This window comes from Stegostoma tigrinum, chromosome 19 (genome assembly GCF_030684315.1).
Source record: "Stegostoma tigrinum isolate sSteTig4 chromosome 19, sSteTig4.hap1, whole genome shotgun sequence".
Lineage (NCBI taxonomy): Eukaryota > Metazoa > Chordata > Chondrichthyes > Orectolobiformes > Stegostomatidae > Stegostoma > Stegostoma tigrinum.
The window spans coordinates 47,536,075-47,813,539 of NC_081372.1; the positions used below are offsets into that span (position 1 = coordinate 47,536,075).

A 277,465-nucleotide genomic window follows, 5' to 3' on the forward strand; every position below is an offset into this window, starting at 1 on the left:
AAAACCTTGCTGCTTATCACTAATAGGCCCATATTTTTCCAACTGTGAGAAAATCATATCCCTAAGGATCTTCTCCAATAATTTCCCTACCACTGACATAAGGCCCACCAGCCAGGATTTTCTCAGAATACCTACATTGCCCTTTTCAATTTAAAGAATAGTATTGGCTATTTTCTCATCCTCACTGAGATCTCTCTGGTGACTGAAGAGGATATAAAAATTTTGTACAAGACCCTAGCAAATGCCTCCCTTACCTTCTCCAGCATACTGGGATAGATCCCATTAGATCCTGAGGACTTGTCTACCTTAATGCATTTCAAAACACCCAACACCGTTTTTTTATATCAACATGCACTAGAATATAATCATACCCCTCTCTAGACACACCGTCCACCACATCCTTCTCCATTGTGAATACCAATCAAATATTCATTAGGGACTCCATCACTTCCCCCAGCACCATGCGTTAATTCCCTGCTTTGTCTTTGATTGGATCTACACTTTCCTTAGCCATTCTCCTCCTCCTTATATATTAATAAAATGCCTTTGGATTTTACTTAATCATGTTTTCCAAGGAAATTTCATGTCCCTTTTGCTCCTCCTAACTCCTTGTTTAAGATCTTATCTGCTTTCTTTATATTCCCTAAAGGCTCTCTCTATCATTAGTTTCTGAAACCTTATATGTACCTCCTTTTTGACTAAGCCCACAATTTCACATTTCCAGTTGAGTCAGTCAGTTTGCAAAGCAAATCCTGTGCAACTTTACTCAGCAAATTGGACTTGTGCCTGTCCTGTTAAATTCCAATCCCGATTGTGGCCTAATTACAATGTAGGACACTAATTTCTATTTATTAATAAGTATTTATCTGTTTCTGACAGGCTAATTTGCTACCAGAGCCAGGCACTGCGTTGCAGATGACAGTCAAGGGATTTGCAATAGAAAGAGGGTACACAATATATAGAATATAGAACAGCGCAGCACAAGAACAGGCCCTTTGGTTTACCATATCCATGTGACCATGATGTCATTCTAACCTAATCCCATCTGCCTGCACATAGTCTGTTTCTCGCTATTCCCTGCCTGTTTATGTGGACCTCCAAATGCTTCTTAAGTACTGCTATCGTATCTAGTTCCACAATGTTCTCTGGCAGCGTATTTCAGACGCTTCTCAGCATCTGCATTATAAATTCACCGTGCACATCTTCTTTAAACTTGCCCCATCTCACCTTACATCTATGCCTCCTAGTATTTGACATTTCTACTCTTGGAAAAACTTTCAACTATCCACCCTATCAGTGCCTCTCATAATTTTATATACTTCTACCAGGCCACCCCTCAGCCTCTGACACTCCAAAGAAAACAACCCAACCTCTCATAATTAACTACAATCCAGACAACATCCTGGTAAATCTCTTTTGGGCCCTCTCCGATGCCTCCACATCCTTCCAATAGGATGATGACCAGAACAGAACACAATGCTCCAAATATGGCCCAACCAAAGTCTTATACAGCTACAATATGACTTTTTTAAATTAATGCCCAGAATGATTTGATTGATTTTTGTTGTTCTAATGGGTCATCAACTGTATTCCTACTGGGTGCATTCAGTTAAAATTTGACTGCAGATACTTTAATTTTCATTTTACGTTGCCTTCAAGTATCTCTAAATTCTTCATTTTCAAATACATGTTCAATTTAAATGATGTAAGTGTTGTTTGTGATGAGCCTTTGTTTTACTTTTTAAACATTTTTCTTTTTTCTGTCATGACAATCCTGGGCCTATATCCTTTTACCAAATTGTTAAATTTATATTTTCTAGTAGAGGCTCTCTCCTTGTTCTTGTCATTTACCCTAACACAGTTCGCTGAGGAAAGATCTAACATTCTGGAGCAGTCTTCAGAAGCAAATAGTCCTGACAACAAGTGAACAGTTGTAGGCTTTAATCAGCACTGGTTAGTAACGACTGAATATTAGTGACATCAACAACAACAAGTTACAACTTGGTAAATTCCTGCATTACCCTTTGCTACTTAAGTAGCAGTAACTAAACCACCGTGTCACAGAACTAATGTAATTCTTTGACCATATTTGTCAGCACACTCACTCAAGAGGCTAAATCTTAATGAGATCCACTATCTAGTACTTTCTAGGTGCGGCTTCCACCTCACCCACTGCCCTTCCCTGAAGCCAACTCAGTGCTTCATTGTTAGCCAGGAATTCATTTCATAGATAGTAGGAACATGCAGGTGCTGGAGAATCTGAGATAACAAGGTGTGGAGCTGAATGAACCCAGCAGGCCCAGCCCCAATCAGAGGGGCATGAAGGCTGACATTTCAGGCCTAAACCCTTCTTCAATTAAGTTTGGGATGACTGTCAAAGTGTTATCTCTTATTTCTGAAAAGGCAGTTTTATTTTAATTTTGTGGGTGTTATAAGGAGAGTAGTTGTGCTGACAGAAGAGTTTAATGTTGGAGTTGGTACTCCTACTGTTGTCAACTTTGCGTAAATATCAAGAACTCTCAGATCAGCCCAATTCATGTTGGAGAAGATGCGTTTGCTCTTCTCTGCTAAGGACATTACATCAAGACATTACTCTATCTACATTGCAACAGTGACTGTGTTGGAAGAAAAATCATTAACAGTGAAAAGCTTTGGGATATCATGAGGTCCTATACAAATGCATGTTTTGATCTCTTCCATTGATTAAATCTTTCATTCCATCCATGCTTAAGTCATGGCCTTTTTGTTGGAAAGTGATTGCCATATTGATGTGATTATTGATAAGCTATAAAAGAGATTTCACTGTTGGCTCGGTATACATTCACCAGAAGTTAAGCGTGTCTTACCACTCAGCGATTTAATGCCATCTTGTCTGTTGAAAGTGAACATGGAATAGTGGAAGTGAGAGGCTAAACTGTGAAAACTCTTTGAGACCCAATTTTAGAGATTTTGACCCAGATCTTCCAGTCTACAGATTGTTGAAGGCCAAACAACGCTGACTGGTTTGAGGTCCCTCAGACTTCTCAAAGCACTGACTATGATCTAATTTCCAATGAAATTTAAATATGTACTGGGAAATAATCTGTCTTCTGGAGCCCTCTGAAAAGCTCCCCGACTGAGTTACAATCACAGACTTCAGAGGGTTCTGCCCGACCTACCTTAAGAGTTACCTGTTCTAATTCCTACCTAGCTATAAAATGGACTCACCCCCAAAACTGACATCTAACTTTACACATTGACTTAACAGCCCCACACAACCCACATGACCTCCACTGACAGCTGGTACACGCCTAACCCTGATATTTGACACCCCGGCAACTCAATACCCAATCAATTCCCTGTGTCTGACCTCCCTGACTCCAATCCCTGACCTCCAAACTCTTTCCTATTTGCCTGCCATCTGTGCAGCTACGCTCACCCTATCTCTGCATTCACTTACCTGCAGTTCTAGCCCCTCAACCATTTAGCCTACCACCCCAGTATCTCGCCCACCTGATAACCTACTCTTTCACCACATACCTGCTACCATATCCCCTCAACCATTCCCTGTCTGATTCCCTTACCCACTTTCCTGGAAATGCTACCTCCACACCCATCCACCTATCACCATGCCCCCTTACCAGCTGGCTGTCTATATCCTTACCTACCCTTTTGCTACCCCAATCCCTTACTCGCCCACTCGGCTATCTACATCCTCACTAACTAATCTTGCATGCCTACCTTCTCTATGTAACTTGTCAAAGTACCTTTCACCTTTAAACTACAGAATATATAAGTTACTGATATATAAGTGGCTATGATTTAGATCCCAGCACCGATCCTGCACCGAGATGCAAGGTTCTTAGATTAGGTCTGCTTTGTACTTCTAAAGCGGCATGATCTGAGAAACACAGAACACCTGGGCAGGTTTAGTGAAACACAGTGGAATGGTAATCCAATTGTAATTGCCACTTTAGAACATAAGAACTAAGGGTGGCCTGGATATTCCATCCCTCCAGTGCACCCTGCCTTTCAATAAGGTCATGGTTGATTCACCACAAGCTGCAACACTTGTTCCAGCTCTTCACTGCCCTCAGCTCTCCAGTATTTTTGAAATCTACCTACCTCATCTTTAAATACTTCCAGTTACCTAGGCTCCACAACTCTCTGTATTCCAGACATTCACTGCCCGCTTGAAGAGGTAATTACTTTGAATCTCAGTTTTAAATGCCTGTCTTCCCATTCTGAAGCTATATTCCCTAGTGTGAGGTCCCTCACACCAGTGGAAACATTTTCCCAGCATCTACCCTGTCAAGCCCCCTCAGAATCCTATATATTTCAATAATACCACATCTCATTTTTCTAAGGCCTGATGAATAAAGAGGTAACTTATTTAGTCATTCTTGATTAGCTATGCTCTTCATCCCAGGAATCAGCCTGGTGAATCTCTTTTGAACTGCCTCCAATGCCAATATAGCCCTTTTTTTAATTACTGAGATCAATATTATATGCAGTATTCCTGGTGCAGCTTCACGAACACTTTATATGAGACTTTGCCATTTTTAGGCTTTAAATGCGTTGAAATAACAGCCAAAACTCAACTTGCCTTCTTAATTACTTGCTGCACCTGTGTACTACCTTTTTATGTTTCATGATCTAGGCACCCTGTGCTGCACCTGTTGGAGTTACTCTCCATTTAAATAACAGTCTGTCTTTTGAATCTTCCTGCAAAGTGCATGAACTGACACCTACCTACATTAATGCAAACATCAGAAACATTTACAACCTGAAAAAAAATGATACTCTGTTTACTGTGCATTAATCAATGCTCAGTTCATGCTAACATAATCGCCAAAAGCAAGAAAATGTTATCTTACACACTAATCTTTTAGCCTAATCAAATGCCTTCTGGAATCCAAATACACCACAAATATCAGTAACCCTTTATTAACTCTACTTGTTATATACTCAAAGAACTCTAGCAAATTTGTCAAATACTATTTCCCTTTTACAAAACCATATTGTCTTTTTTTAATTATGTTAAGGTCTTCTAAATGCCTGCTATTTCTCGCTTAGTAATGGACAATGGAATTTTCAAAATGACAAGTGCAATGCTAATTGGCCTATAGTTTCCTGCTTTCTGTCTGCCACCCTTCTTGAACAGGGGCATCACATTAAGAGATGCCTCCATTTTCTAAGATGCAGTCTTTGACATACTGTAAAAATTCATCTTCTAAGTTACCTTTGCCCGTCCAATTTTTCCAGTGAATGTGAAAATTAGAATCGCCCATGATAATTGTAGTGCACATCGTTTGACATCAAGTTGGCAAGGTGGTTTAATGGTTAGCATTGCTACCTCACAGCGTCAGGAACCAGAGTTTGAATCCACAATCAAGCAACAGTCTGTGCAGAGTTTGCACATTCTCCTTGTGTCTCTGAGTTTGCTCTGGCTTCCTCCCACAATCAGAAGATGTGCAGGTTATGTTGACTGGCTATGTTAAAATTGCTCTGTACTGCTCATGCTAGGTGAACTAACCATGGAAAATGTGGGATTATGGGGATAGGGCAAGATGTTATGTCTGGATGGGATACTCTTCAGAGTGTCAGATGGCTGAAAGACCTGACCTGTAAGGATTCTATGATTATTTCCCAATTTATATTTTGCCTTAAAATGTATTTGGTTTCTGAGCCAAATCTATCGTTTTGACTTATAATTTATACTTATTGGCTGCCTGCATCTGTCGACTGTCAGAACGACCTTTTTGTTTTACTATCAAATTGACCGTCTGACAGCATTCAGCGTGAGGTTTTGTGGTGCAGTGGAGGTGAGAAACTCTAGGTTTGAGTCCCTCTCCAGACTTTGTTGGTCACGGACACTGTGTTTGTAATATGACCAATCAGGTTGATTAAACAACATCCAAAGCCTACCAGTATGCCTGATGGCAGCAAGAAAAGTAGACAAGTATATTGGGCAGTGACTCTGCAGGAGGTAATGGCTAAAACTGCAGTACTCTGTCCCTAAGTATGGACTAATCTAATGTCTGTTAATGGCCTATTCCTCAGAAACAAGGAGAGAAGACTAATCGACAAAACTAAATAAATTTTCACTATAAATTTGCCACTGGACTGCACATTCTCGAACTTTGTCACCATAAATATGAAATCTTGGCCGAGAACAATTTATGAAGTGTTTGTCTTGGTTGAAGGTAGGACTTGAACTCATAGTTTCTAGGTAAGATAATGGCTTTAACAGCTTTTAAAATTATAGAAATTGCAAAACAGAAGCGAGCCATATGATTCCATACCATCCACACCAACACCAACTGTTCAAGTGCAGCTATACACTTTTTAATCTTTTCCTTTTTTGAATAAGAGTGTGACATCTGTCATAAATCCATTGACCACATTCTAGAGCTTGCAATGGCCTAAGAATGTTCATGTGGGGCGCTAGCACTGATATGTGATATACCATTCTGAAGGGATGAAATGTCATCAATTTAGGTGGAATCCTGGTTTCAGCAACTTTGGCATCTCAGTTAGCACTGCTACCTCACAGCACCAGGGACCTGGGTTCAACATCACCCTCAGGTGACCATTTGTGTGAAGTTTGCACGTTCTCCCTGTGTCTGCATGGGCTTCCTTTAGATCCTCCAGTTTCCTCCCACTGCCCAAAGATGTGCATTTAAGGTGGAGGGTAGTAAGAACTGCTGATGCTGAAGTTAGTGATAACGCAGAATGGAGCAGGAGGAACATAGCAGGCCAGGCAGCGTCAGAGGGGCATGAAAGCTGGTGTTTTGGGTCAGGACCCTTCTAATGGTCCCGACCTGAAACCCCAGCTTTCCTTCTCCTCTGATGCTGCCTGGCCTGCTATGTTCCTCCAGCTCTACACTGTGTTATCTTTGCATTTAAGTTGGATTGGCTATGCTAAAATACCCATAGTGTATAGGCTTGAGGGATTAGCCATGAGAAACATGGGGTTGCGAGGACAGGGTAAGGGAGGTGGAGAGGTGATGTTTGGTCAAATCTCTGTAGATGCTCTTCAGAGCTTCAGTATGGACTCGATTGGCCAAATGGCACATTTCCACGCTGTAGGGATTCTACGAAGTTTAAGTAATGACTGCAAATAAGAGTTGGCCAGTGGCATGGGCGTGTTTTATTCTATATTATTAATTAAACAAATGTTTAGACTGCAAAAGGCGAAGAATCAGATAACAAAAAGGAAAAATTGATGACATCCGTAATACTTTGAGCCTTAGTTTGAATCACTATGCTGTCACTGCAGATCGCTAAAATATTTCTAAGTAGATAAAACAGGTTTGGCAACTTTGAAGCCTGGCCCTCCTAGTTAGCAAAAGGTAATTTGCAAGCATGCTGCAGCCAATTGCGCACAAGCATATGGTATAAATGTTGACAGGCTCTGATACAGTACAGTGATTGAAAGAACACTGAAGAGGAAGGATCACTTCATCGACAGAAACGTGGCTGCCGGGTAAGTCCAGTTAAAGTTTTCTATTCTGGGAGGTGTATGTTAGGAAGGCAATTCAAAAGGATGAAAGATTGGTTTTCAATAATTTAAGAAAGTGGATAAGTTTTTGTATTAAGACACATTAGAAGTATCATTTTTACAAGGGTTGAATTATGTAAGAAAAGAAATGTAAACAGAGATACAAAGAAAATGTCATAATAGAATTTGCAGAAGATCCCAAACCAAGACATGTAACTAGCATGTCTCACAACACTGGCAGCAATAGGGCTTCATATTGGAACTTGAAGGCTGAGCTGTTTTCTAAATTATTTTGGTTTTTATGTGATATTGTTAATTTTTTTCTTCTTTCAGCTAACATAACTACAGATGCTGCTGTGGCTCCATTCTCTACTCTTTCTTCACTGAAAATTTGTTTTAGAAATTTTAACAACAAGAATTCATCTTAAGTCTAGTTACGGTTACCAATTCTGACACTCGTTTGATATTACAACCTGGAAAAAGAAAGCCTTTCTCCAAAAGTGTACATTATGCACAAAATTTGTAAAAGTATTTTAGAAAAGATTTTGACTTGAAAATTACAGAATATATAATAAAATTCAACTTGTCTGTACACAGAATCTCCATTATTAGAGGCCTCAAAGCAATTGTAATAGTGTGATGAAGAATGTAAAGTTTATATACGTTGGTGGCCTTCTTGCCACTTGGAGTTCAAAGTAGAGGCAGATGGATATCAATTACTTCTGTGAAGGCGTTTCTACTATAAAAAAAGGTCACAGAAAGCTTCCAGAATAGTGACTTAAATTCAATAGATTCTCATGAAGCAGGAGACTGTGGATGCCTGTTCATGGGTTTATGAAAGGTAAAGATGTAAAACCATTAGGTTTGTTTTTAATTCAGAAGGAGTTTGGATAAGCAAATTTATTTCTAATCCAGTTTAGCAGCCACCAATGTTGAGTAAGTAAGGGGATATGGTATCAGTAGGATGTTTGGGACATGGGTGCACAAGGGGTTAGTGTGACAGGTAGATGAGGGGGTAGGTATCCAAATGCCAAGTAAGTCAGTGCTTGTTTCCTAATTAACCTAGCAAAGTCTCTTGTGATTCCATCCTGGATGGCTAAGTGAAAGTCCCTATTTTTCTCCAGCTCATCAGTTTAACTAAAGCTTCTGACCTCTGTCATCATATCAGTAAATTTCTTCTGCATCGTCTCCCTTTGCGGAAAGAACTGTTTCACCAACTATACTCCAGTCATCTAGGAAATCTCTCTGACATTCTTCAATTTTTAGGGTCCATGCTAGTTGGGTCTTGTACATTTTCTACTTTGAACATCACCATTTCTTTTAACACCGTGCTACTTCTTAGTATCAGTATTATCTTATCTACATTGACACTTCCTCTTTTACCTATTCATTCAATCATAAACTCAATTGTATATAAAAGCTGAAGTGAGGTACCAGTGCCTTTGCAGTCCTTCGTCTCCAATAAGAATTTTAAAAAAGTCCTTTCCTTTAATTGTCTTACTCTTAAATGGTGACACGTAAAATCATGGAACAATCTTTTGCCCTTCCATGTTTTATTAGAGTAACTGTGAAATGCCCAAACTGAGAAATGGAAATAAATCCTGGCCTAGCCAATGACACTATAAAAATAGTCAATATGCTCAGGCAAAAGTGTTTTAGAAGGGTATAGCTAAATGGCGGCACGGTGGCTCTGTAGTTAGCACTGTAGTCTCACAGCTCCAGGGACCCGGGTTCGATTCCAGCCTCGGGCAACTGTCTGTGTGGATTTGCACATTCTCCCTGTGTCTGTGTGGGTTTCCTCCGGGTGCTACTGTTTCCTCCCACAGTCCAAAGATGTGCAGGCTAGGTGGATTGGCCATGCTAAATTGCCTGTAGTATTCTGGTATGTATGGATTATAAGTGAAGGGGTCTGGATGGGATGCTTCAAGGGGTGGTGTGGAATTGTTGGGCCGAATGGCCTGTTTCCACTCTTTAGGGAATCTAATCAGGATTGCAGAATGCTAAAGATAACCACAGCCACAATCTATTCACTGCATGCTGCTATCTTTTTAGTTTTCATGCAACTGATGCAGTGAATCTTGTCACAGATGCTATTTACAATGATCATTAACCACATATCAACACACCAAACAAGTCACTCACGCTCTTACTGAATCAAGCAGTGTCTACCTGGACTAATCCCTGCATTTTGTGGCAAGTGAACCATTGGAAAACAGATTTTTGCCAACAATGTGATTTGCTGGAATGCAGGGGGTGAAGAACATAATAACAATGGAAAAGGAGGAGGCTTTATAGCTCCTTGAGCCTGTTTTGTCATTCAGTGAGATCATAGGTGATCTGCCAACTAACTCCATATTCCCATTTTTGTCCGTCTCTTAATAATGTTGGTTAGGAACATAGGGTTAGGAAAAGGATATTCATCTTGCCGAGTCTGCCCTGCTATTCAGTACAATCAGGGCTCATTGAACACTTCAATGCCTTTTAGTGAAGCCATCTTGATAATGCTGTATGCCATTGGTAATCAGAAATCTAACAACTCTACTTTAAACATATTCAAAAACTGAACCTCCTCAGTTCCCTGGGGTAAACAATTCCACATGTTCAAAACCCTCTGAGTAAAACAAATTCTCCTCATCTCAGACGTTAGTGGCATCCCCTTTTATTTTTAAGTTGTGGTCCCTGGTTTTCGCCTCTTTGTGGTTACCACAGATCTGCCAAACATAATTGTAATTTTAACAATTAACCAGGCATCAGTTAGGGAGTTCCAAATATCTACCACACTTTGGAGTAGAAACATTTTTCAATTTCATTCCTGAAGTATTTTTGGAGCCTAATTTTTGGATTATGGCCCCAATCCTACACTCCTAACTAACATATACTGTTCAACTTCTACTACAATATCTGTTCCCCTCAAAATGGTGAAAGATTTGATCAAGGCACCCTTTAAACTTCTGAATTTCTGAAATACCAGATTGGTTTGTGTATTTTCACTTGATAAGGTATACCTTGGAGGCCAGCAATCAGGCTGTTAAGTCTATTGCTGAAAACTAAACTGCAAGCCATCAACTACCTATACTCAGAGCTTCATACATGGCCAATTCAGAGGTTTATTCTCCTCATATCCATCTTAAGGATAAATTATGTAAGAAACCACTTCGTGCAAAACTTTGCTAGTCTATAGTGTCCTTCCAGAAATAGACCCACGCTATTTTAATCTTGCCACTGACCTATACCCCATCAATCTAGACCGCACACTGGAAATCAAGCTGTGTAAAAATTATTCATCCTGTCTGTCAGTGCCTGTTGATGTAGCACTTCACAAGCTGATGCCTATTTAGGAGAAAACTGTTTTCCCTTTTCAGCAAAATAGGAACATAGTTGGGCCTCCTTAAACTTATCCTGCTATTATAACTCTTGCCTCTATATAGGAACTCTATACTAACAATGAATATGTTGAAGTAAAGACTGCATATTCAGTATAGGATGCTTCATCAATTGGATAACATTGGCTCATAATTTTCTATCAAAATGTTGATAATTGATGCTAATATTCTCATCATACATATTAACAAATGCTTCAGTCACTTCAGACTAATGCAGCTAAATACAGAAATCCAAAAGTTGCCATTCAAGTTTTAACTTTTCATTGCTACCTTCACAAAAGCTGAATCTTACTATCTTCTCCATCATTATATGGCGTAAAGAGGCTGCATCTGAGTGCTCGATCCAAATTAAACTTGCCCTAGAAAGCTTGGTACATTTCAGTCAAAAGTGAATTTGCCATTGGCATATCAAACTATAGCGTGGCTCTGCCATTAGTGAGACAAGTGGCAGTGAATTTAACCTGATGGTCACTATGCCTCAGGAAGAGCAAAAATTGAGAAGTGGGACTTTCAATTCCTCAGGTGAGGCAAGAATTGAACTCATTCTGTTGACACCATTCTACATCACAATCCAGCCATCATTCAACTGAACTAACCAAGTCCTCCTCTGAATTGCCTTTTTAACACAATGATTATTTTAATTATCGTTTATCAATCTGTTTTCCACTGCAAATTAACTGTCACTAAAAGTGACTTCAATTTCTTCTGGTTTTAATCTTTAGGTAATTCATAAACATTACGTTCTGTATCTGATTTGACATACTAATAACCTACTCTCTTCATGCTTACACTTCGCAATGTAAACTTCCTGATCCTCCAAACAGATTACTATTGTCCAATATTGTAACAAGTATTGCAACTTTATCAAAATTGTTGGAGACAAAATCTGATAAATTCCCTGGCAGACTTCATCCTAAAATCTACAAAGAACTCACTGCTGAGATAGAAAATTCTTTGGTTCAAGAAAGCTTTCAATATGCTCCGATATAAGAAACCAGTGGGCAAAATTTAAGGCATGTGTGATTGGAATGATTTACTAGCACGTATTGAGAATTATTTAAGGTGAGAGGGGAAAGAACTAAAAGGTACCTGTGGGATAATGTTTTCACACAGAGGGTTGTGTGCTAATGGAACAAGCTGCCGCAGGAGGGGTAGAGGTGGGTACAATTACAATATTTATGAAACATTTGGACAGGTACATTAGTAAAAAACTTTTAGAGGGTTATAGGCCAAATGCAGACACATGGAACTAGTTCAGTTTAGGAAAGCTGGTTGGCACAGACGAGTCGGTCCAAAGGGTTTGTTTCCGAGCTGAATGTCTCTATTACTCAATGGCTGTGTAAAGGAAAGGAAACAGAGAATGAGAACAAATGAGTCTTTTTCCATCTGATAGGCTATGTGTAGTTTTGTAACACAGGAAACAGTGTTTGGCCTCATCTATTCATGAAATATATAAATGGCTCGGAATAGAGAACCAAATGCAAGTTTGCTGGTGATACAAAGTTATTTGGGATTGTGAATTATGAGGAGGATGCACATTGATTTAGAAAAGTTTAGGCAATCTGATTGGGATGTGTTTCCATTACCACAGGCAGTGCCAGAGCTGGTGGCTGCTGCTGGAAGTGCAGGTCACAGTCCAAAAAGGATCATAGTTGTGACAGGAAGGTAGATCACTGAGTTTTATGGTGGAGAAGGATCTGGCTAGGGAGACAGGACTGGAGGCTCAGGTTTTATCACTCACATTGATGGAATGTGGTATACAGTTTTGGTCTTCTTATCAATGAAGGAATGTAAGTATGTTCAAAAAAGTTCAGAGGCAGTTCAATGACTGCTACCTGGGATGGAGAAAAAGTGAAACAGGTTGAGCCTACATGATGGAGAAAGTGAAGTCACATGGGGTCCAGGGTGTGCTAGCTAGATGGATAGAAAACTGGCTAGGCAACAGGAGACAGAGGGTAGTAGTAGAAGGGAGTTTCTCAAACTGGAGACCTGTAACCCATGGTGTTCCACAGGGATCTGTGCTGGGACCACTGTTGTTTGTGATATATGTAAATGACCTGGAGGAAGGTGTAGGTTGTCTGATCAGCAAGTTTGCTGATGACACTAAGATTGGTGGAGTAGCTGACACTGAAGGGGACTGTCAGAGATTACAGCAGAATATAGATAGACTGGAGAATTGGGCAGATAAATGGCAGATGGAGTTCAATCCAGGCAAAAGAGAGGTGATGCATTTTGGAAGATCAAATTCAAGGTCGAACTATACAGTAAATGGAAAAGTCCTCAGGAAAATGGACGAACGGAGAGATCTGGGTGTTCAGGTCCATTGTTCCCTGAAGGTGACAACGCAGGTCAATAGGGTGGTCAAGAAGGCATATGGGCATGCTTTCCTTCATTGGATGGGGTATTGAGTACAAGAGTTGGCAGGTCATGTTGCAGTTGTATAGGACTTTGGTTCAGCCACATTTGGAGTACGGAGTACAGTTCTGGTTGCCACATTGCCGAAAGGATGTGGATGTTTGGAGAGGGTGCAGAGGAGGTTCACCAGGATGTAGCCTGGTATGGACGGTACTGGCTATGAAGAGAGGTTGAGTAGATTAGGATTATTTTCATTAGAAAGACAGAGATTGAGGGGGAACCTAATTGAGGTCTACAAAATCATGAGGGGTATAGACAGGGTGGATAGCAAAAAGCTTTTTCACAGAGTGGGGGACTCAATTACTTGGGGTCATGTGTTCAAAGTGAGAGGAGGAAAGTTTAAGGGAGATATGCGAGGAAGGTTCTTTACACAGAAGGTGGTGGGTGCCTGGAACGCGTTGCCAGCGGAGGTGGTAGACGCAAACACATTAGCGTCTTTTAAGATATATTTGGACAGGTACATGGATGGGCAGGGAGTAAATGGACACAGACCGTTAGAAAATAGATGACAGGTTAGACAGAGGATCTTGATCGGTGCAGGCTTGGAGGGCCGAAGGGCCTGTTCCTGTGCTGTAGGTTTCTTTGTTTCTTTGTTCTATATTGATTGGAGTTTAGAAGGTTGAGGGATGAACTTATTAAAATGCTGAGGGGATTTGACAGATTGAATGTTGAAAAGGTACAAAAACGGAACCTGCTGGAGAAGCTAAGCAGGTCCGAGGAAGAGTCACTGGACCTGAAACGTTAACTCTGATTTTCACTTCATAGATGCTGCCAGGCCTGCTTCGCTTTTTCAGCAACTCCTGTTTTTGTTCCTTCCTTTACAGCACCTGCAGATCTTTTGGTTCTTATTTGAATGTTGAAAAGATGTTTTCCCTTGTGGTAAAGACTAGAAAGTGGGGATACAGTTGTAAAATAAGGAGTCTCCCTATAAAGTCAGGAGATGCAAAGGCTTTTTTTCTCAGAGGATGATGAGTCTTTGGAAGCCGTGCCCTCAGAAAGGGATGGAGGTGGTGTCCCTTTGGAGGCAGAGATAGGTTGATTGTTCACTACCATACAATTAACAGGTTATCAAAGTTTGACAGGAATGTGGAATTGAGGCCACAATCAGATCAACCATGATTTTACTAAATGGTAGATTATAGTAAATGGTAGATTTCACAGAGGGATCACTCTGGGTAGGTTGTGTGTTCAAGGAATATGAGCACAACAATCTGAGCTGATTCTCGAGTACAGCTTAGGATAAAAGCTGCACTGCCAGAGGTTGCGTCTTTCACATGAGATAATAACAAAAGCAATTTGTATTTCTCCAACACCTGTTACAACAGCAAAACCACGCCAAGGTGCTTCGCAAGAGTGTTTAAGAAACAAAGAAATGTTCAAGTTAGATCTGCTGTAGGGAGCTCGCAAGGAGTCATCCAGTGTCAGCACCAACTTGCATTCTGCTCTCTCAGTCTTTTTGATCTGTACAGCACACAGAGATGGAGAGAATGAGGGTGGGAATTGCAGACCTTACGACCTTGACAACTGTAATGTCAATCAATAGTGGAGCGATTAAAATCAGGATGTGCTGGAGATGTTTACAATGCTGGTTAAGGTGAGGTAACTGACACAGTGGTTTTAAATGCTATCAATTAAGTGGTCGCACATTGAAGAGAAGTAGGAGTTGTTAGGTTCGTTTTCGGAGACCCTCACGGACTTGCAGCGGTAGCAAGACACTGACCTGTTTAGAAAAACACAATCCTTTATTACAAAGCAAGTATAAGCTGTGTAGAATCACTGTACTCAACCCAGCACAGAGCGCCAAGATAATAAAATGTGAGGCTGGATGAACACAGCAGGCCAAGCAGCATCTCAGGAGCACAAAAGCTGACGTTTCAGGCCCGAAACGTCAGCTTTTGTGCTCCTGAGATGCTGCTTGGCCTGCTGTGTTCATCCAGCCTCACATTTTATTATCTTGGAATTCTCCAGCATCTGCAGTTCCCATTATCTCCAGCACAGAGCGCAGTGTCTCGTAAGCAATTCTACCCGAGCAGCGGACAGTCCCCGCTTTTTATACCTTATCAAGTGCATAATATGTAAAGAAATTTTACATCTCACAATGGCATGATACATGAAACAATCACTACAACAGACAATGACATGATACAAAACAATTACTAGATCAAAAACATAAAGAGAGCAGGATATAGTATCGATCGTTCGTAAAGTGACTGCTAATGACAGGAGGCGATTTCAAGTTGCTGAAGTGACAGAATGTAACTTCAAGCTGCCCAAGTGTCTGGCTTGAACAAAAGTCAGTGCACTGGCCCCTTTGTCAGAAACAGAAGTTACATACTTCAGAAGTCTCACACCTTTACAAATGCTCCTCACTTAACCTTATTTAAGGCAGTTTCCACATACCCCTGCGCAGGAAGATAAAGATTTGCACAGTTTAACTCTAATTCTATTCAGGCAAGAAGCTTAAGGCAGTGTCTGCAGACCTATGTGCAGGAAGATAAGGAGTTACAAAGTTTTACACCTAATTTCTAGTTGGGCAGTAAGTTTTAAGGCAGTGTCTACATACCTATGTGTAGGCAGATAAAGGCTATTAATTTATAGAAATATAGAAATCAATGAGATGTTATCCCAATAACATCTCAGATTGAGCCAAGAATAGATACTTGAGAACAGTTTTGGAGTGACAAGATAACTTATTGTAAATAATTCCCTAACTGCAACTTGATAGCTATGAATCAAAATAGGCAGGTTTAAATCCAGACAGCTGGATGACAAAGGAGAAGCATTGGAAAGGATTCTGTGGGAAAAGTGTTAGGAAGGATAAGGATTTTGCCATGTAAATGCTGGTTGTCAACATACTGATAGCATGCAAAATGTTATCGCTCCATTTCTGCTTTGAGCAGTATATGATTAGGGGCTTAAATACTTCTGCAAATAGTAGGGAACAAATATATATAACCATTTGCTGATCACATTTTATTCATTTTCTCAAATTCACTTTTGGGAAATAACACCAGAAAATTTAAACTGAATGTAAACAAGTTAATAGCTCTAACACACACACACACGTGTTATCAAACATTGGCATCTTTTGAAGAACCATTTGTAATGCAGACAAACTGCTGACATCTAGAATGTTCAATGGAAATAACTTGCTCAATCTTTATTAAACACTTTGTCAACATTCCTTTCACGGTTATTTGAAGAAGCAATGATAGTGATTATTCCATGACCCACACTAGGGAGTGGCACTTTTTTTTTCAAAAGAAGTATTACAGATCACAAGATAATTATGATCAAGTAGCACTATGCACCCAGATGACCTCTTTTGAGCATGCTAATTTGTTTATTTATTTCAGGATGTGTGCGTCATTGGCTGAGCCAACATTTATTGCCCATCCCTTGTAGTACTTGAGAAGGGAGTGTTGCTGTACTGCCTTATTGAAGTGCCACAGTCCATTTGGTGCAGGCAGACCCACAGTGCCATGAGGAAGGGAGTTCTCAGGATTTTTATTCAGCAGCAGTGAAGGAAAGATGATATATTTCCAAGTTAGAGTGGTCAGTGCTTTGGAGGACTAATAGGTAGTGATGATCCTATGTATCTGCTGTCCTGTCCTTCTAAATAAAAATAGTCATAGACTTGAAAGGTGCTAAGGAGCCTTGTAGTGCACCTTGATATGGTACACACTGCTACTACTGAGAGTTGATGGTAGAGGCGGTAGCTATTTGTGGATGTGATGCCAACCAAGTGTGCTACTTTGTGTAAATTGTATCTAGCTTCTCAATTGTTGTTGGAGCAACATTCACTTAAGCAAGTGAGGAGTGTTTTACTACAATCCTAATTTGCGCCTTTTAGATGTCGACAGACTTGGGGTTCAGGAGTTGAATTATTCACTGTAGGATTCCTACCTGCTGATTTCTTCTTGTAGAGTTTATATAGAGAGTCCAGTTCAGTTTCTGGCCAATGGCAACTCCCAGGATGTTAACAGGAGAATTCAGTGATTGTAATGCGATTGAATGTCAAAGGGCGATGGTTAAATTGCCTCTTATTAGGGATGGCCGTTTCCTGGCATTTGTGTATTGATAATGTTAACTGCTTATTGTCAGCCCATCCTAGATATTGTCCAGATCTTACTGACATTTAGACATGGATTGCCTTAGTATCTGAGGAGTCGGGAATGCAATCATCAGCAAATGACCTCTGACTTTATGATGGAGGCAAGGTCATTGATGAAGCATCTAAAAATGATAGGGCCTCCGACTCTACCCTGAAGGACCTCTGCAGAAATGTCCTGGAACTGAAATGACTGATCTCAAGAAGCCACAGCTTCTTCCTTTGTGTGAGCTATGACTGCAACCAGTGGTGAATTTCCCCCGATTCCCATTGAATTCAGTTTTGCTACAGCTCCCTTATGCCACACTGGATCAATGTGGCCCTGGTGTTAGATCTAGTCACTCTCACCTTATCTCTGGAATTTGATTCTTTTGTCCATGTTTGACCTGAGTCTATAACAAGGTCACAAGCAGAGTGGCTTTGAGAGAGCCAAACTGAGCAGATTGTTGCTAAGTAGACTGATGGAGCAGTAATTGGCTAGGTTGTATTTGATATACAGGACACACCTGGGCAATTGTCTACATGGTTGAGAGATGCGAGCTTTGGCACTGTCTTGGCTAGGGAGGTGGCACATTCTGGAGCACATCTTCAATCCTATTGGCAGAATGTTGTCAGGACTCTCAACATTTGCAGAATCCAGTATCTCTAGCGGTTTCTTGATATCATGCGGATGAATTGAATTGGCTGAAGACTGACTTCTGGAATGCTGCGAATCTCTGGAGGATGCTGAAATGGATCTAAAGTCATCCCCAATAACTGATATAGCTATTTTCTGAAATAATTCCATTATTCTTGCTTCTATGAAGCAATCTAGGAGTTTATGTTAATCATTCAATGAAATAAAAGTTGACTTGTTCCAATAGTGAGAAGTGGATGATAGTGAGTCAGCAACTCTTAACCAGTCCTTAACCAATTTTGAACCAACAAGTTCTTCAAGGACCGCAATTTTGCCCCCACAGTGGTCGAGAACATCCTTGACCGCGTCTCCCGCATTTCCCCCAACACAACCCTCACACTCCGTCCCCGCCACAACCGCCCAAAGAGGATCCCCCTCGTTCTCACACACCACCCCACCAACCTCCGGATACAACGCATCATCCTCTGACACTTCCGCCATCTACAATCCGACCCCACCACACAAGACACTTTTCCATCCCCACCCTTGTCTGCTTTCCGGAGAGACCACTCTCTCCGTGACTCCCTTGTTCGCTCCACACTGCCCTCCAACCCCACTACACCCGGCACCTTCCCCTGCAACCGCAGGAAATGCTACACTTGCGCCCACACCTCCTCCCTCACTTCTATCCCAGGCACCAAGATGGCTTTCTATATTAAGCAGACATTCACCTGCACATCTGCCAATGTGGTATACTGTATCCACTGTACCCGGTGTGGCTTCCTCTACATTGGGGAAACCAAGCGGAGGCTTGGGGACCGCTTTGCAGAACACCTTCGCTGGGTTCGCAATAAACAACTGCACTTCCCAGTCACAAACCATTTCAACTCCCCCTCCCATTCTTTAGATGACATGTCCATCATGGGCCTCCTGCAGTGCCACAATGATGCCACCCGAAGGTTGCAGGAACAGCAACTCATATTCCGCTTGGGAACCCTGCAGCCCTATGGTATCAATGTGGACTTCACCAGCTTTAAAATCTCCCCTTCCCCCACCGCATCCCTAAACCAGCCCAGCTCGTCCCCTCCCCCCACTGCACCACACAACCAGCCCAGCTCTTTCCCTCCACCCACTGCATCCCAAAACCAGTCCAACCTGTCTCTGCTTCCCTAACCTGTTCTTCCTCTCACCCATCCCTTCCTCCCACCCCAAGCCGCACCTCCATCTCCTACCTACTAACCTCATCCCACCTCCTTGACCTGTCCGTCTTCCCTGGACTGACCTATCCCCTCCCTACCTCCCCACCTATACTCTCTCCACCTATCTTCTTTTCTCTCCATCTTCGGTCCGCCTCCCCCTCCCTCCCTATTTATTCCAGAACCCTCACCCCATCCCCCTCTCCGATGAAGGGTCTAGGCTCGAAGCGTCAGCTTTTGTGCTCCTGAGATGCTGCTGGGCCTGCTGTGTTCATCCAGCCTCACACTTTATTATCTTAACCAATTTTGACTAGTTCTTACACAGCTGGGAACGATATCCGTGCAGCACTAGACAAATTGTTGCAGCTGATGCCTTTATTTTCTCTTGCATTTTATAACCTGAATACTCTGTGGTTTCTGTTACAGTTATTGAAATGAATTTCACCGTTGATTTGCAATGTGGGAGGAACAACTATGAACACAGGACCACTGAAATCAGCACCAGCCGACTGATAGTCAGGCGGGGACAGCCTTTCTATCTCATACTGCAGCCTTCCAGTGATGAATTTCTTAACACGGACACATTAATACTCAGTGCTGAGACAGGTAGTTAGTTATGAATGAGCTGGGGAGCATGAGATGATATATATGAACATCACATATTTCTGTAATTACTCACACTCTTACCCCACCTTTCTTAATTTATTAACAATATCTGTGATATGTGAATGATACAGTTTGTTTTTCTCGGTGAAAAGTAACATACAATGAGGTCAGCGTGCACCACAGTATTAGATGATACTGTTGGTATTTATAGAGACTTGTAACAATGACTATGATGTAAGAGCTTAACAACTCCTCTGAAATCAATTACTATAAATGAGTGAAATTAGGAAACACATTCATATAGAACATAGAACGTAGAACAGTACAGCACAGAACAGGCCCTTCAGCCCACAACGTTGTGCCGACCATTGATCCTCATGTATGCACCCTCAAATTTCTGTGACCATATGCATGACCAGCAGTCTCTTAAATGTCCCCAATGACCTTGCTTCCACAACTGCTGCTGGCAATGCATTCCATGCTCTCACAACTCTCTGTGTAAAGAACCCGCCTCTGACATCCCCTCTATACTTTCCTCCAACCAGCTTAAAGCTATGGCCCCTCGTGTTAGCCATTTCTGCCCTGGGAAATAGTCTCTGGCTATCAACTCTATCTATGCCTCTCATTATCTTGTACACCTCAATTAGGTCTCCTCTCCTCCTCCTTTTCTCCAATGAAAAAAGTCCGAGCTCAGTCAACTTCTCTTCATAAGATAAGCCCTCCAGTCCAGGCAGCATCCTGGTAAACCTCCTCTGAACCCTCTCCAAAGCATCCACATCTTTCCTATAATAGGGCAACCAGAATTGGACGCAGTATTCCAAGTGTGGTCTAACCAAAGTTTTATAGAGCTGCAACAAGATCTCATGACTCTTAAACTCAATCCCCCTGTTAATGAAAGCCAAAACACCATATGTTTTCTTAACAACCCTGTCCACTTGGGTGGCCATTTTAAGGGATCTATGTATCTGCACACCAAGATCCCTCTGTTCCTCCACACTGCCAAGAATCCTATCCTTAATCCTGTACTCAGTTTTCAAATTTGACCTTCCAAAATGCATCACCTCGCATTTATCCAGGTTGAACTCCATCTGCCACCTCTCAGCCCATCTCTGCATCCTGCCAATGTCCCGCTGCAGCCTACAACAGCCCTCTATACTGTCAACGGCACCTCCAACCTTTGTGTCGTCTGCAAACTTGCTGACCCATCCTTCAATCCCCTCATCCAAGTCATTAATAAAAATTACAAACAGTAGGAGCCCAAGGACAGAGCCCTGTGGAACACCACTCACCACTGACTTCCAGGCAGAATATTTCCCTTCTACTACCACTCGCTGCCTTCTGTTGGCCAGCCAATTCTGTATCCAGACAGCTAAGTTCCCCTGTATCCCATTCCTCCTGACCTTCTGAATGAGCCTACCATGGGGAACCTTATCAAATGCCTTACTGAAGTCCATATACACCACATCCACAGCTCGACCCTCATCAACTTTTCTAGTCACATCCTCAAAGAACTCGATAAGGTTTGTGAGGCATGACCTGCCCCTCACAAAGCCGTGTTGACTGCATTTGATCAAGCCATGCTCTTCCAGATGGTCATAAATCCTATCCCTCAGAATCTTTTCTAACACCTTGCAGACAACAGATGTGAGACTTACTGGTCTATAATTGCCGGGGATTTCCCTATTTCCTTTCTTGAAGAGAGGAATTACATTTGCCTCTCTCCAGTTCTTAGGTACGACTCCAGTGGAGAGCGAAGATGCAAAGATCCTCGCAAGTGGCGAAGCAATTGCATTTCTCGCTTCCCAAAGCAGCCGAGGACAAATCTGGTCTGGGCCTGGCGACTTGTCAATCTTAATGTTTGACAAAATTTTCAGCACATCAGCTTCCTCTATCTCTATCCATTCCAGCATGCACACCTGCTCTTCAAAGGTTTCATTCACTACAAAGTTTGTTTCTTTCGTAAAGACAGAAGCAAAAAACTCTTTTAGGGCTTCCCCTACCTCCTCAGACTCCACACACAAATTCCCTATGCTATTCCTGATCGGTCCTACTCTTTCTTTGACCATTCTCTTATTCCTCACATAAGTGTAAAATGCCTTTGTGTTTTCCCTAATTCGTTCTGCCAAGCATTTCTCGTGCCTCCTCCTGGCTCTCCTCAGACCATTTTTGAGGTCCTTCCTTGCCTGCGTGTAATCCTCTCTAGCTGAACTTGACCCTAGCTTCCTCCACCTTATGTAAGCTACCTTCTTCCTTTTCTCAACAAGCTCCACCACTCTCGTCATCCAAGGTTCCTTTATCTTACCCCTTCTTGCCTGTCTCAGAGGGACATATTTACTCATCACTCGCAACAACTGTTCCTTAAACAGTCTCCACATGTCTATAGTGCCCTTACCATGGAACAATTGCTCCCAGTCCATTCTTCCTAACTCATGTCTATGTATACAAAAGAATTACTTATGCAAATGGGGATGGTTAAACATGTGAGATCCACATCTCCAGGTTTTCCTTCATGGTTAGGAAAGAACAGAGAGCAAGTTCCTATTTTTCATTTTGCCTCCAAAACCACATCACTTATTCATCTGAAGGAACTCCGTGCATTTGTTTGGTATAGCTAATGAACCCTTTTTGGAAGATATAAGTTGAAGTATTTTGAATTAATCCCTATTATATGGCTCAAAAAATAAAAGTCAACAAAACGGATTGCAATCTTGCATCTCTTATAAACTTAATGCTGTGACACTCAGTATGGTTGTTAAAATAATCAGGAAATAACTCACTTGGTAGTCATGAAATAGGCCAAAGATTGTCTACAAATAAACCAATGGACATGAAGCCCCTTGCAACCATTTTGTCATAGAGGACAAGATTTACCAGATTAAGTTTATCGTATCATCAAGTTATATTATGACCAGGGAAATATCAGGGTTGTGCAGATATCAATCTACTTGCTCCCCAGTAGGGACACTTTAAACAATATTTTGAAATATATTTCACCTGCTCACTTTATTAAAAGCACTGAAGTTGGGAATTGGCCCGTATGTTCATGTACAAATGCAGTCTGGCACAATGTCAATTTGTTTAACTTTCATGTTTTATTTTAGGGCCAAAACCTTCAACAACATCTGGAACCAAAATAATGCTTGAAATAAATTCATTTAGTGTGAGCCTTTGGCGAGCAGAGGCTTTTATCAAAGAAGGTAGGATGGTTGTGGGCATACATCCATCTCCAAATGCCAAGATTGGACGATATAACTTATCTCTTCTAAGTTTGCAAGGACACCAAATCATAAGCTACAAAATCGGGGAGTTCATCCTCCTCTTCAATCCATGGTGTAAAGGTATGGATCCTTTGAATCTAGATTTTGAGACTTTTGGAGTCAGATTTTAAAAAGGGATTGAAGACAAACCAACTTTGTGTGGTGTATGAAAACATAATTGAATTCATTGACATTTTGTACCATGGCCAGAAACAAGTTTGGGAATGGGTTTGGGGTGGGAAGTCCAATATTACAGGTCGTAAGTGGCCCGAACTTAAATCAGCACACTGACTCGCGATATTTAAAATATGATTTTTGCTTACTATGGCAACATCAAGGACCTTCTCTCCTGGATGCCAGACAGAGCATTTGGTAATAGATTTGCAAAGCCTAGTTCCAAAGTTCTAGGAATTTTTAACTATGTAAGTCCCTAAAAAAAACACTTTCAGTTGCCTATTACATTGGCTTTTTAAGTATTTACAGGTGGTCTCACTAGTTTCAAATGCTCCTAAATGTTTATAGCTGCCAACAGGGTTTTTGCAACTTAATTTTTACTTATAGCTCGCATCGCCACAAACCCCTAACTCTGCAACACGAATCTCACACCCAGTCCTTTGCCTTGTGTCTCTGCTCTTAGCCACCTCTGTGGCTCTCCTCTGACATCAGTGGAACTGGGGAATTGAGTGTGCTGGGTTGTGGAGGCGGGCAGAGCTGGAGGGTACAGAAAAGGAGTGAAAGTAGTGTTGGAGTGATGAGAAAATTCAGAATGCCTCATAAGGTGATAAATTGATCCACTGGCCTCATTAGGATAGACTCAGCCTGCTCTGTGCTTGGGTGGGAGCTGACATCTGGACTTCAGGGGTTAAGTTACAAGGAGAGATTACACAAATTAGGCCTATTTTTTCCAGAATTTAAAATGTTAAGGGGTGATCTGATTGAAGTCTTCAAGATATTAACAGGAAAAGAGAGGGTAGACAAACATAAACTGCTTCCACTTTTTGGGGATCCTAGAACTAGGGGTTCTGGTGTGAGAATTAGTATCAGGCCTTTCAGGAGAGATGATAGGAAGCGCTTCCACACACAAAGCAGAATGGATGTTTCGAACTCTTCAACAAATGGCAGTGGATGCAGAATCAGTTGTTAACTTTAAATCAGAGACAGATTTTATTTTGTTAAGCAAAGGTATTAAGGGATTTGGGACAAAAGCAAGCAAATAGAGTCAGGCCATAGATCAGCCACAATCTTATTGAATGTTAGAACAGGCTCGAGTGGCTGAATGGCCTACTCCTATTCTTATGTTTGTACGTTCCTATAAAGCTGCAAAGTATGCTGCCTCAGGAATTTGGGGAGAGGAGAGCAATGGGAGGCTTAGGGAGGTGAATGAATGGGGAGGTAACAGTTCTAATGTGGAAAAGGAAGGAGATTACGTGCTTGTCTAAGTCTGGATAAGAAGAATCTTTTGACTTTCAGGTAGTAGCTTCCAGTGCTCCCCTTAAAGGTCAATGTTTTGGTTGTTGATGACTAGTTTGCAATATTTTGGATGTTGACAACTGGTTGCAATATGCAAGGTGAATACTGTAGTCAATATCAGCTAAATTTTGCACAGGAGGCTGAAAAATGATTTAAGCACTTGCACTAAGTTTAACTCTAGTTTCAGACAAGCAATCTTCACAAGTATGGAACAAGTTTAAATAATGTGGAAGCCCTGTGCAGGATGAGTACACACACCACCTTGGGCTCTTCAACATCTGTTACATGTCTATAAAGCAGCTGCAGCTCCATCCTATTTCTGGACTGTAGCTGTTTAACAAATAAATGTAGATATTATGTAATAAATGTAACATTATTCTCTTCAAGTAAACTTGTTAATTTGTTGATCTTAAATATCAATCCGAGTGTAATGTTTTTTGTTAGCCACCTTATATTGCATACACAAATTACAAATGATTGTTGCGTTAATAAGTCTGTGGTTTCTCCTGTCAGAGGATGCAGTCTTTCTGGACAGTGAACTACAGTGTGAGGAATATGTAATGAACGAAGAGGGGACCATCTTCACTGGTACTAGTCATTGTATTCAACAGCGTCCATGGTCCTTTGGACAGGTACTTGAAATCACTGAATAATTTATTACTGAGCTGCTTTTAACACGTGGGCTGAATTATTTTGTTGTCACTTTTTGAACTTACAAGTCCTGTCCACCCATTACCGCTGTGCCGTCTGACTTTTGGCTCTTGGTCAAACAATTTTTCGATTTTAAAAATCGTACAATGGCATGGAGTCCATACTGTGGCATCTACTACCCCGTGAGCTATATTCATCCCTGCACACAGACTGAAATTAAGTCTCCTGCAGGCTCGGTGAAATTTATCTTTGAATGAATGCAGCTAACTCACGTGAGCAGGTGCAAGATTCCTACGAGTGAGTCAACGGCTAAGTTCCACATATTGAAGGTAAAAGTAAAAGTTGCATTCAATCTCCCATGAATATAATTCTGCTTCCCTCTGCTACAAACCATAGCACACACATTACTGTTGGTGATAGTGGCCTGGACATTCATCAGTTCGGATTAGTCAGGTGTCTCTTAAAAATGGTAGGTGTGATCTGATTTTGACCCCAAGTTCACCTTTCCAATTTTCACCAGGGGCTATTTAAGGCTGTGAGCTAGTTCTGTTAATAACCTTACACACCTCATTAATGACCGGGCTTACTCTATGTTGGGAAGCCTGTCCCAGCCCTCTACAATTGACATGAATTCAAATCAGGTTTCTAAAGAATCATGCTAGATGTCCAGAATTCTCAACTTGGAAGTCAGAGCTGGTACTTCACCTCACCACTGGATGTCAGGTGCCTCCATCTTTATCACCACACACTAGCACATCAGCGCATAATCCATAGACGCCAGCTTCATACACCCATCAACCATGGGGAATGAAAACATGGAGAAGTAAACTGAACAATTCTTGAGCAACATTCCTAAAGGAAATCTTCTTTCTTTTTTCAGTTTGAAGAGGATATCATAGATATCTGTCTTAAGGTGTTGGACAATAGTAACAAATGTCTAAAATGTCCTGAAAGAGATTACATACGCAGAAATGACCCCATTTACATCAGTAGAATGGTGACAGCAATGGTAAGCAGTTTAACCATACAGCTGATGAGAGTAAATACTAGTAGCTATTAATGTAATGTCTTTCATTGGGTTTTATTTTGTCTGAATGGCTTTCTTGCATTCTCTGGTTTAATGTCTCTGTCTACCTATTGCCTTCTTCCAGGTCATATCAAACGTTTTGTGATTGTGACATTAGTTGTGGTCTGGATGCCCTTTAAAACACACACCTTACAATGAAGATGTGAAACCTTGCTGAACATGTTCCATTCACCTTATGCACCACTTTTCCACTAGTGCATTAAAGTATCGGCCTTGGATCAATCTGCAATACTCTCAGCTCTGAGACAGAAAGTTCTGTTTCAAATTCTATTCTGAGATTTGAGCACCAGTTTTAAAATTACTTTTGGAGTATGGCACTATAGGAAATGTTGCCTTTCAAAGGAAACATTAAATGAATGATCAAATTGCTTCCCACTTAAATGAATGTAAGCAATGCAATGGCACAAGTTTGAGGGGAGAAAAGGAGAAGAGTTCTCTCTGAAGGTCTGACCAGTACTTAGCCTTTCATCACCACCATTAAAATGAGATCATATTGTCATTATCTCATGCTGTGTGTGAGAGACATTGCTGTACATAATCTGGCTGCTGTAAATTCCAAAATACTGCTGTTACTTCATTGGAGGAGTCCACTAGCTTTCGGATGTTTGGAGATTATGAGAAGTTTTACAAACACAGACCCTTTCTCTTTCCATATCAGTCACCATGCAGGATAAGGGAAAGAAATTCATGGGGCAATTAACAAATACTAGTATTTAGTCCTGTTTGAATTATCCAGAGATTCCATTGAGTTATTTACTGATCAAAAGTCCTGCTATTCTTGCAATCAGCCTCTCATTCATGCATCCTCCATTATTTATTTGCTTCTGTTAATTATTCTTATGATTTTATTTTTGTTGCAATATCTTAATTCTTTCAGTGGCTACGTATTCAACTTAAGTTGCTGCAATAACCTTGTGATGACACCATATAATTTTATTGGTAGTTTTGGGAATGAAACTTAGACAACCATGTTAATACAGATTCACCTTCCAACTTTTTCAGGTAAATTGTTGTGATGACAGAGGTATACTCGAAGGCAGATGGCAAGAGCCATATTATGGAGGGGTGTGCCCATGGAATTGGAATGGAAGTGTTGCCATCCTTCGTGAGTGGAGCAATCATGGCTGTCAGAGAGTTCAATATGGGCAGTGTTGGGTGTTTGCAGCAGTCGCCTGCACAGGTACAAAGCCCAAGCTGTAAAAGGGATAGTAGGAACTGCAGATGCTGGAGAATCTGAGATAACAAAGTGTGGAGCTGGATGAACACAGCAGGCCAAGCAGCATCTTAGGAGCAGAAGATTTTCTGATGAAGGGTCTAGGCCCAAAACGTCAGCTTTTTCTGCTCCTAAAATGCAGCTTGGCCTGCTGTGTTCATCCAGCACTACATCTTGTTAGCTGTAAAAGGGATTTCATTCTGAAATTCAACAGGTCTAAGTATCTACATTTGGCGCATTGAAAAATATCCTGCAATATTTTAAATATATGTTATAACAGATTCAACGGCTTACACATATTTACATTTTATGCTTATGATTAAAAAAAAGTTTAGAACTGTTAATTGTGGGGTTATTTTATATTATGAAGTAGTTCTGGAATCAGAAGCACAACGTCCCTTAACATATGGGTCCCTTTCTGTGAAATTAGTAATAAAGGCAAGATTTAGAGATTAAGTAAAATTTACTTCAGAACTTTGCATACAGAAAATCATAACTCATTTCAATTTTGTTGATGGATTTTCTTTATTGCACATTCTTTAATCCTACCAATAGCCAGATAACAGTCAAAATCAATGAAACTTACAATAAATTCCTTGTCTTATTATTTTTGGCACTTTAAAATGCTCTTAATCAGAGCCATACAAATTGCATCCTCCTGATCGCATGCCTGAAATTGGAAACAGTGAATAGTTTTATCATAAAAGGAGTCTGTTGGGCCTGTCATGTCATAGCTGGCTTTTGAAGGTATATTTACATAGTGCCACTCTTCTGCCTTTTCTCTGTATGCCTACAAATATGATCCAGTTGTCTTTTAAAATTCTCAGTTGACCTGGCTTCCATCACACACTCAGACAATGCATTCCAGTTTTTTTTAAATCATTCATTCCATGAAAATAGTTTCCTTATAACATTATTGCATCTTTTGTCAATTATATGCAATGTCCTTTGATTTTTGATCCTTTGGATCAGTTTCTTCATACTTACCCTATTTATTCAGACACCTCATGATTTTAAATACCTCTACCATACTGCTCTAAGCAGAACTGTCCCAAACTTTCTACACAACTGGAATTGTTTATCCTGGGGGCCAATCCCTAGCAAGTTAAAACTTATGATGCTGTAATGACCTCCTCTTAAATGTTCCCCTATCGACACAGTAGTTGGACTGTACCTGTTCAAAGAGGCAGCTCACCACCACCGTCTTGAGGGCAACTAGGGTCAAGCATAAATGCTGGCCAGCTAGCAATTGCCCATGTCCCACCAGTGAATTTAAAAAAAATCTTGATATACTTGGCCCACCTCATTTTCAAGAGCCATGTCTAACAATGCCTCTTTTCTTATCGGACTAGAATTATCCTGATGTAGAAAATTCTCCAGAAGCATACTGTTGTTTTTGTACAATTATTATATCAAGTTAGATTAAGACAAGTAAAGTCTCCCATAAGGTGGAAAATCACTTAGAAACCTTGTGATAAAGTTTATGCTGCCTGACAAGACTTTCTGTGGAGTTTCCCAGTAATGATGCACAATTCAATGAAACGTGCAAAAACTAAACCCCTACAGAAATTTACAGCACATAGGGTGGGTTCATTGAGGTCAACATATTGCAGCTATCTGAAAAAGATAGCCAGTGGTCCTTCCTTGACCTTTCCACACTTGATTTCTATCACATATTTTTCTGCAGTAGGAAACATGCATCTTATAACGATAATATGATGGAACTAATAAGCCAGCGATTTACTAGAGTACTGAGGGCAACACAGTAGTTCAAAGAGGAAACAGTGAGAGTACATGGTAAATATGTTCCAATAAAGATGAATGGTAGCACCAAGACTGGATAACCCTGAATTATAACAGACATAAACATAGGAGCCATAGGAACAGGAGTAGATCATTCAGCCATTGATTTTAGGATGGGAGTCAGGGATTTTGATTAAATTTAGGATCAAGAGAAAAGGAGAGCTTTACGGCTGATATTGAGAGCTAAATCTGGCAGAGTCAACATACAAGTATAAACACAGAGGGAAACACAAAAAGGAAATTAGGAAAGCAAAGAGAGTGCAGGAGATAGCATTAGTGGGTAAAATGAAGGAAAACCCAAAGGGCTTATTCAATATATAAAAAGCAGTAGAATAAATAGGGAAGGAATAGGGCCCATTAAGGGCCATTAGAGGTCATCTGTATGGACTGGAACGATGTGTGTACAGACTTCAATAAATATTTTTGTCAGTTTTCTCAATGGAAAAGGATGTGACTGGTATAGACATCATGTGCACATTGGAAGAAAGTAACATAGATTGACAGGAGGAATCAAGGGAGGAAATATCAGGACCTTGCAATAATTTTCAAATCTTCTTTGAACTCGGAGATTTCCCAGAAGACCGGTGGACTTCTAGTGTTGCCCCATTTCTGAAAAAGGAAGGAAGTGTGGACCAGAAAATATAGGCCAATCAGCTAACCTCATTGGTGGGGAAGCTACTGGAGAGGATTCTAAAGGATAGAATATATTCGCACTTGGAGAGACACAGATTAGTCAGGGATAGTCAGCATGAATTCATTAGGGGAAGGTCACTTTTGACAATTTTGATCAAACGTTACCAGGAGTATTGATAAGGGTAATGAATTTGATGTGATCTACATAGACTTGACAAAGGCTTTTGATCAGGTCCTTCATGGCAGGCTGATCAAAAAGGTAGAGTACATGGAATGCAAGGTAAAATAGTACGTTAGATTGAAAATTAGCTGAGAGACAGAAAGTAGAAGGTTAGGAGGACTTGCTGTGACTGGAATTTTGTTTCCAGTGGGGTTTCACAAGGTTGCTCAGGCTGTTGCTGTTTGCTATTTGAATTTCAAGGTAGGGGAGATGATCAAGAATATGGCACAAAAATTGATAAATAATAAGAAAGGTAGCTGAAAATTGCAAGAGGCTGTCAATGGACTCAACAAGGTGGGCATAGGGGTGGCAAATATAATTCAACCTGGAAAAGTGAGAGGCACTGCATTTGGAATGTGTTATCAAGGAAAGGGATTACATTATGAATAGTAGGACCCTGGGAAAGTACTGAAGATCTGAGGAACCTTAGTGTGCTAATCTACAGATCCCTGAAGGTAACAAGGCAAGTAGATAAAGTGGTTAAGAAGGCATATAGGATGCACTCATTGTTCCATAACTGTGAGAGCTCCACTCCAGGGAATTTTCATGGATGATGAAATACATGAGTGCAGAGCTCATTAAAAATAGGCTACAATGGTTAAAAAGTATCATGGATATGCGACTTTTTGCCTTCAGATGCTGATTTTTGTTATTACTAATGTTTTGGCAAGAATAGACAAATTTGTGATTTATGATTTCGCGGATGCAGAAGATTTACTGTATTTGCTTTTATACAACAAGGAGGAAGTTACACTGGAATTGTATAAAATTCTGGTTAGACCATAACAGGAGAATTATGTATAATTCTGGTCATCACGTTATAGGAAGAATGTGATTGCTTTGGAAAGGGTACAGTGGATACATTACCAGGATGTTGCCTGGGCTGGAGCGTTTGAACAATGAGGAAGCATTTGATAAGCTGAGGTTGTGTTTCTTGGAGCAGCGAAGCTTCAGAGGGGCTTTGATAGTATTAGATTATGAGGGGTGTAGGAGGTTGAATAGTAGGTAGAGTGAATAGGAAGGTACTTTTCTCATTCATGTAGAGGTCAATATATGGGATCATAGATATAAGGTGCGATAGAATGCTAACAGTTGAGGAGAATGTTTGTTTACTCAGAAGGTACTGGGCATCTGGAGCTCACGGCCTGATAGGGGGTGGGGGGTTGAATGAAACTCTTCTAACATTTAAGCAGAATTTAGATATCCACTTGGCTGCCATAGCATCCAGGACCGGGGACAAAAACTGGAAAAAGAGATTAGAGCAGATCTTTTTTGACTGGTGCAGACATGATGGGCCAAATAATCTCCTTTTGTGCGGTAAACATCCATGAGTCTAAGTTATCCTGGAAATCAAGCAGCATCTCCACTAGGTCCAGTTAAACTAAAACTGAGGGAATGTTATTCAATGGAGCACGCAATGAGGAACAGAAATGCAGATATTTTTGTAAACCTATTTTAATTATAGATGCAACCTTATATAAACACAACTACTGCAAAGTACAAATATTAACCTCAGTACAATTTAGCATTATGGTATTTCAAACAGTTCATTGTTCAAACAAACTGACAACTGATTGAATCCCCAGATATATGTGATTGACATGGAATGATAAGGAAACATCTTCTGCTGTCTGTACATTGACTGCGTGACAGAAATACTGAACACTGAAATAGTTACCCATTAATTCCTTTAGTACAAGGAATGTATTTCTTAGCAACAATTTTGGCAAAATTTAAGACAGTCAGTAATAATTGGCAAGGTAGTCCGTTGAGGTATTTCCATGTTGACACCAGGAAGGAAGAAAGAAAAGCTTGCCTTTTTATAGTGTTTGTTCACACACCAAATGTCTCAAAGCACATTATATTGAGTGAAGCACAAGTGAAGTGTAGTCACTGTTGTAATGATGGAAACACAGTAGTTAGTTTGGCCCATAATAAACTCCCACAAATAACATTGATTGAGGACAAATATTGACCAGAAATCTGGGGAGAATTCCTCTGCTTTACCTTGAAATGTTTTCTTGGGATTTCTTACATCCCTCAGAGATGGCAGAGGGAGGGCAGTTTCATGTCTTATCTTGAAAGTCAGCACCTCCACAGGCGCACCACGGCATGGCTGCTCACTTTCTTTGCAAACTTTTGCCATGACTGTTTGATGAGGCTAACTGTTACCCTCCTGCCATCCTCTGGAAAGAACTCCACACCTTTGCAATTTCCAACATTGAAGTTATTCCAAGAATTTTTAGGCTGACTTTTTAGTACGTATCTTCTACCTTCTCTTGACCCTATAGATTTGCTGTTTAAAATGTTCCTGTGTTTGCTTTTGGTTTGTCCTTAAATATCACGTCTTCAGTTAGGGATTTGAATGCTCCTCCAGTCTGCTTGTCACATCAGATATCAAACTGGTCGAGTCCCTCCAAACTGGCTGCAACCCAGAAACATCAGTTAGAAGGCCTTCGATTCCCAGGTGCAGATATGGTTCTAACATGCCATCAAAGTCAGTGAGAACCAAGCCTGCCAACTCAAACTTGGTGTAAAGGATTCTTTGGAAAGAAAAGCAGGAACCTCACCTGATGTTCTGATAAGCAGTATCAAATTATGTTGGCATATAACTCGTTGCTGATTGTGAGGGTTTGTAGTGTTCAGATTAGTTGCTACATAACCTGACATTAAGACAGTAAGACCGCAGTGCAAAAGTACCTCAGTGATCTGTGGCGCACTGACAATGTTATGTTAATTAAAGATCTTTCTTGATTGTGTATTGATATTATCACGAAAGTATATCTTAAATTATTAAACGCTTGCAATTTGCTCAGATATCAGATCCTGCCACAATTTTATTTCGTGTCTGTGTGTGTACACACATAATCGGTTCTAATGAATAAATTTGTTTCTTTTCATTATTTCTTTTAGTTTTTAGATGCTTAGGAATTCCTACTCGTGTTGTCACAAACTTTAATTCTGCTCATGATACCAACGGGAATTTGACAATTGATAAAGTGTGCGATGAATATGGGAATGAACTCAAAGGCCCAAATGACAGCATCTGGTGAGTCAAATCATTGTCAAAAATGCAAGTTTTAGCATGTGAGAGGGAAATAGAAACAAACAGCAGGTTGGGTCAGAACCATTAAAGAGAAAGGACAGGTTAAATTTTCTCTTTAATGCTCACCTTTTGTCAGAAATAAAGATTCTGTTTTGACAGCAGCCAAGCCAACCCTGGACCGTCACTATTGCAGCAAATTTAATAGAATACTTTCCCCTGGTACTGGACCCTTCCAGTGGAGGCATGCCAAAGGTGTGCAAAACCTGATCTACACATTTAGATATAAATCTGAAAAAGATACCAGTTCGCATCAAATATACTCTACCCTAAAAACTACCCAGTGGGGAGAAACAGAATGAAAATCAGCGCTAATCATTGGACATTTGAAAAAAGAAAATTGTCCATTGTTTTTTGGAGATATACCTCTTGAAGTGGACGGCTGGGTCTATGGACTCTCTCTCCTGGGGACAACGTAATTTTCTCATTTATTGATCTGTGAGGAACATGCCATCTCTTGAGATATATGCCAACTAGGTGTCATGGATAAGAAGCCCAGGAATGAATCTGTGCAGGGCTGCCAAGCTGCAGAATTGGGAAAGATGTTTCTCAAGAAGGAGGATTGCTTGAGCAATCATCAGTAAGGTCAGAGGACCAAATGAGAACTAATGCAGAAGCAAAATACTGGAATGCTGCAAGTCTTCAATTGAATGAGCACTGTGCTGGTGAGCAGAAAATGGAGTAGCAACTTTAGAATTGTTGTTTGGCCACATCACCAGTTCCAGAGGGCAGGAGAAAGGATAATAAAATACAATCACACAGTTACAGGGAATATAATTGGTGACTTTGATTAGGACTTGCTGGGTGATGGAGAATTTTGAACACGGTTTTTGAGAAATCTAGATAAGGAGGTAACAATTCTTAAAGACGCCAACAGAAGGAAAGATGCACGGTAGATCAGAAAGGCTTGAACGTGCTTCAGAGTTGCTTTAAGAAGTCTTAGATACAGATATAGGCTCTTTTTGGGAGAAGTATTTAGAATGTCCACAGTTATGGAAACCAGGAAGGAATATTTGTGATCAGGGGTTTAATGCTAGAGTTACACAAAGAGTAGGTAGGCCCTGGAAAAGAGCTAAGGTTGGAGGTGGCATTGGCTGAGTTGGGTCAGCAAATCAGTAGGGAAATTTAAGTTAGTTCAAATAAAATTTGGAGATAATATCTGAATAGATAATCACGCTTTCATTGAATAAAAAATCCATGCATTTGTTAAATTTATTGGAGGTAAAGATAGAAGATGTAAACATTTACAACAGCAATTGGAAGTGGGGAGAAATGTGTGGATATTTTCTCTTCAAAATTTCCTTTCTTAGGCAGCAGAAATTGATATAGTTGAGTCAGGTACGGATTATTTCTCTTTTATAATTTTGTAAAAATATACGCTAACTTACGAACAAGGAACAAATCGACCACTCACACCTGTTAGCCTGCTCCACCACTCAACAGATCATGGTTGATCTGATTTTAACCTCAACTCTACATTCTTTCATCCCCTGGTTAATCATTAATCATTCTGCATCCACTACCTTTTGATGCACTCACAAAGTTCTGAGAGAAAAATTGTTTCTTCTGTTTTAAATCATCTTTAAAACTATGCCCCAAAGAGTTTCTCCCACAAGAGGAAACGTCCTTTCAACATATACCCAGGGAAGATCTTTGGGATCTTATATGTCTCAAATAAGTTACCTCTGACTCTTCTAAACTCCAGGGGATATCGGACTTGCCTGTTCAGCTTTTCCTCCAAAGACAATTCACTTTTTCTATGTATTAGTCAAATAAACCTTCCCTGAACTGCTTCCAAAGCATTAGTGTTATGGAGCAGACCAAACCCCCTCAAAATATATTAAGAAGATAATTTGAACTCTAGCTTTTTATTGTTTGAAAGGTAAGTGTAAACAGAGAAACATAAACTGATTTCTGAGAGAATTTTAGTATCTTAGATTGTATCATTGTTGTCGCATTTCAGGAACTTCCATGTCTGGGTAGAAAGTTGGATGGCACGAAATGACCTGGTGGCAGGCTATGATGGTTGGCAGGTATTGGACCCAACCCCACAGGAGAAAAGTGAAGGTAACGAGATAAATTCCAATATCAGAAACCATTGTCAAGTAATTCATAACTTTACTCATAGTCATGACTCAATTACTGCTGTACTGGAGGAAAATTATGTTTGAATTATCCACAAATAATTTATTGGCCTAAAATAGATTGGGCAGATTTCTGGGAGACAAATTATTCAGCATTATATCACCGCATCAGTTTCAGTGTTTTTGATCATGAGGTAATGGATCTGAAATATGATTGGCAAAGGAAGAAAATGTTTAAGAATGGAAGCTAGCAGTTACACTTCAACAAAGTTTGTGATTTTTGATTTCAGAAGACTGTAAGAACTTCCAAAAGGTTTTCTTAAACAACATTCCTCATAAGAGCCATTTAAATTTATTGAGTTTTGTTCTTAATTACTTCTTTGTCTTGTTTAAGGAATATATTGCTGTGGTCCAGCTCCTGTCAAAGCAATCAAAGAAGGGGCCTTGGATATGAAGTATGACATTCCCTTTGTATTTGCTGAGGTCAATGCAGATAAAGTAACTTGGATCCAATTTAGTGATGGCAGTAAAGAAAAGGTACATGTTGAAACACAGCATGTGGGTAAAAATATCAGCACAAAGACGTGCGGCAGACCCGATCGTGAAGATGTCACAGACAGTTACAAATACAGAGAGGGTAAGGAATTTTACTTTTTAAAATATGATTTTTTTTATCTTTTAGTATTTCTTTCAGTTGTATTTTGATGCCTGTTTTGTCGTTCAATTTTATTGTACTGGATTTAAATAGCAGACCACATTTTATAGCTCAGTGTGAACCATTAGAATAAGGTGGCTATACAGCTGTACTTGAAGTAAGAAGTCATTCTTGTAAATTATCCAAATACAATTTTAAAAAGTACTTTTTTGATCTGTTTCTTATTTAACCAACTTATTTTTCAATGTATTTAGGGTCCTCTCAAGAAAGAGCAATCTTTTCTGAAGCTGACTTCAGAAATAGACGTATTGCTCAGCCCACAAAAAAATTGTTGGTCAATGTGAAGGCTGAGGTATCAATAAATAATGGATCTGATATTCAAGTTGGCATAACCATCTCCAACTGTAGTTCAGCAACAATACACTGCAATCTTAATTTCAATGCTCAAATAATGAATTATAATGGACAACCACAGCACCGAATTACTGGGAAGCATTTCGACAACATTGTTATTCGAGGCAATGCAGGTAACCAAAGAGTTATTGGTCTTGTATCTAGCTTTGCTTTGTAACAGCTAACCACCCATAATTTAATCATTAAAAAGTTAGAAATTGGTGGAAATACTCACAGGGTCAGTCAGCATCTGTAGAGAGAAAAATAGATAATATTTCAATTCTGTGACTTTTCAGCGTAATTTGTTCATATCTGCCTCAATACCAAAAACATGTAAATGTATGTTTACTGATGCAATCCAGTTAAACTGTCAGGCTTACTAAATGCTATAATTGACTCTGAGTGGCAACTGGGGCAACAAATTCTGGCCTAGCTAGCAACATCCTCACCCCATGGATGAATTTTTTAAAAAAATGCTGTCCCAGGTGATAACACTTGCATAAATCAGGACCTTAACCTCAAGAATTTCATTCAAAACCCTTCAATTTTACTATTTTTCTCAGTTTCTTCCAATTTTGCATTAATTATCTCCCAATCTATTCTCAGTAGCATTTCTCCAAGGCGGATTTTTAATTTATGTTGAAAACCTTTGAAAATATTTAATGTATTCCTTGTTTTCAAATTGTTTTTCAGATGAGCATGTGGTTCTACAAGTGCCTTACTCAGACTATGCTGATTATCTTGAAAATCACCATTTGATCAGGCTGGCTGCTTTGGCAACTGACTTAGTCACACACACATGTGCATTAGATGTGAAAGATATTTCTGTGATCAATCCTGATGTCCACATTCAGGTAATATCCTGAAGCAATAGCATCTTCATGATTGAAACCACAATTGAAATTTACATCTCAGGAGATAACTCACATTTTACATCACATTTCAGTTGTCTCCCTGCACTTACTTATTATTGTTGGACAGAATGGTTTTAAACCTCACCTTTATACTATTTCCTAATGTTTAATTGGATTATTTTCATTGATGACCTATTGGATAAAGTTCAGTGCTTGGAGACAAGCTGAGCTGAAAAAAGATTTCCAATGGAGCAGAAACAGCTTGAGGAATTTCCAAGTCATCTGTTTCCTCCAATTCTCTCAGTTTCTTCTGGCACTGTTTTCTATCATTCCATGAAGTTAATGTGGCATTCTTTTCACTACTGGAATTGTGCTATCTGACTTTTTAAGCTGCAATCTTTTCCCTTCTACCTCCAGCTCACCCACCTCAACCACAGCCATCACTTAGTTACAGGATCATAAAATTGTTACAGTACAAGACACCCTTCAGCGCATTGTGTCTGCACCAGTTCTTCAAACAAGCATCATTACACAGTGCCAAACTCTTGATTTATCTCCATGTCCCTACATGCTATTTCTATCCAAATAATCACCCAATACCTTCTTGAAGGCCTCAACTGAACCTGACTCCACTACATTTCCAAGCTGTGCATTTGGTACCCTAACCCACTTGTTGAGTGAAAAGGGCTTTTCTCTCATCACCTTTGCTTCTTTCGCACTCAGATGCTGAGAAGTTGTTCCCCACCAGCATAATCTCAGAGTAAGGTGTTACCTACTTGAGACAGATGAGAAAGATTTATTTTCTCTTTCAAAAGGTAGTCAATCTGTGGAATTCTTTACTTTAGGGGGCTGCCAAGATCCTTTCTCCATTATTGCAAAACTCTTCAAGCATTTGCTGCAGACATGTTTGCTTTGGACTATAATGGGATTCAGGACCTCTGATGAGCTGCAATAGTGACTCATAACCTGTTCTGGCATTCTTAATGTAACTTAAATAACTTATTCAATTTTATATTAAGTCAAATTTTTATTCATTTTGTTAACTTTATCACTTGTTGCTTTTGTGTGTTGAACCTTAGAAATGGAATAAACCTTAGTCAATTATCAAGTATAAAATAATTTGTTTCTTTTCCTTTAGAAATTTATGAATGAATTCCAAAGGTTGACAAAATTTAGGAGTAGCAAAAGCAAAGAAGCATATCTTTCCTTCTCTTCTAAACTTCCTTAATTTCTCAACTCCTGCACTCAATTGGAAATCAACACATGTGTTAAATCACACTAAGTTGGCTGGTTTTTATACTCCTTACACAAAGGGCATAGTTGCTCACTGATGGGGATCCAGGTTCAGGTGTTTCTCAATTAAGCAACTCTTTTCATTGGAAACCTTATTAAAATTTTACTTCAACCTGGCAACTATGGAATTTAAACTGCAGCTTAAGCGTAATGTGGAATACAAGCTACAAACTAAATTAAAATTGAACTAAATAAAAATGTCGACTTTCTTACACATGCATTCCATCCAAGATATATTGTTGACATTTAAGTAAATGCTTAGAGTTCTCAATTTTAAGACAAAACAATTCTAAATCCTCCCTTAAAGGGAGAAATTGAAGAGGAAAGCATTCAACTGAAAGACAATTTGGTTAGGATGTTGTTTCATTTGAGATCATCAAAGGGTCAGCATCAACCACACCTGTTTAATAAATATGAGTTTGACTTATTTCAAATATTTGAAATAATAATGTTTAACCAAAGCATTAAACATTGATTTATTTCTTCAGCTGCTAGGTAATCCAGTTTTGAACAGACCAATGAAAGCAGAAATAATTTTGACAAACCCTCTGAGCGTTTCCTTGTTCCAATGTGTCTTCACCATTGAAGGGCCAGGCCTAATTAATGGCATGCATCAGACAAAGTAAGTGGAAAAAAATTGTTTGCTGAAGCATTTTAAAATTGTACAAAATAAAAATTAAGGCTTTCTTACCCAACTACGACATTCAGTCCTAGTTGGCAATGTAGGTAAGTGTGAAAACTAAGCTATAGCTAAAACAAATGCATACAATAAGACAAACAAATTATTATTTTTTGCCAAGTCAACATTGTTTTCATTCCACAGCACCCTTGTACCTCCTTTCATATGCAGATTTTAGAAAAGAAATGCCCTTCTCAGAAAATGAAAGACTGTTTAATGTAGAAAAGATCTCAGGAAAATATCAGAGGCTAAAATTCAACGGCACTGGGACTATTTAGTGAGTGGTGACAAAACAGAAAATGGTTACAACAGACGGCCAATCCATTAGGACTGTTTTGAACCCACTCTCTATATGTTTAAAGGGCCTTACTTGTTTTCAATGCACAGCACCTGGCATATGTTTCCTCCTTTTTATTTACCATGTTCTCAATAATCCTTAACATCTCGGGTTCCCTGGACCTGTTGCCCTTTCCCTTCACTCTTAGAATAACACAGTGGCTCTGGATTGTCATAACATTACTTTTAAAAGACTCCCACTTTCCAAATATAGATTTACCTTCAAGTAGCCACTCCCAGTTGATGTTTGTCAGATCTTATCTAATGATATTGAAAATGGTCTTCCCCATAGTCACTTAACATCTGTACCATCCTTATCCCTTTCCATAATGATTTTGGAAATTACACCGTTATGGTCACTATTGCCAAACTGCTTGTTCACTGAAACTTCAACCACTTTACCAGCTTCATTCGCTAGGATTAGGTTTGGCACTCCCCATCTCCAGTAGGATTATTTACATACTGGCACAAAAAAATCCTCTCCTGGATGCAATTACAAAATTCCATTTGATCCTCGCACAGGAAGGCGATGCTAATTAATGTTAAGAAAGTTAAAATCCCCTGCAACTACAATCCTACTTCTCTCACACCTTTCTATGATTTGCTTAACTGTCTGCTCCTCTATCTCCCTCTGAAATTTGGGACGCTGGTAGTATAATCACAGCAAGGTATTCATCCCTTTTGTTATCTCTATGCTCTACCCAGATAGTCTCATTTGAAGACCTATCTTCAACATCCTTCCTCAGTACTGCAGTGATGGTTTTCTTTATCAATAATGCAATGGCCCCACTTCTCTTACTCCCCTCTTCATTGCACCTGAAACATCTATACCCTGCAATGCTGAGCTAACAGTCCTGCCCTTGTTTCAACTATATCTCAGCAGCTGCAACAAGATCATATTCCCATGTGCTGATCAGCACTCCAAGCTCATCTGTTTTACCAGTCAAGTTCCTTTCAATAATATAGACACAGTTTAGCTCTTTTGACCTTCTTCATGCCTTACCGTACCCATGTCTTCTCCACTTACTGGACTGTCCTAGCATTCCTTCTAGATCTGGTTGGGCTTGGTCCCAACTTTACATCTACTTTATATCTCATTCTCCTGTGAAATCAGTTTAAAACCTCCTTTGAGGAATAAAGTAGAAGCAAGATAGGTTCGCTGTATTGGCAAGACATGTGGAATTACAAACAAGTAAAACTGTCAGCTTGATAAATTCTGAGGAGTGGGTCAAAAATGGCCAACATGTAGGGATTCCCAGAAGTAACTGAACAAAGACAGAGGAGCTGTGACATACTCCATATCATTGAATCTTTACAGTGTGGAAGCAGGCCATTCAGTCTATCAAGCCCACACCAACCCTCCAAAGCGCATTCCACCCAGACCCACTCGCCTACCCTATCCCCGTAACCCTGCATTTCCCAGGGCTAATCCACCGAGCCTGCACATCCTTGGACATTATGAGCAATTTAGCATGGCCAATCCACCTAACCTGCAAAACTTTGAATTGTGGGCGGAAACTGGAACACCTGGAGAAAACTCATGCAGTCATGGGAAAAATGTGCAAATTTCACACAGACAGTTCCCCGAGGGTGGAATCGAACCTGGATCCCTGGTGTTGCAAGATAGCAGTGCCAACCATGGAACTGACACAAAAGTTGTCATTGTCAAATTAGTCAATCGGAAACCTGGAGATGAATTAAATTTGATATTTTTATCCTTTACATTAATGTTAATTTCACTATTAACAAAATTTCTAAAATCTGTGAGATTGTTTACTAAATTACATTGTTCTTATGCTGTTTCAGAGTTCGGGAGATAGGACCGCAGCAAACAGCCAGACTACAGATTGAATTCACTCCCATGAAAACCGGCCCGCGCAAGTTAATGGTTGATTTTGACTCTGTCAAGTTGAAGGATGTGAAAGGATTCAAAAACATGACTGTCCAAAACTACTAAATTGTTAAATGTGATTTACATCTTATCTACTGTGTCATATATTTATGCCATTTCAGGATATAACTTCACTTTTTAGTATTCTGTGCAATCAGAAATGCTTTTTCATCCAAATTAGTCAAGCTGTCAGAAACTATAAATATCTCTAGGTTCACTCATGGTTGTGCATTTTTAAGATGATTAATCTGTGAAATGCCTGGGCAGAATTTGATCCCCAGCATAGCCACTTTTGAAGCAAATGTTAAAATATTCAGGGTGGCCCATACTGGAGAAGGATCCCTTGCACTTGATGACAACCAATAATTTTAGAACTTGAACAACCTGTTCAGAGACACAATTACACACCATTGGAGCAGGTTGGACTTGGAGCCAGATTTCAAGCCTCAGAAGCAGGGGCATTACCACTGCATCAGACGTGCCCTTTGAGCTTTTTTATTAAGCAGTTGAGGGAGATCACAATGCTTGCCCCAAACCATGAGATTCCACTACATGCTGTTTGTATTTTGGCCTTTGGTTTGATCAAAAAATGATTCATTTTCTTGTAATCATGTCTTCAAATGTATCTTCTAATTTGAACTCAATGAATTCTTTTGTTTCTGATATGATTATTGTGCATTACTGTTTTCAGTTCCTGGGTATATGTTTTGATTATATTGGTGAAGAAAATAAAACATATTTTCATCAATGAATTTTGAATTCTGCATTAATTAGCCTTTATTCTTACATTAAAATGTAATCGCTTACATGTATGAATCAACAGCAATTCGAATTTATACAGTACCTGCACTGTAGATGGACTGTTCCAGGGGCACAATAGAGACAAAACAGGCTGATTTTTTTTCATTGTGGGTAGAGTCTTGGCTCCCAAGGGCTGAAAATGGGAAAGGGCCCAACTTCAATGGCTGATAGACTAGTACCATTGATGGCACAAGCACTAGCAATGACTATTGCTGAGGCTTCACTTCCAGCTTCCTTACCGGTTGAGATGTACTCAAATGGATCACAGGGTAAAGGCATTCCAGAACCCAAGAAACAAATCTTCATAATCAGTAGAGGTCTGGTCTTTAGGTATTTGGGTGAGTCGTTACCACCAAGGTGACCATTTGCAAGCCATGTAGTTTCCAAAAAGTGTAATTCTCTTTGCCAGGATGGCTAACTTTGAATAAATGCATTCCTGGAGATTTCATCACATGACTTACTGCAATGCTTCAGCTATCAGCTAACAAACATCCATCCTTGAGACACACTGCTTTCCTATACCAATTGCAACACAAAAAGACTCATTACCCGATTAAGTAGTTGAATGTGGAAGGGATTGATAGATGCATTAAGATAGAATTGGAAACAATGGAGAACATATGGGCAATGCTACAGAATGAACAATGCATCGAATCAGGCAATTTTTATGACAGAAGGATTTGTGGTAGACTCAGGGCAACTAGGGCATACAGATTGTGAACAGTGGCAATTAGGTTGGGAGTGAGAAGTAAAGTGACGGCAAGTACACAGTGTATAACAGCAGATTGGACAGGTGAAGTGAGAAGGCTAGTGTTTCGGTGATTTCCATTTTCCAATTGATAAAGGTGAATAAGATGTTGGTCTCCATGATCAGACGTTAAACTGGGAGCTTGATAGATTTAAGGGAGGGATGAGGGAAAAGAGTGGAAAAGTTAGAAATGAGTATCAGCAGCAAATATATATTCTATTCCTAAGGAGAACGTTCTGCATGAGGGTGAGGGGGTTAAGGAAGGGTAGATACTTAAGGAACTCTCCAGACTTACGTTCCAGGCTTAGGAAGATAATACACTGCTGCGAACACTATAGCTACAATGGAATAGATAAGAGTCAAACTCAGGAGGAGCAGATCAGTAACCAAAGAAACCACATGACAGACATTTGGGGAGGTTGAAGAGATAAGGGCGTGATAAAAATTTCCAATTTGCACTACAATTTTTATATTGGTTATGGCCATTTTCTTGCTCTGGTACAGGAACAACTCAGAATTCAAAACAGGATTACAGGAGAGGGAAGGAAAAATTTGGAAGGCAGCCAGGTACCGAAGAACTTCAAAGATGTTGATTGAGTTGAACTTGGAAACAGTAATAACACTCAATGCTGTTGAATTAGAGATGGTGACAGATGGGTAAACCAGTTGCCTACCAGATTTGTCAATTAGCAAGTTTTGAGAAGATTTGTAGCTCAGGTTGAGGTTCTGGATGTAAGTTTGCTCGCTGAGCTGGAAGGTTTGTTTTCAGACGTTTTGTCACCATTCTAAGTAACATCTTCAGTGAGACTCCGGTGAAGCGCTGGTGTTATATCCTGCTTTCTATTTATCTGTCTGGATTGGTGATGTCATTTCCTGCACTGATGATGTCAATTCTGCAACTCTTGAAGGCAAGTCAGTGAGTAAAGATGGAGGAAATAGTAGAGGAAATACTCAGGATGGGACAGGAGTAAAAGTTTTCTGGATTTAACAGAAAGGCATGAAGATGGTTGACCACCTTTGAACAAATACAAAAATGTTTCACTGAAACTGGCCAATTTCTGCATTTTATTTTCTATGACAAATGTAGTGAAATTCCAATTTCAAAGTTGAGAATTTCCATATTGCTATCAGCAGACATGCTATCTCTATCAAAGATGTGGTCAAAGTACTTATTTTCTAGGGCTCTTCCTAAGATTTGTCTTGAGAGTTTTTTTTTGAGAGGCTAATTTTGGGTTTCAGGATCATCCCTGTTCATTTCCACTACGTCCTGTAATAAGTGACACAATCATGTTATGGCAATACTGATGGTATTTGTGTGAATTTAAAGATTTTTATTTTAAATTGATATGGCAGAACAAATCTTCTAACTTTGAAATCTATAAATAAGATGTTTTTTGAACTTCTCATAAATAAATCTCATGTACTCTCTATCCAAAGCAAAACTTTCAACTACTTGGCATGGGGTAGCTTATTGGACTGAGTCTCACATCTGTGGTTTTTTTAAAGAGCTAATTGCAAACAAATAAAATGATTCAGAATTCTTTGGTTTTGTTCAGCCAATTTCAAGTTTCTTTCCTTTCAGTATTTCTGTTCAAAGTGAGTGCTGACAACACAAATTACCAAGCTGGTGATCAATTTAATTCTCATGTTTCACATTTATGTAATTTCTCCCAAGTTAATATATCTTCTTGTATGATTATCCATGCTTTACTGATATCTAGATTGGAATACCTTAGTACACTAGGAACTTTGTTATATTAAAGTTACATGCCACTTTATAGAAGTGGTCAACTGTACACCTAATCCCAAAATTATTCATTTATTCATATATTTTTAAATAAATGTTGAAACTCCACAAAGAAGTATACAAAAACATGGGAGCAACGTATGATAGCTGTCCAAAATATCTTTACAAAGTTTCTCCTGCCTGGCTAATCATGTGACGTTACATTCCGGTTTAATACACGTAAGTTTAACAAAAAATGACATTGAATGCAAAATGTATGGTGCTTTGATTAGAAATATAGGAACAGGAATAGTTCATTCAGCCTCTCGAGCCTGTTCAACCATTCAATGAAATCGTAGCTAATCAGTGGCCGAACTCCATAGACCTGCTTTTGGCCCATATCCCTTAATACCTTTGCTTAACAAAAAAAAAATCCATCTCAAATTTAAAATTAACAACTGATCTAGCACCAACTGCCATTTGGGGAAGAGAGTTCGAAACCTTTACCCCACTTTGTGTGTAGAAGTGCTTCCTAACATCGCTCCTGAACAGTCTGGCACTAATTCTCATACTTATCTCCAACCAATGAAAATAGTTTATCAACCCTGTCTTTTCCTATTAATATCTTGAAGGCTTCAATTAGATCACTCCTTTCATCATCTTCCCAATGTTATTGCAGGATCAAAAAAAAGCACAATGACAAAAATAATTAAATAATGGTCAAACCTCAAAAGTGATGACAATTTACAGAGCCAATATAACATAACATCAGAATTTAGGAGTGGCAAATGTAAGATTTATTAGTGAGGAACAAAGTATGGACTTTGCGATTCAACTTCTCAACCTCCAACTACACCTCACACAAACATACAACTCAGATGCACACAAATACACAAAGTCTCATTCATTCACTCACTCAGGACACTTAACTCAATGCTGTCTCTGGGACCTTGCTATGTTATTGCATTTCCCACCTTACAACAATGACTGCACTGTAGTCAGTAGTATTACTGTAGTAATAGAAGTAGTAATAGAAGTATTTCACGTACTGGAACTCTTTGGGGCATTAGATAGTGTTTCTTCTATCAATCTGCTAAATAATTCAATATCCCTTTTATTCAGGTCAGATATCAAATGTACTTTTTACAACCATCATTTCTGTATCTATTCTGAAAACTCCTGAATTGACATATCATTGAGTTGGCTGTGTGCAGGAAGGATTAGATGCATGTTCCTAATTATTAGCAATATGTTCAAATTTCATCCTGTTCTTATGCAAAGCTTGCACACTTTTTGTTGAAATGGGGATTGCTGAGAAATGATTAACTTTTAGTACAAGGATATTGGTCTCAATTTTTACTGGGAGTCAAGAATGCTATAAGCGAGCTCTATAGAAAATCATAAATTCCCTGTCCAATTTGACTGCCTGGCTGGTGGGTAGGAGTGGGGATTTTGTAGCAGGAGGACACAGCTGAAGGTCTATGGGAACAATTCCAGTCTGGTGGTAATTGAGTTGGGGGGAGGGGTGCAGTATAGAAAGTTTCAAGGCGGAATCCAAGGTTGAGGTTGAAGCTGAGAAGGCTCAAGGCTCAAACGAGGCAAACTGTTAAAAATTACCGTGGGCTGTTCCAGTCTGTTGATGCCTCTTGTTATGGTTCAGCTCCTGGAAAGATTGTTGAATATTATATTAAACCTCCAAGCAGCTTGTCTCTAGCAGGACCCTCATTCTTGAGCGTTTATTACATAAGATCATTGTTGCTGGGAAGGTGACAGACCAGAGCTTGTACTGCTCAAACCCATACACTTCCACTCCTTCTCCACAGCTCCTCCAATCACAGGCTTTTTCACTCCCACACCTGCTATTGATAGGCTCAATCTCAACTCACAAACAAGCCTTTCTGAAGCAAACATCTGAGGAATGCAGTGCTTGTATACAATAGTTAGCTGCTGGTTCCTTCAAGAACATGCTATCGGCAAACAAAAAACAAAAGAACTATGAATGCTGTAAATCAGAAGCAAAAACAGAAATCACTGGAACACCTCAGAAGGTCCGGCAGCACCTGTGGAGAGAAGTCGGAGTGAATGTTTCGGGCTCAGTGACCTTTCCTCAGAACTTTCCTGAACAATGATAGCCATGCCCAGTTTCCCATGCCATGGGAGATACCAGCTGCATTTCTGTAGCCAGTAAAACAACTGTTGGAGACAAAATCACATCATCAGGCATTAGTCTGCCACATCCTGTTTTGTCAGCTTCAGTTATTTTCAATATCATGGGGTCAATCTCAATACCGTTGGGACTGATATATCTTTCATGAGATTATGTGCAAAAATGCTTCTAGCCGCCTGGCAATACTCAGCAAATGTGTTTATGATAAATTCCCTGTGAACTGTAAGAAACAGGAGAATAGACAAATCCGGGATATTTGGAGAGAGAGAGATGTTTATAGAAACCTTCGGCTTGAACTTAAAGTAATCGATTGCTTATTTCCTCGTTTTGGATACAACATGTATTCATTGACACAAGTGAAAGATGGCCAAGAGAACACTGATGTGGAGGTGATGGTGTTAGATTGGGGTGGGCAAAGTCAGAAGTCACATGTGACCAGGTTATAATCCGTTTATTTGAAATCACAAGCTTTCGAAGCGTTGCTCCTTCATCAGGTGAAGTTTTGATGAGTACGACTTTAGCCTTTCTGCGAGTGGTCTAATTAGATTTGATAGAGGTATTCAAAATCATGAGAGTTCTTGACAGAAAACACAGAGAAAAAAACATTCACAGCAGTGAAAGTATTGAGAACCAGAGAGCACAGATTTATGATAACAAACACAGAATGCTCGAGAAACTCAGCAGGTCTGGCAGCATCTGTGGAGAGGATTCGCATTTCAAGTTGCACGATCCTTCTTCAGACCTGAAGCTTTAAGGTAATTGGCAAAAGAAGCAACAGCAACATGATGGAAAACTTTACATGCAGAGAGAGGTTACCACCTGGATTGTGCAATCAGATTGTGGTGAGCCCGGTTCAATTGAAACATTTCAGAACGAATTGGACTGTTATCTGAAAAGGAAGAACAAATGGGTGCTGGGGAGAAGATGGATGACTAACAGTTGGTAAAATCTTCCCTACTGAGTGCCCAAATAGACATGACGGGCTCAACAGCCTTCCGTGCTGTAATGATTCTGTGAATTGATGACAACCATAACTAGGACTAAATAGAATTATTGTTTGAACTCCAACATGTTGGACATGGCAGTTAGAATCAGCTCTTTATCCCATCATTATGGGATGAGACAACAAGCCAGGGGGAAAAAAAAACCTTTAGGACTTGTAAACAAAGGTAAGCTAATATTCGCTTGAATTTGCCATTGAATGCATGCCAGTCTCAATTAAGATTTGTGTTCAGACTTGAAACACTCAATCTACCCTTATATACTCCCACCCCCACCTTGCCACAGGGTAAATACCAGGGCTGTTCTGCAATATCCCTGCTATCTTAATCTTTTAAGAGATAGGTGACGAGATGAAATATTGCTTCATTATTTATGAAGGGTGGAAAAGAGATATTATGTATATAACTATAGAAATTAGGAAGTGACCATAATAAGCCATTAGAATAGAATTATTGAGCATTTGAACAGATGTGAAGTAGTCAGATTTAAGCAACACAGGTATGTGAAGGGAAACTCATGTTGAACTAATTTAAATGTCTATGAATTCAAAATCAGAAATTGCTGGAAAAAAGTCAACAGGATGGGCAGCATCTCTGGAGAGAAAGGAGGGTCATCGGTTTGGATCCGGTGACCACTCTTCATAACTGATGGTAGGCAGGAAAAGGCTGGTATATGTGCAAGAGAACAGGTGTGATGGGGGTTGTGGGGAAGAATGATAGGTGGAGATGGATCCCAGAGAGAGAGAAAAACATCTCATTTCATCCGTGATAGAGATAATGGGAACTGCAGATGCTGGAGAATCCAAGACAACAAAGTGTGGAGCTGGATGAACACAGCAGGCCAAGCAACATCTCAGGAGCACAAAAGCTGACGTTTCGGCCTAGACCCTTCATCAGAGAGGGGGATGGGGAAAGGGTTCTGGAATAAATAGGGAGAGAGGGGGAGGCGGACCGAAGATGGGGAGAAAAGAAGACAGGTGGAGAGGAGAGTATAGGTGGGGAGGCAGGGAGGGGATAGGTCAGTCCAGGGAAGACGGTCAAGGAGGTGGGATGAGGTTAGTACATAAGAAATGGAGGTGAGGCTTGAGGTGGGAGGAAGGGATGGGTGAGAGGAAGAACAGGTTAGGGAAGTGGAGACAGACTGGGCTGGTTTTGGGATGCAGTGGGGGGAGGGGACGAACTGGGCTGGTTTTGGGATGCGGTGGGGGAAGGGGAGATTTTGAAGCTGGTGAAGTCCACATTGATACCATTGGGCTGCAGGGTTCCCGAGCGGAATATGAGTTGCTGTTCCTGCAACCTTCGGGTGGCATCATTGTGGCACTGCAGGACGCCCATGATGGACATGTCGTCTGAGGAATGGGAGGGGGAGTTAAAATGGTTCACGTCTGGGAGATGCAGTTGTTTATTGTGAACCAAGTGGAGGTGTTCTGCAAAGCGGTCTCCAAGCCTCTGCTTGGTTTCCCCAATGTAGAGGAAGCCACACTGGGTATAGTGGATACAATATACTACATTGGCAGATGTGCAGGTGAACATCTGCTTAATATGGAAAGTCATCTTGGGGCCTGGGATGGGGGTGAGGGAGGAGGTGTGGGGGCAAGTGTAACTTCCTGCGGTTGCAGGGGAAGGTGCCGGGTGTGGTGGGGTTGGAGGGGAATGTGGAGCAGACAAGGGAGTCACAGAGAGAGTGGTCTCTCCGGAAAGCAGACAAGGGTGGGGTGGAAAAATGTCTTGGGTGGTGGGGTTGGATTGTAGATGGCGGAAGTGTCGGAGGATGATGCATTGTATCCGGAGGTTGGTGGAGTGGTGTGTGAGAACGAGGGGGATCCTCTTTGGGCGGTTGTGGCGGGGGCGGGGTGTGAGGGATGTGTTGCGGGAAATGCGGGAGACGCGGTCAAGGGCGTTCTCGACCACTGTGGGGGGAAAGTTGCGGTCCTTGAAGAACTTGGACATCTGGGATGTGCGGGAGTGGAATGCCTCATCGTGGGAGCAGATGCGGCGGAGGCGGAGGAATTGGGAATAGGGGATGGAATTTTTGCAGGAGGGTGGGTGGGAGGAGGTGTATTCTAGGTAGCTGTGGGAGTCGGTGGGCTTGAAATGGACATCAGTTTCTAGCTGGTTACCTGAGATGGAGACTGAGAGGTCCAGGAATGTGAGGCATGTGTTGGAGATGGCCCAGGTAAACTTGAGGTTGGGGTGGAAGGTGTTGGTGAAGTGGAAGAACTGTTCGAGCTCCTCTGGGGTGCAAGAGGTGGCATCAATATAACGGAGGAAGAGGTCGGGTTTGGGGCCTGTGTAGGTGCGGAAGAGGGACTGTTCCACGTAACCTATAAAGAGACAGGCATAGCTTGGGCCCATGCGGGTGCCCATGGCCACCCCCTTTGTCTGTATGAAGTGGGAGGAATCGAAAGAGAAGTTGTTGAGGGTGAGGACGAGTTCGGCTAGGCGGATGAGGGTGTTGGTGGAGGGGGACTGGTGGGCCTGCGGGACAGGAAGAAGCGGAGGGCCTTGAGGCCATCTGCATGAGGAATACCCTCGTAGTCTTCTAGCCCCACTTGGCCTCCTTCTACCTCCTTCCCAAAATCCACAAACTGGGCTGCCCAGGCAAATCCATTGTTTCTGCCCGTTCCTGCTCCACAGAACTCATCTCTTTTGACCTCAACTCAACTTTTCCTCCCCTTGTCCAGACCTTTTCCACTTACATCTGTGATCCTGACACCTCGTCATTTTCAGAATTTCCAGTTCACTGGCCCCAGCCATGTCCTCTTTTTCGTGGGCATGCAATTCCTTTACACATCCATCCCTCATCAGGATGGTCTCAAAGCTCTCCACTTCCTCCTCCAATGAACATTCACCATTCCCCGCCCCCTCTTTCGCCTGGCTGATTTCGTCCTCACTCTGAACAACTTCTCCTTTAACTTCTTCCTGAGCTGAGGATTCCCCAGCACTGTAAGTTGACAGGATGCTCAAACTGTTATGACCCATCTCTTGAGCTTTGGCCCTTGTCCTCAGCTACCATCCCACCAGCACCCTCATCCAAAGGATCATTAGCCACAATTTCCGTTACCTCCAACAGACTACAATCACCAAACACATATTCCTTCCCCTTTCGTCAGCCTTCTGCAGGGACCGCTCCCTCCGAGGCACACTGGACTACTCCTTCACGCCCAATAAATTCCCACACCCCATGGCACATGCCCCTGCAATCAAAGAACACATAACAGTTGTGCCCACTTACTTCCTCGTTCCTCACTATCCACGAACCCAGACACACCTTCCAGTTGAAGCGTAAATTTACCTGCCCTTCACTCAATCAGTCTACTGTATTCACTGCTTACAATGCGCTCTCAAATACTTTGGGGACAGGAAACACAGACTGAGCGACCAATTTGCAGCAGACTTATGTTCTTTCTGCAGAAATGACCCTGAGCTTCTGGTTGCCTGCCATTTCAAAAGACCACCCTGTTCCCTGGCCAATATCTCTGTCTCAGGTTTGCTGCAATGCTCCAGCAAAGTGATGCTCAAGCTGGAAGAACGACACCTCATTTTCTGCTTGGGAACACTTCAGTCTTTTAGGCTTCAAACTGAGTTAGACCATAAGATATAGGAGTGGAAGTAAGGCCATTCGGCCCATCAAGTCCACTCTGCCATTTAAAACATGGCTGATGGGCATTTCAACTCCACTTCCCTGCACTCTCCCCGTAACCCTTGATTCCTTCTGAGATCAAGAATTTGTCAATCTCTGCCTTGAAGGCATCCAACGTCCCGGCCTCCACTACACTCCATCGCAATGAATTCCACAAGCCCACCACGCTCTGGCTGAAGAAATGTCGTCTCATTTCAGTTTTAAATTTACGACCTCTAATTTTAAGGCTGTGCCCACGGGTCCTAGTCTCCCCGCCTAACAGAAACAACTTCCTAGCGTCCACCCCTTCTAAACCATACATTATCTTGTAAGTTTCTATTAGATCTCCCCTTAACCTTCTAAACTCTATTGAGTAGAATCCCAGGATCCTTAGCCATTCATCATACGTTAAACCTACCATTCCAGGGATCATCCATGTGAATCTCCACTGGACACGCTCCAGGGCTAGTATGTCCTTCCTGAGGTGTGGGGTCCAAAACTGGACACAGTATTCTAAATGGGGCCTAACTAGAGCTTTATAAAGCCTCAGAAGCACATCGCTGCTTTTATATTCCAACCCTCTTGAGATAAACAACAACATTACATTCGCAAATGTGTTCAACAAGCTTAGGGTCTGAGCACCTTGCACATGTCCTTTCTTCAACCCTCACACATGGACTGCCACAACAAACACCCATTGTCAACCACTAAGATCCCCATTAGCAGATATTTATTCTCCCAGGCTGACATTTACCCATTTGCCGACCCAGCTGTTTTTCCCTCTCTGTGGGTTCTATCTCCATCCATTGTTTACGCCTCCCCCCCTCCATGCACCCCATCTTCAGCATTTATGTCAATCTTTTCCTAGCTACAATCAGTTCTGAAAAAGGGTTACTAGACCTTAGACATTAACTCTGACTGTTTCTCCACGGGTTAACTCTCCTATGGAGCACCTTGGGGCATTTCAATATTGTAAAGGAGCTGCAGAAATATTTTCTTAAATCATTGTCAAGACAACCTCCTAATAATGTATTTTTAAAGGAGGTTTAAGCTTATTGGTGAAATTTGTCCTTTTAGCTTAACACAACTGGCTAGCGGTTGGCATTGATGCCTCACAGCAGCAGTGGCTCTGATTTGATTCCACCCGCAGGTGATTGCCTGTATGGATTCTATTGCACATTCTCATTGTGTGGGTTTCCTCCCAGGATCCGGGGATGTGTAGATTGGGTGGATTGGCCATGGGAGGTGTAGGAATGGGGTGAGTCATTGTGGACTCAGTGGGCTGAATGGCCTGCTTCCATACTATAGGGGTTTCTACTATGCCAATTGTGAAAAGGTTCCTGTATTTTAAATCTGTGGTAATAATTCAGAATGCTGATGGACCTGTTGAGTTTTTCCATCAATTTCAGATTGCCAGCACACAAAGTTCTTTGGTTTTTCTATTACGAATTTATGGATGTTCCCAGAGCAGGTAGGGAGGCAGTTGCAGGCACCAGTGATGGGAAATTGCCATCGACATGCCCTTCCAGATGGTCTGATTGGAAGATTTTGTTTCTTTTTCTTATGCCCATGTGATTAACATTTTAAAATCCTGGCACAGTTCAGGAGAAACATGCATTTGCACAAGTGAAACTTTCCAGTGGTGATAGCCAGTGGCTACATAGATCTTTAGTAAGGTCACATTGAAATATTGTGTGTAGTTCTGGATACCACAGTATTAGAAGGATGTGGAGAATTTGGAGAGGGTACAGAAACAGTTTACCAGGATGCTGCCTGGTTTGGAAGGTATTAGCTACAAGGAGAGATTAGACAAACTCGGATGTCAATGGAGGGGTGACTGAAAAAAGTTCACAAAATTATGAGAGGCATAGGTGGAATGGATGGTCAGTCTTTTTCTCAGAAGAAATGTCAATTAGTAGGCACATGGATTTGACATAAAAAGGGGTAAGTTCAAAGGAGATGTAAGATGCAAGTTTTTTTTCCCACACAGAATGTACTGAGTACCTGAAATGTACTGCAAGGGCAGGTGGTGGAGACAGATGCAACAACATTTAAGAAGTAGCTTAACAGATATAGGAATAGGCATGGAATGCACGAATATAAAAGCACATAAAAACATAGAAGCACAAGGTTTTTAGTTCAGGAAGGCATCATGTGTTGGCTGTCTTGGTGGGCCGAAGGGCCTACTATATTGTTCCTTGTTTATCAGTTAACAGTGCAACAGGTATGGTGTGGAATATAAAAGTGCCTCCCCGGGAGGTTCTGAATCACAGCTGCAACTTTTCTGTCCAGCTCCACTGTCATTAACATCTGATTTATTGGGAGCACAAAACAGGCACAGGTACTATTCAAAATTAAAATTTGTTTGTAAATACTTCACATTGTTTTGAGGAAGGGTCACTGAACCCAAAACATTAACTCTGGTTTCTATCCACAGAAGCTGCCAGACCTGCTGAGCTTTTCCAACAATTCTTGTTTTTTATTTGACATAGTAAATTAGCCTCAACAAATAACAGAGCTAAACATACTGACACACTTTATGGTTGGTAGTGTTTAGTGGCTAGAGGGATGCACTAAGATTTAAATAACCATTTTAAAAAGGACAAGAGGGGCATTTCTTGTTACAGTGGCTCACATGCAGAATTAACTTCCAGATAAAGTAGTGGATGCAGGTGCAGTTATAAGTTTAGTAGACATTTTGAGAAATACATGAATAAGAAATGTTTGGAGGGATACGTGCCATGCACTGGCAGGTAGAACTTGTTTGATTTAGGATTATGGGACTGGTTGGACTGGAAGGTTTGCTTCTGTTTTTTTAACTCCATAAGTTACGGACATTTTCTTTACTGTGGAAGAAACAATGCTGTGTTACATTGTCTCTTTACTGAATGCTCATGTTGTGTCCTGTGTTGTACTCTCAGTCTGTAACACATGGCTTAATTTCCAGGCTCAAGTGGCTCTCCTTTCTCCCCATTGTAAGGTACATTGTCTGAGATCATGCTCAGCATGAATAATTGAAATTACGAGGAATTCTAAATCCAGAAAGGACACTGCCAAACATCGACCTGAAATGGACACATTTGGTCATAACTGACTATTTGAGCTTTTTAGAATTTTACTTGTCTTGATCGATTATTTCCACTACCCATCCACCTACCACATCCCAAGAATATCTGCCCTTCCAATGTTACTTCAATGAAAAAAAGGGAGGAAAAAAGATACATGTGACAAGCAGCAGGGCAGGCATTTGCTAGCCATCCCTTGAGAAAACAGACAGTGAACCATAGTCTTAAACTACTGCAGTCAATCCAGTGTACGTACACTACTGTGCTAGGGGAAAGGAAATTCCAGGATATTGACCCAGTCATCAAGAAAGAAGGCTGTTATAGTGAGAATCCAAGACAATAAAATGTGAGGCTGGATGAACACAGCAGGCCCAGCAGCATCTCAGGAGCACAAAAGCTGACGTTTCAGGCCTAGACCCTTCATCAGAGAGGGGGATGGGGTGAGGGTTCTGGAATAAATAGGGAAAGAGGGGGAGGCGGACCGAAGATGGAGAGAAAAGAAGATAGGTGGAGAGGAGAGTATAGGTGGGGAGGTAGGGAGGGGATAGGTTAGTCTAGGGAAGACAGACAGGACGAGGAGGTGGGATGAGGTTAGTAGGTAGGAGATGGAGGTGCAGCTTGTGGTGGGAGGAAGGGATGGGTGAGAGGAAGAACAGGTTAGGGAGGGTGGTGCAGTGGGGAGAGGGGACGAACAACCAGCCCAGCTCTTCCCCTCCACCCACTGCATTCCAAAACCAGTCCAACCTGTCTCTGCCTCCCTAACCTGTTCTTCCTCTCACCCATCCCTTCCTCCCACCCCAAGCCGCACCTCCATCTCCTACCTACTAACCTCATCCCACCTCCTCGTCCTGTCTGTCTTCCCTAGACTAACCTATCCCCTCCCTACCTCCCCACCTATACTCTCCTCTCCACCTATCTTCTTTTCTCTCCATCTTCGGTCCGCCTCCCCCTCTCTCCCTATTTATTCCAGAACCCTCACCCCATCCCCCTCTCTGAAGAAGGGTCCGGGCCCGAAACGTCAGCTTTTGTGCTCCTGAGATGCTGCTGGGCCTGCTGTGTTCATCCAGCCTCACATTTTATTATCTTGGAATTCTCCAGCATCTGCAGTTCCCATTATCACTGTTATAGTGAGAAGTCAGGATGGTGTGCAAATAAGCCTGTAGGCATTTGAGCTGGATATGTTACAGGCAAGTTGATTGAAACGTACAAAATTCTGAGTGATCTTGACAGGGTAAAGATTTCCATTTGTAGGACTAATATATACATATACACACACACCTTAATATTAATTTTGATCTGGGATTTTTTAAATTTAGCCAAGTGGGTTTTGGTTGTGTGCTTGCGAGCCTCTGGGAGGGTTTAATAATTAATGTTAAGCATTTCTGTGGGCACGGTGATTTATTTTAAAATAACAAGGCGCAGCTCTGGAGGCTAATGGGAATTTGTTTATACTGGGAAAGTGAGTGAAAATGTCAACAGTGTAATGCAGAAAGGTTCATGAGATTGAACTATTAACTAACAGGATAGCAAGACAACGGTGCCTGATGACCATAGCCAGGAATTGCAATATACATTAGAGTATGATAAAGCCCTTGTCACGATTCAAATTAAAACGATTCAGAGAAGCTGTTCAAGAATTTTTTTTCTTTGAATTCCTAAAATGGGGTTCCTCTCTATAATCCCAAAATAGTCTCTAATATAAATCACCATGTTGCCCAAACATTTACTTCAAATGAGACATGGAGAAGGATGACATATAGAAATGCTGAAGAGGTAAAAGTAACTTAGTGCTATAATCAATGACATATATCTAGTACTATCATCTAGCCCAGGCAAGTCTGGCAGACATATCAAAGATTTTCTGGATAAAAGCCATATCCTTGAAGCAAACTATTGCTTAGTAACCTTCTCACTAGCTTACTAGTTGCAAATTTAATAAAGGTTCTTTCAAACAAAATCTGCCTGCAAAACAGATCCAATTATTTGACGATACAAGGTCCCTTTACGATCAACCATTGTGATTCCCAAAGGTTTCTCTGCAAATGCATTCTTTTTCCACTTAAACAAATAGTCTGTCAAGTCACATCCTAAGTGGGAAGAGCAATGTGGTTAAAAAAAACTCTCCATTATCAAGGGATGCAGATGACCTCTTAGTTCTGGACACAGAGACATAAGATGTATCTGCAACACTTGTACTTCATCCATTACGCAATAACTGGCCCTTTCAATTTTAACAGATGGTTGGATTGGATGAGCATGCAGTCATCTTGAGAAATTAATTAAACTCTCTCTTACTACAAGTCACTTTTAGTTACTCCATGGATACTATGCAATGACCTTCAAGTGAAAAAATGTGGTAATGTGTTTCGAGCCAGATTGTTGCACAATGTCAGCTGTCAGCACTGAACATGAGACAGGATGACAAAAAGACCATTAAAAACAATTCTTCTGCCCCAGATCAGCACACTCTCAAATTAAGTGTTTTAAACTTTGCTAAATTGAACTCCATAGCATAAAGTATAACTGAAGATCAAGCAAACACAATTATTAATATGGAAGCCAAAATTGACAGTTGCTTCAAAAAGGTTGTCTTTATTATTGAAATCAGTGACTCAAATTATAGTAAAGTATTTGATATCCTCAAGGCTAGAAAACCAAGTGCAAGTTGAATTTAAAGGCCATATTTGGATTGATTAACATGTCAACTGAAAATATTTATTACCCTTCACAATTGAAGTTTAATTTCTCAAGTTTGCAGCACCCGTAGTTCATTTCCAAAACCATTTTCTTCAGTGTCAAAAATCACCCGTGTCTTATATACCTATGCTGCCCAAACTTCATTTCATGCAACTCAGCCACTTCAATATTCAATTTCTTCATGGCTCCGCTAATACATTTCCACAAATCAGAGAAATTGTTCAAGAAATATCTTTCCTTTGAATTCCTCACTCATCCCACTACAGCCTTAGTTACAGTTGTTACATTCATCGCAGATTCCTCATGCCATAGCTTTCATGCATTTAGAAATCCTCATTTCCACCCCCAGCCTGAGCTATTCAAAACTTTTCTTGGATTTGTTTCACATTGCAGTTCCCTCACATGTAACTAGATCCTTCTACAAGAAGATATGGCTCACAAACCTCATTGATCAATTATCGTTTATTTAGCAATACATTTAATTTGCTACAGAATGCATGTCTTCAACACTTGCGAATTGGTTTGACAGAAATGGCTTGCAGTTCCCTGTAGTCTTCACAGAGGCACTGAAAATGTCCAACAACTCTTCAGGTAGTTTAACTAAGGCTGTGTATCTTGAATTCTCCATATCCTTTGATCCCTTCAGTCCTGTGAAATATAAATCTCTCCTTCTAGAAAACATCCAATCTTATAGCCTCAACTGCTTTCTGCAGTAGAAAATTCCACAGGCTTAAGAAGTTTCTCATTTCAGTCCTAAAAGGCCTACCCCATTTCCTCAGATAGTGTGTCCTGGTCTGGACTCCCTCATCAGGAATATTCTTCCCATGTTTTCGCTGTCTAGTCTGTTAAGAGTTTTATAGGTTTCCATGAAATTACCCCTCATTCATCTAAAACCTTATATTCTCTGATACAACTTTGGCTAATCATTGTCTCATGTCCTGAATATGTTAAAGTATTACATTAGCTGTGTTACTTTCATCTCCAAAAATTACTTTAAAATTAAGATTTTTATCGAAATAGTGGAACTCCAGGGACTTTTTAACTATACAAAAAGTAACAAATCGTATCTTAAAATATTTTACAATTACAAACAGAGCAGTTAATAGGAAAAGGATGTTACTGTTGCCAGATGTTAGAGCCCAACAAACTTTGAAGATTTTATTTAACATGTTTTCTGGTAACAAGTGTGAATTAATTGAAGTTTAACACTTGATCATCATTGATATTTCAAATATTTTCCAAAATTAGGTAGATATTAATGGTCATGTTTAAGTTCTCAAATGATCACCAAAGAGCTTCAAAAAGGGATGAGTAGGCACAAAAATGTGGGGTTATTTAAAACAGATTAAAAATATCAATTTGAATCATAGAATTCCTACAGGGCAGATAGAGGTCATTCGGCCAACTGAGTTTGCACCAACCCTCTAAACAGAATGCCACCCAACCCTATCCCTGTAACCCCATTGTTACTATTGTTGATCTAGCTTGCTTGCACATGCCTGGACACTACAGATTAGCATGGCTAATCCACCTAAACTGCACATTTTTGGGTTGTAGAAGGAAATTGGAGCACCCAGAGATGCACACATGGGGAGGAAATGTAAACTCCACACAGACACAGTCACCCAAGGCTGGAAGCAGATACCTGGCACTGTAAAGCAGTAGAGCTAACCATTGTGCCAGCCTAATCACTACAATTAGTTCAGAATTCATCTGTTTATAACCATTTATATCAAATCAAAAAAAAAGCAACATGTAAAAAAGTGAATATAAAAACATTGATTGGAAAAATCTATTTATTTACAACACTTCAACAACAATAATAGCTCCTTTGCCTAATTTTGATTTCTTACAAATGGTCTTTAAAATGTATTAGCTGATTTGACTTTAACAAATTTTGCTACATTTGTGGCTAGGATTTGACGCCTGTAACATTTATATCAGGAATATTTTGCTCATGTTTAAAGACAATCCTAGTGCCAGATGGTTTTTTTGTTTCACAGTGTCAAAATACTGGTACATAGTCATAAAATCTATGAGAACTTTCAGACTCAGTTGCAGGGTGCATATTAATTAAAACTGAAACAGGTCATCCAATTATAATGTTTCTGACAAAAGTTAAAAGATAGAATGCTATATATACACAAACCTCTGCGGATTACAATTTCATAGCCTACTTTATAAGTTTGATTGGGTCATGAGTACTTTATCTAGGAGTAGAAACATTATCACCAAAATCTCAAGTACAATATGAAAATAAAAACTTGGCTTTAAACAAAAGGCCAAGATTGTCAAACTACTGACATCCGAAACAGGTTCTATCACATTTGTATTTTATTTAGGAGCTGCAGAACTGGATTCCTGAACAGTCCTCCTCTGTTGCAGAAAACCTGAACAAGGACTGAAATGTACTAGTCTCTCCTGATGCAACTCAGTTATAATTTTTAAACTCTGTGCTTTTACTCAAAGTTTTTAAGTCTCTGTTCCATTACACTTCAAAGTAATTAATTTCAGTTGGAATCTTCAGGTCTGTTCATTTAAGATTTCCCAAACAGTTATCTGTTGAATTCGACCAGTTATTTGTTTTTGATAACTGAAGTACTTCCACCCCATTTCATTCTTCCTTTCTTATCATACATGAACCAAACATTTAAACAAAACAAATATATCGTTAGCATATGTGCTCCTGAGATGCTGCTTGGCCTGCTGTGTTCATTCAGCCTCACATTTTATTATCTTGGAATCTCCAGCATCTGCAGTTCCCATTATCTCTGATATCGTTAGCATAACTTGATTAACTCTCAATATGTAAACATTAAAATAAGGGTGTGTCAGAATTTGATCAATACGTCCAATTCAATCTTTTTATTTTGTATTCCAACACTAACTTATTACACATTCACTGAGTAATTTTACTTGTGTTCAATATTACTATTTTTATTCAGCTTCTTACAAATACATTCAAAGATTTCTATACATTTGCAGGCAGACAAATTTCACAAAAAAATAGAAGTAATGTTTCCTGAAATACTCATGTTTGGGAGACATTTGAAAATTATGCATGGAATTGACTTAAGGCATATTCTGAAGGGTGCTACATTACAAGCCAAAACTAAATTGCACTTAAGTGGCCTATGTAGTCTCATATGCCAGTCCTAAAAGGGAAATCCACATTAAGTACCATGACCTAGAATGACCTGTATCAGTGACGTTTCTGGGTGATCATGAAAGTTGCAGATTAAGCAAACTGCACAAAGCGCAATTGCTTTGAGACAAAAAGATGCCTAGCTTTCCAATTCCCCTGAGAACACTGTGCAACTAGTGGGAAATCAACAAATCTCTTAACTTATTTACAATGGATGTCTGGCCTTTTGCAAAATTACTACATTTGGTCAATATTGAAAATATGGTAATGACATAGTTTGGCCAGAATACCTAACACAAATACCACCACTGTCAATCTTCCCATTTATATTAAGGTTGGCTTTCCCCTCAAAACTACCAAGCAGTTGTTTGGATAGAATGGCTGCCAAATTAGGGTAGTATGCTTACAATGCTGACTTTAAAAGAAACATTAGCTCCTACAAAATAGGACAAATGGTAATAATTTGATTGTGTATAGGAAATAATGATCTTTTGAATGATATGCTATTAATAAACTTAAGACTACAGTGGTGGATATCTTATCCCAGAAAGGCTTCTTAATTTTCAGTTAAGAGGATAAATCCTATAAATTTAGAGAACCTCAAATGTGTGACCAGCTCAAAAGAATGAATCATTTTTCATCAAAAAAAGCCTGAGGCCCAATGTAGATATCACATTAAGATAAACTGTATTTCCCATTTGCACGCCACTGGCAGGTGTAAACAAAGTAAAGGCTGATTTAGAACTTTAGAAAGCTTGTTTCATCATCCCTGAATCACTGCAGATGAACTTAAGGTTTACATTTCTCATCATTGTATGTAGCTGGAAATCCCCTGCATGAGACATTTCCAAGTAATTTATTTGAACTACTATTAACGTCGCTCAAGTAGCACAGAAAGAAGTGCCTGTCAGATAATTTCTCTTCGTAACCCATATAAAAGGTAACAAAAAGTGAAGCTCACCAGTCTGGGGTAGTAATTTTGGCCTTAGCGGTTGCAAGTCAAGAGATCGACTGTCTTGTGTGGCAACAACTTTATAAAATTTCTAACAGATCAACAGACAACTCTTTCTTTGTAGCTGAACCTATTTTAAAATTGTCATTTGTTCACACAAATAAACAAAAAAGTCAAAGAGAAATGTATATTGATAAGGCCAAGACAGTTTAAGTGTGTGGTCAGGCTGACTGAATACTTCTTGTTTTAAAAAAAAATCCCTAACCAGCTACTTATTGGAATTAAATCCATTGAAAGCAAATAAAAACACTAAATATGAAAGCTGTTAACCAGTTCAATTCACTTAATAGTTCACATATTTGCAAGGATCCAAAAGGGCTTTCCCACTCCAGCTTTTTTAAATAAAGAAAATTCTTCAGCATGCTTGTCATTTGCTTTTCACCAAATTGGTTTCTTCTAACTTCTTTCCATGAACAAATTGCAATACTTTTCCATATTAAGGTCTTAGAGTCCCACAGCTGTCAAATAATACAAATATAAATCTTTAAACAAAAATGTTCAAGCTTGAACTGAGGAATATTTTTGGAAGTGAAGTACCCTCGGCACAAGGTAAAAATCATGTTTTAGTTTGTCACTTCTGAAAAAAATTGAACGTACAAGAATTTTTCTTTAAACAAAGCAACCTAATCGTTGATTTTGCTCCGTTCTCAAATAACTGAAACAATTTAACACAAGCAAAACAAGTCTAAATGTTGCAGGTTGTTTCTCAATTAGTCCTTAATAAGGGGAAGGAGAGTTGGAATTGAGCCCACAGTACAAAACCAAACTCAGTTGTCATGGACCTAAATAAGACACTTGAAACTCAAAACGGTAACAGAAGAGCACCTCTTTCTTCTACTGACAGCAAAGCAGTATCGTTGGACATATTCCAAGCACCAACTGGAAAATAATGATATATGCTGGCCGTAAGTCAGCCTTCAATATGAACATGGTTTAAATATTTGGATATGCCTATTTTTAAATCAAGGATGAATTGGCTCTACACTCCCAATGCAAACTCGCAGGACCAGCATACAAGAATATGCTGCAGCTAACTATCAATTACTACAGTAGGGAAACCTTTTCTACTCTCAGACCCAATGGGCACCATTAATGAAAGATTACTCCAAGTTAAAGATCATGCATTTTTAAAGTTAGATTTCCCTTACTTTTGGAGGGACATTTTAAAAAAAAGTTAAAATTGTTGTGCTTAAAAGAGCAAGATGAGTGGTCAAATTGGAAAAACTGGATATCTAACTTGTCACATTCAGGTGAGTAAGAACTTGTAATCTAGAACAGTACAAAGGCTCCTCGTAATGCAGCACTCTTGTTACAGTGCCAACAATTTGCCCAATTCTCATTTTAGATTACCGGCACTATATTTAATACACTCAACTACATTCAAAATATTCTGTACTGCGGACTCATGTACATTTTATATTGCTCATCTGGTTCACATTGTCACAAGGATGTCGCTTGACATCCTAACTGGAGAAAAAAAGTTTCCATCGCTCCAGGCGCAGAATTGATGTGTATATGGAACTTACAGGTTAACAGCAGTGGCTTTGAATAGTGTTTATTTTCCTCCATGTTTCAAACTGCTGTAAGCCATCATGTTAGGGTTACTACAGCTCTAATGCAAGTTGCACACAGATGTCTTAAAGGTTTGGCCCTGCTGATTTAGGCCTCATCATATCCTAGATCCATGCCTTCAAGAAGTTGTCACACACAGTGGAGGTATTGCGGTTTGACCCCTGAGAAAAGGATATCAAGTTCAGTCACTAGAGAAAAGGTCACCGGCGGAGGGCAATGGTGCTAAACCACCTGTAACATTTGGAAGCAATGAAAGGTCTGGCAAATTCTGAATGTGAGATTTCAGCTCTTTCCGAACTTGCGTTACTTGAGCCAGTTTCTGTTTGTATTCCTGAAAAGAATGATAGACTACCATTAGACTATATTACAACCTACATTTCTATTGCTCGAACAACATATTGTATTTCTATAGTATTCTTTAGTGGCCACAGGGTATATTACAGAAGCTCTGGGAAAATAAATGCCAAGCCAAAGCTAGAAAGATTAAAACAGGTGACCAAAGGCTTTGTTAAAAACATAAGATTTAAAAGAAGGTGTGAAGCAGAGCAGCAAGTGAAGAAATGATTTGGAAGGGGAAATTTCTAAAACTAGGGTCTAGTTGCCAGGAGGAATGGTGGTCAACTGTAGAGCTATCGGGTGGGATGCACAAAGCCAAAGTCTTCGGAATAGAGGTTGCAGCTGGGCTGGGGAGATACAGAAGGATGCAATGAGAGAGACAGGCAAAAGACAGGATTGGAACCTTAACATGGGATCAAACAATGCAAAATCTTTGCATCATCCATTTTAGCCCAAGTAAACAGACAGGGAGAAGATGGAGTCAATGCCTAAGGTATGAAACTTGCAGAGAGGCCTCAAAACTATGGTTTGATTTTCAGTGTTCAGCTGGTGAAAATTTCTGTTCGTTGAAAACTGGGGTTGCAAGTCCAACATCTGAAGTGGTAGCATCACAATATAAAGAAAAGCTATTTGGAGTGATACTCTGGAGGTGACTGAGCTCAGTTGAATTATGTTGAGGCAGTGCTTCCAACTGGATGTAAGTTAGGCTCTTGATATTGAAGAAGGATGGGGTTACCATGGGGAAAGAAAAATAGACTGGGCAAGGTCAGGTACTGTACTATGATCAGTTAAGGAATGTAGTTTGTGACTACGGTTAGGGTTGTTGGGAGGAATAGAATCCTGACTGAAGGATTCAAACTGGAAAGACTGGGAAGCCACTTATAAAAGACTGTGGAAGTAGACTGCTAATTAACAAGGCCAGTCAAGACAGGGTGGTCAGTAGCATTAGCTTACTAAACTGCTTTTATAGCATAATCACATCCATTTATGAATGTGAAAAATAGCAAAATTAATTTGCAACATTTTTAATGTGGAGTTATCAAAACAGTCCTAATCAAAATTTTCAATCTTTCATGTCACAATTGCACTACCAAAGCTACAAGGTAAGAAACTTTAAATTTTGAATGCAGTAAAACTACACAACCTTGAATCTTTGCAAAAGTTATGGTAATGTTTGCTACTCCATACCTACTGGTAATACTTCATAACTGCTAATATCTGATATTGGACTAATTATATAAACAGAATCATACAAAACATACATGGACCATCAAGCCCACTGTGTGCATGACAGCTTATTAATAGTATTATCCAATTATCTCAGTCTTATAGGGAAGGAGCAGAGGACTAAGATTTTCTTTTCCTCATGAAGCATTTATCAATTTTCTTTTGACTATTACTATGGATTCTACTGCCATCTAGCTTTCAAGCAATATATTTCAGATCTCAACAATGTATTTACAAAATACTTCCTTACATTACCACTTGCTTTAAACCTAAACCCTGTGGTTGTAGACTTCTGGCAAGTTTCTGCTGATGCATTCCATGAAACCATTGCTGGTTCTGAACACTTCAAATATCCTCCTAGGCTTTTCTGTTCTGAAGAGAACCACTGCTTCTCCAATTTTTGAACAGAACTAGAATAATTTATTCTTCCTACCATTCTTGTAAATCTGTTCTGCACCACTCTCAAAAGCTTTGGTATTCCTGCCTATTGTGTGGTGTCCAAAAGTAAATGTAATGCTCCAGCTGAGGGTAAACCAGCATAAATAACTTCCTTTATATCCTCTGGATCAATGAATTAAGCCAGCAATGCCATACACTTTAAAAACAGAAGTCACCTAAATTATATTATCATCTTCAAAGATTTTGTGGAAGTCCTCAGCTATGTCTCTATTTTCTATCATTTAATTCATATTACTCCTCCTGATTCTTCCTACTTACATGTAACATTTCATACTTCTCTGCATTAACTTTCATCCCATGCGTCTGTTGCAGTCTGTTTCTGTGCTCATTGTTTGTTGTGTTTCTAAGTTTTGTCCCATTAGCAAACTCATCTATACACATGCTCAGGTCATTAATAAAAGATGCAATGGATATCATACTAAACCCCTGTGGAACAGAGCTGTTTAATTCTCTCCAGTATGAAAAATATTGATACTCCATTTATCGAAACCTGAGCTAATTTTGTATCCCTGCTGTCACTTGATCTCTAATTCTTTTTTCACAAGTCTACCGTGATATTTTGTTAAAAGCTGCATGAAGTTATCCACAGTTTCAGTAGTATCACTGTTAATGTCTCAATTACTTTAAATAACTAAATCTTACTAGTCAAAATTTATTTGCTTTATTGAACTCACACTGACTTTCAACAATTAGCCATGTGTTTTCAAATGCCAATTAATTGCGTTTCTCAACTATTGCCACCTCAGATTATTGCTAATGACACTGTAGGTAGTATCCCTCTTCCCCATTTTTAAATACAAGATTTGCAATCCCTTTGCTTCTTTGGCACCATCCTCATATCCAAGTAGAAGTGGAAGATTTTGGTCAGATGCTCTGCAATTCCATGGTCTTTGTAACAATTATTAGCTTGGCTTCCACAGGAATAGAAACATATCCCACCATTCTCACAACATTGGCTCTATTTCCCAAAATGCTTCCAGAACATACTTTTAGCCATATTTGCCTATTCTAAACTATTAGCATACATTTAGATATCAATCTTAATAAACCATTTCATTTTATAGTTCTTTGGCAAAGCAATAGCTGTTAAATTGTCGGCACTTCAAAAGTCCAAGAATAACCATACAAAGATGAATTTAGTTCAAAATTAACAACAGGAAAAAAAAAACTATACATACCGCTAGTTTTTTCTCTTTCTCTCCCAGAATCTCCTTCTGACTACTGATGTATTCAGTCAGCATTCGTGCCAGTTGTCTCCGGTCATCCAGCTCGGCTGCTAGCCGCCCATTATACTCCGCAAGCAGCAAACAAGCCTCATCAACAATTTTCGAAAGTCTTTCAGCAGCTGCTTTATCTGAGTGAGAAACAGAAGAAATTGGTTACAGTGAAGCTAAATTAAAGTAAATGGAGGAAATTTAAAAAATACATGGACAGTACAGATCAGGGACACATTGACCACTGGTAGTGGATGGTGCAATGAGCAAACTTGCTACCTGCTATATTTTCCAAGAGTGAAACATCTTGCACTTCTTGAGGCAACGATGCAATCTTCTGCCGAACTGTTGCATCTCCTGATGCTGCATTTTCCAAGTCTTGCAATGCTTTGATCAGATTTTCAGTCTTTAAGGTGGAAAATATATTAAAATCAAGAGGACGTAGACTCAATCGCCATAGAATGTAAACACTGAGTCCCAAGGTGCATAAGTTATTTAGGGATGGTATCATTTAAGAAACAAAGACCAAATATTTAATTTGACAGGGAGTGTGAACCAGCCATCAGTTTGACATTATGAAAATGTTCAAATGGTTGTTCATAATGAGCTGCCCAGAAGAACAATTCAACAAGCAACACCTATTGCCTTGTAATCAACGGTAAGCACATGCATATCTGTACTAGCATGGGTAATCCTAAGGCTTGTGTGCAACGAAAAGTCTGGGTTTTAGTGGAGACATTGTCAACAGAACTGCATGAAGTTTTCAATGACGATGACAAAAGTACAAAATGGAATCTTTCAAGTTTGGTCTAAGTTAATAGGTCAATATTTATATATTATTCATATTATTACATTACCAGTTTTAGAACTACATTAATTTTAGTGTAAAGCTGGCATCATATTCATAGCCTGTTATAACCTATCAAAGTCCCTAGAAATAGGGGCCTGAAACATACCAGTACAATTAATAAATAGAATGCATGCCACTCACAATCCTAATGACAAGCTCCCACATTCATTAGGTTTGATGGCTTCCCGCAAAGTACTGTACATACCAACATTGGACCTGTACCAGTGTCTAAAGGGGAGTAGTTGACTCTATAATCATCATCTTCTTCATCTTCAACAACAGGATAGCTACGTTTTGGTGCTCGCTTCTCTTCACCTACAAAAACAAAAGTCAATGGCTCATCCATCATTATAAATCATGATTTCCCTCATATTTTCAAAACAGTTCTCTAACTTCAGTGAATTAAATCAATGATCCTACAGCATTTCTTTACCCCTAGTGAATTCAGCACATGTCTGATTAGGTTTCACCCTCATTGCCCTAAGCCTTAAATGATAAGCTTCCAGAATAAATAGGTACTAAGTACCATGGCTTTAACTGTCTCAATCTGAAGACTGTTCTTCCAAAAGACTAGAACAAATATTCACTGTTTTTTCCTGTAAGGACACTTTGTAGCATAGGAGCCTGTGAGCTCTTTGGCCATTTCAAAATTTTAGCAACTTCCTCAAACAAGATAATTCTCTACCGGTTTGGTAAATTTGGGAACAAAAGGATGAGTTTTGATCAAACCAGACATGTGAATGACTTCTCTGCTGAGCTATTAGATCTCATGCTACCATAACGTTAACTGTTCTTTGTCCAGTTCACACTTTATGGTTCTTTCTTTGAAGTTTACATTTAAATATTTGCCTCTCACTTTCCTGCTACTTCATCTGCAACTGGTTTCTAGTCAAGTCAAAACCACAAATTGCTGGAAAGACTCAATACTAACAACATCTGTGGAGAGAAAGCAGAGTTAACATTTCAGGTCCCTACATGTTTCTGATTTTCAGCAACCGCTGTTCTTTGGGGTTTTTTTTGGGTCTAGCCAACTCACGGTGTCTTATTTGGCTTCTTCAAATTCCACATAGTGTACAATTATCTCAACTACAACTGCTTTCTTAGCTCTAGCTTTTAATTTTAAACTTTTTTTTCCTGCTAATGCTATATACTATCATCACTAACCTACTTTTGGTCAATGTTTGGAATTCAGCCAGGGATAGATCTTCCCTCTGCAGGCAAGTCTCAACAACTGTCAAAATCATTTTAGATTTCACCGCGTATTGTAAAATTCACAGTGAAAATCTTAACTAGAGAAATCTCTGTATCCTATGAACAGATTGAAAAAAACACGTTCCAGTGCTTGCATTTGTCTGTTGATTACAAATCCCACAAAAGCCCCAAATTATATGATGTTCCCAGACTAGCCCACCATGTTATGATCCTGAGTGAGAGCAACAAATTATGCTACGATCCAGTCACGGGCAGTAACCATTATGTTTAAAGGTAGACAAGATGTAAGTTTCAGGGAATTATGGATAATGCTACAGGATTCCATAGTTTTGAACAAAAAAAAACTTTTCTAGTTAGAATGGCATTTAGTTCCAACATCCACAATTAACATATGACAGCACGTCGAATAACAGGTCTTATAGATTAAGATCTCGGGTTGGGGGGGGGGGGGGTGTCAGTGAGCTACGTAACAGTGGGTCTTAAAACTTCACGGAACTTCAAGGGATGACAATTCACTTTTGCTGATCCTGTCTTGAAACTCCCTCTCAAGGGCCATCTCGTCACAGACTACATCAATGGTAGTTCCTGTTCTAGATGATCACCATTCTGCCCTGCACTCAAATTGCACTCCAATAACCATTCAAAGGCAAAACTTCAGCAGTTCAGTGACAGCCAAATTTACCAAGCCAAAACTTCTGTGGATTTCTCCAAGCTCTGTTGTATCATGCAAAGATTATTTGTGGCTTTTCAACAGCAACTTTCTAAAAAAAACTGCTCTTTAGTATCAATGCTTACAGGCCTTTTCTAAACCCTTCTTAACTTCTGCCAATAAAGCCAGTGACCTTTCCACTCTCTCAACTTTCGAGCTCGGAGCTATTCACTTCTCACTGGTCTCCAACTACACAGACTCAATGCAGATCAGATTCGTTCCCTAAAACATAGTTAAAGATCACCACTTCTAACATGAGTATGCCTCTGTTTTTTGACCTTACAACTGTTTTTCAGTGACTCCAAATTAACCTGAATGGTTGACTTAAATTGTCGAATAAGTCCAGGCTGCTTCAGGTGTGGTGGTCCCAGGTAAGGTTTCTCCAGGAATTGAAGATGATATCAAAACTCCTAAGTGAAGCCTTAAGAGTGTCTGCATAGTAATGACAGCCAGGAGAATGGCCCCTAGATTCAAACATGCCACAAGATGTGCTTTGGTAAGTTAGTATCAGGCGTTCTGATTATGCAACCAACCCAACTCAGTCGTGATTCAATAAGATGCAAATGCTTTGCAAACCAGCCCATGTCAGCACCTCAGGTGTCTGGTACTTGATCCTGCCACTGGATCTTCAAAAGCTTCAAAAAAGTTGCTCAAGTGAATGTGGCTGAGCTTCTTGGCAAGGTCTTGATATACATCTGAGGTCTTGCATGTTTGGAACAAAATGGGCAGGACTATTGATCTATTGACTTCCAGTTGGAGTCAGCAGTTTTGCTCTTTGTTTGTAGACTGATGTGCCACATCTAGCAAAAGCTATACTTGATTTCGCTATTCTTACATGACACAGCTTGAGACTGTGTGTTGCTGAGATAAGTGAAGTTATCCACCGCAAAGAGATTCCCAAAACACTGGGTTCAAGATAGGGCTTGCCAAAACCATGCTGGTAAATTATTTCACATACTTTTTGTTCTGATCATAAGGCTGAGGTTGCTACACACAATGGAGAACAAACTCCATGTTCTGATCTGAACTGGGAACTAAAGGGTCTTATCTCTCTCTGTGAATTTGCATTGGAAAATTGTGCAAGTATCTTGATTGGGCATCATGCATGGATAAAGACATCTTGCCTCTGAATTAAGTTATGTAGAGTAGCATTTCTCCTCCAGTAGTTTCTGGCTTCTCTCTGATTCGATGAAAATAATCTTCACACTTGTGAAACAGAGCAGCGGAGTATTTCATATCCCTGAAAACTGCCCAATCAATGTTGAAGTGTATTTTTAAAATCACATTACATAAACTCAGGCCAATCTTTGCATGGTAATCATCTTGGAAACTTCAAGACTCCTGAAAACCAAGCTTTTCCCTCCCACTTTGCTAACATTTAAAAATTAAATTTCCAAAACACATACATCATGCAATTAGACATTTGCATAACATGGCACAAATTTGGAAGGTACTGTTGGAGGAAGGAACTTTAATGATTTGCTGCAGTGCATCTTGTATATGGTACATGTTCCTGAAAATGCACTGGTGATAGACAGAAAGGATTTTCAAGGTTGTGGATGAGATGTTGATCAAGAGGTTGTTTTGACCTGAACTGCACTGATCATTTTTACTATATTTGCAGCCGCATCCTGGCAAGTGGAAAGCATTCCGTCACACTCCTGGACTTGTGCCCTCCAGGTGAAGGACAGATTTTGGGATTCACCTCAGAATACCTCTACTCTAACCTGCTTTTGTAGCCACACAGTCTATATAACGGTTGTTCCCATTAAGCTTCTGGTCAATGATAACCCCAAAGAATGCTGATGATGGGAGATTTTGCAACTTTCATGCTGTTGAACATGAAGGGAAGATGGTTAGATCCTTGCTTACTGAGGACAGTAATTATCTGGCACTTTGTGATGCGAATATTACTTGAGGCCTGACATCAAAAAGTCATCAGGTTCTCAGTGCACATGAAAATGAACTAACTCTGTATCTGATATTTCATGAATAATACTGAACATTATGCAAACATATATGAACATCCTCACTTCTTATCTTATACTGGAGGAAAAGTCACTGATGAGGTAAATGATGATGGCAATGATGATTGGGTCAAATGTTAGCAATGTCTTAGGGCCGAGATGATTATCCTCCAACAATTATAACTATCCTCCTTTGCAGTGGATAGGCCTCTAACCAATGGAAACATTTTCCCAATTATTTCAATTTTGCAAATGCTCTTGTTGCCACACTTGGTCAAACATTGTTTCAATGCCTAGGACAGCCACTCTCACCTCACTTTTAGCTCTTGTTTATACTGTGGCCAAGACTGCGATGAAAAGGTGAAGAGTAATTAGCTGATAATAAAACTTGCAAGCAAACACACAATAAGTAATCAGATTTTTTGTTAAAAATCCGAGTAAGAACTTCTGACATTATGAACTGCTTACAATTTGCACACAAGGGTTAGAACATAGAACAATACAGCGCAGAACAGGCCCTTCGGCCCTCGATGTTGCGCCAACCTGTGAACTAATCTAAGCCCCTCCCCCTACACTATCCCATCATCACCCACATGCTTATCCGAGGACTGTTTAAATGCCACTAATGTGGCTGAGTTAACTGCATTGGCAGGCAGGGCGTTCCACGCCCTTACCACTCACTGAGTAAAGAACCTGCCTCTGACATCTGTCTTAAATCTATCACCCCTCAATTTGTAGCTATGCCCCCTTGTACAAGGTGAAGTCATCATCCTCGGAAAAAGACTCTCACTGTCCACCCTATCTAATCCTCCGATCATCTTGTGTCTCTATTAAATCCCCTCTTAGCCTCCTTCTCTCCAATGAGAACAGACCCAAATGCATGTCAAATGTAAGTAATCACCCAGGTAATCATGCATTTCCATTCATTCCAACACAACATATTCAAAAATAACCAATTGTTTCAACAATTTTTTTTAAACCTCTAGATCAGGTTCAAAAATGTACAGAAGTACAAACACGGTCTGACGGTCTCCAGATAAAAGTAACCATTCTGCAATTATGCTATTAAATTTGAACAATGATCATCATTCTTTGAATGGAAATATATTTTACAGATCCAAAATTTTCAGTTTGATTCATCTGAGAGCACTTTCATCAGATTCAGATTATAAAATGAAGCCCCACACAGGAACTGAGAACATAATTTTGGGTGATAATCCCATGTAGGCCTGAGGGAACTATATTCCAATACAGGTGCTGATTTCAAATAAGATGCTAAACCAAAACACAAAATTCCCATAGAATATTTAAAGAACATGAAGCTCTCAGTATATCAGCTAACATTTATTTCTCAATCAGGACAGCAAAGACTGATTACTTGTTGATTTTTAAACTTACTGTGCACAAACCTGTACAGCAATGCTGATACAGATAGATTTTTGGGTATTAGAAACAGACAAAGAACTTGGTAAAGTTACCACTTCAAAGACCCAAACTCATTTATTTTATTCTGTTTGCTGTCTCTCAGCCGGGCAAGAAAAATAGCAGCACAAAAAAGTGGGCACAACTTGTGGTATTGTACATAACAATCGGAAAAGAGCAGTCAGTTGTAATCACAGAATAGATGGAATAAGGAAAAATTACTGGGGGAAAGTGGAGGGAAGCGGTTTTGGGAAGAGGAGATTAGTGCTGAGGACGGAGTGGGGAAAGACAGGGGCCATGCTATCATCATAAAAGCAACTGGTGCATACATGACTAGCTTGGGTCATGTTTGTGTTTTTTTTTCAAAAAGGATCTAACTTGCCAGTTATGATTGGATGCAGGGCCGAGATGGGGTGTTAATGTCCATGCCTATACTTTCTAAGTAGCAATGATACCTGTAATTCAAAAGGAATTAATTCACTATAAAGCAATTTCAAATGCTCAGAGGATGTGAACGACCTATATAGGTCTACAATATTTCTTTTGATTGTAAAAAGGAAAACAGTAACTAGTATTTCCACAAAGCTTATAATCTGATATTCAGGTCTCTTCTGTTTTATCCAGTCCATTAACACTCTTGACACAAAGATACAATGCAGAAGATACATAGGAAGTAGTAAACACCGGCTTAATGCCGAAAGTTAATGTAACTGAAATCAATCAGTACTGCATTGTTTTTAAAGATTTAGTGTTTATTTCAAAAATATAAAATTTATATACATCACTCAATAATTTGAAAAATATTTGTCACTTGAAACAAAGAACAAGTCATTTTGATGAATTTACATGGTGTTACAATGCACACGCTAGAGGAAAACCAAAACAACAATACAGTATGGAGAAGAAAATAAATTATTTCTGAGATCTAGAAGGAATAAAGAATTATTGTTAGATCAAACTAATGATAACCGAATGCATTACTGTCAGTTCAAACATCTCAGAGGACAAATGACTCCGAGTGACACTGACTAGGTAGATGTTAAACTCTAGCGCTCACCTACACTGAACACAAGAAATGAGTAGGAAATTCAACACTTTTCTTGGGGATAGTATTCTCATCCTATTACTGTAGAGGTAACGTCTTCTGACATGAATGTTTATATGCACACCAAATGCAGAGAAGAGTGTGCTTAGCACTATAGTTGAATACACTTTCTCATGTCATGCAGGCTTGCACTAAGAATTTCCACTTGTGAAACTACCAGAATTCACAAAGCTGTATCTCAAGAAAAAACAGGTCTTAGGAAACAGGGGGCAAAGAAAATCATTCAAGAGTCACGTGACTGACATTAGCCCAGGGAGTAGCCATCGTTTATGACACAGGTTTAAATCTGGCCAGGACTTTCAATCTGTCAACCAATACTGAAACAGGATTCAACTGGTAAGGGTACAAACTATTCTTGGTAGTTCTTTACCCAAATAACAAAAACAAGTTTTGATTGTCATTTGATTCTTGTGGTTCTGAGATGTGCTGTATAAGAATCTACAGTAAATGGAGTTTAGACAGAAAATCTAAAACAGACACCAAAACACAAGGCAAAAGGAACAGAGTGACTTCTGCACAAAGTATATGATTTACTAAGTTGATATTGCGCTAAAACTAATATCATGCCCCATACTGACAATACAAGAAAAACATCCACACTGCAAAAAAAATCACATTCTGAAGAAGTGTAAATTAACTTTTATTGCTCATTAAAAAAATGTGAATTGCAAAATATACGTGATGAGAAACACAGTCACAACTAATATGCTAATTTATTGAGATAGCTCAAGTCTCAACTTGAAAGCAACAAGATTGCCTACATGCACAGCTTTTGTGCAAATCTCCATCAGTTATAATGGTTTTAATCAGAATAAATAGGACACTTTATCCCAGCTGATAGTAATACTGGACAAGTTAGATCTCAAAGTGCAACCCTGCTTGACAGACCATGCATTTTATTTTTCCTAATATTTTCTCCATGGTGATTAGTTATTGAACATATTCACAACAGGCTGGAATCTGTGCATCTAAACAGAAGAACAAAAAAAAGCTATACAAAAACCCTTTGAAATAATCCTGTCAAAATGGTCTGAGTAAAGTTACAATCCACTTTGCCTTATAGCAGCCTTACAGATATTCAAATCTTAGTGAAGGGTTACTGTGTATTCAAATTAAAGCTGTGTGTTCAGTTGGAATGGTTTCTTAAGTTCTTATCAATTTATAAATTTTCATAATAAACAAATTTTCCATACCCACAGCAGTTTTTGCTTTGAGTTTTCCCTCCAAGAACCTCTCATTTCCCCCCCAACCTTGACTTTGTGGAGATGACTGAATTAACAGTGCCTTTTCTTGCTGATTTAACATGTACATTGTCTGACTTTCTGCACAGTTCTGTCCTTTCGTGAACTTCTGTCAACAGGCAATTACAGTTTCCTTCCCCCCACCATTATCAATGCACTGAATTATTCACTTCAGGTATATTAAAAAGCTCAAAAGGCAAGTAAACAAAATTTCAGACACTGTGTCACGCCTCTCAGAAATTAAACTAAAACTCAAACAAACTAATGCACATAGTGTAGAAAGACAAATTAAAGTTACCCTTTGTTCTTCTATTTTAGGATCCAAGTTTCCTAATAACATATTATGAACACACATCACAAGAAATAAATAGTTGAAAATAACCTGTGGAGACAATAAATAGATAACACAGACTTAAACGGCAACAAAAAACTGTTAGGAAGATTATACTGTGTGTGTAAATTAACAATGGTATAATGCTCAGTGTACTCTCTTTGAAAGAGTTGCCTATGGAGTGCTAGCAGCAGAGTCACTAACACAATCAAGCACTTGAATACTGACAAAAACATTTCCCTACGTGATTCCACCTTTGAGGAACAAGATCCAGCAGTCAACAGGAACGACCTTTTACTTCTTAAAAAGAGATTGGCTGAATTTGTGCACTGTGAAGCCTTTTTGGCAGGTTTTGTTTTTCTTTAGTATATTGGTAACCATTGCCAAAAAAGGTACCACAATAAGATGGAAACTAGATATTAAAAATTTTTGGGCATGACCCCAGATACACATCACTTATCAACCTGAAGGAGATCTTTCAAAACAAAAGCTACCAAACATAATTGGATGTTTTCTCCTAGAATAAGGAGAACATTGCTCAAGGTGAAAGCTTGTCATGTTTTAGACTATTTGTTTCTAATCATTTTTCAAGAGGGCATCACTCAGTACAGATCATAGATCAGTACAGCACAGTACAGGCCCATTATGTTGTGCCAACCTACTATCCTACTCTAAGATCAAACCACCCTGCGTACCCTTCATTTTACTATCACCCATGTGCCTATCCAAGCGTCACTTAAATGTCCCTAAAGTATACAACCAGTTAGGTCCAAGATATGCTGCATTGTCACTTATGCTTCAAAACAGAAATCTGCAAAGGGAATGGAGGACAGTAAGTAAGAAGTTGTTTTATATTACACATGTCAACACACAAGTGCAGTTTAATCATTATTTACATTATCCCCATGAAGAAAATTTAAAACAAATTGAACCAAACAAAGCAAATGAGTGATTTTAATTTATTTTGCATTTAAATAGTTTCACTATTTACACCTGGCCTTTTTAAATCTACCCAAGTGTTTTCTTGGTCTGCCTTTGAAGCATCATATGGGCAAAAAATTTGAAATGGTTGTATTTATACAGTCCTGGACTTTTACATAGTTAAGCATTTGGCAGGACAAGCATCCTCATTCTTCAAGGGCCGCGACTTCCCCCCACACAGTGATCGAGAACGTCCTCGACTGTGTCTCCCGCATTTCCCGCAACTCATCCGTCACACCCCGCCTCTGCAATAACTGCCAAAAGAGAATCCCCTTAGTCCTCACATACCACCCCACTAACCTCCAGATACAACGCATTATCCTCCGACACTTCCGCCATCTACAATCCGACCCCACCACCAAAGACATTTTTCCAACACCACCCTTGACTGCCTTCCGCAGGGACCACTCTCTCCGGGACTCCCTTGTCCGCTCCACACTCCCCTCCAACCCCTCACAACCGGCACCTTCCCCTGCATCCGCAGGAAGTGCTACACCTGCCCCCACACCACCGCCCTCACCCCCATCCCAGGCCCCAAGATGACTTTCCACATCAAGCAGAGGTTCACCTGCACATCTGCCAATGTGGTATACTGCATCCGTTGTACCCGGTGTGGGTTCCTCTACATTGAGCAAACCAAGCACAGGCCTGGCGACTGCTTCGCAGAACACCTACGCTTGGTTCACAAACAACTACACCTCCCAGTCGCAAACCATTTCAACTCCCCCTCCCATTCCTCAGACGACATGTCCATCCTGGGCCTCCTGCAGTGCCATAATGATGCCACCCGTAGGTTGCAGGAACAGCAACTCACATTCCGCTTGGGAACCCTGCAGCCCAATGGTATCAATGTGGATTTCACAAGTTTCAAAATCTCCCCTCCCCCTCAGTGCATCCCAAAACCAGCCCAGCTCGTCCCCACCTCCGTAACCTGTTCTTCCTCTCAACTATCCCCTCCTCCCACCTCAAGCTGCACCTCCATTTCCTATCTACTAACCTCATCCTGCTCCCTTGACTTGTCCGTCCTCCCCAGACTGACCTACCCCCTCCCTACCTTCCCACGCATACTCTCCTCTCCACCTATCTTCTCTATCCATCTTCAGTCCGCCTCCCACTCTCTCCCTATTTATTTCAGAATCCTCTCCCCATCCCCCTTTTCTGATGAAGAGTCGAGGCCCGAAATAACAGCTTTTGTGCTCCTTGGCCTGCTGTGCTCATCCAGCTCCACACTTTGTTATCTTGGATTCTCCAGCATCTGCAGTTCCCATTATCTCTGATCACACTTCAAATGCAAACCACTCAAGATCATACACATTACTCTAGTCAAGAAAATATCAAAGGCAACCCTTACAAATGGAAAAACATAAATATGCAAGATTGTGCTGGATGAAGTCACCATCGAATATCAACCTGAAATTGAGTATTTGTGCTTTGCAGCTGGAATAGCGAACCTTCTCTCCTTCAGGGTTTTCACTCACTAAATGCACCACTACAGATCAGTAGCATTTTCTTAGGTTTCACTTAACACTTCTGTCAACCTCATCTATCAAAAGATGGTTGGTGGTGCAGGCTTCAAAAAAGGTATAAACTAGGGTGTAACGTAACAAGGTTGCCAAAGTTTAAGAAGTCACAGGAGCATTTAATTTAATACCCCATCTTCAACAAAGGCTTGGACTTCACACATTTCATTTGTCAGAAAGTTCCACAATTCTCCAAGTTCTTGTTTACACGGAACTCTGAAGATTGCTAATATTTTTTAAAAAGAAAATAAAAAAACTTTTTTCATTAATTTTAATTGTTTTCATTATATGTTTCTTACTGTTTTTAATTTTCAACATTTGGCTCATCTAATAGATGACTATTTGCTGATTCATAAAATAAATGGAATTAATCGAATAAGTTTTTCCCTATTTCTTATTATGCCTTGTGGTATGTACACCTGATAAGATCTCCGCTGATCTGTCTGGACAATTATCCCAACTCTATTATGATCTATGTTCTAGACTCTTCAATCCTATTGTAGTTTTATTTCCTTGCTGTGTTGTGTAAGATTTCTGTTGTCATGCATTTCTTAATAAGCCTGGACATTTAGATCAGGGAACAATTTCTTGAATAGGATAACAAAATTATGTTTTTCTTTCCCATCAATAACCCTAAAACGTGCTTAACCACACAGTAAAGCCTTTAAGAGTGCTTTGATTGCTCGGACGTCTTGTTCTATTTCACCATTAGATTAAGGATATCCGGAAAGCTTGCAAGATGCTCAAAACCACATTCTTCCAGAAAATAAGCCATTTAATCATTAGCAAATTACCTGAGAACTATGTGTAATTCCATTTAACTGAAAGAGCTTCATTCTGCACAAATGCACATATCTTCTCAGTGCCTGGCAGTGCTTGAAATCTGTCATTTGAAAGTGGCATCCATTTTCTTTATTTGAAGACTGCCCTAAAACCTGTGGCTGAGGCATCCACTGCAATATGGTCAGTAATGAAAGGTTACTGTGCTAGCATCAGGTGACATTAACATTTTTTAGATCATTTGAAATGTCTTCACGAGTTGCTTTAATGCTTCTGTACCTTGCCCCAATTTGGTAAGAATTTTACTAACCGATTGACAATTGAAAATGAATAAGTACTTGAAGAGGAAAAGTTTACAGAGATACAGGAACACAGTATGGGATGCAACTAACTGAACTGCTCACGCATAAGGACAACATGGACATGCTGTTGGTCTTGTTTGTGCTGTAACAATTTGACAATTCTTGGATTCAAAGTACAAAGTCCGAGTAGCTCTCAGATTCTCTACCCTTTGCAAAACTGATCAAATGCTGTTCACGAGCTTCATGATACAGCTGAAAGGGGGAAGTCTATTACTCGAGAGAAGCTGTGAAATGTAACATTGTGGTTTTTACAATGAAAACGGCGATTTTGGCCTAAAGTACAACCTTCTAAAAAAAAGCGACCTTCTTCCTTGATTATTAAATGTTGCTGTACTTTTAACAAAAGAGAGCCAGGGTCATAGAGTACGGAAACAGATCCTTCAGTCCTACTCATCTGTGTTGAACAAACATCCCAAACTGACCTAGTCCCATTTGTCAGCATTTGGTCCATTTCCCTCTTAAACCCTTCCTACTCATATACCCAGATGCCTTTTAAATGCTGTAATGTACCCACTTCCACCACTTCTTCTGGCAGCTCGTTCATACATGCACCCACCTCTGCTTGAAAAAGGAACCTGAGGGGTTACCCTTCATCATTTTATAAAACCTCTACAAAGGTCACCACTCAGTTGGCAATGCTCCAGGGAAAAATATCCCCAGCCTATTCAGCTTCTCCCTATAGCCCAAATCCTCCAACCCGACAACATCCTTGTAAATCTTTTCTGCACTCTCTCAAATTTACTAACATCCTTCCTATAGGAGAGCAACCCTCATCATACACCAAAGCCCAAAAGCGGCCTCACCAACATCCTGTACAACTGCAATATGACAGTCAATTGATTCAGTGCTAATTTTCAGATATTTGAAGCAAAGAATTACAGTTCAAGAGTCAAAATGCCTCCTCACATAACTCAAAGCTGATGATTCACTGCATAAAGCAAGGGAATATAGGATTGTTGGACAGGCTACAATTCTGACTAGAACATATTTGCCTTTTAAGTAGAAGCACTTAAAACGTGCCACAGAACTATTTATCAAACAGCAAAGCAGGTTCTTCACCTACCTCAATTGACAATGACTCCACTTCAAAAGTAATTCATTAGCGATAAAGGTTTTGGATGTTGAGGACGTGATAACACCATCAATGCAAGCTACCTTATAGATCCAAGTGTTGTTTTCCACAAAAATGAAGTATTGCCCCCCTCAATCACAAGAGAAAAAGAAATGCGATTTACACTATCCCATACAGCTGAAACGCTTCACCATCTCAGATTTTCACTTCCACCAGATGTTCAGCGTGGATAGCAAAAGATCAAGAAATCGAATTCATGGGCACTACATTCAGGTAAATAAATATCACTGTTTTTAAAATCTTGATTTAAAAAAAAAATCAATGAACCACCTCCTGAGCCATGATCAAAGGTTAGACACAGGCACAACCAACTTCACAGAATAGTAAAGGCTGGATGCATCTTGTAAATATTTCTTTTCATGGAATTATTCCATCTTCTTCAGAAAGATGGTATAACTATTGGCTCTCTGGAAACCTACTGACCTATATATCTGGTATCAGATGAGATGCTGCATGAAGAGTCAGATGTTGCTGATTCATGACCTTTTACAACCTCAGCATTACGAACTCTGTTAGACCGAAACTGCCTTTCACTGGATGACGGGCAAGATGGTGGTTGATCGTATACGACCTTAGAACCAGCATTCTCTGCAAAGATTAAATTTGCTGTCAGACGGTAATTACTCGGGTACATACTAAATACTAATGCAAGTTTACATCACTTTAAGCTTGTGACCTACAAAAATCTTTGAATATATTTTGTGTTTTCTACAGAGTCCAGGAATTCTCAGTTTTACAATAACCCTAAAATAACAAGGGAGAAATATAACCAGACAAAGCATGGGTACTTGCTTTTAAAGCTGAGATGCTAACTGACGTTTAAAGAGTCTTTCAATTGCCACTGCCTATTGCAACTAGGCATGTTTTACAGTAAACCTCCCTAAAGTGTAAATATAGCATTAGCTTAAAAATTTGAGGAGGCGTTCATCTTAACTGTCAGTCAGTATCAGCTAATCAGGATTGACCTTTCCTCATGGCAATATCTGTTGTACACATTTTACTCGCAATTTGTTGCCAAATTCCCAACTCAAGTTAGTAGCCAGGTTATTAAATATATTTTATCATTTGTGAAATTCAATACGAAGTTAAAAAAAATCCTACACAAATGCAAGCTTTTTTTCACAAATACATATTTTGTTATTTCCAAATAAAGCTTACAATTAGCATTTTTCTGCTTTCTAACTTGCAATGTTTTGAGAGTTCTCAGTACGTTGTTAAATAGGTAAAATAGTGGAGATGCTTCCATTTTGGAGGAAAGAAACAAAAATCTTGCAAAAACAACTACGTTTTTCTTGATTATGGAGCAGTCTTTAAAAGAGACTGCAGACGGTAGTCTTTTCTGTTCATAATCTTCACAACTCGAAAGCATCCACTTATGGAAGAAACCAGGAACTTCAATGATATTCTTCAGGGCATCCTACTCTAATTCAAATTCTAACAACCGTACTTAAGACTTATAATTCTTTTGAAATGGAGGACTTTCATCATAGCAGCCACAGAAAACATGGCAAACATGAAAACATCACAGTACATTATATTTATAAGGAATAAAGCATCAGGCTGTGTTAAAATGTGGAATGAATACTATATTATAAACCATTGTTTTCATTCCCCAGCTTTATTGATATTGTTGCAATTTCTTAGATCTGTGGTTCAATTTCTCACACAAATGAGTTCCAGTTTGTATCACTTGGAAAAAAAAATTGACATTGAGGGCAGCTGCATTCATCCCAAGGTGTGATATTTTCATTATTCACTTTCAAAAAGGGACTCCATTCAACTAAGATCGATAGGACATTTCATCTAATGACAGTCCAAAAGTTAGCTTATTTCTTCAACCAACAAACACCTGAAAAATTTTAATCTCTCAAATTCATTAGAAAATGAGGGGGGCCTTGGGTTCAAGTCCTACCTGCTCCAGGGTTGTGTTATAATAATCTCCAAACAGTTTGATTAGAAAATAACTAAGAAATTTGTAGAGGGAAATCATTTTTACACTTGAAGATTTTAATCTGGTATTCCTAAATTCAGCGATACTTTTGAGTAGCCTGTCAACTACTCAGCAAATTATTTGGTACAGACTTGCAATATTCAAGAGTCAATGGCAGTCATACAAAACAAAAGTTCATGATCCACTGCGAAGATATATCCCAGTGAGGAAGGAGAATTCTAAGAAAGGGATTAAATCAACTATCACTAACCATGGATAACAAGGTGTAGAGCTGGATGAACACAGCAGGCCAAACAGCATCAGAGGAGCAGGAAAGCTGACGTTTCAGGTCAGACCCTTCTTCAGAAATGGGGTTGGGGAAGGGGTTGTGTAATAAATAGGGAGAGACGGGGAGACGGATAGAAGATGGATAAAAGGAGGAGATAGGTGGAGAGGAGACAGACAGGTCAAAGAGGCAGGGGTGGAGCTAGTAAAGGTCAGTGTAGGTGGGGGTGGGGAGTTATGGAGGGGATAGGTCAGTCCAGGGAGGACGGACAGGTCAAAGAGGTGGGAGGAGGGGATAGGTGAGAGGAAGGAAAGGTCAGGGAGGTGGGGACAAGCTGGGCTGGTTTTGGGTTGCGGTTGGGGGAGGGGAGATTTTGAAGCTTGTGAAGTCCACATTGATACCATTGGGCTGCAGGGTTCCCAAGTGAAATATGAGTTGCTGTTCCTGCAACCATCGGATGGCATCGTTGTGGCACTGCAGGAGGCCCAGGATGGATATATTGTCTAAGGAATGGGAGAGGGAGTTGAAATGGCTCGCGCCTGGGAGGGTGCTGTATTACTAACCATGGCTCATTTAAGGATAGTAAATTGTAGGGAAAAACGATGTGGCAAAGATTATTGACAATCAGAGAATGGGGGAAGTTTTAAAAGCCAACAAAAGATGATCATAACAATAAAGATGAAGAAAATAAATAATGAGTGCAAACAAGCAAGGAACACTGAAACAGACAGTGGGTTTCTGAAAGAGAGACAGAAGAAATACTAACAGTGGCCCCTTAGAGAAGAGGCTAGAGGAATAAAAATACAAGTCATGAAATGGCAGTCAGCTTGAACAAATACTTAGCAGTAGTCTTCATGCAGGAGAATATCAACAGCATTCCAAAAATATTAAAGAATCAAGGAGTTAAAGGAAGAAGGAAACAAACAATAGACAATGCAGCTACTTCCTTTGATATTCTAAGATACAGCCCATCAGGTCCAACGTACTTCTCGATCTTTAGTTATTAGCTTCTCCAGTACTTTTTCCTCTAACCATCATTATTTTGCATACTTCCTCTCTTCCTTTTTATTTTTAAAGCTCTCCCAATTGTCTGGCTTACCACTATTCTTTACCATATTGCACGATCTTCTCTCCAGTTGTTATCTTTAACATCCCTGGTAAACCACAGTTGGTTTAAACCCCTTCTTTCTCAACTGAATGAGTGTGCCAGATGAGTCATTGAACAGCCGCAAATGCTCAACAGTCTTTGCGGCTAAATTCCTTTCCCAGTCCTTCCAGCTGGCTCTGCTCTCATTCCTTTGTAATTATCAGTATTGCGGTTTAGTACAGTTGTTTCTGATGCTAAACTCTACTTTATTGTGATCACTGTTTCCTAAGGGATATTTTACATTGAGATAATTTATTAAACCTGCCTCAGCACACATTATAGATCCAAAATAGCCAGATCCCTGGTTGAATCTCAGTGTGATTCGGAAGAATTCATTACTATAGAGGTTAGGTCATTAAGTACATTGAAGGCTGAGATAGACAGAATTCTAATTATTAAGGGAATTAAAGGTCACACGGAGAAGGCAAAAAAGCAGAGTTGAGTATTGTCATGTCAACCGACTTGAGCCAAAAATCCTAATTCTGTTACATCCTATGGCCATATTTTTAAACTGCAAGCTGAACCTTGTATATTTATTTCATTCACAAGGCGGGATCATAGAAAAATAAAATATAGTATCAAATCAAAGATTTCATATTCATTGCAATCACTAGGTTGAAATGATGCACACATTCAAATACTGTAAAATTTTTATCCTGGTCTCTCAGAATATTTGCCATCTTCATGTGATGCCTACAATATTTTAACCCTAGCTGAATTTGTTCTATTAGGTATTATCAGGAGCGCAACACAGATTAAGGCTTCTGTAAGAAATGTAAATGCAGCATAACTCAACACCATATCACTCACAGCAGTGAAGTAACTTTATCAAGATTACAACTTCAGTTTCCATTGAAAATCGAAAAGGGGAATGGAAAGATCATAAATTCAAAACATTATGACTTGAATTATTTGCATAAAAATTAACTTTGCTAATTAGTTCAAAACAAACATATGAAGAGCAGAAAAAGGACAAAGGACATTCTCAAAGAAAAAGCTAGCCTGACAGCTACCATGTAACCAGTCAATTTTTGTAAAAACTCCATCACACTTACTAATCTGCCATCATTACCTGGCCTTCATATGACTTCAGACCCACAGCAATGTGGTTAAATTCTGGGCAATAAACGCTAGTGTCACCAGCATCAAATGTACAGAAATAAAAGAAATTAAAGCCAGAGTTTATTAAAGGAGAATGTGATTTTCTCTCATAGCAAGAACATAACACAAATAACTCTTTGAAAGCTTAATGTATTGAGTCTCTTGAAAGTATAATTAATATTTTAAATATCAAGCATTCTGCAATATAACATTATCTACTTACATTCTTTCCTTACTTTATATATTCTAACGTTATCTACACAAAACAAAACTTGTTAATCTTCCTCAGAGGAAGGGTCACTGGACCCGAAACGTTAACTCTGTTTTATTCCTTCACGGATGCTGCCAGACATGCTGAGCTTCTCCAGCAACTTTGCTTTTGTCCCTGATTTAAACATCTGCAGTTCTTTCGGTTTTTACTCACAATGTTTAAAATGTTTTAGGTTGGTGTAATAAAGTCAAACAGTGCATTTCTTTTGATGACAAAGCTTTTAAACATCAACTGTGTTTTTCAAATCTGAATCAAAATTTCAAAACTATAGTGCAGACAACAGCATGGTAATACAATTTAAACAGAAAGCATTGGAAAACTCTGAGTTGGCAGTATCTGTGGAGAGAAACTGTTTGTTTCAAATCCAACATGACTTCATAGTCACACTGAACTCAAAGCAGGTGCTCTTTTTCTCCAGAAAGATGCTACCAGATCTGAATTACTACAGAACTTGTTTTTTTCAATATAAAATGTCAGATCTCCAGCATCTAGAAACAAGGTAGCTTACTTACAGTGCTTGTGACTCGCGTTCAACACCACCCTTGGGCGACTGTCAGTGTAGAGTGTTCACATTCTTCCATGGTTTCCTTCCACATTTCAAGGATGTGCAAGTCAGGTGGATTGGCCATGCTAAATTACCCATAGTGTCCAGGGTTATGCATGCTCGGCAGATTAGCCATGGGAAATGCAGTGTTACAGGTGGGGAGGGGATTGCTGGATCTGGGTGGTGTGCTCTTTGCAGGGTCAATACAGACACAACAGGCCAAATGGCCTGTTTCCACCCTATAGAGATTCTGTGATCTGCACTATTTTGCTTTTCTATCAGCTTTGCAATGCTACCAGCATTTCTTATGGCTTGACCACTACTTTGTGTACAGTTCTACAATCTGTTAATTTGACCAAAGATGCAAAGAATGGCCTAGCACATCAATGATAATGCGATCCAAAACTAAACATAAGATCAGAAAAACAAGCTCACTTAAAAATTCTCTAGTCCATTGAGTTGCCAAACTTGATTTGCTCTGAATTCAACATACAAAAAGATTTAAGCCAACTTTCAAATTCCTATTAGCTAACTTATCCCCCGTCCATACTATGTAACCTAACCAGGATCTGGCGATTTGTCAGGTTTTAATTCTAATAAATATTCACTGTACTCCTTCCCTGTGGATTTTAACTGTTGGAGACTGAGGTTTATAGAACCTTATAGAGGTTTATAAGCTCATGAGAGGCATAGATAGGGTAAAGAAACAAGGTTTTTTCCCTGGGGTGGGGAGCCCAAAACAAGAGGGGACATGTTTAAGGTAAGAGGGGTAAGATTTAAAAGGGATCCAAGAGGCAACTTTTTCATGCAGAGGGTGGTGCATGTATGGAATGAGCTGCTAGAGAAAGTGGTGGAGCCTTTAAAAGACATCTGGATGGGTATGAATAGAAAGGGTTTTGAGGCGTACAGGCCAAATGCTGGCAAAGGGAGCTAGATTACTCTCAGATACCTGGTTGGCATGGATGAATTGGACTGAAGGGCCTGTTTCCATGTTGTACATCTGTAAGTTCCTCATTCCCTTCAGTCTGATTTCCAATACCATGAGATAAGGAGTTTAACACAAACACATATTTTGTTCTCAACGGACTCTGAGCAGCAGGCAGTTGTCCACATGCAACCATTTAAAACAACTTTGTCCCACTGTACAAATGACATAAAAACAGAGCAGTTTATTTCAGGTGGTGGTGTGCAGAGCCCAGACCATCACTGAAGCCATATTTACACAGCTCGCTGCTGCGGAAAAACTGCCAACATCAAAGACCCATCGCACCCTGGTAACGAATTCTACAACTTCTTCAGTCAGGCAGAAGATACAGAAGGCTAAACACATGCACAAGCAGGTTCAAGAATGGCTTCTTTCCAGCTGTTATCAGAGTTTTGAATGGATTCTAGCCTCAAATAATGCAACTTGTATGCCCCTAAGTCTTTTTGATCCGTGCGTTCTTTGCTTGCTGTGATCTGCCTGTACTGCTTGTAAACAAAGCTTTTCATTGTGTTTCAGTACACGACAATAAAATCAACTAAGCACTTATTCAACACAAAGATAATCTGAATGATTCAGATTATAATATACAAATTTTATGCTGACAAAAATCATATTATAATTTATGATTTGCATACCTACTGGAAGCGGACTGTTAGATTCATCCACGGTTAACTTAAGTTGTTGAATAAAATCAACATCATAGACAATTCTTTCCTGCCAGATATTCAGGACTCGTTCCATTTGTTTCTTACAACTCTGCTCAGATTCTCTGGGAAAGACAATTTAAAGAAAAAAGAAATGAACAAAACTCCAGTAACTATAATACTGTTTAAGACTGTTAATGACATCACAGCTTCTAGTTTACTTATCCAGGAAAAAAATTTGAAACTATCACATTAGATCAAAGACAACAATTTTTCTCAACTTCTATCAGGAAACAAATCAAACCCGATCCTGTCCTCAATGGATGGTCACATAACTACTTGTAAAATAATTACTGGATGACAATTGGAAAGAATACTCGAGATTATGTCTCTAATCATAACTGCAGCATATCATTCCAATGGTAGCTCTCCTATTTTGAATGCAAGACATTATTTTTAGAACAAACCAGTGAAACTTCCTCAACTATGGACTTTGTAATAATTTGAGAACCCCAACAGAGACTTACTGGGATACCAAGGTATAGAGCTGGATGAATACAGCAGGCCAAGCAGCAGAGGAGCAGGAAGGCTGACGTTTCGGGCCTAGACCCTTCTTCAGAAACCCATTTCTGAAGAAGGGTCTAGGCCCAAAACGACAGCCTTCCTGCTCCTCTGACGCTGCTCGGCCTGCTGTGATCATCCAGCTCTACATCTTGGTATCTCAAATTCTCCGGCACCTGCAGTTCCTACTATCTCAGGGACTTCCTGGACCTGAACTAATGTGAAGCCAGAAAATTGATGTGCAGGTTTTAAATTTTCTGAAATGGATCTACAATAAATGGCTTTCATGAACATGCTGACTGGCAATGGTTAGTTACTGAGAGTGGATACTGGTAGAGTGCCATTGGGAATCACCAGTTGACACTCAAACAGCGTCACTGACGTATTATACTGACATTTAGTCAGTAGCTACTCAATGTCACTAGCATACTGAGATTCAGTGCCATCATGCCACAGGAATACTTAGTAAATAGAAGATGCCAGAAAAATTGGGCAGGTTTCAGCCTTGCTTTCATATCAAATTTATTGTCAGGTTGTACTTGCCAGTATTAGAATGTCAGGTGAGACTGCTCACTCACAAAAGGCTGGATGTGACCCATTGATTTTCCATTCTGCTCAAACATGTAGCACTTAAATACATATAATTAGCACAAGTGATTCAGCAAGGTTAGAAGAAACTCAGCAACACAAGTAACAATTATGAACATGTTTTTGATCACCTTCCTTGTTTTTTGATAGAGACACCAATTTCAGAATCCAAAAGTACTTCTAAAACCATTGAACAGTAACTTTTTACATGGTCCCATTATGACAAGTTTATGTTTTTCACACTGGCATATATACAAAGCAAAACATAATGCATCACTATTGTTAATACTTACTTACAAGTTGACGAAATAGTTTTGAATACGTACTTGATTTTCGAGAAAGCAACAACAGCTTGAGGAAATGTCACTTCACAAAAGACTGCTTATTTTACATTCAGTAGGAGTTAGTTGTAGAATGCAAAAACCAAAATTGGCACACAAAAAAATTGTGACACATTCCATCACAATCATAAAATTAGCTTATTAATACATTGCAGTGCATAAATACTTCTGAATTCATCAATTCAATAATGCAGAGTCTTTACTTTTCTGTTCCCTTACAAAAGGCCTATATACAGAGCTACAGTGTATAAATCTTTTTTTCAGTGTTGATAGAACTCCACATGTGTTGTCCAAGGTGCAAAGGAAGAAAGCTTTTTATCAGATACTCAATCTGATTTATGATCCTTTGTGGACAGGTAAACAACAGCAAGATAAACATAAAGTCGTCACTGTCCCATAGGATATTAGGGCTGCATGCTCATTAGTGAGGGATGACTGGTGGTCATTTAACCTGATGGTGAAAGGTGTGGTTGATAAGGGGAGATCTTAGTATATCAACTACAATAACTGATGCACTAGTCTGGATGAATGTCAACAACTTTCTAAATTTAATTACCAACAAATTAGTCAAATGAGCTTCCCATCTATTGCACAGTATACTCAATCCATGTTATTATTGCAAAATAAAGCTCAACTTATGCCGTACCTGGCAACATGCGAAAAAGCATCCACAAGAACTCCCTCAAAAGCCTTGGTGAATTCAGGACCTTTCCTCTTACTGTTCTGAATGACATCATTAGCCAGGTAGATGAAAGTCAATTTCCTGCTTGGTTTAGCTGTTACATAATAACAAAGGTTGTGTTTAATGATGACAAAAACATTCAGATATATAACCTTTCTGCATGTCAGGTAAGAGTTTTCAATTAGAAACCACTAACTGCAGATGACTTATCACAGTGCGATTATTTTTATGGATTAAATGTGTGACTGCAAATGCAATTTAAAAATTGCTTAGGTTAGTGGTGATTGAAACCATGTAAATACCTTTTAATTGGTAAATTTTTTGTACTATCTGGAAGATAAAAATTGTTTAAATGTAGCCTCCAATTGAGTCAATTTCGCTGAAATGTAACACCATTATGCTGCAAGGTAGAGGATGTCCTCGTGGTATTATTGCTAGACCATGAATCTAGGAACCCAACTAACGTTCTGGTCCCTGGTTGGAATTCAATGAAAAAACAACGACACTGGAATAAAGAATCTATTGATGCCTATAAACAATTATTGATCATTGTAAAAACCCACTGGACTCAGTCATAGGCCACACTCACCTAGTCTAGCCTACATGGGACTCCAGTCCCACAGGCAATGTGGGTGACTCTGAATTACCTTCTGAAATGGCCTAGCATGCCATAAATTATAGCAATTGCTACAAAGTCTCATAAAAGAAATGCAAATTGGTCCATCCAGTTTCATCAATTTAAGTACTAGAAAAGACAATGGCAGAAATAGCCCTGTGGACGCTGCAAAGTCCTCCTTACTAACATCTGGGGGTAGTGCCGAAATTGGGAGAAAAGTCTCAAAGACTAGTCAAGCAACAGTGTGACATTGTCTGTGATGCAATGTTCCATAAGTATGACTATATGCCAGACACCACCATCACCATCCTTGGATATATTCAGTCCCACTGGCAAGACAGGCCCAGCAGAGATGGCGACACAGCGGTACAAAGTGGGGAGGGAGTCGTCCTCCGAGTCCTCAACATTCACTCTGGACCCCACGAAGGCTTCAGGTTAAACATGGGCAAGGAAACCTCCTGTTGGTTTTCACATACCATTTTCTTTCTGCTGATGAATCAGTACTCCATGTTCAGCAACACTTGGAACAAGGATTAGTGTGGGAAGAATACAAAATTACTCTGGGTGGGGACTTTTCAATGGCCACCATCAAAAGTGGTTCAGCAATAGTACCATAAATTGAGCTGGTTGGGTCTTAAAAGGACATAGCTGCTAGACTGGGTCTGCAGCAGATGGCGAGGGAACCAAGAGGAAAAAACAGAGATAACAAGGTGTAGAGCTGGAATGAACACAGCAGGCCAAGCAGAGCCAGGGGAGCAGGAAATTTCTGAAGTAGGGTCTAGGCTCAAAACGTCAGCTTTCCTGCCCCTCTGATGCTGCCTGGCCTGCTGCGTTCATCCAGCTCTACACCTTGTTCTCAGATTCTCCAGCATCTGCGGTTCCTAGTATCTCTGAAGCGAGAGGGAAAACCATACTTGACCTCATCCTTACCTATCTGCGATCTGCAGATGCACCTGTCTATGACAGTATTGCTACGAGTGACGACCACACATTCCTTGTTGAGACAAAGTCCTGCTTTCACATTGAGAACAATCTCCATTGTGTTTGTAGCACTATCACCATGCGAAATGGGAGAGATTTAGAATAGATCTAGCAACTCAAGACCTCGCATCAAACGCAGCAAAATTCACAGCCTGGCATGTCCCACGTCCAAACACCACCATCAACCTAGGAAATCAACTTTGGTTCAATACACAGTGCATGACAGGAGCAGCACTAGGTATACCTAAAAATGATGTCAATCCAATCTGATGAAGCCAAAGAGGGCCATTTGCATGCCAAAACAACATAAGCAGCAAGTGATAGACAGAGCTAAGAAATGGCACAACCACTGATCTAAGTTCTGCGACATCCAGTCGTGAATGTTGGTGGACAATTAAACAATGCACCGGAGGCAGCGGCGGCTCCACAAATACCCCCATTCTCTGAAGTGCAAAAGTTAAGGTTTAAGCATTCGCAGCAATCTTCAACCAGAACTGCTAACGAGAAGATCCATCATTGTCCTTAGTCATCACGACCATCACAAATTCTAATGTTCAGCCAATTTGATTCACTCCACATGATATCAAGAAACAGTGAAAACATGGGATACTGCAAAGACAATGGGCCCTGTCAAGATTCCAGCAAAAGTACTAAAGACTTGTGCTCCAGAACTTGCCACTCCTTTAGGAAGCTTGCCCAGTGCAGTTACAACACAGGCATCTACCCAACTATATGGGAAATTGTCCAGGCATGTCCTGTACTCAAACAGCAGGACAAATCCAACCCAATCAATTACTGCCCCAGTTTACTCTCAAGCAATAAAGCGATGGAAGATTTAATTAACAGTGCTGTCGAGAAGCACTTGCCTTGCAATAACCCACTCAGTGACCCCCAGTTTGGACTCCACCAGGGACACTCAGTTCCTGACCTCAATATGACCTTGCTTCAAACATGGACAAAAGAGCTGAATTCGACAGGTGAGATAAGAGTGATAGCCTTTGACATTAAAGCCATATTCACTGAGTGTGGCATCCAGAAGACAGAGCAAAACTGGAATCAATGGGTATCAGGAGACTTCTCTGCTGGTTGGAGTCATACCTGGCCCATAGGAAGATGGTCGTGGTTGTTGACGGTCAGTTAGTTCAGCTCCAAAAAGGCATCTCTTCAGGACTTCCTCAGTGTAATTAGTGTCATAGGCCCAACCATCTTCAGCTGCTTCATCAACAATCATCACTCCATCATAAGGTCAGAAATGGGATGTTCGCCAATGACTGCAAAATGTTCAGTACCATTCGTAACTCCTCAGGTACTGAAGAAGTCCATGTTCAAATGCCACAAGATTTAGATACCACTTATCAGTCTAAGCATGGATATTAACTAACAATCATGCCACACAAACACCAGGCAATGACCATCACCAATGAGATAATCTGAATACTGTCCCTTGACATTCAATAATGTTACCATCACTGAATTGCCCATTATCAACATCCTTGGGGTTACCATTGATCAGAAACTCAACAGGAATTGCCATATAAAAACAGCAACTACAAGAGTAAGTCAGAGGCTAGGAATACTGCACCAGGTAACTCATCTCCAGAAACCCCAAAGCCTGTCCACCACCTACAAGGCCCAAGTCAGGGGTAGATAGATGAGTGCAGCTCCAACAGTTCAAGAAGCTTGACACCAGCCAAGACAAAGCAGCCACTTGACTGGCACATCCCCATACATCCACTCCTTCCTCTCTGACCTCAGTCGCAACATTGTGTACTATCTACAAGGTACACTGCAGAAATTCACCAAATGCCCTGAGGCAGCACTTCTAAACTGTTAGCTACTTCCGTATAAAGCGACAAGAGCAGCAGGCACATGGGAATACCACCGCTTGTAATTTCCTTCTAAGCCACTCACCATCCTGACTTGGAATTATATTGCTGTTCCTTTACTGTTATTGGGTCAAAATCCTGGAATTCTTTCTCTAACTGCATTGTGCAGCAACCCACAGATATGAACTGCAGCGATTCAAGAAGGCAGCTCACTACCACCTTATCAAAGGCAATTAAGGATAGGCAACAAATGCTGACCAGTCAGCAATTCCACGTTCCATGAATGAACAAAACAAAAGGCATTTTAAAGAAAATATCGGACATGGATTGATTTAGAGATTTACATGGAAAATGTACAGATTAACAATGACAGTCAAATGCCAAGCTTCATTTAAATTTTAAATCACAGAGATTGACTCCACTTAGTCAGGCAAAACCTTGAGAAGTGAGCCAGCAAAAGAATGTCATCTATCTTGTTAAGCGTTGAGTCAAAACAGGCACAGCATGTTGTGTGTGTAAAAAGCAGGGCCTTAAGCATAAATGTACAAAGTTTCCTGTACACGCAAGTGCTGTACACTGTGCGCTTGACCAACAATCCTAGATTATTTACTAGCTTCCTTTTACACACATTCAGGGTTATCCAGCAATTGTTGTCAAATTGTAGAATCAGTGTGGAACACTGCTGAGTTTTGTAAACACAGGCTAGTTGGGTGCAGTCAGTACCATGTTTCTTGCAAACAAACAAAGGGATATTGTGGTTGATACAATGTACCAGATTTTGGGATGTATGACATACATACTCACCATCACAGTAGCACTGAAATCTATATACCACATTCCTTAGAGTCCACTTGGCAACTTATCAGCACTCTCCCCTCATACAATATAAATTGGTTTTCCCTTGAATTGGTATTCTTGCAAAATGCCCTGATGAGTGCAAGATGAAAATCTTTTAACAAAATGAGTGATTTTTCACCAACACTCATCTGAATAATCAGACAACTATTTAAATAAAATACTTGAAATTTGTTTAGAAAAGTAAACTGATAAATGTATGACCACAACTCAAGAAATACTCATCTCAGATCTGAAACTAGTGAAACAGGCAATGATAATTTGGAGATAATGGGAACTGCAGATGCTGGAGATTCCAAGATAATAAAATGTGAGGCTGGATGAACACAGCAGGCCAAGCAGCATCTCAGGAGCACAAAAGCTGACGTTTCGGGCCTAGACCCTTCATCAGAGAGGGGGATGGGGGGAGGGAACTGGAATAAATAGGGAGAGAGGGGGAGGCGGACCGAAGATGGAGAGTAAAGAAGATAGGTGGAGAGGGTGTAGGTGGGGAGGTAGGGAGGGGATAGGTCAGTCCAGGGAAGACGGACAGGTCAAGGAGGTGGGATGAGGTTAGTAGGTAGCTGGGGGTGCGGCTTGGGGTGGGAGGAAGGGATGGGTGAGAGGAAGAACCGGTTAGGGAGGCAGAGACAGGTTGGACTGGTTTTGGGATGCAGTGGGTGGGGGGGAAGAGCTGGGCTGGTTGTGTGGTGCAGTGGGGGGAGGGGATGAACTGGGTGGTTTAGTGATGCAGTGGGGGAAGGGGAGATTTTGAAACTGGTGAAGTCCACATTGATACCATATGGCTGCAGGGTTCCCAGGCGGAATATGAGTTGCTGTTCCTGCAACCTGAACACAGGAATTGTTCTCACATTTCATACCTATACTGCAGAAAGAAGTTTCTGCTCTAACTCACCTAAGTTTTGCGTCACACAATTTTATCTTCTGCAATTTCTTCAGGACGTCGAAAATTTCCACATGCTTTTAGCCTCTTGCTGATTTAACTAACCATATTTTTTAACAAAGTCATACAAAATTTTCAGAAGGAGTTCTTGAAATGTTGCTGTGCACCATTTTAGCAGAATGAGTACAAATTATTGTTAATGGCATAACTATCCTTTAATGAAGAAAGTTGCTGAGGCATAAAATAAATGAACTTGCATCCAAAAATTAGCTAGTTCTAACATAGCAAAGGTATGATGCAAAGATCCAGGAACAGAGAATAAATCTTGCTATTAATTAAGCACTAAAAGCCTACCTGTTGCTCAAATGGTAACTAAACTTATCCTTTTAACTGAAAACAGAGAAAGTACTCAGTCATGTTCCTTCTATCACAACATATTCCTTTTCCTCCCTGATACTACTCTCCACACTAGCATACCCTCATTGAAAAAAAAACCACCTCAATTGATGGAAAAGGCACACAAAACAGACAAACAGAAAGGGAAATGTGGAAAAGTCACACAAGCAGATGCACAATGCAACCAAAAGGCAACTTAAATGTATTAGCAGTAATTCACTGAGTTTGTACTTTGCTTTCATAAATCTTGCTTTCATCTTGTCAAATTACAGTTTACTTCAACGTATGCAAAGAAATACAAATATTTCTGTTGTTAATGAAAACAAACAGATCTTGTTGAGTAATCCAGGCTAAAATATTAACAGAAAGTGCTGGATAAACTCAGGTCTGTCAGCATCTGTGGAGAGAGAAGCAAAGGTGACAGAGCCTGATATGACTCCCCCTCAGAACATTCCATAGAGGAATTACATTAGACTCCAAACGTTATCTTCGTTTCTCTTTCCAAAGATGCTGCCAGACCTGAATTCCTCCAATACTTTGCTTTTATTTTCGGCGTTCAGCGACTGTAGTGCTTTGCTTTTATTTCAGTGAACAAACCTATTAGCACAGATCTCTAAAAATGTAATTAATTTTATATTTCTAATGTTTCCTGGTTACTTTTTCTTTTAGAAAAAAAGAGCAGAGCAAAAGGTATTATTTTCTCTGGTCAAGATCAGAGACACAGCAAGCTGGAAAAGGATGTCTGTGCTTTACCTCCCCACCAAGCAAATCTGTCATTAGGTTACAAAACTTGAAAAAATAACTAGGACCATTATTGGACAAGAACAGCACATGTAGGACAGTTAGAATAGTGATGCAACCATCTAAAAGTTCTATAACGTAAATTCCAAAAGAAGGTGGAAACAATGGTTTGGCGTTTTATAGCGACTGCATATTTTAAAGAATAAAATTATGGACTTTATCTCCTACCTCTTTATGAAAGTCTTATTGGAAATGCTGGAAAATCGTGTGAATATTAATGCACTTAACTGAGATGAATAATGCAGTTCAATATACAACAGAAATAACTTTCAAATGGGGAATTTGCTGTCCCTAATACTTTACAGGAATTAATCATTAAAAGATTACTTGCATCAGTTTCAAAATCATTGCTTCAGAAGCAGTGTGATACTCGTTCAACAGATTGGTTGCTAGAAGCTTCAGGGCTTGGGGGCTTGATGGTTAAAGCAAAGACTCTATTAGCCAAGATGAGAGTATGCAGAATCAGAGCTTGAGTTTAGTGTAAAAGGTAATGGTCATTTCAGGCCAAGCTGAGAAATTTCTCCATTTAGAAGGCTGTGAAGCTTTCAAATTCTGTGCCCCAAAGAGCTATCAAATTCAGTGTTGAATCAAGGCTCAATAGATGTTCAAATGCTGAGGGAAGCAGGAATCAAGAATCAGGAAGGAATGCACGATGGCAGCCAAGAATCAGCCATGATCTTAGTGAATGGCAGAGCACCATGATGAACTAATGGCCCACTTTTCCTCCCATTTCTTATACTCAACACTTTTCTACGCAAAATTGTCTGAATCATTTATTGTTACGTGTATTAAATACAACAATAGTGAAAATAATAGTTGGAAGACAGTCTAAATAAATTTACCACTAATGCAACATAAGCATTCTGGGGAAAATTAGAAGCAATGTTAACACAGAAACTTCACTTTCCCAATCAAATACTAATAATCTTTCAAACAATATGAAATATACTCATTCTAGCTTAAATACAGGAAACTGTGCCAAAGTCTTAATCTTCTAACAAACCACAGTTTCATATCACAACCTTCAAATCTACAAAACATCTAGCACTTAACACTCAGGTTAATACAACTGCTTCAGACACTTTTTCGTGAAGTGAAGAATAACTTGATCAACGAACGTAACATACATTTTGGTCCTACGCCCTTCACAAAAGTGTCAAGTATGGCTCAACAGCAATCTCATCCGAGAAAGATATCTGTGGTCCCACAGCCAGTGACTGTAGCACACAAGCTGTCACACCAGTGTATTACTAAGGGATGTAATGGAGTGTCAAAGTTGTCACTTTAGGATGAAACTTTAAACTGAATCCAAGGGTAATGGAGAAACTCGCTCGAGAAAGTCAGTAGTTAGCCCTCAAATAACATCCAAAAGCTGCTTGCGGGAGAAATGTGAATGCGTGTTTCTTTCGTTACAATGGTTCAAAACTTCAAAAGGGGATTCATGAGCGGTGAAGTTTTTTTTAAAGAATGTACCGAAGTGCTACATAAACATATTATCCCCTTTTCTCCGTGAGTAATGCACTGCTCAAACTGGAAGTGTTCCAGACACGGGAGGCGCTGAAGCCTCGAGGCGGGCAGGTGAGAGCGGTAGTGCCCTCCCTTCCCCGGCTCAGGACAGGTCCAACTGAGCAGCCTAAACCCGCTCGGGTGAGCCAGCCGCTCACCTCGCTTCAGCTCCCGGTGCCAGACGTGCACGATGATCCCTGCGTGTTTCCGATGATGGATGAGCCACAGAGAGAGGGTCTGCACACTCTGCTGTGAGTTACTCAGCTCAGCAAGCTTCTTCTCGAGGGCGGACTCGGAGAAGGAAGACATCTCTGTGTGTGTCTCTCTTTCTATGTAAGTATGTATCGGTCAATCCTGTTGTCTGCCCCAATCGATCCCTCAGGAGCGAACTCGGCAAAATGGCGGCCTGCCCTCTCACCCCACCAACCTCACGGCGGGGTCAAAGGTCGCGGGACAATGGCAGAGCGAATCTCCGCTAACAGTTTGCTGTATCCGCTCATCGCTGGGTTTTGAATAGTTATTCAATCTAGAAATTTCTGACACAGGGCGGCCGCCGTTAACGCGCAGGCGCAGAAACTAGCAAATGCCTTCCCCTCGCCACAAGAGTTTGCGCATGTGCAATAGCGTCGGTCATTCTCTGGAGCATCAAGCACAACTGGACAAAATGTTAGTATATTGGAGAATACGGAATCTGGATCCACACCTATAGAACAGAAACAGAAGCTGTTGTAAAAGCTCGACAGGCCTGGTAGCATCTACGAAGAGAAAAAGATCAGAGTTGACGCTTCGGGTGACCCTTTCTTAGAACCTTAACCCTAATTTCTCTTTACAGATACTGCCAGACCTGCTGAGCTTTTCCAGCGATTTACAGCGTCCGTAGCTCTTTCTGTTTTTATCCATACCTATGTAGTATTAGATAGCGAGGAGCCTGTATCTATGTCTATAGTATACTGGAGAGTGAGGGAATCTGTATCCACATCAGCAGGATACTGGTGAGTGAGGAGTCTGGATCCACACCTAAAGTCTACAGAAGAGTGAGGAGTCTGGATCCATCTCAATTAATTATTAATTATTTAAATTCTGTGGACTGTGTTCAGTATATTCACTGGACTGTACAGCTACACCGTACTTAAGCAGAACTAAGATGTTTGCTGATCCCGTAATATTGTGGCTGCCTTCATTAGAATTTTACTGATTTTAGGCTACAGCAGCTATTGTAACAGTTACGTACGCATTATTCCATTAACAACATGATTAGCCATTCAGTACATCTTGTCACTTCATCTAAATAGCATTACTACCTGCTGTTTAATAACATTGAGTATTTTTTATTTGAATGTGTGTTTGTGAAAGGTTCAGCAAATTGAACATAAAATTCTGTTTCTGTTTTACAGGGTGATAAAGCAATAAATGCAGTAGTCAGTTGATGATGGCCATCTTTCATACCCCAAAAGAAGCTTTTAGTGCCTTGCGTCCGATTTGTGTTAAGATAACAAAGGAACAAACTGTCAGCAACATACAGTGCCTTCAGTCTCAGCTGCAGAAAGTCGGAGATGCTGCATTACAGGAATTGCAGGAGTATGTCTTGTTTCCACTAAGATTTTCATTGAGGACACCTGGACTGAAGCAAGAAAGATTCGTCCAAAGTGTAGTGGAGTGCATTTATTTTGTAATTTCTAGAACGTGTGTGCAGAATCAGCAACAACTTTGTGACATCTTCTCTGAACTTTCTCTTTGCTTGTCCTCACCGGGAAACCATGGAAAGCTGGCCATTATCTCAGAGGAGCTTAAAATGGCCGTTGTCCAAAGTTTCATTGCCCTGCTTCATTCAGCATATGGTGACATTGTGCTATGCCTGTACCAGCCACATATGCTTCCTACCCAAGGATTTATTATTTCTCTGCTTTTAGACATAGCCGAACATGAAAAATCAAGACAGCTTCAAATCCTTGCCCTGAAGTGTTTGCTGGTCTTGACATTACAGTGTGATTGCCCAGATATGCACTGTTCTTTTGACAACAGTGGTCATATGCAAGTTGGAGATGCATTTGCATCATTTTTGCCAGGAATCACTTTGGGAATGTCACGCATAATTTCTGGAGATGTTAAACAGGGTCACTTAGTAACATCCTATGCTATCAAGGTTTGGTATAAGCTGGTGGGCTTAGTCATGGCCAATGACCAAGTATCCAAAAATCATCATGACAAGAAAAAGCTGTTTGCAGAGGGCAGTAAGCTTGCTGAGCTTGTAATCTGCAGGAAACCAGAATGGGTGAAAAACACTGCAAACAAACTAGACATATTGTTACGAAAACTCTGCAGTTGTGCAGCTGGCAACCCACATTGGAAAGTAAGGTTGGAATTGGTTGAACTAGTCTACCATTTGCTGTCTTATTGTAACAAATCACTGAAACAATCCATTGGCTACTTGCTGGAAGTTCTGGTGGGCCTCGTGGGTGATGAGAGACCAGAGGTACATACCAGATGCAGTCAAGTTTTGAGAAATGTCACTGAGCTGTGTGTGATATGCGAGAACAAAGATTTTACAGATGTGCTGTCCGAAAACTTGCATGCGCTCACAACCGCTCTTCCAAGACTTATGAGAACTCTGGATGACCAGAGCAAAATGAAATCCTTGGGTTTATTACTTGGCTACTTAAAGTTATTAGGACCCAAAGTGAATGTTGTATTAAATTCAACTGTTCACCTTGGCCGTCTTTCAAAAGCATTGATGCAAATCCTAGAGCTGGATGTCACTGATGTGAGAATTGTAGAAGAGAGACGTTTGAATGCTGAAGCCGATGATCTACAGCATCAAATGTGCTTTTTACCTGGCTGGGATCACTCAAAAATGGGAGACAAGCCCTCTATGCAGAGAAAATACTTCAAGCATTTTACAGAAGAATGTGTATTTGCACTGCTGCAGCAGACTTGCAGAGTTTTAGGTTACTATGGCAATCTCTATCTGGTTGTGGATCATTTCATGGACCTCTACCAAGAGTCAGTGGTATACAGGAAACAGGCTGCTTTGGTGATTAATGAAATGTTGTTGGGGGCTGCAGGGTTAGATGTGGATGTTCTACATGAAAGAGAAACCCCTGTTAGTGCAGCTGATCTTAAAGCGATCGTGACTTCCATTATCGAGGAGTACACAAGCAGGGCTAACTGGCATTTGGTAACCAATATTGAATCAGAGCATGAGACTGGCCTCAGTATAAACCAACCAACATTTCAGGGTTTTACTAAAGGATTCTACAGTGATTGCCTTCACACAAGCCAAAGTCTAACTGTTCACACTATGAACAGTAATATCTGGCAAATCTGCATCCAACTTGAAGGAATTGGCTCTTTTGCTCATGTGCTAAATAAGGAATTTCGTCAGCTTTTAATGACTTCTCTTTACCCAGTGATAGAAAAAGTTGGAGCTGAAACTTTGCTTATTAATCAAACAGCCACAAGGACATTAGTAGATCTTTGCGAAGCCTGTGGCTATGATTCACTTAAAGAGTTGATAAATCTGAATTCCGACTATCTAGTGAATACTATTTCCCTCAACCTGAGAAGATTAACTCTAAATCCTCACACACCTCGTGTTATTAGTGTCATGTTTAGCTATTCTGATGCCGGTCTGCTGCCTTTGGTTGATGATGTGATTCAGGATGTGCTGCTGTCTCTTGATCATTACCACAATGAAAAGGCTCAACTGATTTTCAATGTCCTCCATTCGCTAATGACAGCTTTAGGTATGTTGTTATGGGTGAAGGTATATCAACTGATATTGGAATGTGACACACTTTTTATCATTACTCATCACCAATAATTGAGATCGAATAGTGTGAAACATTCGGCTGCAAGGGCAAAAGTTTCCAACAATTTAGTGGATTTTTTTCTTTTCCAATAAACATGGCAATTTTGTTTAAATATTAAGACAATTTGAGGTAAGAAACCAATTTCCAGCCTAATAGCCAAATCTTTATCGCCGGAGGTGGTGATACAAATTTGACTTACAAAAGATACTACTTTTTAAATCTAATATGAACTATAAAACTCAGTATTAATGGCACTATCTATTATTGTGGCTGGAGAGAGTAATTACTCATTCTGATCCAATGATGTATAAGTGGTAGTTGAGTGGATTATGAATTTGGTCACCCTTTTTCTTAAATTTCAAAGTTTAAAAACACAAAATAAATGCAATGTCATTTGTGTCTTAAAGGTCATCCCTCCTTACAGAATTGGCCTCAAGCAATAATGAGTTCAATTTGGCTCAACTAAAATCCACATTGGAATATGACTATATCATTAAAGTCTGTAGAATTTTGAGATCTACGCAGCCACCAGTAAACAAAGTTTTATAGCTGCAGCCCTATGCGTCAAACACTAGTTTATCTTGTAGTCTCCAGTTGTAATGAAGGCTGTGGACTTGTAAATGACAGAAACTCCCGTTTCTCTTTATGGAGTCTAACTGATCTGAACTTCCAGGTTTTGCTGTTGCTATTACTGATGTGATCATCAATATTATTTTAAACAAGTCTAATGGTAGAAATAGCTAATAGGTCTACTAATCTGTCCAGCTCTACAAACAGGTGTATGAAATAAAAAAGAACAGCAAGATTTTGAGATTTATAGTTTAGGGCATGGAGCACAAGTAAAGAAATAAGTTGTACAACAGTAACAACTTGAACCTTTTAAAGTAGTACAATTCTCAAAGCGTTTCAAAGGGCAATTGATTATCAAACAAATCTTGACACCAAGCAACCTGAGGCATGGGGGTAAATGTCCAATAGCTTTATCAACAATAAATTTTAAAGAATTCCTGGAGAGAGGGAATATAGGTCTGGAGGTTCAGGAAGAGAATTTCAGAACTTTGGGCTTAGGCACTGAAAGCAGATCTGCAACTGGTGGTGTAAAGGGAACCTGAAGCCTTGAAAGATGCTACGTAAGTAAGACTTATTTTCATTTTGAATGACATTTGAGTTTGTGTGTTCTTTCATGGAATGTGGGTATCATTGGCAGAATAAGCATTTCTTTCTCATCCGTAATTGCCCTTGAACTTAGTGTCTTGCTAGGCCAATTCAGAGGCCAGTTAAGTGTCAACCACATTACAGTGGGTCCAGAGTCGCACATCAGCCAGACCAGGTAAGGGATCAGAATTCTTTCTTTCAACGAAATTAGTAAGGAGGAGGAGTTTTGCAACAACAAAAGCAAAGTTGCTGGAAAAGCTTAGCGGGTCTGGCAGCATCTGTGAAGGAGAAAACAGAGTTAACGTTTCGGGTTAGGTGACCCTTCAGGGGGAGTTTTTACAACACTTGATGATGGTGTCATGGCCACCATTACTGAGTAGCTTTCAATTTCAATTTGTATTCACTTTCCATCAGCTTCTTTCGTGTGAGTTTAGGGCTCCAGATTACAAGTCTAGTGACATTACTTCTGCCCCACTGTCTCTCCTACTTCTGGGAAACTTCTAGGATTTTAACCCTCTGCTACTGCCGCTCTGTATAATGCCCGATATCTACTGTGTTACTAGCTCCGTAGAATCAGGAGTGGAATTCGCATTCAGTTCTTGTGGGAAATATTGATGGAAAATTTGTGACATGACTTCTGACCTGACTACCAATGGCAGCCTGCCTCCTTCATTCTTTTGATGCACCGCCTGACCATGTCAAATGGGAAACTGGCAGAGTTATAATTGCCTGGGTGATTCTTTGCTGTCTATCAAACAGCCTATATTCTTATATTTCCAATAATTTGATAACTACTATCCAAAAGTATTCACCCTAAATTAAAATAACCAGATGTTTTAAAAAGACAAAGTTTGTGGAAGTTATCCAATATATCTCAAAAGTCTACTGTCATTACAAATGGCCACTATAATTTTATGATGGTAGAAATTCAACACAGAAGTGAATTCTCTACATAGCTATTGCCTTACTTCCTGTCATATATTTATAATTTGTGGCCTGATTTAACTGTGGCATCTGAAAACATCATTTAATAGACTTTTTTCAAATTTTGACTGGTAGAAGCCTTTCAACTAACAGAGCTACTGGTTTAGGGAACCTATCATTTATTGATGCCAGTCCCAAATCCAGGTAAATGGGGAAGATTAGCAACAGAAAGCGTATGATGCAAAACCACAAGCCAAATACAAAAATGCTGGGTGGGAAGAATGTTTAATCCATCACCATTTTAATGGTCAGACAAAACTTGGGAAAAGCTGAATGTGGAAACCTTTTAATTAATCAAATATTAATGAGAGATTCCATAACAAAATAACTTATACATTTTTGTCACAAAATAGCTCACTGGTTTCCACCTAAGCATCTTGTTCAGAAAGAAGAGAAAGCTCACAATAAGGCCAATAGGTCTGCTATCACAGCGGAAGAGATCCATTGCTTTTTGAAGGAATATCAGAAGCAGAAGAATTTGGCTGAAGGGAAAGTTGAAGATATTGATTTGGACAAAACAGGTAGTTCCTGGCCAAGAATTGCTTTTTCACATAATCAAGACGTTTCGTTTATCTCTAATGCAATAGATGCCAACATTCTCAATATATGCATGGTTTAGTTAACCTGCTACCGCTTAGGAGATTGTGATCTAGTCACATCTATATAGCTGCTTGATGCTCTGAAGACCATGCTGCAAGATTTGGCTTTATAGTATTGCGTTTCTCAATAGACTGAATAATTTTGTTGTTACAATTTTGGTTCTTACTTGTAAAGTACTTCAGCTCTCTTCAAAAAAGCTTATCCTGTGATTAACCCAACCATTAGCTGTTGGCTGCAATGACTGAGTAACTGATTTGGATTGAACCCTTTTAATCCCTTTTCAAATGTTCACTGGCATTTCTACAATCTTCTGTCATTTCAACATACCCCATTGCTGTCTACTTCTTCTCAACTGTTTCACCTTCCATAGTTGTTGAACCATTTTTATGCTTTAACTTTTGAACTGTGAATTATTGGCAGCAATACTGAGAGGATTATCCATATCAGAGTTGTGCAGTCCCCTAATTAACTTAAGATAATAAAATGTGAGGCTGGATGAACACAGCAGGCCAAGCAGCATCTCAGGAGCACAAAAGCTGACGTTTCGGGCCTAGACCCTTCATCAGAGAGGGGGATGGGGAGAGGGAACTGGAATAAATAGGGAGAGAGGGGGAGGCGGACCGAAGATGGAGAGTAAAGAAGATAGGTGGAGAGAGTATAGGTGGGGAGGTAGGGAGGGGATAGATCAGTCCAGGGAAGACGGACAGGTCAAGGAGGTGGGATGAGGTTAGTAGGTAGATGGGGGTGCGGCTTGGGGTGGGAGGAAGGGATGGGTGAGAGGAAGAACAGGTTAGGGAGGCAGAGACAGGTTGGACTGGTTTTGGGATGCAGTGGGTGGAGGGGAAGAGCTGGGCTGGTTGTGTGGTGCAGTGGGGGGAGGGGACGAACTGGGCTGGTTTAGGGATGCAGTAGGGGAAGGGGAGATTTTGAAACTGGTGAAGTCCACATTGATACCATATGGCTGCAGGGTTCCCAAGCGGAATATGAGTTGCTGTTCCTGCAACCTTCGGGTGGCATCATTGTGGCAGTGCAGGAGGCCCATGATGGACATGTCATCTAAAGAATGGGAGGGGGAGTGGAAATGGTTTGCGACTGGGAGGTGCAGTTGTTTGTTGCGAACTGAGCGGAGGTGTTCTGCAAAGCGGTCCCCAAGCCTCCGCTTGGTTTCCCCAATGTAGAGGAAGCCGCACCGGGTACAGTGGATGCAGTATACCACATTGGCAGATGTGCAGGTGAACCTCTGCTTAATGTAAAGTTTGGGGCCTGTGTAGGTGCGGAAGAGGGACTCTTCCACGTAACCTACAAAGAGGCAGGCATAGCTGGGGCCCATGCGGGTGCCCAGACCCCACCTCTTCCTCCGGTACATTGATGACTGTATCGGCGCCGCCTCTTGCTCCCCAGAGGAGCTCGAACAGTTCATCCACTTCACCAACACCTTCCACCCCAACCTTCAGTTCACCTGGGCCATCTCCAGCATATCCCTCACCTTCCTGGACCTCTCAGTCTCCATCTCAGGCAACCAGCTTGTAACTGATGTCCATTTCAAGCCCACCAACTCCCACAGCTGCCTGGAATACACCTCCTCCCACTCACCCTCCTGGAAAAATTCCATCCCCTATTCCCAATTCCTCCGCCTCTGCCGCATCTGCTCCCACGATAAGACATTCCACTCCCGCACATCCCAGATGTCCAAGTTCTTTAAGGACCGCAACTTTCCCCCCACAGTGATCGAGAACGCCCTTGACCGCGTCTCCCGTATTTCCCGCAACACATCCCTCACACCCCACAACCGCCCCAAGAGGATCCCCCTCGTTCTCACACACCACCCTACCAACCTCCGGATACAACGCATTATCCTCCGACACTTCCGCCATTTACAATCCGACCCCACCACCCAAGACATTTTTCCATCCCCACCCCTGTCTGCTTTCCGGAGAGACCTCTCTCTCCGTGACTCCCTTGTTCGCTCCACACTGCCCTCCAACCCCACCACACCCGGCACCTTCCCCTGCAACCGCAGGAAATGCTACACTTGTCCCCACACCTCCTCCCTCACCCCCATCCCAGGCCCCAAGATAACATTCCACATTAAGCAGAGGTTCACCTGCACATCTGCCAATGTGGTATACTGCATCCACTGTACCCGGTGCGGCTTCCTCTACATTGGGGAAACCAAGCGGAGGCTTGGGGACCGCTTTGCAGAACACCTCCGCTCAGTTCGCAACAAACAACTGCACCTCCCAGTCGCAAACCATTTCCACTCCCCCTCCCATTCTCTAGATGACATATCCATCATGGGCCTCCTGCACTGCCACAATGATGCCACCCGAAGGTTGCAGGAACAGCAACTCATATTCCGCCTGGGAACCCTGCAGCCATATGGTATCAATGTGGACTTCACCAGTTTCAAAATCTCCCCTTCCCCTACTGCATCCCTGAACCAGCCCAGTTCGTCCCCTCCCCCCACTGCACCACACAACCAGCCCAGCTCTTCCCCACCACCCACTGCATCCCAAAACCAGTCCAACCTGTCTCTGCCTCCCTAACCGGTTCTTCCTCTCACCCATCCCTTCCTCCCACCCCAAGCCACACCCCCAGCTACCTACTAACCTCATCCCACCTCCTTGACCTGTCCGTCTTCCCTGGACTGACCTATCCCCTCCCTACCTCCCCACCTACACTCTCTCCACCTATCTTCTTTACTCTCCATCTTCGGTCCGCCTCCCCGTCTCTCCCTATTTATTCCAGTTCCCTCTCCCCATCCCCCTCTCTGATGAAGGGTCTAGGCCCGAAACGTCAGCTTTTGTGCTCCTGAGATGCTGCTTGGCCTGCTGTGTTCATCCAGCCTCACATTTTATTATCTTGGAATTCTCCAGCATCTGCAGTTCCCATTATCCCTAATTAACTTACTTGTGTTTTATGTTTCCTGCCTCCTAATCAGCCATACTTCATCTAACAGTCCATTTCCACCAGTTATTTAGCCAGATGTTCTGTGTACTGCTGAGAAGGGATGCAGTAGAATTATTGGTTTGTCAATTGTAATATAGCCTCTGCTAATCCATGTTGTTTATACTGAATATTAAGTTTTATATGATTTAGTGTTGACATGTCGTCTTCAGACAGCTGTCCTGGACAGAAGGCCACATCATGAGACAAACAAAACTATGAATGCTCTTTTTCCCTTATTGGAGATGGCAGAAAGTGAAAATAATTGGGTGGGTTGGTCCTCAAGTGAATCTCTTTTCCCCCTTCCTGCCACCGTAGCAATTAAGTTGTGAGTGAGATATCTGTAAGTAACTATCTCTCCCTGTCACCAATGAGGTCCATAAGTAGTCAGTTAACGTTCTCTTAAGGGCCTTAACTCTCTACCAGCTCAAGTTAACTGCCTTTCCAACAGTCAAGAAAAGAAACTGTGTTTTCTGGGTATGGTAAACAGAGTTGCAGTATCCAGGGTTGGCTGGGTCATCCTATTTTCCCTGACCTGAGGACAGTTTGGGGCATGAATGAAAAAGCAGGGAAGTGGCCCCTAATAGCCAACCTTGCTTTGGACCCTTCTTTCCGCCTTGAACAAACTTGCAAGTAACCACCCCCCAATAAAAAATAACCAAACACTTATTTTCTCAGTGGTGCAACTCTACATTAGCCTCCAGCAATGCTCTTTCACCTTTGCAAGCTGCCAGCCTCTGATAGGCTGACAACTCCAGACAGAATTGGAGGTTCAGTGATGAAGCTTCTGATTAGATCAGAAGCCCACTTTATAGATCCTGTGACCTTTCTTATTTGTGGAGACGTAGCGTTAACACCTCAGAAGGAGGCTACTCAGGCCATCAAGTCAGCGCCAACTCTTTTACTGAGTAGTCCAGTTAGTTTCACTCCACCAATCTGCTCATATGCCTCCAAATTTTTGTCCTTCAGTATTTTTCCTGATTTCCTTTAGGAGCCGACTGTTGAATCTGCATGATTGTCCTGTCAGTCAGGAGGCTTGTTGCATTGAAGACTTTTTGTCAACATAGAATGTAGAAACATACTGCATAGCAATAGGCCCTTCGACCCACCTCTTTTTCTTAGCCATTTACTTAAATTTTGTTTCCTTATGCTACCAACCCTTCAGCCACTGGAAACAGTTTACTTTTGCTTAATCTAAATCTTTCATGATTTTAAGCACTTCTTCCAAGCCCCCTTATAGCTTTCTCTGCTTGAAGGACATTATCCAGCAGAAAACCGCCGAGATCAGAGCACTGATTCATTTTGCAGTGCCCCACTTTTACTCTCCATTGAATTCAATGAAGTTAGGATAGATTGGTGCAAAATACACAGGCAACTCAATCTCCTTAGTTTTCCACTGGATAGGTTAGACTAAAATTACTTAACAAATTTGTGTGCATTGCAGTTGGGCAATCAACTGGCCTAACTTATTACAGAAATTTCTTTCGATTAAATATTGGGAATATTAGATTTGCTGTCATCAGACTTAACCACAAACTCTGTTCCTTAGCTATTGACTCCTTCCCTCATCATAACTACTATCTGGTGAGAAGCCATGTTGTTTAAATCTTGGCATGCTCTCTTTACCCAGAACTAAGGTAACTGAGATCCTGTCAATTAACAAGACATTCTAGTTCAACCTGCAACACTTCCTAGACAATGTGCCGATATAACCTTATGTTACTAAAACCCTCATCCATGCTTTTATTAATTCTAATCTTAGCTATTCCAGTCCTCTTCTAGCTGGCATCCCACCTTGCACTCTCTGTAAATCTGAGATTGTCCAAAATGTTTCTGCACGTGTCCTCAGTCAGATAAACTTCCATTCATCCAGCAGCCCTGCACTTCTAGTCCCATTTTGGCTCTAGATCCACCAATAGCTGATTTTTAAAAATTCTCCTTGTTTTCAAATTTCTCTGTCCCTCTACCTGTAACCTTTTCCAGCCCAGCAACTTCTAGTTTTCTATGGTTTTGGTTGTCATTACACAAACAAGGCCATTAATCGAAAATATGAATTCCACGATACTTCTAAGTAACTAGGGAGCTGGAATGTCTGATGTTGGAGCAGTAACTTTGTTATTTTTGGTCTGATTTATCTGTGAATGTGAAAGATCAGCACCTATTAACTTGATCCTATCACTGTTTCAAATGTTGAATCTGTTATTCAACCATCCACCCTTGTGAATGGCAGTTTTGTTTTTAAACACTGTAGGTGAAATTTAATTTTTTAATGCATATTTATGCTCTGTTTTAGAATGTGAAATCCCTGATCAACTGGAACCTGACATTGGCTCTGACCACCCTGATGTGAAAAAGGACCTACCTGCTCATATCCAGATTGCTAAAGATGTGATGGAGAGGTGCATTCACCTTCTGTCAGACAAAAGCATTAAATTACGGCTAAAGGTCTTGTATTATTCTCTGTCTTGATGTTTGATTTTAAAGTGTTCAAGGATTTGGTAGGTGTTTTTCTTTAATTCTCAGCTTTCTCTTGTGAAACTAAGGCTAGAAGTGGAGAGGCACTTTACTCACAATATTAAGTCAGGTCGTATGGTATTGATTGAAACCTGATTTAGATATTACTTTAAAACATAGTCCAAATTAAGTGTTCAATTGTGCAAACGAAAGGTTTTTTTTTTATTCCCTCAGAATAGTTCTATTAACTTTAATGTTTCTTTTATTTAATTTCTGAATTTTGTCAGTCATGCAAAATAACTTCCCATTTAGGAAAGATGGCATTAGTGAGTTAAAACAACAGTTTTGTGAACAAGCAAATTAGTACTATTAGTTTTCTAACATGTTGCACTTTATGGCCTAAGAATCTCACCATAATAAACACGCTGTAATTTGCTTTTAGAGAATTCTAATCTGCATAGTTATCATCAATGAAAGATTGGATTAGAATGGAGTGAAACTCAATGTTATTGAGTTAGTTCTAAAATAGAAATTGTAATAACTTGCTCAATCTGATGCTTCAAAAGAAAATTGTTAGGGGTGGGAATGAAGAGCTGGTGTGAATGCTCCCAACCTTCCATGCTGTCTAGCCTGTTTCTTGTAAAAGGACTGAGACAAGTTAGTCCTGAGACTGTGTAGCCCAAGTAAAGAACCACATTGTCTAACACAGATGTGTTAATTTTCAAGGCGTCTATGTGATGGATGGTACCTCTAATTTATTTTAATAATTTCAGTTTTCAATCTATAGCCCTTCTCCATTTTGATCATTATGACCAGGCCATATGTTTGAAAATATATATTTAAATTAAACATTAAAACCACTGCTGTCTGTCCCTAGTTTTTCCCTCAGTATGTAACTCATTTCCACTCCTTTAAGAACAGGGGATGCAAGTTTGAATGCCGATGACAAAACTAGTTTATTCATGTATGACCAAATCTGGTTGAATCATATAAATCATTAACAGATATTGCTGTCCATTCCTAGAACTGTTCATTATTTCAAAATAATTCTAGAATACAAAGATAACTCCCAGCTGCTCTTCAGCACAAGCTCTTGATTTAGACAACTTTCTTGTGCTGCATTTACCCGAGTGTTTAATAACGTGCACAGAGCTTAAGAGCATTCTGTTGGCAAGAATCAAAACCATCTTCCTTGCTTCTTCTCTCTCTTCTAACTCACTGGACCAAACGTTTCCTAATGGTCCCAACCGGTGCGTTAGGTGTTTGCTTAGATCTTTCTCTGGTGTCCTCCTTCTCTCATCTCATGATCTCTCCCCTCAGTATGTAAACAAATAAGGGTTAGTTGACTCCAGTATTACACTACCCATGCCACAAAACAGTTTCATAAAACAAAGAGCTGCATATGCTGGAAATCTGAAACAGATACAGAAATTGCTGGAGGAACTTCGTTTTGGCAGCATCTGTGAAAAGAAAGTAGAGTTAAAGTTTTGATATTTCTTCAGAACTGCAAGAGGATTTGCATGGCTAGTGGGTGGAAAGGGGAAATTTGTTTCTTTTTATTCAAACTGTTTAAAACAGTGGTAAGGTTAGGGGACTGCTAGTACTGGAGAGTGGCCCTCGCCTATCAGGGGCACCCACAAGAAAATGGCTCATCCTCTTCCTTCCCACATGCTCATAGTACAAAAGCTGTCTCTCTCCATCATATAAATCTCTAAACCGTATACATGTCAATGTGAAAGGCCATCAGGGTGCCTATAACCAAAACTTTAAGCATTTGACACCTCTTAAACATGTGCTCAAAAACATTGAGACGCTGACAAAAGGTAATCAGAAATATAGAGTTCATAGAGCTGTCAATCAAGTAAACATAACAGTTCTTTGGACCTGCATAAACAAACTCACATAATCCCTTTGAAAATGCCTTGGCTCTCTGGCCATTCAAGGCACTGGGCAAGGAAATGATTTGGCATGGAAGAGGCACAGGGAACACCTTTTGATCTTGCCTTTGAAAATGTTCCCAAATTCAAACTATTCTCAACTCCTCCAAAATCATGGAGAAGCTGGCTGAATACTGCAAAAATTAGTAGAAGATACCTACCACTGTATGGAGCTGGATGAGTTGAGAAAGCTGGGTGCAGTCTCTCTTCCTGCACCTTTTTTTTTATATTATTAATGGCAGCAGATGCTCTGGTCTGATCCCACCGATGATTTTTATGGCTCTGGATTCCTTCTGACTCTGCAAAAGTCTAGGTCATTGACAGAGGAATTGGCAAAGCACCGGGGACCTCGGACTTCATAAACAGAATCAAGTAACTGAACCTTCAGAAAATTTTGTTTAAGCCAGAAATGGAAAATTGCATTCAGTTCTGGTTGGTACATTTAGGAAAGAACATACAGGTCCTTGAGAGGATGCAGATGAAGTTCCACTAAAATGATGAAAGATTTTACTTGCAAGGTTAGGTGGTGGTGTTCTCTACAGAGTCAAGGAAATTTAATAGTGTATTTAGGATTACGGCAGGTTTGAATAAGTTAGAGACTTGAAGGCCATTTCCAATAACTAGCTACTAATGATTAGATTGCTTTAATTCCATTAGCGTATTGCCCCTGCTTCTGGGCTCGGTGTTCTGGCTAATATCCTTCTCGACCGACTATTACAACTGGATGATTGAGCAAGTTCAGATATTACTTAACCAGCCTGATACTTGCTGGATACCTTATTGAATAGTCCTGACTGGATTGTTCCACAGACAGCTGGCATTAACTTGCAGACTCAAGTAATCTTCTGCACTATAATGACCAAACAGTCAAAGCAACAAACGCTATAGATTTAAATATCACATAATGGAAGGAACTGAGTAAAACAAAATGAACTACCTTAACAAAATACTTTTAATACTGAACTCTTGTTTTCTGAACTACCATGAATGTGAAGAGTTTATTTTGAGGTCCTTTTAAATATGTACACTTCCTTTAATTCTTCAGTAATGCAATATTTCTTTCCTTACAGGTATTGGATGTTTTGGAACTGTGTGCGGTTGTTCTCCAGAATAATGTAAATGAACTACTCCCAATGGTACACCGGGTGTGGAGTCCTTTTGTGCAGAGATTGACCAATGATGATCCCCTCGTTGTTCTCAGGGCATTCCAGGTAAATTGATGTTACCTATTCTGTATCTTTGGTGAATTTATGCATCTCACATGTTTTACATTAAAATGAGACAAGAGGGATTTGTTTTATCCAGACTTTCTTATGAAATATTTGCAAATACTTCAGGATATCAGAATTTGATGGGTTATTTCCCAACCTTGAATGAAAAGAAACTACAGGACATTGAAGGGTTTCTGTTTTGTTTTACAGGTGCTATGCAGGCTGGCAGACACCTGTGGTGATTTCCTGAGAAGCAGAGTTTCGAAAAACATTTTGCCAAAGGTGACCGAATCTTTAGTCAGCCAAGCCCCTGTCAGTGCAAAGGCTGGGCCTATTTATAGCCACACACTCTCCTACAAACTACAGTTAGCTGAGCTTCAAGGCCTTGGAAAACTCTGTGAGAAACTAGATCTTGGTAAGCACATATCAACAGTATCACCAGCTGGACTGTTTATGTTGCTTTCAACAAATTAGGAATGGAAACGAATATATTTATCAGGAATATCATTTTCCTTTCCATTGGGGCTGGGAGTTTTTTTCAGTTTTCTGTTCTAATTCAGTTCCATTTTCTATATTCAATTGTAGTTTTCCTGCTTTAAACTATTTGTGCATTTTTATTCTAAAATCCTTTATTAGTAAAAGTAAATCAACAATTTATTCAGCTATGTGGCACTTGCCTTATCTTTTCATGCTTTGACACAGATATATATCAACGACCAGAGGCAAATTATGCTGCTACAATTACAGACCTTCGTGTATTTTGATGATTTCCAGAAAACACATTAATATGTAGTTTACAGGCTTTGCCTCAAGGCCAGCATATTCTAATGGACACTAAATCCTGTCAGTTCAGAAGATGAGTCTTATTGGATTCAAAACATGAAATAATTCCTCAATACATGTCACATTTAATCCCTGTAGCATTTTCAGCAAGAATCAAAAGATGGAATTTTCTTGCTCCAAAGATGATGGAAGATCTGCTGAAATTTTTTAGCACTTTCTGTTTCTATTCAAATAGATGCTTGTTTTGTTTACATGAGAGTTTGTTTTCCCATATTGAGATGCACTTTTTTAAAATCATTGGCAATATGGGAGTGGAATGGAGGAAAAAATAGCCCTTCTTACTGCCTAAAAATAGAACAAATTCACAAAATTCCTTCTGTATTCCTGGAAGCCTAATTGTTACCTGGACTCTGAAGTAACAGATTGTACGGATGTAAACACCACAATATTTGGTGGCCATTTCTCACTTTTGTTTCAATTTCATTACCCTTTCTTTTAGAATAAAACAAAACTAGTACGTCACTACTAAAGATTGAGAGGTTAATATATCCAGCAAGTATCAGGCTGGTGATGTAAAATTGGTGCTGAACTTGCTGAATCAATATTCAGCCTAGAAGGATATTCACCAGAATACTGAGCCCAGAAACAGGACAATGCACCAATGGAGTTAAAGCAATCCAACCATTAGTAGACAATAACTGGCCCCTGGCTTCCTTCATAGCTGAATCTATACCTTCTAAGTTAATGCTAAGAAATGCAACAGATATTTATTATGTGCATTGTATGCTACCACGTGTATTTGGGCACTATTTCAAGTTGTAGGTTTATCTAATTTTGCAACAGAAAACCTAGCTGTTTTTCTTTGAAAACATAGTTTGTTCTATGCAGGAATCAATAATTAAGATTTTAGCCATGAAATGAATTTACCTGGCCTCAATCTAGCTTTTTTCCAGTATGAAATAGGAACGTGTTAGCAGGCTTGCCCAGAGTTGTCACAGGATTGCTGATGTAAGAAATGGCAAGTTATTACTTGAAGTTTAGAACAAAGAAAGATTATTGAAGTGAAGTCAAAATGGCTTCAGTTTCTATCCCATGTGTTACATTTGACCTGGGCACTGCCTAACATTGACAATTGAGTGCCTAACGTAAAAATGTTAATTTCCTTGATTTATAAAAGCCCCTCACCTTGGTGAGTGAAAGAAAAGTGATAATAAAATGGCATAATCACAGTGGAGGTGATAACTGGGCTACTTTTCTTGATACAGGTGAAACCGATCTGGATATGGTCGCTAGCACTTGCCTGCCATACCTGAGCAGCAGGCAGCCATGGAAACTCCAGGATGCAGCTTGCAGGTGACTCATTTAAATCAGTGATTAATATGATAAATTTATGCTTTTAAGCATTGTCTATTGTCTTACAATCATTTTAATATCCTTTACTTAAACTGCATCTCTATTTTGGGAAAAAAAGTGTAACCAAGGCATTCTGGCAATCCCGTTGAGCATATATTGTCTTAATATTAATGAAACAGAGGAATCAAGATAGGCTGGATGTGCACTTGCTGCGTGTAAATCAATGTGTGTGGCTCAGTGTGAGATTGCATCATTGCACATGAGGTAAAATGACCACTTAATAGAGGACTTTCTGTTTAAATTATTATCACCTCTCATCCTGTATCAAAATCAGATGTAGGACAGGGCCTTGACAGACCAACTAATTAAGACCAAATAGCTGAGACATTCAAACCAAGGAACTTCTCTGTGTTAAGGTGATGAGAATACTGATGGAATGCCTTCCAGGAAGGAGGCTTCAGTCAAAATCCAAAGGATGGAATAGACTTGATGATTTTTAAAATTATGAAAGAGAAAAGCATTTTGTTTGAAAACTGTTTCAATTGGAATTAAAGAGACTTGAAATAGCAAATGCCCTCCTCGGCAATATCATCATCTGATGGCACTCTTATTTTTCTCATGTACACAGTTCCATCTAACCACACCTGTCTCAACTCTTCCACTGTTGTTAAACTGTTAAATTGTTTATTTGACTTCCAGTTCTGGATGAAGTGAAATTTCTACCAGTTAAATATTGGGAAGAGTGAAGCTATTATTTTCTGTCTTGCCCCAGAATCTGTTCCCTAGTTACTGACTCCTGTTTCTCTTCCAGTCTGAGATGAACTAAAGTTCTCCCGTTTGTGCCTTCACTAGGACTACATTTTTCCACCCCCACAACATTGTCCATTTTGCAGTTATTTCAGCTTACCTGCTGCTGAAACGTTCGTCATTGTTACCTCCAAACTCAGACCAATGTGTTCCTGGTTGGGTTCCCATATTTTACCCTATTTAAAACTTCAAATCATGTAGTATCTTAACTCGCAGTAAGTCCTCATTTTCATATCCTCATGGCCTTGCCACTGTATTTTTGGAATCCTTCCTAACCCCACAAGCTCAAATAATGATGTTTTGGGCATTTTTGATTGTAATTGCTCTGTCATTGGTAGCCACACCTTCACCTATTCGGTTCTGAAGTTCAGGAAGTGCCTCCATGTAATCTTTGTCTCTCTAACTAGCTTTCCTACTTCAAGACACTTCTTAAAGCCTAGCATTTTTTTTCTCCATGTTTTTGGATATCTGACCGAATATCTCTTATGCAGATCTGTATAATATTTTACTTTGTAATACTCCTATGTAGTACTTACACGCTTATTGCATCAAAAGTGCTATATAAATACGTGTTGATTTGTATGTGACTTCTCTCTTCTTTCCTTTAACCAGTGTTTTTTACTGCCTAAATGAAGTTGATCCTGATGCCACATGGCTCATTTTAAATGAAGTTTATTGTCCAAACACCTACAGTCCACCACATTCCAGCCTCCCAACAATACAACTAACTGGAATGGGAAAACAAAGAAATGAGTTTACTGATAATGTTCTTCAACTTCTGCAAGGATTTGAATGACTCAGAAATTTGTGGTAGTTGGCAGTGCCAAAACCACACCCAAAGCTCCCCATATTCAGACTGCTAACATCAGCCTTGGTGCAAGGAGTGTCATAAACTGAGAAAAGGAATATGGCTGAAGGAATACAAAGTTTTTGGTGTACTTCACACCAGTTTTTCTGGCTTGTTGCGAAGCAGCACCCTCAAAGGTTTGGACACAATTACCTTTTCAACCAACAGAAAAGCCAAGAAAATATAGGTGACAAAAGTATTTTGAGAGGATTTCTGAAGCATTCGAACAATTACTGAAGAAAGCTAGTGTGGATTGAATCAAAATAAATTGCTAGAAAAACTCAGCAGGTCTGGCAGTATCTGTGGAGAGGAAGCAGAGTTAACATTTTGGATCCAGTGACTCTTCAAACTGATTATTTTCTGTTTTTTTTTCCTGATTTCCAGCATCTGCAATTCTTTGGTCTTTTTTGTCCAGTACAGTTTCGTTTCAAAATCTTGTAGCTGGATCTATAATGTGTTATGATTCCTTTCCTGGCTATCTTCCAGCTTTCCTCCTGTGTAACTGACTGGCTACAGGGAGAACAGGGCAACCACATGACACCATGTTATTTAACCAGCAGGTTGGGGTGAAATACTCAGCTGGACTAACTAGGTTTTTTTGGGTTACTTTGCATTCAAAATTGATTAATCTTTTGCTCATCAAGTTTGAATGGATAGAATTCCTCAAATTCTGCAACAATTATAGGGTGCATTATTTCTTAACAATATTGTCTAAGGACTACGAAATATAATTGGATAACTCGTACTACTGGTGTTCACGTGATCAATATTATTACACTCAAGAGAGCTTAGCAATAAACTCACAAGTGTTTTCAACCAAATGAAAATCTAACTGTCTGTGATCAACTTGCTTCTAGAATATCCGTTTTAGAAATTCTGAGGGGGAAGCAATTTGCTCCCTGACAAATATAGCTGATCAATCTTTATGATCAATCTTTTCATGGACACAGCAGTACTGGTCACTCCGGAGAGAAGTGAGACCCTCTTCTGTTCAGGTTTGTATGTATGTTTCCTGATGGCAAATCACACAAAGGTGTATGCCAGGAGAATGCTGCAGCTCCTCCTTCTGATAGGAATAGGGTATCTTCAGCATATGCACTTTGTTTTTGAAAGACTGGCGAGACAAGATCAGATATAAGTCCTTAAACTGCTCTATTGCATAGGCAGAAAATTAGATTAAAGGTCATTGTGACCTATGCTCACTTTGCTGAGTTGTGCTGCATTCCTTGCCTAGAGAAATGAATTCTTGACAGAAGCCAGAGCAGGAACTTGACAACTTCAGTTCTCCACTTGCTCTTTGGGGCCTGTAACTTGAACATCTGACACCAGCATCTCAGGGCATGCTCCAGGGCAGTGAATGCATACCAGCCACATCCAGAGACCTATGGCATGCAACACATGCCAACCATTCCACACCGTGATGACAAATCCATTTTGAGAATGGTTCTGCACTTCAGTACTGCACTTTGGAATGCACCAGCATCAAGCTTAAGAGAATTCCGAGCTAGGACTCCTAAGTACCTTTGTTTTCAGATTTCTGAAGCCTTACCCCATTTAAAAAATAGCTAGTGCCTCTATTCTTCATACCAAAGTGCATAACCCCACCCTTTCCCACATTGAATTCGATCTGGAATTCTTTGCCCACTCTCTTAGCCCGTACATGTCCTTCTGCAGTCTCCATGCTTCCTTGATGTTACCTGTCCCTTCTGTTATCTTTGTGTCATCAGCAAACTTAGCAACAACATTCTCAGGCCCTATGTCCAGATCATTTATATAACATGAATAGTTGTGTTTCCAGTCCTGACTTCTGCAGTACTCCACTAGTCACGAGCTGCTATTCCTGAAAAAGACCCCAATATCCCCACTCTCTGCCTTCTGCCCGTTAGTCAATCCTCTATCCTTGCCACTACCATGCCCCTAACATAATGGGCTCTTATTTAGCAGCCTCTTCTGTGGTACTTTGTCAAAAGTCTACTAGAAATACAAATGGATCACATTCACTGGCTCTCGTCTAATTTGCTCATTACCTCCTCAAAGAATTCTGTCAGATTTGTCAGGCATGACCTCCCTTTAATGAAGCCATGCTGACTTAGCCCTATTTTGCCATTCACTTCCAAGTACTCTGCAACTTAATCCCGAATAGTGGAATCTCACAACTTACCAACAGTTCTAAGTTTACAAAGGGACCTTGATCAAATGTGTCAATAGGCTAAAAAATGGCAGATATATTTCAATCTAGATGAATGTGAGGTATTGCATCTTGGTACAACAAACAAGGGTAGGACTGTGACAATTAATGATAGGGCCTTTGTTAGATTTTCTTTTTCTATTCATTTGTGGGATGTGGGCACTGTGGGCTGGCCAGCATTTCTTGCCCACCCCTAGTTTCCCTTGAGAAGGTGGTGGTGAGCTGCGTTCTTGAACTGCTGCAGTCCTCCTGCTGTAGGTTGACCCACGATGCTATTAGGGAGAGAATTCCAGGAATTTGACCCAGCGACAGTGAAAGAATGGCAAAATATTTCCAAGTCAGGATGGTGAGTGTCGTAGAACAGAAGGACTTAGGGGTTCAGGTACAGAATTATTTGAAGTTTGCACCACATGCAGACAGAGTAGTTAAAAAGATGTTTAGCACGCTTGCATTCATAGCTCAGTCCTTTGAGTACAGGAGATGGGAAGTTATGTTGAGCTTAGATTCATCTGGAGTACTGTGTCCAGCTCTGGTCACGCAGTTATAGGAAGGATATTATTGAACTGGAGAGGATTCAGAAGATATTTACCAGGACGTTGTCGGGTCTGGAAGGTTTGAGTTATAAAGACAGGTTGGATAGGCTGAGACTTCTTTCACTGGAGCATAGGAAGTTGAGAGGTGACCTCATTGAGGTTTATAAAATCGTGAGGGATGTAGGCAGGGTTAGTGGGAGGTGTTTTTAATTCCCTAGGATGGGTGATTTCAAGACGAGGGGCACATTTTTTAGATGAGACAAGACAGATTTAAATAAGACATGAGGTCCAATTGTTTTTACGCAGGGTGGTTCACTTGTGAAATGAACTTCCTAAGGAAGTGGGAAAGTGGGCACTGTTGCGACGTTTAAAAGACATTTGGATAAGTACTCAAATAGATAAGGTTTGGAGGGATATGGCCAGGAGTAGACAGATGGAACTAGTTTAATTTGGGATAATGTTTGGCATAGACTGTTTGGACCTAAGAGTCTGTTTCCATGCTGTATGACCCTATGACTGAGGTCAGACTAACTGGCCTATAATTTCATGTCTTCTGCCTCCCTCCCTTTTTAGACAGTGGTGTTATATTAGCCATTTCCTGTGCTCTGATACCCTCACTGACTCTAGTGATTCCTGAAAGATCACAACCAATGCCTCCACAACCTCCTCAGCTCTCTACTTCAAAACTCTGGGGTGTAACCCATCTGGTCCAAGTAATTTATCCACCTTCGGACCTTTCAACTTCCCCAGCACCTTCTCCTTAATGATGGCCACAGCATACATCTCTGTCCTTTGACTCTCTTGGAATTCTTATATACTACTGTTGTCTTCTACTGTGATGACTGATATAAACAAAATGCAAGCATTAAAGTATCAGTTAGAAGACAGCTACATTGGGTACAAGGGGGAATTGAACCCATGACCTTGGCCTGAATAATACCATACACTAAAACCATTGAAGCTACCTGCCACCTAGTCTTAGGACTTGGTAGAGTCGAGAAGCTGCTTGGAATGGGCAGATCCAGAACCCCCTCCACATAGGGCGTCATGAGCTCAATGTAGAGGTCACCTGTTGTGGATCTTTCTGCCCTATTATAGGCATTTTGTTTTTAACTGAGGGTTTGAGTGAACTGAAAGTGATTGGCACAGCTAATGTTGCTGGTAGTGGCATCATCCACCCAATATACCAATTTGTTCTTAACTGCCAAGCGCGAGTTAGATCTCACAGACTGTGCAGGGTGGCTTTGTACTGACAGAGCTTGGCCACGTACCAAACAGCTTTTTAAAGATGGCACCAGCATCAGGGATTCCACCTTATTCTAGGATATCCCAGCAGTGGCAAATTCTTCACTACAAATTGTGGTAGAATCAAGCTAGCGTTGGATGAGAGAAGCGTCATGGGGTAGTTTGATGGCTAATGAGACAAGTTTGGGATGATAGGGTAAGAAACCTTTGCTAGACCTCATGGAAAGAAATCCTGTACGAAACTCAACAAAAATGACACTGCCTAAACATGTTAAGATTCAGCCAATATTCTTGTGATTTGATTTAAACAGTCAAACTGGGAAAATTGTGTATTTGAGCTGACGTGCAATGAACTGTCTTCTACCAATCAAGACACTTACAAAAAGTACTCGGATTTTTTAAAAAAAATGCATGGTCATGTTCATTTAATGTTTGTATTTCCTGGAAGAAAAGTGTTTTTAATGACCTTAACCAATTTGGCCCTGATAGATTACTTGTGATCTCTAGTTCCTTATTCAGTCTTTCAAGCTGCAACATTTTCCAGTTCTAACACTCAGTGCTGTCTCAAGCTGACTTTTATTCTTGAGTTTGTAGTTAAAACTGGGTGAGAAGACATTAAGTGAGCAATAGCTGAGGTCATAGGTCATAGAATCTTTACAGTGTGGAAACAGGCTCTTCGGCCCAACAAGTCCCACCAACCCTCAGAGCATCCCACCCAGACCCATCCCCCTAAGCTATCTAATGAGGAATAGTCTTATATTTGATTTTTCAGCATGGCTGTTGGATATAGGATGCGTATAAACACAGTTTGTGAGAAAGAAAAACTGACCTTGCCCATCATTTCATTTTCTTCTTTTCCTATCCTTCAGAATCTTGGACCCAAATTTTCATTCTGCTGCAGAGCCTCTCTTTTGCAGTGAAAATGATGGAAGATGTCAAAAAGTCCTGGCTGTGCCCCTGAGTCCAGCATTTCACATTTTTGCAGACTGAATATCGGACTGCCCCAATCACACTCTTTCATATTTTGCAGCAGAAGTTAGCAATTTAAATGATCAGCTGTCATCAATCAAATCTGACTTTGGAGGCCCTAGTGTGGAGATTAAATCAGATAAAAACACATTTGTGCACGGTGTATTGCTTTTGCATAGGCTTCGTACCACTTTGAAGAACTGAGGTAACTAGATGGATATGCTCCCAGAACACATTCGGGCTCAAGTTCAGGCTCTTCTTTAGGAAGGGCTTCAGGGTTTCTTTAGGGAAATGGGAGTTTCAGGTACCATTTAGGATTATTACCTGTGGAGAAGATTGTGTGTAAAAGGTGCATAAACCCCTTGAATCTGTGCAATTTGCTGGTTAGTGTTAAGATTTGTTAAGGAACATCAGCAAATATAAATGAGTAAGAATGTTTTTCTCAATAGAGTGTGATCCGTAATGTAGAACTCTTTATAATGTAGCTTTTTTTTTCCCCTTTATGTTTGGCTCTTTGTGGATATGAGATGAATAAACATGGTAGGTCAAGGGAAAAAGACTGGTGGGTAGAAGTAGGCACTCAGTTGACATTCAGGGTATGAGGGCTCATTGTGGGGTGTGGGGGAAGGGTGCACAAGGTGACAGTGCCTATAAGGGCCCATGAGGAATGGGTAGAGTGTCTTAATTGGCTTGCATTACCATGGTCAGGCTATTGGGGTGAGGGGAATGATAAGGGATTGGAAGGTGCAGCAGCTATTTTTATAGTTTGGGTTTGTGGTTCTGAGATATTATCTGCCTCTGCGCACACACCCTGCAAATCAAAATCAGAGGCCTCACTTTGCCAGCTGGGAATCCAGACACATGAGCAATTGTAGCAAATTTCATACAGTGATAATCCCTCCTGATATGTGGCTGGGACAAAGGCACAAAGATTACGGAGGTTTGCGATTTACAATCTAACCTATCAACTTACTTGAATTGATATTTTTGATACAGTGAACTTCTCAATTCATAGTCCAAATTCAGAGGTTCATTTTTGACTGTGCATTTGAATAACTTTGTTTTACCACACGCAGTTCCAAGTGCCATACTATGAAAAGGAAAGTTGAAGCATGAAAGGGTGCAGAAAAGATGTACAAGGATGACAGCAGAGTTAATGTGTCCACGTGTGTCTTTTGAAAGTGAAGGCTGAGGGGTATGCTAATAAAGGTCTTTTTTTATTATAGGAATATTTGATTGATAGTGTTGATAAGAGAGCAGCTTTTCCCTTCTGGAGAACAACATAAGCTAGAAGCCATCCATATAAGATATAGTTACCAAAAAATCAATAGGAAATTCAGAATAAAGGCGGCACGGTGGCGCAGTGGTTAGCACTGCAGCCTCACAGCGCCAGGGAACTGGGTTCAACTCCAGCCTCGGGTAACTATCTGTGCGGAGTTTGCACATTCTCCCCATGTCCGTGTGGGTTTCCTCCCACGGTCCAAAGATGTGCAGGCTAGGTGGATTGGCCATGCTAAATTGCCCGTAGTCGTTAGGGGGATGGATCTGGGTGGGATGTTCCAAGGGGCTGTGTAGACTTGTTGGGCCGAAGGGCCTGTTTCCACACTGTAGGGAATCTAAGCTAATCTAAAATAAACTTTACTGCACGGAGAGTAGTGAGAATATGGACTCACTTCCACATTGGGAGTTGAATAAATAGCATGAATGTATTTAAGGGAAAGCCAGATGTGATTAGGAAGGTAAAGATAATAGAGATTTATGATAGCTTTTGGTGAAGAAAAATGGAAGGAGATTCGCACTGAGCATAAATGCCTGCTTCTATGGTGTGTGTGTGTGTGTGTGTGTGTGTGTGTGTGTGTGTGTGTGTGTGTGTCAGTCACAATGTTGCTGTTACATCAGGGTTCCAGCATTCAGTGTTTTTGGCTACTCAAAAATGAAATGTTGTATTAAGAATTGATTTTATAATCCAAATTCCGAGGTTTACTATAAAATCACTTTAAAACAAAAAGAAAATGAATGCCTTAAGAAGTTGTCAGATTGTTTCTAATAAGAATGTTCTTGATAGTGCTGCAAATGACGGTCAAGAAAATAAATAATTAGGTAATAATAACTAGTATCAAAAGATTTAAACCTATCAAATATCTTACCATGTTAATGGTATATAAATGCAAGTTATTGGTGTTGGGGAATGATTTCAAAACCTGCTTTGACCATATCATCCCACCACCCCTCCTCCAGCTTAGAAATCAAGCTGGAGCCTTTTTGAAAACATTTTACGCAGCAGTTGTCAGATGCTTAAGATTTAAGTCCCTTTGTGCTGAAATATTACTATTCTATTTCCACTTGAGTATTTAACGTTTTTGGTTAGTGAAACAAGTGTAAACCCTCATATGATTTCCATGGAGGTTGTAAACTTAAGTGAACTTGAACCCTTTAGCTTCAAATTAAGAAATGATGAGATGTTGTCCAGCTCTTGGCTGTAAATTAATGTTCTCTGCTGGGGAAGATTTGCTGGATCCACATTATTTAGATTAATGGAGGGACATTGCAGCATGCACTGCCATCAGAGATAAATGTGTGACATTAGAAAGTCACAGTCATTCAGAATAATGACTGTAATAAACTCATTACTGCACAAATCCGGGCATTATCCTCTGAGGTATATTACAGTATCTTCATACAATGTCAGTAAAACAAAAGTTGTGCGATTATCCAGTGATATTATAATGACTAAAGTAGGCATTAATGCCGGTTTGCAGCTGTTTTAATGTGATTACATTCTTATGAGTTGATAAGTAATCCAGAATCTTAGATATGCAGAATGCACTTGCAAATAATCATTATCCAGCTTGCCAATATTAATTGGACTTTTACATGGATTAAAAAATCCAAAGCTATATTTGAAAAAGAAAAATGAAGACCTGGATGAGGGGAATTGAGAGCATGTGGATCTCCTTTTTCCTCTAAGTTATTTATTTAATTGCAGATGCTTTCTGACTGCTTACTTGAGTAGTTTGGTTACAGTAATATTACTAGTCCTTTTATACACTGCAGCTCAATTAAAATAAATCACATTGAATTACAATGAACACATTCTTTAAATGTTCAAATGAGCCCATACTCCCATGTAGTATCATTCATTTAAATTGGATACTTATCCAGGGTTGACATATTTAAAAAAGCTAAATGACTTACTGACACTGTAATTATGAAGGCACAAATGCAGCAGACTCCTTACTGCTTAATTTGATTACATTTTACTAATATTTTCCATATTATTTGTGGCTTCAGCATAGTTTCAGTTAATATCTTCCATCTAAACAAGTTTCTGCGCTTGTTTGGTATGATGACTAAATGGAGCATTTTGCGGTTTTTGGAATGCTGTTCCCTCATCGAAAGGGTACTAAGCAAACGTTACTTAGTAATACTTATGACATCTCCCATCACTTTACCAATGAGACTAAATTGATGGGTGGCAGTTGGCTGGGATGAATTTGTCTTACTTTTTGTGTAGAAGACATACGTGGGCAATTTTTTCACATTTCACATTGTTGAGGCAATGCTGGAACTGTACTGGAATAACTTGGTTTGGGGGTGTGGCCTGTTCTGAAGCACGTCTTCCGTATTATTGCTGGAATGTTGCCAAGGCTGGTAGCTTTTGCTGTACCAGTGCTTCTGTTGTTTCTTGGCAGCATGTTTGAATTGAATTGGTTGAAGACTGGCATCTGTGATGCTGGGGACTTCTGGCCATGAATGAGATGGATCATCCACTCTGCATTTCTGGCTGAAGATTAGTGCAAATGCTTCTGCCTAATCTTTTGCACTGATGTGCTGAGCTGTCTGAGGACTAAGGTATTTGTCGAGTCTTCCCCACCCATGAGTTGTTTAGTTGTCCACCTTCTAGATCATTACAACTTGCTATGTGGAAAAAGCTGCTCAACATGTTCCTCATCCACGCTACACATGCACATGTGTGTGTATATCTTTATAAGCAATATGTGCCTGTACATACATATAAGTGGGCATATTTGTATGGTGCTAAAATTATCAGCTTGCTTAAATTTCAGCAAATGTTTCAACTATGTTAAAGCAACATATGGAACTCTGCTACAAAAGATGGGTGAGACAAGTAGCTTATATCCTTTTGCAAGTAAACTGGATGAATACGTGAGAGAAAAAGGACATCAATGGCAGCAATTTGAAAGAGGGCTGTGAATGGATAAAGAGGTAGAACCCCAGGTAAGCAAACAAAAAGCCTGGTTTGACTTGGCATTGACATATACTGCGACTAGAGTACTGCATGCATCTATCTTCTCCCTAACATTGCACCCCCTCTCCTGGATCAGTGCTTCTTTTGGCGCAAGCCCTGCGACTCTATAGGCTAGGAGATTTAAGTCACTGCATTGGAGCCATTGCAGATCAGAAAGGATTTTTTGGGAATAAAGGACCAGCAAAATTAGCAAAATTTTTTGACCTGTGCTTTCCAGAAGCAGAGAAAAAACGAGATATCAAAGATGGCTCTGACGATAGATTATGACTACTGGAGATCGGAGCTTCCAAGAACCATGCATTTCCTTTACCGTTCTCTTCAACACACTATTGATACCTTGTCCAGGAAATGATTTGGACTACACAACTGCATCACCAATTTTGACATACCTATTGGAGGCACAAATTCTGAGGAGGGAGCATGAACGTAGAACAGTGCAGGCCCTTCGGCCAACCTATTATCCTACTGAGATCAATCTACCCTGCATTTCCTACATTTTACTATCCTCCATGTGCCTATCCAAGAGTCGCTTAAAAGTCTCTAAAGTATGTGACTCCACTACCATTGCTGGCAGTGCATTCCACACACCCACCACTCTCTGTGTGAAGAATCTATCTCTGACATCTCTGACTTCCTCCAACCACCTTAAACTTATCCCCTCTCGTAATAGTCATTTCTGCCCTGGGTCACTGACTATCCACTCTATCTATGCCTCTCGTCATCTTGTACATCTCTAACAAGCCACCTTTCATCCATCTTTGCTCCAACGAAAAAAGCTCTCGCTCCCTCAACATTTCTAATTAAGACCTGTCCTCCAGTCCAGACAGAATCGTGGTAAATCTCCTCTGCATCCTCTCTAAAGCTTCCACAACCTTCCCATAATGAGGTGACCACAACTGAACACAATATTCCATATGTGGTCTAACTAGAGTTTTATAGAGGTGCAGCATAACCTCCTGGCTCTTAAACTCAATTCCCTGATGAAAACCAACACACCATACGCCATCTTTACACCTCTATAAACTTAGGTGGCAACTTTAACGGATCTATGGACGTGGACCCCAAGATCCCTCTGTTCTTCCACACTACCATTAACCCTGTATTCTGCATTCAAATTCAACCTTCCAAAATGAATCACTTCACAGTTATCTGGGTTGAATTCCATCTGCCACTTCTTTCGCCAGCTCTGCATCCTGCCAATGTCCCATTGCAAACTACGCAGCCGTCCATTGTACCCATAACTCCACCAACCTTCGTATCATCGGCAAACTACTAACCCACCCTTCTATTTCTTCATCTAAGTCATTTATAAAGATCACAAAGAGCAGAGGCCCCAGAACAGATGTCTGCGGAACACCACTGGTCACCGAGCTCCCGGCTGAATACTTTACTTCTACTTGCACGAGGGGGCATAGCTTTAAATTGAGGGGTGAAAGATATAGGACAGATGTCAGAGGTAGTTTCTTTACTCAGAGAGTAGTAAGGGAATGGAACGCTTTGCCTGCAACGGTAGTAGATTTGCCAACTTTAAGTTGTCATTGGACAAGCAAATGGAAGCACATGGAATAGTGTAGGTTAGATGGGCTTCAGATTGGTATGGCAGGTCAGCAGAACATCGAAGGCCGAAGGGCCTGTACTGTGCTGTAACGTTCTATGTTCTATATGTTCCACCCTTTGTCTTCTATTGGACAGACAGTTTTGTATCCAGGCAGCCAAATTTCCCTGAATCCCATGTCTGCTTACATTCTGAATGAGCCTACCATGTGGAATCTTGTCAAATATCTTGCTAAAATCCATGTACACCACATCCACTGCTGTACCTTCATCAGTGTGAAGATTTAAGGCTTGTTTTTCTACCTATGTTTACTCTCTCTTTTGGAAGTGAAGTCAGTACTGCACTGTGGTGACATTTGCTCTTATATTGCAATTCTTTTTGTTGTTTATGTAATTGTATCCACAATGAATTCTATTGAAGACGATAAAACTACATTGATTATTGAAAGGTGCTGAAATGTTGAGGTGATGTATATAAATGGAGACGAGACTTGTGAAGTATCAACGCTAGCAGACTAGTTGGGTTCTGTGGTCTGTTTTGGTGCTGTACAGTTTATGTAAACTCATTAATGCTTTTGCTAATTACATTAAAACTGCCCTATTGTTTCTGATACTCCTGCTAATGGAAACAGTTTCTCCTAATTTAGTCAATCAATATCCTTTGTAATGTTGAATATTACTATTAAATTTAAATCCTGTTTTTCTGGTTTCTCATCAGTCTTGCCTGAATTTTCTGTAAGTTTGTGAGATTCTTCCAAATATATGGTGCCCGAAATTGTACACAGTATACCAGCTGGTGAAGAGTCAGTGGGCTATGATATTTAGTTGTTCTTCCTTGCTGTGTATACCATTACGCAATTCATAAAGCCACATACGATAACAACTACAACAGGTCCTGTTAACTTCAAAAATTGAATGAATGAAACTCCCGTGTTTTTAATTTCAAAGTGCATTTCCTAATGAATTTCATTTGGCACCTATATGCATATCAGCAGTTTGCCTATGTCCTCTTGAAATTATCACTTACTTCTTGTAAGTGACCCAGGAATGAATAGAATCTGTGGTATGAGAAAAAAGATGTTGATTTAATGACAACTACTGATGTTAAATTATGCCAAACACCATCTCCTATTCTTATCACATTATGCACTATGTTAAACATTCCACATTGATCAATAAAATTATATGCAAGTGGCTAGCAATAATACAACATGTCAAAAATAATGCCAAGGAGCTCAGTTATCAACCTGTTTCGCCTTAACATTTGGTTTTTGAAACAATGTAAGATCACATGAATTAATGAATGACTCAACAATTTCTTGTCAAGATAATGATTTGCTGTGGTAAGGTGGTGAGCAGTATCTACAACTAGTTAGACTTGCCCATGCCCGAAGTTACTGGAATTGAAAGCTTATAGTTTTGTAATGAGAAAAATCAAGCATGCTGTTCATGAGAGAACAAGGCAAGTGATTCTATATCTCCCTTACCAATATATTAGTAAGCTCTGAAATTAAGTGTAGAGATTGAGAAGGAAATGTGAATTAGCATGAGTGAGTACAATGCCAGATCAGGTACAGAGAAAGCATGAAGAAGATAAAGATTTGATGAAGAAATGGAAAATAAAACTTTGAATTTTATAATTTGAAATCTCTAACAATTAAAATTTGAAGAATGTTATCTTTTGCTTGTTATAGTTAATTTTCAAAGACAGGGAAGTTGTCAGGCACTAATTAATAATTATGACATAGTTAACAGGGCACCTTAACTAATATGAATGAGGCATAACATTGTATGGCAAGGTTAGTTCGAAACACACTAGTTTTTTGAGGATAATGACAGAGCAACAGAATTTGGTTATCGATTATTAGATGTAGAGATTATTGAATATCTGTCCTGAAGTTACTTGTACATAATGATAATGCTACTAACCTCGCCATTAATTTAACAGTAAACTTTGACCACTATTTCAGTGTTATGACCTTTGTTGCTGCTGCTGCTACCTAGACATCCTACAGTTTCCAGTGAGGGTGTACGAAAATCTGTCAAGGAATGATAAGTTAATATAAAGGCTGTCAGCCATCACTGGTAGGTAGCTGTTCGTTAACCATGATTGTTCTGGGTTGAGCAGCCAGAAGAAAGCCATCCTGTAACAGAGAGACTGAATGTGATGTGGTAGGATAGAAAGTCATCCTTAATAAAGAGGAAAACATGAAAATGCAAATAGAAAATGAAATTAGTGTGCAGAATTGTGTAGTAAAGGTGAATTGATGAATGCAATAATTGTTTCATATAAGTGTGCAATAAAAGCCAAAATAACCCAATTAAAAATCTAATTGCAGGATGAAATCTAAAGAAAATGAGGCCTGAAGTTCAATTCCATTTGGTAGACTCTTCATTGTGAGATTATTGTAACTCTGATATTTGCGCATTTATTCCAGTGTTCTCAGACGTAGTGGACTCTATTTTTTTCTGCTCCTGAGATGCAAAAAAAACCTACTCATTGAATGAAATAATTCTTTATTTTGAAGTTAATCATGCTGAAATTGTCCCTCTGTTTCCAAGAGAACAATGTATAATTTTGACACACTTACAAGAAGAAGGAACCACAAAAATTAATATAATCAGTGGTATGAGAAAAAAATGCTTATTCAATGAAAACTACTACATTTAAATTATGGCCAAACACCATTTCCTACTCTTGCCACATACCCAACCCCTGCAAAATTAACTCAGTTGTAATAATTATTGAACTTGCTTCTAAGTTGCTTGAAGGTGCAATGTAATAGGAAGTGCGTGGGTACATACCTTATATTACATTAAATATGTAAGTATATGTATTTACCCATTGATCAAAAGACATGGGTAGACTGAGTCAGGAACATTCCTGGCTTTCCACATCTAGATAAACAGCCCTGAGTGGCTAGATTTTCCATTCTCAGGGATTGGGGGTGCACATGTGTACTGCAGTTGAACACACCACCCTTGGAAGCAGTTTACAGAGAGCCACAGTGGTTGCCATGTATTGAGGCAGGCCTAATAAAAGGGCCACCACAGTGCTGCAAGCACATTTCCCAGTTGTAATAAAAATATTAAGGCCCTTTAAACCTTTACACTACTCCCTCCCCGACTCCCTCTACCCCATGGCCCAGCTTGGACCCTGTTGGATCCTTCTCTAGACAGCACCAGCAGAGGAAGTTACTCTTGCTATGTATTCTCATTGGCATTCATGGGAAGGTGCATATTGTCAATTATTTTCCCCATTTAACGTATTTTTAGTTGCTCAATTTTTGAGAATACAGTAACATTTATGCACCAAAGTCAAACATCCAAAAGTCTTCAGTGATTAATTTGCATTTCTGTCAGATTACTATGGGTTAACCAATGGCAGCTGCTATTAATTTCTCTGATTTCATGACATTGATGGTAAATGAACAATAAATAAACATTGGCCACTGATGAATTTGGTAACTATCTTTGCTGATGTTACACAAAATGAAAAGTTACAATGAATCTTAAACTGTATTTCAGTATTCATGGGCCAGAATGGCGCTTTGAAGTTCATCTTTGCAAACCAGAGAATTTGGTATTCACACGTTTTTCAGAGAATAATACCAAGAGAGATATATGCTCTATATTTTGCCTTCATTATATTCCAAAAACGAAAGCCCAGTAATAAAATTGACATGTTCCAATCTTGGGAACTTGAAGTGCATTGTAGATTTAAAGATTAGAACATGCTGCACAAAATGTCAGTCTGATTCTGGACAGCTTCCTTTCAAAAAATTAGAAAAGATGTTTTAATGGATCGGTAGTTACTTTGTTAGAAAGCAATTAACTGTGTCTTCTCATTAGCAGAACCAAAGACAACCAAATCATAGGGGAGATTTTCTGAGCTCGAATATTCAATGTGATTTCTTTTTAAAAAATGTTTGTTGAGCATCTGCTTGCTGCTGATATTCCTCATTTCATAAGGAGTAGCAGCCGAAGGCTTTATATCCTAATATTTGTCTTGGGGGAAATGAAGGAGGCAAAGAAAGGTTTTGCCTGCAGCAACATTCGACCTTCTGAGTGCCTTGGGTTCTCACAGCCTGGAGAATCTACAAGGATCATACAGTGATTCAATACTGAATAACAATAAATTGGGCTGGCAACAGAAAAAAACAGGCCTAATCTTACCATATGCTGACAAATTATCATTTTCATTGAGCTTCATGAAGGGTTTCTGTCTGGTCATCCTGGTTTTTACCTGGTCATCCCAATCTTGCCTCATAAATTAACTGCCCTGCCACTATAACACTCCTCTCATCCAATGCTAGTTGGGATTTAACCACTCACAAGTAGAACCCATCATTGACAGGATATCCTGTAATAGATTGACATCTTGGCACCAGTGCCATCTTGAAACCCTAGCTATGCACTCAGTCAAGCACTGACAAACTGGACTTGCCTTTCACCGTCAGTGTAGTGACAAGACAGGCACAAACCAGCACTTCTCACAGCACATAGTTTACACTGCCTTGTACATACAACTGCACTTTTCCACCCTAATTGCTGTTTAAGCACCAGGTCATACACCTTGCCAGCCCATAGTCACTTCCCCTCTTAACGATCATCTGTAAGTTCCTGCTGCTTGTTTGTAATGCCCACTGGAGACGAGTAGCACGTCATTGTTCACTGTGCGGCCATTACAGACAAAACAGTCTTCAAAGTTAACAGAAACCAAATGAACAGAGGCCACGTTTCCGCCCAGCAGACAAGCGAACTGCTGGCAATAAGCATTTTACATCAAATGAGTGATGATTGCACCCAGCTCCAATCTACTGGAATCAGTTGCAATTAAATCCAGTCTGGTTTGGAACACCTGATGCAGCAGTATTCTGACATGCACATAGAGATGCTCCTACTGTTCAATCCCCTAATCCTCTTCAGAGGACTTCTCCTGTTCTCCCAGTTCCTCAGCATTCAACACATCCTCTCATTGACTGCTCCAGTTGTGCAGATGGGATTACATGGCATGCTGTATCTGGAGTGTACTGCAGCAAATCCCCCCTGCCCCCATCTGAGATATGATCCAAGCTGTGGGACCTCATCTTCAGGACACTTATTTCCTAATCATCAATGGTCACAGTCTAGGGATGGACTGCGCATTGTATCTCAACTCCACCTCAGTCAGATGGTTACATAATGGAGTCATTAGCTATAGTTGCAGAATGCAGCTGTTGTCCTCCAGTAATCAGCTATGCAAGGCATTTGAACCTTCAAATGCAGCAGGAACATACAAGTTCTCAAGGATGTAGGAATCATGGCTGCTCCCAGGGGGTATCTGGCACAAATCTATCTTAAGTGGCCACTAACCTGTAGCATGCCCTGAGATGTTGGTGCTGAATGTCCACTGTGGAGTCCAGAGGATCAAATAGCAAGTTATGGTTGCTAAGCACCTGCTCTGGCTTTCATGTTGAGAATTCTTGGCATCAAGTTTCTATCTGGCGCATGGGATAATAGCAACCTGTATATCAATGAGACAAGAATCATTGTTAATGAGGGTGGTAATGAGAAATAATCCATGTTATTAGGCAGCTGGCTGCCTCCTAATGAGAAAATCATCTCAGTGCCCAGAACTCTTATTAAAAAAATGTAACTTGCTCCTTCCAATATCAAGAAAAGCCGCACTGATTTCCTACCTTATCTTCCCAAATTTCTTGAAGTAGTCCACATCATTCAGCGCTAAATAAAATTCCAACTACTGTGCAGAATTCTCCCAATTTCAGTTAAAGTTTTGTTTTGTTGAGTGAGAGTCAAGGTACCAGTGCACCATAGTGTATAGCAGGTTTGCTCACACAATCTATACATTCTTCACTTCATTAGTCATGCTACTGGGCTCTTTGGTGTTCTTTTCCTGGATTTGTGTCTCAGGAGAGGTCCACATGCTCACCTCTGCCAGGATATCCTGGTGTTCATGCTGCTGATGCCATTTTTAAAGCCTCGTTGTACAGAACTCAGATGCTACAGGATCAGAGCTGCTGCTTGCACTGTAATTCTCAACCTTAATCATTGAGAGCATGGCTGAAAAATACACATTAGCTCCCTGCTTTTCATTCTGTGCCCTCAAAGTGCTTGTGGATGGGTTCATGAAGAGATGGGTTCTACTTTTTCCTGCTGACCTCCAATGGAGGCCTCATCACCAGACACAGTTAGACTGGACAGTGCTGTGTCCAGGGTTAGACAAAATGCACTGCAATGTGGATAAAAGGTGAATTACCACTTCTGTTCAGTGAGGGTAAGTTTCACCATCTGCGCTCTGCTACTTCATGCTCACAGTCACTCGATCTGACACAGCAAAAACTTCTCAGCAAGGTTTATAGATTATGACTCTCCCTTTTATGCAAATCATATTTGCTCAATGGCTCTCACCCACTTCATCTTCCCAAACTATTAACCCTTCCAGTTATATTCACTTCCCACTCAATCACTGGGGATACCTCATCATCCTTCCTGCTCCTGCATCACCACAGACTGCTCTTTCATCCACTTCAATTGTACTCCCTTTGTCTTCATGCAGAAAAAAATTGGCCCACAACCAGGCCGAGAGCAATGGGTGGCACAGGCAAAAGGCTTCTCACAACTTGCATGAAAAAACACTTGATTTAGCTGGAGTAGAGGACTACAGCTCATGCAGGGACAGGGAGACCTCAGTGGCAAACCAACCCGGTCAGCTTTATAATGCTGTTCTGCTATCCCATTAATGTGAGTGCTAAATCAGTCTTAATTTTAATCCCTCTTGCACAACAAATTTTGCCCTTGTCTTCGGTGTGAACGACACCCATAGATCCTCCACAAGATGATGTCTTTGCCAGAGACTCTCAGAACTACTCCACCACTGAAGAGAAAGCCACTGAACCCTCAGACATAGGCAAGGCTTTCACCCATACCTTCACCAGCTCAGAGATTTTCACCTCAGTGTGTTTTCCATATCTATCTTAGACTTGAAAGCACAATGTGGTGAGAATATAATTCATGCTTTCACAGCTGTCCAAGGCTGTATGTCTCAAATCTCTGGTACTCAGTTGGACAGCTCCAGCTCAGCTCATCTTGCAGTCACAGTCATTAATAATTTTGTCGAAATGCACAGAAATTGACAGGAGCAGAAAGTAGGTTTCTTGAAGACAATCAGTAATTGGATGAAAGGATGAAGCAATCCACCAACTATATCAGTGCTGTGCTGGCTGCAGCATGCATGTGGCCAGGAGATATCAGTCCAGTATGTACTAGTCCACTATTTGCTGGATACGTACATTGCCTGAACTCCATTGTTCTAACCTGAGATGCTCAGCATCGATAGCAGGGCAAGAAGGACCTCAGGATGCCCCTTTATCTCAGGGAGACAGGGTGATGCAAGCAGGCACCCATATTGAGGAGGAACTACACACGGCCCATTGAAGCTTCTTCTTAAGATACGCTCGAGGTGTCAGGTCTCTCCATCTCCTTTCCACCTGTGATGCCAAAGCCTGTCAAAGTCTAAGGGTGCAACTGTATGGTGTAGGACCCACTCAGTAGGCCTGGGCCTTCCAGGTCTAAACAGGCCTGGTACACCCTCTTGAGTTTCCCAGGTCAACAGGGCCAGCTAGAAAGCCTGTTGAGTGTGATTATGAAATCAACGATGAATCCAAACACTTCTACAAGGAAAGGTAAATACTATGTTTGAGATTTTCAGGGGAGCACACTGCCATTCAAAGCTGGAAGATTTATAATAGCTCACATTTTTATTCTCCCCCAGGCCTGTTAAAAAATAGCTTCTCTAAATCTTACCTGTTGTAGGTTCAGTGCTATCCTTCAGGATGCTCAAGCATTTCAGGGCAACTTTGCAATTTGAAAATGGAAGAGTTACTGATGATGGAAAGGTCCAAATGAGATCACCTAAGTTTCCTCTCAACCTGCTGGCTATAATGAGAGACTTCATGACACAATACTCAAATACAATACCCTTACTAAATCTTAAGCACTGCTTAATTAATGCCATGCAATGTTAGTTAGTTCACCCTCACTGTCTGCTGCCTTTTTCCTAATGACCAGCAGGACAATTAATGTATATACATATTTGAAGCTGGGATCACCCAATGGTCTTCAGTATATGATAAGAATGACAATAATTTTAGTAGCATAAAGGACTTAGTAGTACATGGCCAAGAAATTGTACCATTCATTATGAACATTCACTGTGAAGAAGATTCCTGGTGGATTTAAATCTGTTCTAGATGCAGCAGTGAAAATTGAAGCCTCTATCAAATGATGCACAATGAATATTTACATTTTTCAAGTCCTGCAGTGTGAAGAGATGGAGAGTGAAAACATGAAAGTAACTTTCCATGCTAAAGTTCCTTGCTTGCCATAGGACAAAATACACACTTCTTTGAATGGCAAGGTCAAAATCTGCTTGCACTGCCGTGACTACAGATGGTATGGCATCTTAAAGTGTGTAATAATTTCTTATGGTTTTCCCAATAGTATATTCAGCTGACACTTGCAGAATTTTGAGGAGGACAAACATTGCCTTACAGGGAAAAGCTATCACTAACTTTAATATTCAAGACAAAGTGAAACCTTTGCATGTGAAGGTGGAGTTGTAGTGTTGAAAACACAGCTGCCAGGAATTTGACTTCTTCACAACTCTTGCTGATTTCTTATTTGCATCAGTGGGAGAAATTGCTAGGAAGATTGGTGAAGATTTCAAAGCAAATTCATGAAGGCTCCATAAGCAATTCAGAAAATATTTCCCAACAGGCAGATGCAGGATTTGAGTGATTTGGAAAGCTATTTGGTCACATAAGCCTCATTGATGTCAAGAGGTCCAATTTTATCAGAAAAGCTTGATGGACTTTCAGCCCCAATGTAGTCCAAATATCCTGGACTCACCAACTGGTACCTGCTGCCATTCCCAATACCGTATAATGCTAAAGACATCATTAGCATACTCATAATGCTAAAACAATGAGGAAAAACTGAACATGGAGATGATAAGAGAATGGCGTTCTCCAGCTTGGAACCATGTCTCACCTCATCATGGCTTCATCAAAATTGGTATCATTCCTCCCATTAAGTCTAGTTGGTCCTTTAGTGGTGGCAAGTGAGGGCAGCTGGAGTAAGATTATTTGATGGTCCACATTTGATGGTCTTAAACCCTGCCTAATTGTTCTGTACATGAAATGTCTTGAAAACCACAGCTTTAAACAATCAGAGGTTCAGCTCATCAACACAGTATTGTATTGTGTAAGATATGACTGTCATCTTCACAAATTACATAAGCTCGACCAGCTCAATTTGAACACTACTACTAATAATATTTGTGTCGTAAAAACAGAAAGTGCTGGAATAATGTAGCACGTTTGTCATCATCTGAGGAGCCAGAAAAGAAAGTTAATATTTCAAGTCTAAATCGAGTCTTTTTCAGAACTGATTGTGCTGGACTTTCTGTTGGTGTCCATCTCACTCAGATTGCCATGCCATCCTTTTCTTGTGAAAGAAGAGAGCTCTGTATTCCTGACAGGAGATTGCAATCAAGGCTTCTTTGGAAATGCAGTAGCATTCTTCGAGTCTGACAGTTCGTTTATGGTGCAGAACTAAGAGACAAAGTTAAACCAGTGACCTCTTTTCACAACAGTCAGCTGCCATATCCTGAAATCTGAAGGTCCTGAAAGTCACTTTGACAGCTTCTGTTAAACAGTAAGTACATAGACAAGTTTGAAGTTAGAGTGCTGGAGGTATAGAGTTCCAGGTGGGTAGAGTGCTAAGTGGATAAGGTGCCAGCAGGAGAAGATAGAGGGTGCCATAGGTAAGATTCCAGATGGGTAGGAGATAAGTTGCCAGGTGAGTAGAGTGCCACATAAATAGAGTGCCATTTGTGTAGGGTGTTGAGTGCCAGAGGTAGATATCAGATAAGTAGGAGTTAAGGTACCTGGCAAGTATGCTATCAACTAGGAAGGACGCCAGGTAAGTAGGATGTTAGCTGGATAGGGTGAAAGGTGCCAGCAAGGATGCCAAGTGGGTAAGGTGGTTGATGGGAAGGTGACACATTGCCAAATAGGTAGGGTGTGTGAGATCACGTTCAAAGAACCAGATGACCTGGGTGAGTGAGTGGCGAAAATAGCCTCTTTATTTCACATTCACAGCAACATGATATAAGGTGAAACAATCCCAAAATCATAGCTCAAAAGTAGCCTCTTTTTTTATACAGAATTTAAGCATCCATTACCATTCTCACACTTGAGTGTTAAGCAGTAGGTATTGTACAAAAACCATGTTGCAGAAAATCGGTGATGGTTTAAACATTTGCTAAATGTTAGTGGCTATTGCTGAGTGTTAATGATTATTTTATGAATTGTCATTGAATCCCTACAGTGTGGAGACAGGCCCTTTGGCCCAACAATTCCACACTGCCCTGCAGAGCATCCCACCTAACCCATCCCTCATAACTCACCTAATCTAAACATCCCTGAACACTAAGCAATTTAGCATGGCCAATCCACCTAGCCTGCACGTCTTCGGACTGTGGGAAGAAACCGGAGCACCTGGGGGAAACCCACATTGACATGGGGAGAATGTGCAAATTCTACACAGACAGTCACCCAAGGGTGGAATTGAACCCAGGTCCCTGGCATTGTGAAGCAGCAGTGCTAACCACTGACCCACTGTGCCACCCCTTAATGGTGTATGCCACATGAGAAGCAGGCAAAATGTGATAAGCTGAGAATGGAGATGAAAGGAAGTGATAAAACAGAGGGAAAATGAGAGATTAGAATTCCAATCTTAAAAAATTCATTCAAAAATCTTCTATCAGAGTGTAAATAGTGAATGGGTTGTAAAAGGCATATATATGTTCAGCAGCAGAGGCCAAGATTAGACATCTTAGTGAATTCATTCCAACAGTGTTTACCAAACAAGGAAGATGCTGATGAAATATTATTAGAAGCAGACATGCTGATGGTAATGGTGGCATGAAAATTGATAATCTGGCTGTGCCTAAAGTGAATAAATCAATAATTTAACCCTTTCACAGAAATCCATAGGCTGTCTAATTGCTGTTGGTTCTATCATTAGGTGAAAAGCCGGTGAATTTGTGTGGCAAGACAACAAAGTGTGAAGCTGGATGAACACAGCAGGCCAAGCAGCATCTCAGGAGCACAAAAGCTGACGTTTTTGTGTGGCATCTCTGTCTTCGGTATTTTAATGGAAGCATTAATTTTATAACCTTGAATATGCTAGAGGAAGGTTAGACTTTTAACGAGATTAGAGTGTCTGTCTGGTTTGTCCTTGTATAATTCAAAAGGTTTTAGCCTTGTTATTTTCAAGGTTAGAATTTTAAAGTTGGCAAAAGGTTTTTTTTACAAGTAAAAGTCTAGGTTCCTATCAGTTGTGGCTGCCTGTGGTTTTTGTTCACTATCGCTTGTTTAGTTAGTTTCATGGTTACGTCCATCTGTCGATCCTATTCGCTATCATCATTCAGTTTTGCGGTAGTAGTGCTGTCAGTTTCATTCATTCGTTCATTCAAGGCCACACGGTTCTGAACATAGCGCCGTTAGTTTTATAAGTGGGTTAAAGGTTGCTTACATACACTGCATAGCGTTTGTTAGTTTTATTAGTGGGGTAAAGTTTTCTTATATACGTGTTGAATAAAAACTTGTGACAGGTACCTTGTTACATAATATACAGGAAAAGTCTGCAGGGAAGTAACATTTTGCTTTAAAGGAAAGGGGGCTCATCTAATTATCATCTTTGAATGATACTAGGAGCCACTGTGGCTGGAGAGGGATTTAGATAAAGGGTTTGGTAATAGCGTCTATTCACAGTTAGATTTTAATATCTAACAGCACTGCTTTTGGTGTGGGAGTTCTGTAGTGCCTGTGTCACGCCGGACTGCATATTTGAATAGAATGTCAGTCTTGTTAAATGGGGGTTTATATCGCGCGTTATGCATGAGTGCACTTTCAAGTGGAATGTAACCGCAACTTCAAGTGGTTGTAATCTGATTTGGTAGTGAGGTCCTGAATTAGTTTGAATTGGGGGTTGCTGGTACGTGGAAACCTGCACTTAATATTATAGCCACAAATTAATGGATTAATGGACATGATTTATGAAGCTATATTAAAAGCTGTTAATAGACATGAATTCAGATATATCAGGCGCAAAGTAACAGGGGAGCCAGGTCAATGAAACAGTATCTCAGGTCCTTCTTCAAGGACCGCAACTTTCCCCCCACAGTGGTCGAGAACGCCCTTGACCGCGTCTCCCGTATTTCCCGCAACACATCCCTCACACCCCGCCCCCGCCACAGCCGCCCTAAGAGGATCCCCCTCGTTCTCACACACCACCCCACCAACCTCCGGATACAACGCATCATCCTCCGACACTTCCGCCATCTACAATCCGACCCCACCACCCAAGACATTTTTCCATCCCCACCCCTGTCTGCTTTCCGGAGAGACCACTCTCTCCATGACTCCCTTGTTCGCTCCACACTCCCTTCCAACCCCACCACACCCGGCACCTTCCCCGGCAACCACAGGAAATGCTACACTTGCCCCCACACCTCCTCCCTCACCCCTATCCCAGGCCCCAAGATGACATTCCACATTAAGCAGAGGTTCACCTGCACATCTGCCAATGTGGTATACTGCATCCACTGTACCCGGTGTGGCTTCCTCTACATTGGGGAAACCAAGCGGAGGCTTGGGGACCGCTTTGCAGAACACCTCCGCTCAGTTCGCATCAAACAACAGCACCTCCCAGTCGCAAACCATTTCAACTCCCCCTCCCATTCTTTAGATGACATGTCCATCATGGGCCTCCTGCAGTGCCACAATGATGCCACCCGAAGGTTGCAGGAACAGCAACTCATATTCCGCCTGGGAACCCTGCAGCCTAATGGTATCAATGTGGACTTCACCAGTTTCAAAATCTCCCCTTCCCCAACTGCATCCCTAAACCAGCCCAGTTCGTCCCCTCCCCCCACTGCACCACACAACCAGCCCAGCTCTTCCCCTCCACCCACTGCATCCCAAAACCAGTCCAACCTGTCTCTGCCTCCCTAACCTGTTCTTCCTCTCACCCATCCCTTCCTCCCACCCCAAGCCGCACCCCCATCTACCTACTAACCTCATCCCACCTCCTTGACCTGTCCATCTTCCCTGCACTGACCTATCCCCTCCCTTCCTCCCCACCTATACTCTCTCCACCTATCTTCTTTTCTCTCCTTCTTCGGTCCGCCTCCCCCTCTCTCATTATTTATTCCAGAACCCTCACCCCATCCCCCTCTCTGATGAAGGGTCTAGGCCCGAAACGTCAGCTTTTGTTCTCCTGAGATGCTGCTGGGCCTGCTGTGTTCATCCAGCCTCACATTTTATTATCTTGGATTCTCCAGCATCTGCAGTTCCCATTATCTCAGTATCTCAGGTATGTTGGTGTGGATGAGAGAAACTGTTTGTGGCAGGGATTGGTGAGAGTGGGTGTTGGGTCCATTGGGGGTGTCCAGGGCAATAGTCAGCTCAGGTCCAGAAAGGGTGGAGGAGTCATGGACATTGGGGAGCGTCAGCTGGGTCTAGCCGGAAACTCGGAGAGGTAGTTGAGAATGGTGGGGTGGTAGGGTTTGAGTGTGAGATAAGTATGGGGTCAGTTGGATAGTTTCTCAGAGGTTAAGTATGTATTTAATAGCAAAACATTCCCTGAGTAATAACTTCACTTCCCTCTGAATTTGCCAATTTGAATGGAGGCTTTCAGAGAGTTTCAGGTGAAGGGGAATTGCCCAGTAGAATTTTCAATTTTGTGGGTGATTCCTTCAGAGTGTGCACTGATGGGGATTCTGCAGGGTGAGCTCCCATCTATAGTGGAATAATGGCAGTCTGGTTGTTGGAAAATCCAGACCATTGTGTCAACTATAAATTCATTGCACGCACAAAGTATTCTTCAGAGAAACATAGAAGTCCCAACAGACTCAAGCTTCTCTAGAATCTATCATATTACCATTGACTTGACTGTCCTGAAACAATTGCAAACCTGAGCTGTTAACTTTGTTTTTCTCTCCACAGATGCTGCCTGCTTAGAATAGATTAGCTGGTCATTTATCTTATTACTGTTCATGAGACCTTGATGTCACAAATTGTCTGCTATGTTCCCATTACAGCAGTGACTACATTTCAAGATCCCTTAATTGGTTGCGAAGTGCTTTGTGTTGTCCTGAGGTATTGCATTATTGCAACTTCTTTCTATTAAATCTGAGTTCCAAGCACCACAAAGCAGAAAAAGGAAACAATTTGAATCGCATCTTTCATATCCCCAGGCCGTGTCAAAGCATGTGTAGCCAATTAACTTTGAAGGATTCTCATCGTTTTCATGCAAAGAAACATGAAAGACGAAATTTGCACAGCAGGAATTTATGAGATAAATGTACATTTAGTTTGTTTCGTTGTTGGTTGAATGTTGGCCAACACAGTAATGATCTTCAAATAGGATCATGGAATTTGTTATATCCACCAGAGCCTTAAATTAAAATTACAAGGATGGAATTTTCTACTTCCTTAAATGGTGCAGGGAATGGTGAGAAATGTGAGAAAATGAATTGAGTAAAGCATTCTGAAGAAAGTCCTAGACCCGAAACGTCAGCTTTCCTGCTCCTCTGCTGTTGCTTGGCTTGCTGTGTTCATCCAGCTCTACACCTTGTTATCCAAGTAAAGCATCTCCAGTTTTCCCTATAAGTTCTAAGTGGCAAATTCAGAATCTTGCCAATGTGGTATTGGCCTTGTTTCCTTGCATTTGCATCTCATTATTATGCCCAATTTGACTCATTTCTGCTGCATAATTCCCAATTCTTCACTTTCCCAGAGAATCTAGGCAGCACCAATTTCCTGACTTGAAAGTCAGAGCACTTACCCGATGGCACAGCTCACCACTTGTTTCTCCTGGCATCACCCAACTCTGTCTTCATTTTCATCCCTGCCTGATTCATGTACGTTGTCCTCCTCCATACTTTGTCTGATGCACATTTTGTCTGAGCAACTCAACAATGGTAAACCAGGAACCTCACTACATCATCATGTTGCCTTCAGACTAACTCACAAACCATCTCAGGCTTCAGGACTTCGCTTCGGAGCACAGAGACACCTACACACACATCTAAGAATGCACCTTATGATTCTTATCTTCATTTCTAAGCACTCATTCAGTTTGCCTTACTTGCCAGCCTCTGAGATTGTATCAGAGATAATGGGAACTGCAGATGCTGGAGAATCCAAGATAATAAAATGTGAGGCTGGATGAACACAGCAGGCCAAGCAGCATCTTAGGAGCACAAAAGCTGACGTTTCGGGCCTAGACCCTTCATCAGAAAAGGGGGATGGGAGAGGGTTCTGAAATAAATAAGGAGAGAGGGGGAGGCGGATCGAAGATCGATAGAGGAGAAGATAGGCGGAGTGGGAGACAGACAAGTTAAAGGGGCGGGGATGGACCCTGTAGAGGCGAGTAATGATGGGGAGATAGGGAGGGGATACGTCAGTCCAGGGAGGACAGACAGGTCAAGGGGACAGGATGAGGTGAGTAGGTAGGAAATGGAGTTGCGGCTTGAGGTGGGAGGAGGGGATAGCTGAGAGGAAGAACAGATTAGGGAGACGGGGATGAGCTGGGCTGGTTTTGGGATGCACTGGGGGGTGGGGAGATTTTGAAGCTTGTGAAATTCACATTGATACCTTTGGGCTGCAAAAGGAAAACTCAGGTCCAGCAACTAGCCTGTCCAACCATGCAACAGTTTTTCTGGACTGCGCTGAAATGTCAGCCTAAGTCAGATATTAGGAATAGGATGTAAACTCTAAATGCTAGGACACAGAGACAAGATCAACACTATCTATTCCACTTGTGGCTGCAATGTTTGTTTTTAGCACAAGTCAAAATCTAAGGCCAAATTGGAAAGAAGCAAAAAGAGACTATCTTGAGGCAGACACACAACTTGGGCAAAGTTTAACATAGGACCAGGGGGAAGCCATTCAGCCCATCAAGCCTATTCAATGAGATTGTGGCTGATCTGGGGCCTATCTCTGCCTTTGGTCCATATCCCTTAATAGCTTTGCTTAACAAAAATGTATCTATTTCACATTTAAAATTAACAACTGACTCAGCATGCACTGCCATTTGTGGAAGAGAGTTCCAAATATCTACCAGTCATTGTGTAGAAGTGCTTCTTAACTGCCTATACATTTCCAGAGAGACAAAAACTGCATCATAGTTTTATGGTGCTGCTCCTCAAGATGGTGATCAGAGTGATTTTCTGCAGTTTTGTTTCACATGAATTCTGCCAAATATTAAATCCCTTACTGAAGTTAAACAAGAATCACAGCCAAATCTCTGAGACAAACTCAGTCCAAAAGAGTTCATCTTCACAACCAAAATTAGATGTGTTACACATGACTACTAATCCTGAATTTTTAAATCCATAAGTAATTAACTCACAGATTCCTCTCAATTATTCAGTCCCAAGCTTCCACTATACTCTTTGAATAAATTTACTGATTCTAATTCCCACAAGGAATTGTACTTTAGGGGCAAAGAGGTCAGAAAATTGGATCAAATGGTTTTAGCGCTGTTTGTAATCTGTGCTTCCTTTGAAAAGGCTGCCTGCTAAGTATACCAAAACAGAGAATTAACCCAAATTATGACCTATCCTATTTATACCATAACAACCAGGATTTTGATGCTGTAATTCAATCCTGGAAACTTCATGACTGTTCATATCATCAAAGTTTCAAGTATTACATTTTGTGTTATAATGCTTTACTGGTTAGCTACATTTCCATGCATAATAACCTATTTTGGATATGTTAATAAAATAGTGATTAGTGTGTTATACACACACAGGATTTTCCATGGCGGATTAATCAATGAATCATCAGCAATAAACGGTATGTATTGGAGCAGAGTGCGATGCATTAGGGCTCTTGTGTGTCATGGCAGTGTGTGTACCTTTGACTAGCCCAGATTAAAGACCCAGCTGCTCCAGAGGTGTGCCATGTTTGTGAAGTTTGATAAAAAATGCATACACTTGGTGCTAGGCCACATGTAGATTTTGTGACCTAAAGAAATTTATTTTCCATATTTATGTTGATGAGTTTCATTAGCAGTCCCTCTTTCATCTTCTAAAGGGACTCCTCCTCAACTTCTGCTGCCGCTTCATCCCCGTGCTTCTGATCTAAAGGCACCCCCATATGGGGAGAGAGGCAGGCAGTTCAGAGAGCCTCCTCGTGCCTCTGCTGCTGCACCTGGCCATGGTGGTCATTAACAGGTCCAGACAGTGGGCCATGGAAGGAGTCATTGTACCTGACTGTCTGCCCTTCTTCTCCATTTATGTCTGTGCTTGTAAGCCTGTGGAGAGGGACTTATGTGGCATTCATTGGCACAAGACATACCTTCAGAGACCGGAGGATTCCACTGGGACTAGGATACATCATCACTTCAGATGATGTTATATTCACATGATAAGTTTCCATTCACCTTATATAAGTTTCTGTTCATCGTTAGTTTGTATTTTGTTACAGTGCCCCAACAGGAGTTATTTAACCCAATTTTAAGTTTATTTTAAAAGAGTAGAGAAGGATGGGCAGATTGTTTACAATTGTTTCTCATGGGCTTAAATGAACAGACTTACATTAGCCACAACAAAACAATTGTTTAGAGTGGGTGTTGGGGATTAGGGAGAAGCAATGGCTTAGTGGTATTATTGCTAGATGATTGATCCAGATGTTCTGGCGACCTGGGTTCAAATTCCACAATGGCAGATGGTAGAATTTAAATTTCATAAAAGAGGCTGGAATTAAGGGCATAATGATGATCATTGTCAATTGTCAGGAAAACCCTATCTGGGTCACTAATATCCTTCAGGGAAGGAAATCTGCCACCTTTGCCTGGTCTGGTCTATATGTGACTCCAGACCTACAGCAAGGTGGTTGACTCTTAACTGCCCACTGGACATTTAGGGATGACCAATAACTGCTAGCATAGCCAGAGATGTCCACAAGTGAGTGAAAAAAAATGGGCAATCTAGGCATAAAACATTTTATAGATAACAAAGCGTGGGGCTGGATGAACACAACAGGCCAAGCAGAATCTTAGGGGCACAAAAGCTGACGTTTCGGGCCTGGACCCTTCTACACCCTAGAAGGATCTAGGCCTGAAACGTCAGCTTTTGTGCTCCTAAGATGCTGCTTGGCCTGCTGTGTTCATCCAGCCCCATACTTTGTTATCTTGGATTCTCCAGCATCTGCAGTTCCCATTATCTCTGATCACAAATAAAACATTTTATAGATTCTCCAAATCCAATTCAATTTTAGTTCTAACCTTTATGTTAGTACATTTGGTATAAATATGGAGCAGTCACTTCGAGGGTCCACACATGCTGCAACATTCCCTTCTGGTTTCTCTAGCTGCTGCTGTGCACAGACCTCAGACTTTTGTCCAATATCTGGAGAAATTAAAGGGAAATTAAAGGGAGACAAATGTGCAGAGTATTTCTTAAATATTAAGAGTTTGAAAGTGTAACTGTGAGGTGTGAAGCATGTAAATATCAAGAGTAGTGAAATCTTGCTTATTTGTGTAGGTGCTTGCTTAGACTGCATCTGGAGCAGCTTTCCCTCCAAATTTCTTAGCGGTGTCAGCCTTCTTGGACTGCACATGACTGCGACTGCTAGAACCAGAACACTGATCGCTAGGCATAGGACATTGAAGTGGCTGTGCATGCACACAGCACACAGCTTAGAGGGAACATTGACCTGGATTATTATGTGCAGTTTTGGTCTCCTTACCTCAGGAAGGATATTGTTGCCACAGATGGTGTCATGTGAAGACAGATTGGACAACTGAGCCTGTATTCTCTACAGCTTCAATAAATGACAGGGGATCTCACCAAAACCTACAAAATATTTAAAAGGGATACACAGGGTAGATATAGGTAAACAGTTTCTCCTGGCAGGGGAGTCTACAATCAGGGAGCACAATGTAAAACTAAGGGTGTTGCCATTTAGGGCCAAGAAGAGGAAAGATTTCTCTACTCAGAGTGTTGTGAAGCTTTGGAACTCTCTATCCCAGAGTTTTATGGAGGCTCAGTCTTTGAATATATTTTAAGTAGAGCTTGATAGACTTCTGATCACCAATGATGTAAACAGTTATAGGGATTGTATGAGTACAAGTCATTGAAGTGTTTTGATCATATTAAATAGTAAAGCAAGGTTGATGGGCTGAATGGTCTACTCCTGATCCTATGTTTGTTTTAAGAATATTGACTTAACTGGATCACTTTAAGATTTGAGTTTAGGAGCCACAGCTGAGTTTAGTCAGTTGAGTTTTCACAAGTAGTTTTGAGATAGTTTATTATGAGGCAAAGTTTTATGTGATGTATGAGCTAAATAGCCCAGAAAAGTATACAACTCATGAGAGCTGTGTGGTTCACTGATCCCAAAAGATCAACAGATGCTTGGTATAGATGGTGATTGCTGTAGCGTGTGATGGTAGTATTCTACTCTTGAACTGAATTGTTAGGGAACTCTTCTCCTGATCTTCCTTTTGTTCCATCTTTTACCTGAAGAATTTGTCTGCCTCTTGTTTATTGCCTCCTGTCTCAAGCATATTAGCTCATTTTATTTGTAAGGATTGATAGTTTAGCCCATGTTAATCATCTGAAGTTTTCTAAGCAAGGTACCCAAGATGTCAGGCAGGCCATCTCACACAGACACACACACACACACACACACACACACATGCAAGTTCATTCTGAGAGTTTTCAGCTAGCTCTTATTCAACATTTGTAGGTAAAAGATCTAAATAGAAGATTCCCCAACATCAGTTCAGGAATGTACATTCAGCCTAGTGACCTCAATATAGGGAGCACAATCTTTGTGAAAATTATCTTACAGTGTGTCTTGGTTCCTTAGTGTTTAGAATTGTTTCTGTTTTTACAGAGAAAGAATCAATGTTGTGCTTATTAATTCCATAATTTTATGAAAAGATTTGCTCACTCCATCTTTTCCTACCCTCACCCTTGGCGTTAATACATTTTCCTTAATGGGCTCGGCTTATAAATTGAACAACTGGAATCCCAGGTGATTTAACAGTGGTGTTTAATAGATGAAAATTGCCACAAGTGATTTACTTGTGGCAAAAGCTGTTTGCCTGTGTGTGATACCACTTCCAAGCAAAAAAAAAGACTGGTTCTTTACCTTTGGTGGTCTGTATTGTCATTGCCGGGCATTGAACATGATTTGATTAATTGGAAACATGGGCGATTATTGATGAATGACAATAGATGAAAAGTACGTGGGTGATTTGATAATAGGAATAAAGCAATTCTATTGTATGTGAAAGCACTTCTGCTTATAAAGTTTGAAATAAAGCAAATAAATATCTAGCTGTTTAAGGGTTATTGTGGCATAGAAGCAGTGCTCCTACCTCTGAGCCTGGAGCCCTGGGTTCAAGACCTACTTGCTTAAGAGGTGTGTCATAACATTTGTGAACAGGTTGATTGAAAACAGATGCAAGCAAGTTCTCAGCACGTACTGCAGGATTTCTCCCAGTTCATGAAAGTTACAACATTTCTGTACCATTAAAAACATTCATAAAAAGAAAACAAACCTGACAAGACAATATCCATATTTTTGTGTTTATTAATCACATTCAGCAAAATCATTTACAGAGATACTCTGCTACAAATAGCCAAAGTAAAATCCAGTAATTAAAAGCTGCTGCAAAGGTGGCTCTGAATGTTTCCATAGCTACTTTATCACTAAAGAAATACTTAAATATGATTTGTGTGCAATGACCCATTCCTTTCTGGATTTTTTTTCCTTTCTCACAGAAATAGTTTTCAGATGTACAGAAGCAAAATGCTTCATGTGCTGCCAAACCTGCTGAGTATTTCCAGCATTTTCTGTCTTTTTTCAGCCATATAGACTGGCAGCTGTGCACAGTTTGAATGGACTATTTGAATGACCCATTAAATGGGCTTTAAAGCCTGCAGCATCATCCCACTTCACTGCTCATTAAATGGGTTCCGAAGTATGAAGTGGCACAATTTGTAATACATGTCAGTACTTTACATGGTAATTTACTGGTAATGAAAGTACAGGGCTAGAAGCTGTTCAGTCCATATTTTTGACAGGCTAACAGGTACCATTGCAGGTTTGTCAACACATAGTGATTATATTCCAATATAACAAGGGCATTGTATATCTGGAGGCATTATGGATATATTACTTTAATTGCTAAAAGACAAAACCAGTTCTCGTTGGCCCTGTCACGGAAAATCGATCCTGATGATTGGCACAATCTAAAATATATTATGCTATTTTCAGTGCCTAAGTTCTGCTCTTTTTAATTGATTTAATGATGTTTGACCATATACAATTTAAAAATACTTGCAGATAAAACAATGTTACTTTAGATTTCTTACACAAATATTTCAAAGTGGCACAACTAAATTGAAAAAAAGGGTTAATAGAGAAAATCACAAAACAGCTCTATTTACAGCAAAACATTCTATTGCATGGTACCAGATATGTTCCTTCAGGTGAATTATCAAAATAATGAGACCTGGTCAACCTATGCAGTATTGAAGGACACCATCAAGTCAGATGATCTAACATTCCTGGTAAATATTTGATGTAGCCCATAAACCATTGCTAGACACAGGTATTTTATCACAATAATTAACTAGTCAGGGAGAGCAAAAGAAATTCTTTTTCATTGCAATTCCACCCCTCTTTATGTAGACACTAGCAATGCATGGCATGTTTATATTTCAGTTGCTGACTACTCCTAGTTATTGATATAGAAAAAAGAAACAAAAGGATAGTATTATGTTTATTGATTTAAACGTTTTCCTGGTATTCAATGATGGTCTCATTTTTAAAATTCTTTAACAGTGTATTAATGTTGCACTAATATTTCTGCAAGCTGTATCTCCAGGTAGGGCTTTGTATTCAAGATACTTGGTTATTATAGACCATTAGGGAATCAACGTTTGTTAGCCTAGGTGTATGGTTTGTCAGATGAGATCGCAATATTCAAGGGAAACTTCTTGATGAGGATGAAATAATTTTTAATGAGTTAAAAAGATTGAGTCAGGGAAGGTTGAGTACTGTTTATTGATTATATTGTGATGGGGTATTATAAGATTGTGGTTAAAATGAAATGGGTTAAAGTTGCTTTTTGAGAATAAAGAAGAAGTCAAACAGATAGACAGACACCTTACTGTATGGATGCAGGCCATTCGGCTCATTGAGTCCATACCAACCCTCAGAGAAGCATTCCACCCAAACCCATCCCATCCCTGTTAATACCATGGCTAATCCACCTGGCCTGCACATCCTGGACACTACTGGCAATTTAGCGTGGCCAATCCACCTAACCTGCACATCTTTGGACTTTGGGAGGAAAACCACACAGACACAGAGAGAATGTGCAAGATCCATACGTACAATCGCCCAAGGCTGGAATCAAACTTACATCCCTGGCACTGAGAGGCAGCAATGCTAACCAAAGTGCCACTGATACTTAGGTAAAAGGAGATTGGAACTTTTCATAGTGTGTGGTTGGGGTTGTTATATGAGATAACGCATGATTGTAGAATTCACCTGAGATGTCACAGAACTATGGACAATTGGATAATTAAATGTACATTAATAGAACTGTTAGATAAAAATGGGATTGGGGTTGTTAGGTGGGAACAAGTTGAGGATACTAAGCAAATGGTGTTGGGCTCTTTAGATGAGATTAGAAAATGTGGTAACAAGTTTGGATTATTACATGTGATGGTGGATGTGAAGAAAAGGCAGAATAGAAACTCAGGAGAATAAGGGTTGTGACGGTTGCATGAGATGGAATTAAGAGACTTTACGAGAATGAAGCTGAGGTTTAAAAAGTGGTGGTATTATTTGATAAAATGAGTCTTGAGACCTATAATATAATTAATATTAAATCACAATATTGGAGTCATTCTAATGGGATTAGAATGGTTAGCCAAACATAAGGTTGAGATTTATCAGGTAACATGGGGCTATAATCATCAACTATAAAAGTTTTGGAATTGTTAAAAACTGGATTGAGTTTGGAAACCTAGGTTGAGACAAGGGGTCAACTGTTAGTTGAAAAGAAAGTGAGGATGAAACATCTTTCCACTGATGTTGAAATTGATGTTTATTATATTTAAAGATTAAAGTCATCTGTGTCATTATTCTGTTCGATGTAAAGCTGTCATTGTATCTTTTTGATAAAAGACAGATGTGAGCTTGCTTCTATTGGATTATTAAGTAAATAAGAGATACTGTTAGTATATTACTGAACATGAATGAAAATGTAATGAAATTAATGTTTCACTTCCAATAAACATGAAGTATAACAAGTAACAAAAATGGTCAAAAAGCTGATTACCCCCTTTAAATAATAGTTTTAGAGATATTCTTTGCCAAAATACTCCCACAAAGAAGCTGGTCATGCACTCCTTCTATACAATTTACAAACACTTGACTCTCCATGACAGCTCATTCTATTAAACACAGTGGATACGATCAGCATCAAGAGACAGATCATTCTGTTCACAGTCAGTATCCAGGGCTTGTTCATTCATGATTTGGATAGATTTAGGGCTGTTGGAAAAAGACGAGGATTTAGCAATGTGATTCGTGTGAGCCTTCATATCACTTCCCAGCACCTTGGTGTCCTGCATGTGTGCAGCAGCTTCATGTACCAGCATCTCATGATCCTGCACAGGCTTGACCCTCAGATAAGCTTTCACTTTGTGATGTCTGGGTTTGCCCTCACTGTAATCAGTCACTCTGCATTCATAAGTGCCTTCATCTGAGGTTTTTATGGTGGACAATCGCAGTTTGTGAGAGATATTGCTTCCAACTACCTTCACAGCCTAGACAGAATTCAAAAGACAAGACATGGCTGGTTAAATGATTTAGAAAAAAGAAATGAATGAAAAATAAAATAAGACCATAAAATATAGGAGCAGAATTAGGCTATTTGGCCCATCAAATTTGCTCCACCATTCAATCATGGTTGATAAATTTCTCATTCACTTGCTTTCTCCCAATAACCCTCGATCCCCTTAACTAATCAAGAACATATTTAATCTCTATTTTAAATACACTTAATGACTTGACCTCTGCAACCTTCTGTGGCAATGAGTCCCACAGATTAGTCAGGTTCTGGTTGAAGAAATGCCTCCTCATCTCAGTTCTAAAGGGTCATCCCTTCATTCTGAGGATGTGCCCTCCAGGCTTAATTTCTTCTATTAGTGGAAAAATCTTCTCCAAGTCCATTCTATTTATGCCTCTCAGTATTCTGTAGGTTGCAATCAGATCCCCCCTCATCCTTCTAAACTCTATCAAGCACAGATCTAGAGTCTTCAACTGCTCTTTAGATGACAAACACTGCATCCCTGGATCATTCTTGTAAGTTCCCCACCAATGTCAGCACATCCTTCCTTAGAAACAGGGCCCAAAACTGCTCGCAAGATTCCAAATGCAGTCTGAATGCTTTTCTTTTAACAATAACAGGGTCGTACCTGTCATGATTGACTTTTCACAGCCCCGTAGAGCATTGTTTTAATCCAACTTTATTTGCCTCAAATAATTCATATTAGGTTTTATTATTTTAGTTTTGACAGCAAATTTAATTTGTTCATTAGTTGTTGTAATGAAGAAATATTTCTATAAAACCAGCATCACAAATGTTTCCCTTTCAACTTGGGTTCAGGTTTGTTCAGTTAGTTACCACATTATTATTTAAAAACAAATGTTTTATCAGAGAAATTCTAGGTTAGCAATGTCCACCTCCATAGCTCTTCAAATCTTGACATGCCGACTGCTGAAGGCATTTGCACAGTTCTAAGGGGAAAAAAAATGACATTTCTATATCACCTGTCTGCAAACCATTCAAAAATGGTTCCTCTACATTGAACTGCACTGGATGAGGACTACAGGTATGTGTCCAAATCTGCAGCAGTTCATTGTTTTTAAAGTATAGACCTTGGAAAGGACTGTGTGAGTAATACTGTCACAACTGTGAGGGTAGTGGGGGAATGTGTGAGGAGGCAGAAGCACTGCGGTAATATCACTGAGCTAGATGTTTTGGGGATATTGGTTCAAATGTCATTATAGCAGATAGCTAAATTTGAATTCAGTAAAATCTGGAATAGTATACTAAAAAAAGGTTAGTACAAATGTGTCAGTTGCTGCAAACACAAGATCGAGAGCAAAATTTGCTATCCTTATCTAGTCTGGCCTACATGTGGTTCCAGGCCTAAATCAACATGACTTATTTTTAATTGCTCTCCTGTCAATTGGGTGTAGGCAACAAATGCTGGTCTTGACAATGACACCCACATCCTGTGGACAAACTGAAAAAAAAAGCATTTCTTTGTATTAGTTTAATGGAACTGATCTGTTTTAAATGCAATTGTAGTCTCAATTAATTAAAAGTGTCATACAAATGTGTTAAGAATTTATATGTTGATATTTATATGACATAATTTCTAACTGTGATTATAGCCTTTGTACAAACTATACATATACAAACATTCACTATTAGACAAAAACAATGAACAGAATGCGTTACCAAAGAATATTATTAATTCCGCACACTGTATAGAAACTGTAGTGTGAGGGAATTATAATGGCACCACAATTACCATTTCCTCCTCAATTTTTGTAATATATAACTCATCACAATCTCTACCCTATCCACTTACGTTTTCTTTGTGCAACTGTCTTAATTTCATATTCCAAAGACTTCAAACACAAAACAAAATGAATAAACATTGGTTGACAATTCATTGCAGTATTGACAGAATGCAGAACTGCTGTAAATGCTGTCTTTCAAATAAAACATCAATCTAAGATGCTGTTTGCCCTCCAACATTGCAGTAAGACCATATTTCAAAGAAAAGCAGAAGAGTCTGTCTCTGGTGTCCTGTCCAATATTTGTCGCTTGCCTAACATGACTTTATCGGATTGCGGGCTGCGTTGCACAGTTGCTACATTTTGGAAGTGCTCAATTAACTGTGAAGTAATTTGGGACACCCTGGGGTCACAAGAAGCATTGTTGTCTTCTCTTTCAAGGGTAATTAAGCTGAATTCCACCGTCCCAATCCATTCCTATGCTACCATTGTTTAACCTTCACTCTGCAGAATGTACTTTGCCCACCCAAATCTCCAGTCACAGGAATCACTGTGTATCCTAGAAGCTACCTGATCAGCTGTATCTACTTATCCACAAAATCTACAATTTTTTTTTGCATTTGCTGTATATGCATACGCTAAAGATAATTGTCCATTCAGTGTGTGTTCTCACACATTCTGAAAAAAAATCACAAAAATACAGATTTAAGAAATGATATTCACAAGACAGAATCTGATCCTTGAGATCGAGTGCCTTAATCATATTTGACAATGTTTTAGCTTCTGCCATAGTTACTGCAAGGAGCATCCTAGTGTCTGATTTTTCCCTTAAATGGTTATAAGCAAGAACCTCTTCTAAATATTCCTTGTATCCAGAAAACTGTGATAAAGCTCTGACCTCAAGCAAGCGCCACAGTTCAGAGGTAATAAAAAATGTAACGAGCTGAGTAAACAAATCAATGTGAACTTACCCCAAACTCATTAGCTCCTCAGCTAAATCAATTTAGATGCGATGTCTGTCACCAGTAAAATTAATTCACTGCTTTCAACCTCAGCTAGGACAGATTTTGAATCTCAAGGTGGTAGATACAGTGAAGTGATCAGGGAATTTGAGAATCCTGTCTATTGATAGTGAGATAGCTAGTTTCATGTTTTTTTTTAATTATCTGCTAGTCCACAGTTTTCTGTGTTTTGTGTGTAGGAGGATTAAAGTGCAATGGAAAGCAAGGAAGAATCTTTACAGCATTACCACGGTGCAAGGACAGTCCATTTTAATGAAATGAAAGATTCCTTTAGAAAGATAGTAAAGGTTGTTTATAGTTACTAAAAATTCCAGGAAAGGCTGTGGGGAGTCTATAGATATTACTACTTGGGTGATATGCTTCCCCACTGCTGGGTTTGAAGGCATGGATAACATGTTTATTCCAGTGGGACCTATTCCTGTGAGGGCCTCATCCCCCCTGGATTTAACTGGTGGCAGGATAGGTCCATGTCAAAGGCTTATTCCAGCTGGCTTCCCTGTTAGCAGGTTGCAGGAGGGAGTGTTTGACCCTCCTCAGTGCTCCTGCCCCCCGTGTCTCCGATTGACTTGCAGCTCTCCAACTGAGGACTTCCATATCCAGAAGTGTAGAAACCCCACCTCAAGTCTATTAGTAGCATGTGGCACATATGATTTGGCCCACATAATCACACCTTGCTTTGGCTAACGTTAACATTTCATGTTGGAGATTAGATTTGATTAAGGTCATCTCAATATTAACGTCAACTTCAGACCCTAGTTAACTTCCAGACATGAAGGCAGCTTGTTAAATTTACATTAGAGCATTGCCTTTTCACAGAAAATATTTGCACAGAATGAGAATTGCAGGCAAGCAACTTTACCAGTATTATTCAAAACATTAATTGATCTTAGCTGAGAGCATTAGTGATGAGCAACATTTGTTACTTAGGTTACACCAATGAGCGTGCGTAACCACAACTGCCATTATCATCAAGTTACTTGGGGAACAGGGCGAAGAAGGCTTAGGATGAGTCTGAAATATTGAGGGTCCTATATGAGTTTTCTTATATTTAGACATATATGACAATACAACCGCATGTTGTTCATTGTGTATAAATGTTGTCACTCACAACAACAGCCCTAACGTGTGTAGTTCTCATTTCTATTTTACAAAAGAGATGTAGAGGCATTGGCGAAATGACAACAATGATTCAAATAAGTTTTAGCAGAACTGAATGATTATAACTATCATGAAAGGCTGAATATGTTGCGCTGTTTACTTTAGATAGGAGTTTGATGTGGAATAACAATGGAGATACTTTAAAATTACACAAGAGTTTGTTAGGACAGACCTTTGGAAAATATTTCCATTTGTTTTGGAATCTAAAGCATGGGAGGAATTCAAGAGAAATGTTTTTTACTCATTGAATTGTTAAAATATGGAACTTGTGACCACAGGATAGATAGATGCTATTTGGAAGATTCCCAGTCATCTTTTTCTTATTTTGTGAAATGCTAACACAGTTGTGAATTGACACTGAAATAAATCTTTTCAAAGCATTTTTTTCTATCAATCCGTGTGAGATTTTGTGAAGCTAGCATTCATCAATGTGTGAGAATCCAACCATCATTTTGTAAAGGATAGTGCGGTGATTATATGTATATTGACCACTAGATGGGAGTAGCATTACACTGTTCACTGGTTATCGTACACTTCTGCTGTTTTGAGTTTGATAGGACCACAATGCCCCACTTTCACAGATCCTGCAAATGACTGCACTTGTGGAAATCACAGGCATCAATACCCTCAAAGTATTTGGGTCAGATCTAATCTGAGAAACTGTCTTTTGGATCGTGATCAAAGCAGAAGGTCAGATTATCCTGTATATTTAGCAGAAAGGCCTGGGGATTCAGTAAAACTCAGGGTAAAATGTCTGTAAGAAATTGGGTCCACAATATTTGGTCATCCAGCAGCCTAACTAGCGTTCATTAAGAGGAGCAGAAATAGCTGAACATAGAGCCAGAAGGACAGAAGTGCACCTCCTGGCTCACAGTGCTGCCTTCCGCAAGTCTTATTTTTTCTCGACCTACTGCTGGCCTTCTTTACACATCTTTTGTCCCAAGAACTGTCTCTTGAAATATAGCCACATGTTCAATATATCCAAATAACACATGGGACTAATATGGCTTAATAAAAAACAAAAGATGTGCAGATGCTGGAAATCAGAAACAAAAACTGAACATTACTGAAAAATCTTAGCAGGTCTAGCAGCATCTGTGGAGAGAAATCAAAGTTAATGTTTTGGTTCCAATGACCCTTCCTCAGGTTTGATGTGCTTTATCTATCAATTCAGAAACAGCAGTTTTTGATGCTGCTCAATTCATGGTCATAAACTGGTGGATGAAATTCTAGCAACACATGCAGAATCCTCCTGTAGCAAGTTTAAGTTGGTCGATAAACAGCCTGGTCCAACACACTACATATAGGCACAAGACCTCGACATGCAACATTAGAATACTCAGCACTGATTTTGACCTCACAAATTCCCCTCCGACAAGCCAACCTCCTCCTCCCAACCCCAATAAATGACACAGAGTTTCCAGGCCGAAATAGGTTTGTTTTGGCTGCCAATTTAATCTTTTCTGGGCTGGATCTCATAGTGGATGATCGAGGTGGTGGATTGTTTTTCTGTCCAGGAGGAAATATAACTGACAGCCAATATGCTTAAATAAAAATCCCACTCCATAACCTTAGCAGGAGGATCCCAAGAGTGGGGCTTCTATCCCTGAGTAGGAGGAACGCCCATACTGAACAGGCGCCAGCCGATCTGCATGGCTGTCAGCTCAAGCAATCCCAGGTGCACCAGAACTCAATAGGAGCTGCTGGCGAGGCTGCAGCCAGCCCCAGGCAGAAATTCAACGGATCCTGGAATGTAGTAGGATGGTATTGCAATGCCTGACATATTATAATCCAGTTAGGGACTGCAACATTTTTTTGATCAAGGTTAGAAATCCCAAGCATCGTACAAATTGAATGAGGCTACAACAGTCCACTGTTTTGAACAAACAGGCTACATTTTACTATACAAAGCTAACAAAGTAAAACAATCTGCAATATATACAAAATTTTTACTCTAACGTCCAGTATTTACATGTAACAAATATGGACTCACAAACTAGTTTAACACTTCACAGAGAACATCATATAGATAATGTAGTCAAGGCACATCCCATGGATTTAGCAGGAACCCCTCAGAAGTTATTGAAATTACGTGGCAACAAATCGCACAAAAAACAAACTTTGCTACTTTTACAAGATATCCCAGTTCTTTCAGCACAAGAGCAGGAATTGTTATTGCAGTTATACAGGACCTTGGTAGGACCACACCTAGCATATTGTGCGTAGTTTTGGTCTCGTTTTCTGAAGAAGGATGCTCTTGCTCTCGAGTGGGTGCAACAAAGGTTTACCCACCTGGTTCTGGGGATGGCAGGACTGACATATGAGGAGAGATTGACAAGATTAGGATTGTTTACATTGGAGTTCAGAAGAGTAATGGAGTGGGGTGGATCTCATAGAGACTAATAAAATTCTAACGGGGCTACACAGGGTAGATGCAGGGAAGATGTTCCCAATGGTGGATGTGTCTAGAAACAGGCTCACTGTTTGAGAATTTGTGTTAGACCGTTTAGGATGGAAATGAGGAGACATTTCTTCACCCAAAAGCGGTGAGCCTGCGGAATTCATTACCACAGGAAGTAGTTGCCAAAACCCTGGTTCGGCCCTCTCTGGAGTACTGTGTTCATTTCTGGTTGCCTCATTGCAGGATAGATGTGGAAGCGTTGAAAAAGATGCAAAGGAGATTTAACAGGGTGTTACCTGGAATGGAGGGAGGGTCTTACGACAAAAGGTTGAGAGAGCTAGGGCTTTTCTCTTTAGAAAGACAAAGGATGAGAGATGAATTGATAGAAGTGTACAAAATGATCAAAAGTATAGATAGAGTGGACAACCAGAGACTTTTTCCAAGGGTGGGCTAGCTATTACAAGGGGGCATAATTTTAAAGTGAGTGAGGATAGATATAGGGGAGATGTCAGAGGTAGGTTCTTTACTCAGAGAGTGGTGGGGCATGGAATGCATTGGTGGAGACGGTAGTGGAGTTCGTCACATTAGGGGCATTTAAGCCACTATTAGATAGGCAAATGGATGATGGTACAAAGTAGGGCTGGGGGTCAGATAGATCTTAGGTTTAGGGTAAAAGTTCGGCACAACATTGTGGGCTGAAGGGCTTCTGCTGTGCTGTACTGTTCTATATGTTGAATGTATTCAAGAGGTGGCTGGATATAGTACTTGGGACAAACAGGATCAAAGGTTATGGAGAAAGCAGGATTAGGCTATTGAGTTGGATGATCAGCCATGATCGTGATGAATGTTGGAACAGGTTTGGAGGGCCGAACAGCCTCTTCCTGCTCCTGTCTTCTATGTTTCTATGTTCACTTTGTAAGATTTAGTTGTAGAACTCCCTCAAAAGCCACTTCAATGTTGACTACCTCAACGACTGTTCATATTCTTCAATCTCTAACCCCTGAGTTTGTGTTCCAATGCATTCCCAAGACTACTCTGACATTCTCTCAAGGATTTCACGTCTTTCACAGAATATTAGCTTCATTAAGCTGGGACTGCCCCAGCTTTTCTCTGAAAGCAAATATTTATCACTTACACTAAGTAACTATTGCTTGTGAGTTTTCCTCCCCCATTGTCTCAGTTGTATTGAACAATCAATGGCTTTCCGGGCTGCTTCAGAACACCAACTCTCTCCAGCATAGAGCCAGTGACCTTAGACTGCCTTCTGACTTCCTCAGAACTTCTCCTGAACCTTGACTGCCTGGAAACACCTACTAACTGGGGCCTATTCTCATTGCTTGTGAATACGTATTTGACCAATAGCCTGAAGGTAGCAATCTTTGGCTTTGACAGCCTCTGAAGAATTGACTGGGTCCCATGGGCTCCCTATTTACCCCTCCCCCAGGCTGTGATCTCCTTGTTGTTGTAGTCCCCACAATGTAGGCACACTCCTGTCTGCAACTGCCTAATGGGGAAATAACAAGACTGGACTGTACATGCACAACTTGCTGTGTTCCACACCGAACTCTCAGTGTGTGCCAGAAATTGACATTCTACGTCTCACAGATATGCCACAGAGGTGCCTGACCTGGAGCCCTGAGACAAAGGCAAGTTACATTTGCAACAACTGGAAGCATTGGGCAGCCTAGACAGGATATGATCAGAGTCAGTAGGTTGCTCAAGCAGGCTGTGGAGGCTTCCAGAAGGCACTTGAGTAAGCATTGCATAGGAGACTAAGATGATGGAAGTTCATGAAGTCAAAAGAAAATCTGTGTCATGAATGTGGAACTGGCTCAATGACAAGAAATTGAGGTTGGTCTTGGACTAATGTTTTTTGTTAGACTCAGAGATGGTTTGTAGTGATGTTTCCTGCAGGGGAGGGTTTAAACTAAAATTGCAGCAGGATAGGAAGCAGTAGGGACACAAGTAGAGAGGGAAGCAAGGAAGCAAGAGACTAATAATCTAAAAGAAATAAGCCTTAAGTCCAGAGATAACAAGGTGTAGAGCTGGATGAACACAGCAGGCCAAGCAGCATCAGAGGAGCAGGAAAGCTGATGTTTCAGGTCTAGACCCTTCTTCAGAAATGGGAGAGGGGAAGGGGATTCTGAAATAAACAGAAAGAGATGGGGAGGTGGATGGAACATGGATAAAGGAGCAGATAGGTGGAGAGGAGACAAACTGGACAAGGAGGCAGGGTTGGAGCCAGTAAAGGTGGATGTAGGTAGGGTGTTAGGGAGGGGAAAGTTTGGTCCAGAGAAGAAAGACAGGACAAGAAGGCAAGATTGGGCTCGTAGGTAGGAGATGGGGGTGAAGCTTGAGGTGGGAGGAGTGGATAGGTGAGAGGACAGGTTAGGGAGGCGGGGACAAGCTGGGCTGGTTTTGGGATGAGGTCGGAGGAAGGGAGATTTTGAAGCTTGTGAAGTCCACATTTGATACCATTGGGCTGCAGGGTTCCCAAGCGAAATATGATGTGCAGTTCTTGCAGTCTTCAGGTGGCATCATTGTGGCACTGCAGGAGGCCCAGGATGGACATGTCATTCAAGAGTGGGAGGAGGAGTTGAAATGGTTTGCAACTGGGAAATGAAGTTGTTTGTTGCAAACCAAGCGTAAAGTGTTCCACAAAGCAGTCCCCAAGATTCCGTTTGGTTTCCCCAATGTAGAGGAGGCCACAACAGGAACAGTGAATACAGTATACCACATTAGCAGATGTGCAGGTGAACATCTGTTTGATGTGGAAGGTCTTGTTAGGGCTTGGGATGGGGGTGAGGATGGAACTGTAGGGGCAGGTGTGGCACTTCCTGCGGTTGCAGGGAAAAATGCCGGTGGCAGTGGGGCTGGTGGGGAGTGTGGAGCGGACAAGGGAGTCATGGAGAGAGTGGTCCCTCCGGAAAGCAGATAAGGGTGGGGAGGGAAAAATATCTTTGGTGGTGGGGTCAGATTGCAGATGGCAGAAGTGTCGGAGGATTATGTGTTGGATCTGGAGGTTGGTGGGGTGGTATGTGAGATGAGAGGGATTCTGTTTTGGTTGTTATTGTGGGGGCAGGGTGTGAGGGATGAGTTGCGGGAAATGCGGGAGACACCATCGAGGGCATTTTCGATCACTGTGGAGGGGAAGTTGTGGTCCTCGAAAAATGAGGACATTTGGAATGTCTGGGAGTGGACTGACTCATTTTGGGAGCAGATGCAGCAGAGGCAAAGGAATTGGGGATAGGGGATGGCCTTTTTGCAGGAAGGTGGGTGAGAGGAGGGCTACTCTAGGTAGCTGTGGGAGTCAGTTGGCTTGAAATGGATATCAGTTTCCAGGTGGTTGCCAGAGATGGAAATAGCCTTAAGCCCATGTATCTTAATACAAACAACACTTGCATTAAAGTGGATGTATTAGTTTTGCAAATAGTTGTAAGCATGTATGGGATGGTGGAGATAATAGGGATACGAATATCTGTCAACTGCATTCAGTTTTTAGGAAGGACAGACAAAAAGAAACATGAGGTGGAGTATCATTGCTGGTTAAACAGCACATTAACACAATAGTGAGGAAGCAAACCATCTCCTGTGAGGTGGAATCTTTCTGGGTGCAGCTCATGAATATCAAAGGGCAGAAAGCCTAAAGCAGGGTTTTCTATAAACCGCCATACAATATTGGTAATGTTGGGGAAGGCATTGACCAAGAAAATTGGATATTGAGGCAATATAAGTAACAGTTATAATTCTGGGTGACTTCAAGCTATCTATCGATTGAGCTAATTAAATCAGTAACAATCTCATGGAGCAGGAATTGCTGAATTATGTTCAGGATGATTTTCTAGATCAATATGTTTGGGAACCAATGAGGTAATGGGCCATTCCAGGTGGGTTGTTGTGTAATCAAACTAAAATAATTGACAATCCAGCTGTGCGAGTTCCCTTGGGGAACAGCGACCGTGATTTGATGGAATTCCTCATTAAAATAGGAAGCAATGTAGTTGATTCCAAGACTATTGTGCTGTACGTAATATAGGAAACCTTAATTGTGTCAGGTGCAAGCAATTAGAATAAATTCAAGAATGTTATTTAACTCAATACTATTATTTGTTGATAGATACTGGTAAATATATAAAGAACTCATGGACAAACTGCATTAATTGTTCATTCCTGACTGCCACAAAAAATAAAACAGGAAAGGTGGCCCAATCATGGCTAACAAGGGAAATTTGAGATAGTATAAGATCTAAGTAAGGGACTAAAACTTGGCCAAAAAAATACAACCGATCTGCTGCTCAATCTTCTGGGTTCAATACTAAGTTCAACACCTTCAGATTTTTAACCCATTCCTTCCCTTTCTTTTAGCTTTACTTGTTACTTTCTCTGTCACCATATCCTCTCTCCACTCTTCCCACTTCAGTGGGATTGTCTGTTCTTTCCAATCTGGCAGTTAGGCACACCATTGTTGTGCTATTCTCATATTCCAATCACTTAATCTGCACTATCAACATGCTTTCTCCCCCAGCACTCCAGTCAACCACCCCCCCCACCCCGTCCAATATTGCACAAATGGTGTCTCCTTCACACTTCTTTTCAGCTTGCTTTCCCTCCATGGATGCTGTCTGACCTGTTATGTTCTCCAGCATTTTTTGCTTTCAGTGTGGATTAGAAGGAGATTAAATTTTATCAAAGATGTAAAAGACAATTAAGATGCCAAAAATAGAGTTCAAGAATAAACATGCAGAGAGTATTCATACTGACTGTAAAAGCTTCTATAAGTATGTGAAGAGAAAAAGACTGACGAGAAGAAATATAAGTGCCTTATAGCCAGAAAAAAAATAGCATTGTACTAGGGAACAAATAGATTGTAGACCAATTAAATTACATGTTTTCATTTAAACTTCACAATGGAGGATATAAATAATGTTCCAACAAAATGTCCAATGAGTGGAAGGATCTGAAGGAAATCAATATTGTAACTAGTAGAGTTAGCAGACAAGGGTGGGGATGGAAACCATTCATGACCTCATCATCTCAGGGGACCTCCCCACCCACAGCCTCCAACCTTATCATTCCCCAACCCCGCACGGCCCGTTTCTATCTCCTTCACAAAATCCACAAACCTGCCTGTCCTGGTCGACCCATTGTCTCAGCCTGTTCCTGCCCCACCGAACTCATCTCCACCTATCTGGACTCCATTTTCAAAGTCCAGGAACTCCCTACCTACATCTGTGACACCACCCACGCCCTCCACCTCCTCCAGAACTCCCATTCCCTGGCTCCCAACACCTCATTTTCACCATGGACGTGCAGTCCCTATACACCTGTATTTCGCATGCAGATGACCTCAAGGCCCTCCGCTTCTTCCTGTCCCGCAGGCCCGACCAGTCCCCCTCCACTGACACCCTCTTCCGCCTAGCCGAACTCGTCCTCACCCTCAACAACTTCTCTTTCGATTCCTCCCACTTCCTACAGACAAAGGGGATGGCCATAGGCACCCGCATGTGGCCCAGCTATGCCTGCCTCTTTGTAGGTTACGTGGAAAAGTCCCTCTTCCGCACCTACACAAGCCCCAAACCCCACCTCTTCCTCCGTTACATTGATGACTGTATCGGCGCCGCCTCTTGCTCCCCAGAGGAACTCGAACAGTTCATCCACTTCACCAACACCTTCCACCCCAACCTCAAGTTCACCTGGGCCATCTCCAACACATTCCTCACCTTCCTGGACCTCTCAGTATCCATCTCAGGCAACCAGCTTGTAACTGATGTCCATTTCCAGCCCACCGACTCCCACAGCTACCTAGAGTACATGTCCTCGCGCCCACCCTCCTGCAAAATTCCATCCCCTATTCCCAATTCCTCCGCCTCTGCCGCATCTGCTCCCAGGATGAGGCATTCCACTCCCGCACATCCCAGATGTCCAAGTTCTTTAAGGACCGCAACTTTCCCCCCACAGTGTCGAGAACACCCTTGACCGCATCACCCGCATTTCCCGCAACACATCCCTCACACCCCGCCCCCGCCACAACCGCCCAAAGAGGATCCCCCTCATTCTCACATACCACCCCACCAACCTCCGGATACAACGCATCATCCTCCGACACTTCCGCCATCTACAATCCAACCCCACCACCCAAGACATTTTTCCATCCCCACCCTTATCTGCTTTCCAGAGAGACCACTCTCTCCGTGACTCCCTTGTTTGCTCCACACTGCCCTCCAACCCCACCACACCCGGCACCTTCCCCTGCAACCGTAGGAAGTGTTACACTTGCCCCCACACCTCTTCCCTCACCCCTATCCCAGGCCCCAAGATGACTTTCCATATTAAGCAGAGGTTCACCTGCACATCTACCAATGTGGTATACTGTATCCATTGTACCCGGTGTGGCTTCCTCTACATTGGGGAAACCAAGTGGAGGCTTGGGGACCGCTTTGCAGAACACCTCCGCTCGGTTCGCAATAAACAACTGCACCTCCCAGTCGCGAACCATTTCAACTCCCCCTCCCATTCTTTAGATGACATGTCCATCATGGGCCTCCTGCAGTGCCACAATGATGCCACCCGAAGGTTGCAGGGACAGCAACTCATATTCCGCTTGGGAACCCTGCAGCTCAATGGCATCAATGTGGACTTCACCAGCTTCAAAATCTCCCCTTCCTCCACTGCATCCCAAAACCAACCCAGTTTGTCCCCTCCCCCCACTGCATCCCAAAACCAGCCAAGCCTGTCTCCACCTCCCTGACGTGTTCTTCGTCTCACCCATCCCTTCCTCCCACCCCAAGCCACACCCCCATTTCCTACCTACTAACCTCATCCCAACTCCTTGACCTGTCCGTCTCCCCTGGACTGACCTATCCCCTCCCTACCTCCCCACCTATACTCTCCTCTCCACCTATCTTCTTTTCTCTCCATCTTTGGTCCACCTCCCCCTCTCTCCCTATTTATTCCAGAACCCTCACCCCAACCCCCTCTCTGATGAAGGGTCTAGGCCCAAAACGTCAGCTTTTGTGCTCCTGAGATGTTGCTTGGCCTGCTGTGTTCATGCAGCTTCACACTTTATTATCTAGGACTGTGAGAAAGATGCAGAGATGCTTCAGTGTGATTTGGACATGTTCAGCCAGTGGGAGAATGTATGGCAGAGAAAGTCAAAGAGTCATGCAGCATTGAAACAGACCCTCAATCTAACTCATCCTCATTGAGCAGACATCCCAATCTGACCTAGTCCCAGTTGCCAGCATTTGGTCTATATCTCTCTAAACCCTTCCTATTCATATACCCATCCAGATGCCTCTTAAATCCAACACATCTTCTGGCAGCTCATTCCATTTATGCACTACTCTCTGCATGAAAAAGGTGCACCTCAGATCCTTTTTAAATCTTTCCCCTCCCACCTTAAACCCTTGGCCTCAAGTTTTGGACTCCAACACCCAAGGAAAAAGACCTTGGCTATTCATCCTATCTACACCCCTTGAGATTTTATAACCTCTATGCGGTCACCCTCAGCCTTTGATGCTCCAAGGTAAAAAGCCCCAGACTGTCAGCATCTCCATATAATTCAAACCATCCAGTCCTGGCAATATTCTTGTCAATCGTTTCTGTACTCTCTCAAGGTTAACAACCTCTTTCCTATAGAAGGGTGATCATAGTGTGGATAAATGTGAGGTTATCCACTTTGGTAGCAAAACGAGAAGATGAACAATTATCTGAATGGTGATAGATTAGGAAAAGGGAATGTGCAATGCAATCCGAGTGTACTTGTTTACCTTTGCAGGTGCAGCAGGTTGTTAAGATGGGAAATGCTATGTTGGCCTTCATAGTGAGAGGATTCAAGTACAGGAGCAAGGATGTCTTGTTGCAATTGTACAGAGCCTTGGTGGGACCACACCTGGAGCATTGTGTACCATTTTGGTCTCCTTGTCTGAGAAAGGATGTTCTAACTATGGAGGTAAGGCAAAGGTTTACGAGGCTGATCGGATGGCAGGACTGATTGGATGGCAGGACTGATCGGATAGGGCTATATTTGCTGAAGTTTGGAAGAAAGAGGAGGGATGTCATAGAAACCTACAAAATTCTTTCAGGATTAGACAGGGAAACACAGGAAGAATGTTCCTAATCACAGGGAAGTCCAGAGTGAGGGATCACTGTTTAAGAAGAGAGAGAAGACCATTTAGGACTGAGGTGAGGAGAAATTTCTTCATCCAGAGTGGTGAGCCTGTGGAATTCACTGCCACAGAAAGTGGTTGAGGCCAAATCATTGATCTTATTTTTCAAGGAGTTAGATATAATTCTTAGGGCTAAAGGGATCAAAGGATACAGGGAGAAAGTGGGAACATGGGTCGGAGTTGAAAGATTAGCCACGATCATATTGAATGGCACAGCAGGCTTGAAGGCTGAATGGCCTGCTCCTGCTGTATTTGCCATGTTTCTATGGTTCTTAGGAGCCATTAATCTTGTTTTATTATCCCTGAACTGTCACCTCAGGACCGAAAACATCGGAGCTAAAGAAAATCAGTCTCAATCTTGAGGGACTGCAGTCGATGATGACTTGGGTGTATGGAACAGTAGATGTTCAGAAACTTGACCACACAGTAGACTATCATGAGGACAGCTGTTGACTTCTGCATGATTGGCAGAAGTCTGATAGATGGAGTTCAATGCACAGACATGTGAGAGGACTGATATGGAAAGACGATACACAACAAATGATTCAATTTTGAAGAGCGTAGATGAGAGACATTTCAGTCCATTGACAATGAGACAATGGCTTGTTAAGAAAAATTAATTACTTTGATTTATAAATAAAAGGACAGTATAGAAAAATGACAAGATAAAGCTAGAACCGAATAAATCATTGGTGAGGTCTCACCTGGAGAATTGTGCCAATTCTGTACACTACAATTCAAGAAAGATGTAAAGGCTTTAGAATGTGTTCCGAAGAGGTTTATTCAAGCTTTCTGACTGTTTTTCTTTTGCTGAAGAATATATCCAGAATTATATTTAGCATTATCTTTTCGTTGGCTTTTAAAGTTTGGACTTCAAAATTCAAAACAAAACATGATTCAGTGTTTTGCAAGATATCTGATGTTTTCTGTAATAATAAGGCTTCTGTTCACTTATAAAGGACAGCCATGGTACAAAAAAAATGCAGCATAATGATGTGTTAAGGCAAGTGGTCATACATTAGTCTATGATATTCAACGAAAGGGAAGCTAGCATTAATTCTCCACAGAACAAGGGCAGCGGTTAGAATAAAAGCAGCATCAGCTTTAAATGCAGGTGGAAATAGATCATTGAGGGTTGAAGGAATTCTGAACACCTCATGGTTCGCTGTTCATGTCATCACTCACATCAGGGGGTGGGGGTATGGTTTATGTGTCATGCTGTGGCAAGAGTAAGCCTGAGATTAAGCTCTGAGCAATGAGAGTGTCCAGGGCAATGTCAGACAGGCTTCGCTGTGTTCTGAGATTTGTCTAGCAAGGGTAGCTGGTACTTGCAATCAGTCTTAGCAGCTTGTACCTGCGGAGAGACAGGAACCCCTGATACCACCTACTACCTGGAATGGAAAACTCTTAACATTCAGTAACATTGAAGAAATACAGAGTTTTGGACATGTAAAATTCTATGTGCATCAAAAGCATCTTCAAAGTGGTAATAACCACATACTGTGATTAAAACTGATTTTTGCCTCAATGCACAGAGCCTATTTCTTGCATACACAATGATATGCCATTATGCTAATAGATTCTCTCTCCCCGCAGCAGCTGCAGTCTGCAGCAATCCTATCCCCACAGGAGCACCAGCATCTGCAGCTACTGCAGACAGAGCAGGCTCCCTCTCTTCTCTTGTGAATCTCACTCTGCCTTAACCCCTTACTGGCTTCTCTTAGCACATTGAAGTTGGCAAGGGCGATGGGTGGAAATGACGGATAATGGGATGCTGATCGACATAACCATCAGAGCTATAAGGGATAGGAGGTGTGAGCCGAGAGATTTGGAAAGTGTAAAGCCAGTCACTTCACATCACCAGCACACCAAGCCTGTTTGTTTCATACAGAGAGACCATCGCAGGGAATATTTCATCACCTTCTTAGCCAGGAGCAAGCTAACATGGTATTGTGTAGGACAGTGCTGCTTAGACAGTAGGAAGAGAATGATGTTAAAATTTTCTGCTGTTAACGTTTTCCCTCTAATGTCCTGCTGGAATCAAACATAACCTAATGACAGATTTCAGATTGAACCAATGCCAACAAAAGATGCAAACCTGTTTTTGGGACCTCCTTTCCTCTTCCCTACTCAGGGTTTAGCAAGTTTTATTATGGATCATTAATTTCAACTCACAGAATGGAATATGTTAATTGATTTGTGATAGCAGATAATGGGGTACAGATTTTCAGAAAATCACGGAGGCTCCAACAATGCTGGGTGGGATCCAAAAGCAGGAGCTTCCTTTCCCAGTTTCAAAGGAGCCAAACTTTGCTGGCAATTGCAAGGGCCTTAACCAACATTGTGGAAGTCACAAGTTTGTGGAATCAACATAAACACTCTTGAGAGGAAGGTAAGTCTTTATAACCATCATGATGAAAAGTTATCTGTATCCCGAGCCATGGATAAAGACTGCAGGTGCCAGTGAAGCTACTTGTTGACATTTCCTAAAGGGTTCTTGAAGACCAACAAGTTTCAGGCAGACCAAAGAGTTTGACTCAGTGAGTGTCCCAGGTAATGGACTGTAGAGCACAGATTCTTGCTTGGAACGAACCTTGACAAAAATCATTCCATCTCTCGCCAGACTTCCTTTCCAAAGGCACATTCCAGAAGGAGATGTGTGACAGTCTCTATGCCACCACAGCCACTTTGAGGGCAGCGTGCAGTGGCATAGACCGACTGGACATGTATGAAGGATCTCCCAGATAGCCCTTCTCAACACCAGCTAAGCAAAGTCCCAGTGCTTGATGGAAAGTTCTGGTGATGAGGCTTTCTGCCAAGTGACTTTGCCAGTCTGCTCAGGGAACCATGTGACAGGATCCACCCTCTCCTTTCTTGGGGAAGCTATGTGTTGACTCTGATGGACATGTGGTCAAGAGTTTTTTTTGCAAATTTCTCTAATGAAGGACAGGTGATACAGAACAATCCAACTACATGAAGCGTTTCATGGCAATGAGGCCAATCCCATCCTTCACAACACCAGTAAAAGGTAGAACCTCAGTAAGTAGTGGCATACCGAGGGCCTACGCATACCTTGATGCAGCCACACACAAAGGTGGCCATCAGGATGAGGGCAGCATTGGGTATGTTCTACCCCACCCCATCCGACATGCCCACCACTTATCCAGAGCTTTGTACATAGTGTCCCTGCAGACATAGTCCATCTTAGACTTTCAGATGAAGAAGAGTACCATCTGATGGTTGGGCAAACGACAATAAAAGTAACCGTCTGATAGGAATCAAATTGCAACGACATTTCCTACTTAAATGCTTACTATTTGGGCCTTAAGTATAATACTTGGCCCATCAACTCACCTGTAACCTCTGTGTAAACCAGGGATGCAGGACCATTGTTGTGTGGTACTTCAGCCATTTGACTTTTTTTTCTTAACAGATGTCCTACAATGAAACTGATCCTAAAGTTTTTTTTTTATTTGAGTGTTCTACTTACTTCTTGATATGCAAATGACATGTGTAAGCTTTGCGTATTATTGGGAGATATAACTAGACACAAAATGAAACTTAATCTGGTAACAGTCAGCTACTGCAACTCACGCTGATTTTTGTTGCATCTTTCCTAGACTCCTCATGAGTAGAAGTCTTCATCTGTTAAAAAAAAGAAAGATGAGATGCATGAACGAACGAGGAAGAGAGAGAGAGAGAATAAGGATAGCATTTTTATTACAGCACCACCATTTCAATGAAACTGCAATTCCCCAAATAGGTGAGAAGCAATCTCAGACACATTTATTAGACAAGATGACAGTTCACTAAACTGTTTCTTTATTAGGGTGAAGTCAGTCATGTAATTTAATTATATATTCAAAGGATTGCATGTGGTTTTATTCTTTTACACATCCTGCATTCTAAATAAAGGAGAACAGATACTTTACAGCATGCTACACATGGGGACATTAACGCAATGTGTAAACATGTGAGAAAAAAAACACTTATTCTATTTATTAAATGTCACTGCAAATTAAAGGCTCCACACTTCAGATGTGCCTCATGAATCAAGGATGGTAATCATGCTGAGTATAAAAGTAATGACCTTTGACTTCAAGGGAGCTGGCCTTGTCTACCATATCAGAGATAAAAGCAAAGACCAACTTCACCAAGAATTGGTACTGTCACGGGAACGTTTTGCAATGTGCTATATTTCTCCCCTGGCAATATCTCCCTCCATTGTTATTTAAGCACAGTAGAGATTCTGATACCAGTCCAACACCACATATGACCCACTTGCAACAAAGTCTTGTTTTTCAAACAAAGATCAGTAATTCAGAAGAGAGCACTCTATTTTACAGCATAGGTGGCAAAAAATAAGAAGGTCTTGAAATATACTGAGCTTGAAAATCATTTTACATCTTATAACAGTCACAGTTAGACCAGGATCTTGAGGGTTTTCCAAAATAACACTGAAACTGAGAGATTTTGAGAAGAGTTGCAGAAGAGACAGAATAAACTGAGGCATGAAACAAACTGGTGAAAACTTGGCAGCATATAATTTCTAGTTTCCTGAGTACTTTATCCAGCAATACGCTGTTGAAAATGGACTGCTAATGATTGTACTGACAAAGTTCAGATAAAAGACCTTTTGATCTGTTTGACATCATTTGTTCTGAAAGTCAAGACCACTTTCTCACAATTATAATTGCAAACTATTTCTTTCTTTACCCAAATCAACCTGTTTGAACATGTGGTGACATCCTTCTGTGGCTGTCATATTCTGAGATGCGACTTGAACCCATATTTTATGGTCAGCAACAAGTGTACAGCTACCTCTGCACCACAAGACCCTCTTCAAGCTGCTTTGTAGATCAATTCTAACGTTAATCTCCTGTTCCTCTTAACCCTGTTGATTATCTCCTTTGTAAGATATCATTCCCACTGTCCTAAGTCCATGTCATCCTGCCTGCCTGATGTTTTGGAAAGGATTGCACTGCTTTTAGTGACATTACAACAGTGACTACCCTTGAAAAGTACTTCACTAATTATAAAGGAATTTTTGATATCTTGAGGTTATGAAAGGCTATATGCCATTGTAAGACCTTTTTCCCCTTCACCTATTAATATCTATGATATATCCTCTGCAACATTTTGACTTGAGGCTGAGTGGGGATATTTATTCATTTGTTCATCATAAATCCTGCTCACTTCCACACTGAGGATTAACCTTGTTGCTCTCTTCAGTGTTACTTCTGGGTTTGACCTCCCTGTTTCTGTTGAGGTGACTGGAACTGTTCACAATAATCCAAACACTCTAAAATAAGTGGCCAGAAGTTTGAGGGCGGGAGTTTTATGCCCTTGAATTGATGACAGGCATTTCTTCCCCACAAAATCCTCACAGACCTGACCCCCGAAAGTAAAATGTGACACATTGAGAGATGAAATAATTATTGCCAGTGAGCCTTATTTAAATTTCCTCTCAACACATCCTATGCCATCCATAGCATACATGATTCTTCTATTTCATTTTTCATGCCAGTGCCATTCATTCATTACTAATTGTAGCGACTGTATATGGTAGACACACTGGCAAGCTCACTTTTTAAGAGATTGCCTATCTCCTGTGAGCCTTGCCTATGTAGATCCCATTAGCCCACTCACCATCCAACCTCCAATTCAAGCTCCCATGCTAGCTGCCTATGGAAACGCTTGCCTCTCCTCCAGCACTGTCACTTTTCCTCTGAAAATCTCCATTAACATCCCACTGCTCTCAATAGAAAAGACTCTCAGGCACTATGTCCTTGAAATTATCTATCCCATTACTCACACCTCTTTTCTTTTCAAAGTCCTGGAGCACATTATTGCTTTCCAAATCCATGACCACCGAATTCCACATTTAAATCTTTCCAATTAGACTGTGAATGGGCAGTAAAATAACTCAAAGATTACAAATGATATCCGTTTTGACTGTGGGTGTGGGCCACTGTTCATCATAATTTTCAAATTGTTACCCCATATATTACTAAATACTTGGAAGGATGTACTACTAAATTGGACAGGTTGTGGTAGATTTGAAACTGTAGAAAATGATTTACCAGACACAAAATATATTCATCCTTGTAGTGTTCTGAGGGAATAGAGAGCAGTATGATTATCTGTATCACCTTTTTATTGGCATCTAAATAGAGGTTAAAGATTAATATTATCAAAGGTGGCCTTCCCTTGGCTAACATTTACAAGTTTGAAAATAAAGTTAGCAAAAAGCAAGTTTATTTTGACTTCCGAAAATTATGATGAGATATGTTTCTGAAATTGGCCATTGTGAAAGTCCAAATTCTAAATAAATAACTGGGTTGCCACAAGCTAAAATAGTGGCTCCCCACACACACCCAACACTGATCTCAAAGTTTACTCCAGCAACTTCACATGTGGGCTATGTTCTAGACTGAATTTTTCTGTTGTCTTGTGAAGCTCATGGCAGTCTCAAATCTGGTTTAGAACCATGAAAGACGCAGAGTGAGGATGCCATTGGCAGTGCAGCAGAAAGCCCAGGCAGACAGTCCATCTAATGTCTGGTTGCTATATTCAGGGATCTCAAAGGTGTTTACTGAGTGAATGAGTGAGTGAGTGAATCAGAGTGTAAATAAGTGAGTTAGAGATGAGTGAGTGACTGGATGAGTGAATGGGTGAGTGATTGAGTGGGTTAGTGAGTGGATGGGTCAGTGATTGAATGAGTGAGTGATTGAGTAAGGAGAGTGTGACTGAGTGAGTTAAGGAGTCAGTGAGTGAACAAGTGAGATGGGAGTTCAGTGAGTGGGTCATTGGGCAAGTTTGTGCGTGGGCAAGCAGATGCATGAGGTAATGAGTGAATGAATGGATGATTGTGTGGGGAGGGTGAGTGGAAGAGAGAATTTGGTGAGTGGGTGGAGGGTGGTTTGAAGGAAGGTGGGAAATCGAATCTGGGACGGTTGAAGGTGTAGATTTCTGGGTCAGCAGGATTGGTCAGTGGCGTTGGGCAGTGTGTTTGGTCTGACAGGGATGAAATTGGGTGATAGTGGGTTGAGTTACATTGTTAATCATTGAGTTCTATCAGAGATTAAACAATGTAACAGTATGAGGGTAAGTATTCAGGTAAGTAGTATCTATGTTGCACATGTCTTTGATACTGAGCACAAGTGTACAACATTGATATAGTACCCAAGCACAAATCAGCCCATCACGATTCAAACTTTTCACATAATTACAGTGCATGTGTCCAGGGCTGGAGTTAAAATGTGTCCTAAAGCCAAGATAGCCACCTCAACATTTGCTGCTAGAGATCACATTGTCTGGACTTGTGAAATTTTGTTTATTTTAATTTGGAAGAATGTTTCTATTTTAAATGTCGGTCAGTGATGGATTCTTCACAAGGACTTTTACGTTATTGTTATCAAGTCCATAAACAGATACAGCTAAAGTAAAGTAAATCTTTCACAGCTGGACAACCTCATAAGATGGAAGTCTGTGATGCAAAAAGCCATTTGACATGTCATTCTGGCCGCATTTACAGTTCATGTATCTCATGTACAAACTCTCCCATCCACTAATTCAATCCTGACTTCCTAAACTATTTGTGAATCAAACAGATTTATCAATCCTTGATAGCTTTCCTTGAAGGCTTTGATTCAATTCCTTTGGAGGTGTACCGAATTGTCCCAGAATTCACCAGTGTACTCCCGAACCTCCCATCTCGTCTCACTCCACTCTGACCCTCTTTTTCTACAAGGGCTATTCCATTTATCCATTATTCTAAGGTGGGAGAAAAAGCTTCAAATTATTAAACCACATTTGAGGGCTTGTGAGTTTGTAACTGTGTATTTGTATTCACAATCCTAACAGAAATAATTCGTTAGGCAATATAGTTGTGAGGCAGTTGGCCAAATATGTTTGCATATTAAGTACCTTGCATGTTCCACTTGAAAATGCTCATTCACCCTAACTCCACTCCACATTTTAATTTTGTTCCACTGCTTTCAAAATGTTGATATCATTTCAAAATGAATAGTTGGACAGACAGTGAAAGCTGCATGATGAAATTAAGTCATATTGGTCATCCATGGTAGGGGTAATTGTTGGCTGCTGTGGTAGCCTGAGTGGAGTGTATTTGACATGGGGTAGAATTATTTGCCATTTGCACAGATCTAATGAATATTATGTAGGACAACTGCATCAATCATAATTCATTTACTTTTACACAGCATGTTGAAAAAACAATGCTGTTTTACAAAACGAAGAGTTGCCAATTATGATGAAATATAGAAATTTGAGCTGTCCTTAATAGAGAAAAAGTATGAAACATAATTAAACCCTACCCTTCATTTAAGTTTCTACAATGGATTGGTCAAGATAATGAATGGCAATGTCGATGGAATCAGTGGAAATGTGGTAGAGCTACCCATTCTTTGTTTTAGTCAGTTCTAGGCTTCTTGATGAACCTATTCCAATCTGATTGGATCTCTTATGTTACTCAATACCCAATTTTCACTTATCTAGTTGGTTCAAATAATGTCAGAACAACATGCAATGTCTTCTCAAATCTTTTCATTCAATCACTATTTTCACAGACTGTCTCTTAATCCCTGAAGCCCATAAATACTTCGCATAATTCTTCCAAGAAAAATAAATGAGTTATTTTCTAATCCCAAAGCTAATTGGCTGAAGATAGCAATTTAACATTTTATAAACTCTCCTGTTACATTTTCTCACTTACTCATCCTGATGTTCATTTGATTCCAAAAGAAGTGAAAATACAGCGTTCTTAGAATCATAGAATTATCTAGCACAGAAGGAGACCATTCAGTCCATTATGCCTGTGGCAGTCCTTTGGAAGAGTTTAATTGGTACCCTCTGCTTGTTCTCAATGGATCTGTAAGGTTTTCTCTTTATTTCTATATATTTCCACAATTAGCATATTTAATCATTTGGAAAACTTCATTATAAAAAATGTGGCACTGAGGGCTAGATGCTCTTAACCTCTTAATTCTGTAGTAATATAGGTACTTTCATGTACTTTGTACCTAGTTCCAGTAATGCAATGGATGTCATATTGTTTACTCAATCATGTTCTTCTAATTGGCCCAGAAAGATGGCCATCTTTATCCATGCTATATCACTTCAGGCTTGAAATAATCCACATTTACAGCAGAGTGGTGATCTGTAGTACAAGGAACCAAGTCATGATGCCAGTGGTCGGGGCCATCACAAGTTAGTGAGCAGAAGTGATCAGCACTATTTCTAAATGGTGCCAACTAAGACTTTGGGTCTGCAAAACAAACACAGGGAAAATCAGGCCGATGACTCAAAAGTCATCAGGATGAGGAGATACTGCTGGTTGCTGATGACAACAAATCCCACAAACCTCAGCAGGCAATAGTTGACATGAATAATATATCAGGGAACGACACAAGTAGCATTTCAGAGCTGAGAGAACACGCCAGAACAGAAGAAACTTGCAACTCTGAGGCAAAAGTAGGGGCTGCATCATGAGGCAGTGGTTGTAGAAATTGTCCCAAGTCCAAACTGAGCTTGTGAGCAAACTGGACACCAAGGATTTCACACATTCAAAACAGCAATTCCCTGTACAAAATGGAAAACCTTAAATGATACAATAATTCAGAGTGAGAATGGTCATTTAATTTGTAGGTCTGATTAGGCATCATCACCATGGGCAGAGCTGAAAAAGAAACCTAACAGGGTCATGAGAGAAAACTCATACCTAGTCACACAAAGAAGCAACAGGATCAGAAATGGTGTTGCCAAGCAGATTCAATTTTAGAGATAGATTATACACAGCACAAAATAACACACCTGGATAAAACAATTCTTGAAGTATAGAATATCTTCCAAACAGGATAGTAAGGCAGAAGCTGAACAAGTAATTACATTTTTGTGTATAATTGGAAGTACAGCAGATGATGTTATTGCTCATCAGGGATAAATAAAATATTAGACAAATATAAAAGCACATTGAAACTCTTTGACCATTTACTTTTACTCAGAACTAATTAAATTATTGAAAGGCCAATGTTTAAAAGAATACAGTATCCAGATCAATCCAGAGGTAATTTCTAGATTAATGTTCTCTACAGGCTGGTACAGAGCGATGGTGAGTGAAACAGAAGTCTAGATACAGAATAGAATAATCCCAAAAAATGGAGATAAAATTTGATACAGGAGATCTATGGAATTTATTAATTTCTTAAGGTAAAAACCACAAAAGACATTGAGATGAGCTAATGCAGGAGCAGGAAGATGCTGAAACATCAAAAGTCATAAAGTTATAGAGATGTACATCACCAAAACAGACCCTTTGGTCTAACCCATCCATGCCAACCAGACATCTCAAAGAGATCTAGTCCAATTAACCAGCATTTGACCCATATCCTTCCACACCCCTCCTGTTCAAATACGCATCTAGATCACTTTTAAATGTTATAATTGTACATCCTCCACTACTTCCTCTGGTAGGTCATTCCACACATGCACCACACTCTATGTGAAAAAGGTACACCCTAGGTCCCTTTAAATCTTTCCCCTCTCACCTTAAACTTATGACCTCTGGTTTTGGACTCCCCCACCCTTGGGAAAATACTTTATATATTTATTCTATACATGCCTCTCATGATTTTATGAACCTCTCAGCCTCTAATGGTCCAGGGAAAATAGCCCCAACCTATTCAGCCTCTCTCAAAGCTCAAACACTCCAACCCTGGCAATATCTTTGTAAATTTTTTCTCCTTGACCATTTGTGGGGAAAAATGGTCTCACAGGTGCGAATACTCTCCAGCTTTTAAAAATGTGACATTTTTATTGTAAAAAGAGTAAAATACTTTCGGAAAATGTGCTAAAGCAAGTCACCATTAAAGAAAAGCGAAGGGACTTAAGAAACTACCAACACAAAGAGACAAATAAGATAGAAAAGTCTCCATTAGAAGATAAAATCAAACTTTTCTTAGCGAAAATCAATGATGCACACCAAATGCACTAGCAAGAAGATAGTTATGTCAGTGGGCATCTCACAGATTTTAAGTGAGACACTATTATAAGGTCACAACATTATATAATGAGCCTTGGTTCATAAAACACTGCCTATTGCTAAATTAAATTCAGCTACATGGTCCAGCAGGACTGGGTGGTGCTTCAAGTTAAATGTATGTTACAAACTACTGTCAAATTTAGAGAACACCAAATACTACAAACCCTTCATAACCAATAATTTCCATTCCTGAATAGAAGTGCTTTATTGACTTCAATGTCATTCGAATTGTCGAAGAGATTAAAAAACAGAGGCTCTTCAAAAAGAATATCCCCATTCATTCAAAGTATTAGGAAGGTCAAAAAACTATATACATATTCACCATAAGACCATAAGACCAAAAGACATAGGAGTGGAAGTAAGGCTATTTGGCCCATCAGGTCCACTCCGCCATTTAAATCATGGCTGATGGGCATTTCAACTCCACTTCCCTGCACTCTCCCCATAGCCCTTGATTCCTTCTGAGATCAAGAATTTGTCGATCTCTGCCTTGAAGGTATCCAACGTCCTGGCCTCCACTACACTCCATCGCAATGAATTCCACAAGCCCACCACTCTCTGGCTGAAGAAATGTCGTCTTATTTCAGTTTTAAATTTACCCCCTCTAATTTTAAGGCTGTGCCCACGGGTCCTAGTCTCCCCGCCTGTTCGGAAACAACTTCCTAGCGTCCACCCCTTCTAAACCATACATTATCTTGTACGTTTCTATTAGATCTCCCCTCAACCTTCTAAACTCTAATGAGTACAATCCCAGGATCCTCAGCCATTCATCATACGTTAAACCTACCATTCCAGGGATCATCCGTGTGAATCTCCGCTGGACATGCTCCAGGGCTAGTATGTCCTTCCTGAGGTGTGGGGTCCAAAATTGGACACAGTATTCTAAATGGGGCCTAACTAGAGCTTTATAAAGGCTCAGAAGCACATCACTGCTTTTATATTCCAACCCTCTTGAGATAAACAACAACATTACATTCGCTTTCTTAATTACTGACTCTACCTGCAAGTTAACCTTTAGAGAATCCTAGACCAACACTCCCAGATCCCCTTGTGCTTCTGCTTTGCAAATTTTCTCACCATTTAGAAAATAGTCCATGCCTGTATTCTTTTTTCCAAAGTGCAAAACCTCACATTTACTCACATTGAATTTCATCAGCCATTTCCTGGACCACTCTCCAAAACTGTCTAAATCTTTCTGCAGCTTCCCCACCTCTTCAGTACTACCTGCCTGTCCACCTATCTTCGTATCATCAGCAAACTTCACCAGAATGCCCCCAGTCCCTTCATCCAGAACATTAATGTATAAGGTGAACAGCTGCAGCCCCAACACTGAACCCTGCGGGACACCACTCGTCACCGGTTGCCATTCCGAAAAAGAGCCTTTTATCCCAACTCTCTGCCTTCTGTCAGACAGCCAATCCTCAATCCAAGCCAGTAGCTCACCTCGAACACCCTGGGCCCTCACCTTCCTCAGCAGCCTCCCGTGAGGCACCGTATCAAAGGCCTTTTGGAAGTCTAGATAGATAACATCTACTGGGTTTCCTTGGTCTAACATACTTGTTACCTCTTCAAAGAATTCTAACAGGTTTGTCAGGCACGACCTCCCCTTACTAAATCCACGCTGACTTGTTTTAATCTGACCCTGCACTTCCAGGAATTTAGAAATCTCATCCTTGACAATGGATTCTAGAATTTTACCAATGACCGAGGTTAGGCTAATTGGCCTATAATTTTCCATCTTTTGCCTTGATCCTTTCTTAAACAGGGGGGTTACAACAGAAATTTTCCAATCATCTGGGACTTTCCCTGACTCCAGTGACTTTTGAAAGATCATGACCAAAGCCTCCGCTATTTCCTCAGCCACCTCCCTCAGAATTCTAGAATGTAGCCCATCGGGGCCAGGAGATTTATCAATTTTTAGACCTTTTAGCTTTTCTAGCACTTTCTCTTTGTAATGCCTACCATACTCAACTCTGCCCCCTGGCTCTCCCTAGTTGTTGGCATACTACTCATGTCTTCCACTGTGAAGACTGACGCAAAGTACTTATTAAGTTCTTCAGCTATTTCCTTATCTCTCATCACTAGCCTTCCAGCATCAATTTGGAACGACCCAATATCTACTTTTGCCTCTCATTTGTTTCTTATGTATTAAAAGAAGCTTTTACTATCATTTCTAATATTACTAGCTAGCCTACCTTCATAGTTGATCCTCTCCTTCCTTATTGCTCTCTTTGTTATCCTCTGTTTGTTTTTGTAGCCTTCCCAATCTTCTGATTTCCCCATTCTCTTGGCCACTTTATAGGCTGTCTCTTTTTCTTTGATATATTTCCTGACTTTCTTTGTCAGCCATGGCTGTCTAATCCCACCCCGGATAATCTTTCTTTTCTTTGGGATGAACCTCTGTACTGTGTCCTCAATTACACCGAGAAACTCCTGCCATTGTTGGTCGACTGTCTTCCCCGCTAGGCTCTGCTTCCAGTTGATTTTCGTCAATTCCTCTCTCATGCCTCTGTAATTACCTTTATTTAACTGTAACACCATTACATCCGATTTTTCCTTCTCTCTTTCAAACTGCAGACTGAACTCTACCATATTATGATTGCAGCCTCCTAAGTGTTCTCTTACTTTAAGATCTTTTATAAAGTCTGGCTCATTACATAGCACTAAGTCCAGAATAGCCTGCTCCCTTGTGGGCTCCATCACAAGCTGTTCCAAAAAGCCATCCTGCAAACATTCCATGAATTCCTTTTCATTGGATCCACCGGCAACATTATTCACCCAATCCACCCGCATATTGAAGTCCCCCATGATCACCATGACCTTGCCTTTCTGACATGCCCTATTTATTTCTCGGTGCATCTTGCGCCCCTGGTCCTGATCACTGTTAGGAGGCCTGTAAATAACTCCCATTGTAGTTTTTTTGCCTTTGTGGTTCCTCAATTCCACCCACACAGACTCCACATCTTCTGACCCTATGTCATTTAGTGCCGTAGATTTAATTCCATTCTTAACTAACATGGCAACCCCACCCCCTCTGCCCACCTCCCTGTCTTTTTGATATGTTGTGAATCCTTGGATGTTTAACTGCCAGTCCTGAGCTCCCTGCAACCATGTCTCTGTGATGCCTACCACATCATAATCATTCAAGGGGATTTGTGCTGTTAATTCATCTACTTTATTGCAAATACTACGAGCATTTAGATAAAGTGCCTTGATGCTAACTTTCTTATCATTATTAGAGAGGTTGGAAATCCCAAGATGTCTTAAGCTATCTTTCCTTTTTGCTGTATTCCTAGTCTGCCTCGATCTTACATCCACCTGTACACATGCTATCCTGTTGCTTATCTTTCCATTTAACTCCATACTCCCTGTCTCTTTCAGTTTCCCTTCCCCCCGACTCACTAGTTTTAAGTCCTACTGACCACCCCATTTATCCTTTTCGCTAGAACACTGGTTCCAGGTCAGTTCAGGTGGAGACCGTCCCAATGGTACAGATCCCCTCGGTTCCAAAACTGATGCCAATGCCCCATGAAATGGAATCCCTATTTCCCACACCAATCCCTTAGCCACGTGTTTACTTCCCTAACTTTCTTTTCCCTATTCCAATTAGCACGTGGCTCAGGCAGTAATCCGAAGATTATGACCCTTGAGGACCTGTACTTCAATTTCTTTCCCAGTGCTTGATAATCCCTGAACAGGTCCTCTACCCTAGCTTTGCCTATGTTGTTAGTCCCAACATGGACTACAACAACTGGATCCTCCCCCTCCTGCTCCAATATCCTTTCAACCTGGTCGGAGATGTTCTGCACCCTGGCACCGGGCAGGCAACACACCATGCGGGACTCCCAATCCGGCTCGCATCGGATACTATCTGTCCCCCTCATAATAGAATCCCCAATAACAACTACCTGTCTTTTTGCTCCCCCCTCTTGAAGGGCCTTCTGCAACATGGTGCCGTGGTCAGCTGGCTCATCCTGTCCACAGTCCTTTTCCTCATCCGTACAGGGAGCAAGAATCTCATACCTGTTGGTCAAGGTCAAGGGCTGAGGCTCCTGCACTCCTGAACTCTAAATTCCCCCTACCTGCCTCACTTACAGTCACACCTTGTCCCTGAGCACCTTCTGAATTTGAGTTATTTCATCTACTGGGTGTGACTGCCTCCTGAAACAAAGTGTCCAGGTAACTCTCCCCCTCCTGGATGTGCCGCAGAGTTTGAAGCTCAGATTCTATATCATTTACTCTGATCCGGAGTTCTTCCAGAAACCAACACTTGCTGTAGATGTGGTCGCTGCCGTTCACAATGGGATCAGCCAGCTCCCACATCATACATTTACACTGAAGGAACAAGCGGTCTTCATGTATAGTTAACATGCTTAAGGTTAATGGTATTATTTGTACTTGTGTTGACCTTGAACAATTCAACAAGGTGGCAGGGAGAGAAATTCACTTCATGTCCATTGAAGACTGGAGTCCAGCTAACTATCCAAGGGCACAGTTTTCATAAAACTCTCCAAATAGTGGATTCTGGCAAGTACCACTGGACGAGCAAACAAGATTGCTTATCACATTTTGGAAGAATTTGCTTTAATAGTATATCATTTAGGATTGCTTCTGCTTCAGAGGTATTTCAACAAAACGTATCAAAACTCCTACTTGGTCTTTGTGGAGTCATACAGAACATGGATGATATACTGATGCCCGGGGAAGGAGTTAAACAGCATAACCAGGAATATGTGCTCTATTAGAACATTTACATTTTGGACAATAGGGCACAACAGTGAGTACCTTAGCCACTTCCCAATAAATACTGTATTTGGGCAGTGACACAATCTTACCACAGTACACACAACCTCAGGGAGAGGGTGCAGGGAAGGGCAGAATGGTTGAGTTAGGCTTGAAGAGAATTTCTTATTTGTACACAACACTGTAGAATTATATGTCCATCTCACTACAACACATCAGGGCCACTGATGGACAAGGCACCTGAAGACTCAGCTCACTACTCTGTCTACAAAATTGGTGCAATACTTATGCCTTTGTGGAACATTATAAGCCTGGTGAAGCTAATCAACTGGACTACTTGTGTGTCAAACAGACTAAGTGATAAACAGAGCTATGCGATTCCACAACCAATGAATCAGATCTAAGCTCTGAAGTCCGGCCACATTTAGTCATGATGGTGGTGGACAATTAAATAACTCACTGGAGGACGGCATTCTACAAATGTCCCCATCCTCAATGATGGAAGAGCCCACACATCAGTGCAAAAGATAGGCTGAAGCAATCAAAGCAATCTTCAGCCAGAAATGCCTCGTGGATTGATTTCAGCTTTGTCCAGTGGTCCCCAGCATCATAGATACTAAATTTTCGCCAATTTGAATCACTCCACATGATATCAAGAAACAGGTGGAGGCACTAGATATTATGGGTGACAACATTCTGGCAATAGTACTGAAGAGCTGTGCTCCAGAACGTGTTGCTCCCCTAGCCAAGCTATTTCAGCACAGTTAGCACACTGACATCTATCCAGCAATGTAGAAGATGGCCCAAGTTTGTCCTGCACACAAAAACAGGACAAATGAAACCCAGCCAATTACTGCCCCATTTGTCTACTCTTGATCATCAGTAAAGGATGGAAAGTGTCATCAACCGTGACATCAAGCAGCAGCTGCTTACCAAACATCCACACCCTCCACCACCAATGTTCAGTGGCAGTGTGTACCATCTACAAGATTCATGCAAACATTTATCATGGTTCCTTGGGTTGCATCTTCCAAACGCATGACCACTTCCAGGCCGAAGGACAAGGCAGCAGATATATGGGAACACCATGACCTGTAAGTTCCAAGCCAATCACAATCCTGACTTGGAAGCACACCACTGTTACTTCAGTGTTGCTAGGTCAATATCCTGCAATCCTCCCGTAATGGCATTGGGGTCTACAGACGGCCCATGGACTGCAGCGATTCAAGAAGGCAGCTCAACACCACCTTCTCAAAGGCAACTGGGAAGAGCGACAAATGCTGGCTCAGCCAGCGATGCCCACATCCCACGTGTGAGCAAATATAAAGAGAAATCTTACCACATATAGCCAGCCACATATTACAGTAAGTGCTGCTGTGGGAAGAATTTGGCAGCTAGGTGCAGGGAAAATGTTGAGGTTCAGCAATTTACATAGAAAGTGAGCAATCTTCCAAGAAGTTGCAAAGCATTGGAGACTGAACATTGTTCGTACTGTCAAAAGGCCTTTGCAAATGAACTGTAGGAACCTCATCCCATTAAGGTTGAACCATCCACAAATTATTTATTAGATGAGCCACATGGCAAAAAGATGGAAACAGAGGAGATCTACAGACGTTACATTGCCCAAAAGACTTTCTGACCTCCTACTGACCAACTACCATTCTTCCAAGTCCCAACATGTTTAGGAAGAGTTGCAAAATCTACAGATCATCTGAGTTCATACAATCAAAGATAGGCGGGGGGGGGGGGGGGGGGGGGGGGGGAGGGGAGAGATGGTAGCATTTAACTTAAAATGTATAATGTATAATGTATAATAGCACTGGCATATGAAGAAAAGACTTGAGGGTGAGCGATATTGTAAATGAGTCTGAAAGGGTTAATACTTAATTGGGTACAGTGAGCACCATCCGCTGTCATAGGGAACTTAGGCAGAGTAAAGCAGAAACTGCTGAGAGATAGACCAGAGGCTAGAAGCTTGTGACATTGTCCACAGTAATGTCGGTCATAATCGTGCAATCTGTAAATAGTTGCAGCAATGGAATATTGGTTACCCAAAATGATTTTTCTAAGTAGACCAAAACAGTGACTAACCTAATGCACACAATACCCTTTGGGCTTGAGGGAGTCCCTACACATACACAACGTCCTCCCCCAACCTGACGGGCAGGTCCGTTTGGTGTTGTACCTGATGGCAAGGCTGACACTATCCTTGCTGGTTGGAAATGGAGATAATCATGACAATGAGTGAAATGGCATTTTACTTGTTAACTCACCATATAAGGGTTTGAACCACTGGAGCGGCAGGAAGGTCTATCCACTCAGAACCTAACTCCTGTGCTGGCAGGAAGACCACCTTCCCTCTCGCGCTTCAGGAAAGGCAATTCATTAGGGGAATATTATTTCAGCTCATGGTTTAGCCACTTGATGGCAGTAAAGTGCTTTGCACATAACTTCAGTCTGCCTCTGTCTTGGGAGGCAGACAGGGGTAAAACACAAAATGAAATGTAGTTTAAAAATTATTCGTGTCTAGGTTATATCTTCAAAAAGGCATTTAGTTTATAAATTGTAAAAAATGATAAACATCCTAAATTATTTTACAACTGTGAATTAGAAAGGGTTCAGAAAAGATTTACGAGGATGTTGCTAGGTTTGGAGGGTCTGAGCTATATGGAGAGGCTGAATAGACGGAGGCTATTTTACCTGGAGCATTGAAGGCTGAGAGATGACCTTATACAGGTATATAAAACCATGAAGTTCATGGATAGGGTGAAATAGGCCAGGTTTCTTCCCCAGGATAGGGAAGTCCAAAACTAAAGGGTATGGACTTAAGGTTAGGGGGGGAAAGATTTAAAAGGGTTCTAAGGGGCACTTTTTTCATGCAGAGGGTGGTATGTGTATGGAATTAGCTGCCAGAGGAAGTGGTAGAGGCTAGTAGGATTGCAACATTTCACAGGCATCTGGAAGGATACATGAATAGGAAGGGTTTAGAGGATATGGGCTGAATGCTGGTAAATGGGACCAGATTTATATAGGATATCTGCTCAGCATGAGCCAGTTGGACTGAAGGGTCTCTATGATTTTATAACTACAAGACAAAATGTTAACATCATTAGGCTATCAGTGAACAATGATGCCTGTGCATTCTGCTTGTGTGGAATGGCTGGGGTCAATGATCTGATTCTGGAAACTATTACCAGGCCTTTACTGGAGTTTGCGCTACCTGCACTGTCTCGCAGTCTAGCAATGGAATAAGTCGAGAATTCTCATTCTTGTCTTCAAATCCTTCCATGGTCTCAATCCACCTTGTATCTGTAAAATCCTGCAGTTATAAAAACTCCCAAGAACCCTGTTCTCCACTTACTTCGCTTCCAACTGTATTGACCATTCCTTCAAAAATCTAACCACAAAGCTCTAGAACTACCCCTCCCCCACCCCTACACAGGGTCATAGAATCCCTACGGTGTAGAAGTAGGCCATCACGACACCCACTCTCCAAATAGCATTGCATCCAAAACATACCCCCCTCCCCCTACCCTATTGCCGTAGGTCTGCATTTCCCATGGCTAATCCACCTAGACTGCATATCCTTGGAAACCAAGGGCAATTTAGCATGGCCAGTCATCTAACTCGCACATTTTTGGATCGCGGGGTCGGGGGGAGGGAACTAGAGCACTCAGAGTAAACCTATGCAGAACACAGGGAGAATGTACGAACTCCACACAGATAGTCACCGGAGGGTGGAATCAAACCTGGATCCCTGATAGTGTACAGCAGCAGTGCTAACTGGGGCAGCACGGTGGCTCACTGCAGCCTCACAGCGCCAGGGACCCGGGTTCAATTCCAGCCTCGGGTAACTGTCTGTGTGGAGTTTGCGCATTCTCCCCGTGTCTGCGTGGGTTTCCTCCAGGTGCTCTGGTTTCCTCCCACAGCCCAAAGATGTGCAGGCTAGGTGGATTGGCCATGCTAAATTGCCCGTAGTGATCAGGGGTGTGTGGGTTATAGGGGGGTGGGTCTGGGTGGGATGCTTCAAGGGGCGGTGTGGACTTGCTGGGCCAAAGGGCCTGTTTCCACGCTGTAGGGAATCTAATCTAATCTAAACCACTGAGCCACCTTCTTCATTTTTCCAACTCCCTCTTTAAGACCACTAAAATCTACCTCTTTGACCAAGTTCTAGGCTATCTGTCCTAGCTGTGTCTCAGAAGTCAATGTATGGCTGATCATGTTTCCCTTAAATGCATTGGGGTATTTTATCATTTCAAAGCTAATATAATCATACAAATTAACGCTAATTTTTATACTTAAATAAAGAAGTTGGACACAAGCAGACAGTGTGAGAGTACCTGGTGAGAGCTCCATGATTGTTTGTCAGTCCAGTCCTTGGAGTTTCGGATATACCACCACTGAATCTCCAGTGAGTAAGATGGTGAACCACTGCCCCGAAAAGCACAGGCCATCTCCACATCTTGCCCAGCTCTGGCTGAAACATCATGAGGGACCTCAGTAAATAGAGCTGTAAGGAATAAATCAAACTACAGTCAGCTGGCTCTTTCTGGCTTTTTCACTTTGAGACTACAGCCTCAAAATGACTGCTGGGATTTACGGGCATACTCAAAGCATTCATATGACACTCTTTTAAACATTATTTCAGTAGAAGGTAAATTGCTTATCATCTTTGATGAAATATCACACAGAAGACAATCATTCCAATGCTACAACTTCCCAATTCAATATTTAATTCATAGCTAACAATTGAATCTGACAACATTTGCTGTATTCCACAGATGCACATGATCGGTTTGATTTACTTTTCCTCATGTAACGTAAATTGTAATTAAGATAATGTCACCTCTGATCTTATACAATACTTCTGCAGTTAAGAAACCAAAAGTTTAATTACATTGAAGACCAGATTCAATAGCAGAGCAGTTAGACACATGAAGGCACAATATTTATGGACAGTAAACTTACGCTGGTGACAATTCTCTATCAACTATAAGCGAGTGCATAGGTAAGGGATGGGTATTTCTGTGGAATTTAAGCAATTCCGCATTGAGCACTGAATGAAGACACTTGTGAGACCTTAGCTGGATCACTGTGTACTGTTATGGGCACCACATCACAGGAATTCTGTGAATGTTCTGGGGAGAGTGCAAAAGTGATTTGCAACAATGGTCCCTGAGTTCAGAAGCTTTAATTCTGAGGAAAGATTGAAAATACTGGCATTGTTCTCCTTGGAGAGAAGGTTAACAGGAAATCTGAAACAGGTTTTAACAATTAAGCGGGCTGGATAGAGCAGATAGGGATAGAGTAGATCCTGCTCCTAAAAGTAACAAGAACAAGAGGGCATAGTTTTAAAGTGATCTTCAAAAAGAAGCAAGGGTGAAGAGAGAAAAAACATTTTCATTCAGCAAGTAGTTGGGGTATGGGGTGCACTGCCTGGAAGTGTGGTGGAAGTAGGTACAATCGAGGCTTATAAAAATAATGTGCAGTGTATGTACAAGAAGCAGGAGATTGGCACGACGTAACTGAAGCTTCTTTAATGAGCTGGAGTGGCATGATGGGTTAAAGGGCCCCCTGTGATTCTAAATTTTCAAAAATTGGACAATTTCACATTTCTATGAACATCATTCAATTCAGCTGACAGAAACAGTAAAACACACAAACATTTTTCCAGGACAGATCAGTTCCTCGATTCAACAATGAAAATTGATTGCTTGAGTTTGCAATTACAAATATTCGAACTATTGTGGCGAATAGTAGCAAAGTTTCTGATAGACTAGTAACATTGGATTTTGTGCTTTGGAGTTTTGGTCTGAATAGACTGTGCATTTTTTTTTCATTTTCTTAGTCACATGAATCATTGGATTACCAAAAATTATGTTGAGGGTGAAATTGGTTTTACCAAATTTGCATCTGAAATTCAAATGTGTTGTCAGCCAGGTTGCCCATTTGTACTCAGCTCCTATATTTCTGTTTGGACCTTGCAGTAAAATCCTGTTTATAAAATGCACCTTTTGAAGTAGTCTTGTTGGTTTGGAAAATTCAGGTCCAAGCAGCATTTAAAAATATCATGACTTAAGCATTACCATAATGTCCCATCAGATCAGTCTGGGTAATGTCAACACATGGTATGGTCACAGCACAACACAGCCCTTCCAATCTGACTTCTTCTTTCAGGGGCTGCATAAGCATAGCTAGCATAGGAATGGAGATACTGTATCAGTCGAGTATGTTCCAAGCCTTTGAGAGTTAGTAAAAAGACCTTCACTTTAAATCTAGCTATGCCAGCCCTGACCTGGTGGTTACTGGAGATGACTAAAATCTAGGAGACTGGAGCTGAATCTAATTAAAATGCTTCTTTTATGTTGACACACAATTAAAACTCCCTTAAGTTGAGGTAAAAGTGGCAATATAGTTTAAGACAGTGCACTTTTAGATCATACATTGATAATAAACAGAATTTCCTCCAGAACCATACACATTCAAACTGAAAACTAAAGGCCATTTCTTTTATTGAGGCAGGATAAATTTTTTTTTAAATTCACTCATAGAATCATAGAATGTGGGCTTCGCTGGCTGGCCAGCATTTATTTTCTGTCCCTGGTTGCCCTTGACAGGGGTGAGTTACTTTCTTGAGCTGTTGCAGTCCACGTACTTGACATTGTCATAATGTCAAGGAAACATGCAAAGACCTGTGGAAGTGGCGGGTTTCCGAAGACATACATAACTGTTAGGAGAAGGCCACCATACAGCATAAACACCAACATAAACAGTCAGGCTAAATGAACTGTTTCTTACTATAAATGTCCCTTTCTAACCTGGTATACTAAAATCTGAACATTAAAATTAAACTGAAGGAAATGGTTATCTATATTTTATTATGATTTCAGTCGATGGTCATACTGGACAAGCTGAACCCCAAGGGAGAACTTGTTTGCTCGGTTATAAGTTTTACTTTCGCAATTTGTACACCATGGTGGTCAGTTACTTAATATTTTTACAAAAATCTGCCAATGCCCGTTTAACAAGAAAAATTAAAGTGTCACATACAAGACTTAAAAAGGGACTATTTCACACCATATAGGAACTAACTGAAATGATGTATTTACAAATATTCAAACTAAAAATTCAAACATTTTACCTTTATCAACAACCTTACAGAACTGCAACATGAGAGAACAGAAACCCTGTTTCTACCTTAAAGTGACTTATTTCGTTGGCAGAACTGTCTCTCCTCAAACCTTGTCTCTCCACTTAACATAAACAGCATAGAAATACAAATCAATGTTAAAATTATGCATTTTGGAATCCAAATTTCAAATAATGATATATCAAGAATATTCATCGGAATTTTCACATTTTCAGTTCTGATTTAAAGTGAAAAATGATGCCTGCAAAATATAACGCACTGCTTGTACAACTGCCTACACTTCAGAAAATTCAAACAGAACATCAGTATCAAATATTGTTTGCGACTGTAATTACACACAGTCTTGGTGCAGTATGGTCCAGAATTATTTGTCATTTTTCACTGTTTATCTTCTCTCTCCTTTGTAATTGGATACTATGTAGCTAGGTTGACAAAGCTAACACCAAACTGGAGAGAAAGGAGATCAAAATTCAACATCCCCAACTTATTTATGACTAGCACCTTTTTTGCCGTCCAATTTTGGTACCTCAGATGTTCTGTATTCATTAGTCAATGTAGTTCATTAGTCTGGCTGCTCCATTCGAGTTTATTGACGTTTGTCAGAAAATTCACCTTGGCCCTCGGCAAAACACTCAAACTTGATTCAAGCTTTTATTTACAGTCAATTCCTCAAATTAAATGCGCTGGTTTCCATTAGCAGGACCCTGCAAAAAATACCATCAATTCATTCATACTTTAGATTTAATTGCAGGATTTGTAAAGAATATAGTTTGAACTATTTTGGGCTCAGTCAATATACTGATACAATGAAAGAACTTGCATTTATATAATTTGTAATTTGCATTTATATGCTTTTCAGGACATCAGGGCCTTGAGGGTGATTTGGAACCATTTAAGTACTTTTAAATCTACTCACTGTTTTAACATAGGAAATACAGCAGTCAATCTTTGTACAATAAACTGCAAAAAAACAGTAATCAAATCATAAGCAAAGAATCTGTTTTTGGAGGTTTTAGATGAGGGATAAATACTGACAAGGGCACAATGAGAAACACCCCCCAAACTTCTTCATAAAGGCAGTAGGACCTTTCAAGTCTGTCTGAGAGGGAGGCCTCAGTGTAACAAACAATTGAAAACACTGGAACAAAAACAAAGTTGCTGGAAAAGCCCAGCAGGTCTGGCAGCATCTGTGAAGGAGAAAACAGAGTTAACATTTCAGGTCCAGTGACCCTTCCGCTGAACAGTTACAGTTCTAAGGAAAAGTCACCGAACCTGAAACATTAAGTCTGTTTTCTCCTTTACAGATGCTGCCAGACCTGCTGAGCTTTTCCAGCAACTTTGTTTTTGTTCCTGATTTACAGCATCTGCAGTTCTTTTGGCTTTTAATTGAAAATATTGTGCCTCCAGAGTATAACATTCCCTCATTAGTGCATTGGATATCAGTCTAGATTATGTGCTCAAGTAAAAAGTTTGAACCACTTGGTTAACAGGATTGGCTTCAACTTAATACAGGAATATGTGAGTTTAAGGTTTTCTGCAACAATTCAGTTACAATAAATATCAATTCATTGGGACCATCGTATCAAATGTTCTTGTTGCCTGATATCTCAAATCTAGTAGTCTTGACCTGAGCCAGAGTTCAGTGGCCTAGGGTCACTTTTAATTGCATCTAGGCTGTCCAGTCTGTTACTGTATTTTTATATTTAAGGCTAGACAGGAGTAAGATCCTGGTGTGAAATCAGAAATTTACTTTGACAAATTTTGTGAAAATCTTAAGAATTAATTGTTAAACACTAGTAGTTTGGGGTAGGTTAGATAGATGACAGGCACCTTCAGTCAGTTTTTTCCCCACTAATCACAAGATTTTAACACATTGTTCACTTGTTCCTAGTATGTACATGTAAAACACAGACATTATATATAACCAGATTTTCACCCAGTTAACCATTAATTACAGAACCAACACTTTTTCCCTGATTTTGTTTGATCTCAGGCACCCATGCCAGGCCCTATGGAAGATAATATTAATGGCATTTTTTTTAAAACAGAGGAACATCATTTGCCGCTCCCTGTACAGAATAGACACATTTGGGTTGCCAGTCTAATCTAAACTGGATGAATGGTCAACTCTACTTCCATCAGTAACACAGTCAAAATGTCATTTGAATAATGACAAAATCTATTTCCAACTGAAATAGTTTGTCTTAGCATGTATATTGCATGAGACTACAAATTCAAAGCGATCATTTGCTACCTTCTCTCAAAAACTAGAGTAAAACAAATGAATGGAAACGTGCAATCAAAAGCATCTGCACATGAAGAAACATTTGAAAACAATTCCATTAGCATGGGAAAAGCATATTCTGCAAAGGGCTTTTTAAAAACATATGCTTGATTAAAGGAATAGGGTTGGTCCTAGAAGACTTACAAACCCATTTGTAAGCCACGATTCCTTTGAAATCCTAGTGTTGTTTATACAACCTCCAGTAAGCTTAAGAGTTTGTACCATTACCGTAACAGGAGCCCAGTTTCACATTAAGTACAAATACTTGCAGAAACACCAATTATTATCCTTCAAGTGCAGCTGATTGTCCATAAGCATTGAATGCATCAGCTTAAAAGATGCCCTAAACAAGAAATCATATGGAATACAGATGATGTTGGACAAGTACTAATATTTGTGATGTAACACTAGCTGTTGTGGACATACTTTCAAAGAAGAATCTATTCTTTCTTCCCTTCCTAATTATAGCATACTTCAATCCCAAAGAAGTACATTTTACACTTAATCTTATCCAAACAATAAAGTGTTCTAGTAAAATATACAACATTGTTTCCAATTATACAATGTGCTTTATGACCCTTTGGTAAATGTTCTCCATGGGGAGGCAATGGCCGAGTGGTATTATTGCTGGAGTGTTAATCCAGAGATCCAGGTAATGTTCTGGGGACCCGGGTTTGAATCCTGCCACGACAGATGGTGGAATTTGAAATCAATGAAATATCTGGAATTATGAATCTAATGATGGTCATGAACCCACTACTGATTGTTGGGAAAAACACATCTGGTTCACTAATGTCGTTTGGGGAAGGAAACCATCATCCTTACCTGGATAACAAAGTGTGGAGCTAGATGAACACAGCAGGCCAAGCAGCATCTCGGGAGCACAAAAGCTGACGTTTCGGGCCTAGACCCTTCATCAGAAGGGTCTGATGAAGGGTCTAGGCCCGAAACGTCAGCTTTTGTGCTCCCGAGATGCTGCTTGGCCTGCTGTGTTCATCCAGCTCCACACTTTGTTATCTTGGATTCTCCAGCATCTGCAGTTCCCTTTATCACTGATACCATCCTTACCTGGTCTGGCCGACATGTGACTCCAGACCCATAGCAATGTGTTTGACTCTGAACTGCCTTCTGGGCAATTGGGGATGGATAATAAATGCTTTCAGAGATAGCAGGAACTGCAGATGCTGGAGAATCTGAGATAATAAGGTGCAGAACTGGATGAACACACACAGGCCAAGCAGCATCAGAGGAGGAGGAAGGCTGACATTTCGGACCTAGGCCCTTCTTTAGAAAAAAAATTCTGAAGAAGGGTCTAGGCCCGAAACGTCAGCCTTCCTGCTCCTCTGATGCTGCTTGGCCTGCTGTGTTCATCCAGCTCTACACATTGTTATCTTGGATATTAAATGCTGACTGGTCAGTGACACCCTCATGCTGTGAATTTTTTTTTAAATGACACATTAGTATTATGTTAAGATACTTTTAAAATATTTTCTCGAACGCTATGATGCTAGTCAGTCTAGTTGGTGGTGTGAGTGTCCTGTCTTTAGTAGTCTGTCCTTACTACCCAGTAATTGACAATATGATTGCAAGGAGTAGCAGTGGAACTCATAACGAAACGTTTATCTTGTGATCTGAACCGGATTTTGTGCCTTTAATTTCTCTGAGATGTTCTGATAAACACTTGAACCCAAAATCTAAATTTCTGATTTATCATGCCTTTGGAATAATTGCAGAAGATTCTGACACTAATTAACCCTGTGTTACCTGGTAATGTGAAGTTGCAGAAGGCTTTTGGGAAGGGCTATGTAGAGGGGTTTCTTGTCTCCTCCAATCAACAATCATACAAAATTCCTAGTGTTATGGACTCAACCAAAACCCCTGCAAATATATCAAGGAGATAGCCTAGACCCTAACTTTTATCTTATTTAGAGGCACTTGCAATTCAGTTGATCATACTGCTCAGCTTTAAGCAAACCACACTTTATTCTTATCCTCAGTTAAAATGCAAACAAGGGAAAAAAGAAGAATTGATATAACTTTGGAAAACTTAACAGAATAATTTTCTAAAGAAGAGTCCAGGCCCAAAACGTCAGCCTTCCTGCTCCTTGGATGCTGCTTGGCCTGCTGTGTTCATCCAGCTCTACATCTTGTAATCTCTTTGACAGAATAATAGATTATTTAGCTGCTAAACAGCAATGGTTTCACTACAGTAACATTTAATTAACACCTCTTGGCAAAGGCAAATTCAGTAAAATAAATTGCCTCAAACAAAATCCCAGGAGCAGAGAGGGAACCCAAGCTTTTAGCTGTAACAAGGAAAAACTTCTGGTAGAGAAACAGGGAGACAGCTTCCACAGCCAACGTCAAAACCCCAACAACTACTCAAAGAGAAACTAAAATCTAGGTTCTGTGGGAGCCTAACTCCTCCTGTTAATGCTGTTTCCATTGTTCTAACTTTGAAACAAAACGCAAGACCTCACAAGCTTTACTTTCTTGGTTTGGGCCAGACAGTTCATCACCTATGGCTCAAAACCTCTCTTAAAAAAAAGACAAAATACACCTCTTCCAGCCACAGTATCATCACACTAGGAATGTCTAATATTGTAAAGATGGGGAGATGTCTGAGGATAAATGCTTGCTAGAAATTTGAAAATAATGTATGACAGTGAGTCAGGTCTTTGAGGTGTGAGGTTTGAGGTTTTTGTCTGATAACATTGTAGCCCAGTACTTTCTGCCACATGACAATGGCAAATCACCACCAAAAACAGCAAAGAAAATGCCTCAGGGTGGTGTCAGCACAGATGAAAACCAATGGGGGATATGGGAACTTCTGTCAAAGGACAAATGCTGTTGCATTCAGTAAGCGAGTTAGTGAGATATCCCAGCATACCATCCAATGAAATATAAGCTTGGTAATATTAAATTTGAGTGTGGATAATAAACAGGAAGGAAAATTAGCGAAATGGAAAAGGAAAAACTACACATCCTAGGGTTATGTGAAGTACAATAGACGAGAGGATGGGACCTCATAAGAGACTAAATGAAACCTTACGTGAAGGAAGAAGAGGAAAGGAACAGTGAGTGGTAGTTTGAAAAGCTGTTAACTGTGTGAGTGAAGTGAAATGAAATGGAAGTCAGATATACTGATGCTGGTGAAACTAAAGGAGCAACTAGTGGACATCACCATCCATTATGATCCCAGCCATGGTAATACTAGACAAGTCAGATTTCAAAATGAAACTTGGCTTGATAAGCCATAACTTTTATTTCACAGTTTGGTTACTGCAGTGGTTAGTAAGTAAACATATTCACAAGATGCTGCCAATGTATTTATACAATATAACATTAATTTATTACAAGGAAAAAAGAATAAAAGCAAAGCTTTATTTATATGACAGTTTGAATGGATCTTATCTCAAAGAATAAAATGAAAATTTCAACTCTTTTCTCCTATAATATCCTTACAGACATTCAACCCCTGTGAAATATCACTTCTATTTTGCTATTGGCACTTCTATTGGCACAAATGGAGCTGGAGCTGGATGAACTACGGATCATTCGGGAGGCAGAGGGGGTAATTGAGAGGAGTTATCAGGAGTTGGTCACTCCTAAGGCTCAGGACGAGGATAGATGGGTTACAGTTAGGGGGAGGAAAGGGGACAGACAGACAGTGCAGAGATCCCCTGTGGGCATTCCCCTCAGCAATAAGTATACCGTTTTGGATACTGCTGGGGGGGTTGACCTACCAGAGGAAAGCCATAGTAGTCAGTTCTCTGGCACTGAGCCTGACACTGTGGCAAAGAAGGGAAGGGGGCAGAATAGAAAAGTACTCGTGGTAGGGGACTCGATAGTTAGGGGAATCGACAGGAGATTTTGTGGGCAAGATCGGGATTCCCGGAAGGTATGTTGCCTCCCTGGTGCCAGGGTCCGGGACGTCTCCGATCGGGTGTATAAAGTTCTGAAAGGGGAGGGTGAACAGCCAGAAATCGTGTTACATATTGGCACAAATGATATAGCCAGAAATAGGTTTGAGGATATAAAAAGTGATTTCAGGGAGTTAGGATGGAGGCTGCAGAGCAGGACGAACAGAGTAGTGTTCTCTGGTTTACTACCGGTGCCACGAGATAGCGAGGTGAGGAACAGGGAGCGGGCGCAGCTGAACACGTGGCTACGCAGCTGGTGTAGGAGGGAGGGTTTCAGATATGTTGATAATTGGGATGCCTTCTGGGGAAGGTGGGACCTGTACAAGAAGGACGGGTTGCATCTGAACTGGAAGGGGACCAATGTCCTGGGTGGAAGGTTTGCTCGAGTAGTTCGAGAGGGTTTAAACTAGTATGGCAGGGGGGTGGGAACCTGAGCTGTATACCAGAGGTGAGCGTTGATGCAGGTGAGGCAGTAGCAAGAGGTAGACCAGCTAGTGGGAAGGATTTTCCTGGGAAGGAACCAAGGGATCGGTTAAAGTGTGTTTGCTTTAATGCAAGGAGTATCAGGAATAAAAGTGATGAACTTAGAGCATGGATCAGTACCTGGTGCTATGATGTTGTGGCCATAACAGAGACATGGGTTTCTCATGGGCTGGAATGGTTGCTGGATATTCCAGGGTTTAGAACATTTAAAAAGAATAGGGAGGGGGGAAAAAGAGGAGGGGGTGTAGCACTACTAATCAGAGAGGGTATCACAGCTACAGAAGCTTCCATTGTCGAGGAAGATCTGCCTACTGAGTCAGTATGGGTGGAAATTAGGAACAGCAAGGGAGTAGTCACCTCGTTAGGGGTTTACTACAGGCCCCCCAATAGCAGCAGGGAGATTGTAGAAAGCATAGGTCGACAGATTTTGGAAAAGTGTGGACGCAGTAGGGTTGTTGTAATGGGTGACTTTAACTTTCCTAATATTGATTGGAACCTCCTTCGAGCAGAAGATTTGAATGGAGCTGTTTTTGTAAGGTGTGTTCAGGAGGGTTTCCTAACGCAGTACGTTGACAGGCCGACGAGGGGAGAGGCCATTCTAGACTTGGTGCTCGGAAACGAGCCGGGGCAGGTATCAGATCTTGTGGTGGGAGAGCATTTTGGTGATAGTGACCATAACACTCTCTCATTCTACATAGCTATGGAGAAGGAGAGGATTAGGCAGAATGGGAGGATATTTAATTGGGGAAGAGGAAACTATGATGCGATTAGACACGAGTTAGGAAGCATGGACTGGGAGCAGTTGTTCCATGGTAAGGGAACTATAGACATGTGGAGATGGTTTAAGGAACAGTTGTTGGGAGTGATGAGTAAATATGTCCCTCTGAGACAGGCAAGACGGGGTAAGATAAAGGAACCTTGGATGACGAGAGCGGTGGAGCTTCTAGTGAAAAGGAAGAAGGTAGCTTACATAAGGTGGAGGAAGCTAGGGTCAAGTTCAGCTAGAGAGGATTACATGCAGGCAAGGAAGGAGCTCAAAAATGGTCTGAGGAGAGCCAGGAGGGGGCACGAGAAAGGCTTGGCAGAAGGAATCCGGGAAAACACAAAGGCATTTTACACTTACGTGAGGAATAAGAGAATGGTCAAAGAAAGAGTAGGGCCGATCAGGGATAGCATAGGGAACTTGTGTGTGGAGCCTGAGGAGGTAGGGGAAGCCCTAAATGAGTTTTTTGCTTCTGTCTTTACGAAAGAAACGACCTGTGTAGTGAATGAAACCTTTGAAGAGCAGGTGTGCATGCTGGAATGGATAGAGATAGAGGAAGCTGATGTACTGAAAATTTTGTCAAACATTAAGATTGACAAGTCGCCAGGCCCGGATCAGATTTGTCCTCGGCTGCTTTGGGAAGCGAGAAATGCAATTGCTTCGCCACTTGCGAAGATCTTTGCATCCTCGCTCTCCACTGGAGTCGTACCTGAGGACTGGAGAGAGGCAAATGTAATTCCTCTCTTCAAGAAAGGAAATAGGGAAATCCCCGGCAATTATAGACCGGTAAGTCTCACGTCTGTCGTCTGCAAGGTGTTAGAAAGGATTCTGAGGGATAAGATTTATGACCATCTGGAAGAGCATGGCTTGATCAAATACAGTCAACACGGCTTTGTGAGGGGTAGGTCATGCCTTACAAACCTTATCGAGTTTTTTGAGGATGTGACTAGTAAGGTTGATGAGGGTCAAGCTGTGGATGTGGTGTATATGGACTTCAGTAAGGCATTTGACAAGGTTCCCCATGGAAGGCTCATTCAGAAGGTCAGGAGGAATGGGATACAGGGGAACTTAGCTGCTTGGATACAGAATTGGCTGGCCAACAGAAGACAGCGAGTGGTAGTAGAAGGAAAATATTCTGCCTGGAAGTCAGTGGTGAGTGGGGTTCCACAGGGCTCTGTCCTTGGGCCTCTACTGTTTGTAATTTTTATTAATGACTTGGACGAGGGAATTGAAGGATGGGTCAGCAAGTTTGCAGACGACACAAAGGTCGGAGGTGTCGTTGACAGTGTAGAGGGCTGTTGTAGGCTGCAGCGGGACATTGACAGGATGCAGAGATGGGCTGAGAGGTGGCAGATGGAGTTCAACCTGGATAAATGCGAGGTGATGCATTTTGGAAGGTCGAATTTGAAAACTGAGTACAGGATTAAGGATAGGATTCTTGGCAGCGTGGAGGAACAGAGGGATCTTGGTGTGCAGATACATAGATCCCTTAAAATGGCCACCCAAGTGGACAGGGTTGTTAAGAAAGCATATGGTGTTTTGGCTTTCATTAACAGGGGGATTGAGTTTAAGAGTCGTGAGATCTTGTTGCAGCTCTATAAAACTTTGGTTAGACCGCACTTGGAATACTGCGTCCAGTTCTGGGCGCCCTATTATAGGAAAGATGTGGATGCTTTGGAGAGGGTTCAGAGGAGGTTTACCAGGATGCTGCCTGGACTGGAGGGCTTATCTTATGAAGAGAGGTTGACTGAGCTCGGTCTCTTTTCATTGGAGAAAAGGAGGAGGAGAGGGGACCTAATTGAGGTATACAAGATAATGAGAGGCATAGATAGAGTCGATAGCCAGAGACTATTTCCCAGGGCAGAAATGGCTAGCACGAGGGGTCATAGTTTTAAGCTGGTTGGTGGAAAGTATAGAGGGGATGTCAGAGGCAGGTTCTTTACGCAGAGAGTTGTGAGAGCATGGAATGCGTTGCCAGCAGCAGTTGTGGAAGCAAGGTCATTGGGGTCATTTAAGAGACTGCTGGACATGCATATGGTCACAGAAATTTGAGGGTGCATCCATGAGGATCAATGGTCGGCACAACATTGTGGGCTGAAGGGCCTGTTCTGTGCTGTACTGTTCTATGTTCTATGTTCTATGTTCTATTTGCACATTCATTAGATGTGATTGTTGCCATCTCTCCCTAAGATAGGCAGACACAGGTTAACTCACTGAATTTTCTCACTGAACCCGAAGGGAAAATTTTTTTTTCAAATGAGTCTGAATACTTTTAGGCTGATAAACAGCACATCTGCTCTTAAAGATCCTTTCTTCGGAACTGACAGTGCTTGTGGCCCCTCTCCATCTGTCTCTCTCCAGATTTTAAATCACAAACTAGCATGCACTTCAGAAATTGTCTCACCATGGTAGTTTAACTAATCATTTAGCATAAGTCACATGATTTCTTCAAAAACCATGTTCTGACCCACTGAAAAGTTCTCCGATCCTTAAAATGTCACCTTCACACAAGTGAAAGCCAAAATCCATTTACCTCTACTTTAGAATCCAAGTTTACTATATAAAATTTCATCACATTTCATCCATGAGTATATGCCCAGAAGTGAACTTTCAGATGAGAACATGAATGAAATAAATGATACAATTAAAGAACTAATCGAACAAGAGAATGAAAAGAATTATGAAATCTAATGGGAGATTGGAATAATAGTGTTGGAAAAGGAAGAGATATCAGACACAAAAGGACATTTGGATTTGGAAAAAGAATCAGGCCTCAATTACCTGATGTCACAAAAGGTGAAGAATAAAGAATACTGAAGGAGCCCAGTTGAAACATACACACCTGACTGACAAGAGGATCAGAAAAAGCAAAACCGCATTGATAGAAAAGCAGTGTGACACATTCCAAAACTTCTGTTGATTAAAAGACAAAGACTTTATGTATGCAAAAGCAAAGGAGATTAGTGCCACTCAGTACAAAAAACCGACAACAGCCATGTTAGAGAGCAAGGAAGATGGTTTTTTAACAAACCCAGATGAAAAAAAGGCAGCAGAATACTGAAGCATATATACAAAAATTAAAAACTTAAAATATTTTGAGCTGCAAATAAGAGGAGTTTGACACTAAACTCCAATCTCTTGCAACATCTTTGCATAAGCAATGATCTAATATTATGATTGGGGGTGGGCATGGCTGTCATTCATTCACACAATATGAGAGTCACTTGTTGGGAAATATTTGTTGCCCATCCTGAATTGCCCTTGAGAAGATGATGACATGTTGCCTTTTTCAACTACTGCTATCAATGTGGGAAAAAGGTATCCACAACGCTGTTATGAAACAAGTTCCAGAGTGTTGACCCCTGCAAAACTAAAGGAATGGCATGCAGTTCCAAATCAAAAATGTGTGTGGCTTGGAGGGGAACTTGCAGGTAGCAGTGTTCCCATGTATCTGTTAACTTTATTCTTTTAGGTAGTAGAGGTCACAGATTGGAAGGTGTTGTCTAAGAAGTCTTGATGAATTGTTGCAGTGCATCAAATAGATGCTACATATTGCAGCCACAGTTTATTGTGGAGGAGAGGCAGTACCAATGGGGTGAAGGATAACATCAGCTTGATTAACAGGCAAGATAAAACTTCGTAGCAAGCTCGACTGAGGCAATACAAGAACTGGTAGATGTACTCTTAACAACAGTCATGAACACCGGAATGAAAATGAACCTCAACAAACCCAAAGTAATGCATCTTTCCAAAATCATGAATAAAGAAAAGAATTAGAACAGGTGTAAGAATCCAAATATTTATTGAGAATAATATCTGCAAATGGAAGATGCAATAAAGAAATAGCAACAAGGATGGCAATGGGAAAGGTTGTGTTAGTTAGAGATAGCCACTAACTAACTTCATGGGTTTGGAAAAGGATGGAAAGAATCAGTTGTACAGAAAAAGTAACAAGTGATGTTGTACTCAGGGCAGCGAATGAACAAAGATATATGCTGATATTCATTATGAAAAAGAGGAGGAATGGGAGACAAGGTCATGGATTTGTAGGAGGCATCATAGAGGAAAGACTTCAGACAAAGCAAGATAGGTAAGGAATATCAACACTGAACAGCTTGAAAACTGAAGGAAGTTACAGGAAAAAATGAAAAGACTTGCACAGGACAGAGAGACATCAAGAACATTGTCAGGCAAGGGCTGCCTTCAGGCATAGCACATATGATGCTTATGATGATAACAATGAACATATGACTGAGTACTGAAGCCACTAATCAACGGAACTAATGTCTCACAGAATAAATACCAACCCACAAGTTAACACAGGCAGGAAATTGACATTTCAGTTTTCTCTCTAGCTATGAAGGCTTCATTCAATTCAAACAGGTGTAGAATTTCTATCATCAAAAATACCAACCTGAAAGTGTCAGGACAAACCCCTTTCTTTATAATCAGTATGAAAGTGAATATGTTAAGTAAATTAGTCAAAATTTATGTTTTTCTATTGTGTCAGCTTCTAAACTCACAAATTATATTATATTCTTGATCCTCTTTCTATTAAATTCCATTACACTGAATTAAGTGTGTCTACGAACTGCAGTTACTCTTAAATTGGACCCACTTTAATGACCTTGAATTTTTGGATATCATAACTTTCAGCGTCTAATTTATTACCAATTTAGAGTTGAGCAGACAAAGGATTAGGCAATAAAGGCAATTGAATGGAGATTATTTAATTTTAATTTAAAAAAGATATGAATGACATCCCTTCGAGAAGATGCTCCAGTTGAGTAACATCACTTGGGTTTCACATGATTCATGAGATTATAATTACATCATGGTCTGAGGGATGTCCAGTCGAGTTGGAGATATTTGCAATGTATCATCATTTGTTGAACAATGTTGAACGAGAGTCTTTAAGGCTCTTTATTCAATAAGAGGTAAGAATATTTCATTCTGTCTCCACAGATAAGCACTTAGAGCTGAGGACATGGTTTTGCTGGGATTGTAAGGCTCCCCATGGTGCAGGGTGTTACTGGTTGCAGGCGCATCACTTTGTGAGTGCCCATTGTTAATTTTAAACTGTACTGAAGCGTCAAGGACTCCCACTCCCTCGGCTTCCATTTGGTGTGTGATCATAGGCAATGTATCATGCATCATGCCCACTATCCTGGCAGCAGTCATGATATCATTGCTTTGCAGCAGTCAACTGTGTCACCTACATTTCAGTCAGCACAGCAAATGAAGGGTGACTACTGGGTGGCAACAGCCATCTGCTGACCATTGGGGTGACTACATGAACAACCTGTGCACATGTGGGCGGTATGCATGCATTGAAAGCCAAGCTGCTACTAATATCTTATAGATAGATCACTGGTGTTCTCAAAACAATGCTTTTGCCCTCTGAATTGCTGTATTGGCACCCCTGTAGCAAATGGATAATCAAGTGTCAAGGCTCATGGTGTTCTGTTACATGCTGCACACCATCTCTATCACGATGGGATAGCTGTTATTGCCACTAGCTATATGCTGAGCAGCTAAAGAAGAGGGATTTGTGGAAAATGAGGAAGGGAAAAGGCATCCTAGATAGCACCTTTCAGTCTAAACTGTCTGTAAGGGACACTTAATTCAGCATTCACCAAGAGTCTCAGACCTCACCTTCCTTCGTCACTGACCATCACAGCATTCACTTGGTCATGATTCAAAAAGCCATTACAGTATAAACAACTGAAATCAAATTTATAATTCAAACCAAACCATATATTACAGACAAAGCTCAGCTAATCATCCATGTGCATGTTCTTAATGTCTGCCTTCTGTGTGCTATTGCCTGTCCTGGTGCTCCCCTGCAGTACTCTAGGCTGCAATGTGGCTGGTGGAATGCTGCTGACTCTCAATGGACAAGACTGTAGATGGTCAATAGTTCACCAAGTTAACCGCCACTTCCACTCAGGAAAGTGTACGCCACAAGCTCTGTGCCAGGTTAATACTGAACTCTGTGGCAGGCATCCCATTGGTGTGAACATAAGTCTGTGAGGATGAGTAGAAGCATATGAATTTTAAATATCTGGTTGATAGTATGGAATTTGAGTGTTGGTGAAACTTTTCATCTTGCCCTCATCAGGATAATTCACAAGAATACCAATTCAAGGGTAAAAGAGATGATGGTGCTACTTGGGTGACAAATGAGCTCTGATTAGTAGAGGCATTGCCACGGTGAATGTACCTACAAATGCTGATTGACAGTTAACTGCCAAGCCTCCTTTAAATTTTGAACCAGGTAGGTTGGCTTTAATTGGTCAGAATATTGCTCTGAGAAGTGAGCCAGAAAATGGGTGTCACCTATTTTGTTGAGTGAACAGGTGCAGTGCATGTATATGTTCTTTCTGACTACAAAAGATTACAAAAGACTATTTAGTCACACAGCTTTGAGTACACACGAGTGTACCACACTGTTGATCCCTAATGCAATCACTCTTAGAAAGTCATGGACCTATTTCCATACTAAAATAGCAAAGAAGAGAAAAAGAAATTCTTATAAACTTATTAAACGTTTATCCTCTTATAATTACATAGATTGAGTCTTTAACAGTTTTCTGACAAGTACAGGGATTTGGAATGCAGCCCAACAAGAACTAGCAAGTTAGATTGCAACAGATAAAATTATTTAATGATACCTTTTAGACTCATCTGTTATTCAATTATACCCATTTATGGGACATCCTATTGTATCCCTTGTGTGTTATATTTCGTTGCTGCTGAGAAGATCCACTCAGCAATCTATAATTCCAAGAAAGAAGTAGCTCAGCTATAGAATTTTAATTTTGCTTCTTCACATACCATCCTGTTTTTCTATTAACTCAATTCCCAAAATCCACTGGTTTACAACATTATGCCAGCCATTAACAATTTTCTTCATTTCTGTCTGTGGCACTACCATTAAATGGTGCCTTTAAAAACAACTAAGTCCGTAAGTCACCTCTGTTCTACAGGATTACACAGTGAGTAACTGGAAACCAACAGAAGCAAATTCAAAATATCTCAGTCACACAGACTCCAATCACTGTCGGTTGCACTCCCCACTGTTGGTGACAAGAATCATGTCAATGCACCAGAGCACAAAATGTGCACAGCACCAATTAAGGTAAACAGCACGGATGACTTCAAGCTTGGAATTACATTCAATACTGTTCACATTCTCTGATTTTGATAGCTTTAAACCCAGTTTTGCATGACGTTTCAATCTATCCAAGATTAGTCAATCTCATTCACCAAGCAAGATGTTTTACTGACTTAGACAACCACTTCCACAACTTTACCAAAGAAATAGGTTAACTGTATTTGGATACTGCACATCATTCATTGATCTAATGAGAGGTGGCGATCATTTTGACAGTCATTGCAATCGGAGTTTCCCACATATACAGGAGGTTCAAGTAGCTCTGATTAGCAATGATGGAATAAAAGTCATTGATGATTTTTATCAAAAACGTGTGTCTTTCGAATTGAAGTATACATTGTTCACACTTAAAACTGCTCAGCAGTTCTTGTGTACAAATATGTCAAGCATCTTCTAAAATCAATATATCACATGGTCACTTTTACCAGCTTGAGAATCACCACTATTGCAACTCCAGAAAATTTCCTAGGTTAAATCAAAATTTTAAACTGTTTCATACAAAAAAATTCATGAATAAATGTGGCACATACAGAAAATCCTCCGCATGTGATTTTTGGAATATTCTGACTTATAATTCCACAGAGGGTGCCAGGTGGTTTGTTGGATCTCTGAGCCTCCTTCAACATTTCAGATCAGACAGCAAGCTGAACATTGCAGGTCTTCTATAACATGATCTTGTTTCCAAGGTAACAACTACTATAGCAGCAAATACTAAAATTCACAATTTATTTTTTCGAGAGTGAAGGTGCTTCAGGTTGAGGTCTGATACTACCTTATAGGCATTGAAGTGGTAAATTTATGAATCTCTCCATCTTTGGTACTTAAAATTTATTGAAGAAAACAACATTCTCAAGCAGGAACAGTGCATTTTACCTAAATAAATATTTTACTAAAAGGCATACCAGACTTAAGTGACTTTATTTGGCATGAGGTGTGGCATTCGTATTATGTTATGCAGCTGAAAATGTTCTCACTCTGAAGTACAATGAGATGCCATGGTTTAATCAGAAATGATGTACCATAATAATGGTAATTAAGTGGGAATTTTACACACATCTCCAGATGCTAGTGGCCAAAATGAGTAACTATGAGCATTTGTACTTCAATCTCACATAAAACAGGGAAGCTGGAAATAAATAGCTCGGAGAAGACAATTTGAGCCACTGGACTCAATGGGTCAGCGTTCAGGCAGGGCTTCAGAAGAGTGCTATGCACCCTCACTGCATCCCTGCTACAAGCAGTATGATCCCAACTGTAGCTTTAAAAACAGAAAGTGCAGAGCATGTACATCCTCCGGGGGAAGTAAAATCTAAGGGAAATCAGCAGGTTTTGGCATCTTAGATAGGTATGATTTAGAGTAAAATATGATGTAATGCATCTTAATGTGGACATAACAAAAGAAAGGGGAGTTTTGTAGGGTTGTGCATTAAAGTTTTAGAAGAAGGCAGTAGCACGTAGTGGAGGCTCAACAAAATAGGAAAACACACAAAAGTAATGATGAAGGATACAGAGATCGGTTGTTACTCATACACTGCAACATCATAGGCAACAACACATTTGAATACAAGCATCTTATACAGAAAGAAGTAGGGATTGAAATTGAAGTAACTCCACAGAGGCTGGTATCCTGTCACCATGTCACCCATTATTTACACATGGAAAGTCCTTGACACTGATTCAACTTGCTCAGAGTCAGCTCTCAGAGTGAACAGAACCTCTGAGACTCCTACTTACATCTGTCAGCCAAGCCTTCCCTGATTGGACCAGTTTAACACCCCCAATCAAGGAATTCATACTTTATGAGGTCCGCCTGGCTGACCTTGTTACAATCACTACATCCCCGAGACCAACGACATAGGCCACTTCTAGTTTTTGTAGCCCCTCCTGGGGAGTTTTAGTCCTGGGTCATGTTCCTCTTACTCTGCTTCTGATACAGGTGGCATATAACACATGGTGGCTTGTCCTTGTGTTGGGAGGATCTTGGAAGAAATTCATTCTCCTCCTCAGGCACAAAAGGCTTCAAGTTGGCAACATCCACCATGTCCATTTCAGCTTCCAAGGTATCTTCAACACATGACAGAGAAGGAAATCCCACGAATTCAGAACAGCCAGAAAGGCAATTGAGGAGCCGGGCATGTTTTTGCTCCCACACTGTTTGCGAGTTTGCAGCTCTTATATTGTCTACATGCTTTTTCAGAACCAAAGCACCAAGCCAAATTTTATTTGTCACTGGACCCTGACCTCATGTTGGCCACATCTCTTACCCATGCAGGTCCATTCTTGCAGTTCATACAACAAAACTTTGTCCCCTTATGTAAACTCTCTCGCTTCTTGAAGTCTTGTATTTGGCATTAGCTTTCCTGACGTCATTTCATCTTTCCCTTCACCCACATCTGGAAAGGTTAAAATTAACCTGGTGAGGAGTTATCTCCCCAAACTCTGCTGGAGCTTTCCTTGTAGATGTATGAGGGGTGGTCTTATAATCAAATAGGTACAGGGACAGCTTGATATTGAGGGAAGCGGTAGGCTGTTTCTTTAAGAATGCCTTCAAAGTTTGAACTGCTCTTTCCACCACATCATTGGATGCTATGGAACTATCCTTACATGACAAATACCTCGGACTTTAGGAAATACTCAAATCCTACGCTGTTAAACAATGATTCATTATCCGTGGCCAACACTTCTGGGAGTCCTTGTATTGTAAAAGGTGCTCGCAGTTTTTCTACTGTCATCCCCATGTTTGATGAATGAACTATATGCACATCCAGCCACTTTGGGGTGGCAGCCACAATGACTAAGAACATTGAACCCATGAAACAACCTGCATGGCCAAGGTGTAACCGAGTCCAGGGTTTACATGGCCATTCCATGAATGTGGTCCACCTGGCTGACCTTGTTACCAATTGCTACAAAGATGTTCCTGCTCCTGGATACATAAAAAAAAACATAAATAATGACATCACCTTGGTCCTCAAAAAGGCAGCCAAGATATGTGTTCCTTCCCACAACAGAAGCATGGCTAATTGCACCCAAATAAATATTAGTGACTTATCAGACTATTCACAGTTCTAATGAGTTTGAAGCTGTCTTTAGCCTAACAACCAGTACCATTCATTAAAACTACAAATGACTTTTAAAAGCCTTTCTTCAAATTGACCACTTTGGCAAGTCTCCAAGTTGTAGTTAATGCTTTATATTCTGATAGCATCAGGTAGGGACTTCCTACATCCCATATCTAATAAATAGGATTTTAACTTTAATACAAAGTAATTCCTAATAAAGGAGCACTGTTTATAAGTGATAAGAAAATATATTTTGACAAAGTGACTTTGTAGAATATGTGTAACTTCACCCAGTGTTGCCTTTATATGTTTACTGCAAACGTATACAATGCATCAATGATTTCTGATCTGTGGCATTAACAAAATAATTTATCTGTAAAATATTTTGGTTGTTCAATTTCTAATGTTTAGGTTGTTTTTTTTTCATTTTTTGTTAGGTTTAAGACACTTTACAATGACATTGCATAGATAAAATGATAATCAGACTGTTTTAAAATAATTATATTTGCTCTCTCCGAAGCTATGAAACTTTAAGGGATATAGATCTGAAGGCACAGGCTAGCCTATGTTTTCATATCAGCTGAGATAATGAACATCAATGGGATATTCAACCACATAACCTTTTAACAGGCAATTCCTGCTCGAGGCATTAGGATTAGCCATAAACACAAAGCTAGTAGTATAGAGAAATATATATTAAGAAATACCAAAAGCATACCTAAACACAGAAGACAGAAATAAATGTTGTATAGAATAATACAAGGACATAAAGATTACTATCGTCAGAATGGTATAGCATGGGGTTCCCTGTGTGTGAAACAGCCCTGCTTGTTCCCACATAGTACATAATGCATTACCACACTACAGTGGCATTCATCATACATGTGGACCTATAAACCCTGAATGGGCTTCATTTAGTATTAGTCAGCTGAATTGGCTGCTGCAAAACCTGAATACCAAATCCGCAAATGCAGGCAATATTTTAATTAATCATTAAACAACAAGCATTATGTAGCAGGATGGGACCTATTCTGGGACAATTTAAAAGGTCATTTTACAAGTTGAGAGGGAGGTGTTTTGACCTCTCTTTTGAACTATTTTAATGTTGCTGGGAAAATTTAAGGTACCTACCACAGTCTGTAAGGACAGAAAGTCACATCTCCATCAACTGTACACATATGGATGTGCAGGCCCTGCCACTGCTCAGCCATGCAGGAATAACAAGGCTCAACACTTTCTAAAGGGGGAAGTTTATGTAAGACTCCAGGCAAAAAGCTCTTCTCAGTGAAGGCTCATTGGGCTGGCCTCACCCACAAAGCATTTATTCTCTATCAATCCTGAATAAATAGGACATTCAGGCCTCTAAAACACAATGGAGGCTGTCTGCTTGGCAACAAGAGCAAAATATACAACTCCTCTGTCACCACACCAGTAACACTAGATGGCTTTTATTGAAAGCTATGGAACTACCTGCAACATCACAGGGAGAGGTATCAGAAAGCAAAGGTTTTGCCTCCAAACTCACTCAGCAGATTCATCTAAGATGGGCATTCCCTGTTCATGTTAAAGTGGCATGTCCTCCACACCACAGCAATTATAAATGCCGAGCACAACCTCCATGATCAGGGAGCCACCTGAGGAGGATGAGGTGGAAGAAGAGGCAGGAAAGAAGGTGCATCCAGCGCATGCAACCAGACAAATGCAAAAGTGGTCAGAATGTAAGGTTTTGCTTAATTTAAAAGTGCTTCCGCACACCAACAGAAGATTTTTCCACACCACTCCCTCATCATTCATCCAAATGAAGCTCCTCATCACAAGGGTCCCTTGACAAAAATCAATCATTGAAAGCTAACAGCATAAGCCTGATCCCCAAATACTTTTCACTAAGTTGGCTGAGGGCTGAGCTTGCACACTGGGGACAACTATGAATTTCACCAACTATGTCTGCCCTCATTGAGAGAAGCTCCCATGAAATTTTCCAGTATGTCAGCATTGATCTTAATCAATGGGAACTGCTTGGAAGACGGTCTTAGTCTTCTTGATGTTTTGGGAACAGGCCAGTTCCTCACCTGCTTCGGAGAACGAGGTGACAATGGAGTTCAGTTTCTGAGTGATGGTGCACACAGAAGCATCACCTGCGCACTGAAGCTCTATAAATGAGCTTGTTGTAATTATACTTTGTATTGAAAGCCTCAATAAATCAATAAAAGACAGAAAAAACTAATCACTCTTTTCATATCTTAACCCCTGCTCTCACAGTACGCTTGCCTAACCTAGTGCTCCTACACAATGTTATTCCAGAGATTGTTACATGTTTGGTGAAAGAATGCTGATTGTTACAGGATGAGGCTGCAGAAAGCCTTGCAGGACAACCTTGTGCAGCTTTGGATGTTGAAGGCCCTGCTTCGGACTGTAGGGCCCTAGTACGAACAGCAAAAGTTCCATTGGCCACCTGAGTGGCAAGAACAAGGGCAGAATGGTGGCACTTGGACCATGAATGCTGTCATCTTGAGAGAGGACAACAGCTTCAAGCTCCATGGAGATAATGCCACACCTTGGGGAAGTGCCTCAGTCGTCCTAGTAATCTGTTGGAACACAGACTGCGAGACTGCTGCGAGAACAACCGGTCATGTACAGCTGTAAGATCCTCAGGCAGGATCGCAGCAATCTGAATTTGTAAGGCATCAGTCATGGATATTAGGACCTCAATCAACGTTTCCACTGTAGCAGTTAGCCATCAAGAGGCCTCTGCCTATACTGCAATGGAAACTGAGCCATATGGCATCAGCTAGCTTCATCATGTAAAGTAGTGACGTGGGGGTGCTCCTACGCTTACAGGGAAAAGGAAATGGATCCAGACTTTAGAGCTATGCTCCTTGCCAGCAATTGAAGTTGTCTGACTGTTCACCCAGTTTGCCATTCTCCATGCAGGCAGGGACTGCTTCAGTATCTGAAGAGTTGTAAACGGTGCTGAAACCATGCTGCGGCAAACAAACATCCCCTAGTTCTGAATTTACTTCAGAGGGAAGGGTCATTAATGAAACAGCTGAAGATAGCTGGTCCTGGGAAATTACCCTGATGAATTCTTGCAATGATGTGATGAAATCTGGAGTACTGAGGCCCTGGTGAACTTAGACAGAGAATCTGTGAGCTGACTACATGCCACTTGATAATACTATCATTATCTACCACTTTGCTGATGATCAAGTGTAGACTGATGCAAAGGTAATTGGTCAGTTTGGCTTTTTTTTCATGGAAAGGATGCATCTATGCTGTTTTCCATTTTGCCAGCTAGATGTCAGTATTGTAACTGAACTTCTATAGCTCGGTCAGCAGTACAGTTCATCTCTCATATTACAGCCAGCAAATAGCGGGTCCATGGTCTTTGCAATATCTGATGCTTTCTTAATACCAAATTAAAATAACTGGAGTTGTTTGAAGACTGGCACCTGTGGAAGTGATAATCTCAGGAGGGTGCCAAGATAGATTATCTATTTGACAGCTGCAGCTGAAGTCTGTCTCACATTCAAACGATGCCTTGATTTTAAAATTCTCATCCTTGTTTTCAAATCCTTCCATGACCTTGTCTCTCCCTGTCTGTAATCTTCTCCAGTCTCATAATCCCCATATCTACATGGATTTTTAAATCCTCTTTTGAATATTCATGACTTAGTAAAAAAGTCATGGTGAAATATTCCGAGCACTACAGCAATTGTCTCTTGGTAGTGCAGTGCATGAAGTCACATGAAGTTTGGAAAGTGAGTTTTTGATTGATCATCGTGTACATTTTATACAGTTCAAATTATCATTGCTTTCTCACTGGTAGCCATGCTCCAGTTGCCTAGGCTTCAAGCTCAGAAATTCACACCCTTAGCCTTTCTATCTACTTTTAAAACACTCCTGGAACATAGCTCTTTGATCAAGCTTTTGTCCCATTATCTCTGTATGTGGCTCAGTTTGATACTTTAGTTTAGAATACACCCATATTGGGACATATCACTGGATTAAAACTACGAAATAGAAAAGATATTTTTGAAGATGGTTGCCAATGTTTCATCACTGTCTTTTGCACTAATGAACTGGGCTCTTGTCATCAGTGTGGATGGAAAAGCATATCCAGTTTCCTTCTCTGGCTAACTAATTCATTGTCCACAAGCATTCACCATTGGGTGTGATAGAACTGCACAACTTTGATCTAATAACTTGGTTTCAAAATTGTTTAACTCCGTAGTCTGTATTTTAACATGCGTGTATTCGCAGCTAGTCCTCATTTAAATTTGTGGTTATTCTCCAGAATATTATGACTTACTGTGGAACAATTTTAAATGAATCATAGTTTTCAATAGGATTCAATGTTAAAGTCAGTGTCAAACTTTGTCTCCCAAGGGACTGCATGGTGGTTAGTCCTACCTATATGGTAATGGACAGATGTATCTGCAACAGATAGATTGGTTAGAATCAGGTCCAGTCAGTTTTCACTCTCGTTTGTTCTGTTACCACATGCTAGAGTTTCAGCCTGACAATTTTGCCTTTCAGCCCTGGCCCACTCGGTTAGTAGTGGGGCTATTGAGGCAGTGTTGGTGATGGATGTTGAAGCACCTCAGCCAGAGTGTAGTTCATTCTCTTACCACCCTCCGTACCTTTGTCAGAGGTGCTCAAAACCAATTCAATAGATGAGGCATAAGGCACGTGGATTCAGTTGTCTTAATTACATGCTATTTTTTAAATCAATGATTTAAGCAAGAAAATGAAGGATTTTGAAAGGTCCTTTAATGTATTGATAATCAGTGTCCAAGTGTTAATTACTCTGATCAATCTATATTATATATTCTGGCAAGTGGGGCATTCTATATCACCACTTCCCCTTTCCTAGAAATTTCATACCGATGGTAACTGAGGAATGAAATGGCAGTATTAGTGGTGAAACGAAGATTTAGGTCATTGGAATACAGTGCAGGAATGTGCTGAACCAAAGATAATTTATCTATTATAAAATTGAATGAAATAGGTCTTCACTTATTACAATAGCTAATAGAGGAGAAACAAGCTGCTAAATTTAGAGAATCATCACCTGTGTTTGGGCAGCTACGTGTAGCCTCAGAGATCCAAAATAGTAACCGCAGTATATGCAAGCACATGACTGCGTTGAGACACGGGGGACACTATATTAGTGGGTGTATTAGTTCACACACAGTAAGTGGTGACTGGAAACATGCAGAGTAGGCAGATCATGATAGCAATTAGTACATAATGTTGAACTGATGCCAACAGTATCATTTCAGAGCAATGCTGTCTCTTAATCATGTATGACTGAACATGTGTTTAGCAGCAGGAAGGATCCCCACCAGCACCATTTAAAGACATTACCAACCACTTTCAGGTTAGTTGTGGATTGATTTCTTTCAGCTGAAGCTACGATGATACAAAGCTTTTGGTACTTTCTAGAGTTGTTACAATGGAGGAGTACAGCATGTGTTGTTTTTTAGCCCCACTCCCTCACTGCTTATAGCAAATTTTAAACTTAAACAGCATGGTAATATGGTCACTTATACAGGGTTTAGACTGTACCTGGTTTTGTGATAAAAAATGTCAGTGAGGCTTCTTTAAGTCAATGAAGAATGATGAGTTTATTATAAATGAAACTTACTCAAACAAGCAGTCAGCATCGCCAAGCCAGTACTGCCCCGAGGTTAGTTTCTTGTGTTCTAATTTGGCTCACTTGGACAAAGCAAATACTGCTTGTGGGTTTCTTCCACTCTTTCTCCTAGCCTTACTGAACTATTGATTGCACACAATTGCTTTTGAGCCTTCAGAACTCCCAGGGCATTTCCAGACCCCTGACTCCAACATTTAGATGTCTAAAGCTTCTTTCTACATTCTAACAGCATAAAGTCATTGAGCTGTTCATTACTTCTCTTTGAGCCCCAACAACAAAGACTTATTTCAATTACATTTTAACAATCCAGCTAAACATTGTTTTTTCTCCACGGCGGGAGATTGTTTGTGTCTCCTCCAACTAACAATGACCTGGGAACTACTCTTTAATGACACCTGAACTGTGACCTACTAAAAAATTGCAACAAATTTCATAGTGACCTACTAAAAAATTGCAACAAATTTCATCCTTGTTCCAAAGCTTTATTGAAAGTAAGTAATAGTTTGGAGTAGTCAAATGTAGTAACCCTTTGGAATAGATTGCTCCCTGAACATTGCAATTTTCACTGACTGCTGGCTCTCATAGCACAAATTCATAAAACACGAAAGGAAATGATCATAGAGTTCTTTAAAGTTACTGAAATCTTTAGAGATTAATACGGCAGGTAATTACGTATTCAATCCTGACTTCAAGGCTGGTGTAAAAAGCAGTCGGTCCCAAATGTGGGAACTGTGCTAATCATTTATCTGGAATAATATAATTTAGGGAATGAACAGTGGCAAATAGGGCAGGGTAAACTTTGGAAAGAGACAGGAAGAGAAGTTAAATGACCTTCAGCAGATGTCCTATCTACTTAGTCAGTAAATAATTCATGTACCTGAACCTCAATGAGGAACAGTGTGTCAGATGTCTCCTCTTCAATAAAGATATCCTCAATAAAACCTGCGAGTTGCTTCTGCCATGCATACAAGGGCGAGCATAGCATTGACTGTGAGTGTGAAAATGAATGTTTATGCTTTGGGTTCCTTCCAGGCTCAAGCTAGAAATGATTGCAACAATTCATCATTTTCTATCCATTGTTGGATAAGTCACTGAGGGTTTGTATCAAAGAGCTGAACATATTTCATTGCTCTTGGCAGTGAGCAACATGGAGAGTGAGCATAAAGCTTCAAAAGGATTGCAGACTTCCCAATCATGTAAAGTACTCAACACAGAGTCTGCCAAAATTTGTAGCAGTCTGCTGTGTGCTGAATAATCAGGTTATCTTGATGTCACAGCTCTTGTCACCAGAGTGCAAAAGGAACTGGAGGAACAGAAGAACAAAGAAGGGTAGAGGCAACCTAAACATCCATTTACGATGCCATGAAATGCAACCCCAATTTCCCATTTCTGAACAGTCCAGCATTCTCCCTGTTACTGGCTGCCACAGTATTAACATGGACACAGTGATGAAATACAAGATAACGCAAAGCAATTCTAAACCAAAGTTGTTATTAAGCAATGACACATTGCATATAAACACCAACAAATTTGTCTTGTGTATTCTTTTCAATGCCTGTCATCTATACAACTTCAGCTAAACTGGTGCACCTACTCAGTACCACCCACCTTTCATTAGAGGATGCTGAAGATGGCCTTGAAGGACAACCCCAAATAGCTCTGGGCCTAGAAGGGCTAGCTTCAGTCTTGCCATCTGAGCTAGGGTGGCAGCAGTCTGGCACCCTAGCTCATATGGCTGTGGTCTTACTGCTCCTGATCTTTGTAATCTCCTCCTGTCCGATGGGATATCTGTATTCTTCAAATGTTGGTTACTTGATCATCCTTGACTTTAATTGTTTTAGCCTTAGTCATCATGCTTTTAGCTGCAAAGGACCTGAACTCTGAGATTTTCTTCCAAAAACTTTCTGACTCTCATCATCCTTCTAGACTTTCCTTAAAACCTACTTCAATGACCTAGCTTTTGGCCATCTGCCTGAATATCTTGTTACTGAGTAAACTGCCAAATTCTGTTTCTTAATGATCATGTGAAGTGCCTGGAGTTATTTTACTCTGCTCAACGTGGTACAGAAATACAACTAACAAAGTGTGGCGCTGACTGAACACAGCAGGCCAAGCAGCATCTGAGGAGCACAAAGGCTGACTTTTTGGGCCTAGACCCTTCATAATGGATGAGCCAGGATAAGCTGAATTACTTTGTTCATATCTATCCTGTGCCTCTTCTAGCAGGGCCCCTGAAGAGTAATTTAAGTGAATAGTCTTCCCACAGAGCGGAGGATCATGGAAACTCATTGTATCTTCACTAACAGTAAAGATTGTGCCTTTGAACTTCTGCATTCAAGGAGGTGAGTTTCAGATTATAATATTTTCTGAGAGTAAATTCCACTGGCAGAGAAGGTGTGAAGCATTGACATCAATTTAATACATAAAGATTTCAAACTAATACAGAATATGGCACAGATACACCAGTAGTTGGTATTCTCTGCATTGTTGCTCAACATAACCAAATTCAGAAAAAAAAGCTTTTTTTATACAAGTCTTAGAGCACTCTGCGGCTAGTTTTATAAAAACAACTTGTATTTCTTTACCCTTAGGCGTCAACACACTTTGTTCTGGATCTGGCCATACTGGCAGATTCCCTTCCTAAAGAACATGAGTGCACCGGCGGGTGCTCATGAGAATCAATGGTGGCTATGTGGTCATCAGATCACTTGACTGGGCATGGTTTGTGTTGCAGAGTGATGCCAGCATTGTGTGTTCAATTCCCACACTGGTTGAGGCAACTGCCCTAATCAACCTCTCCTCTTGCTTGAAACATGGTGACCCTCAGGTTAAAGCACAACCAGTGGTCTCTGTCTAATAACAGCAGCACTATGGTCTTGTAATTTTATCTTTTACATGGTCATCATCCTGCCTGCTTTTTAGTGAGTTCAAACTTCACTAGCTGCCATGGTTGGATTGGAAACTATGTCCCCAGAACATTTGCCTGGAGTTCAGGATTTTTAGTGCAGTGGCATTACCACTTTTAGCCCAAAGCTACAATATATTTATTTTGTGAATAACAAGGTGTAGAGCTGGATGAACACAGCAGGCCAAGCAGCAACAGAGGAGCAGGAAGGCTGATTTTTCTTTTTATAGTTTCTCCCTTATATACCTGTATGAGCCCACTTCTGAATCCCCTCGGTATAGTTAATTTTCTTAGGCTAAATATCAACCTTGCCTCCGCAGATTAAGTATCTGCCTTGTCTCCAAAATTTCCTTATAAGTCTGATTTTTGACTTTTTTTAGAACTTCAAGAGACATACCATTGCTGCGAATATGTTTGTTTTGAGCTGCATTACTACATCTGAAGACTCCACTTTATTGATGTAGCTAATCTTAAATGGATTATCTTTGATGGTAAACACCATAACACTGATATCTTTATTTATGATTTGTTTATGGTGGGGAAGGAGTTGCCCTAGGAGTTCTCACCATTGACTTCAGCTCCCATGATGTCACAATGCATTAGGACAAATGTTGACAAGAAAACCTGCTGAAATGTGTATCTATTGTCTTAATCACCAGCAATCCTTTTCTTCAGTCATTTTAAGTTCATATTTTTCGACGAAATGCCATGCTTCGCCTTCCACAAAGGAATTAAAAGAAATTGGACAAAGTATTCCATCATAAAATTTTACATTTGAAACAAATGGGAATAGGGATTATTATTAGTGTTTCACTGTACCTTCCTGATCAACTCATATTTCTAAGCAAATTTTCCCAGCTTTGTTGAACTTCAATATTCCAGAAGGAAAAAAAAACCTGAAATCATAATATGATAAACAGAATTTTGGAAGATTTGTGTTAATTGTCACGATCAACTATCTAGTGAATACCCATATTACTGCTGAAATGCACAACTAGTCCATTCAGAAATGAGACAAAGCACAAAAGGAAAGCAGTGCAAACACTTCTGTCTGCCAAACAATTGATTAAGGGAGAAATGCAATTAAACATCCTGATAAACGCGGCAGTTACTGCACCTGACAATAGTCCAAGACAATGGAGACATCCCTCAGAAAAGGTTTAAAATAATTACATCTCAAACAATAATTTTGAAATCTATTACTTGCCACTAAATTTTAAGGAATACACAGACCTCTCAACTGTCCAGAAATTCTTATTGCTATGGAGACGCATGTTGATGTACTTACAGGTTCATTGATTTTTTAAAATGTTTTAAAATGACTGGTTAAAAGAAGAAGCTGGTAGATACTGGTAGCATTGTAAAATTCTATTCTAATACTACCTTGATTAGATGGTCCTGATGGTCAATTTATCAGAGGAGGTCTATAAAAAAGATCTGCTCCTGGGGCTGTACTGAAGCCCAACATATCATCGAAATACCAGAGTAACTAGAAAGTATACAAATACAATATTTTGGTTTTATAAGAAAAGCTGTAGTAAATACTATCTCTAAAGATAATCTAATTTAATATAGATTGTGCTTCAAAGCAGTGTCTGTTTAAGGGGGTTATTCCTGCTAACATGTGTCTACTCCATAAGTTAATTGTCAACAGTTTACATTGTACAGCCTGGCACTGAGAAAGATACATTTCTGATAAAAGTGGTTCCTTTCTTTAGAAGCTATTTTCTTGGAAAATTGAACCTGCAAATGCTGGAATTCTAAAGTAAAAGCAGGCACTGCTGGAATGGTACATTGGGTTGTTAAAATAAGAAGAGAAAGGTGTAAATGAAAGTAAAAGGTATCACAAGTTCAATTGAAGCTCTGCAGATTCTAGCCTCTGGAGATATTAAAATTTTCCCTCGGATACAGATTGATCTGTTGTGCATTTCCAGCACTTCCAGTATTTTCCCTTAAGGTTCAAAAGAAGCCTTGTTATATATGCAGTTTTATTGATTAAAAATAAATATACAGCTGCTTAATTAATAGGTGTGATTTGTGCAGTGTTAATAGTTTTACCATTGTAATTCAATTAAACACAAAGGATGAATTGCTTCACACAATGAAAATGAATTATTCCTGTATTGTTCATGGCTGTCAAAACATTAAACCCATCATCATTTTTGCAACACTTGGGAGTTTTCATGCCTCAGGCATTCTTCGTGACTGAAACAGTAACTCCCCCTGTAGCCTATTTATAATTCTTCATTCAATTGGAAGAACTTTTTCCATCCTGAAAAGGGAGGAGGTAGAACAGAAGGGCAAGTGACAGTTCATAAATTTGTGGGGAAATCAGCTTGTTGCGATTCTGATCAATAATATTCAGGGCACAATTCTCTCCTTGCTGCAGGTGGCAAGAGGGTTGGGGAGTAGGGGAAATAATTGGGCAAGTTAGCCCTGGCATAAAAGCTAACCCTCTGTTTGCCAAGTCTTCGGTGTGAAGGTCCGTGGGTGACCACCCCCACCAACTTGCCACCTCCCTGATCTCCTGCCTCCCTGATGGATGAGAATAGGAAACAGGGTAACTTGCCTACTCTGCTGGTGTGATTGAGGGGAGGGGGCTAGCCTAAATTACTCTCTAAACACATAGGAAAATCCTGCCTTCGTTTCCTGATAAAAATTGAGAAACAGTGAACAAAACAACTAACAGAATCAGATGTTTTAAAATTCTGTTGAACAGAAACCAGGCAATATTTAACTTGATCCTAATTAAAAACAAAGGACAAGACAAGCCATATTTATTCTAACAACATTGCTTGCTTGTACTGAATCTCAATTTTGTTAGATATTGAAACCTTTTCCAAGGACACACTGTGCTGCTGATAAACTGAGTGACAGAAGTGATCCTCCAACATGACCATGATAGCCTTTAGTGTTTGCAAATTCTGTAGGCATCACTCCATGCAGTTTATTTCACCTCACCTAAGCAGAGAAACATCTTGCCAAGAAATCCACAACATCTTGTTTACACATACAGTTTAATGTAGTACAGATGGAAAGGGAGAACACCACATTATTTTATTCTGTACTAGCCGTCAGTAGAAATTTTACTTTTACATCATGGTGCTTGCATACAGGCGTCACATTTATTACAAAGGACAGGGAGCAACTGCATTTTTTTCTCCATTGTATCAAATATAAATGACTCAGCATTAGCATTCCTAACAAATGGCAGGCTTCTAGGGAATTATTTAATACTGTGAAAGTCTGGGGGTAGAATGCTTGAAGCCACCAGCACAAAATGGACTTATAACAAATCAGCAGCTTGTCTTGAAACACGCCCAATCACCTCTCTTCTAAGCTCCACAAAATTAGACAGGAACAGAGTAAATGTGAATGGCAGAATAATGGACAACTTAACTTGAAACCAAAGGAAATGAAAGCAAAATATAAGTCAACAAAAATCAAAAACAAATTGGAGAGCAGAATTCATTGTCTCAAGTTGTTGAGCTCAATTTTAAGTCCAGAAGGCTACGAAGTACTGAGTCAGAAGATAGGTGCTGTTCCATCAGATTGCAGGAACACGTCATTGGGCAGAGGACAGAAACAGGATCACGAAAGCAAGGTTGTAAATTAAAATGGCAAGGAACTAAAAGCTTGCGATCATACTTGTGGACTGAGCAGAGGTGTTACTGAATAGATTAGATTGAAAGAGGCACTGTATCAGTAAAGTGTTGCTTAATCTGGAAGGGCCTTGGGCAGAGAAAAGAAAGGAAATAAAAATGCAGTCATTACACATTCTGCAAATGTATGGCATGTTGGCGTGGACGAGGTTGGCACAGAGATGGCATGTGGGAAAGTGTAGTTGAGGTGGTCATGAAGTGGATGGACTTGTGACAAATATTAATCATAGAATCCCTACAGTGTGGAAGTAAGCCATTCAGCCCAACAAGTCCACACCACCCCTCTGAAGTCCATCCTGCCCCGATCCATCCCCCTACGCTTTCCCTGTAACCCTGCATTTCTCATGGCTAATCCACCTAATTTATACACCTCTGGACCTATGGGTAATTTAGCATGGCCAATCCACCTAACCTGCACATCTTTGGACTGTGGGAGGAAACCGGAGCACCCAGTAGAAACCCACGCAGACACAGAGGGAATGTGCACACTCCATGCAGACAGTTGCCCAAGAGCAGAATCTAACCTGGGCCCCTGGCACTGTAAGGCACCAGAGCTAACCACTGAGACACTGTGCCACCCCTATTTTCGGATCTGAACCCAGGTCCCCAGAATATTATCTGATTCTCAGAGTTAGCAGTCCAGCACTAATACCAGTAGGTCATCGCCTCTAGCTTATACCTAGAAATAGTATCAAAGAAGTTGATGAAGGAAAAGCAACTGGCAGAAAGGGATTCTATGTGAAGGTGACAGAAGTTTTGGATTTGGAAGCAGGACTGATGAAGTCTCCAATTGAGGTGAATGCCAGTAATGGAACCAATTAACATTTCCTAAAAAAAATGGGGGAGGGGATTCACAGAATCACAGAACTGTTAGGACATAGAAACAATTGCATCAAATTAATATCCTTTTCTCACCACAGGCTCTCACTGCTTAATTTCCTGAATATCCTACCACAAAAATCCCACTTGTTCCAGAATTTACTCATTGTTTTAAAGCAAAATAGTCAGGAAATGGAAGGAATAACTCCAATTTCCAGAGATGGCTGGCATCATTAAGATCATGTGCATGGTGGTGTACTGTTCGTTGACATCAGGTAGTAACAGTCTAACATGACTGCCCTCTCACTACACATTACACCTACCTTTAGTCAGCATTTTCCAGAACACAAAAGCTGAGATCACCAGGAGATCATGGTAGCCTGGAATGCCAATGTTATATTGCAAAGCCAGAACAGGTAACAGAAGTAACAGGAATAGTGATAATGTGAGGAACAAAAACAAAAGTTTCTGGAAAGGCTCAGCAGGTCTGGCTGTATCTGTGAAGAAAAAGTCAGAGTTAAAGTTTTGCATCCGGTGACCCTTCCTCAGAACTGTTCCCATTCTGAGGAAGGGTCACCGGACCCAAAACATTAACTCTGACATTTTCTTTACAGATACTGGCAGATCTGCTGAGCTTTTCCAGAAACTTCTGTTTTTGTTCCTGATTTACAGTATAGAACATAGAACATAGAACATAGAACAGTACAGCACAGAACAGGCCCTTCAGCCCACAATGTTGTGCCGACCATTGATCCTCATGTATGCACCCTCAAATTTCTGTGACCATATACATGTCCAGCAGTCTCTTAAATGACCCCAATGACCTTGCTTCCACAACTGCTGCTGGCAACGCATTCCATGCTCCCACAACTCTCTGCGTAAAGAACCTGCCTCTGACATCCCCTCTATACTTTCCTCCAGTTGTTTTTGTATCCAGTTGTTTTTTTCAGCTTTTATTATCATGGTAATGTTCCTGGACTAGTAATCCAGTAACTCCATGCCAATACTTTAGGGACATGGGTTTGAATCCTACTATGGTAGCTGGTGAAATTTAAGTTTAATAAAATCTCAAATAAGAAGCAAGCCTAATAGTGACAATGTAACTGCTGTCATAGAAAAAACATCTGGGTCACTAATGAATTTTAGCAAAGGAAAGTTTGGGTGGCATGGCGGCCCAGCAGTTAGCACTGCAGCCTCACAGTGCCAGGTACCTGGGTTCAATTCCCACCTCAGGTGACTGTCCTGTGTGGAGTTTGCACATTCTCCCCATGTCTGCGTGGGTTTCCTCCAGGTGCTTCGGTTTCCTCCCACAGTCCAAAGATGTGCAGGCTAGGTGGATTGGCCATGCTAAATTGCCCATAGTGTTCAGGGGTGTGGGGTTATAGGGGGATGGGTCTGGGTGGGATGCTTTGAGGGGCGGTGTGGACTTGTTGGGCCAAAGGGCCTGTTTCCACACTGTAAGGAATCTAATCTAATCTAATTTAATCTAAATCTGCTATCTTTGGAAAGTCTGGCCTAAATGTGACTGTAGACTGGGGAATAATTAGGGATCTGTATTATATGCTGGCCTAGCAGGTGACACCCAGATTCCTGTGAATGAGTAAGAAAGTGAAGGTACTGAAAATATGATTACAGACAACTAATCAACCAACAGAAGAGAAGTGAAAATAAAAATAGAAAATAGACACCCTCACCAAATAAAAGAACACTTCAACAAATTGGGAAGCAAGCTCATTATGTTAGACAACAAACTCATTTTAAGCAACAAAGTAAGTGTACTCAATTATGCCTTCAGCTTTATAGAGATCCTCAGCTAATTTTTTGGAAAAAGAAATGATTTTAAAGAGGGAAATGTGATAAATACTTAATCTGCTAACATTTCTTTCTAGCCAGGAACTTTCCAACATCATTTTTTTTTACATAGAGCTTCAGGCCATCTTGTATTTTAATAACCATTATCTAACCATTGCAGTAGATGTCACAAAATTGTTTGATTCTGAACATCTGGGCTTTTGAAATGAGTTTGCAGTCCTCCCAGCACACACTGAAGGAAATCTAAATGAGGTAAACTAAAATCAAGATAATAAAATGTGAGGCTGGATGAACACAGCAGGCCCAGCAGCATCTCAGGAGCACAAAAGCTGACGTTTCGGGCCTAGACCCTTCATCAGAGAGGGGGATGGGGTGAGGGTTCTGGAATAAATAGGGAGAGAGGGGGAGGTGGACTGAAGATGGAGAGTAAAGAAGATAGGTGGAGAGAGTATAGGTGGGGAGGTAGGGAGGGGATAGGTCAGTGCAGGGAAGACGGACAGGTCAAGGAGGTGGGATGAGGTTAGTAGGTAGGAGATGGAGGTGCGGCTTGGGGTGGGAGGAAGGGATGGGTGAGAGGGAGAACAGGTTAGGGAGGCAGAGACAGGTTGGACTGGTTTTGGGATGCAGTGGGTGGAGGGGAAGAGCTGGGCTGGTTGTGTGGTGCAGTGGGGGGAGGGGACGAACTGGGCTGGTTTAGGGATGCAGTAGGGGAAGGGGAGATTTTGAAACTGGTGAAGTCCACATTGATACCATTAGGCTGCAGGGTTCCCAGGCGGAATATGAGTTGCTGTTCCTGCAACCTTCGGGTGGCATCATTGTGGCACTGCAGGAGACCCATGATGGACATGTCATCTAGAGAATGGGAGGGGGAGTGGAAATGGTTTGCAACTGGGAGATGCAGTAGTTTGTTGCGAACTGAGCAGAGGTGTTCTGCAAAGTCTGCAAAGAAATCAACTCTGCTCTTAAGGTATTAGTTTAATTGTGAGTTTGGAGGATATCTTGGGTTATAAGCAGGAGTAGTTTAGTTTGGAAACATGGTCAGCATGGACTGGTTGGACTGAAGGATCTGTTTCCATGCTGTATCACTTTATAAGTCTATAAGGATATAAGAAACACTTGCTGAAATCACTGATCCATCTTTAGATGTATAATCCTGGAACAGTACTATGCTGACTCTTGAAATACAATCCAGTTAGTTCTACTTCCCTACTCTTTCTCCATATTCCAGCAACGTTTATCTGAACCCCCCTAGAAGACTCCTACTGAATCAGTTTTTCCCATTGTCAGGTTATGCACCCCAACTTCTAATCGCTTGTTGCGTTTGTGTTGCCTCTGATGCATTTGCAATCACCTTAAATCTGTATTCTTTGGTTTTATACAAACAAGGAGCAGAAGTGAGCCATTTGGCTACTCATGCCCGCTCCACTGTTTGATAAGGTCATGGCTGATTTGATTATAATCTCAAATTCATTCCTGCTATCCTCAAAATCTCTGCCGCCCTTGGTTATCAAGAATCTACCACCTCTACCTTACAAATATCAAAGACTCTTCTCATACTCCCTTTTCAATCACAAAAAGAGTTTCAAAGATTCGTGACCTCATATAAGAAAGAACTTTGTTTCCCCTTTGTTTTCAATAGGTGACTCCTCAATTTTAATCAGCCATCCCGAGTTATAGAGTCTCCCACAAGGGAACATCTCTACATTTACCCTGCAATGCCCCTTCAACATCTTACTGTCATCTTAAATGGTAAGTGATCAATTAGTCCTTCAAATCTTTTTTTTACTTAATCGGAACCTTTCCTGATTTTATATACCATCAATAAATCTCCCTGTCTACTCTCAGAACAAATCTGGTTCCTTCAGTTTATCCCTGTAACTGCAGTCCGTGGGATTTTAAATTTTCACATTCTTCCTGAAGTATGATGCTGAAAATTGGACATGATACACCAGCTGGGGATTAACCTTTGGTTAATACAGGTTTATCTAAACCTCCCAACTTTTAGACTCAATGTAATGAAATTTTAACTGGAAACTACAGGTGGCTTTAGGTTAGCCAGATAAAGTGTCATGAATCTGTTTCTTGATTCTAATCCATGTTTGACCAACTCTATCTGAGAGTGAGGCGTTAGACCCAATCTAAGGATCACAGCTGCAACCTAAAACATGATGATAAAGCAGCAAACGTCACTTCCATTCAACATTTGACATTTAACAGCTGCAGGTCAGGTTTCCTGCAACAATGGGGAAACCAGTAGCCTTCGCAGAATGAAGACTTGACAGACTGTTCGAGTAAAATGCCTCCACGTCCAAAAGCTGACATTTCGGGCCTAGACCCTTTCTGTGGAGGGTGGGCGGTGCTAAACAGTGAACAATACGTGGGTATAGCACCTAAAGAAAGAGAGCAGGTAGACAGACAAAAGAGTGGATAGCCATCAGCCTGGAAGAATGCATAGCTATTTGTGAACAGTTAGGGAGTAATGATGGGTGACGTGTAATAGCAGACCATGTGACAACAAGTCCTGGTGTGTGGGCGCTGAGGTAAGGACATGGGAAAAGGTTCTCAAGCCCTAAAGTTGTTGAACTCAGTATCAAGTCTGTACTTTTCCCAAGTAGAAAATGATGGTAGCTATCTTCAAAAGCCTGTGCATGGATACTCCAAGTCTCCCTATTCTTGAACCCATTTTAAAATTGTTCCATTCAGCATGTGTTCTCCCTCCTCATTTCCACCCACAGGAGGCTGATTTTTTTTTCTGAAAGACAATTGTTCCTATACAGCACTGGTTAACCTAACTGCAAATTGATCCTAGCTCTGTTCAGGTAGACCAGTCTATTCTGAACATGCCCCTCCTGCCACAGAACTGATATAAAGTGCCAGCAATTTGAAGCCTTTCCTCCTGTTCCAAAAAATCATCCAATTTATATCCTAAGAGCCATGAAGCTGAGAGTATTCTAGGTTTTTGAGATCCCCTTAACTTCCACCATAATTCCTTCACTTCTGAATGCAGGTTCTCAGTTCTCTGCCTCCTGAGGTCATTGGTTCTGACATAGACCATAACTGTTCCTATCCCCCTCATGCTAACAAAGTGTGGGGCTGGATGAACACAGCAGGTCAAGCAACATCTAAGGAGCACAAAAGCTGATGTTTCCGGCCTAGACCCTTAATCAGAAAGGGTCTAGGCTCGAAACGTCAGCTTTTGTGCTCCTAAGATGCTGCTTGGCGTGCTGTGTTCATCCAGCCCCACACTTTGTTATCTTGTATTCTCCAGCATCTGCAAGTTCCCATTATCTCCTATCCCCCTCATGCCCCCACTCTGCCCATCCTCCCTGTTTTTACACTTTCTGTAATGTTGCTTCAAGCACCGTATAATACAAATCTTACCCTGGTAACAAAACAGCTTGTCCTTCCCCTGACCTCCTGTCTGTCCCCTGTATTAAATATGAGGAATTACCTGGAGGCACAGATAACATTATCCTATTTATTCAATACATGCTCCTCAAAACCTCTGAATAATGAGTGTGAAAAGTAAAGTGGTCAATAAATCAATTTTCAGCTACCAAATAAATATTTGAATGGCAATTGGATTTCATCTTAATTAACGCATTCGTATTGACTGTCCTAAAGACAAAAGCCCTATGTGAAACCAGATCTCTTGCATACAGTGCTCAGGATTGTAGGCAATAAAAAACAAACTTTGCGAATGAATTCAGGGAAGAAACGATTGGCAATAATGCTCACCATGCTTAGAGTGTGCTGGAGTGAAGAAATATCTCGAGTGCCTTTTGAAATTAAACCCACTGATCTTGCAAAGCTGAGAAATGCAAGTAAGTGCTATTGAGAGAAACAACAGAAATAATACAGGCCGCAAAGGCAAACTATTACTTCAGTTTTGAAGACTAGGTTTTGAACATAAATAAGATATAGCATACAGTGTTTCAACAACATACTAACATCTCTTTATCTACAATATTGATAGTGCAATGCTTCACATTGGAAAAGAAACATGGACAGCTTTCTGGGTGGATTCACATAATGGTTTAAACATAAGATCTCAGTGTGCAATTGGGTAATGCATTTTTAATGGACGCTCTGTTAGATAGTATAGATTGTCCATTTAGCGAACTCCCAGGCTTTGAAAAAAGACATGAAAGATTGGATGTACTAGAAACCTTTGATATAGGTGAAGGAAGAATACATCATGGAATTGTGAAGAAGAGATCTCAAGGAGAAAGCGCAGACTGATCAGGAGGAAAATAATTTATAATGACAGCAGTGGGCCATTTCAGGCAACCGTATAACTTCACAGTTAATATTTGGCATCTCAGAGATATTCTGTCCTCTTTGTCTCTATTCAGATAAAGATAATGATTTTGTGTGTCCAAGAATATGTGAGAACAGATGACCTGATCTCTCTGATTTGTAAGGCAAAGAGCATGCCAGCAAATCTCCATATACCCAATAGTGATCATCTTTAGAAAAGGAGCTGAGGTTGTTTGCAGTGTTCCAGAAGATCTCTCTGCTGCCCGGGACAAGAAAGGATTATCAATTCTCCTCAATCACCTCCTCCCAGTGGTTACTGCTAAAGCCACATTCAGATTCACATGATTCCAGCATGATGGCCCTTACGACCCCACAAAGGCATTTGACGGCTAACTGGAAGGGATTATGGAGTGTCCTGCAGAAATCTGTCAACATTCGCCACCTACAGCATAACAACATTTAAACTGTGGTCTTGCCCAATAGAACTACTGCAGTCCCAATCGCCAAAGTGGTGCCGTTGCCCCTACACGCTTCTCCATCTGCGTTCTTGCAACACTTCACCCCAACTACATGAAGCTTCCTGCTGGAATGGAGAGTCACTATAGGACAAGGTGGAAACTGTTAAAGCTTCATCAATTGTCAGTCCAGAAACAAGACTAACTCAACCTCTGTACCTCAGTAATAGGCGAAAGGATTGGAGTATGTACAAATAGAAGGTACTGAAGGAAAACAGTGTTCTTGGACATCTTTAGGAATACAGAAGATCATAGATCTAAGAAGGAGGGAAGACACAAAGTGATTTGAACTTTGGAATGAACAAAGGCCAAAAAAATTCAGTGAATTTGATTTTATTGTTCCTTTCAAAATTGATATCTGACAATGTGAATCCTCAGCTCATTTAGCTTATCCATCGAAAGAAGTTTACAATTCTTCCATCACTGGATCTAATCACTTCAACTTCATGAGGTTATGGTTTTGACTCCATTGTACTATCTAGACAGCCACTAGAAGTGTTTACCACGAGTTGAATGAAAAGCATCAGTCTCAAACGTGCCTTTGTAGCAATTTTGTTCCATATCACTTAGTTGTGTGGTTATTACTTAGCCATGAGCAAAGAGACTCTTCTTATTCATGTCATGTTAAGACTGACAAATACAAATTCTTCCAGATATTGATTATAATTCAACCTTAATACTATGTTACACTTCTAGTATATTTCACATTCAATACTTCAAGGTTATTTTCTTCAGTCCATTCACATATTTTAAAAAAAATTGTTGCTTCATAATGATTTTGCCATGATATTAGAAATATTTCTTTCTGATATGTTGGATATTTCCTGTTATGTTCATTTCCACTTCTCTTTCTACACTCTGCTCTGCATTTCTATATTTATTATTCCACTTCTCCTCATCTAACTTTTTATTGTGTAGAATTCCTTAGTCACTTTATTCAAGATCTTCCTTTATTCTCTTGATACTAATAAAACTATTCTAAAACATTATCCTGCAGTAAAAATAGATTTATACATGCAAGAAACTGATTATAACTGATCTTAATTGGTCTCCCTCAGATTGGAAATAAATACTTTGCACACAAACACTTCATGCAATAGAATATAACTGCTTTCTTTGAGTAAAAAGTCATCAAGATGGCAAATATTTTGAGTTTGGACAGGGGCTTTGCACTATATATTTTCCTAAGGGCTTATTTTTTGCTCTGATTAAACAAGAAATAAATAATAGAACAAGGTTTACAGGCAGAAACTGTCAATACACAGCACTCAATATGCCACACCATGATTCCTGACAATTTTATGGCCTTATGATTTGTTTACTATTATCACACATTTCACCTTAGAAAATAAAATGTTTGTTCCTCATATTCTGTTATTATACTGCAAGTTGAGCACACATATCCATTACAGTAGAATAACATTACAGTAATATCAATAGTGAGTTGAAACAGAATTATATATTTTCACTACATGATTCATTTGAGTCAATATGAATAAAGTAAAAGGATTTCCAACATGTCTAGTTGATCCCAAGATAAGGGAAGTAAGAAAAAGCTCCTAAAGTTAAGTAATTGTGATGTTTTTCTTTCTTGAAGGTAGAAGGCAAATGATTTGTGGGCAACCTGTTCCATCACATTTCCAACATTAATTAGTTGGCTTTTCTGTATCTGCATGACAGTTCCCATAGGACTGAAGAATTGCAAGTCAATAAGTCACTTCTGGAGATTTGTAGTTTGAACCAGGGATAAACAAGATATTCATTATAAGACAGTGGGAGTCTTAATTTTGCATGTCAGTGAAATGAATTGAATTATTTCTATCCAAAGCTGTAGTATTTTAGGGCATATCAAATAAATACCTCTGAAGATGCCAAACTGTTTTCATATCTTCACCATTTATTAGTGACAAATTATGAAGTATTATTGTAGAATGCTTCCTTTTCCTACCAAGGGTGGTATAGGTGATAGCAAGTGAGTTCATGAAATTGCCATAAGGGTAGTATGATAGGTTAAATGATGTGTTGCCAGTTTCTGGAAGGCAGCTTATCTGTCTCCAGAAATATATAGAGTACAAGGTAACCAAATTAATGAACCTGTCCTTGATTTCAACTGCGTTGCTGTGGTAGGACAGCAAATCCATCTAACTTTCCTTACAAGAATATAATCCTGTTTAAAAAAGCACACTGTAAGAATGATAGGTTTAACAGTTGGAAAATACCATACAAAAACACATCTTTTGCACATATAAGCAGTACATTCAAATTCAAGAAAGTGCTGATGGATCTTAAATAAAATATTGGTCAGACCACATCTAAAAATATTTTGAGTAGGTTGGGTGCTCCATTATAGATAAGTTATCAGGGGAATGAGGATGTTGCCAGAAGGGCTGTATTCACTGGAGCAGACAAGTTAAAGAGGAATATCAGAAATGTTCAAACAGATGAAATTTTTAGAACTTGAATAAAGATTATATTCACTGATAGATGATTCAGCAGCTAGTCACTTTTACTATTGAAGCAGAGGGGTGTAAATTTTTTTTGCACTTGTGGAGAAATGGAATAATTTAACATAAAAGTCTATTCAAGTTGAGATAGTCACATTTACTAATGCTTGAAGAAAATATATATCAAAGGTACAGGAAAAGACCTAATTTTATCAGAAATGCTGAATAGTAATTAACTAGAAGCAATGTTTTTAATTGTATACTTTGAGTTCTCCATGTTGGATGGTGCCTGTTGAAAGCTATGATTGGCATCTTTGAGTGGAATCTTCCATTCTGAAAAACATGCTCAGTAGCAGCTGTAGCAGTGTCACATCCTATTGGGGGCAGCTTAGCTTTTCTTGCACAATTCTGTGTTTCTCAGTTCATTACATGTATGTATGGAAAGCACACAGGCAAGCAGGAAGTCAATGCCCCAACTGTTCTCTCGCAGGGCCAAAGATCTTATCTCCGTATTTAAAAGGCATCCAGACAGGCTTTCAGTCCTTACAAAGCAGTAGCATTGCTTGGGCTCTTGGAGTCGACACATACAGTTAAATTTTCTGACATTTTTACCTGACACTTGCATCCTTGGCCAGACAATCTTTCGACTTTAGTCAGATAAGCTTCTACCCTTGGCCAGCCTCCTTCACTTGTGCCCATTACAGTCTAGACTTCTTAGCTCCATCTTTGTGTACCTGGTGCAATGTAGTCTACATTCACCCAACCTCAATCTTGGCATAGCTCAATGCTCCTTATGCTACTAACACCAACTTTTAGTAAAGACAGTAGTATGGCTGCTGCAAATATCTTATATGCAGAATATTATAATCAGTAACTCAGTTGGCTGGACAGCTGGCTATTAATAGAGTGTTGTGAACAGTGCACGTTCAATTCTTACACCATCTGAGTTCATCATGAAGGTACTATCTTCTTCACCTTAACCCTTACCTAAGGCATGGTAATGCTCAGGTTAAATTGACCACCATTTGTCACTCTCCATAACAGAACAGTTCTCGGGGACTATGGTGACATTACTTGCTATGTACAGTAGACAACTAAGGAAAAGTATTGCTCACTCAGGGCAATTTAATTTGGAAAGGGGACCAATTCTAGCAAGCTGCCCTTTTAATGAGCAAGTGACTTGCAACTGCTGACAAAAGGACTTCCTGTCAGGATACTCATGCCACTTTTCAATATTTGATAACATAATTGCAAACTTTCATCCTGCCATAAGGAACCTGATTTTCGACCCCTTGAACAATTAAGTTCCCCGGCTTCCCTTGTTTCCATTCCCAGGAGCAACACACAACATTCTCTGCTTGTTGTTTAGTAAGAGAACCAAACAAACATTTGAAATCAATTTCAGCTCTCTCTCATTGACCCTGAATCAGCTAAAAGATTCTGAGAACATGATGTTGCAATCTTTGAGAAGCTTATGGACAAATGACAATGCAGAATAGATAATGGTTTACTTACGGTTCTTTTTGAATGGAAACTTTTCTCAAAATTCTCCCCGGAGTGCTTAACGTAGGAATGGGTAGCTTCTTTATACAATTGCCCCTTCTTTAGAGATGAGGATGCGCAATAAAAATTATTGAATATAAGATCCTTCCTTGCATCTGATAACTCATGTGTGTAAGCTTTGACTTATGATTATAAATTTTTCAGTAGCCTTCAATTTCCCATTAAGTAACATTCTTACAGCAACCATCTACATTCATTGTTTCTAAATTAAGTAGTATAAATTATATTGCATTTGTTTTTGTTAATTGTATTTAGAAGCATGGCAATTTCTTTAATCCTTCCGAATAAACGTGTGAGCAGCTTTCGTGTTTCTGTTATTGTGTAATTATAGCTCTCGGACCTGATATTAAGATGTTAAGCAATTAGGAGAATAAAGTACCATTACATTTACTAAAGTTTTTCTCTCTGTGATAGCTAAACTATATATATGTTATATTCCCATGTCTTGGTAATGGAACTCAAACACATTCTATATTCTTGCAAAAAATTGTAACATGCTCTATTTTGGATTAGGGTAGTCACCCTAAGTTGAATTATTTATACTTCCTGAATGGCCTCCTTGGACATAGTAGATGAGCCATTGATGACTTGTTAATTATTCATAAGTGTTGTGCTGGTTATCTGCCTACTGAGGGAGGGAAAGGCCATACTGTTAAATTGGTTGGTGAATACATCAGATGGGCATAGGAATTAGATAACACAATGTGTTATTTCACTGCTCCTTCACCTCAGTGACCTAGATTTCAATTCAAAGGAATACATTTATTTACAGATATAGCTTCAGACTATAAAAGATGACACAGACAGGTTTTAACATTAGAAAAGTAGTCTATATCTATTAGGAAAGCTGTTTGGTCATGTGTAAGATAAAAAGATACTTTTGATGCAATACATTAAGAAAGAGTTCCTTTACTAATGAAGCTGTAAATTTATTTTATTGTGCACAGCAAGAACGGAAACCTTTGCCTAGCATGTTAGAGTTAAGCAATGCCTATGTGCACTTATGAATGATTAGAGAAATCTCTTGTTAAAGCAACTGAGTTAATCAATCATTTCAGTTGATCTTTTAAGATAATGTCATGTGCGTGAATAAACTATTTGAATTACTTGGACAAAGTCAATATTTGGATGAAAAACATACAGGATATATAGTCTGTATGGATAAAATGGAATAATAACTTTTCCACTTCTTTCTTTCTGCATTTCAAGGTGGATCTTTGAAGTCTGGTTAAACAGAAGTTCCATCAAATAGTTGCAAAAAATTGTAAATAAAAAGGATTGACATTTGAAGACATGTGCTAGTTACTCATCACATAATACACTTTTTTGTTTATAAATCTGTGAAGCAACCACAGTAAACAGAACTGATTTTGACTAATAAAACTAAATTAACATGGTGTGCAAATCTCTTCCATGCTGAAATGAATTCCAAATCTATATTAACAAAGATTTCTTTTACAGTTGATAATCATTGTAGAACAAAAGGCCATTTTCTCTATTAGTATAAATCTTCACGAACAGTATTTCAACTATCTAAGAAATCTCATAGTCACTTTCTCTGTTATGTGGCAATATAAATTTTAAATTATAATACTAGAAATGCATGCTAATTTGAAAATACAATTCCATGATTTCTTAGTTTTGTTCATTCATCACAATGCAATTGTTGCCTGAATTCTATTTTACAACTATAATGACAGTATTTCAAACCTTTCACCATGCTATTTAGTTCTTGTAAATACATATAGTAGTACCGTTCCACAAATAATACACTACTTAGCACCTCAGCCAGAAGATTCAGCAATCTTTGTGCTACATTTTACAATACTTCTCTTTAAACCCCTTTTTTGTTGGCACTTCTATTTTCTAACAGTTTCCTTACATATAACTATCTGGGTCACCAACCCTAACATTATTGTTGCTCAGTTTCTGTGAACCACTCTAGAAAGTTTTATTGCATTAAAGGTACAACTGTAATGCCACCTGTTGTAGTTTTATGACTTATGAGTCCACATTCCTGTGCTGTAGATATTGTGATCTGTTTCAGTTCTATTTATCACATGGCATGTGGGCAGCTCAGTGATATATTCCAGTTTAAGATTAGCTGTATTATTGATAAACATTACATTAAAGGCTGTAAAATTAAATATTCTAGTACAAGTAATATTTCATAGTTTGAGTAATTGAAGTTTGTGTACTGAAAAGATTCATTACTTCATGCCTTCTATACCAAACAATTTCTTCCGGTATAAATCATCTACAAATAGCAAAAAATACATCTTACTATAGACTAACAGAGCTTTACAGTATTTTGCTAATTAAAATATTTTTTATAAATCCAGCTTAAATATTTTCAAGAAAAGTCTCCAACATCACTACTAGACTTAACAGTTTAATGCAGGTTTTTTTTAAAGAGAAAAACAAACACTATTGAATTACTTTTCATTAAACTTGCAATTATTTCAATTTAGACGGGCGGTGGTAAAGGCTAAGAAAATGATCAAACATGGAAAGCAACACTGTTCAAATAATACATTAAGCAGTCTTCCTTTTTTCTGCAATAATGTTTAGACAAATCTTTGGAATGATAGCTGATTCATCTGGGGAGAATGAAATAACATTGTTTTAAACCACAAAACTTCATAAAACATCAATAAAACAAAGAACTGTGGATGCTGGAACACAACAGAAGTGGCTGGAGAAATTCAGCAGGTTTGGCAGCATCTGTGGAAGGAAAAAGCAGAGTTAACATGCAGAGTCCAGTGATCTTTCTTAAGAATTTCTTGACAAATGCTGCCAGACATGCTGAGATTCTCCAGCAATTTCTGTTTTTATTTACAAAGCTACATTGAACCAGGGAAGTAGAGGCGCATAAGCCAGTCCATTGCTTCTTCCATTGACACAAATAATAAAATATTTTGCAATGCTGTAGCTTTCTCTGCAATGCAAAGAGTTGATTTTTTTTTCTTTCTAATTTGGATTTCTCTGAGGTTTGTTCTATCTATGCCTAGACATTTGTTCTTCCTTTATCAGCAAGGCACATACTCACTTAGCCATTAAACACTGTAACCTGTCTCCCTTCTAAACCAAAGATAATTTATAAGAGGAGCAAATCAGAAATGAGATGACTATGTAGGTGATTTCAATTGTGTTTTACAATTTAATGATATAGCTTAAATCACAACTTTCAAAATTAATATATTATTTTAATACTAAGCTTCCTTCTCTGCATATAAGAAGTACTCTGGAATACACACAGCTTTCCATTTCAAAATATATTTTAGGGCAATCAAAGTAATGGATGACATTTATGTGAACTCTGTGAAAATAATACTTGACCAGTGTGAAAACAAGTAACAAGAAGAATTCTCTGGCCAAGTCTAATAACTAGTGCAGAACTTCCCTTACTAACAAGGTCTATAGTTCAAACTAAAAGGATGTTCTGGACCTTCTCACTCTTGTAAGTTGGATTCAGCTTAACCTGATTCATGTTCTTTAAAACCATATGCTGGGCAGGGAAAAAAGGCAAAAGAGAAGAGGTTCAGTTACGCTATATTCAATTTGCAAGTAGCATAAAGTAGTTTTTCAATTTGTCTAAATTGGTGAAAATCAAAATTCAACAAATTATATTATTATCTGGCTGCGAACTTCTCCCACTAGAACACATGGCTGTGGATGGATTGGCCGTGTCCTATTTTAATGCATAATACAACTATGCTGCAGGATGAAGCAGTAGGTCTTTACCTCTGGCTCATGTTATGCATGACCAAATGTTAAGAAAAATATTATGTTTCAACTATTAAAATGCTTTGTTAACAGGCATCACAATTTGGAACATCAGCTATTTGCTTTTGGCTATAGGGAGACCAAAATGAATGATATGTATATATAATATAGCTTTGTGAAAAAAAATAGTTTGTATCTCTTCAGTGAAGTCAATTCAAATAATTTGAGTTAGATGCATTGTAGATATAGTTCCAAAAACCAAAACTACTCTTGTAACCTTCAGAACACTGGTTAAGATTTGTAAAAAAGCATAGGTTTGGGTAGAAGATGTGGGAGCAGGGGGAGATGCAGTTTCACAATTGGCATTTTCTTTGACCGAAAGAAATCTATTTGAATTACCATTATATCTGTCATCCTCGATCTAGAAGCAGTCAGGACTGTTGTGAAATGTGATGTTTCTTTAATCACAGTATTGCCATTGATTGCATGAGGAGTAAGGAAAGCAACCTTAATATATTTTTTGATGGAGCTTTGAAATGTCATTGTCACTCCAAAAGCTTTTAATTATTTATTGATCTGAATTAACACAGTTAACTTATTCTTAGCACACAAGCTTGACTTGTTTTTTACTTTGACCTCACCATTCACTTCAAACGCATGCTTTAATCTTAATCATTATAATTTATTTAAATGTTTTCATACAATTGCACAGATTAGAATCATTATAACACTTAAATGTAGCTCTTAAGTGTAGATAGTGAATTTCCATGCTCCAGTTGATTGTTCCAGTTTTTAGTGTAACGTATTATTTCCTAAGGAAACTACTTTACTTTGTGCTAATTCTAACAGTTTTGAACAGATGTTTCTTTGTTATATTGTCACTCCATAAACATAAAAGTTCCTAGCAGTAATCTGAAGAGCTCTGTACTGGTTACATTACCTTAGAAAGCTTATCTAACAAAAACAGATTTTATTGTCAGTAATAACCCACAGAAATCATTCAAAACAAACATCAATACTAGTCTGAATTCTGTTGGTTATGAGTCACCACATTCAGCTGAAACAATTCCAACATTGCAAGGCTATTTTCCGCCTTAAGAGCCTTCTTCCTTGGTACAGCTATGATTATATGCTGTGGTAGTGTTGTGAATAGATCTTCATATCTGTTATATTAAACTTCCAATGTTATGTGTTGAACTAACTGAAATACATTTATTTGGGATCTTTGGATTTTACAAACTTGTTTCTGTTAGTTTTGATTTTTAATGTTTAGTCATGCTAGCAATTGGTAACTGAACAATATCACAACACTGCATTGTAGAGTTGACGATGTTAATGCCTTCAGAATTCATCATTCAAACTGAAAGATCCAGTACACAGCCACAGTTCTTTAAAATAAAGATTCAGTGATGCAAGTAGAAAAGAAAATGCAGAGCTAAAGTCTGTTAAAGCTTAGACAACTCAGGCAAAGTTTTTATTTTACTAAAAGCAACAGATTTGGTACAATGAGCACAACAATCTCAAGAAAATACTGTTATGAGCAAACCAATACTTGCTGATTATATCAGTTCTGACCGGAAGGAATGCAATTACACCTATTATATACAAACCACTTATAATGTTCTTCTGTTCCAAGGAAATGATACATTGTGGGTTTTTTTGTGTTTGCTGAATTAATATTCCTAAACTTTAATTATCACAAAGGCAAAACATCAAACAAGTAGTGAGTCCGTTGGCTATTTACCGTAAACTACAGAAAGTGGTATTATTCACACATTGTACCAAATGCTTCACTGGTTTGAAAAGGGTTAATCATCTTTCAAAATACACAAAATACCTTGTATAACAGAACTACAGGGTGGGATAGAGGCAGCCCACACACACGCATATCAGGATGTTAGGAATGTTGTTCATAAATTATCGATATTCCACAGTTTGCATTCTTACCACAGCCTGTGCTAAAATTCTAAAGGAAGCAGGAAGTTTTAATCCTGAATAACATCCAACATTTGATTTTATTACTCAGTTTCCTGTCTGATGGAAGACAGCAATTATAAGATAATGCCAATGTGGAATGTAGCCTCAATCCAGACTTTCACCTACCTTGTAATCTGAAACATAGCTTCCTATCAATAAATATATAAATAAATCGTGCCATACAGGAATATTCTTCAATTGTTATCATACATTCTGCTTCAATTCATGATGTACAAATGTATCAGACAAAACTTCAATTAGCATTACGTTTTGAGGACAATGAACACCACGAAAGACCGATGCCCGCGCCTTCTAATTCTAAGTGCAAAGGTACCCTTCGCGGTTGCTTGAATTGAACCTGCTCTATCGGAATAGCCAACTGCTGATCCTCACCTTGTGAACACGCACAGAGTTGCACATAGAGCCCCAGGTAATGCAAAGCTCCCACTGTCAGTCCAAATATCCCCATTTTGTCTGCACCGCTGTGTTTCTCACATCAGTCGGTTTGTGAGTTGGAAGTCCGGTCTCGCTCGGATCCTGAGGAAATCTCCGCTCAGTCAGCTCGATCGCTCAGACAATCTGGAACCGAGCTGATCTCTCGAAGCTGCTGCCTCTGCGGTACTTCAGCTCAGGGCGGAGGAGACGGACAGAACAGAGCGGTGCTGAGCACGGGGGCGCCTCATCACCGCGCGCACGTATCCACGCTAGCTTGGGTTTTTTTGAGCGAACTTCAGAGGCAATGTTGACAAGAACAAACTTTTGAAGATTGCAGCCCCTCCTAAGATAGACCTCCATTACTAACACCTAACTCTGGAATGCAACAAGCCACTCATTCAATCCTCGACAATTCAAAGGTGGCATTTGATAGTCAAGGATGGTCAAAATAGCTAGTTTGAGTGGACCTGAAAGAGTGCGGACCTGGTTATGAAATTATCCTCTCTCGGTTCAGATAATCTTCCTTATCAATGCACCAAAGCCTAGACTGGTCATAGGCGCCAGCTGGCTGATCAGCTTTTGGAGATGCGAAGAACTGTGAGATAGACCAACTATAAAATAAACCAAATCTATCTAAAATCCTAAATCTTGCAATGGAATCCGTCCCCAACAGGAGGCAGTGAGTAACCCCCCCCGGTAGGAAAATGGGAAGCCTGCTTATAGTGCAGTGTTATTTTGGTTTGGTAAGACTTACACTTGGTTTCCAGCTGCTATCAGACCATTGGCATAATGGAAATGAAACATTTATTCATAGTCCTGAAGAAGAGTCACTGGACCCGAAGCGTTAACATCACTTTCTTTCCACAGATCTTGATAGACCCGCTGAGTTTTCCCAACGATTTTTATTTGTATTTCTGATTATTTCTGCACCCACAGGTCTTTGGTTTGTTTTTTTAAAGTGGGTTTTGAATTTACCGTATACAATGCGCCTCGGGACCTAGGAACTCTCCAAAGCGCTCTTAGGAATGCAGTCTTGATGCAGGATCCCGATCTGAAACGTCGATTTTCCTGCTCCTTTGATGCTGCCTGACCTGCTATGTTCCTTCAGCTCCACATTGTATTAACTAAGGAGTGTAGTAGCTCGTTCCTGCTCAATACAGCTCAGCTTTCAGTTTGAAGTCCGTCTGTTTCCTCTCTCCACTGATGCTGCCAGGCCCGATGAGTTTTTCCAGCAATTTCCGTTTTTGTTCCCAATCTCCAGTATCTGCTGTATTTAGCTTTTATTATCCCATAAGAGGTGTTATTTATGGGAGGGATAATTATTGGTTGGGTTAATGAGATAACTCAATTATTCTTTGAGTTATTGCTTGTCACATTCAAATAAGAAGAAACAGGCCTCGCAAAGATCCAAAAGACTGTGCCGAGTGCTGCACTCTGAGTCCTATGGTGAATGGTCAGTTTTAGATGATGGGCTGTTGTATTCGGAGCGAGGCTTAAACCCAGAATGACACGATTCAGAAGGGAGGCTGCTACCACTGACCGCAGTTACATATCCTGCAAAGTAGTACGTGTGGAATTGGAGTATTATACAGGTTGTAAGATAAAATAGGAAATGAAATTTTATGCATATTCACAGTCTGGCCAATTTATGCGCAATAACAAAAAAAAGCTTGCCTAATTGTTACTTGGTGACACGTATGCTTTCTCCATAAAGCAATCGTAAATATTACGATTGCTCGACTCTAGCTGCTCGCTGTTGCCGTGCGGGGAAAACAACGTTTCCCTGTCGGTTCCTCACACCGTCCTTCACAAACGGTCGCACAGCAAACTTACTTTTCAGGGGAAGAATCCTTTTGTCAAAGTTACATTTTCAGTTACACTTCTACCATTCGCTGTGATTCTTTTTGCTTTTATCGTCTCTCAGACCAATGAGGGTGAGAACAGCAACGTCTTAGGGGAGCGGGCTGGTGTAGGAGGGGATCCGTGGAGGGGCGGCCTGGATGTAGGAGGCCCCACAGAAAAGTTCAATGTCAATGCTGCCAGAGTAATTATATTTGCCACGTGTGTGCAAGTTGTCTCGATTTGACGGGAGACATGTAATCCACGTTATTTTTTGATTTCAAAAGGCACCAGGATCGGGACAGTATCACAAACATAATCACACTGCTACTGGACCATGGCTACAGCCGTGGTACAGGGTTTTGACATCAATCCGGAAAGTAGTAATGCCTTCCTCAGAATTGGGCAACCTCATGGAGGATTTGCAGTGCCCATGTGATACCAGCAATATAGACTTATTGTCCTGGTAATTGACGGATCAATCAAACAAACAGAACATTTCCTCAATTCTTCATGATAAGTACAGGGTTGCAAAACTCAAAGAAAAATATCAACCATTAAATCTGATCCCATAATAAGGGCAGCACTTGCTGAGCGATCTTGGGAGTATTCTTCGCAATACTAATAACTCACTTAAGTCAATCCGCTGAGCTGGTAATGTGACTCACTTACAGCCCTGGAGGCATTGCACATTCAATGGGCTGGGATGTATTCTGTGCTAATGAAATAAATGTGTTCAAAATTTGTTCCTTTTTTGAATGACCCCAGTAGCTTGGGACAATTATATTTGCCAATTGTTCACTTCATAGCAATGCCTCAGCTAATGTGAGTCGATTTGACATCCCTTTTGTCTCGTAGCATACAATATAGTAATGGATTAAAATTTGACAGTCTTGCATTTGTCTTGTTAGTGCAGCTCCAAAAGCGTTAACAACATGTCAGCAATATTTTCAGCACTATTCGAGTCCTACACTACCAAGGGACTTTTGTTTAGATTAGATTAGATTCCCTACAGTGTGGAACAGGCCCTTCAGCCCAACAAGTCCACACCGCCCCTTGGAGCATCCCACCCAGACCCCCTATAACCCACACACCCCTGAACACTAAGGGAAATTTAGCATGGCCGATCCACCTAGGCTGCACATCTTTGGACTGTGGGAGGAAACCGGAGCACCCGGAGGAAACCCACGCAGACACAGGGAGAATGTGCAAACTCCACACAGGCAGTTACCCGAGGCTGGAATCGAACCTGGGTCCCTGGCGCTGTGAGGCTGCAGTGCTAACCACTGAGCCACCGTGCCGCCCTAGATCCGTCACCTAAATCTACCTTCTTTTTGAAGGGGGCAGAGATCAGTAATGGCACCGTAGATTGTGCTTCGAGCACATCAACATTACAATTAACTTAATGAGAATGATTATCAGAGTTAACAATAACAATTATAATGACTCTGTTCATAACATATACCAATTAGGGTTTTTGCATTTTAATGAAACGACCGTCGGCCAAATGCTTGGCAATAATATGAAAGCATCTCGAGACCTTGTTACTTTACAAGCGAAACACAGGTCAGAGCTGACACTTTCAACAACTGCTGGTACTCCGAGTTGCATAAATGAGACAGGCCCGAGTAACAAGAGAGGAACTAATGCCTCCTTCAGGGCTGTTGGCCGCGATGTATTTCCAACGAGGTGCATTCGACATCTCCCGGGTGAGAGTTTGGTTTCAGCACCAGAGTGATGGACAGCTCCCACCACACCGGAAGCACCGCTGGGCTGTGTTTTAAATAGCAGAAGCAACCCGCTGTACTGAAGTGGAGGCGCGCACGAACGCACAAATATATATGTACTTGCGTTGTTGAATTGTGTAATTTCTGAATGTTATTTAAGTCATGGGGTTTAATCATGGGGTTGCAGTGCTCCTGCGCATTCAGCTAGTGTGTGCTAATCGCTGCTGTGTTGAGAAGCTATCTACACTATTCCGGGAACAAGGCTTTCTCTTTCTCGGTCATCGATACCAAATGCCAAGCTTTCTTTAATGCAGCAATCAAAGCGTTCACTTCGGTGCCTTTCTATCAGAACCGGCCCTAAACCAAATGATCTCAAGCCAGTCATGTATTTCAATCGATTCTTATTGTCATTGGGTTTGCTAACAAGTTCCAGCTCACAAAACCGACAGCACCACTCACCCCTAACCCAACTACCACCCGCAATCATTCAGTAAAAACGATCTAACTCGAATCGTGTTCATTTCAGATCCATCTCAATGCTTTTCGTTTCGGGCGTGCTACGTGAACATCTTTCTTTTAAATGTATGCTTGAAATAAAGTTGAAAATCTGGAGCTATCCTTTCGTCCCGATCTGAAGGAAATGCCTGGTTAAGGATTGTATTCAAGCCCGGATTCTCAGAGGTGGGCCCCCTGCACCCAAGTCAGTGTAGCCCAGATACCGAGACAGGATGCGTAAGCGGGCCCACTTCAGTTGACCCGAGATCCTCTTAGATATTCGTTTGCGTTGGAGGAGGAGATGGTGAAACCCGCCTCGACTGGTTCCCATATAAACAGCGCGCATGTGCTCTGTCAAGGCAACGGTCCAACCGTTAACTATCCCATATTAATCACTTGTCAGACCACGCCTAAAACTTCTTGCTAAACAACTATTAGGACCGAGCAACCCTGAGGTACAAAATCATCCAATTACAGGAGGAGGACACTATTTGGCCCATCAAGCCTATACCACCTCTGCGAAAGACTACTAAATTCGCGCACCCTCCACTTTCCTCTCCAACTGGATTCCCCTGCTCCCGCAAGTATAAGTTCCTTTGGGAAGTTGCCGCAGATTCTACCGTCAGCGACTCTTTAGGGCACTGCGTTCGCCATTCTAATTACTTGCTGCTGAAATGGCCATTCTCTCTGGTTTTTGGTTTTGCCAAACAACTTGAATCCTTGCCGTCTGCCTGCTGATCTTTCTGCCAGAACAAGCTGTTTCTGCTGGCTTACTCCAATATCATTTTGAACACATTAACTCTAGCCTTAATCTTCCCTGCTCTAGAAAGGTTCATGTAGCTGTCCAGAGCGTTAGCCGGCTCCGGAGCGCCCCACGGTGCCTGGTATGAGATTGAGTGTTTTAAATCGAAGGGGAATTTAATCCAAGCGAACATTTAAGTTTTCTGTCGTGTCCTGCAACGAAGATAGCGCTGCATGTACAGTGATAATAGAATTTCCGCTCTTCAAAAGTAAAATATGCAAATCATTCTTCGCGTTGTTTCGTCTAAGCAGCAGCTGGTATCGCTCTCCAATTGATTTTTCAAGCGCAACTTTCATTTGTCAGACATGTTCCCAATACTACCACAGAGAGCACAAGACAGGGCTTTGGTAATTAAAGCGCAGACGTCATTTATTGCTGGAGTCAAAGCTGGCAATAGATAAATTGCCGTTAGGTTATATGTTTGATGTGGAAGAGATCTGGGTAGTGACACTGAGTTATGAGATTTCTCTCAACTATGCGACACTCTCGACAGTACACCAAACGCAGTGCCTGGCGATCACTGCCCTGTTTTACACAAGTGAATGGACTCGTTCGGACCGTTGCGAGACCTAGAGTCTGAACAGGAGGGAACGTAACGTGGGGATACAGACTCAAGCGCAATCATCGAAACCATTGTTAACAAAATGCTTAGGAACCTTTCCGTAAATTTTGTAGCCGAATTCGCATACCTACTCCATCCCCTTCATTTATGGTGGTCCCACAACATTCCAATTTTGATTTCTTTTCACATTTCCCGTTTGTGACCTTACAACATGTTAGGGCTAGCACTATTAATTTTGCCACGCAGGTTATCTAAATCTTTATTAACGCTGTTGGGACCATTCCATCATCCGGCGTGTGTCCCAACGTGAAGCCAATTATGGGAGTATGTATTGGAGTTAAATTAACATCATTGCAGTACAGGTTCTGTGAGGCCACGTTCCCTTCGTCCTGTTCTCGGGAATCGTGGCATTTAGGTGTCTGCTATTCCTTGACCACTCCACAAGGAGGCAGACTTAAAAAGGGGACTTGAATTCCGAAAGTACTCAAGACTTAACACACTGTAATCCAAACCTCTGTAATAAGGCTGTACATTCTCCACTCACGTGTGACCCGGTTGTTAACAGTAGTGTGATTTCCAAAATTTCATGAACCGTACAACTAACGTTGGGTAAATAATATAGTTGCGGAGAGCTGTTCAATAAATAATTCGCAGATTTTAAAGCTATTTATTTACTTAAACCAATTTTTCAGAATATTTTGGCTTCCACTTTCACCCCATGTGTGTGTTTCAAGCTTCAATTCATTCTATGAGCCCATTTTTAAAAGAGATTTTATTATGTTTCCTGTTATGCACTAGGCATGTCTGTGAGAATCTTTTAAGGTCATTGGTTTCTTGGACAACTCAATGCCAGGATTATCCAGTAATAACAACTTCAATCACTTGCAGGACCATTGGTTATCATGCCTACAGTGACAACGACATTGAAGTTGTCAGTAATTGAGAGAAGTTACCGAGATTAGTTGACTGGAATTCCCCTCCTAATCACACTATGAGTGTATCTACAGCACGTGGACTGCAGCAGTTCAAAGTAGCTCATCGTCGCATTCTCAAAAGCAACTACCACAATATTTGCTGGTCCAGTCAGCGACACGCACATCCCATGAATGAATAAATACTTAAAAAAACACACGCAACCTCATATCTTAACAATTTAACTGCAACCAATAAGATTAAATCAAGATGCATCTAACATTAAGTAATGGGCAACTATACATCTAACTAAAGAAAATGTTTTTTTTGCATTAACACAATTGAGATTGGTCCTATAAAATCCCTCACTGTGCACTGTAGTTCTGGACAGATGTGTAGCATTGCAAAAACAAGACCAAAGCAACTCATAGCTCTACAATAGCCTCACACTGCCACGTGAGGTTAAAAACTACAGTATCCTTCAAAAAAAATGCTCCACACAGCCAAGGTCTTACAGTTCTAATTTTCAATATCAAGGTTCACCTTGATGCCTCCCTATTCTTGGCATCTCCAAGACCTGCACCTGCTGTATCTCATTACTTACAAAGGGAAAGAAAAACCTGCACAGTTTCTGGTACAAAATAATCCTTCAGTTTCTTAACAGAAGTAATTGCATCGTCTTTCTACAGCAGTATCTCTTTGTCTGTCTCTCTCTCACTATGATGTTGCATGATAAATGTCTGAAAACTGTTAGTTGATATTTCACAAGAGTTCTATTTGATTTTCCAATGCCGCAGCAACCAGAACACATGGGCCTGTCTCCAACTGGAGGTTTTTAGTATGATCTCACCTTCTTGCTTTTCAGAATGTTCCATTTCAACTTAAATACAGGAAACATTTTAAAACATAAACATTTTGTAAATTTCTGCTTCTAATACACAATAAAGGTGACATGTTAGCTTCTAATGCATGATAGAGGTAAAATTCTTACCAGAGAAATTGCAAAAGACTTTGATGTCACTGTGGAGCACAGTTTTTTTCTCTGCTGATTGCAAAATATAACCAATGATCGTCTATTTCCTGCCGTGTTGTCCTTCATTTTTATATCTGATATCACAACAGGAGATGATCTGACCCAAGGTGCTTTAGAAAATCTTGTCATATCAACTTTGTGAATTCAATTGCCTGGTAATCAATCACAATGAACCTTCCAGGCTAACTTCATAACAATGATATCCATTTTTACGCATTGATAAGATCTTCAGAAGTAGACATAGGAAAACTAAGCAAAACTAAATGGGATAGAAATTGATCTTGGGAGGTAGTGTTTAGCAGGTAGTGTTAAATTGACCATGTGGAATATTTCCTGCCTGATAGCTCCATTTTAATCAATACATTTGACTATCCAGCAGAATATATTAAACACTCAAAATACACCTCACATTTACCATGTCCAAAGAATAAATTATTTCTATCCTATATTTTCTGCAATTCTGTGTAAATGAAACTCATTCTATCCTTGAATGTTGTCAGAACAAAATTCTGCCAAACATTCCACTTGTGTATAAGTTGAAGTAAAGTCTCTCGAATAGGCTGAACACTTCCCAAACATTGGCAGCTACCTCCCTCAAAAGGCTGCTACTTATAAGGAGATGAAACACCAGACCAGGTGTACGACCTCACTGTTCTACAGACTGCAGCAGTGAGTGAAGGTATGTCAATAGAGTCAATAGAGATTCTAGAGTCCAGAGCAATTGCCTGTACTGCAGAAAGACTTTAGACTATTGTGATGATGACGTCACATCAAAAGTTTGTTTTGTCTTGGGTTTTTTTGAAGAGAGGTTATAAAGACAGAGGTACTAAAGCAGCTGTGGAGCTGGCCTAAGCCAATAATTTAAAATGTCTTTAGTTTTTTTTAAAGCAGATATAACAATGGTAGGGGAGTGGCCAGTTCTCCCAAATTAAGCTTTCTAGTTTTTTTTTCAGTATAGCAGTTGGAAGCTATTTGGGTTGCAAGCTTCAGTAAAATGATTCCTAACTGTGACTTTTCCTGAAACCTCCCCTGACATTGTTCTCTCCTGGATTGGGAAACTGCATGTAAGAACCTCTGATGAAGGGTCTAGGCCCGAAACGTCAGCTTTTGTGCTCCTGAGATGCTGCCTGGCCTGCTGTGTTCATCCAGCTTCACACTTCGTTATCTAGTAAGAGACTATGTCTGGATTTATCTTTTTGCCAAGGGGTGTGTTTATGGGATGTTGCTATATTAAAACAGTTAATTAGTAATAGGTACTGTAGTGTTAAAAAAAATTGCATTTTGCTTTATGCTGAATGGTTTGACCATCTGCATCACATCTAGAACAGCCACTTCAAATCTACCTAGAAAGTTAGAAAAAGTTAGGGTCTAGGCTACTTTCTTAAAATATTTTGAGGGGCTCTGATCGAGTGCATAACATCACGTAACAGTAATTCATAAGCAAGCTGGAGAAAATGTGCCAGCAATATTTCCACAGCACCCTCAAGCCTGAATGAAGAAATTGTGGAACAAATTTAAATGTCCTTCCTGAACCAGGTCCTAGAAAAATCAGGATAACAAAGTGTGAAGCTGAATGAACGCAGCAGGCCAAGCAGCATCTTAGGAGCAGAAAGCTGATGTTTCGGGCCCAGCCCTTCATCAGAAAAGCCTCCCTCCCTCATCATTATGGTGCCGGGACTCAAAGCATGATGCAGCATGGTGGACCAGTTGCCTCCATGTTGAGCAATTGGTAGCACGCTCCTCCCAATCATTACTGTTAATGCTGTCATGCTTCAAAAAGACCGTGAAAGTGTCTTTGTGTTTTTTCTTTCGTCCTATCCTACAAATCAACAAAAAGCCTTTTCTGATAAGTATACCGTTTTGGATACTGCTTGGGGGGATGACCTACCAGAGGAAAGCCATAGTAGTCAGTTCTCTGGCACTGAGCCTGACACTGTGGCAAAGAAGGGAAGCGGGCAGAATAGAAAAGTACTCGTGGTAGGGGACTCGATAGTTAGGGGAATCGACAGGCGATTTTGTGGTCAGGATCGGGATTCCCGGAAGGAATGTTGCCTCCCTGGTGCCAGGGTCCGGGACGTCTCCGATCGGGTGTATAAGGTTCTAAAAGGGGAGGGCGAACAGCCAGAAATCGTGTTACATATTGGCACTAATGATATAGCCAGAAATAGGATTGAGGATATAAAAAGTGATTTCAGGGAGTTAGGATGGAAGCTGCAGAGCAGGACGAACAGAGTAGTGTTCTCTGGTTTACTACCGGTGCCACGAGATAGCGAGGCGAGGAACAGGGAGCGGGCGCAGCTTAACACGTGGCTACGCAGCTGGTGTAGGAGGGAGAGCTTCAGATATGTAGATAATTGGGATGCCTTCTGGGGAAGGTGGGGCCTGTACAGGATGGACGGGTTGCATCTGAAATGGAGAGGGACCAATGTCCTGGGTGGAAGGTTTGCTCGAGCAGTTCGAGAGGGTTTAAACTATTATGGCAGCGGGGTGGGAACCTGAGCTGTATACCAGAGGTGAAAGTTGATGCAGGTGAGTCAGTAGCAAGAGGTAGACCAGCTAGTGGGAAGGATTTTCCTGGGAAGGAACCAAGGGATCAGTTAAAGTGTGTTTGCTTTAATGCAAGGAGTATCAGGAATAAAAGTAATGAACTTAGAGCATGGATCAGTACCTGGTGCTATGATGTTGTAGCCATAACAGAGACATGGGTTTCTCATGGGCAGGAATGGTTGCTGGATGTTCCAGGGTTTAGAACATTTAAAAAGAATAGGGAGGGGGGGAAAAAGAGGAGGGGGTGTAGCTCTACTAATCAGAGAGGGTATCACAGCTACAGAAGCTTCCATCGTCAAGGAAGATCGGCCGACCGAGTCAGTGTGGGTGGAAATTAGGAACAGCAAGGGAGTAGTCACCTCGTTAGGGGTTTACTACAGGCCCCCCAATAGCAGCAGGGAGATTGAAGAAAGCATAAGTCGACAGATTTTGGAAAAGTGTGGACGCAGTAGGGTTGTTGTAATGGGTGACTTTAACTTTCCTAATATTGACTGGAACCTCCTTCGAGCAGAAGATTTGAATGGAGCTGTTTTTGTAAGGTGTGTTCAGGAGGGTTTCCTAACGCAGTACGTTGACAGGCCAATGAGGGGAGAGGCCATTCTAGACTTGGTGCTCGGAAACGAGCCGGGGCAGGTATCAGATCTTGTGGTGGGAGACCATTTTGGTGATATTGACCATAACTGCCTCACATTCTACATAGCTGTGGAGAAGGAGAGGATTAGGCAAAATGGGAGGTATTTAATTGGGGAAGAGGAAACTATGACGCGATTAGACATGAGTTAGGAAGCATGGACTGGGAGCAATTGTTCCATGGTAAGGGAACTATAGACATGTGGAGACTGTTTAAGGAACAGTTGTTGCAAGTGATGAGTAAATATGTCCCTCTGAGACAGGCATGAAGGGGTAAGATAAAGGAACCTTGGATGACGAGAGCGGTGGAGCTTCTTGTGAAAAGGAAGAAGGTAGATTACGTAAGGTGGAGGAAGCTAGGGTCAAGTTCAGCTAGAGAGGATTACACGCAGGCAAGGAAGGACCTCAAAAATGGCCTGAGGAGAGCCAGGAGGGGGCACGAGAAAGGCTTGGCAGAACGAATTAGGGAAAACACAAAGGCATTTTACACTTATGTGAGGAATAAGAGAATGGTCAAAGAAAGAGTAGGGCCGATCAGGGATAGCATAGGGAACTTGTGTGGGGAGTCTGAGGAGGTAGGGGAAGCCCTAAATGAGTTATTTGCTTCTGTCTTTACGAAAGAAACAAACTTTGTAGTGAATGAAACCTTTGAAGAGCAGGTGTGCATGCTGGAATGGATAGAGATAGAGGAAGCTGATGTGCTGAAAATTTTGTCAAACATTAAGATTGACAAGTCGCCAGGCCCGGACCAGATTTGTCCTCGGCTGCTTTGGGAAGCGAGAAATGCAATTGCTTCGCCACTTGCGAAGATCTTTGCATCCTCGCTCTCCACTGGAGTCGTACCTGAGGACTGGAGAGAGGCAAATGTAATTCCTCTCTTCAAGAAAGGAAATAGGGAAATCCCCGGCAATTACAGACCAGTAAGTCTCACGTCTGTCGTCTGCAAGGCATTAGAAAGGATTCTGAGGGATAGGATTTATGACCATCTGGAAGAGTATGGCTTGATCAAATACAGTCAACACGGCTTTGTGAGGGGTAGGTCATGCCTCACAAACCTTATCGAGTTTTTTGAGGATTTGACTAGAAAAGTTGATGAGGGTCGAGCTGTGGATGTGGTGTATATGGACTTCAGTAAGGCATTTGATAAGGTTCCCCATGGTAGGCTCATTCAGAAGGTCAGGAGGAATGGGATACAGGGGAACTTAGCTGTCTGGATACAGAATTGGCTGGCCAACAGAAGGCAGCGAGTGGTAGTAAAAGGAAAATATTCTGCCTGGAAGTCAGTGGTGAGTGGGGTTCCACAGGGCTCTGTCCTTGGGCCTCGACTGTTTGTAATTTTTATTAATGACTTGGATGAGGGGATTGAAGGATGGGTCAGCAAGTTTGCAGACGACACAAAGGTCGGAGGTGTCGTTGACAGTATAGAGGGCTGTTGTAGGCTGCAGCGGGACATTGACAGGATGCAGAGATGGGCTGAGAGTTGGCAGATGGAGTTCAACCTGGATAAATGCGAGGTGATGCATTTTGGAAGGTCGAATTTGAAAGCTGAGTACAGGATTAAGGATAGGATTCTTGGCAGTGTGGAGGAACAGAGGGATCTTGGTGTGCAGATACATAGATCCCTTAAAATGGCCACCCAAGTGGACAGGGTTGTTAAGAAAGCATATGGTGTTTTGGCTTTCATTAACAGGGGGATTGAGTTTAAGAGTTGTGAGATCTTGTTGCAGCTCTATAAAACTTTGGTTAGACCACACTTGGAATACTGCGTCCAGTTCTGGTTGCCGTATTATAGGAAAGATGTGGATGCTTTGGAGAGGGTTCAGAGGAGGTTTACCAGGATGCTGCCTGGACTGGAGGGCTTATCTTATGAAGAGAGGTTGACTGAGCTCAGTCTCTTTTCATTGGAGAAAAGGAGGAGGAGAGGGGACCTAATTGAGGTATACAAGATAATGAGAGGCATAGATAGAGTTGATAGCCAGAGACTATTTCCCAGGGCAGAAATGGCTAGCATGAGGGGTCATAGTTTTAAGCTGGTTGGAGGAAAGTATAGAGGGGATGTCAGAGGCGGGTTTTTTACACAGAGAGTTGTGAGAGCATGGAATGCGTTGCCAGCAGCAGCTGTGGAAGCAAGGTCATTGGGGTCATTTAAGAGACTGCTGGACATGCGTATGGTCACAGAAATTTGAGGGTGCATACATGAGGATCAATGGTCGGCACAACATCGTGGGCTGAAGGGCCTGTTCTGTGCTGTACTGTTCTATGTTCTATGTTCTATGATGAAGGGTCTAGGCCCGAAACATCATCTTTTGTGCTCCTAAGATGCTGCTGGGCCTGCTGTGTTCATCCAGCCCCACATTTTGTTATCTTGGATTCTCCAGCATCTGCAGTTCCCAGTATCCCTAGAAAAGTCAGCTTTGATTGGCTGAACAATGTGTTCATGTACTTGAATACAATCTCTCTCTGCAAATTCTGCTCTCTCAACTCTTGACTAATTTTGTAGGGTAGGATGAAAGAAAAAACACAAAGACACTTTCACGGTCTTTTTGAAGCATGACAGCGTTAACAGTAATGATTGGGAGGAGCTTGCTACCAATTGCTCAACATGGAGGCAACTGGTCCGCCATGCTGCATCATGCTCTGAGTCCCGGCACCATAATGATGAGGGAGGGAGGCTGGCAGAGAAGGAAAGAAAAGGAAGCAAATGGTCCACTCCAGATTCCATCATCTTACACTATGTTCTGCCCCATAAACCCAAAGATCTATGGGTTGGCAACTGTCCTGTTCAGCCCTATGAAGGCTCAAGGCAAGAACTTGTGATCTTGAGTAGATGCCATCTTTTACCCAAAGGACAGCTGTTGCTCATGATTTGTTGACTGTTCATTTTTGAAAATAATTACTGACAGTATGCCTTCTTTTTAGAAAAAATATACCACAGAGCATTTTTCTTAGTCATCCGTCAATGGTTGAGAGCGGAAAATGTATCCCCTTGAGCAACCACAAATACCTCTGACCTGTAGTCTGAAGTTTTACTGAGCCTTCACTTTGAACATTGTGCTATTTTTATTGATTTGAAACAGCTAAACACCAAGAGCAGATTCATGATGTTTTGAGAGGTTAGAATAGTAATAGTAAAATTGATATGGATGCCATCAGAAAGTATGATGGCTCTAAAAATACCTGAGGATATGAAAATCAGTTTACGTTTACACCAATAAAAGATTACAACAACCTGTGAACAATTTTCAAGCATAGATCTGAAATACTGAATGCGAGGATCAATTAATTACTTACTATCCGAAGAATATAAGTTAATAAATTGTTGGTAATCACGATAGATGTAATCTCACATAGTATTGTTGAGCAAGTCATATGCTGAAGTTAGGTAAATGAGGTTCCGAAAATAAATTGTTGATATACATCAGTATTAGGGGAATCTTATTTTTCTGAACAATTTTACAGTTGATTAATATTTTGACGTCATTTACGCCTGCATATGTGAACTAGCAATAATAATTTTGCCCAGAACCTGGCACAGAATTTAAAAATATATAGCTTTGCAAACCATTGCAGTACTCTGACCTAATTTGTGTAGCAGAAGTGAATGAATATGGATCAGTTCATCCTGAGAGATTATTTTCTCCAATTTTGTCTACTGGTTCCTTCAACCGCTGTCTGTTACTGAAATGCAGTTTCCTAGGTGTTACCAAGCCTTCACTGCTTCACTTAGATGTTAGTTCTTTATGCTCAGACATTGAATGTTGGGCTGTGATTCAACATACACAAAGTTGCAGCTGAGACCTATTCCATCTTAATCTGAAGTAGTTGCTTGTACATTTTCCAGTAGGAGTCAATCATCTATAATTTGAAGCAATTAAATTGGCCAATTTCTCTGCTCTGTGGTACTAAGGCATTGTGGGTAACTGTAATGGGATAAATACTGTTCCAGCTGAGATCAGCTGATTTATTACCAAACAATGACCAAATCTGGAAGTCTATATCTAATTTCTCAGGTGTACGCCTAAATTGGCTCAGTACATTAGACAAGTTTAGTTAACCTATGCTAACAGGATTTGGGGAGAATTTAAGGAGTTCTTAATCTGGTTTGCATTCAATCAAGTATTAGTATGTTTATAGTGATAATGGGAACTGCAGATGCTGGAGAATCCAAGATAACAAAGTATGGAGCTGGATGAACACAGCAGACCAAGCAGCATCTCAGGAGCACAAAAGCTGACGTTTCGGGCCTAGACCCTTCATCAGAAAGCTTTTGTGCTCCTGAGATGCTGCTTGGCCTGCTGTGTTCATCCAGCTTCACACTTTGTTATACTAAATACATTGTTTTCCAATTACTCAGCCTACTCTGTCACCTTCAACCATTTGTGCACATGCACCTGTGCTCTTGCACCCCCTTAAGAATAATATCCTATATTGTCTTTTGCCAATTGTCATTCTTCCAAACAACATATATCAATTCATATGCCACTGCTTTCGGTTCAATTTGCCTTTTGGCCAGCCTGTCTCTGTCCTCTTGAAGTCATTATTATCCTACCCATAACTGACAATACTATCAGGTTTTGAGTAATCTGCAAATGTCAAAGATATGCACTATACATCTAAGTTAATTTATAAATTTAAACAGTAGTCCTTATGCTGATAGTTTGGCATTCCTTTGTTTATTCTTTCCCAGTCCAAATAAAATGTTCAGTGCTAATCTCTCTTCCCAGTTACTTAGCCAATTCAGAATCCATGTTGACTGCCAAATCCATCCCTGTGCCTTTTATTCTGTTGGCTTTGATGTAGCTGCAAGCCAGTTATTTTTAAGACAGAGCTGGATAGATTCTCGACCAACAAGGAAGACAAAGGTTATCAGGAGTGGGCAGAAATGTGGAGCTGAGGTCACAATCGGATTAGGTATGATCGTTTTGAAAAGAATAGTGCTCTCAAAGGTCTACTTCTACTTTTATTCTGTGTTTTAATGTGGCACTTCCAGCAAAAACTTTCTGAATTTCCATGTAAGCCACGTCAAACATATTAACCTCATCAGTGCTCTGTATTACCTCACTGAAAAATTCTATCAAATTAATTAAACATGATTTTCCCTTAACAAATCCATGTTGGCTTTCATTAGTTAGTCCATATTTGTCCAAATAACTGTTAATTTTGTAAGGGATTATCACTTGCAAGAGCTTTCCCACCACTAACGTTAAACTGACTGGAGTTGCTTGATTTATCCTCATACCTCTTTTTGAACGAGAGTTTAACATTTGCAATTCTGCATTCTGCATCTGGCACCGTCCTTGCATTTAAAAGTGATTGGAAGATTAGAGTCAGCTCCCATGTGCTTTCCACCCTTAGTTAGCTTAATATTGTTAGATGTACCTGATTTGTCGTGGTGACTTTTAAGTTGAATTTTAAGGCTCTTGTGGAACAGAAGTAATGTCCCTACTTCTGAAAATGTCTCAATTAATATCTCCAAACAAATTGATTAGAAGATATTTTTAATTTAAAATTTGTGTATAATCAGCCTTCCTAATATCATGTTAATAAATCAAGTGACCCATCCAGTGACTTAATTACAAAGAACAAATAAAATTACAGCAAAGGAACAGGCCCTTCAGCCCTCCAAGCCTGCACCGATCCAGATCCTCTATCTAAACCTGTTGCCTATTTTCCAAGGATCTGTATCCCTCTGCTCCCTGCCCATTTATGTATCTGTCTAGATACATCTTAAATGATGCTATCATGTCCGCTTCTACCACCTCCGCTGGCAACGCGTTCCAGGCACCCACCGCCCTCTGCGTGAAGAACTTTCCACGCATATCTCCCTTAAACTTTTCCCCTCTCACCTTGAAATTATGACCCCTAGTAATTGAGTCCCCCACTCTGGGAAAAAGCTTCTTGCTATCCACCCTGTCTATACGTCTCATGATTTTGTAGACCTCAATCAGGTCTCTGCTCAACCTCCATCTTTCTGATGTAAATAATCCTAATCTACTCAACCTCTCTTCATAGCTAGCGCCCTCCATACCAGGCAACATCCTGGTGAACCTCCTCTGCACCCTCTCCAAAGCATCCACATTCTTTTAGTAATGTGGCAACCAGAACTGTACACAGTACTCTAAATGTTGTCAAACCAAAGTCTTATACAACTGCAACATGACCTGCTAACTCTTGTACTCAATACCCCGTCCGATGAATGAACGCATGCTGCATACCTTCTTGACCACTCTATCAACCTGCGTTGCCATTTTCAGGGTACAATGGGCCTGAACATCCAGATGTCTCTGGGCATCAATTTTCCCCAGGGTTTTTCCATTTACCGTTTAGTTCGATCTTGAATTGGATCTTCCAAAATACATCACCTCACATTTTACTGGATTGAACTCCATCTGCCATTTCTCCGCCCAACTCCCCAATTAATCTATTTATTAGTTCCTCTTTCACAATGATTAGGGCAGCATCTTCTTCCCTGGTAAAGAAAGATATGAAGTATTAACATACTATCTCAGCCAAGTCTTCTGCCTTTATAGGTCAATCCTCTGCTTGGCCCAGAAGTAGCTGAATTATTCCTTTTATTATCATTTTACTACTTATAGATCAACAGAAGAATTCTGGTTTCCTTTTTATTTGGGTTGCCAGTTATTTGGGTCTACTCATACACTTTTTTTCACTACCCCTCACATCTGTTCACATTCAGCCCACTTCTCACTTGTATTATTAACATGGTCTCTATTATGCACAATCTTTTTCTGAGTTTCATCTTACTCTTTATTCCTTTCATCATTTAGGGAGTGCTTGACTTTGTGACTTTGTCCTACATTTTACCTGACATAGGAACATACCTGAAGGATAAGATCCAACTGTCTTAAGGCAGACTTTGCTCAATTACATTTTTCGTCTGCTAATGTTTGATTCCAGTTTCTTTGGGCTAGATCCAATTTCCTCCCCTGAAACTGGCTATCTTTGAATCAATTACACTTATTCTGGATTACTCGTTGTCGTCACTTGTGGCTCATGCCAAGATTTATGGAATAGTGAATAGTGAGGAAGGTTACCTGAGAATGCAGTGAGATCTTGATCAACTGTGCCAGTGGGCTGAGGAATGGCAGATGGATTCTTAATTTAAGAAAATGCAAGGTGGTGCATTTTGGTAAGGCAAACCAGGGCACAACTTACACAGTCAATGCCAGGGCCCTGGGGAGTGTCATAGACCAAAGAAATCAAGGGGTACAGGCTAATAGCTCCTTGAATATGGAATCAGGTGGACAGGGTGGTGAAGAAGGCTTTTCGGCATGCTAGCTTTCATCAGTCAGAGCATTGGGTATAGGAGTTGGGACGTCTTGTTGCAGCTGTACAAGGCAATGGTGAGGTTGCATTTGGAAGCCTGGGTGCAGTTCTGCTCACCCTATCATAGAAGGGATATTATGAAACTAGAAAAATTGCAGAAAAGATTTGCTAGAATTGTACCTGGACTGGAAGGTTTGAATTATAAGGAAAGGCTGGGATTTTTTTAACTGGAACGTAGGAGGCTGAGGGGTGACCTTATAGAGGTCTGTAAAAACATGTGAGGCATAGATAGCCAACAGATTTTCACAATGGTACAAGTGTCTAAAACTCGAGGGCTTTGGTTTAAGGTGAGAGGGGAGGAAAACAAAAGGGTCTGAAGGGGTATTTTTTCACACAGGAGGAGATGAGTGCCTGGAACAGGCTGCCAGAGGTAGTGCTGTAAGCAAGTATAATTTCATCATTTAAGAAACGTTTAGACAGGCACTTGGATGGGATAGGTATGGAGGGATATTGGCCAAGTGCAGGCACATGTAACTTGTTTAATTTGTGAAAATTGGGTTGCATCCGTAAGTTGAGCCAAACAACCTGTTTCATACTGTAGGCCTCTATGACTCTATGATTTATATATAGCCAAACTGAACAGTATAACGTTATGGTCACCAAATTCCCACTAAATGTTCCACTACTAACATTTGGGAAAAACAGTGATAATTTATAGAAACACTGACAAACAGACATATTCAACATAATTATAACTTCACTTACTCTCCTATTACGGTACATTCTATACTCATATCATAATGGTTAGAGTCATATCTGTCACAGAAGAAAATGGTTGTGGTTGTTGGATGGTAATCATTTAAGCACTAGGATATGTCTGGTGTGTCCTTGGCTCAATCATCCTCAGCTGCTTCATTGAAGACATTGTCTTCATCATAATTTTAGAAGAGGGATGTTCGCTGATGATTGTGCAATGTTTGACAAAATTCACAATTCCTCAGATACTAAAGCAGTCTATGGCTAAATGCAGCAAGATCTGGACAATATCCAGTTTTGGGCTGAAAATGACAAGTAGCATCTGTGTCACACAAATACCAGACAATGACCATCTCTAAGAGAAAATCTAATCACTGTCCTTTTCACATTCAGTGGCATTATCATTGTTGAATCCCCCACTATCAACATCCTGAGGATTATCATTCACCAGAAACTGCACTGCACCAGCTATATAAAGACAATTGGAACAAGGGAAGGTACAGGCTAGAATTTTGCAACAAACAACTCAGCTGTTGTCTCCCCAGAGCCAGTCCATGATCTACAAAGTAAAAGGCAGGCATGTGATGAAATACTCATTTCCCTAGCTGAGCACAGCTCCAACAACATTCAAGAAGCTTGACACCTTCCAGGATGAAGCATCCCTTTTGATTATGACCACGTCCATAAACATTCACAGTGTCCAACGTTAACGCTCTGTAGAATCAGTGCGTACTATCCACACAATACACAGCAGAAATTTACTAAGATTCCCTACACAGCACCTTCAAAACCCATTACCATTACAACCACTAGAAGGACAAGTGCAGCAGGTAACACCACGTCCAAATTCCCTTCCAAGCCTCTCACCATCCTGACTTAGAAATATATTACCATTTCTTTAATGTCACTGATCAAAATTTTGGAAGCCTCTTCCTAATGAAACTGTGGGTATAGCTACAGCAAATGGACTGCAGTGAATCAAGAAGGCAGCTCACCATCACCTTCTGAAGGCCACTGGTGATATGCAACAAATACTGCTATACCTAGCGACATCACATCCCAAGAACTAGCAAAAAACAAAATGTGTATTAGGGTAAGATTTAAAGTGGATGGTTTTTGTCATAATAGGATACATTTATTTTGCTGGTGCATAGAATGGTTGCAGTTGGGGAAAGTGTGAAAAAGATTCAAGAAGAGAAGAAATGAGAAATAGCATTCAGTGAGAAGTAACTCTTCAGATGAGAGGGCTAAATTTGAGAAGTAGCAAATAATATTTACAAACATTTTAATATTTACAAATATTTTAAGCTGATGAAGAACTGTTTATACATTACTAATCCATCATCAAGTATCCAATATTGGTTGGGGGATTTTATAAGAAACCTTCTTTATATGTGACTGTGTCAGAGCATTAGACAAAACAACATTAATGATTCTATTGTAGCTTGGACACTACACCTATAATTATACAAATGATGAATAATGTTTGAGAGTAAAATTACATCTTTACATTGGTACAACAGTAGTAAAATTACAACTTTTTGCCTTTGAATGTAGGAGTATTTGATACACTGAACATACTGTGGTAAACAGTGTGTAATTACATTTGTGCCTTGAAAAAGAGAAAAGAATTTTCATTGGTTTCTTGTATTTTATCTGCACCGTTAGCTGAACCTGGAGCACAAGATCAGGTAATTTCAAAAGTCAGTTATGCCAAGTATAAAAGTTGAGTTTTCAGTCTTTAATGCTGGCTTATAAAATGTTTAACCTGCTGCCAGACCTTCACATGAAACTAACCATGGGCCCCACCTGAAGAAGTGAACAGGTATATTACTGAGGATTGAGCCTATTAGTGGTCATTGGAGGATGATCAACAAGTTGAGCTGGTTTTCCTAGATGCATTCTGAAAGTTTTTACATATTTATGCATATTCATGTTTCTAAAAATATGACCAGCAAACACCACTGAAACTAATAAGCTGTTTGTTTAAATCATTTATTGCACTTGGAAAAGCAGATGATTCCTTAAAAGATAACAAAGTGTGGGGCTGGATGAACACAGCAGGTCAAGCAGCATCTTAGGAACACAAGGTGCTGCTGGGCCTGCTGTGTTCATACAGCCCACACTTTGTTATCTTGGATTCTCCAGCATCTGCAGTTCCCATTATTTCTGATTTCTTTAAAAGTCTTATTTGTTTGATAAACTCATTTTCAGTAGTGTTAATGAAACTGCAATAGAATTTTAACCTCAACTACATCAATGAAATTTTCAATGCAAAAAGAAATATATTGGTGATTGTGTTAACTGTACTGTTTCATGTAGGTTTGTTTTTATTGGTGATTATGCAAATCCATTTCGATTCAAACCCCTACCGGTAACCAGCACAATTTCAAGTGCATTTATTGAATTGGGCCTAAAGCAAAACACAGTGATGAACGGTCAGTCTCAGAGTTTTACATTGAGGGTTCCCCATTACTAAGGACCTGTTCTGTTCCTGACAGGCCCCACACAGATTCATTGGAAATGTCATCAGTGATTTCAGCAACAGCTGTACAACAAGAGTGCAGAGAAATTGGGGTGAAGCAAGTGTGTGAGAAAGCTTGGGACCAGCATTGTGATATCTTGCACTCACCAGCGACAGAAATATTTGCAGTGACAAGGACCTTCCATGAGTCCCAACGTCAGTATCACATTTAAAGGTCAGTTGTGCACCAGGTCAAAGACTGCCAGGCAGGAATGATCCTTTACATTAGAGGTAGTAGAAGGGAAACAAAACAAAAATAAAAGCTTCTGGGGGCACATAGGTGGCACTTCACACACACAAAAAAAAAACACAGATGCTGGAAATCAGAAACAAAATCAGAAATTGCTGGAAAAAATCAGCAAGTCTGGCAGCATCTGTGGAGAGAAAGCAGTGTTAATGTTTTGGATTCAGTAAACCTTCTTCAGAACAGTTCTTTCTGCTTCGGCAATTTCTGATTATATGTTGGTCACACTACATTGTAAATACAGCATCACAATCATAAATATGTCGACACTCTAAGTCACCACCTGTCTGATGTAGCTTCAGCTATGGGAATGAAGCCACAGAGGCTACCCAACCTTTGCATCACACTCTGTTAGATTCCTGACTGTGGGAGAACTATTCTTTCATTACACTCTGCATTGCGGTACATCCTGTCATTGTTCAGTGTGAGAGCAGCATATGTTGGAAAACCTTCAAACAGTTGTTAATGTTCACTTTTCTGTTGTTTAATAAATGTTAAGAAAATATAAACAAGACAATTACGTTTTGCTCCAGGGATAAACAGGAGCGGCTTGCATTTTGAGCAGTAACAAATTTACAGTTAATGATTGTTAACTTCCTTCAAACTCAAATCTATTGGAAGCAAGTACCAATAAAATGCTGTCTGGCTTATTGAGCCTGACGTGGCTGTGCTGTAGCATTGTGAAGCTGATGTTTGTCCTCCATAATATCCTCATCTACCTCTTTGGAACACTGTTTCTGCCCTCCCAGCTTTTTGGTGTCTATGCCTGCTACAGTTTTACAGGGCACAGTAACAAAGAGTATGCACATTTTCTGTCTAAACTGTATTGCAAGGTCCCTCAGATTGATCAGAACCACATCGTCAGGAGATCTATAGTCAGGTCCTGGTGGTCCTGGTGCTAGAATGGGCTACATTGCATTGGCACTGACCTCTATCAGTGGGATGCATTATAGAGTCATCAGCCATAACTGTAGTCCTTATCTCTCAGGACTTTTTCTTGTAATGTATCCATCCCTGAAACATAGCAAGAATCTGAAAGATGTCGAGGATACAATCATTAGGGGTCATAACTCTAGGATGTTGTACCAATGATCATGGCTGCACAAGGGTGGCATGGTGGCTCAGTGGTTAGCACTTCTTCCTCACAGGGACCTGAGTTCAATTCCACCCTTAAATGACTGCGTGGAGTTTGCACATTTTCCCTATGTCTGCATGGGTGGATTGGCCATGCTAAATTGCCCATAGTGTCTCGGGGTATACAAGCTTGGTGGGTTAGCCATGGGAAATGCAAGGTTACAGGATTGGCGGAGGGGTTTGGGTGGTTTGCTCTTTGGATAATTGGTGTGGACCTAGTGGGTTGAATGGCCTGCTTCCACACTGTAGGGATTCTGTGATTTAGCTGTACATTAACCGGATGGAAACATTTTCTGCTGAAGTCAGTTAAATTCTGATTTGACATTCTCAGCATATTCAGCTTATAGTGGCCTACAATAGCAGCCACATTGGTAAAGCCTACTGCCCAGTCTGCAGCTCCAATGTTATCACATTGGTTTGAGGGTTGAGAATCGAGAGAGACCACATAGGATTCCAAAGGATTCCTGGAAGCTACCTGTGGCATAAAAGCAAGATGCTGACACCTTGACAGCCATTGGGATTAGGATGGCCAGCTACTCCTTCAGGTTTCAGGTCCTGCTCCTCTAGTTGGCATAGTTGTGCGTCCGTGTCCTAGGACATCTTCAGTCTGCTGTAACACTCTGCCTCGCCCATCCAGAGGAAGTGGCATCGAAGACAACAGACCGTAGGCCTCCTGAACCTCCTCTGATCCAAAGGGAATCCACAGTTGTGACATCTTCGTGTGAAGGCTATTCAGCAGCCAGAGAATGCTCTGTGGTTGCTGGTACGTTTGTTCCTCTTCAACTTCTCTTTGTTGGGGTTGGAAACATTAGTGATGTTTGCAATGAATCCGCACAGGGGTAAATATCAGACCAGGATCACAGCAATGTAAGCAGTCAATACTAATATCACTCACACAAGTAACATTTTATTGAAATCCTCGATACATGGGATAAGAAACGCTCCAAAAAGGGTGGCCATTGGTTACCTCTACATAATATGGGACCTCATTCGATACATGCAGCAGAAGCAATCCCACACAAGTCCGGTAGGAGATTGTAACTCTGATAGGATGACTGAGACCTTTGATTCCACCACCGCACGATTGAAAAAAGGCAACATTATGTCTAGGAGCAAATTGCCAAATGCTTACCATTCAAGGCAAGAGAAAGGCAACTCCAAGCCCTTGTGCAGTCTAAGGGAACCTGGACTATTTTTGTGAATGGTTGACTCTTTGAAATTCACATGTTGATCACTTCTGTTTCACAGGGACGACTGTGATCAACATGCAATGCCCAGTTACATGGTCAAGATTGTTCGTGACCAGGATATAAATCAATGCTGCTGGTCACTGAATGCAGTTCACATGCAGATTTCTGTGATTACAGATATCTTTAAGCTGGACTCTGTTGATGCCTGATTAATGCAGTTGCCCCTTGAAGGCAAGGGGCCTTCAGGCAGGTAGAGCCCACTTCCTCAGATTAAAATAAAGCACTTAATGCACCCACTGCAGTGTTGTCACTGCCATTTCCCATTTCCATTGCACACTTGTTATTCACTGGAAGAAGTCAGTAATTCCCAGGGAGAGTCCACAGGCTCAATCTCTCAGTCTAGGTGATCCCATCAAACTTCCAGATTGCTTTTCCCTTTGCAATTCTTGTCAACCAAAGTCAGAGATACTGTGAGCTTCCAAGTTGGTACAAAGTGAGTGAATGTTAAATGAATGAGTTAATAGCCCTAGAGGAAATCAGTTCCAATGTCTGAGATGGGTTCCAGTCCCTGCTTGCAAAGCAGCCTACCAGCAACATGCTTATGTAAAGTGTTGTATTCTCGGTAAGTCAGAGAGATGTCATAATTTGATGAGGCTGGTCTTTGGCTGGTACCAACCTTCACCAATAGAGGGAGCAACAGCCACTATCCATGGGAACTTGCCCTGAGACTTTGGAGAATGTTGAACAAAGTAGATGGCTGGAGAGGCTCTGTCCAGTACCCGCTCTCCAAATTTCACATCAGAAATTTCTACAGCCTAGTTTCTCTCACCACCTGGAGAAATTGCAACCTGCACATAAATATAATAGGATTAGGCAATTATGAGATGTTAATGCATTCAAATAGGACTCGCCACTCACCCGTGAACCTCTCATCTAGCCATTAAAATGCTGGATGAAAAGTTGGACTTCTTTTTGTGGTGTTGAGAATCTAGTTTTTATCAATCACACCAGATTCACACATTTATTCATATATAATGAGCAAGCGGGTAACTAGAGAAAGGATTGGCCCACTTAAGGACAAAGAAGGAAAGTTATGCGTTGGTTCAGAGAAAATGGGTGACATTCTTAATGAGTACTTTGCATTGGTATTCACCAAAGAGAGGGACATGACGGATTTTGAGGTTAGGGATAGATGTTTGCTCACTCTAGGTCAAGTTGACATAAGGAAGGAGGAAGTGTTAGGTATCCTAAAAGACATTAAGGTGGACAAGTCCCCAGGTCCGGATGGGATCTATCCCAGGTTAATGAGGGAAGCGGGAGAGGAAATAGCTGGGGCCTTAACAGATAACTTTGCAGCGTCCTTAGACATGGGTTAGGTCCCAGAGGACTGGAGACTTGCTAATGTTGTCCCCTTGTTTAAGAAGGGCTGCAAGGATAATCCAGGTAATTATCGACCGGTGAGCCTAACGTCAGTGGTAAGGAAGCTACTAGAGAAGATACTGAGCGATAGGGTATATTCCCATTTAGAAGAAAATGGGCTTATCAGTGATAGGCAACATAGTTTTGTGTAGGGAAGGTCATGTCTTACCAACCTAATAGAATTCTTTGAGGACATGACAAAGTTGATTGATGAGGGAAAGGCTGTAGACGTCATATACATGGACTTCAGTAAGGCATTTGATAAGGTTGCCCATGGCAGGCTGATGGAGAAAGTGAAGTCACATGGGGTCCAGGGTGTGCTCGCTAAATGGATAAAAAACTGGCTAGGCAACAGGAGACAGAGAGTAGTAGTAGAAGGAAGTTTCTCAAATTGGAGACCTGTGACCAGTGGTGTTCCACAGGGATCTGTGCTGGGACCACTGTTGTTTGTTATATATGTAAATGATCTGGAGGAAGGTGTAGGTTGTCTGATCAGCAAGTTTGCTGATGACACTAAGATTGGTGGAGTAGCTGATAGTGAAGGGGACTGTCAGAAATTACAGCAGAATATGGAGGGAATGGTCAAAAAGGCATACGGCAGGCTTTCCTTCATTGGGCGGGGTATTGAGTACAAGAGTTGGCAGGTCATGTTGCAGTTGTATAGGACTTTGGTTCGGCCACATTTGGAGTACTGTGTGCAGTTCTGGTCAAAACATTACCAAAAGGATGTGGATGCTTTGGAGAGGGTGCAGAGGAGTTTCACCAGGATGTTGCCTGGTATGGAGGGTGCTAGCTATGAAGACAGGTTGATTAGATTAGGATTATTTTCATTAGAAGGACGGAAATTGAGGGGGGACCTGATTGAGGTCTACAAAATCATGACGGGTATAGACAGGGTGGATAGCAAGAAGCTTTTTCCCAGAGTGGGGGACTCAATTACTAGGGGTCATGAGTTCAAAGTGAGAGGAGGAAAGTTTAAGGGAGATATGCGTGGAAAGTTCTTTACACAGATGGTGGTGGGTGCCTGGAACGCGTTGGCAGCGGAGGTGGTAGACGCAGACATGTTAGCGTCTTTTAAGATATATTTGGACAGGCACATGGATGGGCAGGGAGCAAATGGACACAGACCGTTAGAAAATAGATGACAGGTTAGACAGAGGATCTTGATTGGTGCAGGCTTGGAGGGCCAAAGGGCCTGTTCCTGTGCTGTAGGTTTGTTTGTTCTTTGTTCTTTATATACTCCCAACTGACTCACCACTGCCCACATTGTTCTGGGATTTGGAGGATTGCACCATTACAATCATAGGATGAGGCCAATCAGTCATCATGCCTGTGGTAGATAGAGTGTTTGCTCTCATATTTGTTTTTGCTTTAAGTCTTAATTTAACATCTCTGTCGACATACTTGCTGTGGATTTCCTATTACCTGGCACAAATTTTATGGGAGTGTAATTTTGGTGAAACAAGTGACGATTTGGAAAGCAGTCACTATCTCTATTGTCTGCAGCGGTGAAAGACATTACAGTTTAGGAAACCAAGTGTGAAATGTTTAGAAGCCTGGGTGATTTAAAACAATATGATGAAAGGTCTGACTTTTTTTTTCCCTCTGATTCTATAAAACCCACAGGTTGCGTGGAACAAAAGTGGAATTAGTAAGACATTGTCTGTTTCAAGCAACTATGAATTGTTACATATTCCAGAGCAGCAAGACAAGTTAACAGACAATCAAAAGACAAAGATTACATGTCTTGCAAATGTTACTTCATGATGAATGCAAGTACTACAAATCCGTAGTTTACAAGAAAAAATAAATCTGATAAAAATATGCATTGACTTTTCTTGCAGCTACACTGTGGTACGATATATTTGTATGTGCACATTAATTTTATTTTAAATTTTGAAAGAAACCCTGGAGTACATTCCCAAATGTGGTGCTCGCACAGGTAAGACTAAATGACATTTGTAGCCGTGGCTTACTCTAATGAAATGAAGGTCTCAGCTGCATGTTAAGGAGGTAGAATGATTTGTTAAAAAAAATGGAAACGACAGCTACTTTATCCTGCTTATCATGCTAGTCAGACAAGAAAGTCATGATTGAATTTCTATATATCTTGGTTGCTAAAGAAATGGTCCGACAACAAATTTTTGCACAAGATGGGAGATAAATAAATTAAACAACAACACTAGGACACAATAGAACAGAAAGACTACAATCTGGCAGCTCATGGAACTGGGAATCTACAACATATTATTTAAATATCTGAATGCTTTTCATTTTGACCAACTGTATAGACTAGAATTATCCTTTCTCCTTCTCAATGTTGTTCTACAAAAGTAAAAGAAAGAATGCCAAGAATATATCCAATCCTAACATCTGATTCAAATGATAGAGTTTGAAAAGAGAGGAATTCTGGCCTTGACTTCACTTTTCTCCATGCTAACTGTTGGATTGTCATTTTCATGGTCCAGCATATAAATCTGATTGCAATACTAGAATCGAATTCAGGTAGCTCCTACTATAATAAAACCTACAGCAATCAACTTACCGAGAAGGCACACTTCTTGCTGAGGTTGTAGGATGGTGAGGAGGCTACAATGATGTGGAAATGAGTGTCAGAATTCTCTATGGATCACTTGTCCTAGGGAGCATAACAAGCTTGCCATACTTTGGGTTTGATAGAGCCATAAAAATATATATTTATGGATTCAGGACAAATAAGGATGGGTAATAAATGTGACCTTGTCAACATTGCCCATATCTAGAGCAAGGAATGAAAAGCTGCTGCTGTAATTTATTGCTGCCTTCAGTAGTTGATTGGCAGATACTAAATACAGTTGTACGATGCAGTACTGCTGTATAGATTTTGTTGAATGTAATCAAATAAATCCATATCTTTTTTTGATGAAAGTTTCCAGTTTATTGTAAGTGACATAGCTTGTTGGTGGCACAACAGAATTAGATTGCACAATGTTTGTTTCCAGTGTGTTGCCAACTGTTCCAGAGTTTATTGCCTAAGGAGTTTTATTGGTGGCTTTACATGGGATAGGGGGTGTTCAGGCGTTTTGGAAGACTACGGTACATTAGTTTCCACATTGTGCTGAAATTTATAACTCAAGAACATTGCGACTATAATGGGGAGAGTGGGACTGGCTGAAAATTCATCACCTAACTGTTTCTTTGCTGTTAAAATTTTCAGTGATTAAAAATTCACATGTTCACGGAGTATCAGAGATAAATTAATTAGTTGGATAATTCTTTTCTTCAGTTTTTTTTTAATCACATCATAGAAAAGTGCTGCTGTAAGATTTAAACATTTGCCAGATCAAAATTGCGTGTTCAAAATTAAATATTTTCTTTTCACTTGTGAACTGAAATGCTTTAGATACCATATAGGAAAAAATGTACTTACTTAAGTCAATGCCAAACTTCATTAAAAATATCAACTCAGGTTGAAAATGTGAACTGACATTGCACCTATTAATCTTAGTTCAAGAACCGCTTTTCCATATCCCACCAGCCTTTATGCCTTTTATATTGTTAGGCTGAAAGTTGAATTGTCCTATTTAGGAGAGAGTTCAAAAATTAACACATGGACAAAACTGAGTGCCAAAAATGGCAGTTTTAAATATTTAAAGAGCTGGGTTGACAGAAATACAGCTTTCCAGAGATTTGTCCTCTGCAAACAAAGTGTTGATATCACACTGTGTTTCCACTCCATCAAGCAGCAAGCTAGAGCATGTGTGCAATTACAATTTTCAACAAATTCCACTTTGATTCCTTACAGATTTTGGATAGACCCAGATTTTGGATTTACAACAACTACTTTAGCATCAGTACAAGGTTAAAATCACTTCACAGTGACAGCATAGATAATATTGATAAATGGTAACGTGGATCCAACTAAACTTTTTTTACATATAGGAAGTTTTCACAACCTTGCAATCTGGTTCATTCAGGAAAGAAATCTGCTATCATTACCTAGAAAAATATGCTGAAATACCATACCTAGAAAAATACGCTGGTTCCTAATAGCCTCTGAAATGGCCTTGCAAGCCCTTCAGTTCGAGGGCAATTAGAAAGGTAAACAAATGCTGGGCTTGTCAGAAACACCCGTATGCTATGAAAGAATGAATAAATCAAAAAAGAAAATGATCATCATGTTAAAAAGAATAAAACATCTGCAACACTATCTGCCAGGATGATATTAAACTCAGTCTTACAACCTGTACAATTTTACACATTGTGTAATATTCTCTATTTTGAGTCACATTTCTGCTCATTTGATGATACAGTCTACTTTGAAACTGAAGGCTATGGGTTCAAGCTGAGTTCAAAATGTAATGATCAATGTAGATCAACCCTCTGCAACCTCCAGGCTAAATGTTAAATATAACCTTGCTTAGATGTTCCTCTGGCTCAAGTAGGCATTTTCTATCCTATTTCACATTTTAAGGAAGAATTGTGAGGTCTCCTATTTCACAGCTCCTGCTTGTCTAAAAACACATCGCTGGTCCTTCACCTCAAAGCAGTTTGAGGATTTTGCTCTATGAAAATTGAATGCCACATTTGATTACAGAACAAAAAGTAACTGCATCCCATAACTAGTCCAACCTGTCTCTGCCTCCCTAACCTGTTCTTCCACTCACCCATCCCTTCCTCCCACCTCAAGCTGCACCTCCATTTCCTACCTACTAACCTCATCCCGCCTCCTTGACCTGTCCGTCTTCCCTGGACTGACCTATCCCCTCCCTACCTCCCCACCTATACTCTCCTCTCCACCTATCTTCTTTTCTCTCCATCTTCGGTCCGTCTCCCCCTCTTTCCCTATTTATTCCAGAACCCTCACCCCATCCCCCTCTCTGATGAAGGGTCTAGGCCCGAAACGTCAGCTTTTGTGCTCCTGAGATGCTGCTGGGCCTGCTGTGTTCATCCAGCCTCACATTTTATTATCTTGGATTCTCCAGCATCTGCAGTTCCCATTATCACTGCATTTTAAAGTCATTTGCTGCTATACACCATGAGAGATGTAAGAGAGTGGTATAGAGATATACCTCCTATTCTGCCCTACAGTTGTTCTCTGGGCCACTGGTGGTCTTTATATTCATATTATAGCACTGTCATTGAAGACACTGGGCTTCAGTTGATAGCAGCACTGAAATACAATGAAACATTGATGTCTTTTAGCAATAGAAGACTTGCCACATAAATCAGCAGTGATCCTCAGGGGAAAAAGAATAACCTTGAAACTTGGAGGCTTCTTTTTTATCTGCTCACAGGCTGTAAGTGTTACTGGTAAGACTAGTGTTTATTTCCCATCACTAATTACCCTTGAGAAGCTGGTGGCGAACAGTATTCTTGAAACATTGCATTTCAAATGATATAGGTGTACCCATAGTGCTGTTAGGAGGGGAGTTAATGGCTTTCACTCAGTAAACAAGAAGGCATATTGCTGTAGTTCCTTCTGACGTGCATAGCTTAGAGGGCAACATTCAGGCGACAGTGTTCCCAAGCTCCTCTCCCCTCTGTCATTCAAAGCGGCAAAGTTGGAAGGGACCGTCAAAGAAGTTCTGATAAATTGATGCAGTGTATCTTGTAAATGTTACTGCTATGTCACATCAATGGTAAAGGGAATAAATTTTAAAGGTGGAGGATGGATGCCAATCCATCCGGTGCTTTGCTCTGAATGGTGTCAAGTTGCTTCAGTACTGTTACAGTGCACACAACTTGTTAAATGGAGAATGCTCCATTGTGGAGACCTGATGGTCGAGTGATATTATCACTGGATTGAAAACTGTAACCAGAATTTTTAGATCATTACACCCATTCACTTCCCCTTCATTCCTACGTGCCTTTCTCTCTTCACTTTTGAATGAATCCCTCCAATTTTCACCACTCTTCATTCTAATCAGCTCACCCATTTATTCATTGTCAGACTACTTCGTATGCATTCTCCCCATTTTAGCCTTTTTAACCATTTCACCTGACATTCCTTTCTTAGGTCTTATTTTTCCTCTTCAGGGAACGAGAGTGGTGTAAAGGCAGTAAGTAGTTGTCCTTGCTTACTCTAATCTATTCATATAGCTTGCAAACAAAGCTTTTCACTGTATTTAGGTACGTGACAGTAAATCAAATCAAATAAATTTGTCTTTCTCTGATCACCATCTCACAGCACCACATATATGCTCCATTTCCCAACAGCTCATTGTATAATTCCTTCCTCAACTACAATATGAAATCGTATTACTTACAGACGCATAAATTAGTTTGTAAAATAAATTAGTGTTCCATTAAATTTGATTGAATAATAATTGCTGATGAATACTACATCTGAATGTTTTACAGTATAAAATCAATTACACAGTAGTTCTTGGTTTGATACTTGAAGGAAATGTGGCAGAAAGAATTTGAGAACAATGAAATATTGGGGGAGGCAGGACTCACAACAGTAAAAGTTTCAGGATGAGGGGTAACAATGTCAAATAATGATAAATTATTTAGGAAGTGGAAAATCAATGAGTTACTGTGCCTTAGTTAATAAATTGATTGTCTGAAATGTAATGGTGAACGCATACTTCAACCGTGGTAGGACAGCCAGGCCAAATTGCAAGATAGTAAGGACTGCAGGTGCTGGAGTCAAAGATAACACAGTGTGAAGCTGGATGAACACAGCAGGCCAGGCAGCATCAAAGGAGCAGGAAAGCTGATGTTTCGAGTCGGGACACTTCTTCAGAAAAAAGTCAGGCCAAACTGCCTTTATTTTACGTAACGCATCTCCCGAAATCTTTCCACATAGTAGCAACCTCTTTACTCAGCTAATTGCACTGATACAGAGCTTTCCCTGGTCAGTTAGAAACATAAATGTTTAACAATCAGATAAAGAATATTCCTGCTCTTAAAGCAATTAAATTGAGGGCAAGTAGCCAAATTGCATCCTGAAATTTATGGCATCATTGTGGATTTAAAATCCATGTAGTATTAAAACAAAGCAATATGAGGGTGCTGCAAGGCATCTCACTCCTCAAGGCTCTAGAATCATGTTACATCTGGATTCTGGGTTGACACAGCTAGGTTAGAGATGACAAAGAGAAGAATTGTTTTGCAACAAATGACTTACAGTCCAAATGCATCCTAATAAGTTCAAATTCATAAGAAGATACAAGCTGAAAGAAAGCATACATAAATTCATGGAGGAGGAAGATTAATGGTGCCTTAATGCTGCACAAAGTAATTTGCAAGGAGATGATCTTTAAGCGTGCAGTGGTTGCACAAACCAGAGCTGAATCTGAGTCGTTATGTTGAAATCCCAGAACGTAAGTGTTCCATTGACTTACAAAGTATGAGGATAACCAACCGATCAACTGTTATGCAGGGAGGGTGTTAGCCATCATGTCTGTCTGCCATAAGCAATAGATAGCTTTCTGTGTAACTACACGGAGAATCTTAAGTTATATTGTAGCCTGCAATTTGAACTCTGGCTTTGAAAGTCTTGCACTATGAATTGAACTGATTCCAGATTTGAATGATGAATAACTGTAATGATATAGCTGGTATGAAAAGCAGAGAGTTACAGGAAATAAATCTTTCAAAAGCATATTCTATATTTATTGACTGAATATGTAACACTTCCTAATTTATCATTAGTGTGATTTCATATAATCAGTCTTGATGAAAAATATAACATCTTTGTGATTCTGAACCTCAACTGCCTCCATCTATTATCAGATACTGTGTTTTGTCATGATAACTGAAACGCAGCAAAAATGTTTTTAAAAATATGTTAAACGAGGCAGAATTTCTCTCCTCCAATGTGGATGCTAAACATTTGCAATGCAACGGCACAACTAAAATACAGAGAGCCTGGGGCTAGTGTGAATTTCTGTCTCCTAACACAAGGCAGGTGAAAGGCATCTGTATTCTGGAATAAAACCCATGTTAGTTGAGTGCACTAAACAGAATAAGACATTGACTATAATTGAGGACTGCTCAATCCAGTTATAGATTTGGTTCTTTGTTTCAAAGACTACAATCCATACTTCAATAGGTCATTTCTAAGTGAAGCAAAAAGAGTGATCCCTTAGTTTCCTGTGAATATTTTCATTGAGCTTCGTCAAATTCACAGCTGTAACACCTTAAAACAGAAACTGTAAAGGTTTGTCACTTAAATATCAGATTGCCATGGTAACTTTCAAAATCTGTGTGCAGGTTGATATTCTGAAAGCATTCAATCCAACAAAGGAAACATTGATTCAAGTAAAATTCTACACAAAATCAGAACTGAGAGATTGGTTAGTATTTGAAATGATTGTGGGCAAAGCATTATCATGGATTCTCTACTGTATTTAAAACTAAATACAGCACTGTTATAGAAATATTGTAAGCTGTTGAGAGATTAAAAATTTACGGAAGTCTGCATTGTCAATGTGATGCTGTATTGAGAGAGACAACAAAATGACCTATGGCCTGAGTATAAAAGATTATGTTTTATTTTTGGAATGGAAACATTAAACTGAGGATCTAGCAAATTAAAGGGCTTCAGCTAAGAAGTACTGTAATATACTAATGTATACTATTACTTTCAGATGGTATAAAATTATATAGAGATACATTGGATAGGAAACTATCTTGCTGTATTTGACCCAACCTATTCAGAGATTAAATATATCCTAAATTTCCTACTTTATACAGAAAAAGTAAAAATCTCCCTTTAGAACCTTCTTTTATCTTTATTGTGTAGTTTTCAGAAACAAAGCTGATATTTATTTACATATCTTCAGAAGTAAAGCAGTGCAACACTCAAAGCAGTTTTCATCAGCGCTTTCCTAGAGTGCTGTTCCTGCTGTTCATGTTCTACAATTCCTTGGGGTTGCAATTTTCTTTACCCAAGTTGGCACTTTTTGACAAATGTAATCTGGAGTATGAGGTATTGGAGAACTTATAAGGTGAAGTTTTACTGAAGTGCAGGGAATTGTATAATAAGCTCTCTTCCCTTCCAATACTAATTTTCTGAACCCTAATTGTGGCCAGTTCATTAAAGAAAACAATTGTTGATTAGTACCTACAAAGTGGGTATATATAACCAAAAAAAACTCCACTCTGTTTAAGTCATCCTGTTGCTTTCCTCCTTGCAGAGGCTGCCTGGCAAGATCTTTTATCTTTATCCTGCTTGGTTCCCTGCCTACATCTGTCAGCTCCCTGCAAATTCTGTCCAATTGTTTTAAACAGTTTAACTGGCTCTGCATTCACAACAGTAGATGGCAGTCTACCCCATAATTTAACATGAGGAGTTAGGTAGTTAAAATCCCCTTATACTTTTGATGCAGTAACGTCAGTTGGGCTTTTACTTCAGTCCACCAGTTTTACAAATTCACCTCAGTGACAGAGAAGGCTCTTCTAAAACGTTGCCTCATGTTTCAAGCTGCAAATCAACCTCACATCACATTTTCTTTTAGGAGATTATGTAAATTAGTTGAAGAATTAAATCTTATGCTTTAAGTCATTTGACCAGTATGCATTCAAAAGGAAACTTAGTTTCAGGAAGGAAGAAAGTAGATGATTTCTAAGGACATATTTAAGATGGGTTTCAAATCATTGAAAAAGGAGATGGACAATTTAGGAATAAAGGTCTGCCCCTGTTCCTTAAAACTCTTAAATAGTTTCCTATTTTTGTCCCATTGATTTGAAAGATATTTGTGAAATGTCTAATTATCTTCGTTAAACCTTTTCCATTGATTAATTTTAGATCAACAATGGTCACTACCATACATGATTAAATATTGGATGTGGTTGAAAGTCTTCCTTCTGTACTGAAAGTTACTATCATTCTCATATCCTAGGTTTAATATTTCCATTACTCTGACTGCCTCATGATGATAACAGGTTTAGATAAGTAAGGCAAAGAAAAGCTCTTCTCATTACCCGATCGTACAAAGAAACAGGGACACAGATTTTGACGGAATGTGAAGAAGAACTCTCACTCAGTGAGAGGAACAATGGTGGAAACTGAAGGGTTACTGATTACGAAAAGAAACCTGAATGGACACTTGAAGGAAGTAATCCAGTAGGGCCATGTAGATAAACTAAGGAATAGGGTTGACTGATCTGTAAAGCATTGGTCTAGACTTAATGAGCCAACTGGCATCTTTCTTTGCTGTAATGATGGAGTGTCAGTACAGCATGTTACTAATACAGTCTGACAACCTAACACTTACTTAATAGCACCACAGGCACAGGGTGACATTTTCTCTCTGTGTTAAGTTGAAATTCTTGGTCTGCACACAGGTACCCTTACTGTAACAAGTTTATAACTTGTATATTGCTTAGGTAAAGCATCTACTTAAAGAACACCCTTAGAAATGTACATTCATAGAAAACATGTCTTCAAATGTTCTGGAGGGTATCTGGATCCAAAGTGTTAACTCTGCTGTCTGTCCACAGATGCTGCCTGACCTGCTGAGATTTTCCAGCAATTTTTACCTTTATCTCATCAAATGTGTAGTATGATGCTAAAAAGTAATTGTTTGTCTTCCCATCCTCCGATCTGCCATTCCCCACAATAATAGCCATCCTTTAATACTCTAGTCCCTTTCTCATTCTAGAAATGTTAATTCACACGCTTAACCATGCCCACCCTTCACCATTCTCACAGTCCCAACGGTAGTAGATTCGCCAACTTCAGGTACATTTAAGTCGTCATTGGATAAGCATATGGACGTACATGGAATAGTGTAGGTTAGATGGGCTTCATATCGGTATGACAGGTCGGCACAACATCGAGGGCCGAAGGGCCTGTACTGTGCTGTAATGTTCTATGTTCTATGTTCTATGTTCTAATGGGAACTGCAGATGCTGGAGAGTCCGAGATAACAAAGTGTGGAGCTGGACGAACACAACAGGTCAAGCAGCATTTCTGATGAAGGGTCTAGGCCCAAAACGTCAGCTTTTGTGCTCCTAAAATGCTGCTTGGCCTATTGTGTTCATCCAGCTTCACACTTTGCTATCTAAGTAATTGTTTGTACATTCTTTAAATACTTTGTGTTGTCTTTTGAAATGTTGTGGTCTCAATTGATGGTACTACTACACAAATCAGTTCCCAGAAAGAAACCTGACATGTTGCATCTTTTCTTCTTTAATAATTAACATGGTGGTTAGTCACTGAAACATATTCACGAGGCTGCAGATTTTATTTAATAACTGTGTAGAAATGTAGAAAAAAATTGAAATAAAAACTAGTTATAGTACACAATTATCAAGATCTCAAAAAGCACAAGACAATGTTTCAACATGTTTTCAACATTCTATCCGTTACAGGAACTCAAGCCGAGAGTAACTGTAACCCTATCAAGTGAGCCTTACAATTTCATGGCCAGATCTATGGAGAAAATCCAATGAATCTTTTTCAAGTCTGATGACATTACATAACTTTTCACAAATCTGCAAGCCTAACTTTCTCAGTTCTTATAGCTTGCAGATTTTTTTTTATCAAACTCTATCAGCTTGGAAGCTACACAAACTACATCCATCTACTAAGGTAACTGGTTTCCTGAAACCCTTCCAGGAGATAAACCTATTTCGCTTCTGACTTCAAACTTTATTGTTTTCTGAATTGAATTTAACTTGCTCAATCCTAGGCTCTTCCAAACTGAGAAGCAAAGCTAATCATCTTAAGTGTTTACCCCACCAGCTGTAAACAAAACAGTACAAACACCTTGTCCTTAAAACCACAAGAATTTGTAATTACCTGCTTTCTGACAAACATTGGATTAAGGTCACTGTTCTGGAAAGACCATCTATTCTTTTTTGCTCTTCATAGAAAATCCTTCATGGTAGTAACCAACATCTGTCTCTGTTTGAAATGCAAATTCCAAAAATGACAATATGTATATCCTATCATGACAAGGGATAAGCCTACAAAGTGATTTTGTTTCGATCAAATGATCATTGCCCTTTGTTCTACAGTTGGATTGGGACTTAGATTTTATTTCAGTCAAGGTACAGTTGAGAAAAGGGATTCAGAACTTATCATTATACTGGTTCCCTTGCACTGTCTCCACACACCCTGAGATGATTTACAATCTGTGAAGTGATTTATTCATTGGCAGAGATATCAGACACAAATGCAAGAGAAAATAATGACATTTGGGAGAAAGGTTAAAAAAAATATGAATGGGGGCGACAGCAAATGGCAAACGTGAATTTTCAACTTCTTAAACTCCATTTTCTGATCTGCTACTAAGTATTTCTTTTAAAAAAAACATCATGTTTTCAGCTGTGCCAGTGATAAGGAAATGTGCAGACAATATTTGTTGTGAGGGAAAAGGTACAGAGACATATTCTCAGTGTTATTTGAGGGAGCAGTTCCGGGGCTGTCTTCAGTATTGAGATGGAAAAAAATGTTCTTCTTTAGATGAAAGGAAATATTAGTACATGTAGAATGTGAAGAGAGAAACAGTTTGGTAGCTGAGCAATGGGAACATCATTTCACAGGTTGTTGTGGTACAGGATTTGAGTCCTGAAATATATGCTGTTCAATCCTTGCACTTGTAAGGTCTCTCAGACTTTACAATACTGGTGAATATCTTCAAGAGAAAGAGCAAGTAAAAAGGGAAACTGGTCAATGTGAGTACAAAACAAAATACCTTTTGGCCCAATTGTAGTCAGTACTGAAAAGTTTAATGAAATACAAGATACAATTCCATTTTCATTTTAAAAGCTCTTACAATCAGCTACTGATAACCTGAATATTTTATGTGCACAATTGTCTTGTTCAGATCTCTGTTAAACACATTTTATCATCCCATTAGCCATTATTGTTCATGGAGAATGCTGTAAGCACTATGTAAAGTAACTTCTTTAGTAGAATAAAATAGGAAATGAGGCAATATAATTTGGATCACTGATTCCTTTTCATTTGAGAGGACACCTACATTCTTTTATATTAATTACTCAATTCAGTGAAAAATTAATTACTAAATAATTTCTAAAAAATCTTAATTTCTGCCCAATTTCCTAAACAATGAACGAAAGATCTCAGGCAATTAATACCGCGATCGTAAAATAATTAGTCAACCTTGTGTCTCAAATTTGACAGTTTCAGACATCCAGCAGTATAGAAGTGGTCTACAGAACATTTGATAATCATTTTCTATACTTCAGAATGCTTTCATTCAACAATCATTATCACTTCTGAGCCTGCTTCAGTCAGATTTTCTTCAGATAGAATGTGCCAAAACTTGCACACACAGTACCAAATCTTGTTGAACCAAGATCTCAAATGTGATCCTTTCACATTTACGTATTTAAAAATATTTATATAATGTGTTAATGAAAGTGACAAGTCAATAACACCACATTAGGGGTGACAGAATGAACATGTCAATCAAGTGTAACTCCTTCCCTAATCATGTTGAACAATTGTGGAGTACAGAAACCAGAAGTGTGCAGGAAGTGTGAGTCAGAATGTGTGAATTCAACATCAAGTCAAACTCGGAAAGAGAAATAAAAAGAATGAAAGAAAAGTGGGTGAAGAGAAAGAGCAAAGGCAGAATAGTTTTTCTTAAAAATCAATTTTGATTTAATGTTTTATATTGTGAAAATCTCAAACAATTAAAAATTGAAAGAAAAAGGAGACTTCCATCTTGTAATAGTTAATTTACAATGCTGGAGTGGTTGACTTGCAATAATTAACAAATCATGCCTTTAAAAAAGTGCTCAGAATTGATTCAAGTCACTTTTTGTGAGTTCAGTTTGTATCTCACATGTATATACAACAATTTAACATCATTCCGTGGATTTCAATGGTATATGAGTCTTTGAAGTGTCAGTTTCACAAAGTTAATGGTGAACGTACAAATTAGGAGCAAGAATAGGTCACTTATTTCCTTTTAGCCTGCTCTGCCATTTATCACACTATGGCCTCAAATCCACATCCCAACATATTCCCAATAACTTTTTACTTACTTGCTAGTAAAGAACCTATGCAGCTCTGCCTTAAAAGTATTCAATCAAATCAATCTCATTCATACTCTGAGGATGAGAGTTCTGAAGACTCACAAGTTTCAGGGAAAAACCTCATCTCCATCTTTTTATATTCATTATTGGAAAATTTGGAAAACGTATGTCCCGCGCCTTCATCCAAGACCGCATAGTTTTACATTGTGTTCCCCAATTCGAGTCTCTCCAAAGGGAAAACATGTTTTTAGTGTCCATCCTGTCAAGTCTCTCACTATTTTATTTGTTTCAATAAAATCACCTCTTGGCCTTTTAAACTTAAATGGATACAGACTAAACCTGTCCAATCTTACTGCATAATGCAAATTCCTCATTCTGGGTATCAATCATGTAAACATTCTATGAGCTACATTTTACACATATCCAGATTTTCTTAAATAGGGAATCCAAAACTGTACATGTAATCCAGATCTCATCAGCACTCTATACAACTGCAGCAAAATATCCTCACCTTTATATGCCATTCCCCTTTCAAACTCACTTGCTTTCCTAACCACTTGCAGCATCTGCACATTAATTTCTTGTGATTAATGTACCAGCACATTTAACTCCATCTGTACCCCAAAGTTTTGCAATTTGATTCAATTTGGATAATGTTACTTGTCTATTCTTTCTGCCAAATTGGACAAGTTCTCACTTTCCAACATTTTACTCCATCTGCCAATTTTTTTGCCTGCTTACTTAATCTGTTTGTGTCCCTTTGCAGACCCCTTCACCACTTTCCTACCTATTTTTGTAACATCAGCAAATTTGGAAACCATTTGTCCAGTCCCTTCACCCAAGTCATTTATGAAGATTGTAAATAATTGAGGTCCAAACACCGCATCCCTTTGATGCACCTTCTGTGACCGGTAGCCTGAAGGATCTTATTGTCTGTATAATCCTTTGATGTGACACTTTCTCAACTGCCTTCTGTAAATCTTAGCACAGTACATTCATTGATTCCCTTTTTAATACATTGCTTGACACTTTCTCAAATAATCCTAATAAATTAGTCAATCATAATTTCCCTTTTCCATGTTGGTTCTATTTGATTGCATTGATATTTTCTAAGTGCTCTGCCGTAATTTCTTTAATAACAAACTCTAGCATCTTCCCCATTATGGCTGTTAGGATAATCTGCTTGTTGTTTTCTGTTTACAATGTTCCTCCTTTCTTGAATACAGGAGTCACATTAACAATTTTTTGAGCTGGCAGAATCTTTCTGAATCTTGAGAACTTTGGGAAAAATTAAATCAACACATCAACTATCTCAACAGCCCTCTTATTCTCACACCTCGCTTGAAGTCCATCACAACAAGGGGGCTTGTCAGATCTTCGGTCTAATAATTTTCTTAACTCCCCTTCCCTGGTGATTTTGTATGGTTAAAAGCTTCTTGTTCCCTTTCACATTCTGAATCATAATCATTTCTCCAGTGTTAGCATTGTCCTCTACAACAAAAATTTCTGTGTTTCTCATCTGTCTTTTCCCTATTTCCTTTAACTCCAAAGACTTTCTCTCTAGAGGACCAATGCTGACTTCACTTACACTTTTCCTTTTTAAAAAGATGGAGAAGCTCTTACTATTTGTAGGAAGCTGCATTGAAGCAGCACAAATTTCGATTCATGTTTAGCCACACATCAGCTCGAAATTGCTGTACCACATGCATAAACCATAATGAAAACCCAGTTACTTTGAAGGTAAAGCCTGGTCCAATATTCTTATTGGGGAGTTAGAATTGTACCCAGTTCACATGAACAAACTACTTAATGCTGAAAGAAAAACAAAATGTGCACATACTGTGTATGCATCCCACTGGCCAGATCCCAAATACAATCAGATTGTTTCATTACCACTTTAATTTGACATTTCAGAGAAGTCCCTTTATGTCTCATCCATAATGCAGCATGCTCATTAAAGACAAGGTTACATTTTTTCAACCTCTAATTTGCAAATCACTTCATTGGCCAATTGGATAGTCTAAAATGTTAAAACAGTAGCACTGCAAAGCTTTGTTCATTTTAATGACCGTAAGAATGAGGTGAGTGTCATCTGTGCACTCTGCTTGATTCAGAAAATGCTGTCAAGCTACGAAGTGTCAGTGGTCATCCAGGCGGTAAGATAGCAATGTGAAGTACAGAAAGCCTATCTGAACTTTTATTGTAATGCACTGTACCCTGCCTGATGACTTTAAGCTTAGTGCAAAACTACCATGGTAGTGTTCTGATATTTCAGACAGTCATACCTGCCATGGGCCTGTGCAGCTCACTGAATTTCTATTACAATGCAGGCCATAACCTACAATCAGAGCGGTCTCTATCTATGGGGGAAATATAACTCAAAATCAAATAGCTGGAATTCAAAATTAAACCACTTCTATCTGAACAGGAGCAGCTTTAGCAGCCTTGGTGTTATCTTTGGTGAATAATTTTGTTACATAAAATTGCCAACAACTTATATCTAACAAATGGTCTCAGGATAGGGTTCACTAAGTGTTTTTTATGGCTGTTGTGAAAAAAGTGAATTATTCTCCACGTGTGAGCTATAAGGAGAGGCGATAAAAACTTGGGCTGTTTTCTCTGAGTGGAGACTTGAGAGTAGTCCGTATCATTATGAGATGCATAGATAGGGTTGATGGTCAGAATCTTTTTTCCCGCCCAGAGTTGAAAGGTCTAATACTAGGGGGCATGCATTTAAGGGATAAAGTTCAAAGAACACACGAGTGGCAAGTTTTTTTTTAAAACAGAGTGGTAAGAGGTTGGAAGGCACTGCCAGGGGTGCTGGTGGAGGAAAATATGATAAGGTCATTTAAGGGACTTTTAGACAAGCATATGAATATGCAAGGAATGGAGGGATATGGACTAAAGGCAGGTAAAAGGGATCAGTTTCACTTGGCATAACATGCTGCATAACATCATTGACTGAAGGGACTGTTCCTGTGTCGTACTGCTTATGTAACTTATATCTATCAACGGGGTTAGTGCAAACACAAAGTACAAAAAAAATCGTGTTACAAATGGTTATGATGTAACCAGAACAAAACAACCACTAAAACTGAAACAGCACTTGTTTTTCACTC

The 277,465-nt window shown here is 40.3% G+C and overlaps 4 protein-coding genes across 8 annotated transcripts; 2 read left to right on the plus strand and 2 right to left on the minus strand.

Annotated features, from left to right (window-relative positions):
- Window positions 1-7,365: 7,365 nt before the first annotated feature.
- On the plus strand, window positions 7,366-42,148 carry LOC125461438 (protein-glutamine gamma-glutamyltransferase 2-like). Its single transcript, XM_059652833.1, has 13 exons — window positions 7,366-7,468; window positions 19,631-19,810; window positions 22,912-23,148; window positions 25,051-25,169; window positions 26,069-26,197; window positions 27,278-27,455; window positions 33,058-33,193; window positions 35,211-35,314; window positions 35,726-35,968; window positions 36,241-36,513; window positions 37,073-37,233; window positions 39,015-39,148; window positions 41,348-42,148. Exons 2-13 carry the CDS (start codon window positions 19,639-19,641, stop codon window positions 41,496-41,498), a joined length of 2,037 nt encoding a protein of 678 aa, XP_059508816.1. The 5' UTR covers window positions 7,366-7,468; window positions 19,631-19,638; the 3' UTR covers window positions 41,499-42,148.
- A 16,926-nt stretch (window positions 42,149-59,074) lies between these two features.
- LOC125461188 (regulation of nuclear pre-mRNA domain-containing protein 1B) lies at window positions 59,075-97,295 on the minus strand. 2 transcript variants are annotated; one of them, XM_048549670.2, is made up of 8 exons: window positions 96,939-97,295; window positions 88,881-89,010; window positions 86,736-86,869; window positions 80,260-80,424; window positions 67,280-67,389; window positions 66,504-66,630; window positions 66,189-66,364; window positions 59,075-63,319 (listed from the first exon to the last, which is right to left on the minus strand). In XM_048549670.2, the coding sequence occupies exons 1-8, from the start codon at window positions 97,087-97,089 to the stop codon at window positions 63,170-63,172; spliced, it is 1,143 nt and encodes a 380-aa protein (XP_048405627.1). In that variant the 5' UTR covers window positions 97,090-97,295; the 3' UTR covers window positions 59,075-63,169. The 2 variants fall into 2 exon arrangements, with proteins under 2 accessions (XP_048405627.1, XP_048405628.1); XM_048549671.2 differs by lacking the exon at window positions 80,260-80,424 and having other exon boundaries at window positions 96,939-97,289.
- tti1 (TELO2 interacting protein 1) lies at window positions 96,839-127,134 on the plus strand. 4 transcript variants are annotated; one of them, XM_048549668.2, is made up of 8 exons: window positions 96,839-97,113; window positions 98,175-100,523; window positions 103,082-103,249; window positions 108,568-108,719; window positions 111,736-111,876; window positions 112,087-112,291; window positions 113,925-114,012; window positions 115,432-127,134. In XM_048549668.2, the coding sequence occupies exons 2-8, from the start codon at window positions 98,207-98,209 to the stop codon at window positions 115,613-115,615; spliced, it is 3,255 nt and encodes a 1,084-aa protein (XP_048405625.1). In that variant the 5' UTR covers window positions 96,839-97,113; window positions 98,175-98,206; the 3' UTR covers window positions 115,616-127,134. The 4 variants fall into 4 exon arrangements, 3 of the variants coding, with proteins under 3 accessions (XP_048405625.1, XP_048405624.1, XP_048405626.1); XM_048549667.2 differs by lacking the exon at window positions 96,839-97,113 and adding an exon at window positions 97,363-97,446; XM_048549669.2 differs by lacking the exon at window positions 96,839-97,113 and adding an exon at window positions 97,453-97,772.
- Window positions 127,135-147,089: 19,955 nt separating this feature from the next.
- LOC125461420 (V-set and transmembrane domain-containing protein 2-like protein) lies at window positions 147,090-235,526 on the minus strand. The gene is made up of 4 exons (XM_048550175.2): window positions 235,257-235,526; window positions 185,023-185,192; window positions 168,472-168,522; window positions 147,090-150,363 (listed from the first exon to the last, which is right to left on the minus strand). Exons 1-4 carry the CDS (start codon window positions 235,330-235,332, stop codon window positions 149,992-149,994), a joined length of 669 nt encoding a protein of 222 aa, XP_048406132.1. The 5' UTR covers window positions 235,333-235,526; the 3' UTR covers window positions 147,090-149,991.
- Window positions 235,527-277,465: the final 41,939 nt, after the last annotated feature.

What these genes read in the sequence shown, in the direction of transcription:
- LOC125461438 (XM_059652833.1), top strand. Translation starts at nt 19,639, where the DNA reads ATGAATTTCACCGTTGATTTGCAATGTGGGAGGAACAACTATGAACAC. An exon ending in CCCACAGGAGAAAAGTGAAG is followed by an intron (nt 35,315 to 35,725) that starts GTAACGAGATAA and finishes GTCTTGTTTAAG; the next exon opens with GAATATATTGCTGTGGTCCA. An exon ending in TGTTATTCGAGGCAATGCAG is followed by an intron (nt 36,514 to 37,072) that starts GTAACCAAAGAG and finishes ATTGTTTTTCAG; the next exon opens with ATGAGCATGTGGTTCTACAA.
- LOC125461420 (XM_048550175.2), bottom strand. Translation starts at nt 235,332, where the DNA reads ATGGGGATATTTGGACTGACAGTGGGAGCTTTGCATTACCTGGGGCTC. An exon ending in AATCATGGAGCTCTCACCAG is followed by an intron (nt 168,523 to 185,022) that starts GTACTCTCACAC and finishes TTTTTTTAACAG; the next exon opens with ATGAAGACTTCTACTCATGA. An exon ending in AAGATGCAACAAAAATCAGC is followed by an intron (nt 150,364 to 168,471) that starts GTGAGTTGCAGT and finishes AATTCTGTCTAG; the next exon opens with GCTGTGAAGGTAGTTGGAAG.
- LOC125461188 (XM_048549670.2), bottom strand. Translation starts at nt 97,089, where the DNA reads ATGTCTTCCTTCTCCGAGTCCGCCCTCGAGAAGAAGCTTGCTGAGCTG. An exon ending in GCACCGGGAGCTGAAGCGAG is followed by an intron (nt 89,011 to 96,938) that starts GTGAGCGGCTGG and finishes ATTATGTAACAG; the next exon opens with CTAAACCAAGCAGGAAATTG. An exon ending in ACTCTTGGAAAATATAGCAG is followed by an intron (nt 66,365 to 66,503) that starts GTAGCAAGTTTG and finishes TTTCTCACTCAG; the next exon opens with ATAAAGCAGCTGCTGAAAGA.
- tti1 (XM_048549668.2), top strand. Translation starts at nt 98,207, where the DNA reads ATGATGGCCATCTTTCATACCCCAAAAGAAGCTTTTAGTGCCTTGCGT. An exon ending in TATTGATTTGGACAAAACAG is followed by an intron (nt 103,250 to 108,567) that starts GTAGTTCCTGGC and finishes GCTCTGTTTTAG; the next exon opens with AATGTGAAATCCCTGATCAA. An exon ending in GCATTAAATTACGGCTAAAG is followed by an intron (nt 108,720 to 111,735) that starts GTCTTGTATTAT and finishes CTTTCCTTACAG; the next exon opens with GTATTGGATGTTTTGGAACT.